General features: G+C 38.2%; 1 protein-coding gene and 1 long non-coding RNA gene across 3 annotated transcripts; both read left to right on the forward strand.

Moving 5' to 3' along the window:
* Positions 1-4,621: 4,621 nt before the first annotated feature.
* On the forward strand, positions 4,622-8,354 carry LOC136713443 (transcription factor SOX-4-like). The gene has a single exon (XM_066690523.1). It carries the CDS (start codon positions 5,223-5,225, stop codon positions 6,360-6,362), a length of 1,140 nt encoding a protein of 379 aa, XP_066546620.1. The 5' UTR covers positions 4,622-5,222; the 3' UTR covers positions 6,363-8,354.
* Positions 8,355-16,687: 8,333 nt separating this feature from the next.
* LOC136713843 (uncharacterized) lies at positions 16,688-142,757 on the forward strand. 2 transcript variants are annotated; one of them, XR_010804982.1, is made up of 7 exons: positions 16,688-17,178; positions 18,847-19,157; positions 52,049-52,090; positions 73,934-74,007; positions 106,500-106,559; positions 136,387-136,481; positions 141,616-142,756. It is a non-coding gene; the product is annotated as an uncharacterized LOC136713843 (long non-coding RNA). The 2 variants fall into 2 exon arrangements; XR_010804983.1 differs by lacking the exon at positions 52,049-52,090 and having other exon boundaries at positions 141,616-142,757.
* The last annotated feature ends 114,021 nt before the right edge of the window (positions 142,758-256,778 follow it).

Below are 256,778 nucleotides of genomic sequence, written 5' to 3' on the forward strand. Positions count from 1 at the left end.
GATAGAGACAGACAGACAGACACACAGGCAGTGACAGAGATAGAGACAGAGAGACAGGCACACAGGCAGTGACAGAGATAGAGACAGACAGACAGACACACAGGCAGTGACAGAGATAGAGACGGAGAGACAGACACACAGGCAGTGACAGAGAGACAGACAGACACACAGACACACAGGCAGTGACAGAGAGACAGACAGACACACAGACACACAGGCAGTGACAGAGAGACAAACAGACACACAGACACACAGGCAGTGACAGAGATAGAGACAGAGAGACAGACACACAGGCACACAGGCAGTGACAGAGATAGAGACAGACAGACAGACACACAGGCAGTGACAGACAGACACACAGACACACAGGCAGTGACAGAGATAGAGACAGAGAGACAGACACACAGGCACACAGGCAGTGACAGAGATAGAGACAGACAGACAGACACACAGGCAGTGACAGAGATAGAGACGGAGAGACAGACACACAGGCAGTGACAGAGAGACAGACAGACACACAGGCAGTGACAGAGAGACACACAGGCACACAGGCAGTGACAGAGATAGAGACAGACAGACAGACACACAGGCAGTGACAGAGATAGAGACAGACAGACAGACACACAGGCAGTGACAGAGATAGAGACAGAGAGACAGACACACAGGCAGTGACAGAGATAGAGACGGAGAGACAGACACACAGACACACAGGCAGTGACAGAGATAGAGACAGACAGACAGACAGACACACAGACACACAGGCAGTGACAGAGATAGAGACAGACAGACAGACACACAGGCAGTGACAGAGATAGAGACGGAGAGACAGACACACAGGCAGTGACAGAGAGACAGACAGACACACAGGCAGTGACAGAGAGACACACAGGCACACAGGCAGTGACAGAGATAGAGACAGACAGACAGACACACAGGCAGTGACAGAGATAGAGACAGAGAGACAGGCACACAGGCAGTGACAGAGATAGAGACAGACAGACAGACACACAGGCAGTGACAGAGATAGAGACGGAGAGACAGACACACAGGCAGTGACAGAGAGACAGACAGACACACAGACACACAGGCAGTGACAGAGAGACAGACAGACACACAGACACACAGGCAGTGACAGAGATAGAGACAGAGAGACAGACACACAGGCACACAGGCAGTGACAGAGATAGAGACAGACAGACAGACACACAGGCAGTGACAGACAGACACACAGACACACAGGCAGTGACAGAGATAGAGACAGAGAGACAGACACACAGGCACACAGGCAGTGACAGAGATAGAGACAGACAGACAGACACACAGGCAGTGACAGAGATAGAGACGGAGAGACAGACACACAGGCAGTGACAGAGAGACAGACAGACACACAGGCAGTGACAGAGAGACACACAGGCACACAGGCAGTGACAGAGATAGAGACAGACAGACAGACACACAGGCAGTGACAGAGATAGAGACAGACAGACAGACACACAGGCAGTGACAGAGATAGAGACAGAGAGACAGACACACAGGCAGTGACAGAGATAGAGACGGAGAGACAGACACACAGACACACAGGCAGTGACAGAGATAGAGACAGACAGACAGACAGACACACAGACACACAGGCAGTGACAGAGATAGAGACAGACAGACAGACACACAGGCAGTGACAGAGATAGAGACGGAGAGACAGACACACAGGCAGTGACAGAGAGACAGACAGACACACAGGCAGTGACAGAGAGACACACAGGCACACAGGCAGTGACAGAGATAGAGACAGACAGACAGACACACAGGCAGTGACAGAGATAGAGACAGAGAGACAGGCACACAGGCAGTGACAGAGATAGAGACAGACAGACAGACACACAGGCAGTGACAGAGATAGAGACGGAGAGACAGACACACAGGCAGTGACAGAGAGACAGACAGACACACAGACACACAGGCAGTGACAGAGAGACAGACAGACACACAGACACACAGGCAGTGACAGAGAGACAGACAGACACACAGACACACAGGCAGTGACAGAGATAGAGACAGAGAGACAGACACACAGGCAGTGACAGAGAGACAGACAGACACACAGGCAGTGACAGAGAGACACACAGGCACACAGGCAGTGACAGAGATAGAGACAGACAGACAGACACACAGGCAGTGACAGAGATAGAGACAGAGAGACAGGCACACAGGCAGTGACAGAGATAGAGACAGACAGACAGACACACAGGCAGTGACAGAGATAGAGACGGAGAGACAGACACACAGGCAGTGACAGAGAGACAGACAGACACACAGACACACAGGCAGTGACAGAGAGACAGACAGACACACAGACACACAGAGGCGGCTCCTCTGCAGCGGCCTGCGCGCGGTACCTGCCTGCGCCGAGGCTGCGCGCGCAATCCGAGGCCGCGTGCAGCGCACCTGCGCGCCCGGGCCGCCACGCGCCACCCTGGTGCCGCAGCCAGCACGCGCGTGGCAGCTGCTCCGCGCGCCAACACAAACCAGAGACGCCCCCGCGCCCGCCCAGCGCACTTGTCATCTTTATTCACTGAGGCAAAGGCTTTGGAACAAACATGAACAAGTCTTTGCCCCCCCTTTAAGTGTTTTTCTAATCTACACACTGGCTTGTATATTAACGATGCGCATTATACATCAGGACCAACGTTAGCATACACACGCATGCATTTCACATATCACACAGCCTAGCAACCGATCAATTGCCGACTTCCATATGATCACATAGCGCCATTGCGGACCTGAGCATTCATGTATGTGTTCAAGAGGGTCCACAGCGGGTCCTCGCTGCAGAGAGGACAAGACAGCACTTCGGCTGAACACCTGCCATCTGCCAGAGGTGTAACTGGTACAACCTGAACCCACAGGTGCTTCAGCTGCATTCATCTGCGCTTTCTGTGCGTGCACTGATCTGTATTTTAGACAGTACGAGTAGGGCTAGTATATTTCGTGTAGCTTTATCAACCCGCACACCAGTTTATTACCATTGTTTCGTTTTGACCATTTCCTTAGCTTATATTTACGTTTATGTGTGTGTTGAATGAGTATTCTCTGTCTTTTGTAAATAACTTAAAACTTATTTTATTTAAGCACGTACACACACAATACTAGTTTGAACCCTTACTTTCAGTAATATGCTTACACAGGGAAACTGATCTCAGTTTCTTTCTTACAGCGCTATTTGAATGTTGTAATACCACTCGTTTAGGGCCAACATATAAAGCAGCCAGCTGTGCTGTTGGTGTGTAGAAGTAGAACAATGTGAACATTTGCATACTTTTCCAACCTCTATGCTACATTATGTAACTCCAGAAGAAGCCGGGCCTGAACGCGCCGAATCGCAGCCCAGGAAACCTCGCCGGTCCCTTGGCGCCACTCCGCCATCTAGCGTTAAGCACAGACACTGCACTGTCCCGCAGTTGTTTCCACCAGCTGCTGTCACTCCTGCCCTGAGCGACACGTTTTCGTATCACTCCATGTGATTCGGCTTGTTTTCCTTTTTCAGTATTATTACAGTAAATTGCATGCATGCATACTAGTTGCCTTCGTCTAGGGGAAGATGCGCTTAACACCCCCCCCCCCCCCCACACACACACCTAAGATCAGTGCACACGATTAGTGGCGCAAACGCTTTATTTCATTCCCAACACCTCGGTCGGTTGCGTCTCTCATGCATCGGCGGCAGCGGCAGCGCCCGGGCGAGCGGCGCACCGTCGCTTTGCATGTCAATGCTTTCACTGTTTCTGTGCAGAAGCGCCGAGCGCAAGGCAGGGCGTGCGCGCTGTGACAAAGGACCGCCTGCCTTCCCAGCGGCTCCGCCCTCCCGAGCCAGCCCGGCGAGAGTCTGCACACTGTGGGGAGAAACTTTCGAGTTGCACGCCAGCGACTGGCTGCTTTCCCCCAGCCTAGCTTCTGCGAGCAGCTCCCACTGCAAGGAGCCGTAGCCCTCCACGCGTGTGGGAGCACGATGCAAACGACAGTGCCATCCAAGCACGAGTAGTAGTCCCGATGGCAGTACCCGGGCAGACAGTTAGGATCAGTATACCTGGATAAAGGATATATACCATAATAGCCGATGCATGTACAATGAGCAGTATCAGTAATGGCGATCGCAGTGGAACTGGTGTGTTGTAGTAGTGCAATGACAGATTGAACACAAGCAGCATTAATCACAGAGGAGCTGGGGCGTCACTTGTGTAACAGGCAGGATCTGTCTTAAACAAAACACGCGTGGTGCGCAGTGCATTACAAACCAGAAAAAAGACTCGCCTCGATTTATTTCATATGCCGCACGGGTTTCAATTCCAGAGTGCTTAAACCTAGTGTCATTTATTTCCATGCATGGGTTGTAAAGAAAAAAAAAAGTGCCTAAGCATGTCCCTTTAAAAAGTAAGTTTTCGTGCGCGCTGGAATGAGGTCAGACAGAACGCCGCTCATTGCACGCGCTGATTATTATTAGATTCCGCGGCAGCCAATGGGCGCGCGGGGGGCGTGGCGCTGGCGCGGGGCAGGCCGGAGACAGCCGCCGATTGGCCCGCTCGCGTCGCCAGTACCGCTGTGGAAAAGGATAAAGCGGCCGAGGCGGAATTGGAGGCTGCTTTAAGTTGCAGACTGCAGATGCGAGGCGGACTATCGCTGAGTGCAACACGCTCGGTCTTCCCGCATGGTGTTTAAAGGGGAAGGCTATGCAAAAAAAAGTGATCTACAGCCTGAGCAACTCGGAGAGAGCGCGGTGTAGTAGCAGCAGAGCGTCCACAGTAGCACAGAACTCCTACTCAGCGCTGCGATCAGAGGTGAAAACTGCTGCGCGACAGAGTTGGGTTTGAACCCGTTGCATCAAGCACTCTGGGGGGGGAAAGGCGCTTTGGAAACTGGAAATCGGTTGTGCAGGCAGAGCTGAACTGCACAGCACCGCAGAGACACTTGAGAAAGAAACCTACCAGCCACCAAACCCGAAAAGGCGATCCACTGACTCCTGTTCCGCAAATCTCAGGACTATTACTGCCGTCACAACATACAAATAAAGTGGGGACTAAAAACTGTTGAGAGTTTGAGTCCGGGCAGCCCAGCTCGCCAAACTCAGGACTGAAAATCTGCAGAGAGAGAGAGAGAGAGAGAAAGCAGGCAGACGCGCGTAGTTTGCTGAACAAGTACTTTGTTTTTATATATATATATAATCCTGAACTATGGTACAACAAACGAGCAACACCGAGAACACGGAAGCGGTGCTGGCGGGGGAGTCCACCGACTCTGGGGCTATGGACCTGGGCATGGCGTCTTCCCCGACACCCGGGTCCACAGCGTCCACGGGGGATAAAATGGACCCAGCCTGGTGCAAGACCCCCAGCGGCCACATCAAGAGACCCATGAACGCGTTCATGGTGTGGTCGCAGATCGAGAGGCGAAAGATCATGGAGCAGTCGCCCGACATGCACAACGCCGAGATCTCCAAGAGGCTGGGCAAGCGCTGGAAGCTGCTGAAGGACAGCGACAAGATCCCCTTCATCCGAGAGGCGGAGCGGCTGCGGCTGAAGCACATGGCCGACTACCCAGACTACAAGTACCGGCCGAGAAAGAAGGTGAAGTCCAGCAGCTCCAAGCCGGGCGACAAGGGAGACAAGATCGGCAGCAGCACCTGCAGCAGCAGCGCCAGCACCAAGCCCTCCTTGAAAAAGAGCAGCGGCAGTAAAGCCTCCAGCAAGCCGCACAAGATAGTGCTGGGCAGCGCCAAGACTGTCTTCCCGGACCCGGTCTCCCCCGCCGGCACTACGGATCACCATTCCCTCTACAAATCCAGGTCCGTCTCCGCGGCCAAGCAGATCCCGGACAAGAAAGGCAAGAGGGTGTACATTTTCGGGGGCAGCAATCATGGCATCAGCCCCTCCTCCGTGGCAGTGCCGGCCAGCCCGACCCTGAGCAGCTCTGCGGAGTCCAGCGACCCGCTGAGCCTGTACGAGGACGGGGCGGCGAGCAGTAAGGAGGGCGCCCAGTCCCCGAGCGAGTCCTCGGACCCGCACCGGTACAGCACCATGCGGGCATCTTCGCCCACCCCTTCAGCCTCGCACTCCTCCTCTTCCTCCCAGTCTTCGTCCTCGGACGAGGAGTTTGAAGACGACCTGCTGGACCTGAACCCCAGTCCCGGGTTTGACAGCATGTCGCTGGGGAGTTTCAGCTCCTCGGTCCTGGACAGAGACTTGGATTTCAATTTCGAGTCGGGCTCGGGGTCCCACTTCGAGTTCCCCGATTACTGCACCCCCGAGGTCAGCGAGATGATTTCGGGGGACTGGCTGGAGTCGACCATCTCCAATCTGGTTTTTACATACTGAGCGTCCTAAACGAGGTGTTGGGGGATGATTTTATTTGCTCTGAAGAATAAAATAACAAGGGATGCCGAAGAAAAAAAGGTTAGTTTGAAACCTTTTGCGAGAAGAGGGGTCCCGACGGAGGAGGAAGGGGAGCCAGAAAGCGCTGAGAAACTTGCGTTTTATTTCCAGGATCAAGGCATTGGACTGAGGGCGCCTCGGCTGAGAAAAAGGCTGCCTGCAGAAATTTGGGCGAGAGAAAATGGGGAGCTGTTAGTGCACCCCGGGTAGGAGCGACTGAGATCCTATTGAAATAAAAACTCGGTCTGAACTGGAAAACTGTCATTGATTTGCACGGACATGAAGGCGGCGACTTTCATCCAAGTTACTTAAAGGGACATTGGAGAGGGAGGGAGAGAGAACTTTTACAACGTGAACTGCATTGCTTCAGAGGTACAGAAATAGGCGGTGTCCACCTTTTTCTTCTCGAAATGAACTTATTGAACAGGTGGGTTGACTTTTGAAAACCTAAAAAAAATTACCAATTTAAAAAAAAAAAAGAAAAGAAAAAAGAAACGCATGTGACCGTGTCTTCTCTTTTTCTGAGATGTCTGTAAGACTGTTGAACAGTTGCAACTAGTGTTAGGGTTATTTAAATGGATAGGATGTTTGATTCCTACGAGAAACAGGAAAAACCAATCACCAGCTTTTTTTCATTCTTGACTTCTTCAGGACTCAAACGCAACTCAAATCTGTGCTGGACTTTATACACTTACAATTCAGGACCAAAATCCTTTAGCATTTGTTTCTCACATGTTTTAAGTGAAGAGAAACCTTTCTTTCTCACCGATTTCTCATCCTCGTGTTTTTTTTCCCTTGTATACATGTAATAATCAGATACCATTTTATATATATGGATGTATTTATACTGGCCAAACCTTTTTGACTTTATTATTTTGTATTTGTTTTCCTAGGTCTTGTTGTGCATTACCTGCACCCGTCTGTCTCCTTCGCTGAAGGGCTAGAGTTTTAACTTTTAATTTTTTATATTTAAATGTAGACTTTTGACACTTTTAAAAAAAAAAAAAAACACAAAAAAAAGAGAGGAAAACGTTTGATTATTTTCTCAGTGTATTTTTGTACAAAATATATAAAGGGGGTGTCAATCGGTGTAAATCGCTGTTTGGATTTCCTAATTTTAAAGAACTGGGGGGTTGGTTATCTCCAAATCGACCCCCTTACCCATGTTTACAGTTTCAATCTGCAGGCTTCTTAAAGACACAGTATCTCACTTTTCAGTATCCTTGTAAACATTTCTGCTTTTTAGTATCTGACGTTATGAAAAGAGATACTGTAGCTTTAAATTAACCATTTCTTGGCGCTTTTATAATAAGCAAAAAGTTCGGTTTTAACCACTGGATGGAAATATAGACTCAAAATGCCGATTTGAGTTCGCGACTATGTACTGCGTTTCTCATTTATTGTATTTGAATATTTAATCTTTTCTACTTGTCGGCTAAATATAATTGTTTTAGTATCTTATGGCATGGTGAATAGCATTTGTATTTCCGATTCAGGTTTATAGCTGTTGTGTTTTAAAAGGAAAAAAAAAAAAAGGAAAAAAGTGAAAACATCTTTGTACATTTTAAGTCTGTATTATAAGCAAAAGAAGATTGTGTGTTGATGTATGTTGTTGAGATATAACATGACAGGCACTAGGACAGCTATCTCTACATCCTTACTTACGTTTAAGGTGGTTGTTCGTATGATTTTTTTTTTTTACGTATATATATATAAATATATTAACTTTATTTTCATTCATGCTGTGCAATATGCTGTGTAGAATATTGTTTTGTCTAATGATCATGCCATAACAAAGTTTCAAGACAAAAAAAAAAAATCATGCCAGCTAATCGTGTCAAGTCACTGCCTGTCAGATTGTCGATCTACTTCTGTAAATATTTTTTTTTTTTTCTTTTTCAAGAAGGAAATAAAATCAGCTGGAACTGAACCCTAGATTTTGACTCGCTGTCTTGTTTTGCGACGTGTGTGTGTGTGTGTGTGTGGGAGCCTGTCGCTGTCATGTGCATCACAGTCTGTCTCGGTGCTATTTTTAGGCCCGGAATAGATGACGTGCCTTTGTTTACTTATGTGCTACACTGTGTGATAGCGTCGCTGCGGCGCAGATCCCCGCAGATCTGCACAGATCTGCACGATGACGCCGATCCCATTGGTGGAGCCGCGCAGAACGGCGGCCATGTGCGCTGCAGCGACGCGACCTGTGCTCTATTGACAGGGGGCTGCACACCTGTATACGAGCGACTTTAGGATTGCAGTCAGCAGGTAATGGTGCAAACGCCAGACCCCGCTCTCAGGATTAATTCCGTGTGTGTGTGTGTGTGTGTGTGTGTGTGTGTGTGTGTGTGTGTGTGTGTTGGGAGGGTTGAAAAAAAAAACTAATGCAATCTACCTTATCTTATCACTGGAGTATAATGCGTTAATTGCAATTAGAACTGGGGGGGGGGGGGGGGATGTGTGTACTAGCCTTGTGTGAGAAAGTGATCCATTAATTCAGCGGGATTCATCTCCCATCCCCCTACTCCAGACAGTCGCACTGCTACGGCATGGGGGGAAGGGCAATTAAGGCCAGCCAGCACATTGCAGGGAAGTCTACACAGAGAGGTTTCATGCAGGGATGGAGCATTTCGGTTGTGCACAGCCAGTTTATTATTACTGTTGTTAACAACGAGCAACATGCTCATGCAGCAATAGGTGTAACCCGATTTTGGCCTAACCGATCCAGAAAAATGAGTCGGAATTAACTTTGTTCCCATTCGCCTTTCCCTCCTTCCCAGCTGATGTGATTGTAGCAAATGCAATACCCCAGCCAGAACAGAAAGCAGCAGGAGTCCTCCAGACAGTGCGCTTCCATGGGGGAGGGGTGTGAGACGGCTCTGAGCTCTGAGAAGGCTGACTGCTGGTCCCAGAGGATGCTTGCAGTGATGGCCGTTGAAATGAATTACTTATTTTTGAATGCATGCATGTATTAGAAGTATAAAATCCTTCCCCCCTATGCCATGGTTGGAATGAAAACATCTCCTGTTGTCTAAATGGCTTTCCTTTCGAAGGGTCAGTGTTTTCAAAACCTGTTTAACTTGCTCTTGATGACTTGAGCAGAGACGTATACATGATTTAAAAATGTTTGGGGACTGTAGAAACGATATACAATGCAGTTTTACAGGATTGTGTCAATAAATCCTTATGACTAATTGTTCAATACCAATGAAGGACAATGTGTACTTGTAGATAATGCAGACACCTCACACAAGTTCACAGAGCTTATCGCCATAATGTTTATTAGCCTCCACAGCTTCCATTCACAACCTAAATGGGAGATTCACATACAAAATTGCCCAGCAGCACAGGTGTAATTGTGCTGCTGTCAAATATTTAAGGTGGGTTTAAAATATACTGGTAATCGGCTATGTTCCCTTAAAGAAAAGGTTAAAATCTGAGACCTTTTAAAGAAATCTGTCACATCTTATGTTGATATTTCAGTTGAATATGCAATAAAATACAAATGCAAAATGAAAATGGTGGATGAGAACATTCACTGTTATCTTGGAAAGGTAAGTTTACCTTCTCTCTCTTCATTTGACAGACATTTTTCTGCAAGCTCTTTGAGATATTTACAAAGTAGTAGTAGCCGTAGGAGTAGACGTCGATGTAAAATGAAGCCACCAACAGAGGCACTGTTTATCCTCTTATCTGTTCCGGTGGCAATAATGGGTTGCAGCTCCAATGAGATGGAAAGATAAATATTTCACCGCTTCTCCTGTGACGTGGAGAATTCAATCCTCACATCCACATCCACACACTTCCAAAAAAATCCAAATGGGGCTAAGCTGTCAAGCCCAATCTCATAGAAGAGTTTATCAAATGGAGATGAATGCCCAAAGGTTTGTTTACAGCATAGAGGAATCTGTTTGTTTGTTTGTTTGTTTGTTTGTTTTTGCAACAATCTTGCATGGAAGAAAGCTGCAACATGCAATTATGTTTGCAGCCAGTTAATTTATAGTATGACATTATAGCTGAACTACATTGGAGTTTTTGAACACTAGTCTTCATTTACATTACTAGAATTGAAATGCACAACTCACTCAGAATTGGCTTTTGGAACAAAGGTGACACGTTTTTCTAAAATATACAAAACAAATATCTCCAAAGGCCAAATCTTTTGTTTAGATTAATCTTGAAATGCTAATTTATTTTTAATTAAAATAGTATTAGTATTTTACAGGAGTAATTGGTCATTTCAAGTCATTCAAATAATTAAATATATTATATTGCTATTACACTGGCTTATAGTCTTAATATTATCCTTTTCAGATGTTCTTCTTTGTTCCCTTTCTTTTTATTATATACCTTTACAATCTATTTTACAGTCAGTAAACACATACATATTGCAAACCAGGAAAACAAGATTCAATGCAGAATTTAATCAGAATTATGTCCATTACTGGTTTAATTTCATGCTGCAGTATGTACACCTCACTGGTATTCCAAGCAGCTATCCTGGAAGCTAGTGGTAGCCACAATATATCATAATTAGTTTGTTATACACCAGTAAGTCAGAGCTGTGCCATTCAAAAACAAATTCTACACCAGCCATTAATATTGTGCACACTTACAGGATGTCTCCCAATCAACAAGGGATAAACAATTATATAGCACTGAAACATATCAATAGATACGTAAAGGAAAGTCAAGTGATGTTTTCATCTACTTGTGAAGAAAAAAAAATGTTTGGTTAATGAGCTTAGTAGCCTTTTTTGTAAAAAAGCTGAATTGGCCATACCTAGCTCAGTGTCATTAATTTCCTATTTCACCATTAGTAATTTCTAACCAAATTAGCCACTTTGGAAGATGTCACTTGCTTGGTGTGGCAATAATTAGAAACCCTTCACTTTAGTTTCCTTTAGCTTTCATCTCAACTGCATTGGGAGGCCTCTTGTTATCTGGTATCGGGCATTTCAGATGTGTTTATTTACAGTGCTTTGGATTACATTCCTAAAAGAACCTCTAAGCTTTATCAACACTAGCTAAACCTACCATGCATATGCCCTGCATGGTGCTGATAGCTGGCTACTGGGAACCAAATTCTGGATTAAGTAGAGCAAGGCATTAATTCACTGTTCATTGAAGACGTCCTTGTGTCTGGGATTTTCACAAACTAAATGAGTTTTGGTTCTCTCAATTTAGCCTTTCTGGGGTATTTGCCCACACCTAAAATAAACATTTAAGGAGTCCGCAAATCAAAAGCAACGTATTAGGTGAGATACTCATTTTCATATCCATAATCATGATTGCACCGCTATCAATATTTTTACATATATAATGTGTGGAATGCTAATCTTGAGACATGTTTATGCATTTCTTGCACTGGGATATTTTGCCACTTTGTCCTGCACCTTGATATTTTACGAATGAAATTGCTATCATTTTTAATTAATTAGTATTGTGTTTCCATAGCTTGATTGTAGACTTACAGACTTTCTGAACCTTGAAGTTGGAAAATCTTGTTTAATTCAGAAATGGAAGTATGCTTTTGTAAACATTAATATTTTGTAGTGTACAGTGTACCAACTTGGACAATAGGTAACTTTATTTACATTTACAAAACATGTTACATTTGTTTACAAAAATGTAAGATAGAAGTTTTGATTAAGCAGTGTTATTTTGCACAATTCACATGTGACTGTGATCAAACGTTGTGCAAGCAGTTGCTGTTTCTGCTTGAGTTAAGAGTTTTAACAGGGCCATAACTAAGACTTGATTATAGCCTGTGCATCATTGAACAGGCTTCCCCAAAGCTAAACAGATTGAAAATGGAAAACGGGAGTGTCTCAAACATAAACATGTCCTCACAATAGATTTTTCCTTCATACTAATATATTAAAATATATATATAGACATCATACATTCTCTGTTGTACTTCATGTAACACATTGATTTAATTTCCTCAGTTTCACGTTGTTTTATAACTTTATCAATAGACTGACTTTACATTTAAAGAGATTTGACTATTCTCCAAAAACAGTTCTTCCAAATGCAATGGATTATGACTCTGATTGCACTATAAAAAACATATATTTCAAACTATACACCTACTTTTAATGCCATGACATATATCATATCCTATTACTTCCAGAAATCATAAGAAAAAAAAAAAAATCTAATGATACGATTTATGATTTGTAAACCTTGGAAATGACTTTATACAGCGATTTTCACAGCATTGCATGGTGTTCAGAATTATCTGAACTGTTTGTTGAGCTGTCTCTTTTCAGTGTGTGACAAAGGTCAAAATCATATTTGCATATTTGGTTTAATTAGCTTACATGGCAAAAAAAATGGATAAACTGTATCAAGTGTGGTCAAGATTGCACAATTACATGCTGTACAGCTACAAACAAATGTTTGGGACAGATCACTAATGAGTGACAGACACAGCACTGTGAGAAATGGTATGAAGTTGAGCTGGGGCAGCAGGAAAATAATAGATCAGTTGTTGTGCCACAGCTATTATTAAGATTGTTATCTCCTGGTGAGATGTGGAAAGCATTCAGGGAGGGATACATATAAATATGGTTTATATTGCATGAGCCATATTGTATCTGTTAAAAATATTGTGTTTAATCATAAAATAATGTGATTGATGATGATGATAATTGTTGTATTAAAATGCTCTTCTGCATCCCATTATTTGAGATTACTATATTTGTATACTGCTTCTTTGACTTGATGCTGATATTGTCAGTAGACAGTGATATAGCCAATATGTTTTTCAGGAAGCTTGTAGTGGGGGAGGGAGATTAGTCACAACCATTATGTGAGCACAGAAGTGGGGGTAAGTACAAAGCAAGTGGATGCAGCACAATATCTTTCATCTCTTCCTGGTACTCTAATACTCATCCCCATCTTACCTCAAGATCTGCCACCGTGCACCGTGGTGAACTATATGAAGAAGAAATTATTTTCTGAGTACATATCAACATCTGAAATGCATGTCTCCAATTTACAGTTTAGGGTTAATTGAACCTGAGATCAACTACAGAAACAGGCTATAATTCAAACCAAAGCAGCCATTATTGAAAGCAAACTGTTTGGACGTCTGAAGGTGTCTTCTGTTCTTTTAACAGTTGAACACAACACTGATATGGAAGTTTGCAACTGACTGAGATTTACAAATATAACCAACCCCCCCCCCCCCCCACACAGACACACACACACACACACCATTTCTCTGACTCACACAAACAAACCAATATCATGAAACAACAATCTGCGTTTCACAACTGTCAGCCACTGTTCAGTCCCATCAGAGTCACACTGTCCCTCTCTGTGGGAGATTGTCAGGTAGATCGGGGTCAGCACTATGTCGGGCAATACTGTCTGTTCACTAGGCACAAGTCCCAGGCTCCCCTTTCTCATTAGTATGCCCTCCTCACCTTGTCTGGCACTATGAACAGCTTGGTACTGACCAGTTCCCCAGTTTTGTCTCTCATATCTCTTCTGTCATCTTGGCACAAGTTGGTCTGGAAAGCACCTGCAGAACGGAGGTGTCTTGGACTCGGCATGTTCACCCCTCCAGAAGGTTGATGGGAGTCCAAGATCCTCATTGAAATCCAGGCTTAAGATTCAGTCTTTGTGCAACATGGATGTAGCCCTTTCCCTCCATCTGAGACTGGCATGGCCTGTTTGCACAGTTTGCTGGTCTAGTCTAACTCTTCTTGTGCATCCCTGCCCGTTGAAGAACCACGTTTAACATTTTGACTTGCAGTTCCACCCGCCACAGAACTGCGCATGAATCAGTAGCAGCATTTGTCTCCTATGGACTTCCTTTCATTCCCAGGGTTGCAGATTTGCAGTGCCTTCTGCTACTTTCCCACTCCTAGCTTTTTCAATCAAGTGAGCTGAGCAGGAGAATCACATAGAGCTTACGGGCCACCCACACACACTGCGCTGCTAGGCTAGCTGGACTTTCACCTTTCATTTGTGCTGTACACCTCAGACAAAGCTAATTCAGCTAATCTGAATAATCCAGAGACCCGTGTAAAGAAGGCAGCTGCTGGGGCCTTGGTGCTTCATGCATTGCACTCTTATTGATGGTCAGCAACTTGTGCGTGAGATGGAGGATAGTATTATCACACCAGATATAGTGTTCTACACCTGTGATTTTCAGTCATGTATTTTGACCCAGACAAGTCTGTTCTATTGGCAAATTTGTAATTTTAAGTATAACTGCAAATGGAAGCAGTATTTTCCCATACATATGTGTTAAATTAAATGTATACATAGCAAAGGCTGCATGAAAGTTTTCTGAATCCTAGGAGGCTTCCAGGCCGACCAGAACATGAAAAACAGTGTTCTGGTTCAGAGATACAGTGATTCCTGCATAACTTACTATATGCCTAATTAGAGTTAATACATGTTAAAAAATATATTGAAAAGCAATTGTCAAAAGCGTAGATCAAGGAGCAGTTATTGTCTGCTCCTCAAGCAGAGGTGGCTTGTAGAATGCTCAGATTTACAGCTAAAGAAGCCCCTGAATTGTTAAATTCAAGCAAAATAAGCACTGAAATAGGTTAACAACAGTTATTAATCTTCTCTTTCAATCCAATCGATGTTGAAAAGTCTCCCTTGATCATCATAATTGAAGAACTGTAGTTTGAAAGTTGAAGGATAGTTTTTTTCGGGAGCTATTCTTCTGAAACATTAGACCACACCTCTACATTCTGGTCCAGATCCAACCCCTGTACTGGACACCCATAGATATTTTACTCTAAAAGATTGCCGGGATCTACAATTATATTTAAATCACTCAAACTGCTGTGGCAACTCACCAGAATGGCTAGCTCTGTATTGTTTGTATTTACAGTTTTTTGTTGGTTTATGGAAAATAACTGCCACATGTATTTAAAAAGTGAATGATTAGGTCTATTTATGTTTGCTGTAATGCATGGATGAGAAAACTCATGCTGAATTGAAAATTGTAAGTCACAAATATGAAAAAGCAAGTTTATGGGTTTGGATCGGAATGGGATGAAAGCTAAATAATAAATAAATAAATAAATAAATAAATAAATAAATAAATACAACACGAGAAATTGCAGTTAGTTTTCACAATATTGTACAACTTTAAAAGACTTTGTGAGTAATATGTCTTCTGAAAGTTGCAGGGACGTTCCGTTCATGGGGTGCCTAAAGACTAATCATCACCATTAAACGACATCATTGAAGCCATGGTGAAAGTTTTTTTATTATTATTTAATGTTTAGTAATCTACTGTTTTTGTTTGTTTTTGAATGGGGAAGAAATGGTCATGGCGATCTGCGGGTACTTCTGAGCATTTGAAAGAGTCGCGCTGAAAGAGGACCAGGCAGTGTGCAGAAGAGAGCTGCCACTCGTACATGTGATCACAGGGGAGATCCAGCAATGAACTATAGGCTACAAATTACGTCAGTATACATGTTTCCTCTTGCCAAAACATTTTAAAATGATTATTTAGGGAAGAAAATAAGTAATAAGGCGCGATTTCAAAGTCAGTTGGAACACGTGTGGGATGTGCTCAACGTATCTTTGCGACAACGTCCCGGTCGAGACGAGACCTGCACTGCTCTGATCTGGCTGGTGCTTATAACTCAGATCCTCCTTGCTGAATTGCATAAAACAAAGGACAGAAACTTGGATGCATGCTTATGCGGAATGAATGAGTAACAGTAAGCAATAACTCAGATGATGTCAGCTTCGTGTATGCGAACAATTGGTCATTCTCAGTGCAGACTGCTTTACTCGTGTTTAATAGGCAATCTGTAGCCATCTACCTAACAGTCAAGTCTAACCAAAATACACCGAGCACAGTGTAACAGTTGCATCTGTCTGGATATCCACCAAAAGTAACAGTAATGGTAATAACTGGTAAGTAGCTACACCTTTCTCCGTAAGAGTACCTGGAAGTTAGAAAACGACATGAGGGAAACGTTTTCAGGTTGCTTGTGTGAACCCCCCCCCCCCCCAAAACTTAAACTGCATCCATGCACTTCTTCCTCTCCGTGCCATATCGTATTCAAGCCGTTGTTGGGACGTAACTAAGTTGAGGAAGTGGTTATGTGCCTCTTAGTAATGCATTCTACAAAACCCCCCTTTTAAACGCCCAAAAAGTATATTTTACATTGATGTGGCCTGTGCAAAGAGATGCAAGGAAGAAAGGCAGCCAGTCTCTCACACACACTGCTCTGGATGTCCTTTATCTGGGCTTGGGGGGGTGAAGCAAGACAAAGTAACGGTTTAACTCAGGGGCACTAACCTGCAAACGCTGCGAGTGGACGGCTGTGTGTGCGGCGCCGGGGCTTTGTTGTTGTTTAGTTGCGTGAGGGCGGGACTGCGCCGAAACCAGCAAGGCGCGGCCAGATCCCCTTCACACGTGCAGACAAAGAGACCTGACAACATACCCCAAATACTCCACTAGAAACTTTTTCAGGGACGTTGACGGCTTGCCAGTGTACTTGTGTTTTCCCGATTTAAGCCGCACTTTGTTGATACTGTGGTGAGTTGGGATTTAATTCAAGTTTGTAGACTTTTTTTGGAAGGAAAAGTTGCTTGGAGTTGGTGCGTCAGGCTGCAAAGTTACGCACAAAGCGCAGAGGAGCGTTCCTTTGTTCTGCGCAGGGCTTTGAAGGGAGATCATGGCAGGATCACCGCAGTTATCCTTTCCTCAAACTGCTTTTTAAATTCCCTAGAAGCCGCAGAAAAGCGATGGAAAGCGTGCATTTGCATGGTATGTACATTTTGTGTCACTTCGGTCTTTACTGTAAACAGACAAAGCTGTCCAAAGTTGATGGGTTTGGGAAGTTTGCACAACGTTACGCACCGCGACGACTTGGCTAATTAGCGCTAGGGCGAAAGATGCCCACTTTATAAAATAATGCTGTTTTATATCGGACGATTACCGTGCAAAGTACAACTTTTGAATCATTGAATTACCCTCTGATATCAGAGAAACGCGAGGAGACGAAATGAGGTTTAGGTGCATGTTTTAATATTTTCACTTTTATTTCTCTAAACGAATTCCGCCAAAACAGTAACATTAACCAAGTATCTAACTTGTTTAAGTCTTAACTTGCTCTGCAATCCGCTCTGGGCAGCAATAAATGGGTAGTTAACTATATAGTTAAGTATATATGCAACAGGTAGACTGAACAGCCGGTGCAGTTCCTTTGTTATTGAACTTTTAAAAAAATGAAATAAAACACCAAACACTTGAGTCTTTGTTAGGACTCTCAAAATCAGTATAAAATAAATGATAAAACCACTATTGTCTAGGCTAAAATAAATTAAGAAATCATTAAGAAATCAGCAGCTGCTACTGCTTTATTGGGGAAGTTGTTTTAGACAAAGAGATTGCTCCTGGGCGAAAGATACAAAAAAAAAAAAAAGTTCTTTTGATTTAGCTATTATAAACACTTTGTAATTACTTGGGAAGCATCAGTCCGTTCAATAAACAACATGTTTTAGGTTTAATGTGTTGATTTATTTTAATTTAGAATTGGATCTTCAAACACTTATCAGACAATAAAGCGCATTCTTGGGACTGGCTTTGTCTAGGGAGACTGATGCTTCCTCTGAATATTTATTTTAACTGCTTTTGCAGTTTGCTTTAAGAAGTTGTGACTGTTATATTTAGAAACATATACACAAACAATCATTTTAAAAGTGAAAGCAACTCATTAAAAATAATAATTATACGAATAATCCAGCTGTTCAAGTTTAAGTGTTTCTAAAAGTAGTTAAATTTAAAAACATTCACAAGTTATTGATTTAGGACTAAGTTACTCGTTGTTTTATCAATTATATAACTTTCGAGCTATACTTCGATGTCTGTAATGACCCCTAACACGACTATAACTTCGACATAGTAATTTACCAGTGGTTGAAGGGTTAACACAATACAATAATGCTTTCATATATTCTGGCATTTAATATCCATCCATCTGTAAATATTCGATTGAACCATGATTGCTTTTTACAGTGTCAGTTTTTGCACTTTTGTATTAATTAAAATAGGACAGTTTGTATGTAAATAGCCATTATAACGTGTTACAGTAACCATTTTAAAATAAAATAAAAAAACTTAGAAGCTTCAGTTAGAAACTAAAATGGTGTATTATTACCTGATTAAAAAAATGACAAACCTCATAACTGAATAATCACAAAAATTACAATAACCTATACAAACCCACCAAATAGACATTCTTGATGCTACACTGAATTTTAGTAATTGTAAAATGTACTTTTAATTTCCATATCCACAGATTTAACATTATTGATGCATGTTGTCAAGTGCACTTTTCCTTTTGGACAGTTTAAAATATAATGCACTGTATTTTATTCCATTATATGAAACGGAACATTGCTTTGTTTCAAATATTAAACTTTCTTTTTCTAGGCTTTTTGCAAACTGCTGCAGAAGACACTCCAAAAAGGACACTTTTTTGATGAGGATTAATTTGGTGGATTTACAGAAAGCTCCACTACGCAGTCTACTGGGACAACTACTATATGGAATTGTGGAGAAGGCTTTTCCCGGATTTCTTTTGTATATATTTTTTCAAAACCATGGGAATTATGACCATTGGAATTACCAATAAAAGGAAAAAAAAGAAAAAAAAAACTGGATTACAATATTCTTCACGCCCTGGAGTGGATTAAAATCTTTGAATATTTAACTTTTTTTTGTCCTCCAAAACACATCCCAAGGTATGTGCCAATTAATCTAAAATTAATACACGACGCACTGAATTTACACTTGAGCATACTTTCAAAGACACCCTAGGCATAGATATACAACCGAGATAGCTATGACATAATTTTTTATTTATTTATAGTTTCTTCTCTTGTATTTTCAGAATTAGAGGAAAATCTGGATACATTTGGTTAAGCCCCGTTTTTAGCCTCAAATAAATATATAGTTACCCCAAAATCTTAGTCTAATACTTATAGTTTGCGTGTTTTCTTTATAAACTGCGACGATGGGTATGTAATCCAGTAAAAGCAGTAGCAGTGCAACTCTTGAGTCGCAGTGTTTTGGCGCACAGGGATCATTTAAAAAGCGATCTTGCCATAAATATGAAGTCGCTCCATGCGCACATTTTGTCTGGTATCTCAATCTATAGGGATGGGACATGTGTTGTGTGTTTGTGGAGTTTGAAGTGCAACCATGTTCTTCAGCAAGGTTGGAGCTGGACAGCGTCCCTGCTTTGGACTGGAGAAAAGGGAGATGCCTGTGTCAGGATGGGGCAGGTGCTTACTCTGTCTCTGGGTCTTACGTCCTTTTTCATGTCTCCAGCTGGGCGGCTTAGATAATGTATATGCTTTATACTGTACACTGTCAGTTGTAGTATTGCAAACATCCAGGCGCAGAAATTGGTCATGGCTAGAAGTGTTTTACGCTAACGGCGCTCAGAACAAATAGGGCTTGATAGCCGCTCGCATTACAGGTCGATGCGCGATGATGTCATTGAGGGCCAATCACAACGCGAGATGATCAGCGCCCCCCCTTCACACCAGCAGGATCAGGGTCGGCCCATCTGATGCATTTAAAATAAGTATTGTAGTCGGTCTTTCTCTCTATACATGTAATTTTGATGCTGATCAAATTGAACTTACTTTTTATCTGTATATTTGATTTATGAATACGTGACTGGGCTTTTGTATAGGTCATCGGCAAATAATGCAGGAATTGAGGATTCATGCTTCAAGTATAGGCTATATTTTAAAGATATGTAATTAAATGCATTTAGTGTTAAGAATTGTATGAAGGTTATCAATATTGCATAAATATTCCTTTTTCAACCTTACGTTTCCGTTCAAGATGTGAGGCTTACAACGCTGTTCTCCATGTGGACAAATAGTCTTATTTTTTTTTTAATAAATAGTCTATAGTTTTGGGTTTTAGCTGTCTGGATTGTATGAAACAAACAAATAACCACAACCTAACGGTATCGCTGTTTACAGCAAGAGCTCAGTTGGATGTGTTAAATTAATTAAGTTTGATCCCCCAGTGGACACTGTGAACATAACAAACCTGCCATGCAAGGATATGGCGCAAATGCAGGCTATTGCAGTCGAAATCACTTTGCAATGCACCTGTCCGATTAATGCTACATTTCCACCACATTTCATCTGTCCCAGGTCTCTACGACCAAATCGGTTTTATAGATCATACTAATATTCACAAGGCGGTTGTGCTGTAAATGTCTGAAGTGCTATTACACCTGCTTGTTTGTTAGACGTGCATTATTTCTTAACACTCGCATTTATTTAAAACTATACACTCACCTAAAGGATTATTAGGAACACCATACTAATACTGTGTTTGACCCCCTTTCGCCTTCAGAACTGCCTTAATTCTACGTGGCATTGATTCAACAAGGTGCTGAAAGCATTCTTTAGAAATGTTGGCCCATATTGATAGGATAGCATCTTGCAGTTGATGGAGATTTGTGGGATGCACATCCAGGGCACGAAGCTCCCGTTCCACCACATCCCAAAGATGCCCTATTGGGTTGAGATCTGGTGACTGTGGGGGCCAGTTTAGTACAGTGAACTCATTGTCATGTTCAAGAAACCAATTTGAAATGATTCGACCTTTGTGACATGGTGCATTATCCTGCTGGAAGTAGCCATCAGAGGATGGGTACATGGTGGTCATAAAGGGATGGACATGGTCAGAAACAATGCTCAAGTAGGCCGTGGCATTTAAACGATGCCCAATTGGCACTAAGGGGCCTAAAGTGTGCCAAGAAAACATCCCCCACACCATTACACCACCACCACCAGCCTGCACAGTGGTAACAAGGCATGATCGATCCATGTCCTCTTTCTGTTTACGCCAAATTCTGACTCTACCATCTGAATGTCTCAACAGAAATCGAGACTCATCAGACCAGGCAACATTTTTCCAGTCTTCAACTGTCCAATTTTGGTGAGCTTGTGCAAATTGTAGCCTCTTTTTCCTATTTGTAGTGGAGATGAGTGGTACCCGGTGGGGTCTTCTGCTGTTGTAGCCCAGCCGCCTCAAGGTTGTACGTGTTGTGGCTTCACAAATGCTTTGCTGCATACCTCGGTTGTAACGAGTGGTTATTTCAGTCAAAGTTGCTCTTCTATCAGCTTGAATCAGTCGGCCCATTCTCCTCTGACCTCTAGCATCAACAAGGCATTTTCGCCCACAGGACTGCCGCATACTGGATGTTTTTCCCTTTTCACACCATTCTTTGTAAACCCTAGAAATGGTTGTGCGTGAAAATCCCAGTAACTGAGCAGATTGTGAAATACTCAGACCGGCCCGTCTGGCACCAACAACCATGCCACGTACAAAATTGCTTAAATCACCTTTCTTTCCCATTCAGACATTCAGTTTGGAGTTCAGGAGATTGTCTTGACCAGGACCACACCCCTAAATGCATTGAAGCAACTGCCATGTGATTGGTTGGTTAGATAATTGCATTAATGAGAAATTGAACAGGTGTTCCTAATAATCCTTTAGGTGAGTGTATATATTAGCTTATTTTTGGGGGGGTGGAATTGGTGTTAGGCATGCTGTGCAAGCAGCCACAACATTTCAGTGATAGATCTAAAGGGAGGAGTGAAAGAAAGTTATCACTCAAAAGCTGCTCAATATTTAAGTAAAAAGCTTTGATATTCCAGAGCATATTTGATATATTTGTGTGTGAGTGTCTGTATCATTCCCAACATTCATTGATCTCTGTGAAAAGAGGTATTCCCAAAATCTAAATTTGTCTGGGTGTGTGTTTCATCTTGCTGGAAACACTGCATTTTTGTACTATTCAAGAACAAAATGTGGATAACGATTTTCCTAATCTATTTGCCAAGACATAGTTGTGGTCGAGCTACACAAAGCGGTCTTGTTGCGGAATCGTTTTTCCTTGAGAGCTTCTTTTGGGGAAAATGGGGGGGCCCCTCAGTTGGTATACCCTTAAACCCAGCATGATGTGCTTCTGGGAAAGGCGATTTCCCCGGTTTAAAATGGGATCATGATAAACTTGGGATCATGATAAACTTGTGATCAGACATCCGGCCGAGAGTGGTGCAGTGAAGACTAAATGTAGTCTGATTGCATCCCAACCCAATGTTTTTTACATGATCCAGTGGGAAAGGGTTCAACCCCAGCTTTTCTATTAATGCAGCAGGGGAGGGAAGGGCACAATGCAGCCTTTAATGGCATGCATATTTATCTATCCCTTTTAAGAAGGCTTCTTTGAAATCCATTGGTGATCGTAGTAGCCTTTTTTTTATGCGTACTGTGTGTATATATATCTCCTACCATTTGTGTATTTTTAAGCAGCTTTTTTGTCCTGGCATCACCAACGTTTTGTTGTTGTTTTCCCTGCCTTCTTTTACTGCAAATGAAATTGCGGTGATGATACATTACAAATTAGGCCAGCATTACCAATTGTTATGACAACCTACCTTCCAGATTGCGGCTGCCCGTGGACAGACTAAAATATCAGGCATAGTTGGACTTGCTGGTGCCTGTAGTGCCGAGATAAGTGAACTGTTCAGTCTATGGGCTGAGACTGATCCACATGATCCAACAGGAATAAATTATTTCTTTATGGCGTCTCACCAGGAGTGTATTTAAAAAGCCCTTATTTTGAGCTTTCTTTTTAGTTCATAATTATTTCAACTATCTCATGCAGAAATCCCTTTTTTATTTCCAATTGAATGGTGCCCGGCAGATATGTTAATACGATGAGCTGTTCATCATTTTTTCCTCCTTTCTTTAAAAATTTAATTTGTCCTTATGTCCTCATGGGAATCTATCTCTATTTAAATAGGTTTAGTGGCCTGTTTGTCTAGGCATTTATCGTGATCGTAAATATGCATTACTTCAGCTCTGAAACACTAGTAATCCTCGCAAAGGCTGGGGTTTATCAAGTTAAATCTGTTATTGTCTGGCTGTTTGGAGATTATGTCCTGACTGACTGGCACGTTTATCTGGCTTTACTGTCATCTCAACAATGCTTTGCTTTCCCAGCCATTTTTACTGTGCCAGAACTGTCGGTCTGAAAGTTTGGCGGTGAGGAAACGTTTAGGGTTTAAGCTTTCTGAATGAAGTAAATTAGGTAGTATTATACTTGGAGCTTTGAAATGTATTAAATTTGCATATGGCATTAAACACACACAGGCAAGATAAACACTGAAAACTGAAATCCTATTTTGCCTGTTTGTAAGTCTTGCTTTTATTGGTGAACCTGTGGGTATTGCATCCCAAGCAAGTCTATAAAATATGTGCACCCTTGCAATCGCACAAATGAGATCAAGCAGCAGAAGTCAGGATACCTCGGCTTCGACTGAAACCCATTTCTTCCAGTATTGCTCGCTGTTGCAATGTCACTCCAATTTGCTGCATTGTTGTAAAAGTTTTGTCTAAAAATAAAATGGCACAGCCAGAAAACATATATATGTATATATTTTTTTTTTCTGTATTATGGTGCATGTTTTGTGCTGCAAAAATCCAAACTGGTAAATAATGCAAGCTGAAAACTATTTTGAGTATTCCCCATCACTTTAACATGTATATCACTAGTTCTAGTTTAGGAAAGTGGTATTAGTATGCTTAATTTAAAATTGATGGTGAATGATGATGAGATTTACTGAAACATTCAGTGTGGCTTACTAGGCGTGAAAACAACTCAAATGGACAGATCGTGTATTCAGTATTTGGGGCTTTGGAGGTGTGCTTTAGTTTATTCTAAGCAATGGTTTAATGAGGACCAGGTGTTTAGCCTTACACTTGTGATCTGTTAAGAAATACATTTGCCCCATTTATTCAGTAATGTATTGCGTTTCTGCAGAATTTAAACATGACTCCGTTCATCTGAAGCATGCTTCTCTTCTCCATGGGTGGAAAATGATAAATTATTCAAGATGTAGTCAATATTCTACCTTACCACATTTAGCCCATAGCATATAGTTTTCTTTATATTAATAATATGCAGTGTATTGTCTACAAATTAAAACTCGACTATTAGCGATGCTTTTGAAGGTGGAGCAAGAGGATCTGGGTGACTAATTTGAGAAATTGGTGGCTCTAATAAATTAACCCCTATTATAGTGATGCCAAAATATCAGATTTAATTACCTGTGTTTGAGAAGTATATCCTTAAGTTTGCCTTTTATCTCTGCTGCGTCACAAGTGGTTTGGATAGTGGTGTGTTGGCAGCAATGCGTAATTAAAGCACAAAAAAAGTGCATGTGAAACGAGGGGGAAAAAAGTGAATTAAAAAAACAACTTGGAGTTCCTTGGTGCATTGAATCCTCCCCCTTCTTTGCCCTTCCCTGATGTTCGCTGCACAGCCGTGACAACATGTTTCTGCTTACATATTGAATATGCACGGTTTCCAAGTTACTGTACAGTGTAATACAGAAGCAAACAACCCAGGGGATGCCCTTAAATGCCCTCATTTTCTGTTAGACTGTGCCCTCATTAGAGCAGTTCATGATGTCATTGCATGAGTGCATGGAGACGGTGATACTGTCATCCAGCAATGTCTACATAACTGCTTAGCAGCGTTTTCTTGCCTGTAGTGAACAGATACTGGTGCTTTCTACAGTGGGGGGAAGGGGAGTGGTCTTAACCCCCTCCCCCGTTTAGTGGTTTTACTTGCATATCTGATTTGGAGTTTTACATAACCATTAAGCTTCTAATCTAGTAAACGCCAAGTAACTAAGTCACCATTTCTTAGGTGTGTGGTGTCTTTTAGGCATTAGCTGTCAATAATGTTTTCACCTAGGATGGCAAGAGGTTTGACGGTATAACAATATGCATGTGCCTTTCACATTCAGCGTGCATCTTGCTGTGCGTCTACGTAATCGAACTTCTTTGAATCATGTGTTGAGGAGCTGGCATGGGGCGGTAGTGTGGGTGCACCTGTAATTGCAGAATGACTTATGTTTGCAAGATGCAAACAATTCATGGTCATGTAGACTACTTTGACCTTTAAACTGTAAATGACACATCAAGCTACAGGGACATTTAATATCACCTGTTAGTATCGGGACTAATACTTCCTACACAACTGTTGATGTTAATTCATATTTCTAGCCATGTATATGTTTAGGAGTGCATTTCTGCTTTAGTGAGCTTTTTCAGGTTTTGATTTTCAAAAGTTTCAAACGTGAAAGTGAGCACAGGATGTTGGTTGACTTAACTGTGGTTAATAACGTAAAGTTCAAGCTGGGGTTTAATTGTGCTGTTGCAAATATAGCCTAATGGTGTCATTTAAAACCTCAGAGTATTTGTTTCACATGGCCAGCTTAATCTAGCTGCTTAATGCTCTCTCTTATTTAAACTGTCTAGTTTTTCTGAATCCTCTTTACAAAATTAGTTCAGGTATTTTATTTTTGCAATTCTATAAAATGACTATAGCTAGAGGAAGCTAATTATTTCATCCCACATCGAAGTGTATGGCACAGTAGTGAAAAGTTTCTCGCTTCCATTGTAATTATATGGAGAGATGCAGCTGTTTATAGTCCCTGGGTAATCAAAACCCGTGATACTCAGCCTCTGACAGGTTCTGGTTTTTGTTTATTTTTGTGTGATTCCCACGTGGTGTGCTTTTCGCAAAGACCCATAAAACGCCAAAACAGCTGTTGCTATAGACGTGCCCCTTCGTTACAGAATGCAAAACCATGAAGGCTATCCTCCCCAGTGAAATGTAGGCTAAGTTTGCTTATGTTACAGTTACCAATATTTTTCATTGATAACAGTAACTTATCTTAAAGATGTAATTGTAGTGATTCCACTTCCAGAACACATGGATATAAATTATAAAATAAGTTCTGTGGCTTATGTAAACTTTTTACATGTATCCCTTTTAAAGCTATTGAAGAAAATAATGGGACAGTACTATATATTTGTTTTAAATTATCATAGAATAATTTGCATTCCAATCAAAGGTTAAAAGATTAAAATGCATTCAATCAAGATCGCTGTGCTTTCACATGAGTTTATTTATTGCTGCAAAATGTCAACGCTTTTTTGTATTAATAAAGGTTATCTCTTAGTGGGAAATCACAACTTTTTATTCCTTCTCTCCCCAGACATTTAAATGGTACTGGAATGCGGTTATAAATCATTGTCCTTGTTTAATGTGGATATTCATGTTTCAACCATAAATACATACTTTAGATCCTCTCTGTGTGGTGGGGAATAGTTGAAATTCATGAGGTGTTTATTTGAAGACATTGATAGTTTGACCTTCACATTTTAAAGTGGTTTATATTGTGTTTAATTATTAAAAAATAATATTTTGAGATTCGTTTTTCTGTTGTCTTCAGGTTTAGTTAGAAACTGATAGTCTGCAGAGATTTTTCTTTTTTGGAAATAAGTTTAAAAACTCTACAGGAATATATTTCCCCAGTCTTGTGTACTTGGGTAAGGGTCTTTGCAAAAGTACTGTATGTGATTATAATTGAAGCTTGACCAAACTTTTCACTTCTGTGCAGTAGACTCAGTGGATTGAATGAAACGATTAACTACCTCTTGCTACAGCCATTTAGTCCGATTTACAAAAACAAGAACATCAAATACGCTAATGGCAAAAATGCGAAGGTACAAGACCTACAGCTGAATGCAAGGACTATCTAACATTTCAGCTGCATGGAAATTGTATTCCTTTATCAATCATCAAAGCAGTTCAGTATTGTTAAACCGGTATAGGTTTTTATGGTAATAGCAGGTCAGTTATTTCAAGAGGGTTGTGATATAACTTTTGCTCATTTTAGAGCATGAGAAAAAACCGTTTCAGTAGTGCCTTTACAATGGCTTTTTTATGTGTGGGTGACACATATTTGCACACTTGCTCTGAGGTAGCATATTCTTCCCAGAATCCTGAATGTCTCTTCCTTATAATACACTCAATATTTCATGTTGTTATTCATGTATCAATAAGTTAATGAGGTAACACTACATGGCAGATATTTATTTTAGATGTCAGTGTTAGAAATGGACATCCGTACTCGAGGTGAAGGCAGTTGACTGGAAATCCTTAGATGTGCGTCATATTGGTCTACTTGAGTGGGGTCTAAACATCCTGCTTACAAAGAAACCAGTTTTGAGCATTGTGAATATCAATGAAAGTCAAATGAGATGGGGTGGGGGATGTTAATAAACTGCAAACTATGCAAGTGTTATCGTAAACCACACTCTAGTTTGTTTGGATCAGTGGGGGGTAGATGGCTGGTAATGATTTTTTCGGGGCATATAGATCTGTAAGGCCTTCACTATAACCACATTTTACCTCCATAGACCATAGGAGGATGCTTTTTATACATTTATACACAAGGGTGTATTACTGGTAATCTCTTTCAAGGTGTAAAAGGCAAACGTGATGACATTTCCAAACTGATTTCCTTGAAATAAATATAGCCTAAATCCACTAAAAGATGGGCTAAGTAGATGGCACATGTGAAACGGGGAGGTGGGCTTGTGGTGAGAAGCCCCACTGTAGGGAAGTTGTTATTTTGCAAGAAACCAGGGGTATACGCACAATAAAAACCAACTGCCCACAGAGGTTGCTTTGATGTCAGAATTTGCCCATCACATGCTTAATTAACCAAGAGCTGCTTTAAAGATGTGAGGTCCAACTTCCTCCATCCACCAGTGTATTTCTCTGAGATACTAACACTGGAGCAAAGGTTTCTGGGAATGCTGAATACCATTATCCTGCTGGAATCAGTGGGGGTGCAGACAGGATTGTTATTGCATCACTCTTCCCTGTGGAATAGAAAAAAAAAGAACCCCATTACCAACATTTCACAGAGCAATCTCTAATGTAGCCTTTGAAAACACATCCTCTCTTCTATGTCGTTCACATCACCCAAAGAAGGAAGGATTCAATTAGGTTTCACATAGTTTGGAGATTTATACCAGTTTGAATTGGAAATAGTGAAGACAAATAGTTTTGTTCATTTCATTGTCCCACCCCATCTTGCAAACACACACACACACACCCACCCACCCAGTCTGCTTCCTTTATGTAGCACACTTACCTCATATCCTATACAGTTGGGATCCACAATCATACTTGTAAACGTAATCTGCTGCAGAGACGGTATATCGAGAGTTAATGCATTATTGCAATGCCCCAAGGGCTAATCCGTGTCTTGTCTACTGCACCGTAAAAATAGGCAATGATGCATTAGACAATAAAGTCAATGAGATGTTTTTTGAGGCTCCAAAGGCACAGTTCTGAAGCCGTGCAACAAAATAGCTGTCACCAGCAGTGGAGTAATTAAAGCAAATAAATTATACATCACGAAAGAATACGTCTGACTGACAGGTGTACAGTACGGCATCACCGCAAATTCTTCAATTATTTTAAGGGATGAATGGGAGGCAAATTAGCCTCCAGCCTCTACAATAGCTACTCCTTGTGTGTGTGTGTGTGTGTGTGTGTGTGTGTGTGTTTGTACATTTTTAATGATGAAAAAATACTAATTTTGGTGTGGCCTTATTTCAAAATATGACCCAAACAACATTTTTCTCCTAGTCTTCTCTCCTGCTTTGTATGGAAAGGTAAACTGCTGTGGCCCTGGGTTACTTTGCATTTCACTTCATCATTTGATAAAACATGTTCGTTCTGCTGCCAGTGGAGGGAAGAAAAGCAGAGCAGTCCAATTGTCCATGGTGGCCAGGCTGTTCCTTTCGCACTTTTCGTAATGAAGCCTAAGCGAATTCAATTATTTTCAGTCGGGAAGAATGCAAATGGGCACTGCTCCTTTTCAATAAGGTGCCCGGCACAGTGGTGAGTATGCCTGAACGCACAACTAATTTAAGCTACATTACCAAGCATATAGTGTACATTCGACAAAAAAGTTTACCAAAATAAACAGGCTCTCCAAGACTTCATTATCCCGAGATAATTTTTTAACATGTTCCCCTCATCATTGTACAGTATTTGCCTTGTTTTATTAGTTCCAAATAATAATGGAAATAATCCCTTTTACAGTTTTTTGATCACACCCTTCATTTGAAACTGGTATTCATTTACTCTTATAAATAGTGTTCAATGATGCATCTTCAGAGTGTTTAAAGATCCCAGCGGACTGAACTGCGTTAAGACTGTGGCTGTATTAACTTGGACTGCCGTGCCATTGATTTGTATTGAGTAGAACTCCAAAATGTACTCCCCCCTGTCTTAATACTATTTAAGCAACAGGAATCTTAGTTTTTTCCTAGGCTGAATTGGTGTAAAACAAACTGAAAATATATAATAAAGAATAATGCATGCTATGTCCTTGTTTTATCTGCACTTGTTCATAGAATAAACCTGAAATATACCTGAGGTATATAGGAGTAAATAATGCTGCAAATGTTCAGTATTCTCAAATATTTCTGTCTATGCCAAATCAATATGAATTATCTATATTTGATATTATGTTGTAATACCACATAAAAAAGGGGATAAAACAATATATATTGAATTGTTACTGAAGGATGACTGGGTCAGATCTTTTTTGTACTTGATGTTTAAATTCTGAAGTCAAGCTAATGTACTTTAGCAGAAAGGATTTTAAAGCCAATGTAAAAGCTTATTATTTCCACTAAATTATGAACTAATGGCAGTGTTTTTCATATTCATTCATTCATTCATTTATTCATATTTCCCCCTCATAAAGATTGCTTCTTGCCATGCAGTTAAACAGCCCGTAGATTTATTTTGGAAGAATTATGACAGTATAGCTTTTTTTTATTTTTCCTTTTTCAGTCTCTCATTAATGTAAGTCAGATGTAAAGTCTGTGTTTATTCATTTACATCTGATTGACTCTGTACTTGGCAGCTTAAGCTACTGTGCTCTTATAAGCTTTTATAAGATTTATCTTCTGTGTGATCTGTTTTTTAGCAGAGGAGGGGAAAAATCTATGAATGGAGATAAACCAGTAACATTTCCTCCACTTTTTAGGTAACTCAGATGTTAAGATAAATGTTAATCCACAGTGTGTCTACACAGTCTTGAGTTTTACATTTGCCCTTTTATTGTGTGCTTGTGATTTCTGCCAGTGCCACCCCTCTGAAAAAGAGCATGCATAGGAAACGTTGCTATTTTATTTATTTTAAATGTATTTGAAATATTCATTATGTAGGATATAATGGTCTCAAAGAGAGATTTAAGGAGTTATTATAGAAAATAATTGAAAAATGTATAGTGGAGGAGAACTGATTTCATGATCTGTTTCATGGCATTTTCTGACAACTATACTGTTTACACTTGAATGTTTCCAAAATTAACAACTATAAAAGTTACTGTAACATTGTCCGCAACCACATGCTATCTTACAATTAGTTTTAATTACTGTAAAATGTGCAGTGTTCATATAGCACTCGGTCTTTTTTTTTTTTTTTTTTTGCCAGCTGGAATTGACCAAAAAAAAAAAAAGCTTGTGTTTACCTGGACTAATGCAACTTATTTTGAGCCCTCCTAGCCTTTACTGAGGGTTTGTTGTTTTGCTTTATGTGCCAATTTATTTTTGGAGTTTGTGTTCCAGCTGCAATATTGTTTTTAAATATTTTTGTTTAAGGCCTGTCAGCAGTTACACATAAGGGCCACGTTGTACAGCTCATTTGTAACCTGCAAAATAGATTTAGCTTGTGAAGTTATTTAAAATGGAATTGTGCCAACAATAAAATCTGTTGAGAGGGTAAAGACACAATTTAGTTTACATTTCTGTTGTCTACTTGTCCATATTCTAATGTGTTAGTTGATCTAAAAGTTAGCTATTTGAACTTTGTTGGTTTGATTGAACAAACAAAAATATATTGTTCTTCGATCTTGTTCAAATACATTTATATTCAAATACCTACCTGAAATTACAGTTGTAGTCAATCAAGTCCAGGTGGTCAGAATTGAATCCCTAAAGCCAGTTCTCTTTTTGATTTCTTTGTTTTTCTTTATTTTTTTTCTTTGTAATCATAGAAATGTCACTGAATGATTAAAGCTCCCACAGTGCCTCAGAAATACTTTCAGGCTGCCTCAATGGCACACATTTTTCATTGGCATTTTAAGTGGCACAATATTGTGATCGTCACATAAAAGCCTCCATTTTCAAAAGACGTTTTGGTTGTTTACAATGTGCAAGTGACATTGCTGGTAGCAAAGCAGCTGAAAATAAGATGCACATGTCTGGACTCTGAAATGCAAAAGCAGTTCTAAATTCTAATGAATGAATATTTTCTTATCCATTTTTCCTTCTGAAATAAATCATGAAAGAGTTTCTGTCTGAAACACAAGCATGTTTGTATGTGGTGACTAAGGCTTTGAAAACAAACAAAACACTAAATTCCATCAGTACGGCTTTCAGAGAAATTCAAGATTTCAATCAAGCCGTGATTAATAGAAGTAACCATTTGTGATTTGGGCTGAATGCAAAATAATTGTAATGTTGGATAAAAACAATACTAGAATCCATTGTACTGTCTGCACAGTGTGTGAATGGTCAGGGAGTTCTTTTCTCCAAACGAATTATGCAGTCTTTGGTTCGAATAGGCAGTGTATTCCAATGCTATGGTAAAGTATGTGCATCGCTTGTTCTGAGCATTTCTAGTGGTTATACTCTACATTAGCTCTGGAGTATGCATTGAACTTGTTACATTTTTTTTTTTACATAAAAACATTGAATCCGTTTCCAGTAAGAGCTTTTCATAAACCCTATTGTTCCGAATGTATGTGTAGTTCCCCCTTTTCTACCCCATTCAAGGTCGTTTGTCATCGATTAGCATAATTTTCCAGATACCTGTTCTTTACTGTCCATGTGCAGAACTTATTTGGATGAAACATAAGATTGGCTGCAAATTGATATATTTCCTAAAAAGGCATACAGGTAATGTAATCTACCTAGATTGTATTTGTTTTTGTTTTTTCTCCAGCTATGGAGTGTTAGGAGTTATATTTGGAATAGAGATTAACTACTATCCTTTAGTTACTTAAATGTAAAACAAGTAAAGGTTTTGCAAAGCATCAAGACTGAATAAATCTTTATATTCAAGCTCTCTGGCGAGTTTTAGTTAACACCTAAAATGTTTAATTGCGCAGGTGGAACATCAGTGTGCGGCACAAATAAAATTTTATTCAATTTTAAATGTGTGTTTTCATCCAGTTTTGTAGTATAAACGTATCTGATGTCTTTTTCTTGTTTTGTCATGGTAGGTGAGATGGGGATACTACTGCTAGTACACAACTTGACAAATACAAATTGTTGTGTAGATACATAATTCACTAATGAAGTGTGACTGAATAAAGGGAAGGTAGCCTGCTTTAATTGTTTACAGCCCTTAATGTTCACTCTGCTTTTCCAGTTTCCACAAAGAAGCTGCTCCAGAGCGTGGTAGTTTATTCTTGGCAATTGTCAGAAGAGCGTTTTGGCTTTCAAAGGGGAGCTGTGCCCTACACCATTTGTAGCTTACTCTCCACTGCACACTTACAATGTTCCCCTGGATTGGCACTCACAACGCTGCAACCAGACCCACCAGCGGACCTACAGCAATCTCAAGGATGGCATTTAGGAAGCATGGAATGGCCACAATAGAGAGAGAAACCAAAAACATAAGAAACCATCTATATATGCTTACTTTGTGGGGCCAAATGATTGCATCACCCTCATTTATTACATGTCGGGTAACCCGAGGATGTGTCTGTAGCTGAAGATTGCTCTGGCCTGCACATCGAGAACATAAATGATCTTAATGAGAATGGTAAAGCCTCCCCAAGATGAGTCCGTGCCCGAGAAGGCAGCCCCAAGAAGGTACCTGACCAATCGATCTTGAAATCGCATAGAAAAGCTCAAGTCTTCTAAATTGAATATAACATCAATCTGGGGCACATATTCTTAGTCCTGTGATGTTTGGCGCGGTTGTCTTGAAGGTGTACCTGCTCTTCAGATTGGGCTTTGCTGCAGCCGGCCTTCAATCTTCAATTGTAGATGCTTTCCTTACACTATGATGTAAAATGAGGGTGATGGCATTCCTGGAAATTTGCAGTAAGGTCCCACACATCTCTCAACACAATGCCACTGGCCACAAAGTCTGCAGTGTTACGCCAAAGGTCAAAAAGGAAAGCACTTTCAAATGCATTGTAAATGGAGATCTTATTTTGGCTGTTGTCCTAATATTTATGGTGTATTTATATGAATGTGTATATGTATAAATCCCTTCCAATTTATTTTCAACAGGGATTTTAACTATTTATATCGATAATATTTGCATATTTAGTCTACCCATTTCCATTGATCCAGTGGATAATCCACACATAGCTCTGACTCGTATAAATCATTGGGAAGGTAAAGCCCTAATATTTTGGGCTTTTAAATTACATCTGGATTGTGTTATTAGTTTGATGCTCAGCGTTATCGGTTACTGGCTTTTGCTGTTCTTGGCATTTCCCCCACTCCCCTTTCTGGTCATAAAAACTGTCGTTTATTGCATTTACAATAGAAATGATTGATGTTATCAGCAGATCAGACACGTGCACACAGAAAAGATTAGCATTCAGGTTGCATGTCATGTTTTGCAAGCTGTTCAGAGGCAAATAAATAAATGAACTTTAATGCAGAAGAATTTTTGAACAAAAAGTGCAAAAAAGGCAATCTCCTTTTTTTATATATATATATGAATGGCATCAGAAAGTAAAGTTTCTCCTTCTGTGGCTTGGTATCGGGGTCTTATCAACAAAGGCCAGTGCAGCTGGATAGGCTAGAGTTGAAAGTAGCACAGGAGCCTCTGATGTTTATCTTACCAATGTTCTTTATAACAAGGCTGAGCGATAACCGGGCTACAAGACGGTACGTAACTTTATTGCACATTGCCGGAGCTGGTTCTATCAAGGTTGCTCCCCATCAAGAGAGGGAGAGAGACGGGGGACGGGGGCAAAACTAAATCTCCTGGCAAAGAACTGAAATTGAAGTAGCTCCAATCTAAATGCACCCGCTGTCGAAGAACGCCGCTGCTGTGGCCGAGAGTGTTGCGCTGACCTTTGAAGATTTGGAAGGTTTCAATGACACCGAAGTGGAGCATTCTTTCCAGTCCAGTGGAAATGAAATGCAGATGTTGCTTTGCATGTTGGAATGCTCCAGTCGAAGTGACCTAATTCCCTGCGCTAATCCCTCTGTGATTCAATGTCTGTGCAAGCCGTTTCAGGTCATTCATGACTTCACAATTTCTCACTGTGTTTTGTTTTATTTTCTGTTTTTAACGGCTTTTTTTTTCACACATGACGTGCCGCAGCTTCATAAAGTATGGAAAAGAAAACCGATTTCAGTTACACACATTTTTATTTGATCTTTTTTCCCCAGACACTATTTTCGTTACTAGTGTTTCAATGCTTAGTCAAAACAGGTTAGGTAAGTGCAAGAGTGGTTTGATTAATATTTTAAGGTTTTTGTATGTAGCTTAGAAAAAATCCTCAGATTTTCATTGCTTTCAATGTAAAAATAAATCTTTGTTAATTGCTTGGTAAATCTGATGCCAGATCTCTTGGCATTAGTTTTTTTGTTTTGTTTTTGTTTTTACATCATTTTGGAACTGTATCGATTTTATTGCTTTCATTCTTTTGATCACTTTCCTTCTTGATTCATACTGTTGCAATGTATTATGTTTCACAATACTTTATTCAAAGAACATTTCAGTAAATTCTAAATGTACATGAATCTGTGTGTCTACTTTAATTTCAAATAGTTTTTACTTAATATTTTTATATAGGTGCACAATCATGGCTGTGATTTAATAAAATAATACAACAGTACCTGGGTGAATTTTTATAATTTTTGTTTTGCATTTTGATATCTGATTTGTATAATCTATAATTATATACAGTGATTCACTGTAATATTTTACATTGGCATATCTCAAATCTAAGACCCTGCAAAATTCAAGGTCAACTAAACTTGAATCTGAACAACTAAACTTGATGTTCAGTCTGAAATCTCCAGAAGTAGATCAAACTACTCCAGTTAAACTTACCTAAAGCATAATTGATCGCCATTGACTAAGGGGAAAACTATTGCCATTCAAATATTTAAGAAAATCTTGCCTACAGTAGACCAAAATATAATTTTAGTGATAAAAGGAAAACTGAAGCAGTGTAGTCTCAAAAATAATACTTATAGCATTTTAATACCGATCTGAAAAATAAATGAACAAATGAGAAAATACTGAAAAATCAAATTTCAAATCTGTGCTGTGTCGCTCTTGCATTCGCCTGATCTATAAACAACTTGAGAGATGATCTTGAATGTGTATGTCCTTCATTAAATGTTTGTTAAAAAATTTAAACAAATGGAATCTGACAACAATCCTCTAAGAATTTAAGCTTTAACCATGTAATGTATGTTGTCAGACAGAAATTAGTCATATTATTTAGTCATACACGCACTGGGATGCTCATGTAGTTTTCTCCTTATTTATGATGTTTTATTTCTGGAATTTGCATAGCTTTGGGTTACACAAAAATAGGTATGCCGGGGTAATTAGATATTGCTTTATTACATGCATCTTTCAGCCCCTTTCGTTTTTTTTTTTTTTTTTTGAGAATCACAATTTTCAGTTTAGATGTGCTTTCCTTTTAACATCTCAATGTAATCTTCTATCATTGAGTGGCTTTCATTATTTTCAGTATGCTTATAATTAGTCAAAGCATTTTTGGCATTATTCTTGTCCTGTAGATGCCTTTCCTTGGAGAACATTTTGATTTTGCAGTCAGTTCAATTCCTGTGTAAATTTTGCAAGGCCTGTCTCATAACTATATTCTAGAGAATGTAGAAAGTTTTTCTTTTTGAGTGTTGACTTTTTAAAATATTGGATAATAACAATGACCTATTGCTTCAGTTGCCTCTCTGTTTTGCATTAATAATATCGCCGCACTGTAGTAAAATGTAGTACTACAGCGGTTCATATTCACTGCATTAAACTGCAAGGTCAGCTTTTCCATCAGCCGTTTCATGCATCCTCAAGTTATAAAGTCATGCTTATGGCTTTCTGTGTAGCTACTTGTCAGTTTTCAATCATATGAAAGACCCATTAATTCCCTGTACTTAACAGTAGATTTCTAGTTTGTATTTTCTTTGGAGTAGAATTCAGTCTGACCCTTTCATAATTTCCCCCCCATGTTTAATATTCCGCTACAAATGTAAGCTGAATCCAACATGCTATATGGTCTCTATAAGATTTGAGGTTCTGCCTATAGTAAAAGTATTTTAGCTGTACACCCTGTCTGTAATACCGAGTCCTTAACCTAACTTCTCTTGTGCTCTTGTCAGAATCATGTTAGACATTATTTTAATATTTTCTAGATATAATAGATCTACAGTGCTTAGCCTCTGTTAATGAGTCTCCTCGTTAAAAGTTGCTTCTTCGGTAATCGTCCTTCTGCAGATAATTAGAATTTACTTTCTTGAGGAAAATCATAGGCTTTAGTTCACAAAACATTTTTTTCTTTAATTTGTAATTGCCAGACTTTTTTTTTCTATCTGCATTTTGGTGTGAATTGTTTCCTTTAACAACACTCTCTACAATAACCAGTTTATAGGGCTGAATCTAATTTTGTTTTGAGAAAATTAAGGGAAACCTTTACAGAATGAGTGTATTGAGACTGAAGACTTTTAAAAGAATGTTTGCTTTTCAGGGTTTTGTAGACCTACCTACCCGATATGCATAGAATACAAAAATAATTGAGTACGACGATTTGTCAATTCAAAATGGCGACTGTACTAAAACCAGGAAATAACCTCTGTGAAGCTGCACTTTATTTCCTGGAAGATGGCTATAAAGACAAATGAAATCCCAGTACCCTTACAATAAAACGTGAGACCGGTGCTATCAAGTAGAGCTGTTACTTCTAAGATGGAGGTAACTCTCTCCCATGGCCACAAACCCGTCCACCCTACAAAGCAAGGCCTGGTACACTTTCTCCCGTTATCCTTCACTGCGGCACATGAAACGATGACACTCATTAAACACCAAATGTGTTTAGTCAGGCACCCTTGTCAGAGTAAAAGTCAAACTTGGTAGTCTTTCAGGATCATGTAGAGATCGGTGGGAACCCATTCTGAAGTTGCAATTTTCCTATAGCCCATCCGAGCCTTATTAAAATTAAGATAAAGAATGACTTGCCAAAACTTTGCTGTTTTCAAACTTTTTGCTTTTTAATACATTTTTATTATTAAATCTGTTCCTACCAAGAGGGGCAATAGCCAAGGGTGTCAATTAAATGAAATGCTTAGTGAAGTTTAGCTTGAAGGTTGTTCTCCACATTCATCTTTTTTTTTTTTTTTTTTATACGCTCTCCAGAAATTGCTGGTGCATGTTGTTCCCTATGGTGTGTAATCCTTCCTCCATCAACATCCTTCTCTCTGGAGGTAAGCCCAGGTGCGACGCAGGATAAAAGACCCAGTCTGTCTGGGCCCAACGTGAATGTCTAGCTTTCTTGAGCAGAAATCATAGTTATTGAAAGAGGCAGCTGTGCCAGTCTCTTGTCAGCACCTCCCCTCGTTCTCGTCTCTGTGTCACTGGCAGCACATACGCTGCGGCTCCTAGCCTCACAGGACAGCCTCTAATTTACATGTCTCTCAGACGCATTTATAGCCCATTTCCATCAGTGTCACTTCTGTGTGTGCGTATCATGTCCGTATCTTAAAAGGGCTCTGCAATGGAACGTTAAATTGAGCAAGAGTTAAACAACCTACAGTGCTGAAATCAGGTGACAGAAACGTGAAGGACAAGAGAGACTAAATTGATATCGGAATACACCGGCTTGTGCACGTACAAGAGCCAAAACTTCAAGGGTATAACCAAGAACTTTATTTTAAAAACAGCGGAGCTCAAGTCTTTAAACTTTCCCTCTTTTTATGTAATCTGTAAAGTTCATATGCAATTGAATTATAATTACCGAGATGGCTTAACCATGGAAACGTGTGTGAATGTCTGGCTAATATTCTTTTTTTTTGGTTCATGGATTTATTCTGCTGCTGACAGACATGGGGCCAAATGCATTGAAATACAAAAGCAAGTGACTTAATGAAATTGTGAATTAGCAAATATCAATGTGGTGCCTCCCAAATATAAAAGCAAATTATCAGTTAGACCAAATAAGGTGCATTTCAAAACCAGTACAGATGAATTAGGCCCCACAAACACTTAATACAATGTATCATTAATTTCATAGCGGCCTTAATTCAAGGTGATATGCTAGGAGTGCAGTTTAGACAATGGCAGCATAAACACACTGATGGTATATTTAAAATATTCATACTTGAAATGCTTAGAAGATCATTTAACAGGTGAGTTTGACTGCGTAAAATGCTTGGCGCGTCACGACACAAGCAAACTAGAACTCTAGTACTCTAAATTCTAGAACACTATTTACCATTCATCTTGAATGTTTTTGTGCTTTGCAATGATTTTAGATTCAATTACTTGTAGTTCAGCTATTTGCAAATTCATAGTGAAATCCAAATAGTTTGAAGTTGAGCATTTTCTCAATGCTTGAATTATTAAAATGTGGCTCCTGACAGTGTATAATATTTTGGTTGGTAAAGATGCACTGTGTAATGTGTTAATTAATTAGATTTTTTTTAATACAATTCTGTTACATAAATAAGCATATTGCACTAGTTAAGTATAAAACTTCCACTTTCCACTGTGCACACTAAGGCAGGCACACACACATACACTTAATCATATGACTTCCATTTCTATAACATTAAGATTGTATTTCTTCAGCCAGCATTCTTGACCAAATCATATGACCATTTCAATAAACCAGATTTAAATACTTTCAAGTCAACTGCTTTGAAGATTGTTCAAGTTTATTCATGCATATTGTATTGAGCATTAGAAATTACTTCTTACCTTCGATATATTCAGTATGGTCTTTCCACAAGTCCCAATGTTTTTCTCTGTCTACTATCAAAAGGCATTGAATTGCCACGTGCTAACCTGTATTTCATGTAGTTTTCAATTTTGACATGTATACATTTTGTTGATCGTTTTTGCTCTGCATTAATTGAAATTCAACTGTACAATATACTTTGAGGAAAGCTTTGTTGCTTAAAAGGAAAAAAAAAAAAATCTAATTTGTTAGAATCTTCCCTATCTTTAACCTAGGGTATATTAATCATACTGTCTTTATCTGTCACCTACAGTCAATTTTAAGAACTATTTTTATTAATAATTTTCAACTGTCAATTTCAAGCATATTAAAATGCATATTGGGCATATTTCTTTGCTCAATAAAAAGCATTGAAACAACTGGCTTCCGGACTGTTTGAGGATTTTAATGACGGGCACTTGGCAGTTTCATTAGTACTGCATGTATATTGTCTTGTCAGTAAAAATACGATTCTCTGGAAATAATGATCTGAACTACTGTCTGATTCATTAAAACTGCCCCCCTTTTCACTTTTCTTTGGGGGGTTAATTCAGATGTTACACTTCATTCGAGCTTAGACGCAGTCCGGGCAGAAATTGAAGTGTTACTTTAATGTTGAGGCCCATGTACAAAGTGTACATGATCTAAATTGTATTTAAACTGAGGGCTATTTGTTCTGAAACTTAAACGACAAATATGGTTCTGCACCGTAGTTGGAAAAAAAATTTACCAAAGAGAAAAACAAAACTACAACAATGATAGTTAAGTAACTGACATGGTTTTTAATTCAGATTTTTTTTTTTTTTTTTATTGACATTCAAAGCCCCTGGTCTCTGGCTGTGGTGCCAATGAATAGAAAATGAATAATTACTAAACATTTGGTTACGGAGGCATATTTGAGAGTATATTTTAATAGTGGAAACATTAAAATAGTGGAAACACTGTCAAGCTCATTCTTAAATCAAAGCAATATATTTTTTTATTTTATTATTTTTTTTAAGTTGTCTTTGCACAGAACAAATTAGCTCCCAAGACTTTTCTGTAGTGGAATATGATCTGGTATGATTGCTACGTAATGTTGTATTTGTTCGGTGATTTCATTCTCTCATATAAAACTTTTAAATTACCCTCTTTGTTTGCTGTGATAAATGTTTGACAATCCAGAAGTGACACTTGATATGGTGATTTGTCAAGTTGCATCAATGAAGACTGATGGCACACTTTCACAAAAAGCACCCTGGGAAAGTGTGGGTGTTTTGAAAGTGTTCTTTAGTGAAACGTAAGCTTGTTGATAGTTCTCCAAAATAGGTTTATTTCCTGTTATTGCCTCACCTTGTGCATGCTTTCTTAGCAACTTCGTGTTTATAATAGATGCCGGGACAGATGATTCATTTACTCAATTAAAGATGATTTTTGTGAGTCATGGGTTTTTAAATAGGGAGTTGCATATCTTTCTAACATTAATGATTTTCTGTTTCTCACCTTTACTAATTAAAAAAAAAAAACCTCACTATCTGCTGATGTCTTGTGCCTGAGAACATGAGTTCATGAGAACAGTCATGTTTGCCACACAGACAAAAACTGCAAGCTTGCCTGTACTGTAGGTGTTTCCTGTAAAGAGAAACCACAGGTTATTAAACAAGCTGATGTTTTGCAGGAAGAACCACTTGCATGAATGAAACTGAGCTTAAGCACAGCGTGTAAAGCTGTATATTGTACATTTGCAGTTCTGTATCTACTCCTTTTTAATTTAGTTTTTTTTATATTTTTTTTTTTTCAAATCTCTAATAACTTTATACAGCTATAGAAAAGTGGTGAAACATGTCATTATTCACAGTATTTTAGAATCTGACACCCCATCCTTAGAAATGCAAGTGAATTAACATAATGACTCTTATTGACTTTGTATTGTTAGGAATACCAGTGGAGGAAAACCGCATTCCTACAAGTATGCACAAGCAGTAGTGATAAGAAACTTGCCTGAGGTTCAGCTAAGACTGTTTTTAACTTTTTGTAAATTGGTTAGAAAAAGGATTTTTTGCAAGTAACACCTTTGTAAAGTTTCTGTATTGTAATTTGACTGACGTAATACAAACATAGATTTGTCGTTATTTTGTGTGTGTGTGTGTGTGTGTGTTTATGTATACTAATCCTTTCATCCTTAGGCCTTCCTGGTAATTATCAAGTGATTGTTGAGCTCATCGGAAGTGCTGCTCACCGGCACTGGTTCATCACCCGGTCAAAGAAATGGCAGACACCGTCTCCGCAGACAGCACTTTACTTGACCTCGTGAGCAACCTCGTACTTGATGAGCCCTGCCACTGTTCTGCTCTGCTCTGCATTGCGCCAGAGCGTGTCTAGGAAGCCCCTGTGTAAATCGGCAGCGGATTCATTTGATTACCTGTGATACAAATTGGTTAAAAATGTCACATGCTGACATCTCGTTTCCCAGCGTCGCTTGCTCCATTTGTGTTCTCGCCTCCACCTCCTACCCCCTGATCCCGGAGATAATCGGACCGTAGCACAAAGCTAGCAGCTCAACGGAGAAGATGGAAACATTACTAGATGTATAAACCACTGGCAGCCCTCAAGTTTTTGCGTTTAATGTGTACACAGATTTTGAAATTGTGTTCATGTACCTTTGTTATATGTATCCTGTAACTTACAAGGACGGAGTTTTATATATTTTGGAATACATTCAGGAATCTGGCGGATACTTTCTAGACTGGTTTTATACAATGGTGAAATGACATAGTTCCTTAGTGTAAGCAGCAACTGCCAGGACCTGGATCGAGAGTATCTGTGCAATTCTGCAAAAGGAGCGGTAAATTAACGCTCTATTTTTAATTCTATTTAGTTGTGTGTAACTTCGACACAATGCTGTATTCAAGTCTAACACTCCTGTCCATCGGAGAGGCTGAGATGTGGGTGTGCTCTTGATTGATTCATCCCGAGTAAGGATTTGTTTCAAAGGAGAGAAAATGGTTTGAAAGGAATGCCATAAAATAGCGTTGTTACATGTAATGTCTGCTCCAGTCCCATTTCTATATGACATTGTATTTTTTCGAGACGTGATCTTATTTAAAGGTGATGACTGAATGCCTTTTCTTTCATGCTTTGGGGGGGGTTAAAGAAAAAAGCGAGAATGCAGTATGCCTTCGTGTTCGGCAACAAACCAGTCCCTGCCTATTTGTCTTTTCTGCAAAGTAATTGGAGATCCAGTAGCTGAAACACTAAGAGTGACCTGCTGCTGAACCTTGAGGGATGACAGATTTGTGTAACAGAAGCTTTCATTTAAAGCTTTTTATGTATTTAATCTTTCGCCACAAGAGGACTGTACTCAAAGATCGAGTTCTGCCTGTGATATTTAGCTGCTTCATGTGAAAAGAATATAAGGGGGCTGAACAAAATAAAGTAAGGGATGCAAAGGTAGTGGACTTGATATAGCAATGTCCTTTTTTTTTTTTTTGCATAACATGATCATGCTAAAATAGAAGTGGTGAGTTGGGTACAGGGGGTTTGATGGGGAGGGCGTTAACTTGGCTAAGACACCCACTTGTTCATCTACATAAATCTTGCCTGGCAAGCTGAAAAGTGCTTTGGAAGGTCATTATCTTAACTTTGCCAGATTTCACTCTCGGTTGCCAAGCTCTCAAGATGCAGCTTGTAAAAAAACATTTCCCCTTTAGCCACATCTAGGTCTGCATGCTTTTGTAAATACCCAGACTGAAAGGATACAAAACCGTTTTTGTTTCTAGAGGAGAAAAAAAAACCTATATGGTGAGAGGAATAAAAAAAATAAAAATAAAATAAAAATCACTGTGGGAGGACAATTCAGTGACTATGGGTTCACCGAGAGGTTAACCTTTTACCTCTGGGCTCATATCCTGCTCAGTGTGCATGTGAAATTAACACTGAGTTTGGAGTCAACCCCCTGGTGCACAGTTTGGCACAAGACAACAGCTGTCGTTGGCAGAAGCTCAGGTTAAAACAGCAGGGGCTGCTCTGCGGTGTGTGCCGGACCTTGTGTCCAACCGTAGTGTGTGCCATCACGTACAGCACTTTCCTTTGGCGCTCAATCCAGGAACTTCATTTTAAAAGCACACCAAGTTGACCTTGTGTTTAGCGATGCTGTTCATTTCCTAGTGTGTTCTGAAAATCCAAGGATTGTGTTTTATGATTATTTTAACCTGGATCTGGTGATAAAAAAAAAATCATATGAAGCTCGCAGTATAAAGTCCAGTAGTGGTCACAGACTGTAACTGACTGGACGCAGTGTTACTTACTATGTAGACCACTAACTTGATTTGCTCTTGAATTTTGTATTTATTTCACCATTTCATTATTGGGGTGGGGGGGAGCTGATAACCATATCAGATTTGGAACAAAACGTATAACCCATTAATAATGGTTTGTTTTCATTAAAAGGACACTCTCTAAAATGTACTTGGGTGAGAAGGAGCAATGCAGCTGTTAAAGCAATTAAAGCAGGATGCTCTCCTATAATTCAAGTGAAATGAAAGGCTCATTAAGTGTAAATGATTACTGTTTGTTGCCAGTGTATAAACTGGACTCCTTTTACTTCACCTTGGATACAGGCCTATAATGTATGTGTGTACTAATCACTCAATTAATGCCAGTTGTATGGAAGAGTATTTGTATTTCGTTGTGGAAGTGGGAAATTTGCATACATATTTTTTTATCTAGTGTCCAGTAGCTTTTAAATAATGACACTATAACATACTTGTCCTTACTTAATTATTTATGTGTGTGTGGGGGTTGGGGGGGAGATATCTTTGTGTGTTTAGATGTTCAAAAGCAACCCCTGCATAAATCTGTTTCATGCATTTTCTTCAGTGATGTAAATCTCTTGTTTCTACAGCTCCACTAACACCTTCAATTCACAAGCTATATGCAGCTACAATATAAACTTGTTCCATGGCTGGTATGTCAAGGACGTATTTTTAATGTTTCCACTTTCCCCCCAAAACGACTGACTCATCACAGAATCTGTAAAAATAAACGAAGATTTAACTTTGGAAACACATCTGGATACTGTTGTTAAAACACACCCCAATCCCAGTATTCTGAATATACCTCTGTGATTTACCTTTTTTATTGTACTTTTTTTTCCCCCTTCAAGTCTCAAATAAAAGTATTCTTTAAACCATTTATATATTTGTATAATTATTGTACATTTTAGTTCCTGAATCAGACCTGTCCGAGTCGTGATCTTGCACTAGCGAACAACACAATTAATTGGAGCTACTGAGCACCATTAGATTACAAACTATACTGAATTTATTTGCTGAATATATTCTATTAAAAATGAAGTGGAAGTGCTTGATTTCCAGTTTGAGTTCTGATTGTAGCTTTTCCTGTTCAACATGACCTTAATACTTGTGGTTTTGATATTCTGTGCTTTCATATTGGACACTGAAGCTTCACACGACAATATTTCATGAAAATATTTAAAATGATCACTTATTGGACATCTTTTGGGTTTAAACCCTATCCCAGGTGAAAGTCCCAATGTAAACTGCACTTTAATACTATCGTCTGCTCAACCTGTAAGCACTATCTGAAAGACTCCAGTAAGGATAGAAATGATCTTGCCCTTGTGCCCAGTCACCTGCTTTTTTCTTAATGCCAAAATGTTACCCCCTGTGGACTGACTTGGCAGAATACCCCCCCTCCCCTATTGTTTGATTAAGTGTATTTCACTTCAACAATAAGGATTAGTATGCAAAGTAAAATGATCACTCAGGATGTTTAAAATGACTTGTATTCTAAAACGTGATCCCTTCAGGAGTATCGCCAGATCCTCAAGTACATGTAATGTCAGTTGCATCCTGTGAGTGTATTTTTTTTTTTGAGGGAAGGGGGGGATAGTTAGACTGAATTGAATGTCGTCACACAGTGCTGAGACTCCATTTCAGATTCCTGCCGGCCTGCATGAAATTGACAACCAATAACCAGGGTCTGTAGTCAAACGGGGTTATGAGACACTATGATTGCATTAGAAAAAAAATATTTTAATTAGTCACAGCTGGACAACCTCCCCTCCCACACACACACAATCCCAGCCTTTTCCATCCTCAACTATAATCCACCAGTTGGTTATAAACATGGAGTTTCCAGCGCTTCTTCCTGGGTGGCCAGTCAGTCAGCTAGCAGTCTTAAGAGTAATGGCGCGCTCTTGTTTTTGTTGGGCACACACTTCAAACATACACAGCTTTTTACCCTGAATAAAAGATTTGGTCAAGCAGTTTTAGGGTGAAAAAAATGGCACTTTATAAAACTGAGCATTCGAGGAATGTTTATATTGTATTTAATGGGGGACTTTTAATCAAATCGCTAAGCGTTTTTGATGCCGCAAGCCAAAGGGGCGCAATGTTATCCCTTTGGCAAGCAGATGCATTTTGATGTTAGTTTAACTCAATAAAAGCTTTGGGGTTCTCTTCCTTTAAAAAAAATTGGTAATGTAAAATAAGAGTGGCATTCAGACAGTACCTCAAAAGAGTGCTGGACCTAAAGGGCTGAGTGTGTATATTTTCAAGTGCCAGGCACTGGGATGAAATCCAGGCCATGTGTTATGCATCTTTAGACTTTACAGCTTGCCGGTTCTGCCTTGAGTAATGAAGGGGAAAAAAAATCACTGCCCCTAAAGTTTGCGTGTGTTAAACAGTTGCTTTTGCTATGCCAGGTGGGTGGGCTAAAGAGATTTTCGTTTTATTTCATTATTTTTTTTCTCCATGGAGTGACCCTTATTGAATTTACTCAACAGCAAAACATATGAGAAACAAGACAGACTTTTCTGCAAATGTTCCAGATTTTTTTCTACACTATTTTGAAACTATTTGGAATCCATTGATCGGAAACTATTGCTAAATTTCAATGGCAAACGATCTTGATGGTTCCCTGGGTTTGAACAGTTATTTGAAATGTTTGCAAGAGAAAAGTAAACCGAGTACAGGTGAGAAAAGGACAACTAATATGGATTCCCTCCAAATTGAATGAATGAGTAACCATTGTTAGATTTCAGTAACTTCTATAAGACTATGAAATAGTTGATCAAATTAAAGGTCTGATGCAACCTGTATTTAAAAAAAAAAAAAAAAAAAAAAAAAAAAAGCCATCTGGTGTAGTCAAGTGTTAAACATGACAAAGAAAATTCTTGTATGTAATATATAATCTCAGGTCTAGAAATGATGAATGCAACAATATTGTACTGGAAATATTTTCAGTATCTTAAGGAAACATGTTGATTGTCTTTGTGAGTCAGTTTACACTCTTTGACCACAAAGGGAAGGTAGCTTCTTTTTTCCTTGTTTCCATTTGCCATCTTACTCTTACTAGAGTCATCAGTCTGACACAGACTTGCTCTCACTCTTGATTTTGCAGTGAATCATATGCTGACTAGCTCAGTGTCTACTCGTGGCAAGGTTTACATTATAAGCCAGTCCTTAGCAGTCACTGAATGAATTTGCTGTTCAGCTTGTGTAACCCGTATTTTATTTTTTCTATCACAATTTCAGGCTATTAACCATTGCATGTAGAGGTTGTTTCCTAATTGTGGTTCTCCCAGTGTCTTACGGTTTTCATTCTATCCAAGCTTTTGGTAATTTGGGCTGATTAGTCCTATTTGCTTGATTTAAACATAAATAAATGCCGACACTTATTCAGATCATGTGACCTAAGATAAAAGCATTAACCCTGGACTCTCACTGTGATGAAAAGTACAGAACTTCAACCCTCTCCTCGCAGCAAAAGCACTGACTCCTTTATAACTGTGGACAACCCTAACTCAACCCCAGCTAAACCACCAGCAGAAATTACCAGGATGAATAAGGTTTCTCCATAATGCATACCAAAACTGTGTACAATTAATATTCCTTAATTTGTCTATGAACACATTGAAACCATATAATCATATTCATATCACACCCAAATGGAGCACGTATAAAAACACAAACATGGTAATAATGCCTCCAACCAGCAGAATGCGCTCTTCTTAACTTATAAACTAAGCTGCCCCTTTCCCCCCACCAGAATGGAGGTGCATAAGAAACTGTCCGTAACCTGTATGCACCAGGCTGTGTCCTGTAGAAGTAAGTTAAGTTGTTTGTTATTTATCAGACATGCTTCGTAGCATGGAAGGCGTACACACCTTTCATACTAGAGATGCATTCGTGTAAAATAACCAAACAATGGTTCCAAGTGTAAAACAATACCACATTCTTCCGTGCTACACTTCCATTAACATGCAACTACTTAAAAGCAGTATCTATATAAAGATACACATACTACAGGTAAATACAAGTGTGTGTGTGTGTATACATATTTTATATAAGAAATGTTATATGCAATTATTAACATTGTTTCCATTCATGTTTACATGTGCTAATGGTCTGTTTATATACAAACAGTGGGGCTGCAGTGAGGGAGCGCAGATATTTAGCATTTGTAATTGGTAAACTGGTAAGAGTTGAGCATTTTATTAAGCTGAGGACTGAACATTATTCTGTTGAAGGCCTTTGCAATAAACAAAACCAAAAAAAAACAACCCCAAAACAATACAAAAAACCGAATGAAGGTTCGCAACAATTATAAGCCTGAAGATTGAAGACACTCGTGTTTGTTAAATATGGAAACCGACCAAGTTGGCCAACCAATTTACTGGTTACATTTTTTGGTCCTAAGGTATCTTCATTCTGTTCACACATGATGTTCTTATCTTCAGAGTGGATAAATCCCTTTGGGGATGTTAGTGTAGCCTGCATCGTTCTATGCTTTTCTGTTCAAAGTTTTAAATGGTGTACAGCTTTGCACATCTTCTCATGTGTGGTGCTTTACAGTTTTTGTGACTGTGTGGGTAGCTCTGCTGGACAGCTTTCTACTTTAATTTCTACTTTAACAGGGTGGTTCAGCTCATAGTCTGAGAAGTAGGAATGATAAGATGACCACTTGTGCTTATGTTAAATTGAAGGCATCTGTGAAGGTTGGCCCATTTCAACTGCAGTGTCTTCAAGTGTGGATCTTGAAGCTGAGAGCATTAACTAGGGCTCCCACCAAGATCCATTGCAACTGTTACAATTACAATTCTGAATAAAATGTAGAAAGATGAAAGTATCACAAGTCCAAAGATCTCTTCAAAGTTTCTTTTGGGTAGTTTGACTCAACGGGAGTATAAAGCACAATATTTGAATGGAGAAGAAGGTATTGTAACTATAGTTATTTTTCAGTTTGAGAATAACAGCCCAAGGGGAATATGGGAAGTACGTCAGCATGTCAGATTTATGAATATATTATACCAATGCTGCCGATAGGCTTCAGCTTTGCTACTAGGCTAGGTTACATTAGCTTTAATTAAATTATTATTTAATTACACAACAATTACCTTAATGGGAAAAACAAGTGTAGCATTCCATGATGTAATTGACTTTTTGTATTTGATTTTTTGCAAATATATTGAGGAATATGAGGATAAGCATAAGATTCAGGGGTTTTATCAAGCCATCCTAAAATTTCTTGCAGTTTTTTTAAACAAATTAGCAGCCTGTTTTTGCTTTGATACAGAAATTATTGCAGAGTCATTTTGTATAAAATCTTAAGTCTTGGCGTGTATGTTTTGTATATATTCCCATGCATGAAAAGACGGCCGTGATTAAAGTTAAGGTTTTGTTGCTGTTCGTTTATTTCTAGCTGTTCAGCTGGTATTTATGCTATACACAAAAAGATCAAGTTTATAAACATCGCCGTATCTGCTTGCATTTATATGTTAAGAATAAACCCACTAACTGAAAACTTGCCAGTTCATTCAAATGCCAATCTAAGTATAAATCTGGTCAATCCTTGTTTATTTGTGATTTTACAAAAAGAGCAGTTTTTTTTTTTTTTCCCTTTTTTATGTGAGCTGCATCTTTGTGGACACCAGTGACTGCAAAATAAGACTTCAGATTGCTCGTATGCAGAAGAGGGTCTTCTGTTGGTTTTCACACAGGAAGCAAGAACATTGTGTTCAGGATTTGCCGAGTGTGGATTTGCTGTGTGATTTTTTTGGGTGATGGCAGAATACAGTTTTTGTGCTGAGTATCAAGGCCTGAGAAAAACTTTGCCAATTGCCAGTTAAAAATGCTGTACTTGCTAGTGGGTTTGAATTAGGAAGCAGGAATAATTCTGTGAATTACTAAAGAAAAGAAAGCATGGGAAAAAAAGGCACCATCAAGCATTGTTAATGTAAATTGTGATTGTCAGTTGGGAGAAATGTGAGATTAGGCCTGCAATATTGAAAAGCACACAACCTAGCACCTGTTTTTGGGGTACTTTTGTCTCTCTGAATGTAACACGCTTGGAAGGTTAGGGACAAAGATAATGGCAGTGGCGAAGCAAGCGGTCAGCAGGTGCTCGGAGATGTTGCTCCCCTAGCTCTAAAACGAGCTCCAGAAACCCTGACGGAGCCCCCTTTTGGCAAGTTAAACAGCACGATTCTATCAATGCTGTCAACGGCTGACACAAGCATGCCGTGCTAATTCCACTCCATACCGAGCCCAACTGGGACCCAGACTGCAGAAAATGAAAAATGTTAAGGCCTGGAACGCTTATTTGTATTTTTTGTAAAGCAATTTTTTAAGGGTCCATCACACAACGCTTTTGGAGATGGATGTGGGTCTGCAACATGTTTACAAGGATGGAGAGCATGAGGTGACTCCAGGTTTGCCTCATGGCAAGAAAATAAGTAGCTTGAAACCTTTCCACTGCCAGCTCAGCTCACTAGCCTATGCAAACAGGCTGGTTGTGAATTTGCAGTGTCAGTAGATGTGATACATGAACCATATCTTAGCTCTGAGGAAATACATTAATAATAGATTGCATTACTTCACCCACCCCCTTCTCCCCGTCCCCCCCATTCATATGAGACGCTCCGAATGCGCTCGTCTGACCGCAGTCACTTCTGATCAAAATGGTAATCCGGTTTGCGCATTTCACTTTCAAAGAAGACTACCGTCAGAGGTAATTTAGTATAATACCAAGAAAACCAATTTAGCCTCTTGAAGGTGTTAAGAGTTGTACAGGCTTCAAAGCGTTAATTACAGGCAATCTGAACCCGAGCCAATTCCCTTTCCATTCAAATCTTGTCAATAGCATCTCATAAACGAGTTTATACCATCGGAAAGGAAACCCTCCGCCATCATTGTTTCTGGTTTAATTCAATGAGTTTCCAGTTAAAAAGAGTCTAATGTTGTTAGCCCTAACTGGATTTGCACAATTTGAATTAATTTGGCCTCCCTGTGGCAGCAGAGATTATGGATTCTCTCACTACCTATTTTTATAAACTGATGTATACAGGTCTAATGAAGGCATTGTATTTTATTTGCTGTAACCTTTTTTTTTTTTTCCAATGTGGTAATCTTGTTTCCCTATATATTATATATTTAAATAGATTCCATATATATATATATATATATATATATATATATATATAATAATATAATATAAAAAAAGGAGACTGAGGACAAGGAGGTACAGTGTGTAATGTTTTGCCTTGGGGGGAGCCTCTATCTTTACATGTAAAGTTCAGTTTGTTTCTTTCTTTCCTTCAGTGAATTATCAGTTAACCAAAACTTCATTAAATATAACAGCAGGGATGCACTGAAGATTTAGTTTATGTTCCATGTAAGTAGACTTGTTGTGATTTTTAAAAGACTCCTGAGATTTTATGCAAAATCTTGATAAATTGATTTCATTACACCCCCCAAAAAAAAAATATATATATATATCTGTCGTATTATGACTGGTCTAACGGTGTCAGATAATTGATGGCGATATTGAAGGAGTGCTATACACCATCTGCATTTTCCTCATTTCATTTCCTTGTATTTTCCATATGTAGAGAGATTTGATATGAGTAATTGTCTGTAGTTAGTTCTGCTTAAATTTAATTTATCATGATAAGTGACTTGTACTGTACCGAGAGTAAATTCTGAGCAGGCTGCTCGAAACTCGGGGGCAGGACAAATTAAAAGGAAATTAATCTGTGTGAATGTAGTCTTCACATAAACCATGTTAACTAATGTCTTACTAGCAAGTAAATTAAGATCTAAGCAGCAACATCAATTGATATTGGTTGTTATTTGGTAATTGGGAAAGGTTACACCTCCTGTATTATGATTCCAGAACACAGTAGGAACAAATGCTTTTGGAATTCAAGCCACAGGTAGCAATTGAATTCTCTGCACCATGTGTGTACAATTTATGAAAGCATGCACTAATTAGACCTGTGGTCACTGCCTTATTTCATTCCTCTAATCCACCTTTTGTGTGAGTCTGCGAGACTCCTTCAGAATAGTTGTCTTACCTCTCCAGATGTCAGGTTGGAACAAAATTTCAGCCATCACCAAGATGTGTTCTTGAGAGCAGCGCTAATTAACATACTTTAAACCATAATAGTTACTTGCTGAGGATCAAGAGCATAATCACATGTTTTAAATCTTTCTATATATTGCATTTTGGATTTATATATATTAACAAGAACTTTCTTCACCCTTTTCCTGCTCTAAACTTTAGAATCCCATGTGTTATGGGAAATTAATGAGAGTTTAGAGGAAATATATATTTTTTTTCTCAGTGACATTGTAAACTAATCGGAACTGAGGATAATTCAGTACAGGGGGAAAGGCCTAATTGTGGGTGATCATGTGTTTCAGATCACTGAGGGACAGAGCAGAGAGACCTCCCAGGAGGAAACTGTAAGTGATCCCAGTATTTTCTTTTTTCCGAACAACTAGCCATTCTTTATTTAAACTCCAGATTAGCATCTGGACTTTTGGGGATGTTTAAAATGTAACAGTCCAGTTCTTACATTGCAGTGTGCAGCATGCTACATTTTCACCGATTCAGTAGGACCACGAAACATTGATCCTGAATTACTTTTCATGTTTATTTTATGATATTACTATTACTTATCAGTAGTATTCTCACAAACAACAAAACATGTATAGCAATACCTTTTCTGTAAAGCCAGCTGTTGAGGAACTATTAATGAGCTAATGTTTGGGGGCATTTTTTCCCTCTCTGATTAAACGTGTGTCACTGTAGTGCGTGAGCTGAGATCCTAAATGCATTTTAACACTCAAATGGTTAAGGCCTTTTAGTCGTTTTATATGTTTAAAGTTTAAACACACTTTTTAACAATTCTTTGATCAAATTGAATGCTGTTTATACCCAGTCAGTTCAGGATAAATCACAATTTTCAGTGTTTTCGATAGTGTTAAACAATACAAAGCCAAACAAGTATGAATGTACACTGCAGCAGTTATGAATGTTTCCTGACATTTTCTGGGATACAATCATAATTGAAAGACTGAATGCACTGGTTTTGCTTACCTTTTTCTACAAATTCTACAAATGTCCATTTTGAGCCCTGATTACAATGTTTTTCCTGCTGTAGGAAAAAAAAGCATTTTGCAATCTTTTAAAATGACAGAGAGATGTGCTCCTCACGTTGCTGTGTTGCCCTTGATGTTATGTTTTCCTATTTAAATATAATGTAGGATATTGCTTTTTGCTTTTTAAAATCTAAAGTGTCTTCAATTGGTCTGGGGCCAACGAGAACATTTTCTGCTCTGATGTTTGGGAGAAACACAAAATATGGTGTGTATCAAGGAGAAGATAAGAATAGTTTCCTCACAGGAATATCTGAAGCATCTACAGTGGGGGAAAAAAGTATTTGATCCCCTGCTGATTTTGTACGTTTGCCCACTGACAAAGAAATGATCAGTCTATAATTTTAATGGTAGGTGTATTTTAACAGTGAGAGACAGAATAACAGCAAAAAAATCCAGAAAAACGCATTTCAAAAAAGTTATAAATTGATTTGCATGTTAATGAGGGAAATAAGTATTTGACCCCTTCGACTTAGTGCTTGGTGGCAAAACCCTTGTTGGCAATCACAGAGGTCAGACGTTTCTTGTAGTTGGCCACCAGGTTTGCACACATCTCAGGAGGGATTTAGTCCCACTCCTCTTTGCAGATCCTCTCCAAGTCATTAAGGTTTCAAGGCTGACATTTGGCAACTCGAACCTTCAGCTCCCTCCACAGATTTTCTATGGGATTAAGGTCTGGAGACTGGCTAGGCCACTCCAGGACCATAATGTGCTTCTTCTTGAGCCACTCCTTTGTTGCCTTGGCTGTGTGTTTTGGGTCATTGTCATGCTGGAATACCCATCCACAACCCATTTTCAATGCCCTGGCTGAGGGAAGGAGGTTCTCACCCAAGATTTGACGGTACATGGCCCCGTCCATCGTCCCTTTGATGCGGTGCAGTTGTCCTGTCCCCTTAGCAGAAAAACACCCCCAAAGCATCATGTTTCCACCTCCATGTTTGACGGTGGGGATGGTGTTCTTGGGGTCATTCCTCCTCCTCCAAACACGGCGATTTGAGTTGTTGCCAAAGAGCTCGATTTTGGTCTCATCTGACCACAACACTTTCACCCAGTTCTCCTGTGAATCATTCAGATGTTCATTGGTAAACTTCAGACGGGCCTGTACTTGTGCTTTCTTGAGCAGGGGGACCTTGCAGGATTTCAGTCCTTCACGGCGTAGTGTGTTACCAATTGTTTTCTTGGTGACAATGGTCCCAGCTGCCTTGAGATCATTAACAAGATCCTCCCGTGTAGTTCTGGGCTGATTCCTCACCGTTCTCATGATCATTGAAACTCCACGAGGTGAGATCTTGCATGAGCCCCAGACCGAGGGAGACTGACAGTTATTTTGTGTTTCTTCCATTTGCGAATAATCGCACCAACTGTTGTCACCTTCTCACCAAGCTGCTTGGCGATGGTCTTGTAACCCATTCCAGCCTTGTGTAGGTCTACAATCTTGTCCCTGACATCCTTGGACAGCTCTTTGGTCTTGGCCATGGTGGAGAGTTTGGAATCTGATTGATTGATTGCTTCTGTGGACAGGTGTCTTTTATACAGGTAACGAGCTGAGATTAGGAGCAGTCCCTTTAAGAGAGTGCTCCTAATCTCAGCTCGTTACCTGTATAAAAGACACCTGGGAGCCAGAAATCTTGCTGATTGATAGGGGATCAAATACTTATTTCCCTCATTAACATGCAAATCAATGTATAACTTTTTTGAAATGTGTTTTTCTGGATTTGTTTGTTGTTATTCTGTCTCTCACTGTTAAAATACACCTACCATTAAAATTATAGACTGATCATTTCTTTGTCAGTGGGCAAACGTACAAAATCAGCAGGGGATCAAATACTTTTTTCCCCTCACTGTAACAGGTAATGTAAAGTGGCCTGTACCTTAAGAATCATTGTTCTCAGTGTCTTCTTATAAAGACTTATGAGAAGCTCTCTAGGAAAGTTTAACATTTTGGAAAGGACAATGGGATTTGATATGCAATTTCAAGTCAATTCAATTTTTCAATTTTTAATTTGACCACTGAAACAATAAGTAATGATATCAACATTAGTTAAATTTGTAAAGTTTACAAAGACTGATTGCTTGAATTGTGCACTGCAGTTTGTGGTGGGTTCCATAAAGAGGCATAAATAAACTCAGGCTGAAAATGTCATGATCATACAATCATTTTCACAATTAACCTTAAAAGAAAAACAAAAATCTGTAATTGGGAGAAAACTGCTTTCTGTGAATCCCAAGTAATATTTGCTTTGAGCACGATTTTTCACAAGGTATGCATGAGTATTGTTATAGCTTGGGAATGGACCAAATCATGACTGACTGAGCTGCCGATCATGAACTGGAAGTCCAGTATTTGATGGTTTGCACTGGATAGCTGGTATCAACTATTGTAATTTGTAATTCCAATTACTGTGGGCCAAATCCTTCTTTTATTTCAAGTATAAAATGGCACAGATGTGTGCTTGAAGGCTTGAATACAGAGTCTGGATTTGTATAGATTTCTATTAAAGGAATCCTGAGAAAATATGTGGACACTGAATTCTCAAAAGTATCTAGGTAGTAGAAGCGGTTGTCTTAATTCTGCAACAGTACATTTGTTTTAGTAAAGACTATTATAGTTGAGATTGAGTGTTTTCTGGCTTTCCAAGAAATGCAGTAGGCCATACCGAAACCTGCTAAGGAAATGTTTATTTTTTATTAATACTGGGAAGAGAGAATATAAAAAGACAAAGTGAAACAGTAAGGCTATGGAAAGACTGGGTAATATTTGTTTTCTTCTGTGGTCCTTTGTGTAAATGCTGCTGAAAAGTAACACAAAGTAAATTCATTCAGGCCAAAATGGCAGGATAAATCCTCAAATAATGTGGGCTCATCATTTTTAAAACAAACACTTCAAATCCTCTGACCATTTTACCTCGAGTGACTTCAGTGTTTGCTTGATTTTTCTCTTCAAGGAATTTTCCATTTGTGATTACCGGCAGCTGGGACACAGTTTCTCCGCTTCTGCAGTAAAACGCTGACTGCAGCTGACCTCCAGACCCAATACACTGCAAAGTCTACAAAACACAGTCACAGACTTACTAACAGCCCTAACCCTTATGGTAAAGCAGTTTTAGGGATAATTGATAATTTTCTTTTGAAGCACTTGAGGTCAAACATAGGGTTTAAAGAAATGATAAGCAAATGGATTTATAAAGCAGGCATATAATAAAATGAGTTTGGAGACAGGGATGTTTTAGCAATATTGGGGGCACGGTACAACAAGTATTGTATGAAGATCAATAAACACAGATGAGAATCAGATAGGCCATTCTTAAACGTGTGGTAAGTGTTCATTCAGGCAAAAACACTGGTACACTCAATGCTATAACTACTGTGCTGCTTCCAATAGCCCGGCTGTCACAAGCCATCCACTATTTCTCGCACTGCAAACCCAAAGTGCCTGCAGCCCATTTTTGTACCAGTCAGAGGATTTGATGTGGACAACCAAACACCTTGCATTTGCACACACCTGAGGAGCCACAGGGGTCAGTCATAGGCGTTTAATTCACCCCAACTGGCTGCCATCAGCCCCACTGTATGATAGAAAAAAATGCTGACCATTATCTTTAGCTGTGCCTTAACAAATTCTGACTTGAGCCAGAAAATAGAATATGATGCACATTAGCAAATTAAAAAGGGGAGGAAAATGTATTTTTTCACACATGTCTTAGGGCAAATAGGAGGTGATCTGGCTCAGATTTATATAGTTCCTGGATTTCTCACAGAAATCATAGTTAGCAGTTCTTAGCATTTTTGTATGTTTACTAGTCTGGGCTTATCCTAAAACAGATAAGCAGGGTGAGGCTTGCAATGAGATCACTACGTGTGATACATGCATGTGTGATTTGAAGTGTGACATATGTGTGCTGCATTCATGTGGTGAAAGTGGTCAGCAAGGACAATTGTCATGGCAATTTCACCTAAAGTTGACCTCCTCTCCGGGTGGGGAATGCTAAGATGATGTAATCACAAAGGCAAGATGATTAGTGTTTTTGGATTCATCTGTTAATTGTTAATTTCCTCTCAATTTTGTTAAAACTGCTTTGAAGACAGGGTTATTGTTTTTTTTTTCTCAACCACAATGGATGGTAAAAATATACTGCTTGAGAAATCTGAGCACATTGTTTACCCCCCAGAGAAGTAGTGTTCCTCCAAGGATTTAGTCCATTTCTGAAACCTGTGGAGATTTATTTTTGACTCAATCATAATGGTAATGCTGCAGTCTCCACCAAAAATGCCCCCTTGCTGTTTGAAAAGAGAGATTTTTAAATCTGATTCCACAAGACATAAATGTCTCAGGGGTTGGCTTCTCCAAATGCTTTAAAGTACCACTCGCTCCATCCTCCTGACAGGAATCACACTTACCATTCAAGAGTGGTGCGAACACATTATTTTCATCTTGTGCTAGAAATGTATTGAATTCAAACGAGATTCTGTGACGTTTTTAATTGTCCTCCTTGATGCTCTCTCTCTGCTGAGGTGAATTTAAATGTCTTAATAAATGTTCCGATTATGAATTGCAGAGCCCAACCATATTAAACCTGAGGACTGCCAGACAGGCCTAAACCGCATCAAAACTTTGATTTACTCGCAAACATAAAGCTACCCCCATTGTGTTTTGATGTATAAGTAGTAAAAAGTGGCTTCTGGTAATACATTTTACAGTTTTGTGTAGCCTATAGTGGAATAGTCTTGTTTCCCCACAAGCTACTAATCTTTCTTTTAAGAATTACGTTTCCAAATAGCTTTAGAAAAAGTCAAACATCAACACCAACAATTACATAATTATACTATGATTCCTATACAAAGGCAGTATCGAAGCTGCTGTATGTCCCTCTAAGATGCTAACAGTGGATAAATATCCGCTGGAGGAGGATCAATACTCTATAGAGTTAGTGTGACTCTTTATCTAATACAAATCAGAAACACATGCATTGTGTGGCTTAGATCAGGATCAGTGGGGTTGAAAGCCACTATTGGCACGAGTTAGGAAATCTAGAATTCCAGGAATTGTGTTACTGGGAGTTGTCAAAGATCAGACACAGTGTCTAGTCATTGGATAGACCAGAAGTCCCTTGGACATATCGGATAGATATTGACATTTGGTGGACCAACTTGTATCATTCAGTGGGCAGGCGTTCGTGTTTGGCCAAGGCCTCCAGAGGTTTCAACAAAGGTTTGTGTATTGGATTTTGCCATTGCTCATACATTGTTCTAAAGTGCAAGAGACTAGTTTCAAAACTTTTCCTTGCTGAATGAGGGACGCTGTAACTATGGCTACTGACACATTCAAGAATCAAGTAACTACAGTGTGAGGGTAGTTGTGAAGCTGGCATCTCCATAGCTTCTCAGCTGGGTTTGTGTACATGGTCCTCTGAGAATGGTGTAAACGATGTGTGACTGTAAACAAACACAAAGTCTGCAAAGGAGGCAATAAGTAATTCTCTCAACACCAGTGGGAGAAAAATGGACAGTAATTCTTCATCTTTGATTTCAATGTGCATCTCCCATCACAGAACATTGTCCAGGCAGAGGTACTGTCAACATGTGATGCCACCCCGACACAGCGAGAGGTCTGGTATCTGCGTTCTGTGAATTTCAAGCAGCAGGAAAAGCTGTGTATGGCCTTTCAGGACTATTTGTCTTTGTCAGGATTATTGATATCAAGTCATTTTAGACAGAAAATCACAAAGTAGCTGCCAGCAAAGACATAGATCAAGATACCATGTGCACTGTGTGTGTGTGTGTGTGTGTGTGTGTGTGTGTGTGTGTGTGTATGTATGTATATGTGTATATATATATATATATATATATATATATATATAATGTATGTGTGTGTATATATATATATATGTATGTGTGTATGTATATATATATATATATATATATATATATATATATATATATATATATATGTGTGTGTGTGTGTGTGTATATATATACACTCACCTAAAGGATTATTAGGAACACCTGTTCAATTTCTCATTAATGCAATTATCTAACCAACCAATCACATGGCAGTTGCTTCAATGCATTTAGGGGTGTGGTCCTGGTCAAGACAATCTCCTGAACTCCAAACTGAATGTCTGAATGGGAAAGAAAGGTGATTTAAGCAATTTTGAGCGTGGCATGGTTGTTGGTGGCAGACGGGCCGGTCTGAGTATTTCACAATCTGCTCAGTTACTGGGATTTTCACGCACAACCATTTCTAGGGTTTACAAAGAATGGTGTGAAAAGGGAAAAACATCCAGTATGCGGCAGTCCTGTGGGCGAAAATGCCTTGTTGATGCTAGAGGTCAGAGGAGAATGGGCCGACTGATTCAAGCTGATAGAAGAGCAACTTTGACTGAAATAACCACTCGTTACAACCGAGGTATGCAGCAAAGCATTTGTGAAGCCACAACACGTACAACCTTGAGGCGGATGGGCAGGAGACCCCACCGGGTACCACTCATCTCCACCACAAATAGGAAAAAGAGTGTAATGGTGTGGGGGATGTTTTCTTGGCACACTTTAGGCCCCTTAGTGCCAATTGGGCATCGTTTAAATGCCACGGCCTACCTGAGCATTGTTTCTGACCATGTCCATCCCTTTATGACCACCATGTACCCATCCTCTGATGGCTACTTCCAGCAGGATAATGCACCATGTCACAAAGGTCGAATCATTTCAAACTGGTTTCTTGAACATGACAATGAGTTCACTGTACTAAACTGGCCCCCACAGTCACCAGATCTCAACCCAATAGAGCATCTTTGGGATGTGGTGGAACGGGAGCTTCGTGCCCTGGATGTGCATCCCACAAATCTCCATCAACTGCAAGATGCTATCCTATCAATATGGGCCAACATTTCTAAAGAATGCTTTCAGCACCTTGTTGAATCAATGCCACGTAGAATTAAGGCAGTTCTGAAGGCGAAAGGGGGTCAAACACAGTATTAGTATGGTGTTCCTAATAATCCTTTAGGTGAGTGTGTATATATAATATATATATATATATATATATATATATATATATATATATATACACTCACCTAAAGGATTATTAGGAACACCATACTAATACTGTGTTTGACCCCCTTTCGCCTTCAGAACTGCCTTAATTCTACGTGGCACTGATTCAACAAGGTGCTGAAAGCATTCTTTAGAAATGTTGGCCCATATTGATAGGATAGCATCTTGCAGTTGATGGAGATTTGTGGGATGCACATCCAGGGCACGAAGCTCCCGTTCCACCACATCCCAAAGATGCTCTATTGGGTTGAGATCTGGTGACTGTGGGGGCCAGTTTAGTACAGTGAACTCATTGTCATGTTCAAGAAACCAATTTGAAATGATTGGACCTTTGTGACATGGTGCATTATCCTGCTGGAAGTAGCCATCAGAGGATGGGTACATGGTGGTCATAAAGGGATGGACATGGTCAGAAACAATGTTCAGGTAGGCCGTGGCATTTAAACGATGCCCAATTGGCACTAAGGGGCCTAAAGTGTGCCAAGAAAACATCCCCCACACCATTACACCACCACCACCAGCCTGCACAGTGGTAACAAGGCATGATGGATCCATGTTCTCATTCTGTTTACGCCAAATTCTGACTCTACCATCTGAATGTCTCAACACAAATCGAGACTCATCAGACCAGGCAACATTTTTCCAGTCTTCAACTGTCCAATTTTGGTGAGCTTGTGCAAATTGTAGCCTCTTTTTCATATTTGTAGTGGAGATGAGTGGTACCCGGTGGGGTCTTCTGCTGTTGTAGCCCATCCGCCTCAAGGTTGTACGTGTTGTGGCTTCACAAATGCTTTGCTGCATACCTCGGTTGTAACGAGTGGTTATTTCAGTCAAAGTTGCTCTTCTATCAGCTTGAATCAGTCGACCCATTCTCCTCTGACCTCTAGCATCAACAAGGCATTTTCGCCCACATGACTGCCGCATACTGGATGTTTTTCCCTTTTCACACCATTCTTTGTAAACCCTAGAAATGGTTGTGCGTGAAAATCCCAGTAACTGAGCAGATTGTGAAATACTCAGACCGGTCCGTCTGGCACCAACAACCATGCCATGCTCAAAATTGCTTAAATCACCTTTCTTTCCCATTCAGACATTCAGTTTGGAGTTCAGGAGATTGTCTTGACCAGGACCACACCCCTAAATGCATTGAAGCTACTGCCATGTGATTGGTTGATTAGAAAATTGCATTAATGAGAAATTGAACAGGTGTTCCTAATAATCCTTTAGGTGAGTGTATATATATATATATATGTATATGTATGTATATACACACATACATTTTTAATTATTTTTAAATCGGACTGCTGACATATTATTTGACAAAGACTACTCATTTCTTCATAGCGAAGGTTGTTGCAATGTTGTCGTGCATTGATGAATTAGGTTTCAAAACTAATGTCTGCAACTCAACTGGTGTTTCAAAGCTAGCCTTTTGGCCAAACAGGTTTGATGCTTGTTTTGGCTGGATGGAGTCTTAAAAAGCAAGAGCTGCAGGCCTTGTGTGAGTGTCAGTCTATGACATGTCCTGTTTTTTTGTTGTATGTGAGAGTCAGACTTTTTTTTCTCATGAGTCTAGCAGACCCGTATGTAGCTTGTTACTGTATCTGCAGCGGAAAAGTGAATGAGTCATCTGTTTTGCTGTAATTATGTGTTTCCTGATTTATCCGTAGACTGCTGTAGTTACTTCATTATGTCATTAAATATGCGTCGGCTTTGCGTATGGGCAGATGTGGTTATATATGGGTTTTCCAAATGCTGGAAAGGCAAATTGTATTTGTCCTTAAAAGTTCTGTGATTCATTCATTTCATTAAGGTTTCCAACACACTAGTAAATCTTGTCAATGTTTAATGCATGAACTCATGTTACTTGACCATATAACTCATTTAGCAGGACAAGATAGGCACATAGTAATGAGACACAATTATAAAGTGAATTAGGGCTGGGATCGAGGACCAAATAACTGATATAGTCTTCAAGTTATAAATGCTCCTCAAATTAAGTTAGGATGTTTGAAGTTACAGTACAGTGAATCTGTAGATAAAATAATCTTGTTGATGAATGTCAAATGCATCCTTTTTCTTTTAATTCCATAAGCAAAACTACTGACATCACTACAAAATACATAGTTTATAAATGTTAATATAACAAGATAAAAGGGTAGCTAGAAAGTAGATACAATCTAACTGTAGCATTAAAAATTAAAACCTGCAGAATAATACATTCCCTCGACTCTAAAAGGCCCAGGTTCACTACAGAAATTATTCAACTGGTCTTTTCATAGATTTCTGTTCAGGTTCTCAAATAAAATAATGTATCACTAGGTCACAAGTGTGCCATTATCAAATCCTGTTTGTTGACATCTGTCCAATATACGATGTCTATAATCACGTCTCACTGTGAACAAATGTGGGCATTTTCAAACGAATTGGAACAAACACGTATGTAATTTTCTCATCATACCTTTATTAAAATCTTTACCACTTTTTATTGACATAAAGCTCACAAGGTAAATTAATAATTTGCATAATGTATATGTTTGTCAATGTAATAATGGTTACTATGATAATATCAACCAGTACTGAACAATTTAGGGTTTCTGCTGAATGGTGACTTTGGCACATGGCAGAAGAGTAGATGGAAAAGCTCAATAATAATACATTGAAATTTGGAAAGTAGTGTTTTTTAAATGAAGCCTTAAGAATAGTGCACTAAATGGCAGTTAAATGTCCCTCTTTAACTCTTTGCTGTCTGATAAGATTCTCATGAAGTAATTACAGAACAAGAACATAGTAACCCAAAGTAAAGTAATATATATATATAGATGTATATATATATGTATGTGTATATATATATGTATATATATACACTCACCTAAAGGATTATTAGGAACACCATACTAATACTGTGTTTGACCCCCTTTCACCTTCAGAACTGCCTTAATTCTACGTGGCATTGATTCAACAAGGTGCTGAAAGCATTCTTTAGAAATGTTGGCCCATATTGATAGGATAGCATCTTGCAGTTGATGGAGATTCGTGGGATGCACATCCAGGGCACGAAGCTCCCGTTCCACCACATCCCAAAGATGCTCTGTTGGGTTGAGATCTGGTGACTGTGGGGGCCAGTTTAGTACAGTGAACTCATTGTCATGTTCAAGAAACCAGTTTGAAATGATTCGACCTTTGTGACATGGTGCATTATCCTACTGGAAGTAGCCATCAGAGGATGGGTACATGGTGGTCATAAAGGGATGGACATGGTCAGAAACAATGCTCAGGCAGGCCGTGGCATTTAAACGATGCCCAATTGGCACTAAGGGGCCTAAAGTGTGCCAAGAAAACATCCCCCACACCATTACACTCTTTTTCCTATTTGTAGTTGAGATGAGTGGTACCCGGTGGGGTCTTCTGCTGTTGTAGCCCATCCGCCTCAAGGTTGTACGTGTTGTGGCTTCACAAATGCTTTGCTGCATACCTCGGTTGTAACGAGTGGTTATTTCAGTCAAAGTTGCTCTTCTATCAGCTTGAATCAGTCGGCCCATTCTCCTCTGACCTCTAGCATCAACAAGGCATTTTCGCCCACAGGACTGCCGCATACTGGATGTTTTTCCCTTTTCACACCATTTTTTGTAAACCCTAGAAATGGTTGTGCGTGAAAATCCCAGTAACTGAGCAGATTGTGAAATACTCAGACCGGCCCGTCTGGCACCAACAACCATGCCACGCTCAAAATTGCTTAAATCACCTTTCTTTCCCATTCAGACATTCAGTTTGGAGTTCAGGAGATTGTCTTGACCAGGACCACACCCCTAAATGCATTGAAGCAACTGCCATGTGATTGGTTGGTTAGATAATTGCATTAATGAGAAATTGAACAGGTGTTCCTAATAATCCTTTAGGTGAGTGTATGTATATGTATATGTATATGTATATATATATGTATATGTATATATATATGTATATGTATATGTATATGTATATATATATATTTATATATGTATATGTATATATATATATATATATGTATATATATATGTATTTTTTAAAAACATTTTTGTGTATATGTACATACATACATATATAACATAGTTTAAGTAATGAAATTGTATAAATTAAATGGTCTTGTTCTATACTTTTACAATGAGAGTGTGGTTACAGATACCCTTTTTCATTAGATTTTCACACAAGGCAATATTCCATATTTATAAAGTTTTAAATACCCTATATTGAGTTCACCAATACAAAGGATTTATTCTAATTAAGTTACAGAATTCCTGTTGGACTGATTTTGAAGATCATTAAGTGACTTTTTCAGTCAGCACCATCAAATCCCATCATATCAAGGTCTTTTGAGATGACCCCATTTCTTTTACAAATCTTAATTAAAATTCGACAGGAGAGAGGCGTGAAATGGAAAACGCAAAATAAAAATGAAGGCCACCGTGACATGAAGTCAAATTGTTATCTCTGGACATAGGTGACAGGATATTAGTGTTTATATATATATATATATATATATATATATATATATATATATATATATATATATATATATATATACACTCACCTAAAGGATTATTAGGAACACATGTTCAATTTCTCATTAATGCAATTTTCTAATCAACCAATCACATGGCAGTTGCTTCAATGCATTTAGGGGTGTGGTCCTGGTCAAGACAATCTCCTGAACTCCAAACTGAATGTCTGAATGGGAAAGAAAGGTGATTTAAGCAATTTTGAGCGTGGCATGGTTGTTGGTGCCACACGGGCCGGTCTGAGTATTTCACAATCTGCTCAGTTACTGGGATTTTCACGCACAACCATTTCTAGGGTTTACAAAGAATGGTGTGAAAAGGGAAAAACATCCAGTATGCGGCAGTCCTGTGGGCGAAAATGCCTTGTTGATGCTAGAGGTCAGAGGAGAATGGGCCGACTGATTCAAGCTGATAGAAGAGCAACTTTGACTGAAATAACCACTCGTTACAACCGAGGTATGCAGCAAAGCATTTGTGAAGCCACAACACGTACAACCTTGAGGCGGATGGGCTACAACAGCAGAAGACCCCACTGGGTACCACTCATCTCCACTACAAATAGGAAAAAGAGGCTACAATTTGCACAAGCTCACCAAAATTGGACAGTTGAAGACTGGAAAAATGTTGCCTGGTCTGATGAGTCTCGATTTCTGTTGAGACATTCAGATGGTAGAGTCAGAATTTGGCGTAAACAGAATGAGAACATGGATCCATCATGCCTTGTTACCACTGTGCAGGCTGGTGGTGGTGGTGTAATGGTGTGGGGGATGTTTTCTTGGCACACTTTAGGCCCCTTAGTGCCAATTGGGCATCGTTTAAATGCCACGGCCTACCTGAGCATTGTTTCTGACCATGTCCATCCCTTTATGACCGCCATGTACCCATCCTCTGATGGCTACTTCCAGCAGGATAATGCACCATGTCACAAAGGTCGAATCATTTCAAATTGGTTTCTTGAACATGACAATGAGTTCACTGTACTAAACTGGCCCCCACAGTCACCAGATCTCAACCCAATAGAGCATCTTTGGGATGTGGTGGAACGGGAGCTTCGTGCCCTGGATGTGCATCCCACAAATCTCCATCAACTGCAAGATGCTATCCTATCAATATGGGCCAACATTTCTAAAGAATGCTTTCAGCACCTTGTTGAATCAATGCCACGTAGAATTAAGGCAGTTCTGAAGGCGAAAGGGGGTCAAACACAGTATTAGTATGGTGTTCCTAATAATCCTTTAGGTGAGTGTATAATAAGGTTTGTGGGTGGCGGCCCAAGCTGTGTAAAAAATATAACAGAACCTGGACTGCTATGAATACATAGTACATTGATAGTGGATTATCTCCTCTAGAGTTAGTGAAGTGCAACTGGTTTGGATCCACGCTCTGACAAACATTCTCCAGCAGTCTGGGGTTAGGTATCCAATTTAATCCAAAGGTTCAGACCACCCTCGGGCAAACCAGAGGCAGGAAAATGGGTACTTGTTTGAGGGTAAAGAGTCTTTTCTTTGTAAGACTCTTGGCTAAGATGTGATGCAAGGTGTGCATTTCACAGTCCCTGCCGTTACAAAAGGCAATCATTAAGTTATTGAGTTTCTGGAGTGATCAGCAGATGCTAAGCACCAGGCCTGCACACACTACTTAGTCACTCCTACAGTAGGAGTTCTCTGAATTAATCTTTTGACATTCCTTAGTAACAACCCATGCAGGATGTGTATAATATTGCGGGGTGAAGCGTTTTTGCTTTAAAAGGGCCGAAAAATGGCAGCACTTAAAAAAAAATAAAAAAAATAAAAAAAAATGCAAACAATGGGGCTGGGAAATAATAACCGTGCTCCTGTCTGTGGGTTTTCACTATGAAATAAAATTCACAAAAGGAAATTGGATATAATAAAAGCAATCAAAACGAACCGATTATGAGGAATTGGTCGCCAGCTCTGAATGTGCATCCGATGGGGACCCCTCCCTTGTTTCCTGTATGAGATCTCGCAAGGGTGAGCTCCTCTTTATTTTTTTCTTCACGTTCTGAGGAAGCAAGACCTCTAATTGCTGTTGCTTTGTGTCAGACGTGGAATGGGTACCAGACCGTGTGGCTTACAAAACGTTTCTATGACCATCTCCCTCGATTGGTGACCTTTAAGGGGTCAGGGTGTCAGACTGCAGACTGGGGGGGGGGGGGGGCACAGTATCATCTGGTTTCTGTTCCAACAGGAGCTCTCAATTATTCAATTCATGTAATTATAATCTGTTTTTCTAAGACTTTCTAATTATAGCTTTATAGCTGATATCTTAAAATAATGTTGATTACTCAAAATATAGTACCCTCTGAACTTTTGTCTGGAGAGAAGTCTAGAGAGAAATTCACCTAGTTCATAGTTTAATTAGACCAATTAAGCAGCCAAGAGCTGGGCTGGAACAAAAATCAGACCCCTTTTCCCTCTTACACACCCCTGGGTTAGACCATTGTGTTTCTGTCCTATCTGAGTTTTGGTTATTTAATATTTACTTTTTTAGAAAATAAGCAAATGATATTCTTCTGTTGTATAGATTACAGAGATTGATGTAAAAGTTTACAAGTGCAACTGTGTCCTGTATGTATCAAATGAATACTCCTTTATTTTACATTCAGAAATAGGCTAGTGTTTAGATTTAAAGTCTACTTTTTTGATGTATGAGCATTTACCATGTTTCTAATATTCCATGTATATAGATAGCACTTCATATCAGGAATATTTAAAGTAATCTTCCTATATGTTCTGAAATGGCATTGTTTATGTTAATCAATTGTATTTAAAATTCACTGAAAATAACCCAGGTGTATTAGTTTTCTTTTTCATCACATCATTCAAATACATTTGTGATCTTCTGTATACTTGAATATTGAAAGCTCATCCATATCCAGAAAAATACTTGTATAATTTGAATAAAACTTCTGAAATTTTATAACCTTCCTAAATATTTTAGGTCTTTATCAAGTGTGTTGTTCACAGATTACTTGAAACAGCAACTACATTTGAAACCTCTTTGCAGTTTGCCTCTCTCTAGCTATTCTCATGAGGAATAACACATGGGGCAGAAATCTAGGGTTTCTTTCATTAGTACTATTAATGTTTATGTATGTATGCATTTAAAAAGCTCCGTCCTTGCAAATGCAAAACGGATGGCAAGGTAGAAGGGTGTATCTTCCCTCTGCATCTCTCTCTCTCACCCCTGGCCTAGTTCATTATCCAGCTCTGAGGCCCTCTGACTGGGTCGCACGGCTCCACGGCACATCTTGACAAGAGTCCGTCCCAAAGGAGCTCCGCTCATAAGTTGCTTTAAAGAACCTCCTGGCGGTGGATGCTTGGGGATCGTAATTAAGAACAAGGCCAGCACTTCTGCCTGGTGCTTTGTGCCATGAGATGATTAGTCTCCCCAACCCACCCCACACACACACACACACACACACACACACACTTTCTCTCTCTCTCTCTCAGACTGGCTGATCTATTTTTCATAACCTTTTGAGAGCCAATGCATATTAAAAAGCAAAAGGCTGCACAATATCAGGTCCTCAGGTCACGGCTAGTAGTCACATATGAAAGCCCCAACTTGTAAGGTTTGGCACTCTCCATCTTAATAGGCCCAATTATAGACTTTTTTTTATAACTCTTGGATTTCATTATAGTTCTCATTTCAACCCCCCCTCTTTTTTATAAATGTGTATTTTTCAACTTGTTGATTTTGGAGCTGTTTTTTCCTCTGCACATCCTCTCGGCGGGCAGTTTCCTCTTTCACTCGTGTGTTTGAGCAGAAAGCATCCAGGGGACAGGTCAGTGTTATATACCACATTAGCTAACATCCTCCTGTTGCAGCTGGTGAACCCCTTGGACACGACAGCCGCATAGTTTTGAGATTCGGAAATATGTGGATGCTATTGTTTTCATGCAACATTGCAACTTATGAACAGAATCTCTATTTCCTTTGTGATTTATTCCTCATAACTACTGTAATATAATTGCAACGACAGAACTGAGAACATAGGAAAATATTAAAAGTTCATGGGGAAATATTATTCATATTCCTGCTTAGTTGTCTGAGGATTTCAGGCACACCTTTGAACTAGCATTATTTTTAATGATGGGAGATTAGCATAGCATGGTACTTTTGTTGTACTAGGCCAGTGTTTTATGGTATGGTAGGTTCTGCACATGAAAACAAACCCATCAAAATCGAACTAGTCTACACATAGTTATTTAAAATATGAATGCACCGCTCTTTGAATACGCAGATGAAATGTTTGGACAGTTAAGTGTAAGCAGTGCATTTGCAAGGCCTAACTACTATATTTGATGCGGTTAGAAGGGAGGATGGATTCACTGCTTGTGGAAAGATGTCATTACAGTTGAATGATGAATGGAAATCAAGTGATAAATGCAGGTCTTTAAGTTGGCAGCACTGAAAACCCAATTTAAATTTCTGTTTTGGGATTCGCTAACACAAACAAACAAACGTTTTTTGTATTTCATAGTTTCGTCATAAAACAACTACAGTCTTTTTCATGTTTACAAAAGTCAGTACGTTTTATCGGTGGTATTGTACATTTACAGTGATTTAAAAATAAATAAATAAGTAACATTCCACTCTTTCCTACCCAGTATTTTGACCTTTTAGTTTTCAGTTTATACTCGGATCTTGTTTGACCTGACTGCTGAGAGAATTTTTTGATTATGCATTTACATTGTGGTGAAGGTCACTTGCATGGGAAAAAAAATCATCACTACACGACAAGTGAATTCTCCAACCAACAGAGCTACAACGGTGCCAATCAGTCAACAGATATTTCTCCTGCTAATATCACTTAGTCCTGCAGCCACTGAAGCCTAGATTAACTCAACGTTTTTACCCAACTGCTTATAAAAAAAATCCAGTACTTGATGGCTTCTTCCCATAAGGTGATAGTAGAAAACGGTACTGGATTCATGAGTCAATATCCAGATTTTAGTCCCAGCCCAATTCAGTCAAAGGACTTACAATTGCATGGAAAGCACAATATTCACCAGTTCTACGTGTCTTGGCAGAAGTCATGGGTTTCTGAGTCTGGGGTTCAGCCTGAACTCGTATTTTAATTTGGCTAACCATTTAACAGCTCAGGGGTCTGTTGCTTTATCATTTAATGTTCGTTTTGATTCAGATTGAGATTTGAAAAAACAAAATTTAATAACACGCATCTCCCAGTTGTCCAGTTATGAACCCTAATAAATGACAGATGTTCTATGTCTGCATTGGTGAATAATGTTTGAATAGTCAAACTGTATTTTCATCCCGAGAGAGTGTTTTACTGTTAGCCTTGTTTGTTGGGCTATATCTAAAACAATTTGCTTTGTCTGTGGGAGCTTCCTCTTGTACATTATATTATGCAAAATCTCTTTATATATTATGTTTTTCATATAATAATATTAATAAATACTCTGACAAAGCTTGAAGACTGAAATTAGTTTACATAATACAGTGTGCAGATTTGTTTTTCTTCTGTTTTTGATTGATGCAGATTGTCTCAAACACACCTGGGATAAGACTTGTCAGCTGTGCAGATGTTTAGATTGAATTTTGAAATGTAATTTGAAATTAGCGATTCATCTTTTTTTCAAGCAGAATATGCTTCATCTTATTTCAATGAGCCCTTCTGTTCCACTAAAGATATAGATTACAACTGTAGCTTTTTAAAATATTGTTCTGTAGAAATACTGTTCCTTTAATTTTCTTTTGACCATGCAAGGTAAATCACGTACATGTTCCAAGTATGAAGAGAGACTGGAACTCTTTTATCTGTGTAAACACCCTGCATGCCTAATTACTTAGACGAGTCCAAATTACATCTCGCCTAATTCAGACCAAAGGGGCGCAGGATGTTGCCTTCCCATAGTTGGCTGTTTGGCTTGATCCAGTGACTGAAACTTCCTCTGAGAAGTAATAATACACTATGATTGTATAATTTGCAATTTCCTTTTTATGTCTCAATTTAGCGGTGCTCAGTTAGCATGCAATTTCAAATTAAACGTTTCAGATGAGCATCTACTGACGGATCTATATAAAGTAAAGACATACGACTGAGAACGGGACAACTGCATTTCAAAACTTCTCTGTGCTGTTTGTTGCCCGTGACATTATAATAATTATTATTACCATTACTGTTTTTACCCTGTACACAGTACCCTGATAGGAAACGAAAAGCAAAACCACCCTCTTAGGTCTGCTGCTTATTAATGCAGATTGGGAGCCTGGAGTTCCTGCTTTCAAAATCTCAACTCAGTGAGTGACTTAATACACCACCCTGGGGCAAGAAGTGTTACCTTCTTATACATCAGGTTGTCCAAGTGTGAAATTGTTGGCAAGGATCCTGCTGTTAATATGGGCCACAGTGCTATTGCCTGAAAAAAAAAAAAAGCAAAATGTGGAGTTCTTTCCACCTACCTGCCTGCTTTTTTACAGATATTTTCCTCTGGTCAGCATTTTACATATTCCTATTGTTTTTGCCACTTAAAATTAGAAGTAGTGATCCCAAATGGATTAAATTAGTCAATACTTTCTAAGAAGTCTTTCTAAACCGTCCAAGCACCGTTATGGTATTCCATCTCCCGTGAGTTTCAGCTGTGCAGAAACACGGTCTCCATCGGCAATGCGAGAGACTTGGACTGAGGAGGGAGGTCTGCTAGTCCAATTTGAGGTTAATTATCCCAAGAACGAACTGAAGTGTGTTTGTGTTTTATGAGGGGAGCCAAGTCAACTCCTATAGTCTATAAAGGCTTTTAATCCTTTGTTTGCCACAGAACCGTGGTTAGACAGGCTTGTTTAAGGGCAGAAAACCACTGGTGACATTTTAGAGAGAGAATTTAGTGCACTTATTCTGTAGGCGGACCTGTTTGGCCACAAAGAGTTAGTTAAAGGGAAACAATGCGATAAAAAGCAGTGGATTTGTAGTTTGTGTGCTATAAAATCCGAGTTAAGTACAATTTTAGGCTCATTTGTAGTCATTTGCATTTTATATACCCTTATTTGTTTTTTTGTTGCTGTTATGTCTACTGCAACTTGTGTGATTGTATTAATGACCTATTAAATAGAACAGCATCTTTAACACAGACTCTGCTAAAGACTATTGCAGAGTACCTGATGCAATAGATATTGTCCGTGTACTGCAGCCACTGCTGGTTTAATTTATATTTATTTTAGGAAAATAAAATACATTGGAAAAGAAATACAGGAAGTCAATTTACCTTCATTATTATGTTAAAAATATGCATGTGCAAGGCCGTTTGAATAGTGACAGCATTGTTGGATATTCTGGAGACTGGTAGTCAGATATTTGGCTTTAGATACTGAACCCTGCATAGAAAAGACATTAGCAGGCTTTCTGGCTGACATGAGCAATTTAAAATACATCCATTTAGTTGATTATAATGACAGATTAACATTTTCATGTTAGCCTATCTGCAGTAGCTAAGGCTATTTTTTATGTTTAAAAGTTCTATGGTAAAAACAGATTGTATTTTACAGGGCACTTTCAAAGAAAAAAATGAATGCTTCAACCTAATTAAGGCATTCATATTGAAGCCAAACATAACAATTCAAACCCAGGGATCAACAGGGGGCTGAGTTTTATGAAAAAATTACGATTATTGGTTTTCACCGTTAGCCTACCATGGAAAAGCTCATCGTTCACTCGTCATGTGTTTGGGAACCGGTCCGTGATCCACAGCGGTTAAGAAGTTTGCTTCCCAGCCTACACCACTGCATATGTTAACAGCTGGATCCTCCCCATTGGTATTTGAAAAATATAGCATCGTTGCAAGATCAGCAAGTATGATATGGAAATCCACTTTCTCCTTAGGGAAACATAAATCAAAAAGTGGATTTAATGGAAAGCACACCAGCCCTGGTTCCTAGTTTTCCATGTGTTACTTGGCTGCTGAGATTTATCCCGCACTGTAGGCACTGCCTGAGTTTATCATCAACAACAGTCCTTTTTATTTAATTCAATCTTAATGTCCCCTGTTCAACTCTCTTTAACCATCAAAACAAACAAACCAAACACAAGGCTTGTTTAAAAGGCTGAGCATACTGAAATTCTGCCTAATATGTGAAATCTGCAGTCCAGAATAGATGATATTGCACGTAATGTCTTCAGCGTCAGACCGTATTATCCCTCCATCGTTGATTATTAATGTAAGATTTTCCAATTGTGGGAGCTGACACTGATAAAATTGCAGAAAGCTGGGTAAATACAATGGCAAGGCTACCATATGGTTTTGGTGAATTATTGGCTGCTGTTTGCTGCAAGTTAGTCTCAAAGAATATTAAGCTTTAAGTACCAACATTATTGCTGTGGACATAAAGTATTGTGAAAGTAAGATGGTTAAAATCACTGTTTTATAGGGCTGTTACACTGGTCTGGATGTCAGAGCTGTTAACTTCTGAATAATGTATAATAAGAGTCAAACTAGAGAGAGAGATATAAAAAAAGAAGTGCATTGGAAGGTTAACTTATTATTAGCACAGAATGTCTTTTTAAAGACTTGTTCATCCCCAACTTCTAACTTGCAGCTAAAAATAAAATGCCAAAATGCCCGGTTTGGAAAGGGCTGTGCTTGCAACACGAGGCGCTGGTTTCTGTGGCTTCCCGAAAGCCCAACCAAAAGCCACACTGTCCATGCTTCGGTTTAATATGCTGCCGAAACCAGTGGCCGGATCCAGGAAACCCTCCTGCACTGTTCCCCTCTCGCAGGAAGAGACGTTCTGCTGTCAATATAGAAAACTTAAAGCCAACCTGTCTTTATTCGAACTCCGCTGTAATGCACAGGATGTTTTCTCCTTAAGATGGGCATACAGTTCACATTTTCCATATCACATTATTCCAGAATTTGTGAGTTGAAGTATTTTTGTAGGCCCACACTCATAGTGTTGACAGTATATATGCCCATATATGTCATATTCTCATTTAAATGGTCTTGTCTTAAACCCCAAGCTCTGAAACCTCCTGCTGTATCTGTAACTTTGCCTGTTAAAATTTGTGGGCAAGCTGTAGATAATAGTGCAACCCAAACCAGGAAACAAAAAAACAGTATATAAACTTAATATATGAATTTAAAATAAGTGCTTTAGAAAGAGTCTTTGTCAAACTGTGACAGTTGTCGAATAGTAAGCTAAATAATTAAATCATATATCATACTAGCATTAGCACATGCTATTGGTAGACATTGGTAGTGAGATTATATCAAACATAATGGTTTATTAAAAATTGAAAATGATTTCACACCATTTAATAAGAATTCAAACATCTTCTAAAGGAGCTCTTTCGTAACATAATTTACTCTGTGTGGACATTTTTAGATTCTTCTGCAGTGTTCATTAAATCTACTCATCTCTATTATTCCCTCTCCATCAGATACAATACTTTGCAATGTGTCTGTTAAAAAATACAACATTTTTTTTTCCTAAAGCCATTAAGACAAACTGTTCAATGTCTTCTGTACACAATACTCTGAAGCACAATTCTCTGAAATTACTTAGCTGAATTATTTTATTTTTTCAGGTGAAATGGAAGAAATGACCAGTAAGAAGGGAACTCTTGCTGAGGGAAATATTTATGCTAAATGTGTAACTGAGGTGAGTGTGTTTTTTTGTCAGAGAAGCTGTTTATGTGATATCTGTGTGAGAAACCCATGTACAATCTTTATTTTATAGCAAATTGGGTCTGTTCTTTAAAGGAAATGCTGAATTATTGAGAAGACTTGAGACCTTTTTTTTTCATTTTTCTTTACCAAGAACAATAATTATTCATTCCTGCTAATGACTTGTCTTTTGATATTTCAGCAGGTTTAGACAGTTAAATTTGTTATACTTATAAATGTACCTTTCCAACTAGAGTACATTGAAAATAGAATTCTATTCAAAATAGAAATTCTGTGGGGTTAGCAGAGTTGGATTTAGGATGTGTGGAAAAGGTTGTGCCTTTCTTACAGTAGTTACAATAGACAGTGAATGTACTTTCACAATGGCAGAAATATGTCCTTAAAAAATCTCACCATAAAAGGCTTGGATAATTTTTGAAATACTAAATAAGTCTGGTCTTCAAAGAATACTGTTATATATTTATACAAGTAGGGTGAAACAGTTTTTTTATGATTTTTGGAAAGTTTACTTCCTCCCCTAAACATTTAGGGTTTCTGACTCCTGTGTCCTGTAAAATCTCCTCTTGTCACCATGATGATATGTTATTTAAGATCTCTCTTTAAATCTGAACTGCCCGGTTCCTTGGTCTCTGCCCATGGCTTCTAGTCTGCCTGTTTGGACGTGACCTTGTGACTGTAAAAGCAAATCAAACAACACTTTGTCTGCTCAGCATATCCTGCCAGTGAGTGATGGTTGTTCGTGAGGTCTGGTATATCGCAAATCCAAAGTATGTGTGTTTGAGGGGACGGGGGGGGTTAGCGGGGGGTGGTATCCAGACTACTTAAAATAACAACCTGAGGGCTGGTGGTGGGTCTGTTAATTGTTTCACAGCTCAGACACTAACCTTTTCTCATGATCTTTCATTCTTAAGCCGAGCTTTTGTTTGTTTGATCGAGAACTCAGGCCGTACTTGTGAGTCACTTAGAACGGCTGGCCTCTGTGTACAGGAAGGTAGTCTCTACAAAAGGCTCTTACAGAACTCATTGATTGTATTGCCCGTCCCTTTATTGTTCTGGTCTTTTAAGAGGGTAGGCTGTTGAAAGCAAAGTTAACATGCTTATGGGGCAGTTTTTAACAGGCAGTGAAGATGTGCTAAAAATAGTCTCAACTGTTTTCCAGTTCCTCAACGAAAACGGCAGCATTACTGAAAACAAAACAAACCAAAAAGAAAATCCAGCACTTTCATATTCAGGAGGCTGATCAATTTCAATAGCTGTTATTCAGAATCTCCTATTCCCTTAGGAATCTTTGTGATGACACTAGAGGCAGTGGTTTTATACATTTGTTTTAGTCCACCTCCTTTCCCCCATATCTCCTGAACTGACAAGATTTATGAAGCTACGCATTGAAATGGCTTCATAAATAAACTCTGTAAAACTAGCCCTTCAGGTTTACATAAACACCCAAACTTCCCATATACTGCTGCCAACCAAACTGCCCAACACTCGCCTGCTAAAACAGCTGTTCTCTCGCTGTAGGGTTATGAATGCCGAGGCCTGTTACTTGCAGAGTTCTGCGGCGTACGGTATGCGTAACTGTTACACTTTTTTCAATTTATTTTTTTTACATGTTCTACTCCTGAGCATTAAAAAGTGTGACTTAAAATAAGCACTGTATTTTTAAAAGTTAGGATTGGCAGTGCTAGTGGAATTTAGTCGGTTCTCCTCGTTTGGTACCAAAGATTGCTGGGTGTTGCCTTCCAGCAGAATGTGCAGACAGAGGTGTGGAGAGGTTAGGCTGTGAACCCACAACTGGCTGCCTGCATTGGGAGTGACAGCTGGGTTGGAAAACAGACTGCGAGAGCCAAAGGGAAGATGGGCACACGCTTCCGGTGGTTTGTGTTTGTCTCCTGCATAATTCCACACATTCGTGACTAGAAGGAAAATGGGTATTCTCCAGTGTGGCTTGTATTTGTGCACTGGTAAATAAAAACTACCCGTGACTGGTCAAAAATCACTCTCAGGAAAAAATAGGAACATCAAACAATCACAATGTATTCAACCGTTTATAAGGACTACCTAGGATTTAACTGTATTATGTCTGCACTTATTAGCTCATTGTACTATGACGTATGCCTATTGTGTTTTGTACTGATTGTATACCTGCACTTTTGCAATGCTTTAAAAGGTTTCATGTGTAAACCAGTGAAGGTACTCGGCCATTTTAGTCTTTCACTTTTCTAGTTAATCTTGGACGTGTTCTATGGGTTTGAGTACAGGACTCGAAGCAGGTCATGAAATATTTTAGTGCCGCTCTCCTTCAACCACTTTATTACTCCCCCAGCCATGTGAGGTGATTATCGATCTTGTTGGTAGATGTACGGACCCTCACATTAAAATTCAACTGATGCTGTACACGGCCATTCAGACTATCACAATACGTACTGATGGAAAATGGTTTCCTTCACAGAAGCCACAAAAGTGGAGCTGGGTCGAAAAGGACGGTTCCCTCATTAATTTAGTGTAGAACCCACATGGATAATATTCACGCCATCCGTTTGGTTTGTTTGCTTTAAGCTTACAACTTAGCATTTTTATTGCAGAGGATGGTGCCCACGTTGTCACGTTCTTGGCAATAGTGTTTGTGTGCTCTAATGTCTGCAATTTCCCTTGAAATGCAACTTAATTGATGTTAAAACCTGTTACTTGTTTACTATGTAATTATACAATTTGTTACAGTAAAGAAGGACAGTAAACACCAGGACAATTATCACTTTATTCCTCTTTATTACTAGTTATAATTCAGTGTTCCTTTCATTACTTGTTTTAAGTGAGTAGTGTTTTATATTCTCAAATATCTATTCTCCCATTTTAAACTGTTAAGGCCAAGGGTTTCCAGAGCTCCGTGGAGTGGATAATGATTCTGTGGTGTCAGAATAGTCTGTTTATGAGAGCTAAATACATGAAATTTGCTCTATGGAATTACTGACTTTATAAACAAGTACAGGTAGCTAATATTCATGATGGCTCTGGTATTTGCAAGTGCTTGAATTGAGCTCTGGATGTAGAAAGCAGCCACAAGTTAACTCTGTAATGTGTTTCACACCTACTGTGATCTGTGTAAGTCACCTTCTTTCCCCCAGTTGCTGTTTGACTGCACATGCCACTCCACGGAGCGGGTGAGAGCAGCGAGAGATTCACAGGCACACAAAATTGCTCTCAGGAGCCACTTAATCTGTCTGAAATGAGCCGCAATAAAGAGCGAAAATGCTAGGAAGATTTGGGAACATTTGAGCTCGTTTATTTCAGCATGGAAGAAAGTGTTTTTTTTTTTGTTTTTGTTTTTACCCGGCACTTTGTGCGTGTGTATTATAATCTTTTTAAGAAATCTTTCTTTGCCATGAATCATACAGAAGGTTAGGGCAAAGCAGTGGTAGCTGATAACAAAGCAAGCCTAATTCTATCCGAAACATATGTAAACTGAATAAAATTAAAAACACTGCTTGGCTTGGCTTACGGGTAATAGAACCAAACAGTGTTTGCAAAGACATGAAAGTATTTGACACGACGCTTTTAACTTATGTTCAGTGTCCATTACTTTTTAACAGATGTAGCTGGATAGTTTGAATGAGATTAGGCCTAAATAAGACTGGATTGAAATACTTCAGAAAATACTCACCTGCCTTTTCATCGTGATATCGTATAAGTTGCCTATGTGAGCTTCATGCTTAGATATAACTAGGTTTGCTTTATGTGATGCAGTATGTGAAGTATTGTAAGAATTGGAGGCGGGAATCCTATATTGCTTTGTTCTAGTTGTGTGCAGTGCGATTCTTTATTGTTGCCAGTTTGTTTCGTTATTGAAAATATACATTTGCCTTCAGGGCTTTTTCTGGAGATCTAAGTCCATGCCATCCGCAGATCAGTGTCATGGTACTATTATAGCATTTCTTTGCATATTTATAACACGTTCACAATTGCTCTCCTGCAACCCAATGGGGAATATTGAAACACACAGAAGCCCGATGTATATGCGTTGTTAGGTGACTACAAAGCCTTTGGTTATAAGTGCGCCCACTTAAATAATATTACCTAGCGGATTAAACCAAATTAGAATGATGGAAGTAACCTTTGCGTTCATATAGGTATAAATTCAAACAATCCTTAATTTTAAACGCTTGAGCTTTGCATTAAGTAATTAATGTGAAGTGCTTTAATAATGAAAAGATCATGGCATTTTAGTGCATTGGAAATCACACAGCATCTTATTAGGGGTTTCAACATGCTTGATGAATGAGGAGACGAGCGAGAATTATCTTAATAAATCATGCCGTTTCTTTATTTCTTTACAAATTACTCTTGCATGTTTACCATGGGATGCATGTTTTGATTTGTCTCATGCAGTCCTACGTGCATATACTAAGCATAACTAATCTTAGCCCTCTGCAGGCTTCGTGGATCCCGGTTCCTCACAGAGAAACACAAATCATCTGGAATTGAAGGCTAAATTAACAGAGCTCAGCAGTAAAAGGGTAGTTTGGTGACATGACTGCCATATTTTACACCCCCACCCCTTCCCCCAGTATGATATCTTGAGTCAAGGAAAGAGGGCTAGTTAATATCTGATGGGAACATAAACTATACTACAGCAGGCGTTCTTGCTATGCACACTACCTTGGTGTGGTGAAACTGGATGGATGTGCAAGCTGAAATACAACTGTATTGAAGAGTAAAACACCTGATTAACAAATCAATCTGAAGAGGTACTCACCAACCCGTCTGGCCAACGTGGAGAGTTATGGCTAACCAACCCCCATGATGTTGAAACAAAATAAACGGCCCTCAGTCCCTGGCAGCTGCAATTCCACTGACCACAACAGCAGTCAGGAGAGCATGAAAACAGACCCTGGCTACGTACAACTGCAGATCTCTCTCTCTAGTGAAGCAAAACTTAAAGAATTTCAAGAACTCCTCAGTAAAATTAAATAGGATTGAAGTCAGGAATTTGACTTATGACTGAAGGACATTCACTTACTTGAATTTACCATTGTCCTGCTGAAAGGTGAATTTTCACCCCAGTTGTTAGTCTTTAGCAGACTGAAACGGGTTTTCCAATAGTGTTTGCCTGTACTTTGCTCCATACATTTTTACTTCAATCGTAACCTGCTTTTCAGTGCCTGCTGATGAGAAGCATCTCCATAACATGATGCTGCCCCCACCAGGATTAATTGTAGGGATGGTGTTGACTGGGAGATGTGTTTAGTCTGTACCAAATGTAACCCTTGGCATTTATACCAAAAAGTTCCAGTTTGGTCTCATGTGCCACAATACCTTTTGCCACCTTTTTTGCAGGATCGTTAAGGTGCTTTGAGATGGTGTATTGTTATTAATGGCTTCCGTCTTGCCACCCTACCATATAGGTGTGTTTTGTGAAGTGTTTTGGATATTGTTAACTGACTGATTGATAACATTTTCTCCCACCTCAGTCATTGAACTCCGCAGCTCTTTCAAAGTTGTCGTTGGCCTCACAGTGGCATCCCTCACCAGCTTCCTCCTTGCCCAGCTACTCAGTGTGTAGTGAATGCCTGATCTACACAGTGTCTGGGTGATATAAGGCACCATCCATGTCTTGATCATTGAGTAGACTGTGCTCACAGAGATATTCAGAGTATTTTCAAAGATTTTATCCCTGGCTTGCTTTGAAAGCTCCTTGGTCTCTGTGGTTGTCTTTGCTTGAAACTCAGGAACCTCACAGAGACGGGTGTTATTTTCTGAAATCATGAAAACCACTATTATTATATATAATATATATATAAGATCCATAATGTCATAATGTAGGAAAAATCACCAAATACATGTCAGAAGGCAAGGCTCATTTTCCAAGACTTGTACCAAAGAAAATTGAAATAAGTTGAAATCTAACTCAGCATCTAGCATCACCATGTTGATTTTTCTTTATTTTTGAATACTTTATTCACTGATTTTAATATTTGCCAAGTGATCAGGTTATACAGACACAGACATCTAATCCTTTATTTTATATATTTAGTGTTTTTGTTTTGTTTTGTTTACATATGGATTAAATTACCATTAGAGTCATAGTACCTAAAAATGTATATTTAAAAAGGCCTATAATTCGTGTTTAATGTAATAGTTATTTTAATTCCTTAGCTTTTTTTTTTTTTTTTTTTTTTTTTTTACTGTTAGTGTCCTCTCTTTCAGAACGCATTCTTGGTCATACATAAACAACACTTCAGCTATTCTAAATCACGTTGAACTAATAAAATAACCTTTTATTCAAGTACTTGCAACATTCAAATACAAACAAATGACTTTCAAGAATGAATGACAGAAAATACATTGTTATTTCAAATATCTTTTCATTTCTTCCGAATGTGAGTTCCTTCTGTGTTTACCACTCTGACCTACTGGGTAGTTGACCCTATGTAGTGTCCTATGTAAAAAGAGTGAATTATATTTTGATTGTATATGCATGTTAAAGGTTTAGTGTGTAGATGTACTGTGTAGAATTCCCAACATGTGTTGTTTTGGTGTAATTGTTCAGGGATTCAAAAGAGGGTTAACCAATGCAACTTATACATGCAGCTCAGTTTCCAATGTATGACATTACCCACACTGTCATTAATTTAAGGGCCATCAGGGAACTAACTGGCAATCAGCCCAACCAAAAGGGTTAAATGATCAGCAAAATTCAATATTGTGCAAAGTAGCACTGGTACACGCGGTCTTTCTGCTTTCTGCAGGGAGAAGGGGCTCTAGACATGCAGGTCAGGGTTGCTGCAAGTCATTACTTCTGGAAGCTTGGAAGCACGTAGGTTAAATGAGTTATTCTGGTATCACAGTTCACTTCCTTTGGGTACCTCCATCTTGGATTTAATTCCACCTCTTGATTCAGTTACCAGGGTTTGTTTTGCATTCAAGGCAAAGAGTTGGCAGTGTAATGCAACACCTCTACAGCGATCGTTGAAGCCAAGAGCTACTGAACAATGAAACTTAACAAATCTATCCACCATTCATCTGTAAGCAAAACCATGTGAATTATTATATTTGTGTATACCACATGTATCTGCAATTTTTACCATACAGCATGCATATTTGGAGAGTTGTATTTTTAAATCGGCTTAACTGGAAGGTTTGAATTTCTGGTTTTCAAAATAATACAAACCACTTAGGCCACTCCTTTAGGATGGATTTATATAGGACCTTAATGACATGACAATGAACCATTCAGCTGATACGATTGTCTGTTGACTCCTCACCTGGATGCTGTATATCCACTGTCGGTCTGTGTGGATAAAGAGTAATGGGAAGGAGACACTCATTTCATAATGTTAGACCTACTAAAGGCCTGTTCAAAACCAGGATGCCAACACCAGCTGCTGTGAGAACGACACGGCAAAAAACGAAATATCCATAATCATCATTATTACTTGCCCTGGGTACAACCCAACTTAATATGCATTTCTACATGATATACGAGTGTGTTGAAATAATATATAAAGGTCTTGGTAATTATACATTTATACTATATATAAGATGTTTTGTCCTTCTGACGGAATTAGAAAAAAACTCTCTCCATCCCCTTCCCCCACAAGCACTGACTCAGTCACCGACTACTTGTTTCCAAACGGGTTTTATATACACAACACATGGTACCACCGATATCAGTTTATAGGGCATTTCCCTGTATTCTGTAATATTAATATTCCTGTTTTGCTGAGGAGTTGTAATCAAATGTAAGCGTAAAATGGACGCATATGTTTGAACGTAATGGTAATGAAAAGCGTGAGAAAATAGACCTTAAAAGCTTTTTACGTAAAACAAAATACCATTTATAAAGCTGCTACACACTGCTTAGGGGATCAGTGCTTAAAACCATGATGTCGTAAGATAAAACCACCTTGACCAATCCCGTTGGATCTGCGACCCTGAATGCAGGCCTCTGGCTTCTTAAATTCACCTGAAAACTACTGAAAAAGAAAGGACACTAAGATTCCCTCAAAGAAGAGAGAAATGAAAGCGAACACCACCACATAAAAAACTGTCTTTTTGAAAGCGAAGGTTTCTTCTCTAGCTTGACAGACACTTATAATATTAAAAAATGTAAAGTCTGTACTATGCATCACATTTGTGTGTTTGGATGTTTACAGGACAGTTAAGTCCAGAGACCACAAACTGCAGTTCGAAAATGCAGGCGTTCTTCTGGGATGTAAAGTCTTCAAGAAGAAATTTCAAGATTCCTTTTAATTTATCTTTCAGGCCACAAATTAACCACCACAGGGAGTTATATAAGGTAATGTATCCCACTGTGAATAAGAACAGACATGCTTGAGGATTTGAGACATGTTCCCAAGGACTTGTTTCCCAGGCTTGAGGACTAAATAGCCAAATCCCTCCAAGTTCCTGTGCTCTTCTTTTAAGCTTCCATACCCATCGGAAAAGAGCTCATAGCTCTCCTGAAATATTTCCCTGCTGGTCCAATAAAGATGTTTCCTGCTGAGAGAGACTGAGAAACTCATAGACACCTCAGAGTTTCGGTTGACCGTAAATTAGCTTGTCACTCACTGCCAATGAAGCAGTCCCTATCTGTGTTACAACAGAGAGGGCAAATTTGATTTTAATTTTTGTGAAGATTTGTGCATTCTATTCCTTTTGCATGTCTCGAAGATATAGTCTTCCCTCACTAAACTAATTCAGATATTGTGCAGCTTTGTCCTGTGCACCCTCCAGGAAAACATACAATGAAAAATGCATCTAAATTGTTAGTATATTATGAACTCCAGAGGACACAGTCGTAGAAAATTCATACACAGTGTCGGTCACTAAGGTCTACTGAATAGCAGATTCAGTTGTCTTTGGGTACATTATGACTGTTTAAATAAAAAAGAAAAGGGCTTTCCATTTTGTCAGGCAGTGATTAAACCCATAGGGCCACGTGCCCTGAGTCTCAACTTTTCTTGTTGGAGAAATCGACACCTGTGGCAATTACAGCAATCGGCTGAGGTTTAGTACAAGGTAGCATTTATAATGTGCTTTGACAAGCCACTAGGACAGAGTAAAACTCGAGGGGTTTCAATTATAATTATCTGACCTCAGACCAAATACTATATATATATATATATATATATATATATAAAAAAAAAAGGTAGCTCAATATTAAACCTGCTTCTTATTAATCTAAGTGTACACAGAGAAAGAAGGTCAGGTTAAATTCAGTGGACTGGATGGGCTAAAGTTTAAATCACTCTTCATGGTCATATTACATACCACTCAAAGCAGGGTTCCCTAGAGGGAGATGGAGTGTTTTTTCAATTTTTTATATGAAATATTAAACAAACTCGGTAAACTATGAAGTCATTCACATGGTCAGCCCCCCCTCCCATATTGCGAGAAGCAGAAGCGTCTTTGTTTTATCCATGTATAATTTCCCTGATGGGATAGGGATTTTATTTCCCGTGTCTCTATCCACTTCGATCACTGTCCTTGCTCCTGCTATCTAATCTGAATTAGAAAATAAAGAAAAAAAATCACAGTGTAAACATGTTTGACCATGTTCATGTCAAGGAACAGACTATGATGACATGTACTGAAAATGAAAATAGAAATGGATGAATATTAATATATAAAAACATAAATATTTGCCAAAGAGCAATGCAGGACGAGGGAAACAATGTTTGAGATGTTTAGCTCCTAGAGTAAACCATATGTGAGAAGAATACAGAAGTTGTATCAGTGTCCCTTAAAATAGGGAGGTGGGAACGTGAAAGTCTTTGTTTTACTACACACTTGTACAGGAGCCACTTCCTGCTATTCTTCAGCTTCACACGAGAACCTCAGGAAGGGTTGTTAGGAACAAAAGTTTTGTTTTTCGACACAATAATGACCACAAACATACAGCCCAACTAACCCTAAATTACAGCTATCACATCCTTGTCCCCACTTATAATAGTGTTGGATGAGCTTTACCAAAGATAAAAAATAGGAATTAAATGGTCATACACTTCTTAAGTTGATATTCATTTCTAGGCAAATGTGTTCTTTAACTGTCTGCATGGTTCACAAGGCAAAGCTCCCCAGAGAATCTCTATTTTTGGTCCGTAATATTTTTGGTCTGCTGTATTTTTGGTTTGTGAAGGTCGCTAATGTTAATGTAGCAGGGGTAGATATATGCATGTTTTTTGTGCAGTATACACAAAGGAGGACAACACATTCCAAATCTTTATGTTGAACCTCATATTCAAAACCACGATGGTTCACAACAGGTCTTTTGTACATTGGCAATGCAGGGAAAGAAGTATTGGTGTTGATTTTAACGTGAAATATGCTCAGCTCCAAAAGATCTTTCACCTACAGCGAAGTCACCCAGTCTTCTGGCACAGGATACAGAGAACTAATCCTTTAAAACCCTGCAGGTTCAGGTTTCTGTCGTAGTACCAAATTCCAGATGGAACACCGCACACAACATTAACACCCTGTAACTGGTTCTCTAAAAGGTGCTACAAACTGTATGGGATATATTTTTCCATGTCAAGAAAGGAGGGAGAGGGGGAAAAAAATCACATTTGTTTTATAATTCATCACGTGAGATGTATCCAATGAATAATAAATGCTAGGTTGACTTGTGTCTGTGGACTAGACATAGAGTAATGAATTATGGATAGTTATTCCTGACTAGATGCAGAAACATGGTGACAGTGGTAGGTGGATGGTCCTTCAAGCGGATTTCTGTTTACAGTTTTTCAAACGTGTGATCTCACCACTGTTAACCCCTTCCTTGCTCACTGATCCGTTCTGAACAAAGAGTGTGTTAATTAGGAGGCATTGCTTAGAGTTATATAGCTCTGCCGACCAGGGGGTTTAACTGTAAATGCAGTTACAGTTAACAACCATACCGAAATAATGATTGTCATACTGATACTCAGATAATCATGTCAAACATTTAATTCCTTAAAACCGCACCTGAAGGCACTTCTGAGACATCTGACACCATCAGTAAACAGATTACTTCATCCAGTCCACAGTGAGGATTAATGGACACTGTAGGTCTCTGTTAGCAATCACATCTTGATCTTGGTTTCATCGGTAACACACACACAAACATATGAGGCATTTACATGTGTATACTTAATAATCCTGCTACTCTACTAAGAGAAGGCAGCAAAAATCCTCAGAGATCCTAGAAAACGAGGTCGCGATCATTCGAGTGCAAACGCTTTGAGACTTGTTCACATACGTTTAACTGAAGCAGTCACAAATGATACAAATATAAAAGTATCCTATGAGAGAAAGGAGGAGGGGGGAAGTTGCTAAATAGACCAATCTAGTTTCTGGTTGTAGCGAACATAATAAATGATGTGTTCCAGGATGAATACAGATTAGTTCAGGGAAAATCTAAACCTACCTAAATAATTCTGTTGATATGTTAAGCAACACTGTAATTACACATTGTAGAGTAAGTGGTTTCTTGAGCATTGACTTGCACTAAATCCAGAGAGCAGAAGACTGTGGTGCTCATACACGGCTGCAGCTGAGATCCCTGGAGGTAATCATGTTAAATTACAAACGACATAAATCTGAAATATCCAGGGAGGACTAGCGTCTACCTGCACTTTCAGACAGAAGGTGTTTGTCTCCTCGATACGCCCTCCAGGGTGAGTTTGAGTTTAGTTTCTCTGCCTGTGATCCGTCATCAATATGTTTGCAAAAAGTGGACAACTTTGTTTTTGCAAAGTGTCACAATTGGGGTGCCGTGTGTAATGGACTTGAGTAATTGCTAAGCAGACGTGCATTCCTTCAAATATGACCGTGTGCTCGCGCTAAGAACAATAATCAGTGGTCTTCGGGTTGTTAAGAGGAGAGTTTACCACTGAGGGTCCTGCAACAAAATCAGGGAGCAGACTTTCTGGAATAGCTTAAAAGGAAGGATCACTACTGTGGGCAAGTTATAATTCATGCTCAGCATATACTTGTATATTTTTTACTTATTAGGCAGTCTAAAATATACAATCAGTGAGTACATGGGGTGGGGGGGTGACGTTCACAGTCAATTCAAACCACCATGTACACAGTATCAGATAAACTGGCAGTCAGGCACCTCAGCCCAAACAGCCTGTCAATAATAGCGTCAAAATGATTCTTAATGGCATCTTTCACATTGTTGCTTAATTTCATGTACCACTACACAAAATAATTTACCTCCACTTCCCTCAGCGATGGCACATTTCACAATACATTCCTGCAACATATCTAGATCCACAAATGCCTGAATGGCTATCTCCAGTGAATTAAACAGTTGGCCAAGAGAAGTCGGGAATTGAATTCCTGCATTGTCTGTCAGGTGTCTGCCCAATTTACCTTTCCATGAGCGACGTTCAGCTGCTGGGTGACTTTTTCCTGAATGCCAGGCTCCGTAGCTGCCAGGCTACTTCCATCTGCAACTTGAACAGTGCTGCTTAACAGCTCAAAGCTGCGCTTCAACATCAACAACTTCTCCATCTCCAAGTGTGCCCAAGGCTTTTCTGTTTCTTCAAATTCAGTAGTGAAATCTGCTATTTGTATACAATTTGATTTAATGAAGCTATACTGTAACTTTACAATGGGATGGAAGTTTGTGTCTGTCAACATAGTTAGTGGGGCTTTCATGCTGGATGGTTTTTCATTTGATTGAAGCACCCTAATTACATTTTCAAGTAATCATGTAGGTTAAATAAGGCCCAAAGCCAGGAGGCCTAAACTCACTGGCAGGGGAGACAGCCCAGCGGGCATTTCTGGAAAATGTTATTTTAGGAAGTGCACAGATGAGCTTCACTTCATTTTTTTTGAACGATTTGTAACTTTTGCCAGTACTGTATCTACCTCATTTAAATGCTCAGCAAAACATTTCCAAGTAAGTGTAATTTGTGTGCAAATGGTGGTTTCCCATTAAATCCTCAAGAGTACTAAAACCACTTATCATGTAAGGTGCCAAGTCTGTGACCTGTGGACACGTCGTTTAATTGGCAGATTCAGGAAAGATGACTGCAGCCAGATGAGTCTCTTCTACCTCTGTAGCATCCGGTATCTGAAACAAAACTGCAGTAAGGTGTCTTCCAGCCCTGTCTGATGCCTCGTCACAAATCATAGCTAAGCACTTGCCTGTGATGGCAGACAACGCCTCATACTGTCCAACTCTGTCAGTCAGCAGATGGAATGTCACCAGCTCCTACAATGAGATTAAAGACCTATTTAAAAGCAATTTCCCTTATTTCACTCATTTATATTTAAATTTGGCAAATTGGCAAGGAAAAAACTAAAAACATTAACTCTGCCTGAATGTAACGATTCAAATACTCTTGGACTGAAGCATGGTCAAGCTTCTCCAATGGGATAATGGCGGCAGCACACATTTGGACTGTATCCTCGATTAATTTTTTTTTTTTTTCCTCATTGTCTTTTTTGGCTCTGCCTAGCATCACAAATTCTGCACATCTTTATTTTATTATATTTGGCTGCATATATCCCCTGGTTCTGATGTCTTTTGCAGCGATTTTGAATTGTGTTGCACAGTTTAGGCATTTTAAAAGCAGGCTTCGCTTCACCTCCAAAACAACTGTAATGACTCACTTCACTTCTATCTGTGTAAGTCCTGCTATAGCATCTTCCAGTAACCAGTATGCTAATGGCCAAGTCATGGCAACTATAACTTCAAGTGTTTATTTAAAGAATAATTTTGTCCTCGTGACAGTTTTTTTTGTTGTTCTTGTTGCATTTCATGGTATTTAGTCTTTGTGGAAAAAAACAGGGCTGTAGGTATAGTGTTACCAAAATCCATGTAGTAATCCTAACATTACTCAGTGCTTCTGTAGTTTTTCCGCTGTATTTCCACTATACAGGAAGTTATGACACAGCACTTCCTGAAATGCTGAAATGGTGCATTGATATTTGCCATTATCTGGTGAGTTTTAATTTTTAAAGTGTAAAATCTTGCTTATATGAGAGCATCTAACAGAAAATAAAACATACTTCACTTGTACACTATAGCAACACGTAAAGACGCATGAAACCGTAATTTTAGGAAGTGCACTAGTCCCTCTTTCGGTTGCAATGCATGATCAACTAGCTGATCGGATGCTTCCGGTGAACTCATTTGACAGGAGGGAGAGAGGAGTGAATGTGCTAATTCTTCCTTGATGGCACCCCTGCGCTCTAATTTAACTTCAGAAAGATGTATGGAACTGGCAACCTCATATATAACGCATCAAAATTTAATGCGCAATACTTTTATATAGATACTTTATGTATTCACATATGTTCTTTCATTCATTAAATATGATTTCAGTCTGCTGATATATTGAACCAGACAGGATGGGAAGAATTCCTATGAATTATACAGCGGCTTCAATATGTATCTGTACACCAGGTATATAAATACTTTTTAAGCCATCGTAAAGAATACCTTGAGAATTAGAATGAAAAGAAAAAAAAAATCATTTCACTCTTAAATGGTGTAATTCCTAAAATGAAATGAGCAAATGGAAACAATTTACAGACTGCTAAGCAAGTTCAATAAGTTCACTGATACAGGCACCAATACATACTTGGTCACCTGTTGTCATGCTTTTAGATTAACTTGAGCTTGAGCAGGTTATGCTATACATTACCCTTTTGTTTGCATTTCTGTTTTCTGCTCCATTAAGTGACTGTTCCAGCAAAAGTTGTCCTGAGAGGTCTTTTCTACGTGTGTTGCTGGAAGCTGTCCACCTAATTAAGAACATATGGATGTTAACAAATGAGAGGAGGTCATTTGACCCATCGTGCTCGTTTGGTGTCCATTAATAAATTGACCCAAGGATCCTATCCAGTCTATTTTTGAATGTTCTCAAATTTGCAGCTTCAACCACATCGCTGGGGAGTTTGTTCCAGATTGTGATGCCTCTCTGTGTGAAGAAGTATCTCCTGTTTTCTGCCTTGAAGCCCAATTTCCATTTGTGTCCCCGGGTCCGTGTGTCCCTGCAGATCTGGAAAAGTTCCTCTGGTTTGATGTGGTCGATGTCCTTCGTGATTTTGATTAATCAAATCCCCACATAGTCTTCTCTGTTCCAGGGTGAAAATGAGTTAAACTAATTAGTATATACACTCACCTAAAGGATTATTAGGAACACCTGTTCAATTTCTCATTAATGCAATTATCTAACCAACCAATCACATGGCAGTTGCTTCAATGCATTTAGGGGTGTGGTCCTGGTCAAGACAATCTCCTGAACTCCAAACTGAATGTCTGAATGGGAAAGAAAGGTGATTTAAGCAATTTTGAGCGTGGCATGGTTGTTGGTGCCAGACGGGCCAGTCTGAGTATTTCACAATCTGCTCAGTTACTGGGATTTTCACGCACAACCATTTCTAGGGTTTACAAAGAATGGTGTGAAAAGGGAAAAACATCCAGTATGCGGCAGTCCTGTGGGCGAAAATGCCTTGTTGATGCTAGAGGTCAGAGGAGAATGGGCCGACTGATTCAAGCTGATAGAAGAGCAACTTTGACTGAAATAACCACTCGTTACAACCGAGGTATGCAGCAAAGCATTTGTGAAGCCACAACACGTACAACCTTGAGGCGGATGGGCTACAACAGCAGAAGACCCCACCGGGTACTACTCATCTCCACTACAAATAGGAAAAAGAGGCTACAATTTGCACAAGCTCACCAAAATTGGACAGTTGAAGACTGGAAAAATGTTGCCTGGTCTGATGAGTCTCGATTTCTGTTGAGACATTCAGATGGTAGAGTCAGAATTTGGCGTAAACAGAATGAGATCATGGATCCATCATGCCTTGTTACCACTGTGCAGGCTGGTAGTGGTGGTGTAATGGTGTGGGGGATGTTTTCTTGGCACACTTTAGGCCCCTTAGTGCCAATTGGGCATCGTTTAAATGCCACGGCCTACCTGAGCATTGTTTCTGACCATGTCCATCCCTTTATGACCACCATGTACCCATCCTCTGATGGCTACTTCCAGCAGGATAATGCACCATGTCACAAAGGTCGAATCATTTCAAACTGGTTTCTTGAACATGACAATGAGTTCACTGTACTAAACTGGCCCCCACAGTCACCAGATCTCAACCCAATAGAGCATCTTTGGGATGTGGTGGAATGGGAGCTTCGTGCCCTGGATGTGCATCCCACAAATCTCCATCAACTGCAAGATGCTATCCTATCAATATGGGCCAACATTTCTAAAGAATGCTTTCAGCACCTTGTTGAATCAATGCCACATAGAATTAAGGCAGTTCTGAAGGCGAAAGGGGGTCAAACACAGTATTAGTATGGTGTTCCTAATAATCCTTTAGGTGAGTGTATTTTAAATGAAAGTCCTCTCTCATGCAACTGATTCAATTACTCTTACTTACCTTTGAATTAACTAATTTTAGAAACTGGTAACCATGGCAAACAAAACTGGGAGGACACAATGGCAGAGAATGCATGTTACAGGATAAGGTGCAAACTGCATATAAAGTGAAATAAAAACAAAACAGTTTGCTATACCTATATTTTATACCTATATTTCTAAGTTCTTTCCCCCAAGTTATCATATTTGAATAGAGTACCAGCAGTTTACATATTCTAGTGGATTAATATTGAATGTTAAAGAATTAATTTACATCCCTATTACCATTATATTAATGTGGCATGTTATCACTTCTCAACATGAAGGAATTTGGCAATGATTTATGGTTGCAGTACATAATAAAGCAATGTTTCCAGCAGGCATATGGTAGGTACTCCAGCATGAAAAAATGACAAACACTGTAGACACCGTGACTATGAAGTATGGTCAACTATGTCCTGCCTGCTGAAGTTTTATATTTTTCAGTGGCCAACAAACTAACCAGGAAACAAAAATAAAAATAAATCTCTGCTATAAATCAAAAGAAATAAAAGCGCAAAGAAATACTAAATTTCTTATCATTTTTGTTGAACAGACAAACCATATAAACAAAAGAGTAAACAAAATACACGCACATAGAGAGTAAATTAATATATTAAAATTAAGTAAAGCAATGTTTCAGGTACGGAAGTCACTTTTTCCCTGTTTAAAAAATACTAATATACACAGAGCTGACTAGAAACAGCACTAAACCAATGAGCTGCTTGCACTGCCTAGAGCTTTATCTCAATCTATATCCATTGAATGAATTTTTTAACTTAACCTGAACAATGACATCTTGTTGTGTGTGAGTTCACTCCTCCTCCCCCTCCCCAGCCTCCCCCTGTTTATCTGGCTTCATCAGGAAATAGGTGGACCTACCCAGTCAAGCATGTCAAACCATTTGTTAAGTTAATTGTGGGCAGGGGTACCTCAAGGGGTGACGCCAACAGTAAAAAATATTGCAACAGTTAATATAACGTGACATGTTGGTACTAATCTATATCTAAGAAAATGGTGAGCTCTTCTGACTGAACTAAGAAAGGTTAATAAATTTTACATGTATTTATATGTATAACCACTAAGACACCAGAGATTAATATCCCCACTTTTAGTTTTTCAAATAAACAAAATATACGTTTTGTTCCGCAACTGACAGTTTTTTGTCTGTATATTATGTACATTTCTATTCCTGTTATATATTTGCTTGTATTCATTTTTAATTATCCATTAATGTTATATGGTGCAATGTAAGTATTAATAATAATAATAATAATAATAATAATAATAATAATAATATTAATATTATATAAAGTCTTACCACCTTCCACTCCCTTATACACACAACCACGCACATATTTTAATGAGGTATTGTTTACGTATACATAATCAAGGAGTCTCATACGGTATGCAGCTATCATTTAGCTTTCTATAATAGTGACCTTGGAAAGCAAGAGATGGTTTCATTCGAAGGACTTATGCAAAGAGATTTTAAATAAATAAACAGCATCCTGCCCTCTGTACCCATTCAGTACAGTAACTACCTTGCTCAGTGACAGAAAAGTGACAGGGACAGAGAGACTCTGTAAATACCGTTAGCTCTTGTGCAGAGAAACAAAGAACACCTTGATTGCTATGGGTACATATTCAGGAAGAAACCGGGAATGAATTCTCAAAAAGCATGAGTCTGCTTTCACCTGCTGTCACCAAGAAGCTTGCACAAAAAACGAGGCGCACAATTAGACTTGAACAGAAGACATCCCAATTTGTCATTGGAGTCTGTCATGTTTTTTTTTTTTCTTTTTTCTTTCCCTGCCAAAGAATGATTAAAGGGTACTGCTTTGGCTTTTTCAGCAACTTGGTTTTGAATCGAACCCTGTGTTTTTTGTTGTTGTTTGTTTCTTTAAGAAATACAGCCACCTTTTGGATTGAATGATGTATGTTTTCTCATTCTGTGTGTGTGTGCATATATATGATGGCTTGATACAAAAATGATTTGAATATTGGTATACTAATATACATAATAAGAATAGGTGATATGAGGCAAATTCTTATGAAACCTCAATGTTCTCTGTCAGTCTCTCAGAAATTAACAAACATGTCATGTTTATCTGCAATTTTTTTTTTACTAATTTACTTATTGAATTTTTCTTATTATTTGTAAAGAGCCTTTGGTAGTATTTTGTCTTTTCCAAGTGCGTTTGTTGGAATCATAGGTAGTGAAGCATGTGATGTAGTAAATTAGAGCATGTAAAAACAAAATGGAAGACTCCATATTCCTCACAGATTAGTAATAAAGGGGCCGCTCAGGGTTCTAGATAGACATTTGAACCCCTGTCCTCACAGCCACCACATTATGTCAAGGGCCAACATTGTAGCACTGCCAGTGTGTGCTTCCTTACATTGGCACCCTGTTAAGACCCTAAAAGAAGAGGGGGTAGGCCACCAGTTCCAGTGGCTCTGCTGAGTCCCACCACTGCGATCTCAAATGCATTAAGGCCAGCATAGTAATTACAATGAGTGTCATCTCATTTCAATTGTTTGTTTGTTCATTCATGTATTTAGTGAATGAGAACATAATAAAACCATGGAGTGATTTAACTCTCAAAGTGAATTATTATCCATAAGATATGTTTTAGGTTAGACCTATGGACGGAGGATTTATGGGAAAGCAATGATCTTGTGTATGCATGTGTATTAATTTCCTGTTTAATGCAGTATTCCAGTTTGTCTTCATATGTGGACATGTATATCAAAGAGATAATTGGGGCTGCCATAGTGTCTCTATCCTCCGTCCTCCTGCAGTAATAGGGTGTGCTATTTCATTGTGTGTAGGATTTTTTATTTTTCCCACATTCATCAAATACAGATTGAAGAGCTGAATATCTCCAGAAATCTTTATTTTTAAACAAAACATCATAAGCACTTCAATTTTTATAGTGAATCAAAGGAAACATGCATAAGTACTACATTCACACTTGAGACTTTCACAAACTTCTGTGATTATATAAATCATTCTAACTACATTCACATGTGATTCACATCACTGTTTTCCTTTTCCTGTCTTCATTGTTTTTCTTTTTACCACGAGTACCAATGCTGTGTCCTAATTTATGCAGATTGCTTTTGTTGTGACTTTATTATCCAAGCACTAGCGAATCTATATTTATTCATAACGTTTTTTCTCTTGCCAAAATTTTAAACCTCTTGTGCGAAGAGCTGTAGTTAATGGGCTAATGAATGTATTAGTCTTTTGATTAATTTTATTCGACCACATACCCGCTCCAATTTATTCTAATCATTAGCGTCATTCATATGTGTAATCTAGGGGACTGAAGCTCGAGTGAGAGCGTTCACATTCTTATTTTGTCTGGTTTTAAAGTATTTTATGAAAGTCCTCCTATTGGTCAGTCTTTTTCCTACCCTCATTATTCATATTTCTACAGAAACGTGTTCAATACACATTTAGCAACAGAAATTGTTTGCAGTGTTTTGTTACAGTATTTTCCCTATATTTAAAGGAAAGAGGATTTTAGAGTGATCCTGAGTGGCTCAATTGATAAAGGCATATCCAAAAGTGGGGTGGGGTTTTATAGTCCAAAGATCATTGGTTCAAATCATGGCAATGTAATTTGCTGACGGTGACTGGGATCCCCCACGCAGCGAGGCATCAGATTTGGATGAACTTGGCTAGCTGCTCACCAGTGACCACTGAGGCCTGCATTGAAATTGAAAGCCTGCAGTTGGAGCTCCATGAAACCTCTGTCCAATGTTTCACTTCAGCTGTTTGTGTTATGGGTTTTGCATTGTGGGGTGAGGTGATCGTCTTAACAGTATACATTTCATAGGATGCGTGTGTTGTCATCTTCTCTGTCGTACTGATACGCGAGTGGTCGGGCCCCGCTGAGTTGATAAACAGTTGCTGATAAAATAGCCAAATCTCACTTTTCTCACAGTGAAGAAAAAAAAAAGATAACCCAATTTCAACTGCTTTTTATTCATGCTGGGCGCAATATATCAGAGCCGACATGATGGCGCACAAATGCTGTAATTTTCATCACGACTACCCCGGTTGAGATTGATACATTCTGGTTTTTTTTTTTTTTTTATCTGTTGTCACCTTCTGGCCTTCCTAAAACTCTACCCCCAGGCCTCAGGCCTCCTCACACTGGGCCCTCTGTGTGAGCTCCTGTATCAGAACGCCTGCACTCCGAAACCTGATTTCACCTCTGCTGAGATACTCGAGCGCTGAACAATATAGTGTTACTACCACAGTGATGCTGTCATATTGGCTGAATCAAAGGCCTCACACAGGGGCCGTAATAAAGGAATGGGAGTCAGACACCAGAGCCCACCGTCGCCGGGCCCAGGAAGGTGAACACAAAAAGGATTATATTAAATTGTAGTCCCCGCTTTTTTAAATTGTTGTGAAATGAGCACAGTGAAGGGTCAAGATCATACCAGCAGGATCTCTCTTACAGACCGCTGCGCGCAGAGATGGGGCCTGGAAAACAAGATGCGATAGAAGTGGGGCTTCTGTCACAGTGAGGAATTCTCAAGGCACTGCCGGTGGCCACCTTGATTGGCAAACTGGTTAAAGATAATACTCCCAGTTTATGGAAAAACCCAACTCATTTAGCATTTTTGTACTTTTTAAAACATTTAAAAATGAATACCGGTATGTTTATACTATTGTAACCGTACAAGATATCTTAAGATTTCATTGTGTACAGAAGCGTATTAACGTCAAAAAATAAATATTGTATTTGATACAAGATAACATTAAATATTTTGCAATATGTGTTACGTTATTACGTTATTTCACAATAATTGTGTTAATACAAGATAACATTGTGTTATTTCGCATTTATAATTATGTTACGAGATAACTTTGCTCCAACGTCAACACCATTGCTTCAGAAATCAAAACGGCCGTAAATTCTTTCCAACGTGGACTAGTATCATATAATTTATTATTCAGAACCATTACACCTGATCTTGAAAACACCTGCTATTTGTCTTGCTCAGAGATTACCGTGTAGGCTTTTCGATAGACAAATATCGAGGGCTTGCAAGCTTGCATACAGTAGTTATGAAAATACCTAAGCTCTTTTCTATAGACACTTTAGATATGGAGAGTTTGTAATATGAGTATTTGCAAGATAATGCACCTGAAATCTCTTCTTGTTCTTTCCAGACTGAATGGGTGTTCAAAAATATTATTAGAGTTTATTAAATTGAAACAATGCTCTCTGCCATTTAACAAAAGATAGACAATGATCTGGAACCGTAAGGCAGTAATTATTGTGAAATAACGCAATGTTATTTTGCAGCATTTTTTTTTTCTGTGACGCTAATACTCATTTATATATTTATTTTTAATTCTCTTCCGTTGTTCATTTTTTGCTCTGCCCCCACCTTCCTCTCCTTAGAAAAATAGTTTGCATAAAGCCCAAGCGTGAATACGGTGCCTATATCCATCTATCTCTCATCTATATATCGAGCCAAATAAAAAACAACTCATTAATCTTGGATGACTTGTTTACAGAATATGAAAGGCACTTTTTTACTTAGCTTAATTGATGCAACTGTGACCCTACATGCCATGGACAGCTTGGGATTCTGGATACAACATGCACCTGTTCACCCCCTTAATTTATTTATCTCCCCCCACACCCAGCTTATGTTTTTATGTTTTTCCATCAACATCTCCCTTGAACACGTTCGGTTAGATTTAAAGCTGTGCCGTGGGTAACCCTTACCAGCTGCTGGATAAAGCCTGGCTTATGTGGCTTCAGTGTGTAAACTACGCAGTGTACCAAAAGGGAAGCTGGCATATCACCATGTTTAATCACTCATAGTCCACTGAACAGTTGATGTATTATCATGTGCACATCCAATATTGGGTTTAGTAAATCATGAAGAAAGGTAAACAGGTCCACAACAGAAATATAAACCTCTCTTCACCCGACTCTCAGTTATGGCTCAGTTTACTCCGGCACAAAAAAAGGTGCACCCTGGGACAGGACGGCAGTCTGCCAGTGCTGGGCAGCACACACACGCCACAATCACATGACTACAGGGCCATTTAGAACAGCCTATAAACCTAAGCAGCCTGTCTCTGGGATGTGGGAGGAAAACCAAGTGGCCACAGGGAGAACAGGCAGACACCCAACACTGGAATCGAACCCGGGCCCAGGAGCTGTGAGGCCGCAGTGCCAACCATTGCACCACCATGCTGCCGAAATGTGTAATATATGACTTTTTAAAACAATTTGCTGCATTTTGAATGGATAGCCTTGATACCTTAAACTGTAGCAAACGAGATAAGAACTAATTATCTCACACTGTCAGAGGTGTCGATGCAACTTTATTATTGAAATGCATGTATTTTTTATTTTCAGAGAGAGCTTAGCCTGCTGTTGAGAATTCAAAAGCAACAGCTAAATATAGATTGGCTACATTTTGTAATACATTACACCCCTTCATTATCAACAGTAACCAACGTATTTTTAAATTTAATTTCTCCTGTGATTATACCACATTACTGAGCCCCCCAGAAGCTGCTCCCTAATACAAATCTAATTCGATGGCAGGTAACACTTAAGCCTCACAGCGATCAGTGGCAATGCATACACAGTGAGCGCTGTGTGTTTGATGCATCTCATAAGCGGCGATGGAACACCGTTTAATTTTGCTAATGACATTCGTTCTTCAGTTGTGAAGAGTCAGCAAAGAATCGGAAACCCGCAAGAAGGCTGGGCTTTCTTGAGATACAGCTCAACCCTACCAATGGGGTTGGGGGGGGGGTAACTTTAATATCGCTGATGGTATGATTATACATGAGGTGAAATGGGATTTGAATGTACTTCAAATCAAAATGCTCACTGTTTTGCTCCTTATTTATGCATGTTGCATTGGTAGCAAATCTTTGATCAATAGGCGTCTGAAACAGCTGGGAAATAAGATCTTTGCTTGAAAACAAACCTTTTGTTGCTTGTGTTCTTTTGGGACCCTGTCTTCTGCAAAGCAACTATCTAAACCTCATGGGACGATGACATGTTCTCCAGGGAGATCACAGACGCTTACTGCGTTAAGATTTAGTTTATGAATGTATTATGTTGTTAATTAAACCACATGTACACAGTCATGGATGAATATTGAAACTGGCATGATTAATGGCATTGTGTGGCCTTCTGAATTAGATGCAATGGTTCTTAGAATCTGTCCGGTCCTTTCCTTACAGAAGCACTGACTTTTATTGTTATTTCTCAGACTTTGTCAGCAAGGCATTACTGAAGAGAGAAACCCTTGTCTGACTGGAAAGTGTTCTGATTACAGACGACACAAATGCATACTTCTGAAATGTATCCCATTTCACCAGTTTCGAGTGTTGGATGTATCAACGTCCTGGATGGAAGTGCTTCATATAGTCATTATCTAATGACGACCGGTCTGAAATGTCATCCTTATTTGTTGATAAAAAAATAAATAAAATGTAAACGACACCATACGATTGAAATCTTTTGTGGTTTTATAATCAAGTCAAATGATAGACCCACCAGCATGTGGATGTCCATGGTAGAAGTAGATGACACAAAAATAAGATGACAGGGAACAAATGTCTGTTATAAGCGTGCCAATGCTTTTTTTTTTTTGGTTTCATCCCCTGCTTTTCTCCCAGAAAAGGCCTCAGCGCACAGTTTTCTGGCCTCAATCCAGCAACCAAGGGCATTCTGGCTTTGCTTTCACTTCTGTTTTTATTTTGGGTATTTTTATTATTATTTTCTTTTTTTAAAAGTTCTTTGTGACAGAACGGTAGCAGCAGGACACCCATGCACTGCCATCCATCTTGTCGCAGAGCCAGTGTCTTTCATGTCAGGGATGTGTAAACAGGAACCCCCGGGCCTGTCTGTGTGCAGGGGTAGCCGGTCCCCAGCTCCCAATGACCCGCAGCACAGACGCACGGTTAAATGAGTGAGGAAATGCGGAGAGAGGAGCTCTGGGGCTTTATTTTAGCCATCAAGAGCTTTTCTGCAACATCTAGAGCTGCTGCCGTCACCAGATGAATAAGCTATGTTGTTTTAAATTACAGCCCTGAATAATCATAATAAAATAATAAAAGAATGAGGACTAGGAACAGAGCGCAGCAGTCATGGCGGTGCACTATGGCAGTCCCCACCACAAGGCAAGATAAATGCACTAATTAACTTAGCTGGAGAGAGAAACCAAAACCCCAGTCTTATGTTCTGCAGACTAACAGTTACCATTGTAATTATTCTGGTGCCTTGTGTGTGCATGCAAGCATGAAAGCATCCCTTAATATGCTAAATCTGCTGTCAGCTACACAAGTCCTTTTTGCCTGTGGTTATCTTTGCAGGATTAGTCTTAAACGGGGAGAGTCCTAACGCACTCTTCTGTTTTCGTGCTCTGCCAGTTGTCTCCTCGTTGGTGTTTAGCTCCGTGTTTACAGTTCTAGAGTCTCCAGATGATGTTCGCTCTGGTGGTGGACGAGCTCTCATGCATACACAATGTTCTGGATAAATCAGATACATGCAGTTAGCACTTAAATTTAGGGAAGAGAGAATGGAATATTTGATAGCAATGGTATTTTCACATTTACTCCACATGGTTCTGTTTAACTTGCACCGCATGGCACAACATTAAAGTGGGCCTACATATATTGGGATTTATGCTATCAGAATTCACCATGTGTTGCTGTTTAATCTCGACATTACTTTGCTTGCATTTCAATAGCTCTTGATCCCTCAGGTACAATACAGCAGCTACTTCTTGGAAGGGCTGGAGTAGGAGACCAAATTCCAACAGATAAGACATCAAAATTATTCTCCAACAATCTTTTATTGTATTTGTTTAATTTTTAATGTTACACAGAAAAGTATTTTAAAGATTACATTTTTAATGTAACTGGAGAGGGTGTTGGTAGAGTGATATACTGAAGAGATGTAGGAAACCATGTTTGGCAGATTTAATGTATTTTAAAAGTTAATTGAAACATTTGAACTGTTTATTTGTTTTTCATTCCATGACACTTGTCTCAGGACTATATCTGCGAGCTGTGATTCAAGTAAAAGCGAAAGACACTCTTTCTAGCCCCACTCATGCCTGTGAAAATTCCCTCTGGCTGTTGATACTTTTCTTACTTTTCAGTTTCTCAGTTTTCATTTATTCATATTTCATACGAGAAGTGGTGTTCTCCACATCTGAAAGCGAACAGCGCACTGCACAAATGAGAGATGTGACATTCAGCCGCAAAATGTATTTTAAATCTTGGGTGCAGGAGAAATTGTCCATTTTAAGCAACATTCGCAAACAATTAGAACACGTCAAAGCCAAAGATACCATGGGGCATTTTAAGTGCTTTTGAAAGCAATTTAAATAACTGTCAGCTGCATTAGGAGAATAAAAATCAGGTACAGGACAAGCAGTAAATCTCAATTGTCAAGTGATGTCTTGTTTGTATACAAAGCAGGCATCTTGAAATAAGACTTAAACTTCAGTTACAAAGGAAATAATTTTTTGAGAAATGGAATAAGAAAAGGAAACAAGAAAGGCCTTGTAGCTACCCAACTGCCCAAAACACAATCCTTACATACATCTGTTTCCTCCTTTGCTTTCATATCCATTTGGCATTGTCTGCATTCAGTCCACTCATGAAAATGACACTTAGGAGCCATACTGGGACTCTTAATGTTAGACTACTTCAGACAGTACTTCATTGGTGGGTGAAGTGAGTCCCTCCTTCATCGCGGAGATCTTTAGTGATCCCTAAGGATAAACAAGGGGCATTGGTTGTTATTAGATAAGTTACACTGAGTGAAAGATTGTCTCTTACTGTTTAAGGGATACAGATTGGGCGAAGTCTCTTCAAGCAACATATTAGCTTATTTTATATCACGCGCAACATGTTTTGTTTTCGTTTTTCCCAGCGAGAATACTCTTTGTAACGTTTTGAATTGTGTTTTTGTTTTGTTTTGTTTTTAATATAGTGCAAACTGCAGGTTATTGTAAGCATGAAGTGTCTCCACAGATTGTAAATTGTATCAAATGAATCTGCATTGAAATCTGTCCTTTCCCTTTCATGGAAAAAATGTATTTAATGGATTAAATTTAGTGTATAGTAATCGGTTGTTACAGATTCTTAACTTGTTGCCTTTCTTAGTACTTAAGTGTATATCTTTCCCTCTTATACAGTATGTGTTTGCATTCATCACAGTAAATCTTGTGTGCATCTCTATCAATTATGTATGCAGTATACACACACATTCACACAGGTGTGTCTATATGCATCTTTGCCACAACACAGCACTGCACATCAAATCTGATCTGTAATGGTATTCTTTCAAATCGGGGCAAAACCCTGGTGAGTCGATTCAGTTTTAGTCCATCAGGACAAGCCTCTGTGTCTGCAGAAACCCTTCATGTAGGGTAGAGCAGCATTTTTTTAGCAGTAGAAATATGTCATACTTAACACCCTAAATGCTTGTGTCAGGGAGCTCTGAGTAGCCATCCCTGGAAGAATACAATTTTACATTCCTGGTTTCTTACAGAGTGTCTTAGAATCAGTGTTTCGAGCGCATTACAGAAATGCTGTTGGCGGAGGGGGGGTGTTTGCATGCATGTATCTGGTCTCTTGACTCTGGAGTTTGTAGATGCAACCTATAAGATGTACAGTATAGGGGTAATTCAAATTGTTACTTGTGGGAAATAAGTCAAATATCCATTTTGGTTTTTGGCTGCAATGTATCTGCCAACTTGGAGAGAGAGGGCACAATTGTTAGCAGTGTCTTAAACAATAAATCAAGCCACAGAAATATACTTTTCATGCAATACATTGACTTGCTGGATTGTGTAATTCAAGCATGCCGAGTATGATTTCCATTTAGGACTGGGGATAGACGAGGACTAGTTGACACTTTAGAATATGTACAAAATTATTATTATGATGAAATAAAATAAACAGTGGGCCAAAGCCAGATATTGAATTGTGGTTGAGCCGAGATAATTATTTCAGCACATGAGTTAATTGACATTATCTTTGTTTGCTTTTTTGGTGGTTTATCGCCAGGCGCTGAAACCTATCTGCCACCTGGATACGCCTGTAAAATGAAGGAACTGAAAGAATGTGTTGCAATTGAAGGTGCCATACGTTATTTTTATTACTATTGTGTTGTTCATACAGTTAGAAAAAGCAGAAGTAATAATGTTATTCTTTGTGAATTTAGTTTGATATAAAGAACCAGCTATGAAGTGTCAGTTTATTCAGGGGGAATGGTGGGTCAGTTTGTCAAATAAGCGGGAGAGCAATCTAACACGTGGTTTCTGTCGAAGATTTAGAAGCATTGAATACTAACACTTTGTCAAACAGATGGCAGCGTTTTGAGGGCCGTTTGTCACTATTGAGCTGTTTGTTTTACCCTTGACATCTGACCAATAAAGAAACAGAATTTTTTATGTTGGTTTGTTTTTATTCTTCACATGCAGAAAGACTTTGAATGACAGCACACCTCCACAGAGCTGACTACTACATAACTAACTGTACAATTCAATATCTGTTGCACTAATGCAACATAATGTTACAAAATGCTGAAGATGCAACTGCTATATTTTATTTTAAAGCTTAAATCTGTGTGAGTGAGGCTGTAATTTGTAATGTGAAGGATGAAGTACTTATTTCAATTGGGAATGACAATGGCTGGGGCAGGAAATGAATTTGCAATATATCATGTTATACCATTATTTGTAGGCGTTTCAAACTAAACTGACCCCTGATGAAGCATTACATCATGACACTAAAGAAAGCACTCCTCTTGAAGGTGGTGTTGTGCTGCTATTTTAAGATGGCATCAGGTTGTTAATGTTTATAAGTGGGAGGGCTAATGTGCTTCTAAGCATTAAAAGACATCACAGGCTTAATTTATGGTACCCATTCCATCACTGAACAGTCGAACATTTGGTCTCTTTTTTCATCGCCAGTACATTTCTCTTTCCTGTCAAATCAACTTGTCACCAAACAGATGGTTGCTCTTTATTAATCTTGTTTGCTTTGAAAAAAGTTTTTAAACCTCTTTCAGAAAGATAATTATTTGCTTTTTTTTTTTTTTTTTTTTTCAATTCAATAAGCATCACTTATTCCAACTGAATTTAGTTAAATGTATTTTTTTTAAACTCCCTCACAGTAAATGTTGGAGCCTATTGTTGAACCAGCCAACTGTGGCCGGGAATCCCCAAAGGAGGCACACGATTGGCTGAGCATGATGACCCGTAGTCTCCTCACCTTTCTGTATAATAGCAACCCCTGTGATTTAACAGGCGTCTGTGAGCCTGCAGTGCTATCAGCAAGAGCTGCATCAGTCCTCTCTGCAGTGCCAGTGCTACAGGCTATGCTGTGCATCCGCACTTTGAAATGAAGCAGTTGTCCTGACAGTGCACGTCTCGAGGATGCCTGCATGTGTCTTTATCTGAGGCGTCGAGCCGGGTTTTTCACCAATCATTCGCCTCCTATATTCTCAGGAAGGGACTGATCGATTTCAACAAAAACAAAACAAAACACACACTGATTCACACTGGAAATATTTGCAAACGACGTGATGAAAATGCAACTAAGGGGACTGTGACATATGAAATCCAGCATGTTCGATGAATATCCGACTGTTAAACCCCTGAAAGAACTGCTGCAGATTGTGTTTCGCTTTTACTCACAGGGAATGCACCAATTCAAAAGCCAGACACAAAGATAAGGATCACCTACAAAGCATGCTTGGCAACCTGTTATATTCTGTTATAAAATGTGCCACCCATTCATGTAATACAAAATTAAAGTATATTAGTATGGAATGTTCTTTCAAGAGCTGAGGCTGCTGTATACAACATGCAAGACCAACATATTAGATTCATGTCTAATTTGACGAGGCATTAATACGTTTCTCGTGACTGTAATTATTTAAGGGCAATACTGAAATAACATTAAATAACGGGAGGATCTGACATGGAGCAAAATGCTTATATTCTTAAAATAGTATGTTGATCAGATCACAGAAATTAGGCTTTATAATGTCACAGATGATGTAAAATGTCATAGCCATTTCAAAGTTCTCAAACGGTTTTCTTGACAATGACTGACTTCATTTTCGTTATAAATTACATTTCCACATTCTCTGTTAACCAGTCTTCCTCAGATTAATGAATTCCTTGAAATGCAATTTTGAGGAGTGTTCTGTTTCAGAGCATTCACTTCAGTCATGGTGTTGAATTCCAAACCCCCCCCACATTATTTTTTATTCAATTAACCTTTTATTCAATAACCTATTCTGTTTAGCCACAACTTTTTGTATTGTAATTTATATCTTGTACAACTAACATACTTTCACTGTAGTTGAGGGATAAAAAGTCCATAAGTCACAACCTAGAAATATACCAGGAAGCTTCATGTTGTGTCTTATCTTTCATACTTTTATTTAAATCTGTTTTATTCATTACTATATATGCTTTGAGGTATATAAAGCTACTTGATCAGTGTAGTGCACTTTGGGAAATAATTTACCAGCCTTGCACGTTCAATATGTCTCCATGTACCTGGTGATATATTCTGACATTAGGCTACAGATTTTCTGCTTAATCTGACTTTAATAACACCTTAAAGTGCAAGGTAACGTATGTAGTCACGTATTTCATTTTTCAATCACTGCTTATGGTGACAATGTTTCAAAACCTTCCACACTGTCCCCAAATATACTGTTCATGTTTAAAGACAATATTTCCCTGTTTTGTAAGTGCAGTCTTAAACAAATATGTTAAGTGGTGTTAACAGGACGTTAGTAGTGTTGTGGTGGTGGTAGTATTATTTTCGGACTTATAAAAAAAAAAAAAAAAAAAATACAAACCTGTTAAGGACATTGGTATTTTTTTTAAATTATATATTATATATATACTGTTACTGTTTTGATTTTTTTTTTTTTACTTAATATATACTGCCATAGGTCCTATATTATACAATATATACTAGCATATACTATAATCTGTGTAGAATCAATTTATTATAAAATATTCCAAAATTGGCTGTACAAAAGTGTTTTGTGAATCAAAGTATATTCATTTTACATTAATACAATATATTTAAATATATATATATTTTTTCCTCCCTGGGTGTTAAAAGACTGTAAAGAACGCAAGCGGTTCACTGACCCATTAAATAGTTTTTTGCAATGGGCTGTTATCGTCCTGTATGCGTGACACTAAGAGGCTGGTGTGGGGGTCAGAGTAAGTCTTGCCTCCATACTCTGGCTTTCTCTGGGTAGCTTGTATATACAAAATCATTGCATTTGAAAACTGCACACTAAGCAAACTGACAAAGACACATGAAATGTTACAAATGTCATTATTTTTTTTTTATGAACTTAGATATTCTTTTTGTGTTGTCTTTCTTAAATATTCCTGAAACATTTCCTGTCCAGTCCATGTTAGTTTCAGATCTTAACACTGATGAGTATTTTGTTCAGTCCAAAGTGCACACTGTCTTTGTGAGCTTTTTCAGACAGCCCAGTATTCATTTTGCGCTTCTGAAATACAACTTGAAAACAACATAATAAAACTCAAGGGAAGGAATGTGTTCCAGCCACAATAGTTATGTATTTTCAATTAGATTATGGCTTACACCACCAGTTTTAAACTGGCTCCTCTGCAGTTGAGGAGAAACGCACCCACAAATTTAAGTAATTTAAAAACAGGATTCATGTGAATTAACAATGATGCTTCAGCCAGACAGAGAAACCAAATGGAGGAGTTAAAAGTATAGCCTATTTTTTTTTTAGCCCACAATAAGACCTGGTTTGAACTTCTAAGTAAATGAATAGATATATTTTTCATTACTCTAGATTCCATTTTAATTCCCAGTGTTTTAGGGGTGTACTTACTTGTACTTATTTCTAATTGAATATTGTGTTTGTGGTGTTCTTCGTCAAAAGTTAGGACTACTGCTAGAAACCCATAGAAATATATATATATATATATATATATATATTATCACACTTTAGTCATTCATTTTCAATTTGAATGAAGGTGTTTTACATTTAAAAATGTTAAATGTAACTACAGACATCTGTCACTTAAAATGGTACACCTGCAAGAGTTTGTATTCCCAGCATTATGAGAAGAGCTGAGGGAAGCCGATTCACCTGGGTATCAGAGAGGAGAGGAATTCTCTCATGACTGTTTTCAGGGCTTATCTGGCTCTCTCACCAGGTGAATCAGATTTCCTTATTTCTCTCCCTCCAGAGCTGATGAATCAATACGTACGCACAGCAGTTCAATGTCAATCACCATTGTGCTCCCCTCTGAGAGAAAGGGATAGTTGAGTAACTATTTTGTGCAACACTAGTGCATGGTTTCAGAGTAGTTGTTTTTAAAAATAAGATTTGTTTTTTAAATGGAAGAGACTTTCATCGATTTGAAAGTGTTGTGAAGTTAGTGATCAAATTCGCTTGGATTGGTTTTGGCTTCTTACTGAGCAACGGTTCCTGGGTAATCTTCTGCAATGTCACGTTACAAATGCTGACATTCACACAACAAGAAAATGATTTTGTTTATTTAACAGCCTGATTAAATGATGATAAAGAATTAAATACATAGGAACGATATTTAAACCTCATACATTTAAATGTCTTTTGTTCAAATTCTCAGCTTTTTAAATGGAGAATGGAAAAAATGTGATGTACTGTTTAATGCTTTGGGCTGGAAAAAGTTAGCCCAATGCGAGAACATACATGCATACATATTCACTGTCAGCATTTGCATTGCTTGTAGGCAGTCGTCTTTATTTCTGTCATGTCATATGTTCAGCTGTATATACTTTTCCTTCATCCCTTCCATTTCCTCATATAGGAGTGTTGCCTTTGGACTTGAACTACAAGCAGAGCAAAATGTCTTTCTCGACAGGCCAATACTCAATACCTTTTCAGGTTCACTGTGTATGTCGGTCTTTTACTGTGATGCCAAAACACTGAATATGTTAAGATGTCTAAATAGTCACAATCTTTTGTTTCAGGTGGAGACGGGCTGGAAAGAAAAAAGGAACCAGCAGACCTGAATGGATCATATTCATGGCGTAAGTGTCCCTTGTCCTTTCTCTTCTTTCACTACAGATGTCATGACTGAGTGCTTTGATGCCAATTAAGCAACTATAGGAACTCCTTTGTTTTTCCATGGGGATGGTTTACAGTCAAAACAGGAAGGCCGGGGAACAGCTGACTACGCTGAGCCTTTTAATTACAAGCCCCCACTTTCAAATTGGTTGTTTCCTGTTTAGCTGTGTTACATCATGCCACAAATCGGCGACAACTGCAGAAGCCTTACTCCCTGTCCCTTTGTGGTGCAGTCTGAGATCTGTTGCTTCCTTCTAAATGCTGCCCTGAGCCGCCTGTTGTGGGTTATGGGTGGATTGTACAATTTAAGCCGTTGTCACAGCTTTCAGGTTTTAAAAGTACATGAGATGAGAAGGAAGAATTTATTTTTTGAATCCAGTAACCTCCTGGTCCCTAAGATGTATTTGGAACCATTTCAAAAGATACATGAATGATCTTTATGTGATTCCAATAAAAAAACAGCAAAACAACAAACATTAAAAACATTGTATACATTAATTTATTCGCATTATGCACTCTACAGCAGCATATGGAGTTATATTCATTCCACCAGATGTTAGCCACGGTGCCTGGCGGAGGCATCTTGAGGTTTTTCAACCAGTCGTTTCTTTAATGTTATTTTTTTCTCTGTGATGTTCTTAAAACCCTTGATCTCCAGTTTGGAAACTCTCTAAGAGCCAGTCGGTGAAAGAGTGAGCATTCCTTTATGTTACATGTGGGTATGGCTTTGTGCACAATACTGTCCATTCACTGGCCTCGGCACACATCGTATTTTGAGGTTAGTCCACCATGTCTCAGGGTTCAACTGCATTTAACTGACCAAGGTAAAAAAAAAAAAAAGTGATGACATAACACTGTATAAAAGCTTTCCAGTACATGCTAGAGAACTCCCTTTCCTGATCGCTATGAATTACAGAACTTTTATTCACCCTAAAGCAAACTGAAGAATCAAGCACTTGCAGTTATTCTCAGTTTTATGGCTCTGATCAGAGGTTGGTGAAAAAATCCATATTCTTTAGGAAGAGATCTTTTTCTGGAACCATTTTTTTGTGTGTGTTAAAAGCTATCAGGATTTGTGCAATGCAAAGAAGAGTTACACAGTGATAGCAATACAAGGGTATGGAAATCTACTGCCCCCCCCTGCCTGCACACGCTACACCAGATAACACATCATCCTTCTCATCTCTCCTATTAGCAAATTGTCACATGGGCCATGTCTGCCGCACTAGCTAGCAGCTACAGCACCAGCTAGGCAGAACTGGGAATGACATCATCATATTGAGTCTTAAAGGTATAATGACCTCATAAAAGATGGTTACAAACTGGATTAAATTGGGAAGGAATACAGATTTAATGTATCACTTTAACAGAAGGTGTATTAGTACCGGACGCACTGTACCGGAAGTAAATGCAGGGGCAGTTTTGAACTTGCATAATGGCCTTTGTGTAGGAGACAGGATCTCTTGTCGCTCCGTGCCTCCCATAACCCTGAGGTCACCGTCACTTCATGCTCTTCCTCCCTCTATCTTAAACAAGCACTTGCACATAAAGATGTGCTCTCCACGCCTCAAATGAAGCACCACACTCTTCCTGAACAGCCTTTTCCTCCACTTTCACCTTTGAAGTGCTACTTCAAGTTGTTCTTCATCGTGGGCTGAAGAATGCCTCTCTCCTCGATACAGTGTGCAAAAAACCCTCGTTCTCTGCCATCATTAGTCTTTCTCATGCTAATTGATGCCGTGCAGCTCCGCACATTTGTATAACAAACCGCACAACGCATAAATTAACAGGATAATAGACTTGAATAGGATACTTGGGTTAGTTAATGACAGGATAACTCCACTGAAGGGATTATCATTTCCACGCAGTTGCTGATTGGGTTATTAATTGACAAGCACAACCTTGCAGATTGCCTGGTCCTCTTTATGTGCTGTGGGAGAAGTTTTTTAACAAAGTGTTTGTCTAATTCTTTGAATACGGTGTTCATTCACTGGTACACACTACCGGGGACACAAAAGTGGTTCCTATCTGTTTTATAGGAACAGGACAGTGCGTAAAGAAATCCAACAAGGGTGAATTCTGAATACTTTTATTGTTGCGTTGTATATTACATAAATCACTCTGACTCACAGAGTATTTCCAGTCTTACATAGATGGGTTGTTTTTTCTTCTCAAGTATGGATGGCTTTTATCTTGATCAGCATAACATTGTGTCACATCACTGTACCTTGAATAACCGAAAGCAGTGTCTTCTTCACATAGTCTGGTGTTGTTTGACATTGTGTACTTCCACAGTGTGGTACTGCTGGCTGCTTCTGCGGCCTTGATGACACACCGAGCAGCTGCACAAAGCGTGTCCACTTCCAGGATTCAAGACTCAAATAGAACAACTTTGCTTTAACCTCTGCTTTTAAAAATAAATACCCACAATGCAGAAGATAAAGGTGATGATAATAGAGGCAGTTAAAGAATGTTAACTATACAAAAAAGAACAGGCGTTAAACCATGTGCCTGATCTCAGAGAACCACACCGTCTTCTCACAGAGCAGCTTTTACAAAAAATCCCATACCTCTGTGTATCAATGTCATCCCGATCATAGAATTATAAGCATTTAACAATTCTTCAGTTATCAATGACGTTTCAGGACATGTAATGCTAGTGGTGCAAGTTTCACAAAATGTACATTTGTTTTGAATAGTTTCATTACGTTTAACAAGCATGCATAAAATTAAACATCACAGATGGGCTACTGTATGTCAGTTACAGTGGATCCTGCTACACTCTTTAATTCTTGAATACACATTATTAAAAACAAGCATATCATCATGTATAATAAACAGTCCTTTGTTAAGGCCATAATTGTGTCAAGAGGCCTTACCCTTTTCAGGAAAAACATGGAAGGTTCCATCATCCAGATAAGGAACAAATTCTGCATTAGTATGGAGTCAATGTTTCTGTATCAGACTTTCACATTTGTCTTTTTTTTTTTTATTATAATAATAACCTGTAATTAAGATGATTTGCAAGTGCCGACTTGAAAAAGGAAGACATTTAGAAAGTGTTAAAGTTTAAGACTGTGAAACGTAACAGATGTGTTCAAGTGCTAGAAATAGCTCCACCTTTTCGTATTTTGGCGTTCTGCCTTTTTCCTGAAAGAAGGAACACAGGAAAATATTAATCATAAAATCGCCCCCCACAAACTGGACAGCTTGATGATTTAGTTAACTTCAACTTGAAACATGCAGTATTGACATTTTCTAAAAAGGTGAACAGCAGCTGAAATGGCTAGCACAGCACATATAGAGCTAAACAGGATCAGTCTTCAGTCTCTGTCATGCTGTAGAAATGGATTTCTTTTCAGAAATTTGGAGAGGAACCAGGAATCTACTGGATCTGCAACATTCTTTACAAAGAGCTCCTCGTGATGCACCTTTTTAACATGATTTGAGGTGTTGGATGTAGATTGAGAGGTTTTTTCAGGGACTTCAAAGCTGACCATTGCACTACAATGTTTTTTGCATGTCGATGGTATGAATATTAAAATTGGGCAGACAAATGTGAAGTATCTGATGTGAAATGTTACAATACCTAAAATGCTCTTTAGTAGCTCTGTGTAGGTAGATCCTATGGAAATTAAGAAGTGTACATTTGATTCAGATGCTATCCATATTTGGACTAGAATAAGGAAAACAATTATCTGACAGGAAGCACATTAAAAGCTGTCATTGATTTGTTTTTGGCAGATTTAAGTGTGAAAGGACACACCCAAGCATCATCGCATTTTGATACGAGCTTAACTGTAATGCCGTTTCCTATTCTGCATTGCAGTAGTGTTTTGTTTTTGTTTTTAGTTTTCATTAACAAGCTGCAAAGAAGTAATGACTGCATCTAAATGTATCCACTTATCCCATCACCTAATTATATACACTCACCTAAAGGATTATTAGGAACACCATACTAATACTGTGTTTGACCCCCTTTCGCCTTCAGAACTGCCTTAATTCTACGTGGCATTGATTCAACAAGGTGCTGAAAGCATTCTTTAGAAATGTTGGCCCATATTGATAGGATAGCATCTTGCAGTTGATGGAGATTTGTGGGATGCACATCCAGGGCACGAAGCTCCCGTTCCACCACATCCCAAAGATGCTCTATTGGGTTGAGATCTGGTGACTGTGGGGGCCAGTTTAGTACAGTGAACTCATTGTCATGTTCAAGAAACCAATTTGAAATGATTCGACCTTTGTGACATGGTGCATTATCCTGCTGGAAGTAGCCATCAGAGGATGGGTACATGGTGGTCATAAAGGGATGGACATGGTCAGAAACAATGCTCAGGTAGGCCGTGGCATTTAAACGATGCCCAATTGGCACTAAGGGGCCTAAAGTGTGCCAAGAAAACATCCCCCACAACATTACACCACCACCACCAGCCTGCACAGTGGTAACAAGGCATGATGGATCCATGTTCTCATTCTGTTTACGCCAAATTCTGACTCTACCATCTGAATGTCTCAACAGAAAGCGAGACTCATCAGACCAGGCAATCTTTTTCCAGTCTTCAGCTGTCCAATTTTGGTGAGCTTGTGCAAATTGTAGCCTCTTTTTCGTATTTGTAGTGGAGATGAGTGGTACCCAGTGGGGTCTTCTGCTGTTGTAGCCCATCCGCCTCAAGGTTGTACGTGTTGTGGCTTCACAAATGCTTTGCTGCATACCTTGGTTGTAACGAGTGGTTATTTCAGTCAAAGTTGCTCTTCTATCAGCTTGAATCAGTCGGCCCATTCTCCTCTGACCTCTAGCATCAACAAGGCATTTTCGCCCACAGGACTGCCGCATACTGGATGTTTTTCCCTTTTCACACCATTCTTTGTAAACCCTAGAAATGGTTGTGCGTGAAAATCCCAGTAACTGAGCAGATTGTGAAATACTCAGAGCGGCCCGTCTGGCATCGACAACCATGCCACGCTCAAAATTGCTTAAATCACCTTTCTTTCCCATTCAGACATTCAGTTTGGAGTTCAGGAGATTGTCTTGACCAGGACCACACCCCTAAATGCATTGAAGCAACTGCCATGTGATTGGTTGGTTAGATAATTGCATTAATGAGAAATTGAACAGGTGTTCCTAATAATCCTTTAGGTGAGTGTAGGTACATATTGCAGTTATGTGGGGAGAACAAATATACATACAAACAAAGAGTATAATCAAAATCTGTAAAACAAACATGCTCATATTGCAGGTCTGTGGAATTTGGGTGGATACACGTTTGTGTATATATAGCCGTATATCTATTGGTATATGTATATCTAACCTATTTCACAACGGAAAGGGATTGCGAAATGGGAGTTCCCTTTAATTAGGCTCACAAGCAAAAGGGCAGGTTTACCGTGTGTTGTGTGCGGAGGTTTTGACTATGGCTAGGCTGTGGTATGCCCTGAATGTATGTCTGTCTGGACGCATTAGTTTTGAGGCAGCTCATTATCCCCGTGTTTACCTCAGTCAAAGGAAGTGCTTGTCAGTGCTGTGTGAGAGCCAGCCTGCCCCGCAAGAGAACAACAGTCAGGGACGCCCGGAGGCGAAGCCTGACAGGTCACTGGGTTCCTTCTTGAGTCATGCAGAGACGGTTTCAGTGTTGACAAGGATTTATGAGAAGATAGTGTCAGACCTCACACAGACCAAGGGCTGTTTGTGCTAAGGCAGGAAGGGACAAAAGTTAACCGTTTGTGAACCTGTTATGTGGTGTTGGTGTTGTAGTTGCCAAGAAAGACTCACTAGGTAATGTTGATTGCTTCCTTTATTTTTATGAAGTGCAATTAGAGCACATACCTTTTCCCGGGCATTAATATAGTATGTCCTTATGATACTGACACAAATGGAAGTAGGCTCACTTTATTTCCATTTATACATTCATGTTTTGTGACCTTTATGGCCAATGAGAGATTAAGGTTAGGAGAAACGGTGCTGCCAGGGTCTGAAAGCTCAAAAATACCACCGTAAACTTTACGTTCAACATCCTTCAGCATCATATTGCAACAGTGTACCTCAGTATACAACAGTTTATTGCAAAGGTATCCAAACTGTCAGTCCATGTGACCCATTTAGGGAACAAGGGTGAGAAACATACACAGGATTAGTAAAATCACTGTTAATGCCAATTACTTCTCTAGCTACTTGATGTACATAGGCAAGTCAAAAGAAAAACACACACAACGTAAAGCTGCTTTTGACATATCGATTTGTCTGTGATGTCCGGTGTGTGTGTGTGTGTGTGTTGTGTGTAAACTTTACTCTGATTTTCTGCATGAGTCATACATGGTGCTTACATATTGATCTTCAGAGTTCATATGCAGTTCTGCTATAAATTATGTATGAATCATGCATCTTATTGGAAAGCAATAAGGACTTTTTTCCCCTCCTGTCTGTCACTAGACATGGATTGAATGGCGATATCTTAGTGTCCTTTTTAATTGTAAAATGTATGATTGCATTACGATGCATTTGGGCATGTTTAGCAATATACTTAACCCTGAATGATTCTGATTAAATTGTATGAATGCATCCTTGTAGGCATATAATCTGTTTAACCACTTAAGTTTTTTTTTTTAAACAGAACATAACCATAAATATTTTTTATGCAATTTAAAAAAGAAATAGTTTGAGAGATGAGAGACCCAAATGATGCTGTATCTTGGTGTATTGTTCCTTGTCTGTGATCATATCTGCATTCTGTTCCTTTGCAAGTTAATCAAAGTCCCTCTTTAGCAATTAGTAGGAGAATAGACTTCACAAAAATAAATAAATAAATGTATGTACATATTTAAAACATGTATTAATGTATAAACTGCCAGTGGAGAAATATTAGACTTCTTACATGAATTGGTTTGCATTGATTCAGATGCAGAAATCTAAGGTCAATTCAAGTATCTCACATTTATTCTGTAATTGTTGGTACTTTCCTGACAGACCAATCAAACAAACAAACAGACCAAAAAAAATAACAATATACAAATCCTTTTTGTAGAGTCCACATGAGAAAAAACTAAAAAGATAATTGTTTGTCTCTTCAATTCAAACAAGGATAGTTTACCAATAAGATTTGTATTGCGCATAAGTGAAAAGAGAAGAGAGAGGGGAAAAAAAAACATGCCGTAAATAGCGACTTCCTGTAGGGCTTATGTGCTTTTGAGGCCAGTTATGTGCTAATGCTAGTGAGTTAACAGTAGTCAGTGGCATGTTTTTTTTTTTTTTTTCTCAAAAGCCCAGCAACGGCAAGCAGTGGCTGATATGTCATTAGATTAAGTACTGAATTGCGGTGATAACCCTATCTGTTGTTGCCAGCGACATCCTTGTTAATACAGCCAGCGCGGACTTGCACATGCTTGGGGCCCTAATGAAGTTCTGTTCCTGTTAACCTGAAGGATCTCTGGGACCCTCCCATGTGTTTCATGCTGGAAATCTGCTTAAGGAAATCGATGCCGCAGCAGACATGTCTGCCTGGCAGAGAATTAGTCTACAGGCAGTTCTCTCGCGTTGGGGCGAAAAAGGAAGGGGGGGGGGGGAATAAATAAATAAACCCTAATGAGCTCGATTCTGACAAGATGAGTTAATCTGCATTTTTCATTGTATTAATAGCTGACTAATCCAGACCTAATATCTCTTAGCAAAGCCTGTAATTGATTTGGTGTTTTTCCTTTTTTTCTTTTTCTTTGCGGTGTGTGAAAAACTGACTTTTAGATTCCAGTGCCCGAGGGCAGGTGTTAGAATAATGACACAGAGAAGGTAAACAGAATGGAGGTCAGCACTCAAAGGGATAAGGAATTATTCAAATATGTCTGTCTCTCTGTCTGTATATATCAATATGGGTGAAGTTGGTGATGAAATAGAACTATTAAAGCGATGAAATGGTTCTCGGTTACCTCTCTATAAACGACCATTTAATCTTGAGAGCTTATTCCGTGCTCTTATTGTTGAGCAAGTTAAACAAGAGGATAAGGCAAGTTTCATTAGTTGGCCATTTATTTTTCCCCTCTGTTAAATATGAAATTCATCCTAAGTATAGTGTGAATGAAATATTCAGTTAACTGAGGCTAGTTCCTAACGTTTTTGTTTGTTTTGTTTTATACAGCTCCAATGACCAGAATTGCATATTCAATTCTCATTACTGCCATAAAATGCCAAGATCAATCCGAAGTACAGCACGGCGTGGGGCATTGTTGCTTAATTACATGCTTTTCTCTGCTAACTGTGGTTGAATTATGCCTTTTCTTACTCTCTCTGCTTAAAACAAATTACAAAGCCTTTTGCATAGCATCAAAGACTTCATCAAAACAACGGTAAAGAGCGCATAAATCGGTTTATCGACAGGTGGCATCTTTAGTGACATTGTCAAGGAGCGCTTGTGCAACGTCCTGGCATACAGTCTCTTCCAAATACCCTCCAGCACAGCAATGGAGCTTTCCTACCCTGGCTACTCAATTAGTCGGGCTAGTTACACTTTAATGAGTAAATGGCATTCCACATGTGCTAATTTCGCAACTAATTAGCTAATTGTTCTAATCAATCCAAGAGCATTTCACAGGGGATTTGTGTTTCCCCTCCTGTGTTTGGATTCAAGTACAGACACATTTGTCTAACTGTGCCCCGATCAAAGACAAAGTTGACAGAAAACATGAAATGGGATTCTCTGTGAGGGGATATACAGCATATAGGGATTAGTTAGCGGTTACCTAGTTATATCACCCGATATGCTTTTAGTCTACTAATGTCACTAATGTCTCTTTTGACATTGTTTAATTGTATTTTACTGTTACTGTTATGCAGCAAAACCTGTGTTGTTTTTTTGAGTTCTCTTCCTAATTTCTAAAAACACAGTTCATTGCAAACAGATCCAAGACTGTGGAACCAAGAGTGGTCCACAATAAACTAAATGCGATAGTCTTATTTCATTCCCAGCCGTGGAAATGTGAATGCAAAATAAACTATACATTTCAAAATCACCTTTCAGGGCGTATATAATCTTATCTTGTTTGTGCAATTTTTTTTCTTGTTTAAAAAGTCTGGTTACTTAGTTGGCCATAAATCATCACTATGTGTTTGTTTAAAATAACCTCTGGTTGGTCTTTCTCAGACGAGGAGGGAGAGAGAGAGAAAAAAAATCAAACACATCAGTATGAGAGCACACAGACATCCATTACTTATTTATATCATGGTACACAATAACCCGTCAAAAATGCTATCTTTTAAAAGAGAAAAAGCATGCAGACACAAATACAGACATGCACATACAAAATAGCCAAATGTTTACCAAGAAAAACTAAAACACAATACAGAAGCAATGATGCAATGTGCAAAAGAAAACAGTAATGTGCATGGAGAATGGGAAACTAAAACAAACTGATATGGAGTATTCACAGGAGATCAATAAGACCATGGGTCTAAGATCTGAATTTATTCTCCCACCCACAGCTAATTCATAACCAAAGCACGCCGTCTGAGTTCCCAGTGTTCATACGAGCTGAAGGATGTGGAATGTATGAGGGTATAATATAAACATTACATAATTCACTGGCAAAGAGAGGCTGAGAAACTGAGACTACTCCTCGCATGCCCATAGAGAATATGTTTAATCATATTCAGCTCTCTCTTGCATGTCTGTGTTTAATATAGCCTGCATCTAGGCTGTAATACAGCACTCAAGGCTTTCTTATTCGCTTGGAGTCCACTGCTGTTATTTTGAAAGGTGGCAGGGTGGGGGGGTGGGATGTATAGCCTTGTGATAAAGTAAATTCCAGTGATCATTCCTCTTATGAATTTGTTGAGTCTGTTCTTGAGTTTTTTTGTGGAGATGCAATGAGTACCTTGATTCTGTTGTTCAGCCCATTGTGGGATTCATTTTCTTAGCTGATTATGAACCTTCTTCAGTCTCCAGGGACTCTGGGTTTTTGAGCATTGCGCTGGCTCTGCTTGGAAGAAGAAAGGGGGCGCTGAAGCCTTGAGTCCATGTATAAATATATGTATGTATCTATTTATGTATGGATTTTGGTCACCTGGAACCTATTTATCGAGTTCTATATACTGATTGAGAACTACCGAATTTGAAATTAACTTTACATTTGACAGGTTACCTTTGAATGTGTAGTTTATAATTATTAAGTCATCTGAGAAATGTAGAGCTCGTATATAAATGTTACTTCTTCCCCATATCCATAACACCCATCTCTAGTTGATGATAATGATGATTATTATATATGTATATCATTCCCCTCTGAATGTTCTCCCATAACATTAATCTGGAGATTTCCATGTAACCCAAGCTGGTATTTCAGATTCCACAGCTGTGAGAGCAAGGCTTTCTAAGGAGTGTCACTCACTTCAGGGAGGCGTTTGAGTGTTTACAGCTGTTTTACCGTGGTTGCCGTGACACATCACTGTGAAGTTAATAAGTGAACTATACAGTAATCCTAGCTAAACACGAATCTAAGACTTATTCTGCTGAAATTAGTCAAGAGCGGAGAAAAAAAATCGCAATAAGTTGCTGTAGGTTTAGTTAGAACACCTCTCTTTTGAACCTCGGTTATAAATTAACCCCCCTTTCAATAGACCTCAATATCTTGCATCAGTGAGCCCAGAGAAGTGTACAGGATGGGAGACTGTGATTCACTTCAGACCCCATTTCCCAGATGAAGTTAGGTGGTCAACGGAAGTTTAATGCAACACGAGCGCATTTACAAGGGTTTTGAAAAGCTCTCCCCTTCCTGTTGCACCGTGATCACAGTTGAAGATGGTCTGATGTCGACCCATGGCGGCAATCTGCTCACAGCCATAAATCACAATGTAATGAATAATCTATGGTGCAGTGAACCTAGGGGTCATGTATAACATAAGTACAGATGAACACCAGACTTCTCATAAAGATAACACCCTCCCACCCCTAATACAATACCTATCTGTTTACTACACTTGTCTGCGGTTTCCCTGTCTGCATTCGGTTTCTGGAGTAAAACAATCGGCAAGCCCTCCGACCCGGCTGGCATGTCTCATAGTCATTGTCTGTAATGGAGAGTCATTATCCGTATTTGGGGGTGTTATCCAGTCCAATCATCCCCCCTAAGGTGTTTCACTTGATGGAAAATGGTGGGCAATTGGACTTTTGTTTAGGGTCATGGCTTTTGGAACTGTGATTTAGTTTGTTGGCCATGAGTGTTGTACGTCATTGGTATTTGTGTTTACAGAGGCACCCATTACAAGTATAGGCAGGTTTGAGAGGAGTTTTTAGTTTAGTTTTTCTGTTTTTGTGGTAACAAAGCACTGCATATAAGAAATGCATCCATCACCCCATCCTTGCCTGCGTTCAAAAGCCCATGACTGTGGTCATCCCCCCATACTGTTAGTTAATACGTGCTATATAATAAAAATGTAAAATGTATAGCACTCAACTTCATATATATAACTGTCTCCTATTGCAGACATGGCTCATAAGCTCCTGAGGTTATTTTTCTGTATTTTCTTCACTTTATATTGATGATAACCCAGACTTCAAAACCACAGAAGGTTTGTAGTCACAGATTCTAAAAGGATAGTCTACACCAGAAACAATTAATTTAGCAGTTTCTTTAAGGGTCAAATATCAGCTAGCAAACTACGTCTCAGGCTGCTGGGTTTGACAGGCAAAGAAAGTGTGGGATAGATATTAGACTAAGGAGATTGCATCTACAGGTGTTGTAGATAATCAAAGACAATATGCTGCGTCTAAATTATCTGCTGTCACACAGTAGCAACTAATGGAGACTTAAAGGGGGAGGGAAGCTATTTGAAATTTGACACATAATATGATTTAGGAATCTGCCATTGAGAAATCTGTGGAAATCTTTAATTAATTCAAAAGATCCTAGCTATTAAAAGGACAATGCGTGTTATAGAAAACCCTGAGGCTCAGAAATATCACGATGATCTGTAAAGTTTGACCTCTATTATCTTTACAATTATTTAGAATTGAGCACTTAATATACATAATGTTTATATGTAACACTACCTAATTACGCACAGAACTTAGTTGAATTATGAGATGGAGTGATTGCTTTTCTAGTCTTGTGCGGTGTGCAGTTGTCAAAACCATTAATAACCATGTGTCTATACAGTATACACTTTGGGGGAATGTTTGGAAAGTGCGTGATTATGACATTATAGGGGAAAGAGAACTGCTGAGGAATTGAAAGTGATGATCTGATTTGACGTGATCAGTTAAGTCTTTCAGGTACCTCACACGTGTACATACGTGCACACACACACATATGCACACACAGTGATGCAAAGCAAAATTCTTGCAGCATCGGTATCTTTGCAAGTTTTTGAGCAGGCTGTTTTGTCAATGATCAATTCTGTGCATGAATTACTGCCTTCAAGGTTTGTATTGTGCTGGAGAATTGTGACACCTACAGCATCAACCACACGATTGACAATGAAAAGGTGAAACTGTCTGCATCAGGAAAGACACCAACAGCGATAGTATGTTTGTAGTGCACCATTAAAAAGGAGGTAGTGTAAAACATGCTAGAACAAACAAACATGTTCTTAGTCATGTATTTTGTCCATGTTGGTGCTGCCTTTAATCAGTTTTCGTTTATTCAATGTACGTCCAAGTAAAGATTTTTTACATATAAAAAAATAATAATAATGATAGGCTATATAGTTAGTACATTAAACCCAACAATGAGATTAATGTATTTAAATTTAATTAATGCACGGCAGAAACCTAAATTCGAAACACAATTATATGTATCGCTTAGCATCCCCTTCAACATAAATATACAATATACAGTATTGATTCATTGCTGATGGAAAAAATATTTCCAGGACATCAGATTGCATAAGATAACACTAAGCCTTTGTTCTTCTACAATGGCAAAGCATACCTCCATCGAACCAGCCGTGCATGTACTCACACACGCAAGCACAGGAGAAACATGCAACACTGATGAATAAATACATTTCTTTGTACTTTTGTGTACATGCAAGCAATACAAATACATAAATGGTGAAATGACAGACAAAAGAACATGAACAAAAATGTCATTGCAGTATTCCAAATGGATGTACATAGCATTGCCGTGATCTGAATTCAAGTCTGTTTCGTACCCATCGAATGGTATTTGACAGAATCCCTCCATGGCAGCTCCAACATATTTTCCTTTCCCAGTGTTTCTTTATTCTCTCCTTCTTTCTCTCATTCTCTCTCTCCCTCTCTCCATCTCACACAGTCAGACAGCCAGGCAAGCAGACACTTGCAGCTCGTCTGCAGTACAGTTCCCACAGCCTCAGAGAGACTGGTACTTCCAGACGCTCGAGCTCCAGTCATTGGCTGGCTCTCTTCCACAGCCGTGCTGACCCAGTAAACTTTCCAGTGAACCTGGATTCCTGCAGTCTGATTTGCTTCCTCCTCCTCATGTGACCAACCCCCCCCACCCAGCCTCCTCTGTGGAAGATGCAGTTATCCAAAAACTCATTGCGTCGGATGGATCTTTGTGTGTTCTCTCATTTCCTGCGTTCTCCGTCTTATCTCGGAGGGGGATTTCTGCAATGTGGGGCGGGCTGGAACTCGTACGCTTTCGAGATGCGCGATGCGAATGCAAGAAAGTTTGGTTAAAGATATTAATTTGCAAGCAGCCTCGGCATAAACGGCCGTGAGTTGAAGAGGTGGAATTCTCTTGGGACTTCATTGTCGGCTTTTAACCCCTGTGGCAGAAATGGGCTACGAAGTCAAAGGGGGTTTTTATCATTTGATCGGCATCACTGTGTAATGCTGCGACAAGGGAGACAATTGCCTGTTGCTGACATTCTTTGGATTGGCTGATGCCTTGATAGATAGCAACCATTTTTGGTCATGGGAAATTTGCTTTTTATTTACAGCCTGCATTGCACCCTGTAGGAAGCATTGAAATTTGTGCCACACAGCTTGTTTTTTCCCCCCTCGTCTTTATATTTTCCCATGGCCTAATCTGGGAGCTCAAAACCTTGGAGATTGGATAGTTCTCACCACATTTTTCGCTGAACAGCTCTGTGATGTTGGTGATTTGGGAGTTTAGGTCGGGGAGTTCTGCCTATTGCAGATAACCTCTCCGATCCGACACTGCAATTTCAGCCCCTATCCTCTAATGCGTTGCGTCTCATGACTTTCCTTTCCTCAACACACAATCCAGGAAGAACAAGTCTGTAATTTTAGCATTAAATGATCCACCGTGTATTATCGTTGAACCCATTATGTGTAACAAATGGCCTGATTTTAAAACTTCAAAGGTGTAATCTGTACACCTAGGACACCTCAAATAAATGGGTATATCCCCGTTTCAAAATGCACCAATGTTTTTACTGTAAAAATCGAATAAAAAAAAAACAACAAACATGCTTTATTTATTTATTTATTTATTTATTTACAGCTGCAGATGTGCTGGAAAAAAGTTACTATTCTGAAGATTGCGAGGGGGTGGGAATAATTTCTAATTGATTTGCCATAACTGGTTTCATTCGTTTGTGATTATAATTTTTTTACCTCTTCCCATTTAAGTAATGTGATTGTTCGAACCATTTTGCAAGTCTACTATTTATATACTTCAGCTATGATACTACATTCATAAAATATTTAATTCTCCATTAAAAAACAGCTGCTTGAATAGATCTTAAAGTGTAAGAGAAATAAGGAGCCGCTTCAAGAAATGAAAGGAGGTATGTTCCCATTTTCTACGCTGTGCTGAAATAATATATGTGTTGGCTTAGTTTGGAAGGTGGCGTTATATAAATTAACCCCCACAGATTTCTCCCATACAGGCTGAGCCCATTTTTCTTCCTGTCTTCAAAAATAGAAAAGGAAAAGCATTCTGGCAACAGCTTGTAATAACACTGGGAGATGTAGTACAAGTGCAGCATTATTTAATTTTATGCAGCGCCAAGGTGCAAGATAGACCTGACTTGTTATGTACTTAGAATATATACTTTAAAAAAGTGAGCAGCAATTATAACCTAATTGAAATAATGTATTAACAGGGGTTCAGTACCACAACTTAGCCAGAGCTCTGCAGATGTTTAGCAAGATGCAGGGTTAGTATCACGGTTAGACTTTTGCTTAACAATTTTTATATATTTTTTTAAATTAAATCCCAATGTCTCTTCAGAATTTCGATGTTCTTATGAGAGGTCACTGAAGACCGAGTCTTGTTAATATAATAGAATTGCCCACAGCGAATGGCACACGTTTGAGCACAGAAAGGCTATTAAAAATCTGTCAGAACCACATATTTATTTTCTCCCTTCGTCGTTGTTTCTTTTACACCACCATCATGCTTGCTGTGTTGTGGAGTTGACTGCGGCAGGTCGCTGGGGTGTGTGATACTGATGCTGGCAGGATCACTTGCTTTATTTGCTTTAAGAGCTGTCTAGCATAGTCGCCTTCACCCTTCAGTCAGTTTTGGAGTTCCCCATTGATTCCTCTCTTCCAGCCAATTATATGCTCTGTTTCTGTGTTCCACCTCTCTGATTTTAATCTTATGCTTCTCTGCTACTTCTAATTAAACCTGTCTTAACAGAAGTACAAATGCTTTTCTGCTTCACAGTCAGATCTAATATTCCTCAACTCTCTTTTCTCCATGTTAGATTATAAACTACCCAAAGGTTCCTTTGGAGAGAACCACTCCTTGGCTGGCACTACACGGTGGTCATATAGTGTGCCAGTGGACAGTGGACAAAATAGTATAATTACTGCCATTGTGGCTTAGATTTTTTTTCTCCCTCACAGTTTATTTTGACCTACCTCTCCGATTTAATGTAATTAAACCATCTGTTTAGAAATTGAAATATAGCTACTTTGGAATAAAATGTACATGTTTTCATCTAGTAGCCTAACATTAATGTTGCAGAACTTGGTGGAATGATTGTGGCCTAGTGAAACTACAGTGAAACAAATGAGTAGGTTCCTGATTTTGGTGTTTATATAGTTGTTTGGCAGAAACCTGTACTGATTGCAATTCATTGTAAAGTCACTCTTATTGTTGGGGAGTGATTTATGATTATATTTCAATACAGATGACCACAGTCTCTGCAGTTAAGTTCATAACTAAAAGATTAAATTGGTGGGTTAAAAAAAGCACAGGCACAATAAGAAAATGAAAAATGATTGATCTCTCTTTCTGTCTCTCTCGCTAGACTTAAATTGACTGAAACCCTGTGCTACCTTTAGAAAAGTGTCATTAAAAATATATTTTTGATTATGTTGTTTACACTAGCTCTACCTTCCCCCAACCTGCCAATTAAATATTTGCAAAATAGCAAAACAAATTGGAAACTTACCACATAATTCATGCTTTTAGCTTCTGTATAATATACACCATATGTTTTTCTAGGAAAAATATGCTAATTTGCAGGTATCTAAGTTCCTCACATTGCATTCTGAAATGCTTTATATTTTCCTTCTTTCTTCTTCTCAGAAATTAATATATATTTTGATTATAATGCCATTAAAAGTAATTTTATACACATTCATGTTTGATGTATGATCAAAAACAAATGCATTTGTACATTATATGTTATTTTGGTGGGCACAAAAATATGAATTTTCCAGCTTGATTCAGTTCTACAGACTAAACTTTCCACGGAGATATTTATCAAAATAATTTACCAGTTGACTTCAATTATATATATATATATATATATATATATATATATATAATATTCCTGTGTGTGTGTATGCATGTACACACACACATACACACACAATATAGGCTATAATTAACAATATGTTAGAGCTCTAACAGTGGGGATTAAGGAAACTCTACAGCATGTTATCAGGGTGGGATGATGTGGACAAATCCCAGGATTCACTAGTGTATTATGTTATATAAGAGATCAGAAGAATCTCAAATGATAGCACAGCTGCTAAAGTTGCCTATTCCAAATAAGCTAGGAAAAAAAACAAACTTTGCAGTGATTCCTTAATTAATAATGATGGAATAAAGACAGGAAATGTATATTTAAGTCTTCTGTGAGTATGTGTGGCAGAGTTTAGTAGTGTGACACAATAGAGCCTGGTGAGTAGAAGATCAAAGTTGACTGTCATCGGCCTAAGCTGGAAAAATGTCTGGTTTCCCACAGTCAACATCCTGCCCTTTTACATGAAAGCCAAGCACATGGCTGGAACCTCCGTTAGTGGGTGCTTGAGTGGGTTTCTCTGGGAACATGTTTAAACCGAGCCTGTGGGCTCAGGATGCATTATCTGAACGACTGGAGTCTGGGAACATTGAGCTGCTTCTTTAAAGAGAAACTTCGCAGTGCGAGGTCAGTACCTGTCTCATTCTTTTAAAACTCAACAGGAAAGAGATCTAAATGCTGCCCTTTCATTTCTACAATGTACCATTGTGTTGAGCTTAGTGACCCAGCATTCTCACTGCCCCCTCCACCCAAGTGGACAGTAATTACCCTGGTTTTAATATGGTGCACTAATGTAATTATTGTAGGACAGACTTCTATTTTACAGCACATTTTTAGCTTGGATTTACTTGGACCTTAATTGACACTGACCTTTATATGGTTTGTATTGTTCTAGTCTTTACCACACAAGTTTTAATCCCAAGCTTATGAAGGTTTAACAACCCTTCATTCCTATCCAGAGACTTTTAAATAAAACTGTATTTAATATGCACTCTTATATATTTATATCTGGCACCAGAATGGTTTCTTATATTATGGCCGCGTGCCTCTGTTTTAGTGTTATGGTAAATGAGTGGCCAACAGCTATTTTAAACAATGCTAAAGCTCCTCATTTATAAAGACTGTTTCCCACGGCACAGTTTCTCACTGGAATTTAATTCTTTCTTGGCTCTAAACCTCTGGTTCAAACAATATGAGATGAGCAGTTTGAAAATCCGCTAAAGAGTAATTTCTGGAGTATCCTTCAAAACAAAAAAGGCAATCCTGCCCACCTTCCTGAATTGGCTTGCAGCTGTGGGAAATTTCATTTTCACTCCCACGTAGTGACATAAACACCCAGGTGTGATAGGAGACCATACTTATTTCAGGGGCAGAATGGCCTGCGTTCTGCTTGACAGATTTCTTTCTTCAATTTCCTAACTGGTATTTGTTGTTTTTTAACTTCCAATTAATTGCTTTCAGCATTAAAAATTCTCTGAAGTGTGTTTATACTGTTGTAAAAAACAGTGACAGTTGTACCATTGTGTTTACTTGTCCTTACTCTTTTCAATATTATCCATACAGTTTTAACTAATGATATTGGTTTACTTTCCCTCATTTTTCAGTTTTTATTTGAACTTACAATGGACAATCATATGGTAATACAATGCAGGGAAGAAAGTAACCGTATAAGTTATTGATCCCCTGGCATCCTTATTAAATGTATGAAAGGACCATATAAGATCTTTTCCTTTAAGCTCTTGCCCCTTGCCCCCGAACAAGACCTTTCTTTGTAATTATGGTATTTCCTGCTAAACCTTCATTTAAAGTCCATTGTGGTGGTATCAACAACAATGTATTCATTTACAACTTTAAATCTCCCCATCTTTGGCCTCTTTTGGAAAAGAAAACAACTAAAATGTCAACATAAAAAACATGAAAATGGCACATATTGTTTTAACTGTGTTTATATAATATTGAGGACTTGTGAAGTAAACCAGTTTTTTAGAATTATTTCGGAACGTGCCCTGAAGTATTTCCATCTTGCAGCCAGTATTTCCTGCTTGTCCTTAAAAAAAACATGCATACCATTATGAAACTGTTGACATTTAGTCAGCAAGTATACTTTCGTTGGGTGAGTTTCTGTTAACGGCCAGAAATACATTCTTCTTATGAACCTGATATTTACACTGCAGCTAAGTACTGAGAGAAAATATGTTATTTAAGCTCTAGGGGCCCCTGATGTTTTCTGTTGCTGAGCCGCCAGTGATGTCATTGAATACATATTGTTTCAACTCTCGATCTTTGGAAGTTCAGCCTAGCAAGGGGAGTTCCCTCAGTGTTTGAACTTTAATTACTGTGATGTTTTTAGCAGACATTTAAATGTTCATCAATTGTTCTCAAATGTTACCTTTGGTGGAAGAAAAGTATGAAGCTTCTTAAATTTAAAGCCCACAGGTGTGTAACTAGTTTGCATAATTAGCGCACTTATTATTTTATTTGTTTTAAGAAAATATGTATATTGCTCTCAGTTGGACCATGAACTTTCTTGGTACAATGAAATAATTCAATGAGAAATGTCACATCTTTTAGGTGTGAAAGCTGTTCAGCTGGAATCTAGTGTTTATATTAACATGTTTTAACTGAGAATACTGTCTGAGGCAGGTTTAGAGCAAATGTTTAGACCAAAATACAATAAAAATGTTTTGGCCAGGAAGTTAGACAGGAGTCCCTAAAGGAGTTAAGACAGTTTATTTTATTTTTATTTGAGAGAAAATGAAAAATAAAAACAATTACTCACCATCTTCCCCCAGGAGGTACTACTAGCGATTACTTTATCTCGGTAGGAGACTTAAATTTGTCTGAGGAGAAATTCCAGAGACATCCTCACAGTGCCTGTTGTGTTCATTTTTGACATCCCGACTCTTGGTTTCTGCTGCTTCAAGTGCTAAAACTGGGACAGCGGATGTAATGTTTCAGACACGACTAGAAAAAAATACAGCTACATAAATTGTTGGTTGAATCAGTAGGAAGTGAAGGCCCGGTTTCCTTCTAGGGTTGAGATAAGTAGAGTTACAGCTTGGAGCTTTCAGTCTGAATCCTTTTTATCGAATCTGAACGTAAATGAAAGCTTGCGCTTCTGTGAATTAATGCAATGTCATGTTTTCCTATGTCATGAAGGTACGTTTGGAAGGCTGTTATGTTTTATTAATTAACTTGGTATTACTGTCTTGGGACATTCAGCAAATTAATAAGGGTGAAGAGCTGATTTTAATGCCATTTTTAAATCCCAGGGTTGAAGTCTGGTTAGGTAACTCTGCGGCTACACTCGTTTCAGCCCAATGTATAATGGAAAGGCTGGTCAGGAAATGGGTAATATAAGGGTGCCTTCTTTTTGATTTGTAACCCCTTACCTTCTGTTAAACCTAATAGGTTTATTTACCACTGAAATAATTTCTAATGATATTTTTATAAAATACTAAATTGTTGGATTTATCCCTCTTAGGTAACCATAGTTTTTTAGGATGGTATTTTAAGCTTTAAATTAACATCTGGCAGGAAAAAAGAGAAGCATCTTAAATGCTGATATTTAAAGGGGTTTATATAGCTGGAGGTATACCTCAAACCAAAGGGATGGAGCGGCATATCTGGTCTCCATGGCGATCTTTCTTCCTCTGCCAGCAGAAATCTCGACTCTCTTCGTATAGGCTGCCTCAAGATCTTCACGAGAGTCTAGACAGTGGCTGTCTGGAGACAGTGGCAGAAACCAAACCCTCCCACATTTAACAAACTTCTACCTTTCTTTCTTCAAAAGAACTGTCTTCCATTTAAAAAAACATATAGATCTAAATGTTATGATTGTCTGTTGCTTGTTTTTGCCATGCTATCCATCCAGTTTCTCATTCACAGACACCAAATGTGTAGTTAATATGATTAGTTATGTACTGTATATGTTTTTAGTTTTTCTGAGCATAATGAACTTCATTGGAAAGCCAATGGAAAGATTGGGTGTTTGGCAGGTATGTGGTAAATGTTCTGAGGACTTTGAAAATAATGTTCAAGGACTCAGATTATTATTATGTTTCTAATCTCCTAACCCACATGTTATTATAAAGCAATGAGTATGTTGGCCTATAATTATGGATTCTGGGTATTGCTATGTTCATTTTACTTTATAACGACCTTACCTTGGCCTTTTCTTATCCAATGTTTTTAAGTCAGTCTTTATACTAATACACAGAGTCCTTACTAACACAACAGATGATTGTGCACCCTTTACAGTTTGTTGTTCATTAACGATAAACAGTGATCCTTTCCATAATATTGAAATTTGAATTCCAGTGTATGTGCCAGGTGGATGGTGAAGACATGGTGATAGCCTATCAGTCGTGATGTAACAAAGGTCTGGATATTCATAAACAGTTCACGGCCATTGTCTGCAAGTAGTTTCACTTTCCCTGGTGCTTTTTAAGGGTGTATTTGAACTACATTTATACTGCCGATTTTGTATGTGCCGGCTACCATGGCATATTTTCCGGTTGTCAATTTGCATGCTGCAGCTACTTTTCAACTTTGGTAGGACGTACATAATTTAGGAGAAGCTTTTATCTAAAGTGACTTGCGTAGTATTTCAAACGCTAGACGACAATGTATTGTGTGTACACAACATTACAGGGGTCACTCTTACATGACTTCCCGTACTGTGTTGCATTGGCTTAAAAGCATGTTGCTCTCAAGACCACCCTATCACTTTAAGTGTTGTTACCTACCGGTGTGTCATCCGAAACCTGGCATGACTTGCAGTGCCTGGATCTTGCATGAGACAACCACCTGTGGCAATGTGGTCTGACATATGAAAAGGAAGTACAGTAACCGAACTGCCCAAGATCACATTAACCGTGAGTGACATCATTATTTATAATTGACACTGTTGCCTGGGGCTTGGCTGAGAGACAGCAGCCTGTTGTTGTTTCCAGTCTCTCTTTTATGAGTATTTTTTCTCCTTTACCTTCACCGATCTCAGCAATGACATCATCCTTTTCAACTGTTCACCTCTAGGTAAACTTTCAGCCAGACAGCAGATCCTGCAAGCTTCAGCATTTATTTTCCCTTCAGTGTCGTCCGCTGTTAATTAATTTAAAGAGGGGTTTTTGCGTTTATGAAAACCAATTTCTGAGCCCCCCTGTCAAAGCCTCTGCTTGAGGATGAGCTCATAATGAGACAATAAAAGGATGATGTAATAGACTTCAATTGGATCTGTTTGGAAAGTCAGACGTTTTCAGTATGCTGGAGTTGTAATCAATTCTACTTGGCTGTCCTTTCACGTACACTGTGGATGTATGTGCATATAGCAAATCTGTCAACTCTACCTCTTTTCTAGTTTGTATACAGCATTATGAACCTCTAAGGATCTACCTGTTTGTATGCGTTTTGATAAATATGACATTCACTTAGATTTATAATGAAAACCCATCAACCATCCCTTTTTTCTTTCTATCACGACTCCTGAAATACATCTCATTGATTGATTCACTTATGGATAAATCTAATGTGCCCTTTAAGTTATTCACAGTAGTCCCTTCTTTAATATCAGTTTAGCTTAAGACTTGTGAGGTTTGCTATTATGATATAAATGTACCTTATGATCTTATTGGGGTTTGGTGGTTGAGTTTTTTTTTTTTTTTTCTTCATTGCTCTAAAAATGTATTAACAATCTAACTCTATCCTCTACAGCCTCTATCCTCTACGGCCTACATTTAATTACATTGGGAGAGGAATGTGATCAAGAGAAATTTGGCTTGAATGACTGATTAAGGGGTTTTGATTAAAGTTGCAAAATACATTTCCTGTTTTGAATTACATCTTGTATTTATGCCTAATTTTGCAGTTAGTTTTTAATGCAGTGTTCAACAGTTCTTCAGTTTTCCACCTCTAATGCCTCATTCTGTGTGCAATTTCACAATTTCATTATTCACTGTGATATCACCTGCCAGTTTCATTTTTAACCACAAATCACTCAATGTGAAAAGCTGAAAAACTATATATGCTGTGGAGGTCGTTTGAGTTTTAAGGCAATGTTTTGTATCCAGTGTGAGAAGCTAAATTTAAGGATTGGTAAATCGGACCATTTACAGTAGCGAACCAACACTGGCGCTTCAGCTATTTTGACAGTTTGCCAACAACAGCACAACTGTAATGGAAAGGAAAAGCCCCTGAAATATCTAATGTACAAAAGTATGACTAGTATGCCTTTTTGGACTTCGTTACTTCATGTTTGAAGCCTGAATATTTTTGACATTACATTTTAGTTTATTCAGTATAAATTGTTAACTATTTCTTCATTTAAGACTTTCATATTGAGAAGTACTGGGGAAAGTATGCTATTTGTCCTAGAATCACTGCTGGCATTTGGCTGCTGGATCCCCACTGAAAGGTAATGCTGTTATCATTAGCAAAATGTACCATTGGTGGAAAATAGAGGCATTACATTGTGTGGGGAAATAACTGAATTTGTTTAATTTTCGCTTTTGTATTCACACAGGTACCACGATTAATGCACAAACAATATTTTAGATTAGCACAATCTCAAAACAGATGAACAATATCGAGGCCAGTACATTTTAAATTACTCATTTTATATGCCCATTAAGATGTGTTTACTGAGCCGTTATCATATATACATATTACTACATTGCTGCTAACATGTCTTCTGTGCTACCCCAGAGTTGGAATCTGCGCTGTATTCTGTACTGTGTTAGGACTACTTTATTTAGGAAAATACTAGATGTACTCTTATATAAAACGCTTAAAATAATAAAAGGATACTTTCATGTAAATATATTTTTGACAACTGATAGGGTCAGCTGAGAAATAAACAGTATCGTTCCCACACTGATCCACAGACTACAGGACCCTGGCTTGTGTGCTGAGTGGTGGCCTTTACTGGTCAGACCATTTGGGAAGCTCGGTTGAACCATTTGTTGTTGTCGGTTTGCCTAGTGCAGAATACATTTGTAATTTACTCTTCTGAACAGAAACATGACGGTGCCTCAGCTCCTAAATACCGTTTCACATAGCTAGTACACACTGACTTGTACTGATAGTTTATTGTATTTGTTTGTGTTCTCAGGCGTTTAATATAAGTGACTGGTACAGTCAGGTGGAATGGTTCTCTTGCAGACCAGGGTTAGACACATTAAGGCAGTGAATGAGTTTGGCGGTCTGAGATGAGCTCCCAGTGGAAATTGTTTGATGTCCCAAAACCGCCACACAATGTGTCTGGAACGAAGAGGATATTTCAATTTGGTTGCTGTCGCACTCAAAGAAGGAGCGCATGATGCAAGTATTTCATGGTCTGTTCTGGCCCAATATGCATCCATATATACTCCCACACACGACGTGGTACACATATACATGTGAAATGCAGTTATAAAAAAAATTGACTTCACCCCTTTTAAACATTGTCCTCCGTAATTATCCTCAAGAACTGCATGGTGGGCTATAGAAGTGTTTGTATATTATCCTTTGTACTGCATACCACAGATGACTTTAATAGACATCAGACACTATTATATTAGGCAGGTGGCAATAAAAACAAAATGATGCAATGTACCGCAATTAAGCTGTACCTGTCCTGTTAGATGTCACTGCATTACCAGATGAGTGTTTGTCAGTAATACGCTTCACATAAAGCTGAGAGCTTGTTACCAACAAAGTAGCATTAATCCTTTAACACTTTATGTGGCAGTGGTGCAGTAACAGATTGTCCGTAAATAGCATAACTATTTAATTTGGTTCTGATGGATTGGGGTTTGTGTTACACACATACATCTTTTATGGTTGAAACAATTTATACATTAAATATGTAGTTGTGAGAGAACCATCCTGATTACATAAACGATATATGCAAAGTAGATTCTGGATAAAAACAAGAAAATTAGTTGAGACCAGGACTGACCTAAAGCTAATGGTCGCTTTTGGGATTTCTGAAGAGGCCTATGGAGCGTGAGATTATTATTATTATTATTTTTATTTCTTGGCAGACGCCCTTATCCAGGGCGACTTACAACATAAGTGCATGATGATAAGAGATGATTGGATGAACTTTATTGTGTTTGTCAAGCACAAGGAGGAGGGTTGTTAGCCTGCAGACTGGACTCACAGAGAAGCAGTGGGCAGCTAAGACCCTCTAAGTGAAAGCCATTGTGTTCCTTCAGCAAAGCTTAGCATGGGAAAAACAAAGAAAAACAAACCTGGGATATTGTGACCCCTGCCTTGCATCCCCAGAGGCCATCGTCCAGTTAAAACCAAGAAGCAAGCTGAGTCTGACTTTTAGGAGCTCAATTAACATTTTAGTAGCCACAGGCTGTGAAGCTGATGAGAACTTTGACCCCCCCCATCCGCCTGGTTTTAAATGTTGACCTCTTGCGCGCAATGGTAGGTTTCATCTGCTGTGTGCTAACAGGCATGGAAGGCTGGTAGATGAATGTATCTCCATTATCATTCTGTTTCATATGGCACTGCTCCTGTGAGTCATATCTCAAGGGGGTGTATTGAGAGCAAGCGTGTGAATGGCTCGCTTGAAAGGTACAAAATGCCAAAAACACAGATTAGGTCAAGAGGTGGAAAAGGCCCAGAGAGAGAGGGAGAGGAAATGGGTTTAAATCTCTTCTCAAACATAGATATCTTAATGACTCTAAGTGTATATCCATCTGTGTTTAACAGGGGAAAGGTCAGCTACCACGGGTCTACAGAATGGACAGTAAGATAATTTAATTTGAATGGCCAAAGCCACTTAGGAAATGATCATTTGAGGAGTTATGATTGGAAGAAGCAGTCCCTAGATATTTGAATCGATACACAACACGGCAACTCAATCTGCCTTTCAAAAGGTTACAACAATGATCAAATACATGGTTCTGTGAAAGTTGAGTGTCATGGCTCTACTAGACCACGGTTAACACGGATCTAGTATGTGAACTACTAGGGTTACCAACCCTCCAGGAATATATATATTGTATGTTAATCTGTACAGCATGCCTCAGTTTTTGGTTTTATATTTGGATTTGACTGCAGCATGTACTCTGGTTATGATCAGGTTGAATAATTAAATAGCTTAAGGTAGAAATGGTCTTTAATTAACTTTTGGGATCAAAAACAGGGTTCCGTTTTGGCTCGGGCTAGGGTTCCGAAGATAGAATAATTACTTAGTTGATTACTTAGCTAATTAATTATATCTTGATTATAATGTAACGTGTATTCTGTGGAGATCTGCCCCAAGATTCAGGTAGTTCATGCAGCATTGCAGGATGTCTTGTGATTTACATTTGAAACCTTACAGGAGCAAAGATGAGATCACATGACATGGCACATACTCATGAATCTGTTTAAATAATGGATCTAAATATGAATATGACCACTTACTATAAGTTTTGTAGGGAAGATGTACCCACCCACCTTGCCTTCATATAACCAGCTCTAAATCAACATCTCTGGGTCACCTTGGGGCTTTAAATGACAAGCCAGAGAGTTTAAAATACATTGAAAACCTATTATGGGAGTGGTTTCAAGGTCAAGACTACCTTGGAGGCAGATCTGTCTTAGTCAGATTTGTCTCGGAGATAACTGTTTTATACAAATATATATTTAAAAGCATTAGCCTATGTGATGTTTTTCTCAAACTATATTAAAAGATGCATAGAAATGGCTAGAAAGGGCAAAAACATATGCATTCAGTTCCCTTAAAGATGTTGGCTAAACTTTTTTAGAGGACAAGTATGTACATGCGCAAATGGATATCATGAATGTGTGGTATTGATGCAAGGCAAGGAGACATGTCAGAATAATGAATGTGTCGTCTTGAGCACAAATGTGGAAAAATATGGAGTAAGGTGTTTTTGAAAAGATGCAAACGCGTCAGAACTGTACATCCACCTTGCGCACTCCATAGAAATCAATAAATCAGCGTTCAAGACCATCTGAAAATACATAACTGACAAATGAGCAGAATTGATTGAATGTTTGTGCTCGATTAAATCCCAGAATAACATTGCTTCAAAGAAAGGATGTGAATACTTTCAACTGCTGCTGTATGTCTACTTTAGTGCAAACATCATGTCTAATAGGATTGTTGTTTACATTAAATGTACATTTTTCTTGTCAGTCTTTGGTCAAAGTCCAGTAGCACATCATACCAGTCTTCTCAGTTAGCCTTAGAAGATGCACCATTTGAGGATGGACTATTTCTTGTCAATCTGTCACAGCTGGTACACAGGCTTTTCTCCACGCTCTGGCCCAAACATCTCTCAGTCTCTGAGGTGAGACGAAGATAATCCTCAAAGCTAGGCTTCTGTCTGTCTGTCTCACAGCGGGCAGAACTCGTGGCTGAGCCTCTTTCTCTCTCAGAGCTGTGACACAGACAATCTCCAGAGTCTGCCTCTATCTGAGCTGCTGCTTATATCCTCCTGATGGTTATGCAGATATGACCATCTGTCTCTCACTTAGCAGGTATACAGACCGTCCAGGAAGTCTGTCTGTCTGATCCAGATCACGCCAGGCTGTTTGTTGCCTGTCTCTGTCAGTTGGCAGAGGGGTGTGTAACAGCTTTCTACCGAAGCACATTTTCTCTGTCTCTTTCTTCCAGATTTCTGTCTTTGGAAAGCATTGACATCTACTTTGCACTTACTGTACTGTAATTCAGTGTTAGAGCTGTGCTGACTACATCTGCTGAAATAGCTCAGTTTCATAGTAACCCTGCATAGATTAGATTATTTACAAAGGCACTCCTGAGATCCTAAAATATATTATGTTGATTAAATGTATATTTTTCAACAGCATTATGTGTGTGAGCTTGTAATTTAAATTAGAAAGTGATTTTTTTTTTTTTAATCTACAGTAATGTTAAACCAACAATTTAAAATTAGTATTATAATTATCATTATTATATATGAAGAGCTGAAGTGTTTGTAGGGATACAGATGTATTCTTGCTACTTAACCATTTTCAAATATTTTTTCTGTACAAAAATACATTCTGGAAGTTTCGTGAAAAAAGAACTTTAAGAGGGGATATATGTGTGTATGGTGGTGGTGAGGGGGGGAATACTCATACTTAATCTCCTTTAATTAAAAATGTGTGCTCACCTTCTTAGAATATACATAGAAAAAAAGGATATGTGAAGTGTAAATAACATGATAGTGTAGCTGTCAAACCCAGGAAGTCAGATGTGGCATTTTCACAGTAATGCAAAGTACACTGAGAGAATGAACAGAGATTGTGATATTGATCCAAGAATATAAAACTCATATAGAGGATTAAGTTTTAATTATTCTCTATATATGAAAAATAAAATAAAAAAACATGCTGTAAATGGAACATAAGAAGTGATTTCCGTCTGCATAAGGGGGAAAACACGGTTTACAGTCAACACCGTCTGATGTCACGACAGCAACTTTGATTTTGACTGCTTCAATCCATCACTTTTTTTTTTTTTTTAATATCTACTCCTGGTGAGGACTCCAACCATTTTATATCCATAGCAGCATCAACATTTTTCTCTTAATTAGGATATGAAGCTCTGACAAATTATTATTAATGGATAAGAAGTATTAAAAAAGTATTCTCCAAATCACACATTATCAAAAAAGTGTCATTGTTTTGTGTGTCAATGAGTAATACCAGTATTGAATAACGTGTGTGTGGTTACACAGTGTTCAAGTTTCTCTTACGGATGTCTCAGATTTTCATATTTGACAGAAAATGTGAGCGATTTTGTATTTAGCCAGCTATTTCAAGTGTAGTGTTTAGCCTGCCTGCTGCTGGGAGTGACATTGAGGAATCCGTTGTTCTTTCTCCGCTTTTATTGTAGTCTGGGCAAAAAAGAACTGGGGTGAAATCAAGCGGGAGAGGAGTGGAGGAGATACAAATAGTATGGTATTGAAAATAAATTATGTACATTTCCATACGTTGATAGTGTGTGCATGTAGAGCACTTCCAAATCCACAGAGGGCATGGGCTGAGGATTTTGAAAGCTTATATCACAAGAAAAGATATTTCTGGAACATAGTGCTCATTTTTCCAGGATTGAAGACAATTGGAAGACTAACTCTACCTACTGACTCCTACTGTGGTTTGGGTTGTTGCCATGTGGGTTGCAATGGGTGGATCCCAGCTTTCCATATAATCAACAAAGGAGGTTCAGAATGGTTCCCCAAAATAAGAGCTTTTTATCTGTGTTTTCCAAATGTAATGGCTGAAGAATGTGTGGTGTGATGCAAGGCCGTGCTTACTGAGATATTCAATCTTCACAGCTGGGCAAATGATAGGGCTGTTATTTTGTAACATATCGCCCCATCTGGTGAAGCATCTTGATGTTTACAGAAAATACTGTCTTGCTTTTAACGGTTTCATTTTCTTCAGGAGCAGCATATTTGGGAAATCACACTCTTCTACTTTTTATTGTACAATATCTTCCCTCTTAAGAGAGAAATGGAGGGCTTTTAAAACAGAAAGATGATAAAAAAAGATGAAAAGACCAACTAGTACCTTCAGCGTAGACGGAAGTGGTTTCACATCAGTTATCCATGTGTGCCTTCAAAGGAAGACACTTATACTATTTTTAATACTTTTAGGAAGGATGTGTGTTTTTTTATGATCTCATTTGTAACAAAACCTGGATTTAAAAAAGTCCCCCACCCCCCGTCCATTTTATTCTATAAGCTGCAAGTTTTTGTTCATTCATTTTTGTCTCTTACTTTTCCAAATATGTCTTACTGACCTGAAACGAACAGTGTATGTCAGTAAGTGTTGCTTATGTACATAATCGTAGTCTATGCTTATCTACTTCTAGTTTTGGAAAGTTAATTCTTCCCAGTGAACGTTTTATTCCGTGCCACACCAAGCTGTGAAAATTATTCTTATTGTGATCTTACATGACTGAAGTTTAGATTTTGGAAATGGCCATTGAAATTCTTCTCACACAAAATTAACAACTTTTTTTTGTTTTGTCTTGAGACCCTAAACAACACTACTATCTTATCTGAAGTGCGTGAGTGTTGTTTTATTGCGAACGTGATTGGTAATTTCTCGTCTTCCTTTTTTTTTTCTCTTCTTCATCTCAGAACTCCCACGTGTGACTGACTCGGCTTACTAACCACATGCTAGTGCTGAACTCCCGGCAGCTGGACCTTAGTGAAACTTAGAAGGCTCTGATCAGGTGGGTGGCCGAGAGAGCTGCAAACCGAACAGCTGGTACCAACCCTCTGAACTTTGTCATTCATTAATAAATTATTTTTGGGCGCCATCTGGAGAAGGGGAGCTCTGCCACGGAGTGTGGAGCCGATATGGTGGGGTTAGTCTGAGACACGCCTCGTATTACAGCTTTGGCTCTTCATGTGCCAGACTGCTGCAAGACAAGGAGCAGGAATGAGGGGGAAAGAAAAGATGGAGACAAAGAGACTATTATCAGGCTGTTTGTAAGGGGATTGTGAATACAGCGTAGCCACTGCTGTCTCTATTCATGTTTTTTGTATTACCTTTTTTCTCTCAGTTTTGTGCTTATTAGTGCAAAGTACAAGTTTAAAACTTTGTTAACCTGCTTTGTGAAAACAATTCTTCATTGGTTTGGGATAATGAGGCATTACGATGACCACAGTCTGCAAACTAGATGTCTAAAGAAAGTTCTGCACCATTGTTTTTTTTTTTTTTTAATAGTTGCCTGTAGATGGAACTATGACACACCCCTAGCCACGTGTGTGAATACTAAGTAGTTTCCTATGATGTCATCGACTGGCCGCTGCTGTCCACCATGCCTGGTCGTTGATGTGGATTCTGCTCGTCTAAGGGTTAGGGTTGGGTTAGGGCATCACTCACGGGGCTGGGCTGTGTTGTTGCTGCCATGCCAATGTTGTGCAGAAATAATGGCCAGGGATATCAATGACCAGCTGATGCCAGCCAGTGCAGTGATGTCATCATCTGACTTTGGGCTTTGGCTGTAACATGTATAATTCAATCGAAGTATTTTAAGGGAGATTTGTATGTTAAATAAAACCAAGATAATATTTTATAGGAAATACAATATAATTACTGCTAGGAACTATTCAGAATTTACTGTCCACAAACTGCCTGGTGGTGCTTCTTTCAGGATCAGCAGCCTTTGGTTTTCATTTGAACGTCCCCATTAATGTTCACTTGAGATGATAGGACTGGGGAGGCAAGTTCTAGCTTGAAGGAGTTCTATCTTGGTTTAGAGTTATGAAACAATGTATCAGTGAAGGGCCTCCAAACAGATTTCAAAAATACATTGATCAGGGACCACCAATTGATTTTTTTTTTTTTTTTTTTAAGTATATTAAATGTTCAGTAGGTGGTCTATATAGGGACACTCATAACACCATTGTATTCTCATGTTTTCAATCATATTGGCCTGTGATGAGTATTAGGCTACAGTTAAGAATCAAGCTAGGATTAACATTCTGTATTAAGGGTTAAGGTTTAAGATTTAGGTTAGGGACAATATTTAGGATTAAGGCTATGGTTAGACTTAGGCTAAAGTGTGTGGTTATGGTTAGGTTTAGAATTAGCATTAAGGTTTAAAATGAGTGATTATTAACGCTGAATGATTAGGGTTTGGGGAGGGGTTCAGGATAGGGTTAAATTTAGGGTAACCACGTCTACTTTTTTTGTTTTACTCTTTGTTACCATGACGAGAACCAACTGCCCAGACGGAGTACTTACTAATCATAGTTTTAACTACTTTGTTCAGTTGTTTACTAAGTAATAAGGTAACTTTTGGTCAGGTGACTGTTAACTAGGACAGATTTATTTTTTAAAGTAAATATACATATGTGGTTTAGGCTTGGATATTTGATCAGCTTTCCTCCAAGTATTTCTATAAGGTGGCAGACTTGGCTGAGACAGGCAAGGCTACAAATGTTGCCAAAGACTGAGAAATAGATGTGAAATGGAATTGCCTTTTATGCTCTCAAATGAGAAGCTGTGAAGGCATTAGGTGCCAGTTTCCTATGCTGTACCAGGTGTGCTTTAAACCCATGGTAATCTTGCTACTCAGACTTACGTCATTACTGTATACCTAGAAATTAATTCTAGGAATAGAAAATAAAGCATAATGTGGATCGGGATACATATTTATTAACTCTTTATGTTAATATATAATAAAAACATTTCATATTCTTCATTAATTGTTTTCTGTGGTATACATCATTAACAGAGGCAGGGGTCACATGTTTATCTGAAATGCTATGCCTCCTAGAGGTTCAAATTCATACTGTATTTTTATGGGCAACACTTTTTTTTCTGATAACTATTCTGACATTGAACCAGAATCTGTTAATGTGTTGCTCCATATTACACAGGTCACTCAATATAGTATAATTGTGCTAAAAACAGAGAGAACTTTCCCTTTGAAATGTGAGTTTCCTTACTGTTTAAATACCAAAAACAAAGCTGCATTCAAGTTGAGCGTTCAAGCCTCTTTTAGCAAGATAACTTTGGATTAACTAGTGAATCCTGATTTTCTTAATGACCATAACTGTGTAAAGGTATTAATGAGGCTAATTAACATAAAGGCATTCAATAAAACCTTTGTTACTCCAGAAATGCCAGTAATTATAACTGACTTGGAAAATTGATTCAGTATGGTTGCCTGGCAAGGAAAAAAGTAATCTAATTCCTTAGAAGATATCAATAATTAATATGATCTTTTTAGAGTCCAGATTATTAGACCTGTATCTCCTAGTATAAATGCATTATCATGTTAACTTACTTTGTTCAGTTTTACTCGGGTGTCATCATATTTATCAATCATACTCAAAGATTAAAAAAATAATACAATACTGTGCAAAAGTTTTAGGCGGGTGTGAAAAAAGCTGTAAAGTAAGAATGCTTTCAAAAATAGACATGTTAATATATTATATTTATCAATTAACTAAATGCAAAGTGAGTGAACAGAAGAAAAATTTAAATCAAATCCATATTTGGTGTGACCACCCTTTGCCTTCAAAACAGCATCAATTCTTCTAGGTACACTTGCACAAAGTCAGGGATTTTGTAGGCATATAATCAGGTGTATGATTAAACAATTATACCACACAGGTGCTAATGATCATCAATTCAATATGTAGCTTGAAACACTATCATTAACTGAAACAGAAACAGCTGTGTAGGAGGAATAAAACTGGGTGAGGAACAGCCAAACTCAGCTAACAAGGTGAGGTTGCTGAAGACAGTTTACTGTCAAAAGTCATACACCATGGCAAGACTGAGCACAGCAACAAGTCAGTTATACTGCATCAGCAAGGTCTCTCCCAGGCAGACATTTCAAGGCAGACAGGGGTTTCCAGATGTGCCGTCCAAGCTATTTTGAAAAAGCACAAAGAAACGGGCAACCGTAGACACAGTGGTCGGCCAAGGAAACTTACTGCAGCAGATGAAAGACACATCATGCTTAATTCCCTTCACAATTGGAAGATGTCCAGCAGTGACATCAGCTCAGAATTGGCAGAAAACAGTGGGACCCTGGTATACCCACCTACTGTCCGGAGAAGTCTGGTCAGAAGTGGCCTTCATGGAAGACTTGCGGCCAAAAAGCCATACCTCCAACATGGCAACAAGGCCAAGTGACCCAACTATTCACACAAACACAGGAACTGGGGTGCAGAAAAATGGCAGCAGGTGCTCTGGACTGATGAGTCAGAATGTGAAATATCTGGCTGTAGCAGAAGGCAGTTTGTTCGCTGAAGGGCTGGAAAGCGGTACACGAATGAGTGTCTGCAGGCAACAGTGAAGCATGGTGGAGGTTCCTTGCAAGTCTGGGGCTGCATTTCTGCAAATGGAGTTGGGGAATTTGTCAGAATGAATGGTCTCCTCAATGCTGAGAAGTACAGGCAGATACTTATCCATCATGCAATACCATCAGGGAAGCATCTGATTGGCCCCAAATTTATTCTGCAGCATGACAACGACCCCAATCACACAGCGAAAGTCATTAAGAACTATCTTCAGTGTAAAGAAAACAAGGAGTCCTGGATGTGATGGTATGGGCCCCACAGAGCCCTGATCTCAACATCATCGAGTCTGTCTGGGATTACATGAAGAGAGAGAAGCAACTGAGGCTGCCTAAATCCACAGAAGAACTGTGGTTAGTTCTCCAAGATGTTTGGGCCGACCTACCTGCCGAGTTCCTTCAAAAACTGTGTGCAAGTGTACCTAGAAGAATTGATGCTGTTTTGAAGTCAAAGGGTGGTCACACCAAATATGGATTTGATGTAGATTTTTCTTCTGTTCACTCACTTTGCATTTAGTTAATTGATAAATATAATCTATTAACATGTCTATTTTTGAAAGCATTCTGACTTTAGAGCATTTTTTCACACCTGCCTAAAACTTTTACACAGTACTGTATATCAACAAGCAAAGCATACTTTTCAATCTCTTATGATTTGAAGAATGGTATCATATCACACCCATTTCAGAATGTTAAATATACCATTCAGACAGCAAACAAATCCGTGATTACTATTCAGGAAGTTTAGTTTTAATATTAAGTTTCTGTGATCAGAAATAATTGTGCAATTTAAATGTAATGAATGTGCAGAATGTATTCACATAGAGGCATTAATCATTTGTAGAAATTATACCTACAATCCACTTCACGTTTTAACAGCAGCAAGCTTTTGCATTGAATGTCAAAACCTCTTTTTCAGGATGATGAAATTAGGAAACTGTCTGTTTCTTAAATATATCATGTTTTACATCAATATTTCAGATCTTGAAAGGGGCGAAATCACTTTTGTTGCAGTATTTCTAGCTGGTTGGATCATCCATTTTATTATGTAGTCTGAGGACAGGAGGATGGAGCCTAGACTAAGTCAAAACTTTAACCCACCTCACAATTGCAAATTAATAAATTGGTACTTGGTGTAAGGTTTCTATTGGGTAGAAGGATGAGCCCTCTGTTGAGTAGAATGGTGCCATTGCATATTGGAATCATAACATGCAAGTCGCATTTTGATTGGGTCAGGACTTTCGATTTGACCCAGAGTTTAATCATCATTTTTCCTAGCCAGAGGTTTTTATTTATTTATTTATTTGTGGGTGTGGTGATCAATTTTTGTATTTAACTTTATTTGGAAACAGCAACAAAAAGTGACAACATCGGCCAACATTGTTTTCCACTGCACCTGATTTCCTTGTGACTCTTCTTATTCCTGTATTATTCAGACAAAGCCTTTCTTGGTTCTGAGAGTTAATAACATTGAATGCCTGTGATGGGCTTATGAAACTGAGAAGGAAAAAAATAATAATCACCTCACATTTGTTCTTGTTTGCAGTACGGGAAGAGGCTGGATTGGCTTCTTCTGAGACATGGAGAAAGCAGAGTAGAGAACGAAAGACCTTCAGCGAAACAATCGGGGAATTGTGAGTATGTGTTATGCTAATGAACTAAGGAAATGGCTTTTCAAGTTGATGTTATTACCCTTTCAGATTACTTTTAATCAGGTTCTAACAAAAGACTCAAGCGTACTATGTGTAAGGGATTGGTAGCTCATTGGATTTCCATCCAGTTTTGAGCCTTTTATCTCTCTTGCAGTAGCAGCCCAGCTTAATGGTTTCTGAAAGTCACTGTGGGCTGGATGGGTTGGGGAAGTGTAGCTCTATGTGAGGTAGTCTGTAGGCCCCAGTTTGCTCTTTTTCAATATCTAGCCAATTGCTGTTCAGAAACAGTGCCACAATGGCTGAGATTTTCATCCATCCACAGTACTCTTATCTGGTGTTATTTTAATAAATCACCATGGTTCGGTGGCCACTGTAGCCATTTTGTTGTTTCGTTGTTCCTGAACCAAGAATCTTGCGTTGGAGTTCTCTTTATTCCATCTTTCTTCTTAAATATGATCTTTTTATGATTTATTTCACATGGAGACGTTTGATTCAGAATTGAAATCAGTGACAGGGTAGGGTTTATTAGGAAAAGATTAGCTTTGGACTTTTGAACACTTAATCTGTCTTTGTTTTCCTGCCTTTGCCACATTTTCTCACAGGTACTTTTTTTTTTTTTTTTTTTTTTAATAGTCTATCATCATATATATTTCCATGGTCTATAAGCGTATTTTATATTTTTTTAGAGAATTCTATCATGGGCAAACATTGCAGCTGAAAAACATATCCTGGAATGGAAACGATATTAAAAGAAAAGCCTTGAGTGGGCACTAAGCCATATTCATTATAATACAATATTAAAAGTGGTTTATATGAAAGCATTATGTCCACATGAAACAATGTTGGAATATTCCAAGTCCCAGAGGAAAGCGAGTAGGAGAAAAATACCAAATAAAATAATGCAAGATAGGCAGAATGTTGTCTACAGTGAAACGTGCAGGTGGCAAAAATGTGACACTTTGGGATTGTTTTACAGAAACAGGAGATTTAGTAAAGGTACAAAATTATTCTATTCTTCGGCATATGCCTGTACCCTGAGGAAGGTGATGTGTGGGTGAATGACTTGGCTTTCAACAAGACAATGAGCCTAAACACCCTCAAAGGAAAGGGAGAAACCGAGAAAAAATAATAGGTGTTGATACTGATATGCTGGTCTCACCAGCTGCCTAACCTTAACCCCTTTGAAATGAGGCGCTTTTTTACTTAAAAACATTTTCATACCCATTCTTATCCTTCCTTTCTTTGTTGGGTTTCTAAAAGATTTCCTGGTGACCCCATACTTATGACTGCCTGTGTGTTTGCATGTGTCCGTCTATATATATATATATATATATATATATATATATATATATATATATATATATATATATATATATATATGTGTGTGTGTGTGTGTGTGTGTGTAAATATATATAAAAATTGGCTTAAAACTCTGCTGTGGAGAGATTCTAAATATATATACAGGCCTATTTCTTTTCTATGTCTTTTCTAATGCAAAATGAAAGGGAATACCCTGTTTTTAACCTTAATACGCATTTGAAATTCAAATGAACAATTTTGAATTCATCTGTCTAGACTACTATCCATACGTGATAGCGTTCAGTCACTTTTATTAACCATTCACTTTGAAGTCAGGAGACCCAGGCTTGGTTTTCACAGCTCTCAGACATCAGTGCGGCAGCGGCGCGGCCCCCCCTTCGTTACGAGCGCTGACTGGGCTGACGGCCTGCTCTCAATTTAAGGTGGACAATTAAATGGCAGGTGTGCAAACGCGGCAGTGTTAAACAGGAGGGCAGGGGAAACGGGTGACTCCTGTTAGTGGTCAAGAGTTCAAGCCTCTCTGTTGGACTTCTTGTTTTGAACTTAAACTAGTGCTGTGTTTTTATTCTGATTTAGGTTTTTTTTTTCATTTAGATTTGCTCCATCCAATGAACTGTAGGTGACCACTCGCTGTGCTTCAGAAATCTATAATACCGCTGATTGTTTTCATTTTGTTTAGTGTTTTATATTCAGCCAAATTAATCAGAGGAGAAAATGGTGTGCAAATTCAAGATATGATAATCCTGTTATGTAAAAGAATCACTGATGTATTTATTTATATAGAGAGGTTCATTCATGGCATATGGGCAAATTAAAAAAATATATATATGTATATTTAATCTTGTTAATTGGTTTCCTCCTTCATCATCTTCTCATCACCTTTCTTTTACCCTTCGCCTTCCCCACGAACCTGAAAGTTTATTTCAGGAAACTGGATTCCTAAAATTGCTTTAAATGCATCGTCTTCCAGGCATAAAATTTGTAATACTAGATTGTCACCTGGGATAAAAAATAAATCAGTACAATATATGAATATGAAATTGAATATACTATTTACTTTATCAATATGCGGAGGAGTCCCATAGAAATAAAACTGTTAGTTATTCCAAATAAAATCATATGCGCAATATTCCAGAACTGTAAAATGCATTATTCTATATATAAATGTTTGTCCATCTGTCTATTTAAATATGTATCTGTACGGAAACGCACACACTCAGATGTTGTGAACAGAAGGAAGATAGTAACCTGAATGCTCAATGAAAAGCAGTTTAGGACTATAGTAATCATTCATGGAAGAAAAACCGTGAAAGCTGTCTCTATGGAAACAGGGCTAAATTTATCAATGACTGTTTATTTTGCACTGTTTGATTTAAGAAATAAAATTGTAACACTCTGAGCACTAACCATGCAAGTGCCTGTTTCTTGTTTTTTTCAGTAACTGTTACAATTATTTTCCATCACATTACTGTTCATACTATAGGGCATTGAACTTAATTGAAGTTGAAGAGCTTAATTGTATACACTTCTGTTCATTCTCAGCATTCACTGTATCCTACTAAATATTTGTGTTTAAAAAAAACAAAAGAGCAAAACTTACAGAAAAAATAGGAAATATCTATAATGCTCTCTGAGAGTATTGAGTATGACACAACTGCAGGTGTGGTAAAATCATTACACAATCACAATTTTAGCACTATATGGCATTTCCCAAGACTGGAGTAAAACTGTTATTGTGACAGTGCTCAGATATGCTGCTTTCTGGGGAATCAATATGTCTTTTCTTTCCAGACATTCAGCAATATATAAGCTTTCCTGACACTTCCTTCCTTGCTGTTCCTTAGCAAATCAAATATAAAATATAAAGAGTTAGGAAATGGTTACAACTAAGCAGTTTGCTCTTTATGTGCTCAAAAAGGAACGTGTCATTCTATGCTAGTTTGTTACAAACAACCTGGAAAAAATTACATAATTTTTCACTTGATCTACATGATACTGAATTGAACATCAATCCCAGAGCTGTCATGTACCTGCTGAATTCTGTACCAGCAGATCATTGCAAACAGAGGACCTATAACCAATACATTCAGTGCATTACATACTTTTGGTCGATTAACATTACTTACTAAAATTGAAGTCCTAGATTTAATGCACAGATTTTATGAATGAGTTTAACAAATTACTTTTAATTCCATTCTAATGAAAATTGACTTTCCTTGTGGATTAAGGTCTTGTGTTTTCGGTGATGTTGTATTGTTTTCTGTGGTGCAAATGAATATCATAGACTTCTTAAAAGTCCTTGATTGTAAGTGTGTCTGTAATGCAAATGTTGATCAAAGAACATATGACAGAATATTACACCAAGGGACCTAAAATATCTAACTTAATGATCTTATATTTCAATGAAAAGTCTGAGTATGTATAGAACTGTAAATAGTCATTAATGTTGCATTAATTTGAGTGTCATTTCTTGTGACAGTAGAACATTGCAAACAACTCACATCGTTACAGGAAATTAAGTGTGTCTGTACAGGTCACAGAAAAGAAAATCATATTTTTAGTTTAAAAAAATAAAAAATAAAATAACAGTAATGAGGCATGCTGTTATTTTTCTTTTTCTTTTTTTATTTGTTCAACATTGCAACAACAATCCTAGTGGCATTAAGCAGCATAGGAACAGATTTGCTCCACAAACCCAGATTGTGAAGGGTAAGTATGCATTGAATGTTTTTCTGAACATTAAGTTGATAGGTGAAGCCTGCTAATAAGAAATAACCTCGTGACTTATCGCAAAGTTTTATGGATGGGAAATCTGCTTAGTTCCAGGCATCAAATGCTGCCTACATTTCTATCTATAAATGATTTTTAATTGAGAAAGTATATACCCTAGGCTGTACATGTGGGAGTCTTCATCCAATTAATTTTTTTCCAGCTTAGTGAGAACTAAAATCTGAGCGCTTTTGAATTGTCCCTATCTATTGCACCATACTGCCTCTAATGGTGTAATATTGTTGTAACAACACTTTTTTTTTTTTCCTCCCTGCCTTAACACATCTGCTGTCACCATGGGTTACTTTCTAGGCTGTCAAAACCAATTTAAACATAGAGCCCAGAAGTAGTGGAATGACCCTGAAATGACTAATTACATCTCTATTTTGTGCTTTATTGCTGATAGAAAACTACAGAACCCTGGCTGAAGACCGGGGTAAATGTTTTCATTCCCTTACCCCAAGCTGTGTGTGTGTGTGTGTGTGTGTGTGTGTGTGTGTGTGTCTTGTTTTAGTGCACAACAGCCTAAATGCTTAACTTGCAAGAGCGGCACTCTCAGAATATGGGATTTTAGTGTTTCAAGCTCCTCCTTGTGCAGCATTAGAATGGGAAGTGGTTGTCAAGTGAAACGCAGGCTGTGTTTACAGGGAAGAATGAACTGTCTTCCTGTCTGTTGCAGGTGGTCAGAGTGTGTGGTTATACTGTATATGCTGCACAAATGACTGCTCACCTCCTGCATCTCATTCCTGCATGTCCTGGAGACAGTCATGCTAGCCAGACCACACAAAGTCTCGACTGCTGGAGATGAATCTCACTTGAGTTTTGAACTAAAAAAATAATAATTCAAAATAGAAAACGTTTGATTGCCAGTGACACACAGGGTATGGTGTCATACTGGCCTTTTCCCATCTTTCCACTTCAGAAATCTGCTAATAATTTCAGCAGATGTTAATAGAGTGTAATGGTCAATGTTTAGATCTGCACATTCATTTCACAAGAAAAGCAAAGGATTTGATCTAGGTAGGTTCATTGCTGGCAACAGCAACCCCACCAAAAGTAATCCTATTCATTATTTTAATTAAATAACTAGAAACCTGCAAAATACAACAACAAAATCATGAGAAATACAAATGTATAGTCAGGAAGTGAACTTAAAGCTATGAGGACTTGAGAATAAAATGTGTTCTGATGTATTTTTTGGAAAGACACTATCAGTACTGGCATAATAGTGAAATGTAACCACAATACAAGGGTGATGAAAAACAATACGCCACTTGCTGATCAACTTCTTGGTAAAAGTAAGTTGCAGTGCACAATTCAGGAGAAACCTATCAGAAATCACTCAGTTTTGTTCTCATTAAAGTGATTATTGTATTATAATGCAATATTGAAACTTGTCTGATACAATCTCTCCAAAAAAGGAATGTGTTTCATGCACAGGATTTGATCAAATACAATGTATCATATATCACACTGTGTAGAACTCATTCATTAGAAATGATACATGCAGTCTGGTTGAGCCAAATACATGAAAAGCCCTGAATGTATAATCAGGTATTATTATTTTTTTCTTCAATAAAATAGCATTTTAAAAATGTAACAGCCCTAGAGATACAAAATCATAGCTTTGAATTCCCATTGTTTTGAGAGAGAGAGAGAGAGAGCAAGTGTTTGTGTGTATATTATTGTTTTAACAACTTATTAGGTTCAATTATTGGGCTTAAATAGCCAAAATTACCTAGAATTTAATCTGTCTCTATAGGAACAGGGTTGGCCACTTTTGGCTCAGTGCCTTCTGCCACTAATGCTTTTAAGAAGCAGTGTACAAGGAGTATAAAAATAAAAATAAAAAACTGCACCAGCAAATAAACTAAAAATAGAAGAAATGGAAAACAATGGGAATAAGGAGATGCACAACCTGGGTGAAAGGCCAAAAACAGGAAAAGTTATTGTGTGTGTCATGGTTCGGATGTTGCCACTGCTGGTGGTCTCTCTGGAGAAACACTCCATTAGGTTATAAGATGTGGATTTTGTTCTTTCTTACACAAATTCCTATGAGAATTGCAGTGTACGTTCACACTTTAATTACTGAACGGGAATGCGGTGCCTTTTTCAGTAAAGTGTGCTGTCTTTCTTACTTCCCTGAGTTATAAGCAAGTAATTAGATCTGTGTTTTCTTTAGTCTGACCTCAGTATTAAAACTGGATGTTTAGTAATCCAGTACATACGGTATATAGTAAGCAAATTTTGTTAAGTTTTATAGCCGGGGGGAAATGTTTTTTCACTTCATTAACAGCGAAAAAGTGCAGTAATAGTTTTATAGATCTGGAATAATTCATCAGAAAACTGCTCCTACTGAGGGAATATTTATGTGACCAGCATCAGCTCACAGGAGCCCGAGGCAGTTATTGTGCTGGCCAGATGTAATCATTGAATGTTTTAACTGGTTTTATTTTATTTAATTCTATTCAATTTAAGTTCAGAAAACAGGCAGGATGAATTATTTCGTACTGCAGCATTTTAAAACGGTTTGAATAATCTCTTGATCTTTCTGCCCATTTGAAACTAATGAAAGAAACAAAACATAACATCATTGTCTCCAAACAGCAATGCTAATGACTGCCTTTTGACAGTCCTATTCACACACACACACACACACACACACACAGTGCCTATAGAAATTCTACACCCCCTTTAAAAATGTCCACCTTTTGTTGCCTCAAACCTGAAATTTTAATGCTTTGTTCCATGTATCTACACATCCTCCCCCACAACTTCCAAGTGAAATAATATTCTACAAATTTGTAGAAAAGTAATTCAAATTAAAAACTGAAATATTTGGTTTGATAAGTGTCCACCCCCCTTGTAATAGCAATCCTAAATTAACTCAGGTGTGAGCAATCAACTTCAAAATCACACACAGAGTTAAGTGGCCGCCACCTGTGTTCAGTTGTAGTGATTCACATGATTTCAGGATGAATTCAGCAGTTCCTGTAGGTTCCCTCTGCTGGATAGTGCGTTTCAAAGCAAGGATTCAGCCATGAGCACCAAGGAGCTTTCAAAAGATCTCCGGGACAAAGTTATTGAAAGGCACAGATCAGGGGATGGGTAAGAAAATATGAAAGGCCTTGAATGAGCACAGTCAAGATGATTATTAAGAAGTGGGTGGTGTATGGCACCACCAAGACCCTGCCTAGATCAGACCCTCCATCCAAACTGGAAGGAGACTGATCAGAGCAGCTACCAAGAGACCAATGACAGCTGTAACTGCTGCCAAAGGTGCTTCCGCCAAGTATTAACTCATGGAGGTGGAGACTTATCCAAATATGATATTTCAGTTTCGTATTTGTTTTCACAATAAAAACATTTCCCCCATAACAGTGTGGAGGACCATGTGTAGATAAGTGGACACAAATCCTCATTTAAATGCATGAAACTGCATTTGCATTTGCATGCATGAGGCACTGACACAACAAAATGTGAAAATGGCATGAAGACTTTCAGTTCAGGCACTGTATGTGAGATCGGAGATAGTTATTCAGCCATTCATTACATCTAATACATATCGATCCATTATACTATACTTATCAATTATATCTTTTCTGGCTTTGATGAACTTTGATTCAGCCTAGAGGAAACTATTTCTAATCCATATCACTGAATTGAGTTAAGAGGCTGTACGCAAATGTCTGTCAGTTTCTGTCAATGACTTCTGTTGATTCTTGCCAAGTGGCAGTCAAAGGTTTCCATACCCCTTATCTTTAGATTGCTTTTACAATTGAATACATTGTGTCAAGAGTGTCTCTTATGATGTGAGAAATGTTGTTATATTTGGGCTGCACCAGTTGTATCAAATGACATTTCTTATACAATAAGATCATCTCTTACACAATAACACCAAATCTTTGTTATATATCGCACACAAGGATAGAACACATAGCTGTTTTTACAGTGGACAATACACTTTTTTACAATATAATATTCAACCCCCTTTTCCATGTCTTAAAATGATGTGGTCCAAGATCTGACATAACTATATATGCAGACTATAAGAGCTACAGCAAGATGTGCAAATTCTGTCCTTTGATTGACTGGTCTCATGTGTGAGTTATCTCTCTCTATATAGATATATATCTGACTATATTAGTATTATATAATACAAGTGACAGCCAGGCATTTGATTTTCTTTTCCCTTTGCACTATGTAATGCAGTGTAAATATGCAACTTCTGAATTCCAGGGAATAGACATGGGGGGGGGGGGGAAAGTGGAGCAGTTTTGCTTGGCAAGATTTCTAGTGAGAATTTGAATCAATGTTTTTTTCTGTTTAAAATGGTGACTGGATTTTCTGAGTGGAACATTATGCCACTCTAGCTGTTAAATATGTGTTCGACATAAGATGGTTTCATTACCATGGAGTTAATAGTTCTCTGATACATAATGCGCTTGCTTATTTCTGTTTAACAGCATTTAAAGTGTATAGCCTATTACGTTTGTTTGATTATTTATTTATTTATTATTAATTGTTTGTGGTAGTATTTCCTCAGAATGGGATATTTAGTATGTCTGTGGAATTGAGTGTCTCTTTATGTATGCCTGTATCTTTCTATAAATGTATACCTTATGCCTGTGGGCAAATATATGCAGAAACACTGAATAAAACATATATAATGAAAGACCTCTGGCTATCTTTAACCAACCTTTTTTTATTATTCGAACACTGATCTAATTTGCATATGCATGTGGATTTCAAATCCCATTACGTTTTTTTCTTTTACCCTAATTTGTGCTCTAATAAGTAACAAAAGCCTGAAGCCTTAACATAATATGTCCAGCCTTTAAATTTTTTTAATGGATTCCACATGGAACATGCAGCCAAAATGTGTACAATATTCATTTACATACAAATTCAATTAACCTAGATTTCAAATAAAGTATAAATTAAAATAAATAAATAACAACTCTAGAGGTTTATTCAAATAATGAAATGAAGCGAGCGGGATGCAGAGGTCATTCATCAAGGTTAGGTGAATACAATGACATCTAACTTCTTAGATGTTTGTTGTGATTTGTGATTGTGTAGTGAAATGTTACTGTGAATTTGTTTTGATTGTACTGCTATTACCTACTTTGTATAATAGTCATTACCAAAACCATTTGTTTTGTTTCTGATGCCTAAATGGGACATCGCAATAGTTATGATTTAATCACAGAAGAAATCAAAGACTGCGAGTAAGTCTCCACCAAATTGAGCATCTTTGGTACTCCATTTAAAAATTATTGAGGAATCCTATATATGCTAATTTTCCATAATTGAAAAAGGTGTGCAGTGCTTTTATCATGAGACTCCTGGGTTCTTGTTAATACCATTGCACATGTAGAACAGTGCATATTGCATCTAGTAAAAACGTCCTTGCAGTGTAATACAGGCTAGAAATCACAGCTAAGACTACAGTGCAGTGTAACTGGCTGTGGGGTATAAAGACTAGACACATCAACATGCATGTCCAACTGCAACTTGTGCCTGATGCATCTAGATTTTCCAAAAGGAACACCTGCTCTTTCTATGCCAGTAACCTGTCTAAAGGTGGCATTTTATTTAGAAGATAGAGTCCCCAGTTCACATTTGACCATGCACTGCTGAAATGGAAAATCCTCCAATGGGCATTGAACACCACTGGATGTATGTAGACTGCCTGCTGTAAAAAAGGCTTCATTAAAAATCTTGGAGTCTTCCTTGGACTTGTGTAAAGACATGTTTGTGTTACAGAAAGCAGGGAGCCGAACCACAGAGTATATTCACGCTTTCACATTTTCCCGGCTTTCAAAACGAAGGTGACATTCTGCGTTCATCTGCAGTAGTCTGTATATCATGCCCATATTGGCGTTTTACCACCATCATAAAGGGATGTTCAAAGCTGTTGCGAGAGTAGTAGTGCTTTAGCATTTGCCTTAATATGGGCTATGACCTTTACTAACATTTACATATTAGTTGATTAACCTAATTGACTGTCATTGCAATTGATCTGAGTGGATATAAGTGTAAGGTTTATTTTCATCTTGCTCTGGGATTTGAGTAATCTTGCTTCCATTTCAGATGCACTAGGGCTAAATTGAGTCTTATAAAGCATAATTTGCATGTTCCTAATTAGCCTGCCGTGTTCAACTGCTAATTAACAGATATGATGTTAAGTGTGTTTCAACAGAAAGATCTACAGCGTATTTGAAATATTGACTTTTTCTTTATATTCCCTGATTTGCATACACTAATGAATATAATAGTAATTAACTTCCGTATTGTCTGGAGATGGGGCATTCTTCTCTATCTGTGCAGAATGTGTCGGCACTGAGACCTGACAGACCTGGTTGATGTAGCTTTTTGAGATGGGGCTTCACACATCTTCGAAGGAGGATTGTATGGAGTGCAGGGAGTCGTTAAAACTCCACGTTGGAAAACATTTTCTCTATGGACTGAATGCCATTTCCTAACAACCTTCCTACTACATAACTGGATATTAATCACATGCACTGTCTTAAAAATTACTTGAGAATGGTTGACTAATCTATTATTCAAGGCTACTGTACTCCACAATTGTTAAGAATTGCCTTGAGAAAATTATCACTTTAGTAATTATGTACTTATAAATGTCTCTGTTAATTTTCATTTCCTTGGAATTTTAACTTGAGTACACATCTGTAAAAACTTACGTCGCCTACGTGTTTTATTTTGATATGTCATTTTCGGAACAGCTCTTTCCACACATGGCAACCTTCATTTACTTCACCGATTTGTGTTTGTTTTATTAGAAAAACATACGTCTTTCCTTTGTGTGTCTTTGTTCCAGAAGTCAGAACCATCTCCTGCAGCTATATTGAACTTTTGGGGATTATATACGCACTGAAGTAGTGGGTCTGGGTTTGATGAGGCTGACTACAAACAGTATTTTTGTAGTATAACACCAAAGCTCATTTTAGATCTATGTGGAATGTCCTACATTTGAAATGGCTTATCTTTCTTCTCTTACATTATTCTAGTTTCAGCCTTAAGCTTGCTTCCCTAGCAGAGGCAGCCAGGGAACTCTAAAATAATTAGGCCATAGTAGCCCCCACATATTTACCTAAGTACCGTATATAAGAATTGTGCTGATTGCCCCATGTGCAATACAATTACAAACTACAAATCGGTGGCATCCCAACACCCTCCACATTCAGAAGCTAGTACTGGTATATATTAGAATAACTGCAACTGAGCAACATAAATGTAGCTCAAATAGAAAAACTGTTATTTCATCTGTAACTACTGTCTTTCCAAGAAAACAGACCATGAGGTTACATATATGTTTGGCTTTGGGATAGGAAAGAAATGTAGTCACGGATTGATTTGGCCTCCGTGTGATTGGTGCCTCTTGAGCAAAATAAACAAAAGACCAGCGAAGACCATTACAAAATATGAGGCATAAATTCCAGACAGTTAGTCAGATAGCAGACAAAAACAAACCCATTCTGTCTACATTAATTTACATTGTCCATATACAGTAACTGCTGACTGGCAATTTTGAGCTGCTCTCAAAAGCTTAACTAGTGAATCAAACCTTGAGAAAAAAAAAAGGGAATTCATTGATCATTCTTTTATTTTTTTGATCCTGATAAATGAATACAAATAGTTAATTTAAATCACCAGACAGTAAGTATGGCAGCCAACCTGAACAATACAATTTTATACACAACATAAACAATTACTTAGACCCCATTTGTCTTTTCAGGTCCCAACATGCATTTATGTTTGCCCCGGTACTGTTCTGTTTTAATTGTTACTACTGCCTTTGCACTATTAGTAAATTGAAAGGGTGGATTGTGAGTGGTATAGATGCCTAAAAAATTAATCATTTGGATTACATGCCGAGAAACATAAGTTAGCATATTTGAAGAACATTTGAAATTGAACCACAGACCCTGCAAGAGTAAATAAACTACAGAATATGAAAATAATAAATTAAACTGATAATTCAGTGTATGTATTATACATAAGATCTTCAGTATAATAATGATTGTGTACCTACCCAAATTTATGAAACATGGTGATGCAGGAAATACATTACATACATTAAAAACAATAAAAGCAAAAAACAAGGAATGATAAATTATATAATTTAATTTCAGTCCTACTGTTCCATTTCATACAGATGCTTCAGCTCATGAGCAGAAAGGTAATATTGAATTGTTTACTTCCCTTGACAACCATAAAATCTCTTAACTGAGTAAGTAAATAAATTCAGCATGCTCTTTAAATCATGCATGCATCCCCAGGTAAGTTAAAGCAGGAAAAAATATCATCTTTATGTCCACATTATAAAAGACTAGCTCCAAAGGCATTCCCTTTGTGTTTGGCGCTGTAAAGAACAATGTATGGTGATTACATTTTCCATTTCTCAAACAGTCATGGTGAAATGGTTGAATACATGTCTACAAGTGTTTTAAAATACAGTACTAAGAATAATAAAAGTTGCCTCAGATTGAATACTTGAAAAGTGATGTAAACTATACCCTCTCTGTCTACTTCACCTGTATTTTAGCAGTCTTGGCTTTAGTCTTCAATGTAGGCCTTGCATCATTTTAATTATTTAGCTAGTTAGATTTCACACTCAACCAGCAATGTTTGTGTTTTATTTCATATGGGATTCTGCATTGTGGATATTTTCTGCAGATATACATTCTCTTCACAAGAATCTCTTCATGTTAGTTCTTTGACCTGATGTCCATGCCATTTTTATCATTTCTCATTTCAAGAATACTACCCTAGGAGCCGTTGCTTGTCATTTTAGTATGTGGTCTTCAAACTGTTAATGGTGTAATTCAAACTATTTCTAAAACAGGAAAAATGTAGACAGGAACATGTGCCCCTGAAACACACATTGGCCAGTCATTTGCTTCCTTGCACTAAGAGGCCAGAGAAAGAACAACAGAGATAAAGCATTGTAGGGTGAGTTTGGTGTGCTGGGAGGCTGTGCACCCGATCTTTGACATTTGTAGAAGGCCGTAGAAGGGGAATCTAGTGAAATAAAGCTATTGTATCTCAAAGAAAGTCTTACACTGAATTGTCTGAGACCTGCAGACCTTCCTCTGATGAATCACTGCCAGTGATTCTTCACAGCTTGCATTCAAAACATGTAGATGTCTCCTCGGCTGGGATAGAGCACCTCATGACAGTAGCCGAAGCTATTCATTATTCTTAACGAGGCTTACTTTTTCGGGTTTAGACACCCAGATGGAGCTTGCTTTGACCAGGGCATGCAACTCAGTCTACAAGGACCAACGCTGAGCACTGAGCCATTCACTTGGACTTATGTACACTAGGCGGGCACAAAAGCACAGTTTTGCATTACAAAAAAGCTGTTTGTAGTGCTTTCTGCAACAGTGGTCACCTAACTATGGTGATTTGGGGGTGGTGATACCTAAAGTAATTATGCTGTGCCAAGAGGCTATGCAGTTTTGTTGTTGCTGTGCATTATTCTCTGGTTAATAACATGCAGCTGGTTGGCTGAGTAGTCTCAAATAAAATAAATGTTTTTGTTTTTTTTCCAAATCGGGACCGTGATCGCAATAGTAACGCACTCAAGACAATTTAAGTGAGCCAGCTTGCTTTATAAATTGTTCCAAAAGAGAAACTCAGTGTACCTTTGTTTTTACTCCCCAGTTCACATCACCAGAATGGATATTTGGAGATTGTTCCACTTTTGCAGAGGATAACACGCAGTCAGTTATGTCTATGTAATTAACTGTGCTTGAGAGGCCCGGACAGTGCAAAATGTCACACCTTGGAATACTAACAATTTAAAATAATGTGGGTTACCCAAAATGTTTTTAGGGGATACCTACGTCTATTGGCAAGCTGCAAAACAGATGATGGATACTTTGTGAAATCCCGAGAACATCATTTTGGATATTATTTGGATATATTCTGTTTCAAATAAAAACAACAACAATGCATGAACGGTGCAAACTGCTTTGCTGGAAACATGTTCTCATAAGTATACTTAAAACAGCAGGGTACTGTAAAAGGTGCATGTTATCTCAAGTTACTCGGCTGTCTCAAGTATCCCCAGTCTATTAGGAACCTAAGTTATACTGTACAATTATTTTGAGTGTATATGTAGCCAGAGTCCCCAGCTTTAGATTTTAGATTTGTTCTTGCACGTGTGTGCGAGTCTGTCCTCAGAGCTGTGTTCACCAGCTGCTCGGTGTACGAAGAACAAAAAGAATTTGTTCCAAGACAAAGAACAGGGAAATAAAGCTCCTCTTTCCTTGCAGCTAAGTATTTTGTGTGTGTGTGTTTTTTTTTTTTTTTTTTTAAGAAATTAGTTTAAAATGTTTTGAAGTGTCAAAAGTATGGAATGGGGGAGGTGTGAGAAATCCACACCAAGGGAGCCTTTCTTCTTCTCGGGAACAGTCTGAAAATGTGTGTTATTGTTGGCCATTCTTCCACATGGGTGGCCTGGCTGAGTGGAAGCCTCACAGTCTGAATATCACTGGCTTTGGAAGAAGAGAGGGTTCCAGTTTTGCCTCACATCTGCAATTACCTGAGATTATGGAATATTTTTTCACCAATATGGGGTTTGCTTTTCTTAATATGACTATATATATATAGTTGACCAATCTGGGCATTTGGTCTGAACTGATACTGCAGTTTGCCAGGAAAATGACTAGGAAAATGGGTCCTAGACTTGTATATTTTTGTTAGTGTCCAGGTTGTGCCTTTTTTCACATTTGTGTGCATATTTGTCCACCCCCTAACACACACACTTTCTTATCAGACATCAGCAATTATTATATAAGTTTGTTCTTATTCATTTATGCCACAAATGTTCTTGTGAATGAAATCCACTTGAGAAGCAGTATTTTGAGGCTCTCAGACCTCCTTCAAACTTTTAAAACTACTTTCTATCACATATTTAACTAAACAAAAATGTAATAAGTTTAAGGAAAAGGTGTTTTGAAATGCCTTTTTTCCATGATGGATTTTTTGCTTGGGCGTGGTGAGGTATCCGTTTTATGCACTTTTATAAAGATTAACGTCGTCTAAGAAAATAGACATCTGGTTAATTCGATGTTTTAATCAATGATAATTCAATGATCTGCCGAGTTTCATAAAAGCAAGTCACTGACATTCGCGTGACCTTTACAACTTTCACTTTATCATTATTATCAGACCATATGTCTTATTGTATTCCAGGACCTTTGTTCAGGGAATATTTCTTGTCATGTAGTTTTTCATGTTATTTTATATTAACTATACTGTTGTGTTCCATGTCCCTGTAGATTCCCCTGCTTACATTTACTGCAATGTTAAAAACATGAACAAAACAGCCAACCAAATACACAAGCAACAATCTTTAAAACTAAACAGAAATCAGTGGAAGTCTATAATGGTTCAGCTTTGTTCAGAGTAGCAGGCAGGACTTTTCTCATTTGCACACTTTTGATTGACCAGCATTCTGTGTTTGTCAGTGTTTTATCTCACTTGTCACAGTCTTGACATCTATAGAACAGATGACGAGTCTATAAATAAGGCAGGGAAAATATTTGCCATTTAGAATGTTGTGATTTCAGTTTTTACTTTCAATTAATAGTTTGCCTGCAAATCTATCTGTAATAACAACCAAACAAACCTATTCCTGCAGAGTGAAGTCGATCAGTTACTACAACACATAGTAGAAGGAGGTATTGCCAAACACTCCTTATCAGTTTTACAAAGTAACAATATGTTTGGACACAACCGTGTTGTGTTATCGTGTATTTGCATTATGGGGGTGCATTGTTAAAACTCTACGTATTCTGGGGGGACGTGACTAGTAGCACCAAAATCCTGTGCAAGAAATAGCATGTATATAACACATTTTTAGACTTTGGTGCTTTTTGACCTGAATCTTCCATAGTACTCCACATTGAGTAGGGATATGGTGGTAAAGCAGCAAGAGAAATGGTGGAAGGTGGTGGTGATTCAGTCCTGGTGTTTCTTTGGTAGCTGGTTCCAGCACTGTAGGGCAAGGGCAGAGGATGAGTGGGCACAGGAGGGAGGTGAAGGCACGGCTAAGAGGCCAGCTGAGGAAGAGTGAAGAGGACAAGAGAGGATATAGAGAGACAAGGGACTGAAGGTGGGAGAAGACAGAGTGATGGAGAGAGCAATAGGCACTGACAAGAGTTTTAAATTGGATGCACACAGCGTAGCCAGCAAAGAGATGTGAGGTAGAGAAAATACAAGGCAAGCAGCAGAGTTTTGGATGAGTTGAGAGGAGCAGGTTGCTGTAGCAGGGAGGCCAGCCAACAAAAGAGCTGCAATCTGGAAGGACTTGGGGACAGAGAGGGAGTAAAGTGTATTGTTTAGCAAGGGTGGAGATTGCATTCCAAGTGCCGTGAGCAGGATTTCTAGATCCCTGAAAGGTGCCTAGAAAATATGCAACTGTGACTAACATGCAAGAGCTTGTTGTTAGTGCAAATGTCCTTTCTTTCCCCTTAAAAATCAACAACTTCAATAGCCTCTGTTCCAAAGAATTGCCCAAAATTAGAAAATCAATTTCGATGACAGACTTGTGGACCTAACAACCGTTGTGATTGCACTCAAGACCTCAATTTCATTTTTATTGGGATAGGGATTTCTGTGGGTGGACCTTAAATGTAAGAGCTGAAGTAGTAAGACAACTCTTCATGTCACATAAATCCATGATTGTACAAAAGCAACTGTTATTGAGTTATTTATTTTTAGCTAGCAGAAAATGAGGGTTATTTAAAGTGAAATATTAGATTTACAGAAAGTCTAAACTAATACGTGTTGCTCTGTGTCAAGTTTAATAGTCTGATCAGCCAAAAAACACATTTACATATATATTGCAATTTCTATCTTTCTTTTTTAAATTATTTTTATTTTTCTTTCTTCTCTTTGCTTTCTCTCTGTCTATTTTCATAAATAAGGTATAATGTGTATGAGACAGAGACATTTGCAGTATTGCTTAAAAGAGAGAATTCCAGAACCTGACATATACTCATACTCATAGTTAGTTCTGAAATAGAAAAAAAACTATTTTCCATGGATGGTTTTGGAGATTCTACACATGCTTTGAAGGCCAGCCTCTGTTAAGGTAATAACAGCGCTTTGTTGGCGTTCTGAGGTGCTAAAAACATAAACCATTAAGCCGTTGATGCTGACAAACTTCCTAAATGTTAAGACACACAGCAGCCTTTACTGATGTTGGTTAGAGTCTAAGGACTTCAACTTGAATCTTACTTGAGCCTCTACATGAAGTGATTTGTGCATTTGATGCCCACAAGGCTCAGAGAGATTTTCATTATAAGAATTAACAATGCAAGTATGAAATTCTGCCAAGTCAATGTCCATGTCTGTGCAATCGCTCATGTCCAATTTGGAGCTGAAAATCAGTTTTTCTTGTGGCTAGTAAGTATGTTTTAATAAGTCCAGAGAGAAAATCCTTGGATGTTTTTTTTTTCTTTTTCCCTATGCAAATCAGTATACTTTTTTGTTTTTGTAAACCAGACACTGCATTTTCTCAAATGTTTATGAAAAGCTTTGGTCACAAATTTGAACCACATTTCACCCTTTTAAATGCATATCATTTCCAGTCAATCACTTATTGTGCTCCCACTGAAATGTAAGCATGCCAAGTGGAAATATAATCCATTTATCTACTTTTAAAAATACTAAAGAAATAATGCAGATAATCTCACCCCTGACTGAGTCAGTCCCTGCTTTTGGCTAACAGCAAACTCTGACATTAAATTGATAGAATGTGGTTGAACCAAGATGCCATACATTAGAATGATAAGACTTGGTCATATTGATCTTGCCATGTTAATAACCATCATATCTGACATATGGATTATCTTTGTAAGGAGGTTTTTGACCTTAAAGAGCTCATCCAGCCAAAAATGTATTAAACACAGTTAAAACCAGTTGGGCAATGACTGCATCTTCGGAAAACGATGAGATAATTGTGTTTGTAGACAGATGCGCATGGACTGGCAAGTAACATAATTTCAGTAGGTGTAGGATTGTGCAGATGGTGACATACACTACGTCGAGCAGGGAAAGACACTGAGTGAATTAATGACTGAGAAAGAGGTTTAATACTGTCATTTAAAAGTATATAATTTTAATTGGAAAATAAATTAATCAACACTACTTAGAATGCAGTAGCCTTTCAAGGCACATAACGGTTAAACATGTGCAAACTGATGGTTTTTAAGAACACATGTTGTCCCTTTTGTCACATACATGCAGTGTACCCGATATATTACTTATCAGATCCTCAGATCAGAGGATGTAAGTCTCCATTGTATTCCGACAATGAATATGAAATCTAATGCCAAGGGGAGAACTATTAAGTGTTTATATATTTTTTAATGTAAATGGTGAATTAATGGTTTAATGCTGTTTCAACAACCTTATTTCTATTTTTAATACAATTATGTTTTTAATATAGTTGTTGCCATTTTAGTGTTACTTGTTTGTTTTGTTTGTTTTTCAGCAAAAGCTTTCCTGTTGTAGATGGTCTGCTGATGTAAATAGTCTTACATTTGAAAGTTGCACCACTTTTTTGACCTTGCCAGTTTGCAATGACAACTTTAGCAGTTTTAATTTCAGAGATATCTTAAAAGGCCACCTGCCGAGATGTAGCCTGGCAGCTCACTGTCTATCGCTGGAATCTAACCTGTAGTCATTTTTTTTAATGCTCAGGAGCCACTTCCTCGACAGTTATGTCTCACAGGAAAAGAGTTAATCTAAATCTCCATTTTCCTGCATTTACAGAAACCTGCTCGTTAGGCCTGCAGTGTTAACAGAAAGAAAAACAGGACCACCACCGCAGTGGAGATGATACATAGAGTACTTTATTCATGTTACATATTAATCCTTGTCATTAAACTTCAAGGGACTTCCTTTGTTAATAATTACCTTGGTATTGTAAATTAAACCTGTGTTTTTCTACACTGCCTATATGGTGCATGACAGCGGTTTTGGATGATTATAGTGTCACCAGTGCTTTAATATGAGCATTAGTAATAATTATGTTGTTGTTACTTTGCTCTGACTAGAATGGGAAAAAATGCAGAATATATCTCTCTAGTGGTACTATAAATCATTGTATCATCATTATAAAGAATTGCCTTTAAACAAGGACAAAACTCGCCAAGGAAACCAAACAATTTTGGAAACTTCAGATATGAATGACTTATCAGCACAGATAAATATATGTAATGGGGTGTGTTCAAGCCCATACTGTGGTTTCTTTCAAGACCCGTTTGGCCCTAACAAGTCCATAGAGGAAGAACAATCTGACTAATAACCTATTGAATGGGAAACACCCAATTTTCCAAAAAGGATTATCATAATTTATAGTTATGTATATAAAAAAGTATGTTGTAAACCAGATTCCCCCTTGGCATCCATTGCATTAGAAAAATATTGTTCATGTTTAATATTTAAAATACATTTCCTTGTAAGTATGCATTGAAGCTTCCAATTCTCACTTAATGTATCAAAAAAATGACAATATCCACCCAAAAAAAAATATCTGCTCCTAAAATCATGATTAAAGAATGTATTTAAAACAATTATTGGAGAATGGAGACCCTGCAAAATAAACTAAAATACTTAAAATGTTCAAAGGATGATTGTGTATTTTTTAAAGGCTAGTCAGTCCATGATTGTCTTTGCCGACTGGTTAGATGGGGTCCTTTTGCTAAAAATAGTACCCAACCAAAAATAAACGCAAGAGTGGCTATCACTCAGAAAGACCTGCCTGTCCCACGAAGACTCGTGTAGCTGTCAGCAACCCACCCGTGGGACTGAGTGACAAAGAGATAAAGTGGTTTGACCCGAGGGCTACAAAATGGCTCTGAATATGAATATCGGTGCTCACTGTCGGTGCTTCCCAGTTTCCAGCTCACTCACCAGGGTCCCCGGGGTTACACAGCATCAATTTCAAGGTCAGCTTGGAACCTGAGTCTTCATTCCCTAATTTGACCTTTAACAAAAAGTAATCTTTTTAATAAACTAAGAGCTTATCATGTTCAAGAAAGTGCATAATAGATTAGCTTTTACCATTTTTTTGTTAAGAGTTATGTGGCTAAGTTTGACACTGGGGTATCTCCCATCCTCTCTTCCTGTCTCTCTGCCATCTCCTCCTGGTTACACACATCATCTCAAACTTAATCTGTCCAAATCTGATCTTCTCTTCTTCCCCTCCACCTCTTTGTTCTCTTCTGACCCCTCTATCTCAATTCCCCTGGAATTTATCGCACTCTGTTTTCTTCTGCTAGGAGTCATGGAGTCACCCTTGGCACCGCACCTTCCTACGCCCAGCACATTCCACGCTGATTCTTCCAAAATAACGTGGCGAATTGGACCCTTTCTCACCAACCACTCAACTCAGCTCCTCATCCAGACCCTGTTACTCTTTCGCCTGGATCACCACAGCTCCCTCCTGGCTGGCCTGCTTGTATCTGCCACCCATCTGTTCCAGCTGCCTCGAGACTCTCATCTCTTCTTACGCTCCCTCCAGACCACTCTGGTCTTCCTGCCGGCTCCTTCAACACCCCTGCCTCTAAGTGATTGAACAACCTACCCTCCGAGGTCAGGACTACAGTCTGCTCAAGACACGCCTGTTAAGACGACGTGTAATATGGCACCCAACATCTCCTGGACGTCTTGGCCCTTTCATACGCCATCTGATTGAACTGAAGTGCTCGTTTGTGATCTTGATTACTTATGTATTTAAGCATTTTTAATAATCTTACGGTAACTACTTCTGTATTTATGACTACCCTACCCCTCAATACACACCAGGGATGGAACCCTATTTTGTTCTAGACTTATTTTAGCTAATTTGCGCTAGGATATATGCTTATTGTACTTTGTAATGCTTTGAAAAATGTTTCTAATAAATAAATAGCAATTATTAATAATGATTATAAGCCACTTGCAACCTGCAGTCCTGGAAGACACATTTTCTACAACCTGTTGATAGATAGCTGGAGAAATACTCTGCCTTCCTCACTCGGCACAGTTTCCAATCCAGAGAAAGAGGCTGGTATTTGCGGTTGTGTTCTCGGTTTGCTGTTCCAGTTCACTGCAGCGGTGTTCTATAGGACTGAAGACAGAACTCTGTTGACACACTGTAATGTTTGTCATGCTGTTTTCCTAGACCTCTTGACAGCTTTGTGACATTGTGCATCATTGTGTTGGTAGATATGCAAGTCCTCACTATAGGATTCCATCAATGCTGACAGACCACAGTTGTCCAAAAGTCACCAACTCTAATATGACAAAAAAAAAAAAAAACAGCACCCCTAGTCTAAAGCAGAATTTGGGCTAAAAACAAACACATTGGTTTCTATGAGTAGAGAATGATTTTGTGGAAGTGAACTGCAGCTTTAAGTTACATGAAGTGAGTTGAGGATCGCATGGGTGAAATTTTAAGCATCGCTCTGTGCGTTTGAAGTGAAAAAGCTGTAGAATATATGGAGGTAGCAATCATTAAGAGAAAATGGAAAATGAATGGTCTGTCAAGAGATTGTGTGGTAGTGTTTAAACACCATCACTTAGAAAGGACGATGTATCAGATTTAAAGGAATGTACCTGAAGCACTGTCTGTGGATAAGAATCACAGATAGTCTTCTGCACAAGGAAGCAAACCATTACATGCAGGGGTTTAGTTTTTATCACAAAATTAAATGCATACCTAAAATAGAATTTTCTAATACATCAGATTTTTTTTTTCTAAAGTAAGAATTTCTGCTTCGAATGTGGAGATAAAAAAAATAAAAATAAAAAAAGAAGTAGTTTAGATTATGATCTTGGCATTAGCCGTCAAGGATAGCTATATCCAGGACTGATTAGAATAAGCATGTCTCTCTCTTAGGGAAAAAAGACAGAAAAATCCTAGCCTTGCTCCGGGTTTATTTTGAATAACTAATCCCTAATTGTATACGTGCCTTGCATACTCCTGCCATTGCAGAATGGGCTCTGGCCTGGCCAAGCATGGAGAAATTGTAACAAGCACAATCATTTCACTCTTCTTCTCTCACTGCCTTTGTTAAACGCAATTGTGATCAAAGAGTCGGACCATCACAGTTTGTGTCCCGACATTAGTCATGGCTTGGTTGCTTGCATTTCCTTCTCCCCCCAGCTTAAGATGACAAAACTGGGGAGTTGGAGACTAGGGGGAGACAAGAGGAAAGAGAAAGTAGAAGAGAGCGAGAGAGAGAGGTTTTTTTTGTTTTTTTTGAGCTCATCTTCATTTAGATTTCATTCACAGGCTCTCCTATGGAGCGTGTCACATTGAGCCTTTGCCACCAGGGGAGTCGCAGCTGAAAGGAAGAATGGGGAAAAAGGCACTGCGGACGAGTCTTAATGAGTCTGAGAAGCTCGGTGGAACTTATACTTCACTGGGCCCCTTCAACGAGGCCTGCCATAGGTTCCCCTTTTGTTTGGGAGCGCCTGCACAGAAAGTGTACAACTGCTATGGAAACTGCAAGGCATGCCTAATTCCGCGTATGCCTGGGTAGGTAGGGACAGAGGTCACATGCTGGCCTTTGTCCTGTTTTACCTTTTTTATCTCCAGAGGGAGCCCTATTCTTCGGCCACTGGCTGGAGAGGTGGCTGGGTTGGGGCCCTGGGGTTGTGGCTCGCTGTAAACCGGTAAGACTTGGGATAAAACATTTAAAATAATAAGTGCCCCCGTTCCTACCCAGCCGCCACCTTCTCTTTTCTTTTTAGTACTTCAAACAGATGCTAGAAGGTATCTTTGTAATCTTAATGCTGAGGGGCCAGTGTAAGGATGGGAAATGTGGCATTGATTAAAAGTGTTTTAATAACGATAGTGCGTTGAATGGGGTATATAAACATTCAACTTGGATTTCTCTCCCATTCTGTTTCTTGTAATGTGAGTCTAGTAATCTTTTATATGTATAAGCTTTATTTGCAGCTGTGTTTTAACAATGGCTTTATAAAAGATAAATAAGTGTCCTGTAAAAAAAAGAAAGAAAAAGAAACAAAAGCGTATGATATAAATTCACTCTTTTGAAGAATATACTTTCAAAATAGTTATATATGTAAAAATGTATTTGGAATACTTACAAATTATAATAAACTTACTTATTTTAACAAGGTATTTACTTCTGTTATTAGACAGTTTCATTGTAGAACAGTGTCAAACAATTGAATTAACTGGGATCCTGCAGATTTGTGGGAATAGACTTGCTCACCCAGGAAACTGCCATTCAGGACTGGGGTGAGTAAATTATTTAAAAAATAGGACACCATCTCACCTGTTTTATTTGTTCCAGTGTTTTCAATTAAGTCTATTCTTGTAATACTTGTAAGACTATTGCAGTACTGGCTGACTTGTTTTCAAATAAAAAGAAATGCCATGGATTCATTAATTAGAACCCTATACATATATAAGCAAGTATGAAGGGAAGGTAAAACCAGTAACAGGAAATTTCAAACTGAAAAATAACACTTAACACATGTAACTTATGAATGGGGTGAGTGTGTGTATGTGTGTGTGTGTATATATATGTGTATATATATATATATATATATATAAATAATAAGTGCACCTGGTTCATTCTGTACATGTTACAGTATTGCAATTAATAAATGGTTCCAATTTAAAGAAAATGACAAAAAATAGATTATTTATATTATAACTTCAAAGAAATGTGGAGAACTATGGAATTTCCTAATTAATAACATAGCTGCCATGGTAAGCTAATGTAATTGTGGGCAGTTTAATGTTAAACTAAATCCCTGGCTTTGATTGTGTGTACGGTTGCTTTAATAATATTATGAATGGAGAAGCTTAGCCTGTCAGAGCAGTACAGTGCCAGTGCGGTAATGGACCATATAAATGCCCAGTCACTTTATACAGCAGCCACTGACTCCTAAATTATCATGCAAAATCAATAATGAACAAACCTTAGCATGTAAGAAATGGCTGGTGTGGCTTAGGGTGTGTGCATGATTAGTGACCCGATGTTTGTTTTAATATCTGCAAACTAGGGGTGAATTAGTTGAAGAAGAAATGGGGGGGGGGGAATAAAATGGGAGAAGTGAGTCTCTGGAGAAGGAAGACCAAACCCTTGCAGTCCCAAAACTCCCACCTTGCACCCTTCAAGTCAGGAAGCGCAGTTTTTTGAGCTGCAGTCCTGGCACTGGAAAATGTGGGTTGGCAGGTCAGGCTAAATCAGTCCCAGGTGTGTGGCAGGGAGTGGATAAACCACTTCACATCTGCTCTCGGAAACGCCACAACCCGAAGCAAGTGGGATACTTTCAAGCGCAGAGAAGTGCTTCCTGTAGCTCTCGTTAATCAAAAACACGGAGTAATGAAACCTCTGTAACGTTTCAAATTAAAGGTCAAATTCAGTAAGGTTTTATGTATTTATCTGAAGTTGCTTATGGCAAATAGTTCTCAGTTTTCAACATATATTTATAAAATTTAAGACCTTGGCAATATTTGTTTTCAAAATCCAGTTCTATAGCTAGGCCGATATTTCCTCACTTTCTATAACGTTTCATTTTTAACTCTGCCGGCTTTATATTTTTTTAGGCATACATGTGTCTACCAAAAGATTGCATTCTGTGGATCTGGTATATAGATACGGGACTAATTAATTGTTAAAAGAGGGGTGTGTTAAGAAAAAATGTGGTAATAAATGGAGTGGTATTGGAGTGAAGTTGTACAGAGTATGCACATGTAAATTGCTACATTTGTGAAGCTTGTGATTACATGAATAATTAACTATTACTCCTGGTCCATTAATCTAATAATATATGCTTCCAATTATTACTTGAGGTACCACTTAGCTGTATTAAGGTCACAGGATACATTTTAAACACTCAGACAACCACATAGATATCAATAGATTAAATAGAAAATGTTTATACTTTGAATGAAACTAAAGTATGCAAACATACACACTTCACACATGAACATTGTGTCACCTCTAGTGGTAATCTAAATAAAACACTTTTTTTTCCTACATTAACATAAAAAAACACTAATTATAAGCATTGACTGGAAATGAAGCTTAATTTAGGAAAGACCTACTTAGACTTACTTTAAGAGGTTAAGAAAGAGTTGTATCATGTATTTGGAAGTGTAATGTATATGCTTGTTTGTTTTTCTCTCTCCCCATAACTTTTAGCAGTTGTGATTTGTTACTTTATGCTTTTATTATCTGGCATACTACCAAGCAATTTCTACATAAATTGCTGCTGAAAAGACACATGAAATATGAATGGGAGAAAACCTAGGTAAATAGTCTTAATCATTGGTATTTAGAGATTTATTTTATTTTATTTTTATTTTTTACCTATATATTACCTTCCAGCAATAGGGGGAGAATCAATAAAACATTAATTTAAACTCAATTTAAAGAACCATTTGAAGGTGAGAATCATTTCAGTGTCAATAAATATAAACTCAATTAAAAGAACAGTGGAAGAATGGCAAGTTATACAGAAAGCACAATGTCAAAAGCATTTCCATTAAGTAATTGAAGAGAACTATAATAATATATAGGAAGTTCCAAAATTTACAAAAATAGTTTCTAATGTGGGTTTTAATAAAATAAATTAATAAAAAATACACAGGATGGCTCACATGAAATGCCTTGACAAATTGACCATACAATGGGGAAGACCAGGTATAAAATAGGAATGACAGTGTATCATTCTGCTAGAAGGCACTTCAATATTAGCTTGATCGGTAAAAGCTTCCAGATGGAGCACAGGCTAGGCACTATAGTCCAGACTTTGTTGACTGTTACTAGAATTCCCCAAGGGGCAATGCACAAGTGTCTGAGTGCTGCTGGGGATGTTCAGGGTCAAAGTTGGCCGTGCTTTCCTCGGCACACTGCCCAGCAAATGCTAACTAAAAACCAACAAAACTGAGGAATTGACAGAGGCACGCCACATACCATTCCGTGTGTGTATTGAACATAAATGCCCATAATGTAGATTCAGGAGTTCAGACAACCCCAATAGACGTATGCAGGAGGTGGTAAATAGGTAAATGTTAAAACACACACACACACACTTGGTGGAATGAGCCAAGGCGCTGCTCCAAGGACAGTGCTTGGAGTGGAGTAGGGATGCAAAGGAACAAATGTTAGGGAAATGGGAGAGACTTACGCTTGGGAATGTGGAATTCAGGATGTGAGATTGGGGTTCTCCTCCTTCCAAACTTCAGTTTAAAACTCCATTGAGAGAGAGCTGTCGCAGCGTTCTCAAGATCTTCATGCTGAAAGGAAAGTTGTTCTTTTTCACATCTTCACAACCAAAGCTACTGGTTTCAGATGGCTGTTTTCAGTTGAAACAAAGAAAAAGTTGATTTGTTTTTTCATTCTAATGTGGTTTTTGGGACATGCCATTTTCATCAGGGTGCACAGGTACAGTGAGGGAAAAAAGTATTTGATCCCCTGCTGATTTTGTACGTTTGCCCACTGACAAAGAAATGATCAGTCTATAATTTTAATGGTAGGTGTATTTTAACAGTAAGAGACAGAATAACAACAAAAAAATCCAGAAAAACACATTTCAAAAAAGTTATAAATTGATTTGCATGTTAATGAGGGAAATAAGTATTTGATCTCCTATCAATCAGCAAGATTTCTGGCTCCCAGGTGTCTTTTATACAGGTAACGAGCTGAGATTAGGAGCACTCTCTTAAAGGGACTACTCCTAATCTCAGCTCGTTACCTGTATAAAAGACACCTGTCCACAGAAGCAATCAATCAATCAGATTCCAAACTCTCCACCATGGCCGAGACCAAAGAGCTGTCCAAGGATGTCAGGGACAAGATTGCATACCTACACAAGGCTGGAATGGGCTACAAGACCATCGCCAAGCAGCTTGGTGAGAAGGTGACAACAGTTGATGCAATTATTCGCAAATGGAAGAAACACAAAATAACTGTCAGTCTCCCTCGGTCTGGGGCTCCATGCAAGATCTCACCTCGTGGAGTTTCAATGATCATGAGAACGGTGAGGAATCAGCCCAGAACTACACGGGAGGATCTTGTTAATGATCTCAAGGCAGCTGGGACCATAGTCACCAAGAAAACAATTGGTAACACACTACGCCGTGAAGGACTGAAATCCTGCAGCGCCCGCAAGGTTCCCCTGCTCAAGAAAGCACATGTACAGGCCCGTCTGAAGTTTACCAATGAACATCTGAATGATTCAGAGGAGAACTGGGTGAAAGTGTTGTGGTCAGATGAGACCAAAATCAAGCTCTTTGGCATCAACTCAACTCACCGTGTTTGGAGGAGGAGGAATGACCCCAAGAACACCATCCCCACCGTCAAACATGGAGGTGGAAACATTATGCTTTGGGGGTGTTTTTCTGCTAAGGGGACAGGACAGCTGCACCGCATCAAAGGGACGATGGACGGGGCCATGTACCGTCAAATCTTGGGTGAGAACCTCCTTCCCTCAGCCAGGGCATTGAAAATGTGTCGTGGATGGGTATTCCAGCATGACAATGACCCAAAACACACAGCCAAGGCAATAAAGGAGTGTCTCAAGAAGAAGCACATTAAGGTCCTGGAGTGGCCTAGCCAGTCTCCAGACCTTAATCCCATAGAAAATCTGTGGAGGGAGCTGAAGGTTCGAGTTGCCAAACGTCAGCCTCGAAACCTTAATGACTTGGAGAGGATCTGCAAAGAGGAGTGGGACTAAATCCCTCCTGAGATGTGTGCAAACCTGGTGGCCAACTACAAGAAACGTCTGACCTCTGTGATTGCCAACAAGGGTTTTGCCACCAAGTACTAAGTCGAAGGGGTCAAATACTTATTTCCCTCATTAACATGCAAATCAATTTATAACTTTTTTGAAATGCGTTTTTCTGGATTTTTTTGTTGTTATTCTGTCTCTCACTGTTAAAATACACCTACCATTAAAATTATAGACTGATCATTTCTTTGTCAGTGGGCAAACGTACAAAATCAGCAGGGGATCAAATACTTTTTTCCCCCATTGTAGATGTTTGTGTTTCAGGCTACAAAGTCCATTGAACTCATCACGAAGAGGAAACTGTATAATTACGTATTTATGCAAAGTTTATATTTCCAGACCCATCACAATAAAATGGACAGCTCTGGGCGATTTGAAAAGCATTGCTCCTCCAACAAGCGTCTATGAAAGCAACCAACAGACAAGCATATGTTTTTTGCATGTGAATAATTCACAGCATCTGCAAAAATGTGGTATTGTTTTTTGTTGATAATTTTTTTGCAATATGGAAATAATATACAAAGCCTACCCATATTAAAAAGAACAAGATTGAGATATTATAAAAAGTCAATATGGCAAAGGTCATGGGCTGAAAACAGAAGTATCTGGGTTATTGGCTTTGCATTATATTTGGAGTTACTTATGTTAATATGTTAGGCCCCTTTGTACATGCACTGAAGTATTCCCATCCATTGTGCGTACAATAAATCTGCTAGAATGGATTAGTGGATGGGACTGAGACCAAAAAACAAACCAACTTTTCATGAAACAGTAGGATTTAGAAACAAACATTTGTTTCTACAGTGTCCTCAAAGCCAGTAATGAGTTTTTAATCAGAATAACATTGTTTCCTTTTGAACTTGCCACTGTTTTTTTTTTTTTTTTTTTTTTCACAATAATTTGGAACAGTTGTGGCATTTGCTACTTTTTCCATTAACTATGTGGTTCTTTTCCAACTTGGTTTGTTGTGATTTATTGTGTTTTTTTTGTTGTTGTTTTTACTTTGTAGACCATCTATACATTGAGACTTTAATCAAAGCAGATGCCAGGAAATATGCTCATTCGTCTGAGTTTGTGTCTGACTTGTGAGAGTGAGGAAACAATACTGATCCAATCACAGCATTTGTTATTGTCCTGTTACCTAGATGAGAACCTTCTTGTTTAAAATGAACCAATCAATCATAGAACAAGACTATTTCCTTTGCATCAGAATACACCCCCCTGTGCAGTCAGAGGAATTCACCTGAGGGTCTCTGCTACACAAGAAAGGCCCACAACACATATAGTTTGACACTACTGGTATTTGGGGCCACACCGCAAAGCCAAAGTGAACAGAGGTCACATTTCCTCTTTCAAAGGCATTTTGTCTTAGGCAGCTCTGTTCCTACAACGTCTGACATCTGCATATATCTCAGCATTAGAAGCAATACCATTGTATGCCATTGGGGTGTCATGTGGTGGCTTATTAAAAAAAAATATATATATATATACTTTCAAAAGCAGCATATAGTCCTTGACTCCTTGTTGAATCAAATATTTGTAATATATTTTTATATTTAACATATTTAATGGCACTCATGTCACATTTTACGGGGCACATTTTGTATAGAGAATGTATGGCATTTTTGTACATACTGCGCAACTGATAATGCATAACCTAAACCTTTAACAAAATAAAGTCAACAAAGACCAACCATTTATCTATAACATGATTCTTTATCCAACTTGCCATTGTTTATTTATTTATTTATTTACCATTGAGAAAGCTAAACACATTCTATATCAAACAGTAGCTCACATTTCTAAGCACAAAAAAATATATTTCTCATCAAAAACTACACTAAGGGAAATAAAGTCCAGTCTGTTTATTTTCCAGTATGTGCCCTTTCTGTTTGGTCTGGGCTGCCAGTAACCAAAGGGTTTAAATTATTGTAACCAAAGCAAAGAGCCAGCGTTTATGCACGGGTACAGAGTTTAAATCTCTGCAGTGACAGGATAGGCCTGAGTTATATATATATATATATATATAAACATAAATGTCTTCATTGTAGAAATGAAACACTTTTTGTGTTTGCCTGGTTAGTGTCCAAACCTCTCACACAGTATGTGCCTTCTGTAGATTGTAATAATTCTTAAAACCACAGTGTACAATGTTTCGAGAGGAAAATAATCCTCCGTAACTTGTTGTTTTGGCTTTTTAGGAACAGAAAGAGTACATTATATTTTTTGAAGCAACAGTTAGCTGTAGTGTAAGTCATATAAAAAATATTACCAACCCAGACTTTTAGTAGGTTATATTTTGTGGTAATAGGCTTTACTGCATGATTTAACTGTTTAAACCAATATATGCAAGGTTCAACATTAACGCTGGCCCAGGGGCCAGTAAGACCTAACGTCGGGCAAGTACACAAAGATAGTCACTGGCCCGTATTGCTCAATTGCCCCATTTAAATTCATAGTATCCTATTAAAATGTTTGCTTGTCATCTTTGTCACTCTTCCCGCTTCAATTTTCACTTGTTCTCGCATTAAAATGTGTCTGTACCCCTCCTTCTCCCCCCTTCATGTGTGAAAATACCGGTGTTGTATTTTTGACCAATAATATTCAATGGCTCGTCTGTTTTGACCAATCATAGTTCATAGTTAATTCTAGAGCGGGACCCAAACATGACATCGTATGAGGCTGTGCCTGAAGGCTATCCAAGATGCCAGTTGCATCAGCATCCTTGCTGACACATCAACTGATGTCAGTGTTCAGGACCTAGAGGGGGTGTACGTCAGGCACCTGCAGGACGGTGAGCCAGTATACACCTTTGTGGCAGTGAAGGAGCTACAACACTACACAGCAGTTGGTCACCTTCAGGCCATCAATGATGGATGCCATGAATGACCATGAAAGCATGAAAAAGGTAGGCTATATCCAATCTCCTTTCTGGCTAGACTAAATACTGATTTAAAAAACAGAAATAGTAAGCAGGTTAAGTAAATATGAGAGGGGAAACATTATAACTTGTTCTTACCCTATCTTACTCAGGTGACCGACCTATTGAAAGGGTTGTACAAACAGTATCACAAATCCCCCAAGGCCTTGAGGGAACTGAAAGCTCTGTCAGAGATACTGGAAGTGAAGGTGTGGAAGCCTACTAACCTGGGAGGAACCAGATGGCTCCCTCACATGGAGAGAGCCCTGTCCATCTTGATGAAGGACTACCCAGTGATAGTGTCTCAGATGGAGAACACCACTGAATCAAGGCAAGCTATTTGTCTTGGTCCCATTGATTATGCTACTTATATATAGGTGACTCACTCAAGATAATAATACTATGAAAATGGACCCGTTTTCCTCCCAGATCTGCCAGTGATGACATGATTGGGAGGGCGAAGCTCATCCTTAAGCAGCTCACTCACTACAGGCAGCTGATGTTTGTAGTACTTGTTCGGGACATCCTGAAGGTTTTGAGTTGGTAAGTGTTGGTTTACTGATTAGTATAAAAGGCCTACAATTTAAGTAGTGGCAGAAGAAATCAGTTCAGTAATATCTTCTATCTACAGTGTAAGCTTGAAGTTGCAGGAAGAGGGCGTCACTTTGCCCAAAGACTTGCAGGCTTTCGAGACGGCCCTCCTCATACTCACCAGCATGCTCACCGCCCCTGGAGAATGTTTAGAGCAGTTCAAAGAAGAGACTGATGTTGAGGTAAGGTTCAGTTCAGTGGTCCTAAACCATAGCAGAGAGAGGGATCAGTTTGACAGGTAGTTTTTTCTAATCAACAGAAAATGTATAGTGGTAGTTTAGGTAACACAACGTAAATATGATTTGTCAGGTCTGAGTTAGTACATTTAAATTTAAACACCTTAAACACTTAAGCTTATTCAATTCTAATGTTACAGAGTGAAGTCCCAGCTGCTGGGGGGAGTGATGTGGAGGCCTTGAGGACCCGGTTCAGGACTGTGGATACAGACAGTTTTGCAGGCTGGTGCGAAGCTGGTGAACCCCTGGGAGTGGCCCACAGAAGGAGATCTTGCAGCCTATGGAATGGACCACCTCAGAGCAGTTTAAGGAGGTCCTGGGCCACATGGGCTGTGACATCAATGCAGCCTGGTACCAAGAATGCCTAATGCTAAGGTCCTGATTAAGGTGCTGTCCCAGTCCCAGCAGTCCAGGTCGTGGGGGGACGTATTCAAAGATGAAGAGAGGAAGACAAGAAACTCTTGATGGTCATTGAGGTCATCCTGATTCTGCAAAGGCCAACTGCTACCGTGGAGAGAGGCTTCAGTGTAATGAAGTGCATTAAAACAGATTGGAGGAGTAACCTCACAGTAGACATGCTCAAAAAATGCTGTTGGTGAGCATACAGGGGCCTCCAGTCAAAGAGTTTAATGCACAGAGGGTTGAGGAACGTTGGCACAATGCAGGATAGAGGTCCCGGTGACTTTGAGCAAGAAAGAAGGGCAGATATTGCCATGTTCAATGTGTTCTATTTGTTTATATGTGTTTTCTGTTCCATTATAGTAGTTTGTTGTTGGTTCCAGACAAACACACACACACAATAAACCATGCTTTTATGTAAAGAAACACACAATTGTATTGTTTTTTTTGTTTTTTTCATTCAGTCTGGGCCAGTAGATTTCAGACCAACTTGCCCAACAGGGCCAGTGAGAAAAAAAGTTAACGTTGGACCCTGACATGCATCAATTTCTTGATTCTTTCCTTTAGTTCTTGTCTTAGTCTCCAAGTGCTTTTCACGTCCATGGCAGGAGAAGCGTTGTATGAAAAGAGAACTGAGGCAGCTAGGTGGAAAAACTTCACGGACCTCTTCTAAGCCTCGTGGCGTCTCTGACATTTGCCAAGTCGATGGGGACCTCACTCTGAGCCTGCGTCTGACGGATACGTTGTGAGAAGCCTCGCCGCTTCGACCCGCGCTTGCAAAAGACTCCCCAGGTGGGACAAGAACCTTTGAATCTCTGACCCTGAGGTGTTTACACTGCCTTCTCGGAGACTTGTAAGCTCACACATCTACCACTGTAATTGGCAGCTAACTAGACAGCTGCAGCTGAGAGAGGCCAAAGCGCCATGGACTGAGAAAATTGAAGATGTGTCGTAAGGCAGACACCCCGGAGAGTGCCTCAGGATCTTGCGTTTCCATGGAACACTCCGAAATCCAGACCCCTTTGTGTTTCCTGAACACGGGTTTGTATTTTCCAGAGGGGGAAATATTAGATTAGATTTCCTTCAACTTTTGATTTTGAAATGTGGAAAATTACTCTGATAACTTTCTTACTTAACACACTAACAAGGGCTGTTATCTGAAGTACTGACAGAATCCAGACCTTTGCAAATGAAGGAAATCTTTAGTTTAGTTATGGTAGCTGTTTTTGGATGTAGCCTGATACAATGGTGCAATGCTTACATCATTCTGAATATAATATTATTTTAAAAAGATACATATATATTCAAATTATGGAAGTGCTATAACATGCCAAGACTTCACTGGATTTCAAAATGGGAGGTGTCTCTTTAACAGTTTTATGTAAAATACATATGTATTTAAAAAAGGCATGTATAGATTTAATTTTCATTTCAATTAATATCGTGAATTTGGCATGAACTGTCTGAAAAATACTTTACCCCGTGATCAGGTGCAAATCAGCCACAATAGTTAAAATAGCTTTAAAATGGTTGAAATCTTGTTGTGGGTGTGTGAATGTCTCATTTCTCCCCGTTTAACTTGCATATTCGTGCTGCGTCGCTAGTGCTCTGTTCTGCATGTTGAGTTTAATTGCTCCTACTTTGTTTTGTTCTGACACACCCACTCATGTATCCTCACAGATTATGTAAGTGCTGTTTAGTGTGGGTGTTAATTATATACAAATTAAATGGGAGTTTGATATAGGAGGTGATTTGTACTGATTTTGAGAGCAGTCTGGACAAGTGATGAAGCCATTGCAAGGTGGAGCAAAGAAACTCTTGCTCTTTTGTTGTTCAGGTTAAGACTTGATGGGGTCTGTAGACGATCCTTAAATTAAAGCTGCAAAGACCATTGGTGAAGTAAACTTTAATTATTGGATAATACTGGGAAGTTTCAGAAGGAATTTGTTTTGTTTTTGTGCTTTTGTTAAGATTTTTTTTTTATTTTTTATCTTGACTGTGAACAATAGAAGGCATTTTAATTGCATTTTCAGACCTGTGTTCATTAAATAATTTACAGTTTATGGTAAAACACGAGACAGAGTTATAGAAAAGGAGTGCATTATGGGCCTAAGGTGTAGAGGAATTCTACCCACTGTAAACTTGCGGGCTGTTATAGACTACATGTCCCAGAAAGCAATGGAATTTTACTTTGAGAACTGGTCAACTGAGCATTCCCCCCCCCCCCCCCCCCCGAGTTAACAAGGTTCACCTGTTTGCCATTAAGGGCATGCCTAGTCTATAAAGAGTGTGTGTCAGAGGCTGGCCGATCTCCCTGGAGGACCAAGTGAGAGAGAGAGACCAGGTTTGTTTGATTTGATGTGATCCGATTTTTTTTTTTAATTCGCTTGGTATGTGATCTACCCACCCAACACAGAGCACACAAAAATGATCCTAAATGGGATATAGAGGTTTGTTTTATTTTCATCACAGATTCGGTTTCTCCCTCAGCGACTGCAATATGGTCGTACAAGGAATTTCAGCAGTGATTTGTTGGGTCTTGTGAAGCACTTATTTTGATGCCGCCTGAGAATTACAACCAGCATGTCAGGAAATCGATGAAACACAATTTTCACAGCTAAAACGAATGCAATCTAAAACACAACCCCACTGTTAATTTTAATTGATTCATGGCTATTCTAGCCCTTGATAATTAAGACCCCTTACTCCAATTAAGTCAGTTAAGTTTTGTCATAGATATATTTACACATACTTTGGTTCAAAATCTGTCTATTGAAGGAGTTTGTGCTGCCCATGGGAAGAAGAGAAAACCAAGGGTCACTTGGGGGAAGAAATATCTCAAACACAAATGCAGAGGAAGCAAGGAATATCTGTACTCTCATATCTGGAGGGCGGATTAGGTAAGTAATGTGTGCCTGGGGCTATTTGTCCAAGCAAAGTTTTTGGTTTCTCATGGCTGTTTTCATTAAGTTTTACTAGTGCGGTATCGGGAAATTGTGATTCTTTTGTATCCACACACACACCTCCCCCAGTGGAAATCAAAAGGTGGATTTCTGAAATATTTATGGTTTACCAAAATCTGAGAGGCTCTTACTGATTTTGTTCTTCAGCACATCTGGCACATACCAAGTTTATAAATGATAAATGTGCAGTTTGTTTACTATGTTTGATTTGTTAAGATCATTGATGCAGTTCTTGCTTAAGATAAATTGATAATTTGTTTTAATTTAGTCACATACTGTATTTAGACTTGGGACAATGTATTGTCAACCTAAAGTACCAATATTTTTATTTGCACCTGAGATTTTAAATGAAAAATACTGCTGAGAATAGATTCTGAAAACATTAATTTGAAAATGTATTTAATGTACCCCGTATCTGAGGGAGACATATCGATAGATAGATAGATATAGATATTGATGGTATTCCATGTCTGTTTGTGATTTAAAATCTTATTGCTTTCATGTAACATAGAAAATCTACAGGTTCATCAAACCAAGCATAGGACATTCAAAGAAAAGAAGAAAGGGAGAACATTACAGCTTCTTGTGCAACTACGAAGAAATATTACAACATCTTCCTTTATATTTTTTTTAAACACTCAATCACAAATGTATTTTTCATCAATGATTTGTGGAGACTGACATAATGTATTTAGGTTTGCTTTTTTTAATTTTGGTTCTTTCTGATTTCTTGAGTTAATGGTGAGGGGGAAATTACAGCAGCTTTCATCACTCCAAGTGCCGTCAACAAAGACTGTCTTTCATTGTTCTTCAGCTACACTTTAGCTCATTCCTGACTGAAGCAATCCTTCAGCATTCATTTACAGACATCTAGAATCACTGATGACATATGAAACATGTTGTGATTTTCAATTATGCTGAAAAACACCATTAAGGATTATTAGGCATTAAAGCTAAATATATTTGCTGATAAGCTCACAATGTATTGTTTAGGTAAAACATCTTCATAATAATAGCATCTACCCATAGCATAAATCTCTGGGGTTAATTATATATATATATATATATTTTTTTTTTTTTTTTCTATGTTAAGGAAAGTGACAAGTATTGAAATGGTTGCTGTAGGGATGAGGGCAAACTCAGGGAGAAAATAATTTACGAGGAGAAACTTTCCCCTAGGGACACTTGCTCAGATGAAATTACCTGCCAGTCGTTGACATCACCTACCCCCCAGCCAACAATTGTGAAAAGGACAACTGCCCCCTGCTTTAAGGTTCTTGTGATCTGTCAAAGGAGCGCTTAATATTTCTATATTTTTTATAAAGACAGTTGGCATCACGGAGCAGGCTCAGACGGTGGCAAGGGTTCATGTTCCCTTGGGCACTTGTTATGTTTGCAGTGCTCTACCACACTTCTCGGGGATGCAGACAACCAAAAGTATCTGTCAGGGTCATCGTTTGCAAGGGCTTGGTCTGTCCACTCAATAGCCTCGTTTGCAGTGTGACTTTTAACAAAAGATTTTTTTTCCTTTGGCAATTAGAAAGTTTATGATTCATATACCACAAGTGTGAGAAACAGACTTCTTTAAACCTATGCTGATGGTTTAGATGTCTTCAATGAAAGTTTGATTAAACAAAACTCTGTTTAAGTGCAGTTTGACAAGAAGCAGACTGACGTGTTGTAAGGATCTCTGTGTGCTGCAAATGTAATATGTCCCATATTGCAACTCCCACGTATCCAAACTGATCACAGTTGGAGAGAAGGGGTGGACATGGGTGGTAGATTATGGTCTTACACATTTACACAGGAAGTTCAAACAATCTGGCAGTCGCATTCAGAACAATTTCTGAGCACTGAGCACTTCAGGAATTCCTGCATCATCTTTGTTGTGGATTAAGTTATGTTTTTTGTTTCTGGTTTATGTTATGAAATGTGTTTGCATGTTGTTGTCTTTTGATGTTTCAGAATGGCATTTATTTTAAGCGTGTCTATGTGGTGGGTCCATATTTCCCATAATGACAAAACCACGGTTCCGTCAGACTGCAGTGCACAGTGGGAGGGCTAGGAAGATGGTGTTTGATAGGAATTAGTTATAACATGCCTACATCCTGACTGAATAGCCTGCATGAGCATTTAAAGCTGGTTCCCTTTTCTCCCCTCTTCTTCGATGACACTGGGAAACATTTATCATATGTATATATATTTTTTTTACTCTTTCACCTACATTATCATCTTGGGTGATTTGTGCAGTCACATTCCCAGTTAGGTGGCAGAAGATTAATGCATTGGAGTAGTCAACACAGAGCCACTCTCCAACTAGAAGTCATGACTGTTTAAACTCAAGTTTACACCTTAATGCCAACAGTTCCACACACATCTAGATTAATGTTTAATTATTTGTCATGCATGTCAGTCTGTTTTTGATCAAGGAGATGTAGTCCAGGTCCACTTCACCTTCAAGTTTTATTTCACTCAGGCTGTCTGGTATACATTTATGAATACAAATATCTCTTCTTATTGATTATATAGGATTTTCTGAATTAAACCAAAAAAAGAGCAAATGCATTGTTGCAATCTTGTGCTGGTGAAAGTAGTCAAATTGGTACTTATTTGATACAGAAGTTTCAAAGTTGAGTATTTAGATTTAAATATGTAAATTGATGATCATTTGGCTGTTTCAACTTCTTAGAACTGAATACAAGTCTTTTGGTATATTTGAAGTTAAACTAGAAACAGTGGTAAGGTAAATTTGATCAGTTACATAAATTCTATGAAGTTTTTGTTTGAATGTGAGATTTTCTTCTAATTTTAAATGTAAGCATATAATCTGCATAATTCTTATGACTACTCCAAAAGTATTATTTTAATAGTTCTAGGAAGCTCACTCCCTGAGTCAGGCATTCCCTGCTTTTGACAAAAGGCAAACGTGGTTGACTTGTTTGGATCATTATACGATTTAGCAGAATATTAGGACTGGATAGAAAGCTGTAGAAATAGATTTACTGATAAACTGGTGTAACAGAATGTTGAGAGCAGAGCAGTAAAATACCAGGAAAACATTTGCTCTGTTACAATTTCTATTGAGATGCTTAGTCCATTTGGTTCAAAATCAATATTTTTTGCTGATTCTTCCTTCCTTAATTGAATTCCCAGATGTTCCCATAATTGTGACTACTATTGTGTATATATCATAATTTCAAAATATTGGCAATCCACTGCTGCTTCAAGGTCTCCTGATAATTTGGAGTTCTGACTCAGCATGCTGGCTTGATGAAATGTTGGGTAAAATAAAATACAAAAACTGTGCATATATATACGTGTGTGTGTGTATATATATATATAATGTATACATTGCCTATAAATTGTCTACACCCCCTTAAACTTTTTTCATATTTTGCTCAGTCTCATGCATTTGAATTAGGATTTTATACCTCATCTACGCCCCCGAGTTAATACTTGGAGGAAGCAACCTCTGGCAGCAATTACAGCCGTGAGTCTGTTGGGATCGGTCTCTAGCAACTTTGCACACCTAGATTTGGCAATATTTGATCATTCTTCTTTACGAAACTGTTCAGGCTCTGTCAAGTTCCTTGGGGAGCGTTGATGGACAGCAATCTTTTAGTCATGCCACACATTTTCGATTGGATTTAGGTTGGTGCTCTGACTGGGCAACTCAAGGACATTTACCTTTTTGTTTCTTAGTCACCATATAAAATATAGGTAATGTATGTGCGTGTTTCACGCAAACAGTGCAGTAAGAGCAAGAATTGACACTATACAACAGCCCTAATTAAAGCATGATAAATGAAGAGCCAGTAGACAATAAAATGCATAATTCTATTTAGGGGCAGTCTGAAGTAGTAAGAGCAGAAGATATGGTAACAGTCACATCAGAGCTTTGTGTAGTGCAGTTCGTGCAATTGTATTATTTTGTAACTGTGGTATGATACTGCAATCAAAGAAGTGTATCTTTAAAACACTGTATACCTGTTGACAGACTGGTACTAATACATTAGCTTAAGGCTACATTGTGATTTGAAAACACTGTATAAGGTTACTGTACCACTGTTCAGTATTCTATGAACACATTGTAAAAATCAATAGACTCATCCCCTGTAAGTTTCTGAAAGGTATTATCTGAGAAGTAATATCATTAAATTAAATAACTAACACTTTTAAATTGTGGTTAACTCAATTCAAAAATATTTTCAAGGCGTTTGGATATGGTAGGTAGATATGGCAATAATGTCATGGAAAATGGCTGAAATGTCCTGGAAAGTTCCTGATAAGATTTGTTTTTTAAAGGGCTGGAACCCTGGAAAGAGGAGAATTAAGATTACAGGTGCTGTCAATGAATGACTTGAAAAGAAAACTCAAGGAAAGTTGATTATTGATATTGTGACAGTGTTGGGGGTAGGTAGGTCCAGTGCATAATTCGAATTCCCCCCCCTATTAACCATAACAATGATCTCAGATTGTTCTATTAATCTACCACCCATCCTCAGCTATAACACTTAATTCTCTTTAGATCTTACCTATAAGCACGGCCAGAGACTTGCTCTTGTCACAGTTGTCTCAGTTGATTTGTCTGTTGTCTCCAAATCCTGTGAACGTGAGGTAAGAACACTGCACTACAAACGACGGACAACTTCTCATAACGCAAAAGAACACAAGATCTCTGTTTGGGCCAGTATCAACTTTGCATAGATCATTTTGAAATTAAATTCTTTACTTGGATAAGGGTATCCGCCAAGAAATAAATGTCTATACCTCACTGGCAGATGGTCTGAAGCTCTCAAAGCCACACATTTTGAGGACTTCCCTCACCACCACCTTGGTGATCTCACGGATGTGGCTGTCAGTCCATCACCAACATCTCCATAACGCTGATGTAGACACGGCTGGCTGCTCTCTTCACCTTGACAGCAAGAGAATCCTATGTCTTCCTATGAAACGTGAATTGGAACTATCATGGACAGCAATTTTAGAGTTAGAGAAACCAAACGTCATGCAGGGATTCTACCGCATACCTATAGGATGGTATGAACTTGATGCAAAGTAGCGAATGATTGTAAATTGCTGTATTTTCAGATATGGTCATATATAGCACCACTGTCCATTCCCAATCAACCTGCATCCATGCCATATTCGTTTATTGTATTATTATTATGCCTAATATCATATTGAATGGACAAGATCCCCAATGTCATTATCCTAATTACCTAACCTCAGCCGTATAGTGGAAATAGCACCCAAGATGATATCACCCATAACCTGCTTCATATGCAAATACAAGCCCAATAAGTACAAGATGCAAAATGAGGTGCAGACATCTAAAAGTGTCATTCGTGAGCTCAAAATACCATAAACGTTCAATTAGCATCAATTAGCCCTTCCCCCATAGGAAACGTAAAAATTTGGACCGCCACAGTTGTATGCACACATTTCACAGACAAGAGACAACAGGAGGAGGGTCAATAATATCTACAAACCCAACACCAATGCCTCCTTTTTCGTGTGTCCCTGCAACACTAAAACAAAGCAGTAATAGACAATACTCTGTTCAGTGACTTGTCTCATTGCACTCATGCCGCACCGCAGCACCAGGCCCTTCTCTCCTCGGACTCTCCTAGTCCGGCGCTCCCGGGAGAGAATAAATAACATCACTTATAAAATAATACACGATCTTCATCATGAAATTAATAGAAATAATTCTACCAATGGCTACGTGATTCAAATTACACTGAATGTATTGTTCATTGTTATTATCATATACGTAACCCCCCCATGTATTGAATGGTTTAGTCCACCATCAGCCGTATTGCACTGTTAAAGTGAATGACACTAGAAACACGCTGTGTATGCGGTTTATATTTTATTAATTATTCTCTCAAGGGATCTCACGTTGTTGTTTTCTTATTCATAAACATATAGGCTTCTATCGATGACCATTGCATGAGCAAAATCATCAGCGCTGCAGCACTGGGTGGATAGTGAGGCCGCGGACTGGACGAGAAAGCGGACCCTGTGAAGCAGATCGCGATGGCGGGATGTGGCTGCCGGGCCTACACTGAGGTAAGATAGGTACATTTTGATTATTTAATTGAATTCAGTAGTAGATGGAGGAAATGCACGAATGTTAAGCGTATTCGTACGGTGAACTGTGATATATATATATTTTTATTTTTAGCACCGTATTTGTAACCTTTTACACAAACCTGCAGTTCACCTGAGGTATTGTGATTGTAGTGATTTTCTGCAGGAAAACTGGCGCCTGTACTTTTGTCGTAATGTTTAGGGATTGTGCTACAATTGCTTTGTATTATGTAAATCTTAATTTGTATTTAAATCTCCTCATTTTAATTAAGGCATTTGAATGGAGTGCCGTTTGTGTAAAGTACTTTCATGCTTTCTGTAGATAATGTTCAGCTCAGTCACCAGGACAAGGATAGGTGACGGGGAGTTCAATGGTACGATGTATGTATATATTTATTTATTAATGTTATGTATAGTATTTTTTTCTGTTATAGTGGATACTGCTATAGTGATCTCATTAATTTATGTTTTTATTGTTTTAATTACCGGATGATTACCGAATGTTGGACCGGAGACCGGATCCAAGATGGCGGCCGGGAAGACGTTTTTAGACGAAAGGAGCAAACGCAATTTTGGAAAGAATGTGTAGCCTATAAAATTAAGTTAGGTAGACATTAGTTCAATTAAATAAATTAAAACTTTAAGCAAAATTCCCACAAAGTTACAATTCCCACACGCTTTTAAACAGTACTCGACGATTACTGAACTCGCCTCCAGAGAGCGGCCATGACACCAGTTCTCAGCAACTACTCGACTTGTAGTTTGATCTGCAGAATCCCACCGACCCCATTGGTGGAGCAGCGCAGAACTGCGCACATCTGCGCCACACGAACGGGACCAACAGAGCGATTCACTGCGCAAGCGTGACGTACAGAGACGTCACCTCGGTCCCGCCCCTTCACCCATGACCTCCAATATCACATGTTGCGTTTAAACGATCAAACATAAGAATCGCATGATTATAGTTATCGAATCAATCACAAATCACATTTGTTTTCTGCTATAGTGTGATCTCATTAATTTGTTTTTATTTTCTTAATAATTAATTAAGAATTACCATTACCGTCATTAGCGGATATTGGACGTAGCGGAGACCGGATCCAAGATGGCGGCCGGGAAGAGCGCGTTTTTAGACGGAAAAAGCATCTTTGTAAGGAGCAAACGCAATTAAAAGTTTAAGCAAAAACGACGATGCACCAGGCGAGTGTGGGTTTCGAACCCACATGTGTTTGACACAGTGGACTTGCAGGTCCATTACCGTAACGGCTCGGCAATCAGATCTGATGATTTGTTCAATTTAACTCCAAATGTCTGTATTCAGTTACAATTCCCACAGCGTTAAACGCACAGATCCTATCGGTCAGTGCTGACTCGCCTCCAGACAGCGGCTGCAGTGGGTCGGTGCGATTCTGCGGTTCTCAGCAACTCGCGTCCTTCCGACTCGTCTTACAAAGTAGAGCCGGTCTTCACACACAGCTCACAGGACGGGTCCAGGCTTTTCCCGTTAGCAAGCACTACATGGAAATACACTTTGCTTTCGCCGTGAATGCAGGTGAAAACAGCAGTACTAAACAGAGTAATACAGCAGGGCCTGTGCAGAATCCTTGGTGTACTTTCTACTCGTGAACTCTCTCCCTAGTTGTTACTCTCGACCTTCTCCAGACTCGCTCCAAGTGTGCACAGCGGCAGACGGGAACATCGTTTGCCCCTCTCTAATCCCCCACGTTTTTCCATCTACAAGGTGCTCAATATAAAAATCAATAATATAACATTTAAACTGAGCTTTGATCTTGTGTTCCATCAGCAGCCAGTAAGAATACTCTATTCTAATTTTGATTGACACGTTCTCCTACATGACCCCTTTGATAAAACAGGCAAAACAGTCTCTAAAAACATTATTAGACCTGAAAGAAAAAATAAGCAGGAAGGGGAAATAAACTATTTAACCACTGGGTGTAACTGCATGGGTGTTACATGTTTAAGCGTACCATAAATTAATGGGGGGGGGACACAATTTCTCAACATTGGGATATGCTTGAATTACTTTAATTTCTATGAAAATGTATCGCAGTTCTAATTACGATGTCAAGTTTGTTCTCGGCCAGTTTCTCTCCAGACCGTTTTTGATTGCAGAGTAGTAGGACAACATTTCAAAGTGGTTCTGACGACCAGCTGTATCACATAATGCATTACAAGGCAAACGCATGAGGGAGCTTAAAGCCAGAAGCCTGAACATGCTGAGATAGACTCGTACACAGCTGTCTAAGAAACAATTCCAGCAGAAAAATTGGCATTACACAGGAGGGTAGGTAGGCTCTGATCTCACTAGATCAGAAAGGTAATGCTTTTATTTATTTTCTTATTTCTCTCTCTCTTTCTGGTTGATGGACTGAGTCACATGTTTGTACACACAGACATGCAGACATGGATACTGGCTCCTGTCTAGTCATGCCTACATTTCTGGCCAGAGGAGCAGTTTGCAGGGAGCCAAGACATGAAAGTAGGTCAGCTGCGTCTCATACATGTAAGAACAGTAGGTATAGACTGACTAAGGGACTTGGGTAAATAACCTGAAACTAACTCCTTTAATTACCTTTACCTAAGGAAAACCTGTCTGTTCCCCATGGCATTGGTTGTTAGTTTTTACTGGGAAATTCAATACGATTTTGTCTTTCAAATGTCCACAGGATAGCTAATTAAATTGTGTAAATTTCAAATTGCGCCTGTGTACACCGCAAATTAGTTTTAGACTGAACGGGAGGCTTGTCATTTGGTCCCTGCTATCTGTGCCAAGCATACACTATCAAAAAGCATGTCAGCCCTGGCTAAATTAATTAGCCAATTTAAAATGTGTTTAGGAGATTTTAGTTTATCTTTTGGTGTTCATTCTAGAATAAAAATGCCTGTCCCCTATAATTTCTAGATACAAAAATGAAGACTCAATATGTATTTTTATAATTAATGAAGTCAATCTTTCTATTTTGGAGTTTGTGGATTTGTGGTGAAATGCATAGTAATTGCAACTGAAAATCTGCAATTTCAGCATATAGACTGTGCAGTTCAGAACTTGTAGTGTATGTGTAATATATATGTGAATGTGTATGTGTGTGTGTGTGTGTGTGTGTGTATATATGTATATATATATTTTGCTTACAGTAAGTGGGTAGTGAATCTCTTGCTGTCACTCGGTACAAACTGCAGCTGGAGGCAAACAGGCAAAACACCCGTTTCCATACGCAATAAAACATTCAGTTTATCACCATTTAAAAATAATAAAAATGTCATCTCAAGTTAAGCTATATGCAAACTTTCCATTCGATCATTATGGTTTACAATGAAGAGCCTTGTGTCCATCCGTAGTCCATTTCATGCAATACCTCCATATATAGAAGCTGCATTTCCTGCAGACTTAGAATTTGACATGTAGACTGATTACTTTATTTGTATTATTTATTTGTATTTTCTTCTATTAAGTGCTGACACCCTTTTTGTGTTTCCAATGGTAGATATTTAAACAATTTTATTCACGTTCCCTAGGAATACATAAAAATAATTAAATGCAATAAAAATAGTTTTCCTTGAGATACAAATGTTGCCTTGGGCTAAGATAACCAAAGCTATATTTTCATATATTTGATTTACTGGTCCTTCCTTTCCAGAGCACAGACTTCAGCAGATTTTTCCATGATCATTAGGGAAATCAATGCTGTTCTTGCAGTTAATCACACATGCATATACACCCCGTATAATCAAGAAGCCTTTAATTGACAGCCCCTTCCTGATAAATAGATTTGTTGTTTTACTTCTAACCAATAGTAAATTGAATGCACAAGCTTTATACCTCTTATTAAAAAAATAATAATAATCTGTCGAAAGTATGCAAATGCCATTTAAATCATATTCAGTAATGCAAACTTTATACATTTTTTTTCCTCTACCCCTTATTAGATGGTTCACACACTACCACCCCAGGCTAAGCATTCCAGTTGTGTAATGCTTGTTTCAAATTAATGTTATTTGCCAAAATACTGTGAAGTAATTCCACAGCTCATCCATTTTAATTGTGGGAATGGCTCTAAAGTAAACATTTTAAATAAACCTGTAAAATCAGAAATGTTTCATAACAGATGAGAGATGTACAATCAATTACTGAGTTTTTGATATGCACTCAAAAAAGCGTAATGGTTAGTTTGAGAAAAATACAAAATATAAAGGCTTACAGTGATAATCACTGTACAAGACCAAATTCACATACGCAGACTGCATTTATATGTTTTCTCTGTTACATTTTGTATATATTAAGACAACCTGTGGCCACACTTTTTAAGATGGAAAATTACTTTATATAAGCATCACAAACTACTTATGAACAAAGGGCAGGTGTATATGTTTCTGTCTGCCTATACATTTTCTCTTCTTTTTCCATCCACACATGAATCTCAATCCAGTCCATTTTACTCATCTGTCAATCTCTATCTGCCTGATCTGTTTTTATCTACTCATCCATCTATCTGTGTCTAATCAATTATTTCCCTTTAATCACTCTCACTCTACCATGAAAACAAATTAGCAAATGTGGGAATTAAGTAACTGATTTTTGTATTTTAAACCTACAGTTAAACAGGCACAGTGGCACGGTGGTATGAATATCAAAGACTTGCTCTTGTCCAGTGACATTAAAAAGACATTTGTTTGACTGATAACTGTGTGGTGCTGTTATTCAGACTCAAAGGATTTGTCATTTTTATCTGGAATATTTTTCAATCTGAAAGTGATTAAATTGGTGAATTACATTTTACATCTAAGATCGTAAAGGTTAAAGACCAGAGGAGGCCCTGTGTCTAGTCGTCTTTGCTTGATTGCTTGTTGCTAATTGATCTCCGAATTACATCCAGCTGTTTCTTGAATAAACCCAGAGAGATGTCAACAACAGTTTGTCCCAGGCCCCCATGACTCTGTAGATAAAGAAGTGCCTTCTGTTTTCAGTCCTAACTCAGACCTCCTCTTCATTTCCTCTTGTGACCTCCGGTCCCTTTTTCATTTCTGAGCTTCAAGAAGGCCTTTTGCGTTGACTTCATCCAACCACTTGATGTTTTCGAATACTTGAGTCACATCCCCCTGCAATTCCCAGCCTTCAGTAGGAAAGAGATTAATAACTTCTGTATTCATCAAGACTAATAAAAGTGATTTTGTATTTATTTTGCTACTGTTAATAGTATTTACAATAGTATTTGTTTAATCAACAAGTGTACTTATCATACTAGATTGAAGATTTTAATGAATGCCATTGATTGATTAATTTAATTCCCTCAGCTCACCTACTTTTGGTAGAATGTGTGATGCACTAGAGATACTTCCCATAGTGGTAACATGAACCTTAGCTTGTAAACAGTTTCCAAATAATGACATCTTCACACATTTTGAACTGTAAAATTGTAATCAAACTAAGCTAACAATACACTTTCAGAATGTAGGACTTAAGGACAAACTTCTGAATACTCTTTTAATTTGCTGTTCTCGTTTCATTACCTTTTGTGCTTTTATTTTGCCTTCTCCCCTCAGTACCATTCTGACATTTGCAGCTATATATGGTGACCTCTCATTAGCCAGAGGGCTGTTATTTCCTTTTAAGTGGCATTCTGTGTGCTAGAGCAATTAATGTGGCACATTCACATTATGTGGGCAGCATCTACCCATCTCCAGTCATCTTTTTAATTTGCTCTTAAATGCTGCACTGTAAACTGAAGATTATGAACAGTGAAATGTTTCTTTCAAGACTAAGTTTACTTCAGTGTTTTGCACAGTCAACTGCGGTGTGTTTTCTCTTTTACCTGAGTCAGCATTGTTCTCTTCATAACCTTTCCAAGGGATTTAAGCTGCAGTTGTTTTATTATATATATATATATATAGTATAGAGAGAGTACCTGTTGAAACCAATAAGAAACCTTTCCTTTATATTCAGTGGTACTGCTGCATATTATTGTATATTGTTTGTGATGAAAGGTATTGTCTTTTTAATGTAGTGAAGGATGGTGCAAATCACGGACACGGTACATTACAAATACCGCCTCACAGCAAGAGTGGGGTTTTATTAAGGAGGAGGTTGGAAGGAAATCATGTTGTCGCTTTCACAGCAAGAACTAACCTTGTTTTGTAAACGGCATTTGAAAAGCTGTTCTAAGAGCAAGTCAAAGTTAAAGAAGGTCTCAGTGCTACTAACTGTGTTTAGAGCACGGAGATATTTCAAAGCCTTGTCATTAAAAAATGAACAGTGCCCATTGTTTAAATGTTAGTGTTTTCTGGTGCACCAGTTTAAATTCCAAGATGTGTCTATTTGCTCTGTTTTGTGCTTGGTGTTTTGTTCAGTTATTTTTGCTTCTGAATGCCTTTCTTATGTTGCAGATACAATGTTAAAGGGAAAACGGCACACAAACAAACAAAGAAAGCTCACCAAATTACAGGGTAATGTGTCTTCCACAAAATCAAATCACACACGGCTTACACACTGAGTGTTATTTGTAAGCTGATGATCGAGTAATGAGCTTTACTTCATATACAGTGAGGGAAAAAAGTATTTGATCCCCTGCTGATTTTGTACGTTTGCTCACTGACAAAGAAATGATCAGTCTATAATTTTATTGGTAGGTGTATTTTAACAGTGAGACACAGAATAACAACAAAAAATCCAGAAAAACTCATTTCAAAAAAGTTATAAATTGATTTGCATGTTAATAAGAGAAATAAATATTTGATCCCCTATCAATCAGCAAGATTTCTGGCTCCCAGGTATCTTTTATACAGGTAACGAGCTGAGATTAGGAGCACTTTCTTAAAGGGAGTGCTCCTAATCTCAGCTCGTTACCTGTATAAAAGACACCTGTCCACAGAAGCAATCAATCAATCAGATTCCAAACTCTCCACCATGGCCAAGACCAAAGAGCTGTCCAAGGATGTCAGGGACAGGACTGAAATCCTGTAGCACCCGCAAGGTCCCCCTGCTCAAGAAAGCACATGTACAGGCCCGTCTGAAGTTTGCCATCATCTGAATGATTCAGAGGAGAACTGGGTGAGATGAGACCAAAATCAAGCTCTTTGACATCAACTCAACTCGCCGTGTTTGGAGGAGGAGGAATGACCCCAAGAACACCATCCCCACCGTCAAACATGGAGGTGGAAACATTATGCTTTGGGGGTGTTTTTCTGCTAAGGGGACAGGACAACTGCACCGCATCAAAAGGACGATGGACGGGGCCATGTACCGTCAAATCTTGGGTGAGAACCTCCTTCCCTCAGCCAGGGCATTGAAAATGGGTCGTGGATGGGTATTCCAGCATGACAATGACCCAAAACACACAGCCAAGGCAACAAAGGAGTGGCTCAAGAAGAAGCACATGAAGGTCCTGGAGTGGCCTAGCCAGTCTGCAGACCTTAATCCCATAGAAAATCTGTGGAGGGAGCTGAAGGTTCGAGTTGCCAAACGTCAGCCTCGAAACCTTAATGACTTGGAGAGGATCTGCTAAGAGGAGTGGGACAAAATCCCTCCTGAGATGTGTGCAAACCTGGTGGCCAACTACAAGAAACGTCTGACCTCTGTGATTTGCCAACAAGGGTTTTGCCACCAAGTACTAAGTCGAAGGGGTCAAATACTTATTTCCCTCATTAACATGCAAATCAATTTATAACTTTTTTGAAATGCGTTTTTCAGGATTTTTGTTGTTGTTATTCTGTCTCTCACTGTTAAAATACACCTACCATTAAAATTATAGACTGATCATTTCTTTGTCAGTGGGCAAACGTACAAAATCAGCAGGGGATCAAATACTTTTTTCCCTCACTGTATCTAGAAGGGTTATAAAACAAAACAAAAAAACTACAATACATTTCCTCTCCTCACTGCTACAGTTCTTTGTGGTATGTCATCAGTATTTTTCCAGAAATGGACACAGTGGACAAGCAGTGGGTTGTTCCGTTACCTTCGATGCGGCATTAAAGTTTAAATATTTCCTTTTTCCTTTTTTGAATTTGACAGATGTAGAACTTAAACTGTTCTTGTATGTTCTCTTGAAAGTTGAATAGTTTGTAACAATTTCCCAAAAGCTAAAGCATAGGGTGCATAATTTACACACACCGAGGAATATGAGTTTTATGATTTGTATTTTTTATTCAAAGTGTGATTTTGCATTCCAGCCAATAGCAGTATATCAACATGACCCATCACATCGTATAAGACCCTCGTACCAAACACCATCTGATATACAGACTTCATATTTACTGAACTATAAACCCATAGGCATTTGTGTATAAGCTACCCAACATAAAACACGTTTTCTGTTTTTGCACTATTTGACATGTTGCTATGAAATTCGGCATGCCAGTATATTTCATTAATAACAATTGGCTATATTACATTTTCACAGCCTCATATCTCAAACATTCCAAGAAATATTCTAAAGGCAAACTATTCTATCAAAACACCACATGTCAATGTGACCCAACGTCTGCAAATAGAAGTAGAAAGACAGTTAAAAAGTAAGCCTTGTTTTTGTGGACTACTTTCTCTTTTTTTTTTTAAATAAGAACTATAGAAAAGGAGTTGACTTCCACTCAACCAGTTTAACATCATAAACACAAGCCCAGTAACCTTTAAATAAGACGTAACTTTTCTGATAGTGATCATTTGTGTTTAAATGAGATCTGCTTTATCTTTAATGTCAAGATTGATTTGCATTTTGGCAGGGACAGATCTGACTGTGACAAGGATTCGCCATGAAGTATTGCACAGTTGCTTTAGCACTGCTGGGTTTGGGTGAGATTGAAAAGCAAGCCACTTATCTTCCCTGTTCCTTGAAAGTCTATTTTCTTAATTGAGAGATTAATTCATCCTTTCTTTTATACTGTAGTCCTGGTGTTTATTAAAGAAAAAGCCAGCTGGACTGCAGTCAATCTGGATTGTGAAGCTTTGACCAATGTGCCAAAGACCACTAGATATTTCAGTCAAAGTCGCATTACTTTGTTCTATTTAATGGTCTCCCAATAAAAAAAATTAATAAAAATAGTTTTGTCCCTTTTGCTTTCATGATCGTTTTTTAATATTGTATTCTGGAGTGCAGTTTAAAATGATGCATGAATATGAAAGATAAATATTTTCATTTTGGGCAGCATCACTATTAGAAACATCTGTTTATAAATGTCTTTCAAAGTAATTATTTAATTTTAAACCAAAAAGTGCACAAACACAAATGTGTAAATAGATTTACTGGGGGAAATCAACATTTTTATTTGTATTCAGCCTTGGGTTACTTTACACCAAAAATGTCCTCACCGACATGTGTCCATTGCTCTTGGGAACAGATCAATAGTGGAGGGGTAACTTCCGCATCCTTGCCTGCTACAAGCGTTCCAGCTGGTGACACTGAAAAGAAAATATTTAGTACACATACAAACCACTGGGGAAGAATTCACCTGGCAGTTTTATGGCTACCTTGAGCAAAAGAGACACCAACCACTGTATAAGCACAACAACTGTTCACCTACTTTCTGACGCTGGTCTGCAATGAATACTCATTTTACAGCTACTGGACAGCAAATCCACAGGACAGATTCTATTAGTCCACAGTTTTATGACTTCAGCAGGATTCAGAAGTCACAAATCTTCAGCTTGGGACACTCCAGTCATGGTCATTTATCAAAAGATAGAGCCGGCATTGACGAGCTCTATTGCTTAACTATAGCACTCGCAAACAGAAAATGTTAACTAGGCCAGACCAGAAGCCTATTCTAGTTCTGCATCTACCTGATAAACACAGGTGTAATCCTTAAGCTTCTATAATGACAATGCCTTTGCTCCTGTAGCTCAAGCAATGTATTTTCATGAACAAGATAAAACATTGGTCTAAGTATAGTCTATCCTATTGTTAATGTTGCTTTAATTAATTGTAGATCGATTGTTTTTACTTATGTTTTGCTAATTAACTAATACATTGTGTTGTCAACAACATCCATACTGACTAAAACAATCTGTGAACCTAGTCTGATACCTCTAATTGCTTTAATGATACAACAGTAAATGTTATATTATCTGCTGGATCAGGTGTGACTGGGGTTTGAAAGAGATCACGCTCATTCATTATTACAAGAGGTATCTACCAAACTCCAGCAGTTTGTGTGTTGGGAGGTAACCCAGGTGCTCTTGGCAACCACATTGTCGCTGCCCCTTTATTGCTGGGGCTACAATTTCATCTTAGGGTTCAAATGACTGATGAACCCCTCAGCTTTGCCTATTGTGTCGGCCTGTGTGAAGTCAGTCTGATGTATAGTGGAGTGGATCATAGTTTACCTTTTATTTTGTATTAAAAAAAAAAGAGAACAAATACTAACTGCAGAGTGAATTCAAAGAGGCACTAGAGGAACTTACTGACAATATCAGCTGTGGGTGTCAAGTCTCTTCAATATCTATAAAATAGACTTGATCTCCATCCTTTACCCTGTCCAGGTTCTTATCTGAAAAGCACTTAAAACCTATGACCTTTCAGGTAGGTAGCAAATACAGTGAGGTGATGTTTTAGAAGCTCCCAGAACCAATTCCAATATGACTTGTTTTAGAAATCTGCCCTCAATAAGACCTTTTATATTTTTTATTTTTTGTATTATTTCTATTGTAGCAGGGAGGGAAACAACGGTGTTCAGATGTCTCCCGTATCATGTTTTTCTTTTGTTTGTGATTTAATGGGTGTACATGAGGTCTTCCTTGTTGTTTTTTTGATGTTGAGGATGTCAGGTTGTCAAAACCTTGCTGAACCGTGAGAATCCATTGACCTTTTGCGGGTGCTGGGTCAAAGCCTTCTACACTCATCTCCTGTTTTTTTTAATTATTATTATTTTTTTCTTGAACGTGGTGGAAAGACCTGTGACAGCAAAGGGAGTTTCTGAGACTCTACCCACATCCTCTGCCCACAGAGCACATCAAGTGTTCGAACCAGGAACACCCAGCAGGAAGTGGCTTCCACCGAAACAGGTGCGCAGTGGTCACGTGGATGACTGTACAGGTGAACCAGCAGACACATCGCAACGATCAGGCTGCTGTTTCTGGTGGAACTTTTATTGTAGCCCGAGTCTGCGTAGGTGTTTTCATAAGTGTGTGTCTGGGTTTGTTAGAAGGTGGGTGTGTGTGTGTTAGCTTTCCATGACATGAAGAAGCAAAACCAAGAAAGAAAGCTTTGATGTGCTTTAAAAGCTGAATCTGTATAGGTAATAGCCACAGGGAACACACAAAAATTAGCCTGCAGCGATCCTGCTCTGGATTCTGGTCAGATACTTGGAGGTAAACAGAATTGGTCTTGATCTGTACTTAGAAGGTTGACCTCCAAGGAAAACCAGCAACTGGAAAAAGTGGAATTGGTGACTCTGAAAGGAGTTGGGGGGGGGGCTTATTCATTTGAGGGGCTATAGGGATTTATTCTCTTCCTTTTAGCCGCATTCAGTCACATCTCTTCTGAAACGGACTTTTGAACACCTAGATTGAATTCCCAATCTTTCCTTTCATTGAACTGTTGTTAGAAATCAATAGAACGCCAGTCGAAAGTTTGCACACCCTGAACTCTGTCTTCACTGTTTTCATTCAACTGGAATTATTAGTTTTCTCATTATTTCTTTGCAGGCATCCTTACCCAGTGTGTGTCACAGGAGAATTAAGGTACAAACTGTTAAACTATATAATCGAGAAATATTGTAATTACCAATTAACAAATATTTGAATAAATGAACTATTGAATGCATCTCTGAAATGAGGGCTGCACCTATTTTGACTACAACTGTATACGACATTTGAATTTTTACATATTAATATAGGGTCCTGTCATTGCAGAAAGTGTTTGCTGTGTGTCAGAATCGGTAACATTTCAGCTACATTTTAACTTATGGTCGATGCTGTTAAGGTCATATCTTTTCATCTATATTTACATGATCAGATCATCCCCTCCTTCTGAAAAAGTAATTTAGATATTCTAACTTGTAACCACAGTTTCCACAAAACATACTGGAAAATTCCTGCAGTGACTTTTTGGAAAAGGCCACCTAGATATTTCTGATACTATTCCAAATGCTGACATTTAGTCGGGTAAACAGACTCTTGAGAAATGTACTTCAATAGCGTAGTGAATGTGCAAACTCTGTAGATGCTGTTGCACAGTGTGGAGAATCAAAAGCAGAAAAATGCATAGCTGTATAAATATCTAAAGCTTTGTAAAGTGCAAAATGCCTCATGATTTAGATATGCAGGTTTTAATAAAGACCACACAGAGATCTATCTTTACTACATAAAGCCTGCTTACTACAGCATATTTGCAAATGACCTACATTTCTTTAAAGATTTTAAATCCATATTTGAAGTTGAGTTGAGCTCTGAATACATAGTTATGGAAAAACAGCATGCATTTGAGTATTGTTTTAATATATCATGCACAGAAATAAAAAGTATTTCAGGGGTACTCTGCATAGTTTCTCATGGTATAAGTCTATCAATGTGCTTTTATAGCTTATTTTCAATTAGTTAGCATCTTTTACTTGATGTGTTATTTAAGGGTTGGTTACAAAATTGTTAATTGTCAGTGACATGCATTTAGTTATTTTTGATGTCAGAAATTCCAATACAATGTGTAGTTCATGTCAGTGCAACACAAAGATTTATCCACTGTCAGAGTATTTTAAGCTTTAATGAACATAATTCAACAAACAAATTCAACGGTTTAGTTTCAGACTATATAGACTTGTATAGACGAATTTCACTTGAATAAAAGGATCTTTAACTTAAACGTATAAGACCTGCTAAGATATTGTAAACGAGAGACTTACATTTAACATGCAGCTTTAAATAAAGTAAGTATAAACACTGTTTTTCCTCTGCAAGGTAGATTTCAGTTTCCTGAACAAAGGAAGCTATTATCGAAGTTCTATCAGCATAACTTTTTGCCTGGTGTAGTTTCACCTCGCTTAGCCTTTTGCTCCTGGCATGCCGGACAAACATGAATTACCACTAAACGCCTGGTTTTAATTTCTCTTCAAACTATACAGCTGACTCATCCAAACAAATTATAACGGCAACAGCTGCCTGCATTATATACAGTTTATAATCACAATTTGGAAAGGGGGTTTTGTGATAATACTGGGGCTAAACACAGAGTTGTGGACTGAAGTGTAGTCACGTCCAGAGTGAATACACAGTTTGTTCTAGCAGATCACAGAATCGCTGCTCAGACCATGGGGGAAAAAGGTTAAAAAAGGAACAGCGCAGGAAGTGGCCCTGAGCCTAGTCAAATTGTTTCCAAATAGAGAAAAACACAAAAATACTTGGAGCCTATACTCATTTTCCAGAACTGATGCTAAATCTATGCAAATTATTTATGTATTGTGTTGAGATGCAAAACTATAGTAAAGTGTTTTTTTTTTTTTAAAGTAACTGCTGCTGATGATTCAGTTTTCATTACGAACTCTGTCTCTCAGATTGTAATAGTAGCGCTAAAGGACTGCAGCTGTGCTCTAAGGCAATACACATGGACTTCTGTTGTCCTGTCTTCCGGTGTTAAGACTTTATACAACATTGTGTTACAATGAATATGTCCTGTCATGACAATTCGTTATCTACTTTTGAGAAGATAATCAATAGAAGGTAGTAGAAACCAAAGATTGCTGCATCCAAATCACTTATTTCCGAGAGCCAGTTCTGTAACTGTGCTTTGTGTCAAATGTGTTTATGAAGCAGATGATTACTTTAATAGAACAGTTACAAAAATGTATACGACTCCAAATAATATTATTTATCTGACCCCAGGATGTAATTTATTTTGATGTATGGAATTTGTCCCCCTGACATTGCACTTTATTCAGAAGATGATGTTTTAATACTGTCTGTTTAAATTACTGACACAATTACGTTGGATTACCAAATTATACAGGCGATGTAGTACTGGTGCATAAGACTTGCCTTTCTCAAACACAATGAAACATGAGTGGCCAGTCTTTCATCAGATCGGAGGTGTGTGAACCCAATATTTCAGGAGGCAGATGGACTGAGGGCCAAATGAACTCGTTTTTATGAAGTCCCTTTAAATGACCTCACTGAAGAATTTGGTATAGTTGCTGGATGCTAAAATTAGTTACAGCTATTTAAAACTTGGAGACCTTCTGTGTGAAGCTGGCAGATGAAAGAGGAAAGATGTCAATAAAAATGGAGCCCTGTAAATAACATGTGGGATACTTCAATAAGAAAAGTATCCCAGAGGAAGATATCAACCAGCCAGCTTGTTCAGCCAAGCAAGACAGAAAAATAGACATGTTTGTTAATGTTATTAATATTTTATATACGTCTTTAAGACACAGCGACACCATCATTCCAAACTATGGGAATACTGAAGTACGGTTTGATTTCCCTACAAACACAGTAGCCTGGAAAATCTTGACTTTTGACATGTTGGCTAGAAATATTGGAGCTACTAAAGATAGTCTTGATGTCTTTAGACTGGCTTTTATGGGGATTTTCATAAATGCAGCTGTGCTGACTTTTTTAAGTCACTGGTTAGCCTCATTGTTTGTATTTCATTCAACCCGTATTTCCAGACACAAATTATTTATAGCAACGAAGCTCAGGGCGTGCTAATTATAAAAATACAGGAGCTCTATAAATAAGGAGGCCCTTTTCCCCTCCCTTCTCCCTGTAAACTGCTGGTCAGCAAAGGAGTCATTAACTGTGACATAACAAACAAGTATAAACAATCCTGTCTGCTCTAAAGAAGGGGGAAAAAAACTGCTGCTGTTTGGTGTAGAGTGCAGGGTATTATTTGTAAGTGGGATTTATGCTGGTGGATTGCTATGAACTAAGAGGGAAGAAAAATCAATAGGATCTGGCAGGTAGTCAATCTCAAATTGAATGTGGAACTCACTCTGCTTAAGAGACAGATATTCCTGACACATTCAATCTTTGCCAAAAGTCATGTTGCTTGCAACTGAAGCCCAATCTAAATTAGATGAAGGCAAAGTAAATCGGCTGACGTACCATTAAATAACCTTCAGTCCATCCATCCTTGGTGAAGAGAGCTTAAGTGAACTGTGGATAAACGTCGGTGGGATAACTCTGAAGTGTGAGTGTCTGTGTGCACTTGATTGTTTTATGGAGGAAGGACACCTTGCATTTGTTTAAAAAAATAAAATAAAATAAATAACACCAAAAAAACTGAAACTCTACATGCTTTTTGGAAACTGCTATGTATGGAGGTTTTCCAGTTAACTGAGTTTCTCATGAAGATTCTGAAGTAAGCACTGTAGAGGATGTAGGCAACATTTTGTTTTTCTTTTTTCTTTGGTAATGAGAGTGAGATCTTCGCTTAAGCTCTCTTCAGATCTAAAGTTGAGGGCTTTGCAGGAGTAAAATGCTCTGTAATCTATAGTAGTTACCAACTAAATGAATCCAGTGGATGGAGGATAGGGAGCATTTTGTTCTAGATGTATGTATTGATTATGTTTTTGTTTTCTTCAGACAGTGAGAGATTGTTTCACGAAAAGGATGCAGATTGTTTTTCTCTCTGGGTGTCAAGCTGTTATTTTGAGATGGTAGACAATTGAACATTTACTTATTTGCATTTATTGGACAATTTTTTAATTTCTAGTTGGGTAACTTTTGCATACATCATTACAGATTATGGTCTTTTGTAAAGTGATTTGCTTTTACTGTTTTGGTATGATTTATTTTACCTTGCTATAAAATATAGCTGATGAACAATTTAATTTGCTTCCTATAATTTGATAGTTTCATCTTGTAAGACTTGCAATGGTGATGATATTGAAATGGCAATACTTTTAGGCTCAGTGAAGTCACAACACCTCGTGTGTGTGCAGGCAGGTCTTATCCATAAATCTGTGCAGACATTTTACAATTGAAGTTAATACAAATCTTTAATTTTACAATTAATATATCTATGAAACTGGTGGATTTTCAAGACCTCAAGTCTTCTGGTTCTAGCATACACAACATCATCAATCTCCTCACCTTTTTCTGACACGGTCATGTAATTATACCCTTCCACTGGTCAGGTCTCGTGTTTTGTGATTCCCGATGTCCTGACTAGGCCGAGACCTTGTCAATTCAACATCAGGGCTCTCATCAGTCCTCATAGAGACTTGGAAATAATAAATTGTATCCGTTTTTAACTGTGTTATGAGCTGTATGAACTAATATACTGCCTTCTAACTGTGTCCTTTCACCTTTGGGAGTTTTATGTAAAAACTAGGCTGTCAGAAAGTGACTGCAATTCAATTTTTGAAATAATGTCTCTACCAGGTCATTGCATCTCTCTATCTAAGAAACACATAAAATAAAATTATTGACTGTCTGGATGGAAACGGAAATCATTACAATTATTTGACTAGAGAAAAGAGCTTATCTTTTCTTTTAAATTGTAGAAAAGCAGTCAGGTTTACATAATGAATAATACTCCTATGAAAAACTAATGTGTAGTATTATTTTGAAGACGGCTATATATTTTTACAGTTCATATATATAGTTTGTGTGTATATACATAATTTATATATGAGTGCATATGCTGTCTACATTTCTATAGTTTTTTTTTTTTTTTTTCTGAAACCAATAACACAGTCCCCACTCTTTAAATTGCAACACAAGAAATGTTTGCTAAAACCATATTTTTACTAAACCAAATTATCAGAAACTAGTCATCCCTATTACAAAATCTGCTTTGTGAATCATGCTGTATTTGAAACTAGGGATGGAAATTGAGTTTTTACAGTATTTCTTCTCAATTTTTCATCCCAAGCTGGATTTGCCAAGAGTCTCCTCAAAACTCGGTCAGATCCAAGAATCTAAAATATAACATCCTCAGTGATTCATTTTAAGAGGGGTTATTAATTAAGCTCAGTGTGTTGTTGTGTGATGAAACCATCCACGTGCTAACACTGAAATGTTGAATCTATGCTAAAATAATGAAGGAATGTTTTTGAATGTGCTGAACACCTCCGAGGGCTGGTGCTTACTCCGGGATGTGTACACTGGACTGAATCCAGGGGCTCGCACACTCTCGCACACCTAATGTTTTAAACTGGCATAAACGCTAACCAGTTCAGTTGCTGAAGGCGTCAATGGAATTTTGATTCAATGGGTACTGGCTTGAGAGGCACTAATCCTAGAAAAACTAGAGCATGCATTTTTTTTTTTTTTTTTTTTCCTTTTTCATTTTGCCTCTCAAAAAATGTCTCGAGGCAAGGTGCTAAAACATAGAACTTCTCCAATCCAGCTGTGATTCTTGGCCAGGGAAAGGCTGTGAGACACACTTGTCCTTCAGGCCAGCTGTAATTGTGAAGACCAAAGCTGTCTGCAGGCTTAGTGAGGCCTTGCACAAACAACGGCTTTTGTAGTGTTTAGGGTTTTTGTTTGTTAGTTTGTTTTTGTATGTATTTAGTTTTTTTTTTCTGTATTTCTTCATTGTGGAGCTCCTAGGGAAACTTGGAGCTTACTTTTTGGAGCAATTCCTTCATGCTGCTATTCCCATCTGTGTTTCTGTGATGGCTTCTGTTTGATGTCCACTGATTGACTTTTTGTTTCTTTAAGTGCTGGACGCCTGTTGGCAGCTTTGTGGATGTGTTTGCTTTGTTCCTCTTGTGTTTACTCTGATATTGCTCGTTACTCTTTGGTGTTCCCTCCGTGTAGCCCTTCAGATTTTTTTTGTTTTGCTGAGTTGAAACTGGTCGCCATGACTTAAAAAAGAAACTTGCATTACGTGCAGCTGCCAAAGTATATAAAAGACACCCAAGGAAGCAGCTACATTTACTTTTCTTTGGCCGTTCATCTATTCTGCTGGAAGATGTCACATTTTTCAGTTTACACAGGTACTGCCCAAACACTGATTGGTAAATTTGTTTTTGAATTGCATATCCCTGATGGATTAGAACATGGGGGGAAGATAATAAACTATGCTCTACAGCTGTTGAGGAAATAAGGTTGTTGTACTTATAAAAATGTTATTACAGTTAAGATTGAGAAGACTGTCATTTGGTCATTGAACTTCTATGTTGGATGTGATTCCAGCAGGTTTGATGCCAAAGAAATTCTAAGTCTTGATACCAGAGTGCTTAAAATCTACAGAACCACCAGACGTTTTATTTTATTATTTTAATTTCAGATGGCCATATCTAGAAGTGACCTATGTAGATGGCCCAAGGATGCAACCTACTAAAATGATGTTAGATCTTGTGAAGGGGCATTAGTAGATTTTGTGCTACACAAGTCTTTCAAGGTTAGTGTTTTCCCCTGTCCCAAGCATGCCACAAATTACTGGACTATAATAGTGTTGGCATATGTTTCCTAAGGAAAGGCCCAGCTAGTCCTGCTCTGAATGCATGTCAGGCCGTATTAATGCAAGCGGACGGCAGTGAGGAAACCCCCTGCTGTGCGGCTCTCCTGTCATAACCTTTAATTACATAAGGCCTGACAGGCTTGCACATGATCTTAGAAGTGGGGTTAAAATATTAGTCGTTTATACATAAAAATGTTAAAAAAAGCCCTTGTATGGAACTCAGGAACTGAAGGAAATGAACTGCATTTTGGCTAAATATGTAGAGATAGTGATTTGAAAGCAAGGGAACTGTTGCCCTGTCTGGTTCAGTGATCTATAATGGTATTGTTTGGGCTATTCTGAACCAGCCTAAAACCCTTCCTCATTTCTATGTAATATAAATCCAGAAAGTTACACCAGTGTAATCAAAAACAATACATTATGCTTAATTATGTTGTGACAAATTGGTGGAAGACAGCTTTAGAAATTTTGCACATCTGTGTCTTTGTGTCCTTCAGTGTACTAGGAATCAAGATTTCTTGAAAAAGATTGGAGATTAAAAAGTTGTACTGAAGGAACAGTGTTTCTTTTGAATTTTCTTTCAGCCCTTGGGTTACTCTTAACTCATTTATTTGTCTGAATAAAACCTTTTCATTTAATTTTTGTATCCTAGACTTTCACAGCACATTGAGCTGTGTAGCCCTGTTAGGTTTTGACAATTGCTTACACATGATTTCTGAAACTATGGCTCCTTTTCTCTAAACTGTACACACAAAACCCCAAAACACACACACAACATGCAAAATGTCACACATCTATTGCAAAAGCAAACAAAACAATTTTAACTCTTCTCAAAATTGAGTTTTTGCATCAAAACTCTACACACAAACCATCAATTATTAGCTTCTATGCACACCAACTACACAGAGATGTGACAAATGTAAAACACTACTATCTTGTGTCTTTTGTGTACAGTATGTATGCATATTCAGTATATATTTACACTATAAACAGAAATGCAAGGAGGAAAAATAAAATGTATTTATTTCTAAAAACATTGTATTTTCATCCAGACTTTGGGATGAACAGTAACAGCCAAAACAAATACACTAGAAGATAAACAAATAGGCCTGTTACTATTAAGAAAAAACAAATTAGGTGTCTGGCCACAGCACCTCATCAACATCACAAGCGATGTTCTCTCTGGCTAAACAGCGGGGGAAGTAGCGTCTGGAGTGGCGTATCCAGCTCTAGCATACCCCCTCGTCTGTCACCACAGGCCTCCTCCATCGCCTGGAGAAGGGGTATGCGTTGGTTGGGTTGGCGATCCTATACCTTCCAACACCACGCCGAAAAGATCTCTTCTGTTAGGTTTAGAAATGCAGAATATGGTGGCTGGTCGAGTATCAAAACTTGCGGATGGTCAGTGAACCAACTGCGGACCAGAGCAGCCTGGTGGAAACTTACGTTGTCCCAGATGACGGCAAACCTGGACTGCTCTGGCCCATTCCTCTGGTCATTGGGAATGAGGATATTATGCAGGGTGTCAAGGAAGGTGATAATGTGGGAAGTATTGTAAGGACCAAGAGTGGCATGATGATGAAGGACACCGTTCTGAGTAATGGCTGCAGACATTGTGATGTTGCCACCACTCTGTCCAGGGACAATGACGATGGTGCCGTGTTCTATGAGGTTTCTTCCCCTGCGTCTTGTTTTTTAAAGCTGACCTCATCAACGTAGACAAAATCATGATGCTCTGCAGCAGCATCTAGTTCCATAACTCTCAAAACAAGACAAAACATTATTGTATGACAGTATGAATAGACATAGAGCAGTCAAATGTAGCACAATAGACTGGAATACAGTACCAATGACAGGATAGTATAACTTACTTGTATTTAAGTTGTTTCACTGTCAGAATTTTGCTCAAATGGTACTCTGTAGAGCTGCTTTATACGAATCTGATGGCGTTTCAGGAGACGGCCAAGTGCAGATAAACTCACCCAATTTATGTTCCTGAACGTTGTGTTGTCAGTGATTTGATGTGGTGTTGCAGCTGTCGTAAATGTATGCTGTTGTTTGCTATGACCATATTCACTGTGTGTTGTTCCTGCTCTGCTGTGAACAGCCGGTTTCTTCCTCCATTGAAGGGTTGTCTAGCAATTCTGCAAAAACATGATGTGAATGGTTAGGGCCCAAGATTTCCTTCAGTATGAGATGAAATGTTACTGTAGTGCTGTAAGTGCTGCAGTGCTGTAAGTACAGTAACATGGTGTAGAGGGTAGCTTTACTTACCTGTTCTCATTTTGAAATGTCTGGATGACAATTGCTGCAGTGCAACGGCCAGTTTTTCCAAATGAAACACAACTGTTTAGTGTTTTGCAAAAAGTTTTCTTCAATTGCAAACTGAGTGTAAAAGCATACTTGGTCTGAAGATTAGGTACATGACTTAATGGTTGCAATAAAAGTGGTACTTGAGGCACATTCAGTGTGTAAGCGATTGTTAAAAAAAATAAAAAAGAAAAAAGAAAGAATGTAATAATTGACATCGGGTTATTGCCTTATTTCTGTAATTCCAGCTCAGGCAACAACACTCAAGAAAACTATTAGAGTAGGTAACATTTTAAATGACTATTCATAACATTGAGGATTTAGTAACAGGGATTTTAGTGTGCTGGTGTATATCTGGACTTTTGTAGATTTCAATATTAGAAAGTTTTTAAATTGTAGTATTTTGGTGAATCACATTCTAGTGTGGCAATAAAATGCTCTACATTTGTCCTTAAGTTCTTTTCTCTATGGCTGTTTATTATATTATATTGTTTTGATCATTTAAGCTTCCATAGGCTATTCATAAGAGGCAAGTGGGTGGTGTGATGCGGGAGGTGCGGTCGGAACCAATAAGGCACTTTGGCAAAAAAAAAAAAAAGGCAGTGTCCCTGTATAGATACAGTACTGTGCAAAAGTTTTAGGCAGGTGTGAAAAAATGCTGTAAACTAAGAATGCTTTCAAAAATAGACATGTTAATAGATTATATTTATCAATTAACTAAATGCAAAGTGAGTGAACAGAAGAAAAATCTCAATCAAATCCATATTTGGTGTGACCACCCTTTGCCTTCAAAACAGCATCAATTCTTCTAGGTACACTTGCACGCAGTTTTTGAAGGAACTCGGCAGGTAGGTCGGCCCAAACATCTTGGAGAACTAACCACAGTTCTTCTGTGGATTTAGGCAGCCTCAGTTGCTTCTCTCGCTTCATGTAATCCCAGACACACTCGATGTTGAGATCAGGGCTCTGTGGGGCCCATACCATCACTTCCAGGACTCCTTGTTCTTCTTTACACTGAAGATGGTTCTTAATGACTTTCGCTGTGTGATTGGGGTCGTTGTCATGCTGCAGAATAAATTTGGGGCCAATCAGATGCTTCCCTGATGGTATTGCATGATGGATAAGTATCTGCCTGTACTTCTCAGCATTGAGGAGACCATTCATTCTGACCAAATCCCCAACTCCATTTGCAGAAATGCAGCCCCAAACGTGCAAGGAACCTCCACCATGCTTCACTGTTGCCTGCAGACACTCATTCGTGTACCGCTTTCCAGCCCTTCAGCGAACAAACTGCCTTCTGCTACAGCCAAATATTTCACATTCTGACTCATCAGTCCAGAGCACCATGTCTGAGGTATGGCTTTTTGGCCACAAGTCTTTCACCAGGGTCCCACTGTTTTTTGCCAATTCTGAGCTGATGGCACAATAGTTTAATCATACACCTGACTATATGCCTACAAAATCCCTGACTTTGTGCAAGTGTACCTAGAAGAACTGATGCTGTTTTGAAGGCAAAGGGTGGTCACACCAAATATGGATTTGATTTAGATTTTTCTTCTGTTCACTCACTTTGCATTTAGTTAATTGATAAATATAATCTATTAACTTCTATTTTTGAATGCATTCTTACTTTACAGCATTTTTTCACACCTGCCTAAAACTTTTGCACAGTACTGTATGTGCTTGCGGACACCAACAGCTGTATTTTTATTTTGGTAATTGCAACCAAAAGTCTGTTATTTTGCTGGATGTGAGCGCCTGTTGCACAGACACGTCATTTTGAAACTCTGTCTGCTTCGATCTCTGACTACACTGCACGTTTGTGCGTGAGAGTGCCTGACAATTATTTTTTGTTTATTGGAATTTTGTTATTGGAATTATTTTTATTTTTTGAGAATTAAAATCTTTTGGTGCTTTTCCCCCACAAGAAACTTACTTTATTTAAAATTAAGAATAAGCATCACAGGCAGAGCAGATATCTCTCGCAGGCACGAAAATAGCAACAGTATTGTTATAGCGTGTTTTGTGAGTGGTCTCCAAACAGTCTGGCAAAACTATATATGTGAAATGTATATAAGAAATCTTCTTGCAGTTAAACTTTAAGGCCAATTAAGGATTCATGTTTCTGAATTATGTGGATAATGCTTTTCTTTGTTTGATTTATATTTATTGCTTCCATTTTTTTTTTTTTGCAGTGTGATTCTTAATCTTGGTAAAATCCTGGTGAAGGGGGCTGGGGTGAGGCGGGTTTTTCTCATTAGTATTTTTTTGGATGTTAAATCATTTGTCACAAATAAAGGTTTCAAAGTCATCAGCAGAAACGCAGACAGGCATAGCAGTCTAAGCATTTCATAACCTGATTTTGCTGGGAAGAGCTAAGATCCCTGAGTGTGAAATTAAATAATTCAGTAAACAAAATTGAGCAAGCCATTACAATTTATACATCCGGAGACCCTGCATTTTCATAGGTGAAATACCAGTGAAATAGCAGTGGTTATTTTAGAAGCTGTCAGAGGCAGTGCCCTGCAACTTCTTGACTAAAGGATCTAAGCATCTTTCTTAATGGTGAACGTTAGTCTCTACTTTTGTCATATGTTATGTGCTTAAGTAAGGGTTTGTTTCAACCACTTTGGTTAAAAAAAAAAAATGTGCAAAACTAAAAGGTAGGCTAAATGTAAGAAAGATAGTGTCACTTAAATCTGAAACACAGTTTTAACAGACCGTATATTTGAAAGGAAATAGCTTGTCTAACGCAAACTGCCGTAATTAGATATGAAATGTTTGTACTTTAAATGTATTGCTTAATTAAATTAAGTACACCTGAATGGCCTTGAGGTTCAAACATGTCATGTTAAAATATATGAGGCACTCAGTAACCTCATTTAACAGTGCCGATGTCTTCCACATTGTCGGACATGGAAACTTAATTGCTTTGAAAGAGCTGTTAATTTAAACAGCTATAGAACAGCCACAATTATACTATTATGCTTGCTGTTTTTGTAAGGCTGATGACCTCCAGAATTTCAGAGATTACAATATTCCATCTGGAATTCCTTAAAAGTCACAAGAAATGCCAGAGCAACAGAGCACCTCTGTGTGCAAAAGAAGCATGAAAATACTCTAAACAGTAACACAAATGTACCCTAGTTTTTGTGTAGACTAATATTCACAGCTGAAATGCTTGGTAATTGTAATATAATAAATTGTCTGTCTTGTGTGGGGAAAAAAATACAGAACTAAAAACTAGAAATAACTATGTAAATGGAAAGAATTTGCTTGAAAGTTCTATTGAAGATAAGCCCAGTCTGGGATTTATCAGAAAACAATGACCTTTACCCAGTGTCTAGGGGGTTGGTGTCCTTATTGATTCACACGTTGACAGCCCAGTGACGTTGAGTTATGACGTTACCCGTTTATCACTCCGAGTCATTTTATGACTGTAATTGGGTTTGTGGATCTTTCATTATGCCCAAAGGTGGTGGCAGCTGTACTTGTTACCGCGTATGGACTCAGTTGGTAAACTCGGATATGGTTGTCCTGTTGTTGGGGTGGTTGTCCGGCTTGGAGCTGTTCATGGAAACTGCAATTGCCATAGCCATAGTATTTTCACATTACAGCATTCCTGACAGAAGTTCGCAAAGTTCATTCCTTCTCTTTTTCATTGAACCCTGGCCTCACTGTATTACGATTTTTTTTTTTAAACAGGCCAACTTGTCTTGTAGATGCGTGTAACCCTTCCTTTCTGTACAGATGTATTTATTCTCTGCTTGTGTAAAGTTTAAGGATGATCTTAACAGTTTTTGTTGCTGAGTTTGCTTTTCTTTTTTCTACCTGTACATGAGTATACCTCAGTAAAAGTCTCTGACACAAGTAAGCTCCAGACTTTATTCTGAAAGATCATAGCATGGGAGAAAAGGGATTTAAATGACATCTCTCATTATAGTTACAAAGCCTGTCCTGGTCTAGTGCGCTCACTCGCATCTCTTTCTATCCCTCTACATCTCTCTACCGCTCCTCCCACCTCTCAGCATCACCAGAGCATTCGTCTCCCGGTGTAAAATACCGAAACTAAATCACATATATTCAGTCTCCACAAGGAACGGTGACAATCTAACAATATATAATGCAACACATCTCTATTAACTTTTCTGCCAGCTGCAGACAGCGATTACCTTAATTCACTTCAGCTGTGCTCATCTCCTTAATATTAGACGCTTAACTTCCTTTTGATTCTAAGAAACATAGAAAAGGCTGAAAACTATAAACACTTTTTTTTTTTTGTATCTTCCTTCTATATGAACAATGCATTCTTATGAATGATCTCATGCATTTTTAAAATTCAAATTTGTTCGTTACATTTGGCGTACCAGTTATATTTTCGGGGATGAAATGAAGATTTCAAAATCCTCCCACTGACATTCCAGCTGAACAGAAGTCTGTAATGCATCTGCCAGCCTCCTACTGGGAAAATGCATATATTCAAAACACCATGCTGTACCACGGGTGACCTTATCCGTGCTAATTTATTTCATCATATTTGCTGCCTAGTTTAGGTTTATGGATGAGTAGGGACACATTTACATATCTTTCTATCCTTTTTTTCCCCCCACTCTCTTGCTAATTTTATCACCTTCAATAGAAAATATCGCTGAAAGTAACTCATCCCTATTTCCATATGTAACTCGACTCTAAGTAGAAGTTTTACTCGGTAATTACAAATTTTGCCAAGCAAACAAATTGATGCAAACATAGAACTTTACAAATAACAGCTTTGCTACTGATCATTCCAAGCTAGCTTTATTGCTGAAAGTCACAAGAATATACAACCCCCAAGTAGGTAGCACATTAAAGTTGACTAGTATAAGGAAAGAAAATGATATACATTGTTTAAAGTGCAACAGTTAGGGGCTGTGTAAGTGGCTCCCCTAGTAAAAGCCTCTAACAGAATACAGCTTAATGATCAATGGTTTGAAGCCAGAGGAAGCTTTGTGCTGAGAGTCCCTATTGGGATTGATGACTTTATTTGTGCTCCACTGAGATTGGGTTAATAAAAGTAAGGGTGATCCTTGTCTCACTGCTCAGTGTGGTGCTGTGGTGAAATGTACACTGACTGGCCAGAGGAAATGAGATCCCCGTCTGTCCCCCAATTGATATTTAAAGATAGTGTAGTTATAGAGTGTGTTGCAAATAGCCTGTCTGGTCTTCATTTTTCACAGGTCACTGCAGGGATGCCATTACAACATGGACTGAACCAAATTGACAGATAAATGGTGCAAATTGAAGAAGTGCAGAATGGTTAGTGTGTTTATAACGAATGCATTCCTGTCTGCAGCGGTCATTGAGTCATGGCATTTGCTACTTATAGAAAAATAAAAAAGGAAAAAAACAACTTTTCATTTTGCCAAATACATTTACGGTCATTTGAAGAAAAAAATGTCAGCATATTTAATATTGCAAAAAAAAAAGAAGAAGAAAAAACAAAACATAAGTGAAACCTCCAAACGTCTGAAATATGTGCCGGAGTATCCTGGAAACACTGTTTGGTTATGTGGTCTGTTTGTAGATTTTCCAGCAATTCATCTTTTTACTCCGTCAGCAAGTTGAACTGAGTTTTCTAGGTTTGAACGTTGCATTGCATTTTAAGAAAACATATTCTGATTTTATGTTGTTGTACTAATAATATATACTGAGGCATGAACATGAGACAGGATTGGGGGTTGGGAATTAGTATTATCCCAAACAAAACCTCACTTTTATAGAAACGGCCCCATTATGTAACACCAGAGAAAGCACAGAGAGAGAGAGTTGTCGCAGAGAAAGATGAACCAGTGGAGTCAAGAAGTTTCTATCTACTTTAGAACAGATTCCTAAAATGTTTTACTGAGCTGCAAAGTGCTGTATCAATGCTGGTAATTATTTTTTCATTAGCATGTTAAAGAAAAGCTTGCCAAGCAGCTGGCTCAATTTCCATCTGATAAAAAGTACCATTCTATTGAACTCAACAGAATTCAGGAAAGAGATTGACTCTTGCCTTCATTCAGTTCTTAGTCACTGAGCTGATTATGTTTCCTGGCAGTTTTTTCCCCCAGATAATCTCAGATAAGTGTCAAATACGCTAAAGCACCGAAGATTGTGGACATTTGTCTCACAGCTTCTGCTGGCACAGGACGTTTCAGTGTACTTAATGTAGAAATAAATGTTTGACTGCATGCAAAAGAATGCACAATGTGAGCCATTTAGTCATCTCTGCACAGGATCTTAAACTGTAGTCTGCCAGCCGCCTTCAGGTGGTCCAAAGAAAGGTGATCTGATTGCATGAACATCCCGTTGTCAAGCCAGGATTGAAGACCTTTGAAGATTCAATGTAGAGTAGCATGAAGGATATTGTTTAATTTAAGACATTTTTAAACATCTTGGAAGAAGCCAGAGTCCATGTCCTGTGATTTGCACTTCTTGACTACAGAAGTTCAGTATCTTTCATCATGGTGAATGTGAGGGTTCTCGTGTGATATGTTGCATGCTTAGGTAAAATGAAAAATAAAAATGTGTAAATCGCTTTATTTCTATTAACAAATGTGTTTTTGAAAGGAAAGGACGACATTTAACTCTGCAGTGACGTGTTTCTGTAGATCATTTCCTGTCATTTCAGCTCTGGATGTTCTTTTTAGAAGCTATTTTTGTTTCTGGAATAGTTGGATAGTATGAACAAATCAAAATCTAAGCAGATGAAACAACACCGTCTTGTAGATTTTACAGAAAAGAGCAAATAAGCATTCAGCTAGCACATAAATATATGTAAAAAGCAATATTCCAGTTCAACTTTAATATAGTTGGCTGCAAATACAGTCTAGTCTCTCGGGCATGATTCCAGGGAGCACATATATAGATATTTCTAATCAGATTGATAGGTCGTAGAAATGCAACATTTCAAAATAAACAAATGTGCCTTTTTTTTTTCTCCTCCTGTGCTGGGACATCATGTTTACACGTGTGCTTCATGGCAGTCTTGTATTTTAAAATAAATGTTTCCATCTTGGATTCATAAGGGACTGCTCATATTTGTATACATTAGAGGTTAAGGATAAACAGGATAAAGTACTGTTCACATTTGCTTCATCGAACTCCCCTTGTCTCTCTCCAAACTTGTCCTAACTCCACCGCACGTCCAAAAGATTTGTCTTTTTTATTAATGGTAGGACAGAGTTATGCCACGCAGAAGCAGACATGCTTTAGAATTGCCTGTATGTCTTAGAAAGATGACTTTGAAATCCTTTAATATTGTACAACACATCTGCTCATTTAACTAGCCATGACACAACTCCTGACAAGTGGGCAACCTTACCCACAAGGAATCCGATCTTATTTTCTAAGCATGACTAAAAGCCTTCAAGTTCGATGTGCATTAAACTCTTAGTGGAACCAGTGGAAAATCAGGCAGACCTTTCTTAATTAATACTTATGTCACGAAGAGGGGTGGCATTTCCCTACAGCGACTCTTCTCTTCTATATAGTTTACTACCCGTAGCTCGGAAAAGGCCTGTTCGCTGTAGCTGCCTCTGATGGTTAAGCGGGTTATAAAGGTTCATAGCCAGGCATGAGAAATGTCACTCATCTGGTCTGAATCAGTTACATTTCCTTTCAGAAACCAGACAGGAAGTGTTACAAAGAACAGGCAGCCGCCAGATCTAAATGTAGAATGCTCTTCGCTGCACTCGTTACATAAAATAACAAAAAAGAAACCATATGCAGCTCTGTGTTAAGATACATGGGCCCTACAGGTGGCTGGGAATAACACACTGTAGGATAAATGAGGCAGCAGCTATTGGGAATGATGTGGCTCTGATAAGCATAGCAGTAGCTGCGTCCCCTTGGCCTGGCATTTCTGTGGAGGAAGCTGATATTGTTTGCTTTTACCAAGGGTTTTCTTTTCTGTTTCCATTAAACAAGTGTCTTGCCCAGTCAGAGGACTTCAGGGACAATCTTGGTTACTCTTTAACTTGTTTACTATCCGCCTTTCCAACAAGAACAGCTTAGCAAAACTTTTTCAAACCAGCCTTGTTTTTGCTTTGATGTCTTTTGAAGTTCTCTGTGTTTGAAAGTAGTCTGTGCTGCTTTTGAGCGGCAGTTTACATAAAAGGAACTGGAATACAATCTTTTTCCAGCTTGTTGGAACATGTCTTGCCTGAATTAAACTAGCTAGCAAGCTCTCTTTATAGATTCAAATATACTTTGAGATTGGCATCTCCTCGATGGGTGAGAGTGATGTCTTGAGGTGTGAGATTCGACTTGGAAGTGTCAGGGCACCGAAGGGTACACCTTGCAGGTGTTGTCCACTGTGTTTTTCAATATTTCTCCTCGCACACACAACTTTCAACACAGTTGGTGTCAAGAAAGCTACAGCTGTGATGGAATCAACCCAGCGGCTTCTTGATCAGCATGAGACACGTCTGTAACCACTCACTTACAGGGCTTATTCAGGCTGTTATTCTTGACACATTAGGATTAGAGTTCTCTTTCATCTTTTTTTCTTTTTGGACATGTCTGCTCAGCCGCCACATTGTGCCCTAGCTGTGTTGGAATAGCAGTTTGTCAGTGGTTTTCCCATTAGGAGATATGTGTCCTCTACCAATAAAAAGTGGCAAATATTTATCCAGTAAATTGTGTTTTCATTTCCACAGGTGTTTCTGGATGGTCTCCTCGTCACATTAGGTCACTGAAATGTGGGAAAGCCAGGATGTTTTCTGTTAAATATGTGGCATAATACGTTTGTGCTAGATACAAGTTGGTGCTTTTTTTATTTTATTTTATAATTCATAATGATTTAATTGTTCTTCAGTTATGGTTTATTAGGCAAATCTTGCTTGTAGATAAAATCACAAGGATAGCATTCACCATATGCATGTTCTTCTGAACAAGAATATTACATAATAGTAATGTATATGTATGGCAATGGGAATGGCAAGATTACTTACTTTCACAAAACAACACTTGTTTTTATCCTGCTCTTTCAAGTTGTATTGTGACAAATGTCAATGAAATCAACAATACATATTACTTATCAGGGATTTTATTTAAATTAAGGTTTGTACAGAAACATAAAGCTTTGGAAAAAGCAATCGCTTACTTGCTTGCTTATTTTTTCATTTATTTTCACACACAGTTTTTTTAAGGGAGCTCAAATGTGCTGCAATGCTGGGTTCTGACCTCCTTTGCTATTGCAATGTCTAACATTAGAGACCTGAGGTGACCCAATATTTATTAACATAACATTGCGTGTAGCTAAAATGGTAAGTGGAGTTATTTCAAGTTATCTGTTTTCTTGGCGCCAGGAAACAAGCTAAAAACAACAGTGTGCGTAGTACCCTTACCAGGCATGGAATATCAATGACAAAATACACTCATGACCTCAGCAAAAGATAACCCAGCCACATGAACCCATCAAGGCAGGCAAAATACTAAGAGTAAGATATGGTGTAATTCTAGATTTTCTTCTTCCAGAATGAACTCGTTAAGTAATTGATTTTGCCATTTTGTTTTTATTTTTTTTAGCCCGCACATTTAATCCTGAAGATAGCGGCTCAGAATGTAATTATATTTTGTAATTTCGTTTTTGTTGTTGTCCTCTGAAGCAACGGCCAATAGAATGTGATGCTCCCCATTTAGCCAATTTAAAACGCTAAGGCAGTGTCTCATTGTCAGGGATTCACTTAAATGAGTCTCTTGCATTTAGTTGTTAATGTAGCCCGTGCTCAGATTCAGCCCCGTTAAATTAAGCCATTTAAAACCCTGAAAAGCATTGTAAAGGGTAGTGCTCGCTCGGCACAACTTTTCAGGTTTATACAGTTTGACAGTTGTTATAGTTTTGATTGCATATTAAATTAAATTTCTGTGGTTTTGGCATGCATAGAAATGTTTTTTTTTCTCTCATTAATTTATTTCAGCCAACCACAAAGCTACAGTGTTGTACACTTGCATTGTCCTGTAAGTGACATTAGCTTATAATTACACACACACATGTACAACATTGTGAGAACTGAGTATGACTAATAGAGCAGTAAACTGGACCTTGCCTTGTGATTGTCCAAATAATTCTGTATTTATAGAAAACCACATAAAACAAGTTACAAGAAAAGTTGCAGATGCGATCCAGCTTTGGAAACCACGTTTTGATAAGACAGACAGGATCTATGAGGACCTAAATGGCAGAAAATGTCAACAATGTGAAAAAACAGTCCAGTTGCCATGCCACGTTGTTGTATTTTTTACACTACAATTGAAACAAAATGTAATCTGGTTTCTCTTTGCATGATCAGCTTTGTCAAATCCATATAGGAAGCTAACTATATCAAACTAACTAGGCTATATAACTATAACACATGAATACATCTAAATATTTCACAGTGATATTGAAGAACAAAAAATATGTCCCAAGTTTGAAGCTTGAAGAAAGATCTTTAGGAATGTCACATTTAAAGGATTATGGTATTTTCTCCTTCCATGAGTCAATTTATCTCTCTTTATATGGCCTTGCATCATAAGCAATCCAAGCATTGTAGTCCTTTTGTTTTTGCTTAAATTCTTCATCTTGGATTTTAATTTCTCTCCATACTATTCATAGAACAGAATGCACAGTTTAATTTTCTGCTTCATCAGTTTTTTTTTTTTTTTTTTTTTTAAATTGAAAAGGGTCTTAATCTTTTTTTTGGAAACTGATCTTGTTAAACCTGCTACTCTTGCAATAAAAGTGAAGTTCAGCATCTTAGAAGCTGAGGACTTTGGCAGGTGGTTTTGTCTTAACTGAAAAACAGTTATAATACAGCTATGTGGTTACATTTTGATGCATAAAAGCTTTTTTCAAATGAATTGTGAACATGACTTGAGGCCTTTGTAAGACTACAGCTTTGGAAAGATGTTCATGCCTGCGAGAATCAGAGACAGTTTTGTGCTGTAATAGAGACATTTGGACTATGAATGCTTATAATATATTAATATTATAATAAATGCCTGAATTTTAATAACCTCACTTATGGTTCAAAACACATCCTGCCATACAGTGTTTTCCTTTAAAAAAAACACCATAATTTTCCACTAACTCTTTAATCTTCTTTTCATCCCCCACAGTAGCAGCGTTTTAACATTTTAATCTGTTTAGAAGATGTATTCATTCCAATCCAGAGACTGGTCACAGTAACCTAGAATAATAAAAGCACATAAGGAGTGACTTCACAAGTCCTCTTTGCCCTAATGAGCTCCAGGGTTTGAGCTCTGCAAGACCCCGGCCCTCCAGTGCTGAAGATGAGCAAGTGTTTGAACCCTCACTACCCGTGTTATTTATTTGCCCTCATTAGGACCAGATACACAAGTAACCTCTGAATCTGCATTTATTAACGGTCTAGTAATACAGCAGACCTGAACGTTGAACCCTTTTAAGCAGAAATCAACTGCCTAGTGCATGTTATCACATGCATCCACTCTTTTTTGTACTTTTTCTTGCTAATGAATGTACAGCGACTAATGAATATGGTTGCGTTTTGTTGCTAGCCTTCCTCTCAACAAACTCGATCATTACCAGTGAATCTTGAGTTTAAAAAAAGTTCAAATTCCTATTAAACGGGAATATATGGAATTAATCTAATTCTGTTATAGTGGAGTTACGTTTTGTTTTTGCTGGAAATGTCAGCTTCTTGCTCCCAAGTCTCGAAGAAACGGACTATTTGGTCAGCGTAGTCTGAAACAGTGTGTACCAAACAGTTTTCCACCAAAGAATGCAATATGTTTGTAATTTCCTTTCCCCCTCTTCTCCCATCGCACCCCGTTGACTTTCACTTCCTCTGCTCCGTCCTCGTTTCTCATTTTCACAGATCTCATCCGGTTCTCAAACTCTCCCACTCTCTTTTCCTCTTATTCAGCCATTGACTCATAGTGTATGTTCTAATCCATCCACAGGGAGTGTCCATATTGCCTTCTGTTCTGCCACCTGCAGTTCTTCTCTCACGTCCTTCTCATGGGCCAGGCGACTGCTCCTACTCATAGTAATACACTCCAAGGAGCTTTGAAATTAGACACCTGCTTCATCCATACTCCTGTATAGAAATTACAGGAGAATTCGGTGATTGGCATGGCAACCCTTCTCGTCTTTGTTAGTATATTACATACACGTGGGAAGGAAATATTAGGCAGAGGTCAGGTTAAATGTAGGGACAGTGGGAAACAGTAAGCAGACCACACTTTGGAAATTGTAGGCGCCGGTCGGGAACATTTGCACTGACATAATAATTAAAAGGGGCTGAATGAATGGTTCCTTCCCTCTAGTTTGTTGGACAACCCCAAACAGATAACAGATAAAGTTGAATAGCTTTCCGATTTATTACCATATAAAGATTTGAGGAATGGGTACAGGACTTTTCCCAACTAGGGAAGAATTATCAGTAATCTTGGCACTTTTCCAGTTAATACATTTTAACATGAGCAGTTTTTATTAACACCCCCCCCAAAAAAGTTAGTTTCTAACTTTTTGGCGCCTGGTTTAGATTAAGTATAGACATTGGCTGGATTAATTTCTATGTTCTTTATCTGTTTCAGGTTATTGTACATGTAATTCCTTAGGTTAAAGAGTGCTTTATTTTTTAACCCTGTTTTACATGTTGGATGGCGGTGCACTGAAGGAGTCTCAGTGTAAATGTACTTTGCCAGATTTCAAGCTCTCTGTTCTGATATGATTGTGTGTGCATCCCAGAGCAGGAAGTCCTGTACGAGTCGTTAAAATTATATAGTCCTGCTTACATTTCCACCCAGGCACTTCTGACTTGACTTTTTACTTTAAATATTGTTTCCAAAGATACAATAAAGACTATTTCAGACCCGTTTAAACCATTTCTTGTTCTGTTGCAATGTACTAATATTCACAATTGCTAATGTTACCTTAATACTCATTTGGGGCCTCCAGCTCCTTTCACTCTGCCAGTCAGTGTTGTTTCTGAAATCTAGGAGGGGTGGTGGAGGAATGCAACAAAGCAAAATAAACATCTATTAAGTACTGTAAAATATTAGCTGATTTATGCGTTTTAACTAGGGAACGACATATATCGGAGCACCAATATTATCGGCTGATATTGGCCTTTTATAGAAATATCTGTATAGGCACATATTCCACCGATAATGCACCGATACATTTTCTCAAACTATTGGCTAAATATTTATTTTCAAATTGCCATAAAATCCTTCGTCAGACCTCAGACAATAAATAAATGCATATTTATTTGGTTCAACAGTCGTTAGTATAATTATTTACCATAATTTTTTAACGGTTATGGTGCTTTAGTTTTCGCTGTAAGCTTCCGACTCCACAACGATTCTCATGCACAGCGGAAGCCACAGTGAAACAAACGCACCCACTGAGAAACACAGGGCTTATAAACCAATAAACGTGTTTTACTGAAACCCTCATAACCAATAGGGTTTTGAAAGGTGTGCTGCGTTTGAGTATTCATGGTTTTGGTTAGTGTGTGTTCTCGTCATGACAGATTACCATATACTAATGGTATTGAAGCGCATTTTTACTGAAAAGTTAATTAAATCGCTTTTCAAGATTCACAATAGCAATTAAAATATAGAAAAACAGTAAATGTTTGCTGAAGATGTTGACTGGATATCAGCAAACAAAAACTCCAAATGACAGACGAGCTCAGATAACAAAGAACAATCTAAAGAAAATGAGTGAAAAAACACATCTCTCAGACAAGTTGGATAAAACTGAAACTATACATGATATTTATTAAACTGTTTCAAATCGTACATCGTGTTTTGGCTATGATTCATATTGCAATACGTTTAACATACGTATGAAATAAGTTACTTTCTCTGGCATTTTTAAATACATTTTGTTTTTTAAATGCAGCTGTGCTGTGCTGCCTGTGTTATAAACTGCCCCTGTTGGATCGGCAGTATTGAGCACTGAGGAGGACTTTTGAACCTGATGTGTGTAAAATGCTAATATAAGCTAGACCAGCACTTAACACTATCTTATTCTTTGTTTTAATTTAATTTTTCTCTGTGTGTGTGAGAAATTCTTAATCTACCTTGTGCTTTGTTCTAATGCATAGAACATGCATATTTGTATATTTATCCTTTATTCTCCCTTATTCTAATTCATTCTTACAATGTTGGATTTGTGATTGTTATTTATGATGAAAATGTATATTAAATGTATTATGTAAAATGTAATAATATATAAATCCTGCTTTCAGTGCATATTTGACACAATTTCTCTGACAGGGAGAGATTTGAGGGATCCATGCTAGTAAATGTATGTTTTGCATGCTTAGGAAAAAAGTAAATGTCAGCAGATATATCGGTAATCAGGACATTTTGATTCCCAGTTATCAGTATTGGACCCAAAAAACCTGTATCGGTTGGCCTCTAATTATAGCCTCTAGTAGAGGAGTGTAAGGTTTTAAATGCTGAAGAAGCAGGTTGATGACATCTGAGATTTTATGAGGGTTCTGAAAGAATGTGGCTTAGGAAAATAAGATCAATTTTAAAGTGGTTTTCAGTATGATTGGCTTTGTTTTCCTTTTCCTTTTTAGGTTAAATTGTCACACCACTTCATATGGAGTCATCTTTGAAGACTCCCCTAAATAAATCTTCTATATTATTATCGATATAGGCTGGAGGTGATAATGATATAATCGAAAAGAAGAGAAATGTTTTCTTTACAGTATATTTCAGCTTGTCCTTCTATTGTGGAAGATTTGTGTGTGTGGGAATCAGAGGCTGATTAAGGTCAGACAACATATAGCCAGAGACTGGATGATGCAAGCCGTGTGAAACAATGCTGTACAACTCGCTGAACTTAGCAACAGAAGAGCAGATTTTCCTATTTAAGAAATAAGATTGACTCGTGTTTTGTTGTGTCTACAAGGTAATGATGTACTCTACAACATGAATGAATTTGATAATATCTGCAAAAAACCTTTTAAAAACGGTGCATCAATCAAAACAACTTCCATTCAAATTAAATTTATTTTACACCCAAGGATCTAATGATGCTTTCCAATAAAGCTGAACTGACAACCGTGTATTCTAGTGCAGCTCCCTTCAGGGTAGACATTGGCAGCTGTTTAGTACCATCTACTGTAAACATACTCTCGCTACATCATCATGGCCTTTATTGTGTTGAATGTTGGAAAAATGCCTAAAAAGTCTTCATCAGAACAGGAATGAGTGTCATTTCTACGAACACATACGCCAAAGAAGAGTTGACCACTAATGGATTGTGTATTATATCACCCCACACAACACGATTGCTCCACACCGTCTACATTGGTCCAGTGCACAGTCCTGCAGTAACAATCCTCACTGTGTTCATACCAGCATATGTAAACCTCCATCCCTCAAGTGAAGATAGGACTCGCCAGTGAATTAATCTCCACCCAAGGCTGCAGAATTATCTCCAGATATTCTGTGCCGATAGTCCACAACTCAGCATTCGTAGTGTTTTTCATTTTTCTTATGTTATATTTTTTTACTGGCTAAAATTCTAATATGACACACAAACTTATAATTTTTTCTCACTTGGTGAACTTTAAACCCTCATATGCTTGCAAAAAGAAGCTTAATGATGGGTTATTTTCCACTGTTGATAACACTGTTGTGTATCAAGGCAAGACAAGTAATTTGAGAAGAAGTTTTATCTCGGTATTACATGTTTGTAATTGGAAAACACACACATACACACACACAAACGCCACCCCCTTGTTATATTGCCCCTGGCAATTGATTCAAATATATATCGCGGTTTGCTCCCTTTTTTATAGTTAGGATGCGCATGTCTCTGAATATAGTTAACCTCATTATTTTTTAAACTCATTATTGTTGTAATATACAGTACATAGGCGACTGTAGTGTAGGAGGCCTGTGCAATTTGTTACTTTTGCCTTTCTGTACTGTATATACTGATTACATGTTCTTGTCTGTAAAGAAATAGTGCATAATTTAAAAATGCACAGTGCAGTATTACAGTTACACCATTAACTTTATTAGCCTCCTATTTCTTTTATTTTTCTAGATGTATTTCTGCCTCTTTATAATTTCTGAGGCCTGAAATAAAAATAAAGTTGGTTTTACAGTTTTTGTGCCGTGTGTGTTTCACTATATATGACATTTATTTTAATTGGACCCCAACACCAGCGATATAAGAATGGGGTGGTGAGTGTGTGTGTATGTGTGTGTGTGTGTATATATGTGTATGTATATATATATAATATACACTCACCTAAAGGATTATTAGGAACACCTGTTCAATTTCTCATTAATGCAATTATCTAACCAACCAATCACATGGCAGTTGCTTCAATGCATTTAGGGGTGTGGTCCTGGTCAAGACAATCTCCTGAACTCCAAACTGAATGTCTGAATGGGAAAGAAAGGTGATTTAAGCAATTTTGAGCGTGGCATGGTTGTTGGTGCCAGACGGGCCGGTCTGAGTATTTCACAATCTGCTCAGTTACTGGGATTTTCACGCACAACCATTTCTAGGGTTTACAAAGAATGGTGTGAAAAGGGAAAAACATCCAGTATGCGGCAGTCCTGTGGGCGAAAATGCCTTGTTGATGCTAGAGGTCAGAGGAGAATGGGCCGACTGATTCAAGCTGATAGAAGAGCAACTTTGACTGAAATAACCACTCGTTACAACCGAGGTATGCAGCAAAGCATTTGTGAAGCCACAACACGTACAACCTTGAGGCGGATGGGCTACAACAGCAGAAGACCCCACCGGGTACCACTCATCTCCACTACAAATAGGAAAAAGAGGCTACAATTTGCACAAGCTCACCAAAATTGGACAGTTGAAGACTGGAAAAATGTAGCCTGGTCTGATGAGTCTCGATTTCTGTTGAGACATTCAGATGGTAGAGTCAGAATTTGGCGTAAACAGAATGAGAACATGGATCCATCATGCCTTGTTACCACTGTGCAGGCTGGTAGTGGTGATGTAATGGTGTGGGGGATGTTTTCTTGGCACACTTTAGGCCCCTTAGTGCCAATTGGGCATCGTTTAAATGCCACGGCCTACCTGAGCATTGTTTCTGACCATGTCCATCCCTTTATGACCACCATGTACCCATCCTCTGATGGCTATTTCCAGCAGGATAATGCACCATGTCACAAAGGTTGAATCATTTCAAATTGGTTTCTTGAACATGACAATGAGTTCACTGTACTAAACTGGCCCCCACAGTCACCAGATCTCAACCCAATAGAGCATCTTTGGGATGTGGTGGAACGGGAGCTTCGTGCCCTGGATGTGCATCCCACAAATCTCCATCAACTGCAAGATGCTATCCTATCAATATGGGCCAAGATTGTAGACCTACACAAGGCTGGAATGGGCTACAAGACCATCGCCAAGCAGCTTGGTGAGAAGGTGACAACAGTTGGTGCGATTATTCGCAAATGGAAGAAACACAAAATAACTGTCAGTCTCCCTCGGTCTGGGGCTCCATGCAAGATCTCACCTCATGGAGTTTCAATGATCATGAGAACGGTGAGGAATCAGCCCAGAACTACACGGGAGGATCTTGTTAATGATCTCAAGGCAGTTGGGACCATAGTCACCAAGAAAACAATTGGTAACACACTACGCCATGAAGGACTGAAATCCTGCAAGGTCCCCCTGCTCAAGAAAGCACAAGTACAGGCCCGTCTGAAGTTTGCCAATGAACATCTGAATGATTCAGAGGAGAACTGGGTGAAAGTGTTGTGGTCAGATGAGACCAAAATCGAGCTCTTTGGCATCAACTCAACTCGCCGTGTTTGGAGGAGGAGGAATGACCCCAAGAACACCATCCCCACCGTCAAACATGGAGGTGGAAACATTATGCTTTGGGGGTGTTTTTCTGCTAAGGGGACAGGACAACTGCACCGCATCAAAGGGATGATGGACGGGGCCATGTACCGTCAAATCTTGGGTGTGAACCTCCTTCCCTCAGCCAGGGCATTGAAAATGGGTCGTGGATGGGTATTCCAGCATGACAATGACCCAAAACACACAGCCAAGGCAACAAAGGAGTGGCTCAAGAAGAAGCACATTATGGTCCTGGAGTGGCCTAGCCAGTCTCCAGACCTTAATCCCATAGAAAATCTGTGTAGGGAGCTAAAGGTTCGAGTTGCCAAACGTCAGCCTCGAAACCTTAATGACTTGGAGAGGATCTGCAAAGAGGAGTGGGACAAAATCCCTCCTGAGATGTGTGCAAACCTGGTGGCCAACTACAAGAAACATCTGACCTCTGTGATTGCCAACAAGGGTTTTGCCACCAAGTACTAAGTCGAAGGGGTCAAATACTTAATTCCCTCATTAACATGCAAATCAATTCATAACTTTTTTGAAATGCGTTTTTCTGGATTTTTTTTGTTATTCTGTCTCTCACTGTTAAAATACACCTACCATTAAAATTATAGACTGATCATTTCTTTGTCAGTGGGCAAACGTACAAAATCAGCAGGGCATCAAATACTTTTTTCCCTCACTGTACATACATATATTATGTGTGTGTGTATGTGTGTGTATATCTATGTATATACACACACAATGCAATAGTGTTCATCCCCTATGAATATAATTACAATATTGATGCATTGGTTTACATTTGTTTTTTTCAGAACCTTAATGATCAAACTTATCACTGTTATATGTTAAGGAGGTTGACTGTCATCAAAACCTGCAATAAAATTTATAAATTGAAATGTACGGATTGCATATGTTTCAGACCTCTAATTCAGGACTTAGTGGAATTATCTTTGGCAGCAATTACTGCTGTGAGTCTTTTTAGATATGTTTCTCCAAGCTTTGCACAGTGGGATGGTGTCATTTTTGCCCATTCTTCCTTGTCAGATAGCTGCATTCCTGACAACGTTTTGGGGATCGTTAATGAACTGCAGTATACACCATACATTTTCTATTGGATTCAAGTCTGGACTTTGACTGGGCCACTCAAGGACGTTCACTTTTTTCATTTTAAACCATTCCAGTGTGACTTCTGATTATTGTCCTGCTGAAATTGGATTTTTTTGACCCAGTATTGATTCCTGGCTGACTCGAGCAGGTTTGTTCTCTAGGATTGGCCTCTGCTTCAGATCCTGCTGATGAGACGCATCCCCATATCATGGTGCTGACAGTTGGGATGACGTTGACTGGATGATGTGCTTTGTTGGGCCTGTGCCAGATGTAATGTTTGAATTTAGACCAGAAGGTTCAATTTGTGGCTTGTCTGACCACAAAACCTTCTGCCACATGTCTGCAGTATCATTTACATGCTTTGTCGCCAACCCCGTATGAGACTTGAGATGGGTCTTTTTCAGTAATGGCTGCTTTCTTCCTCTCACTCCCACAGGCCAGCTTTGAGAAACTTGATGGACACTGACTCCCATTTTAGACATCATGATGGTTTTCACCATATTCAGTGACTTTGAACATGTTTTATAACCTGCTCCATATCTGTGCTTCTCTACCACTTTTTCCATTACTTATTTAGAAAACTACCAAATATATAGCACATTCTGGACACATAACATTGAACATTTTTTTAAGTTAGCTGAATGTTGAAAGAGAAAAAGCTAGATTTGTGCTTGGAATCTTATTACATTTTATTGCTGTTGGGTTCCTAACAAAACTCCATCTTAAAAAATAAATAAATACACAATTTGCCTATTTTATTTCATAGAACCGTGTTTTTTTTACTCCACTCTCATCCCTGATTTATTTTTGTTCTGCTCACCCTATAAAGGGAAAAATGTAATAACCGTAGGCTTACGAGTGCTTTGAAAAAATGATCCTGAAATTTGTTTGCAAGACAAATGCCTGGAAAGTAATTGAGAAAGAAAGTGTCAAGTGTGACTTTGAGTGCTTTATCATTTTTATTTATCAAGGTCTGCTGAAAAAGCAAATGTGAAATCAGAGGTCAGAGAAAAGGTCCAAGATACCACTTGTGCTTGGCAGACTAGAAAATGTAGGCCTTAACTGTGAGGGTAAACTATACATCTTACTTAAGCTGGGCCTAGAATGGGTTTATGCACTTATTGTGCTTTTAAGAAATTATGTTTTCAGACATAATAACCGCTTCAGAGTACATACAACAACACTTTTATGGGTAGGGTTACATTCTGAAAAGGCTTCAAGCCAACTCACTATGAAAAAGTAATTATTACACAATTTCGGAAGAGAAGTAGGCTGCAGCTTGCGTGCACAGTTTATGCATATTTAGTCTGCTTCCAATTTTAAGTTAATATAGGGAGATCTAAATCGCGAAGACATGGGCTATTTGTAATGGTAGTAGATGGTTTCTATCGCAAGGAATGGGACCTTGTGAAAACTGATTTGTATACAGTTTTCAGCAGCTGGATCAGGCGTCCAAGGTTGTATTTAGTGCTTGTCAGAGACTGCCCACATAAAATGCATCCAGCGTTTGGCAGTGTTGTAAATCAGTTTTTCCTGAGGAATGCCAAAAAAAAGTAAAAAAAAAAAAAAAAAAATTCCATATGGAACTTGGGTAAGAAAATGTAAACATTACTCCACTTTCCTACTTAATGTATGTATTTTCTTTTTTCCTTCCATTGAAGTGATGTCTTCCTACATTTCTAATTGTAGCAAAGCAAGCTAGATACATCTGTGAAACAAAATCCTTTGAATTTCAGTTTTTCTCAGTTTTTGTATTCTTATTTTTAACTCTGAGACTGATAGGACAATCACTTTCAAAATGAAATCTCTCCCCGATGTGCGCGACTACCATTCCAATAAGGAAGTTCAATCTTCATTCACGGCAGTGTTTGAAATCTTAACTCGAGTATTTTTCCAAAGGTGAACACTGTATGAATTGCTTTTCTTGTTCAGTGAGAAAAATAATGAATTGGAAACGAGAGAGGCATCCCTTTCAACTAACTATGTGGAGACAGGATGTCTGACCAAAACATTTGTAGTGGAAATCAAAGATACTGGTGGCACTCCTGTTAATTCAGGTTCAAATCAACATTATATGTTTTTTTTTACAATTATGAAAATATATATATATATATCTCTCATTCATGCCCATAACAAAGACTTTTTCCTGTAGAGACAATTCATAATTCTTTCCTTTGTCTCTAAAGAAGGTCTTGCAGTAGCCTGAAACGGATGCATACTCAAAATGTAAAATGTAACGGTAAATAAACATTTTAACCTGAATTAAACAGTGGTGCCTGTTTTTTTTTTATTTATAGTGATCATGTATTTTTTCCCTTATTACCTGAGCTGCTTAGGAACTCTTGAATCCAAAGAAAAAGGACTTGAAACCGATAAAAAAGACATTAGAAATTGATCTATCCCTGTAGAGAAGATACTCTCTAAGTGTGGCTAGAGTTGTGTAAAGTGGTTAGTCGCTACAACTGCCTAATTGGAGTGCTACGCTGGTGGGCCAAGGTTTTTTAAATATGCAGAGAAACGTCATGTCAAGCTCTAGCTTTCCTTAAGCGGCACATCTTTGAATTGACTGTGATCTGGAGTCGAGGCGGGCATTTTAATATATAGATTATGGCGTAATACAGTATTTTCATGTCATATCATTCCAAAGGGTAGACACGGTCACTGCTAGGGCAGTGTTCACTGCTCTAAGGAGTGCTGCCTTGAATGAACGTTCAAAATTAGTGTATGCAGGGCATGTCTGTAAAGAAGCTTCAAAGTTATATGGTGTTTTAACCCTCATTCGCAAATGCCACATCCATCTCTGCCAGTGATCGCATTCATTTCAATAATCTCCCCTCCAAAAAACGTATGTAAAGCATTCTTCTCATTTCTCAAGTTCCCTCCACCCTAATGTCGAATAGTCTCACAAGCCAGCACCGAAGAAGAGGTGAGGGAGGTCAATCCTGAAATTTCTGAGGCTTGTGCAAAAGCATATTGACTGTCCTTTATTATATAAGTCTCCGTAAAAAAGATAGATCCCTGCTCTTGCTGGGATGTAAATGTCAAAGACTCATGATTGAATCTCCACCGCGCCACCCTAGAAGACCACGGAGCCTGTCGCTTGATGTTTTAAAGGTCATTTGGTTATTTAACAGATTTTATCTCGCTGAGGTCTGAAAATAAAGTGTGAAGATTTAAATAACAGGGTGATGAAATCATTTATCTGATAAACGGAAAGTCAAGGTGGTTGTATGTGTCCCTGAAATGTGAATATTGTCCTGGATCAATTTAATATATATACAGATGGAACTCTGATGCCTGAAACCTAATTAATTGTACATTCATAAAGGGTTGTTTACTTGCATATTGCCAGATACAAGCTACATTTTATTTGGGGATTTATGTTTGAAAATGTTAACCGCTCCAAATGTTAGACTGGAAAGATGATGTTATTATGCAGTGAAAGATGACTTTTGGACTGAGGAGTGACTATTCTGAAATTTTCTGCTTTTTATTTGCAGAACAATTATAGTACAGACCTTTAACACAGTTCTTGGGCGACAAATATAAACAGTAATGTAATGCATTATTTCTACAATATGAAGACACTGCATTTGTTTGATAAAAATATTTCAGTAGAAGGCTTCATATTATATGTATTTTACAAACCATGAAAACCTAAAAGAAAAGTAAAGAAAAAGCTGGCAACAAAAACTCCCAATTGTGTTGCTGTATTGGAGAGAGCATATACATTAGAGAGCAGCACATTTTAATTTGCTTATCCATTTTTGATGGCCACTTACACTGATCAGCCATAACATTATGACCCCTGACAGTGAATAACACTGATAATCTCGTTATCATGGCACCTGTCAGTGGGTGGGATATATTAGGCAGCAATTGAACATTTTGTCCTCAAAGTTGATGTGTTAGAAGCAGGAAAAATGGGCAAGCATAAGGATCTGAGCAACTTTGACACGGGCCAAATTGTGATGGCTAGACGACTGGGTCATAGCATCTCCAAAACTGCAGCTCTTGTGGGTGTTCCCGGTCTGCAGTGGTCAGTACCTATCAAAAGTGGTCCAAGGAAGGAAAAGCGGTGAACTGGCGACAGGGTCATGGGTGGCCAAGGCTCATTGATGCACGTAGGGAGCGAAGGCTGGCCCGTGTGGTCCGATCCAACAGACGAGCTACTGTAGCTCAAATTGCTGAAAAAGTGAATGCTGGTTCTGATAGAAAGGTGTCGGAACACACAGTGCATCGCAGTTTGTTGCGTATGGGGCTGCGTAGCCGCAGACCAGTCAGGGTGCCCATGCTCACCCATGTCCACTGCCGAAAGCGCCTACAATGGGGACGTGAGCATCAGAACTGGACCATGGAGCAATGGAAGAAGGGGGCCTGGTCTGATGAATCACGAGTTCAAGGTGTTGACTTGGCCTCTATATTCCCCAGATCTCAATCCAATCGAGCATCTGTGGGATGTGCTGGACAAACAGGTCCAATCCATGGAGGCCCCACCTCGCAACTTACAGGACTTAAAGGATCTACTGCTAACGTCTTGGTGCCAGATACCACAGCACACCTTCAGAGGTCTAGTGGAGTCCATGCCTCGACGGGTCAGGGCAAATGTGGCACCTACACAATATTAGGCAGGTGGTCATAATGTTATGGCTGATTGGTGTATATTGTTTCAATTCTATATTCATATGTATATGATCACACTTTAAATGTGGTTGGATTTGCATTTCTGTGACTGTTGTAATCTCCCAGAGAATGAATGTGCGTCTGTATATATAAAAATATATATAAGCACAATAACTAATGGTTCAACTGTATTTGAAATGCTACAGCAGTACATACTCATTAGGTGCTATACTTGCATTTCATTACAGTTAAAGGCAGATAATATTTTGTATTAATAATTACTCCATTTTATATTAGGAACATTCTAGGTATTGCAAAATAGCACAAATGCTTTTGTTACTGCTTTGCATACATTAGCTTAGGGATACCCAGTGATGCATTTTTTGCGTGCCTTAATTGAATTTGCTTACATGCTCTTTATGCAAATATTTGTACATTACACATTGAAACATGTTAGGATTTAGTCAAGAATGACAATTGGAGATTTTGCTATTGGGAGCATGCAGCGTTGGGTTTGTTATTAAGACCATCAGCATATCTTATGAGCATGCTAAATTACATTTCAGTAAAGCATAGATAAATTCACAGCTGTCGCCTAATAAATGAAGCCACTGAACGCGATACATATGAACATTTGTAATTCTATTTATAAACTATGTAATCAATGCTTTATATAGACCTCAATTCCTTGTGGCTTGTTATTAATGCATCTGGTAAATGCAGTAGCTTATATAATGTAGTTATTTACAGGTTTAAACAGTCTTTATTGATATTGAAGATATTTTCTTAACAAATATGCTTCATAATAAAGAAAACTGACTTTACTTTTAGGGTAAAAAAAACTAACAACTATTTAATTATAGTATCAATTTATACAGCCCTGGAAAGAATTTAGAGAAATTAACATTTGTGTTTTATTCTATAAACTACTGACAACATTTGTCCCAAATTCCAAAAAAAAATATTGTCATTCAGAGCATTTATTTGCAGAAAATGACAGCTGGTCAAAATAACAAAAAAGATGCAGTGTTTGTCAGACATAATAATGCAAAGAACATAAGTTCATATTCATTTTTAAACAACACAATGCTAATGTTTTAACTTATGAAGAGTTCAGAAATCAATATTTGGTGGAATAACCCTGATTTTCAATCACAGATTTTATGTGTCTTGGCATGCTCTCCACCAGTCTTTCCCATTGATGTTGGGTGACTTTATGCCACTCCTGGTGCAAAAATTCAAGCAGCTTGGCTTTGTTTGATGGCTTGTGACCATCCATCTTCCTCTTGATCACATTCCAGAAGTTTTCAATGGGGTTCAGGTCTGGAGATTGGGCTGGCCATGACAGGGTCTTGATCTGGTGGTCCTCCATCCACACCTGGCAGTGTGGCATGGAGCATTGTCTTGCTGGAAAAAACAATCTTCAGAGTTGGGGAACATTGTCAGAGCAGAAGGAAGCAAGTTTTCTCCCAGGTCAACCTCGTACGTGGCTTGATTCATGCGTTCTTCACAAAGACAAATCTGCCCGATTCCAGCCTTGCTGAAGCACCCCCAGATCATCACCGGTCCTCCACAAATTTCACAGTGGGTGCGAGACACTGTGGCTTGTATGCCTCTCCAGGTCTCCGTCTAACCATTAGAAGACCAGGTGTTGGGCAAAGCTGAACTCATCAGAGAAGATGACCTTACTCCAGTCCTCTATGGTCCAATCCTTAGATTGATGTCTTTGCAAACCTCAGCCTGGCTCTTCTTTGCTTCTCGTTGATGAAGGGCTTTTTTCTAGCTTTGCACAACTTCAGCCCTGACCATAGGAGCCTGTTTCGAACCATCCTCACCATGCACTTCACCCCAGCTGCCATTTGCCATTCTTTTGGCATGGTCAATAGTTATTTTTTGATTCCAATTACTTTTGAGGTACTACTAGCACTGTTTTTGCCATCCAGCTGGTCCTATTGCAAGAGGTTAGTGATGACGGCAGTGTTTTTTAGACTTTTCCTTGTTAAATAAGATTTCGTTCAGGTGATCACCTAATTCAGTAGAAAGAGGTGTGCCTGTGTTGGAATTTAACAGACACTTAAATGGAATCGCTGCCATACATGTAGAGATGCTGATTTAAGAAAAAATTGCAGTGGTCTCTTAATTTATTTGCCTTCAATGTAATATTCTACTACTACCACCACTACAATTATTATTATTATTATTATTATTATTATTATTATTATTATTATTATTATTATTAATAATAATTATAATTATAATAATAAATGGCCTGTGAAGAAGCAACACCATTGAAAGGAAGCTCTGCGATGGGCAACTGAGTTACTCAACCCTTTGAAAGCCTCTGTCTAGAGAAGATGATAAAAAAATCAATTATTCATACAACCTGGTGGTTTCAGCCCAGTGTACACTTGCCAGCTTTTGCCAAGAATCTCAAGTGGTGACGCAAAGGTCCAGGTGCTGGTACAGCTTTTTAGTTGTGGCAACTGTCCATGACGCGTATCTCATGATTTGCTCCACATGAACGGCTAACTTGCAGTCACATGGGCAGCCATAGAGGTCACTCATGTGCGGTAAACTGAAGTTACCCTGCCCAGTCCCTGTCCACTATTCTCCCAGTGGGGCTCAGCCAATGGTACACTGCCACTGGAGAGCTCACAGCCAATGCCACCAGGTCGTCTAGTGAAAACGATTCACCCTACACACCAGCGGGGTGCCTTTACTGGATGCGCCACTCAGGGGCTCAGCAATTCATTCCTAAATGGCAGGAAATAATATAATGATACAGTAACAGAGCATCCACTTTGATTTATCTGATTTGAACATTATGCTTTATAACAAGTTTGATCCGTCTAGTCTGCTCTCCTACTGTTGTAATTATTGGTTTCAAAGTGGGTGTTGACAGCTGTTTCAGAACTTGGAACCAACAAAGTATCCTCAGGAAACCCTTCCGCACACCGTTTGTCTTCAGAAGCCCACATTTGCCTGTTCTGTTAATGCAAAACAAATAGGGGCAGGAAAGGTCCTTTAGATGATTTGCAATAAGTACCATATCACCCAAGCTGAAGAGAGTTAGGACTGATCATTGCTTCTCTGAAGGCTGAAAGTGCATTAAAAAGAAGCAAATTACCATGAGTGCATCCATCATTGTTTATTGTTTTGGAATTACTACTTCACGGGCTAATGACAGTGGGTTATGAGTTATCCGTCTGGTTTTGGACATGGCCTTCTATGAATCTTGTTGTAGATGGGAGATACGAAAGGAGGTGACTGTGGCTGGTTTGTGTCATTGTTTATTTATTTGCTGTTGAATGTATTTCTTGTGAAAGTGGCTGTGAATTGTACGCTCCTTCACACTTCATTATAGTATCATTCATGGTGTAAAAAATACTTTGTTTTCTAGCATTAAACCTAGTTACAGAGGAGTAATGCAGGTTTCATAATAAAACAATATCTTCTATGCAAGAGGTATTTATTGAGTTCTGTTCATGTGCATCTAAGAATGATTTAAGTATGATCATCTGTAGTATAAGATTGTAGGTCTGAACGTTTCTCTCATGCCTTGGTTTTAATGTGATGTTACAATTACAACCAAAGTTATTGCCCATGCAGGATGCAAAAAGATAATCCTATAAATATTGCATCATTATATTCATTCTCAGTTGCCCTATGCCAGTGTTGATCTTCTGCTCTTGACATCCCTTAATTAACATCAAAATATGTGGCTATGCTTCATGCTACATTATTATAGCCCTTTATTGTACATGCATAAAGAATTGAAGGCTTTGTAACAAAGATATAGATCGCTTCTGCTGACCGTATTTGTGCAATCATTGGGAAATGTATTCGTTTTGTCCGTTGTGGTCTCAGATTTTATAGAGCATGGAAGATTGCCAGATGAATGCACTATATAAGAAGCATGTTTGCATTAGAGTTGAAATCTCAGTGGTATATGTTTTGGTACATTTGCAATTGCTTACATTGTGTTTTCTATAGACGGATGCGTGGGTTCTGTCTGGATAAAGGAAACCATGTACCCAAAATGCTTAATTTCATCATTGTGTTTGTAGGAAAGAGAACATCTTCTGCCTTACAGGTCTGTAGAATATATAAATACATATTATACAAAACACAGAAACCACCAAAAAAAACGAAGAGGTCACTGGCTCTGTTTTTGATGGGCACATTGGAGGCTATGTTAGCTAGGGGTGATTTGCTTCATAATAACCTCTATAGTAACCCTTATTGGGCAAGCAATCAATAAGGCAAAAAAAGACACTTAGGAGACTCAACCTCGATTTAATGGGTTCACTTGATGTACAATATATGCTGATTAAATGTATCTGTGTGAAAAGATAAACTTGCTGCTGAAAGTATTGGAGCCCAGTCATTGATCATTAGTTTATCTTTTTAAATAGGGGATGTGTACACAGCCAAGGTTACTTTTAGGGTTTGACATGACAAATCCGAGGAGCAAATTATATTGTAAGTGTTACTATAAATGTTTATCTACGGGGGGAAAAAATGAGGATGCACTGAAAGATCACAGAAATGTACTGAATTATTCATAAATGCATCCGCAGTACTTCCTGAGAAAATATATTTTGTATGGTTTATATACAATCAAATTGTATTTTAACATTTCATAAATTGAGTGGAGCAGAAGGACATTGTTATCAGCACTCTGTTTTCGGAACTAAGAAGGAGACATTTAAAAATAAATGAAAACATGATCCTGGGTTGAAAGACGAAAATAAAGACAATCTGTGGATACAAGTGTTTCTTTATAAATGTCCTGCATATGGATGTAATACCCTTAACATAGTGATCGTTTTCGCAGTATGTTGTCCAAATAGATTCAAAGCACATAAAATAGGCCAGGACTGGAAAAACAACAGTTACTGTGATTACACTGCCTGGTGCCCAGAACCATTTTAGTAGTTTCTGACAATGAAAAAACACATTTGTAAATGTATTTATTATTATGTGATAGTGAAGGAAGTAGATTCACAAAAAAAAAAAAAAAAATGAATTACAGTATTCCAGGAATATGTGTATTGTGTTTTTTTGTGTGATTTCAACAGAAATGGATTACTGTAAAATATGCCTTAGGGGAATGTGGAATTTATTTTTAAAATGGTCATGTTTTTTTTATTTTTATTATTTATTATTATTATATAATAATAATAATAATAATATTTAAACAAATTGAAACAATTAACATTTTTGGATTAATGTTCATATATATATATATATATATATATTTTTTTTATTTTAAAAATAATTCAATTTCTATTTTCTCAATATTTTCACTTTGGCTGAATTGATAAATGGAATCGTGTTTTAAGTGAGAAAGTTATAAAAAAATAAAAGGCAATAACAGACTGTACCATACTGGTGGAGGAGGATGCTGCAGTTTTCACACTTCAGCCACTGTTTATATCAGTGAAAACATTGAGAACATAGAAATTGCATATCACATACTGGAATTTCTGTTTTGTACAGAAAAATGAAATATGAACGTTTAGCAATCGGAAAATTTAACTTATATATATATAATATTTGTAGTAGGAGGTTTTCCATTGAATTTCCAGACTTGGTGTATCTCTTTCATTGTAGAGAGAAGCTCTTTCGGGTCACAGAGGCCTTCTGTTAGTGCTGTTTGAAGCACGCTGTAAAACTACACTTGTGTAAAAACAAACCATCCAATTCCCGACCAATGCAAAACCTCAGGACCACCGAGCTATCATACTAATTCTTGAAAACGAGCCCCTAGGGTAGTGACCCCTAAAAAAAAAAAAAAAAAAAAAAACCTCATACCCTACTTCCACCCAGGGAAGAGTTTAACTTTCCCACCCACATTCAAGGTCAGGGTCCTTGTGGAAATGAGCATACTTGATCAAAGTACAAGCTGGTATGCAAATAAGTGACTCTCTATAAGGCAGAATACATGCATAATACATCAACACTACAGCTTCTTTGGTTCTGTGCACTTAAACTTGCATCGGTGGGTCAGACGAATACATCTATATACTAAAAAGACTTGCCATCCCAAGACTGAATGCATGCTAATGCCTGCTCTGCAAATCATTTTTTTTTCTAGTTTTGTGGCTCTCAGCCTCAGAATACATGCTACGACTCTGTCTTATTGTTTGCCCAGTCGCACTTGGCATTACGATGTTCAGTTGTCACTCATGTCTGTGAGTAATTGTCATGCCCCATAGCTCACTGTGTCCTCCATAATTTCAAAGGCTCATTTTTATTTCTGTATTTTATAAATCTGTTCAATTATTATTATGAGTTATGATGTGGTTTATTTTGTTTGTTACTGTTATTTCTACTAACTTAAAGCAATAATAATTATTATGATATAATATTGTGCTGACCCCAAGTTGCCAATGCTGTGATTCATGCTGGTATTCCTGCTAAACAGGAATATGATTCCTTCATCATATTATGAATGTAAAGAAACCTTCAAATCACCTGTTAGGTTAGATGAATTAAATAATTATTTAAATACATACATACTTAAATAATACTTTATTCCATGTGGTAGGATAGAAACCGAAAATGTTCTGGTTTGTTCAGTTCCGAATCACTGTTCTAGCACAGAAACATTCCTCTGGTTTTGATCCTTCATCATTTTGATCTGTAAATTAATTGCCTGAGTGTGTAAGAAATATAAATAATGTTCTAGTAGGCAATTAACCAATAATATATTTAAATAGAGATATGATTAATCAAACAAGAAAAAGAATGCCAGACAAGGTTTGATTCACATTTAAAATTACTTAACCCCCCCCACACTTCCCAAACTCGTACAAAGCTACTGCCGCTATCACCATTATAATTTTTAACAGACCATTCATGCAGCATTTATCACAAACTGGCATTTTTAAAAGTTGCTAATTTGCATCCTGTTGTGATGCAGGATAGGTTTAAATATGTAAAACACAGGAAATAATTTATCTGGAGCCAAGTCCCAAGTTAATGGTGCTTTGGCAACTGAGATTGTTCAAACGCATTGTTTATAAAAGCATTGTTGTAATATTTATTTTCGATATGAAGTGTTTATCACTGCTCTCCTCCACTGATTATGTGTCCATTTATGAGATGGAACAGAACAAGCTCCATTTGCTAAATCAGGTCTGTGTTTTTACTGTTGGTTAAAAAAAAGAAAAATGCTGGATGCTTAAATTGCATTTAGCAAATTATGGTGATTAAATTGCATAGCAATTGTAAATGTATTACATGCAGGTGAGTGACACAGTAAATGCAGTGTAAGCAGGAATGCAAACTGATTGTTTCCATAATGTATTTGTTTATTATCCCCATACACACAGTGTAATATAATTACACTGGTCCTCACCTTTGGTAGTCTTGACATTAACTGATATACCTGCTTTCTGGAAGTAATCAATTACTAGCAACAGCTTTATATTAGTAGGAGCCAGGCACTAGTAGTTGGTTAAATAATAAATATATCCTTATCATCTTCCGTGTAATAGAACATTTATTGTGTATGTATCTCACAATCATTATATTCTACAGCTTTTGATTAAGTGACCCTACAGTGGTACTTATGAGAAATACTGGGACACAATTCTTAGAAACTGGACAGTACCTATATCTCTGACATAATATATCTCCAAGAAGCACTGATGACCTTGCCTTTTCCAGTGTTCTGGATTTAATGAGCAGGTCTATAGCATATGCAGATACATACATACATACATACATACATACATACATAATAGGAAGTGCATTTCGTAACTTGTAAAATAAGATGATTCAAGCAGCTTAAATGTCTCCTTTCATATCGTTCAGGGCTGATCCCAGGTGTGTATGGTCCTCTCAGAGGACAGTCTCGGTTTCCTGAATGCATAGTAAGGCAACAAAGCTCAGGGATCTCTATATAGTTAGTAACCCCACAAATAGCTTGTATGTGAACCCAGACTGCTGCATATAATTGCCATTCTGAGAAGTCATGTGGAAATACAGTTTACCATCATTTCCCAACAATAATATGACATTGTGCATGTTGTGCGGTCCAGCCACCATTTCTGTTGCACAGAAGCTTTTTCTTTTCCCCACCTGAGCTGGTGCTATAAGAAATCATTTTAGCCCCAGTGTGGTCTTTGTGTTGTACTTATAGTTAACGATTGAATTACCTTAAGAATAAGTAGAAAAACTACATTTTTTTTCGTCTATCTGTAATTATTGTTAATGCAAATGAAACGACATTATGAAGTGAGATAAGACTTTCCATCTTTTTAATCGTTGTATGTATTAATTTGTCCCAAGATTATTAACTCTCTTTCGAGCCAAGCTTGTCAATATGTCTCAGTTCTGATAACTCCACACCAGGCGTCTTGCTTACTCTGGTGTTGTGCAGACTATTTTCTGTGTACTGCCAAGAACATGCAATGAATCTGTTTGGGATGTTTCCCCAAGGCATGGGTAATTTCAGTACAAAAATAAACATAAAATGAAGGTAGATGTATACGTTATGCCACATTGTGGGTATGGACCATATTTGTGTCTGTCTGTTTTTATTTATTTCACTCTGCACTGTCACTTCATTTTTAAGCAAGAGATTTCTTGCATTACATATTCTGGTAATTTGGCATTGTCAAAAGCTTTCCTTTGAAATCACCGTTGTTTACGTCCCCATTCCCTAGTATTTTATCTTTTGTCTTTCAAACACCAGCAACTGATGCTATAGGGAATAAGGGAGTATGAGTGACACCACAAAGAAAAAAGGTCACAACACACACGCACACGCACGCACACGCTCACACACACACACGAAAGGTAACGCTACAGTGTATCGGTATAGTAGGCCTACTCAGTATTCTTTTTTTTTTTTTTTTTTTTTTTAAAGACGAACATCATCTGAAACATGTGAAGTATATTTCCTATTTTGGTCCCTGCAAAAAATTGCTTTAACTGAAATAGCAGACATCTTTACAGGTTTCAACAATGATTCACGTGCTCAAGCATGTACATAACCAACACTTAACAGAGGCATTTCTGGACACCTTCTTTAAGTTAAATATATTAATCTGGAAAAGAAAAGAGAGAGAAGAAAGTGCCTATTATAGGAGCTTCTCTTGTTTTACTGCTTTCCTATTGAGTTCATGAAGATTACCCTTTTTGGGGACTGCGAGTTCTTATATAAATCTGTTTTCCATAGACTGAGCAATAGAAATAATACCTGTGTGGAAGTGTAAATTATAATATGTTACATGCCAATACCACTGAGCTTGAGTTATCATTTTATTTTATTTCTCCACGTCCTTCAGAAACAGGAAATGTTGACAGGATTATTGTTGGCATTGGCCTATTATTTCTTTCTTACCACATCTGGGAGATAAGCCCATGTCCTAACCAGTAAATGACAAAGACATTGTTCAAAATATAATTATATGGATTTTTATTTTTTCCTCAGTCAAAACAAAATGAAATTGTTGTTTTTTTTAAATAGGAAATGACTGCATTCACATTCTGTGTCATTTCCTTTGTCTGTCGGCCCTGTTTACTTCCAGAGCTTGTTTTGTTTGTGAGAATGTATCTTTCTGTGTTTGTGTGCGTGTTTCTCCACGTGTGAGAAATCTCAGATAGTGACGCACACGCTGGCAGGATTTTTATTGTTCATTTTTCTATGCTTCATCATATTCGTAAACTTGGGAGATGTGAATCAGTTTGACACATCCCCAATGGAACTCAGATCTTTATTATTATTATTATTATTATTAATAATAATAATAATAATAATAATAATAATATTATATTTTTACTAATTTGAGAATATCATGTCTGTTGTAGTTCTAGAATTGTATGTTCTTAAATACTGAACACATTTAACCTAATGATAATTAAAGAGAATTGTAATCTCTTGTGCAATGTTTTTCATGGATGTTCACAGAGAATCTATAAACAAAGATTGAGTCCTATTGGAACAATGTGCTTTCAGTATTGAGATTGGTTAATTGTATTAGATATTACTGCAAAAGTGACATCACAATGCTTTAGACACGACTTATTTCACCATGTTTTCAATGTAGATTTTTGCTCATAATATTAAGGTTAATCTATTTACAAATCCTATCACAAATAAGGAATGTAAGGAGTTGTTATAGATAATATAATAAGATTAGTATAGGACTTTTTTATAGCACCTGCAATGTAGTGCTATATGACATTATAGCACTTTTCCTTTAATATGAGAAGATTCCAGACTTTTATGTAACAGGTTTGTGTAAAAAAAAAAACTGTCTGCATCTGGAATTGTGGGTTATGTTATCAATTTCATAAGAGCATTATGTAATCTGTGGCATATTTCAGTACAAGAAACTTTTTCAAAAAATCCCCAGTAGATACTCCTGTCTGTGAAGCCTACTCGGATCAGTTGAGAGGACATATGCTGTGAAGTTCAGTGCCGACACAGAACAGGAGTGCAAGTGCATTGGGACTTCGGCAGGCGGGGGGGAGGGGGGATCTTTTAAAAATATGTACTGATATATTCAATTTATTAATGACTTATGATTTGGATTTTGCCAGTGGTCACATAGATTCGAAGGTGTAAAGATTTCATTATACATTCCTCAGCGATTTTTGAGGTTCAAAATGTGAAATTAAGCTTGGTGCTTATACTCTAGCTTAATGCATGGGCTTCAGTGGCTTTACAGCACAGTCTTTCTGTAGTGCCTAGATACTAATTACAGCACCACAAAAATAAGCTACCCTATATGCGTAGCTTTTGCCCAGCCTGGGGTACCTCACAACTCAAAAAGGATTAAGTGCCTGCTTGCAGGATTTCAGTTCCAACTGGGCAAAATAAAGAAGACCGTGCATTAAGACTTGGTCCCTAACAGCCTTCCGACATGTACGTGGATCAGACTTTCACATACAGTTTATTAATGCTGAAGTGGGGGCTCTTGACCTTTCTTGCATTCATCCACATCATGGCTTCAAAACCGACTGTCAAGAACACACAAAGCTTCCCGGTTATTACCAGAGACGGGGGTTTTCATCGGGGTCTTTGTTTCGCCCCAGAACGGATCTGTCGAAACGAAATTATTAATTAAATATAAATAAACACAAACGGGCGACATGTTTCTCTTCTGTCACCTGTGCTCTAATGTGTGTGTGTGTGTGTGTGTGTTCCTTTTAACTCTTTGCTCTTTCTCTAACATCAGGGCCTCCTGTACGTTTCCACTCTGGGTGCTTCAGCGACAGACTGACAGCAATTATACTTATCCTTTGGGGGTCTCGCCGCTTTTCCTTCATCTCTTGTTGAGTCTAGGCTCATTGCCATGGAAACGAGGCAAACAGGAATACTAAACCTCTATCCCTTCAAAAAGGATATTAAAATTCATCCTTGTTTTTGGTTGGGTTCGACTGCTTGGAATTATCATTTGGTGCTCTCCAAGATAATAAGGCGAAACGAAACAGAATATGCAATGTATATACAGCATATAAGGCAGGAATTGAATGCGTTATTGAGAGGGAAATTTGGATTGGAAAGAGCACTTAATATACAGTTGGCAGCCAGGCAGATTGACAGCTGGGCTCATGTGTATATTAAACAGCTACTAAAATGACAAAATAGAGTTCGGTCAGACATTGGAGTGTATTAGACTACCCCAATCATTATTTTATGCAGTACATTCAGTTTCTCATATCCACTAAGAAGGGAGTGGTAAAATTGACTACTAGCATTCTTATAGGACAAAAACTAAATTGTCAAGACACACACACAAACACCATACAATATGAATATGGGTTCATGTGGAATGCTATCTCTTAAGATATGCCTCTTAGATAACTGGAAAAAAGATTCTTTGCAGTCGTGTTTGACAGTTCTTCAGTAGTCTTTAAAGAAGAAATATATAAATTCAAATCACATTCTACTTTGTTTGACATTGTTTTGTTGTTGTTGTTTTTGTTGTTGCTGTGGCAGAGACCCCGCACAATAAACCGTTTATTGGGTAATTTACCTACTACAAGTTGATAGGCTCACTAAAAGCAGGAGAAGGCTGTTATTTTTAATAAGACCAAACTGGAGGGGATCAGCAAAGCAGGCTGTGAAAATCTGAATTTTAATTCCTAACCAATATCAAAATCTAAAGTGCTCTTAAACAACACCCATCCGTTTCCATTTCTTTAGGTCTGGAGACAACAAACGAATAACAAACACATCAGCCCGAATAAAGCCATCGTTAATGCCTTTCATGCTGTAGGCTTCTTTGAGACATCTGTATTGGCTCTATTCCACTGTTGTTGTTTTTAAATTCACATCAGCAAACCTGCAGCATGGCATTGAAGCAAAAGAGGTCTGCCTGGGATTTCTTCATTGAAGGAGCTGAAACGGCACTTTGCAAACTCTGCCAGATAAATGTTTAATCTGAAGAAGTTGTACCTGTTCCATTTCATCATTATTTTTTATTTGCAGCTGCCAGCCTAGATGATTATATATAAAGTGCATTGTTTGGAATTGGCAGTTCATTTTCATTTTCATTTGTCTATTTACTTTTTGGGGGCATGACAAGTTATCTGTGCAGAAAGGTCTATGTGGAAAATAAAGGTGACATATATTTAATAGATGTGGATTCCTTTTTAAGATGACAAGGATGTGTTGGACTGTCTACAGGTTTGTTCTCTCTAGGACACAGTTCTGCTCTAACTCGTTTTTCTCTTTTTGCTGTGGTGTGCTGTTGGACTTTCTCCTGGACCAAGTAGTTTTGTTTTTATGGCTTTCTTAGCCACTGGAACAGTGCACTAAAGATTCCTTCAGACAGTCCCGAAATGTATATTAAAACAGTGCATCTACATACGCAATCATAGCACCACATAGATCAAGTCCATTGGCATAATCAACTGTGCTGCAGTAGGAGTGGCTGTTTATCCCTCTAGCTCTGTACAGTATAAATGAAATAAAGTAGTCATAAAGTCTACCTGCATTGAATAAATTGTAAATCACTTTGTAGATCATTCCAATACTGTGGGTAATAGATGCTGTGTATTCATATTGCATCTGTATGTGTACTGGTTTTGTTACGGCTCCGTTCGCTCTCAGAGAACTTTGCCTTTTCTTTTCGCACCGAGCCTCATTTTTGGAAGGCAGTGGAGTGCAGTGCTTTTCGCTGAATTACATCTTGTAGTCTCCTGTTCAGCATGTAGGGTAGTTTTCAAGGTTGAGGTGAGATGTATTATGCGCTTCTTCCTTTTTCAGGCACACTGGCAATGTGCATTTTTATTTTTAATAGGGTGAAAACCTTCTACAAGCGAGTGTGCTGATTGATGCTCATTATCAGTCTGTGAATGCCTCCTCTGTATTAACTATCAGTTTCTGCACATAGTAATTTTATGGTTGAAATAATGCCTGTCTACCAGAATAGTTTGTTGTAAATGTGAAGACTGTCTTTGTTAAATGCACTTGCTTTTAGCTGTATAATCTGAGTTCTGTGCCGCCTGATTGGTGTATCTTGTAGCATTTTTAGGCAATACACTATAAATGGATTAAGTTGTCACAGAAATGATGATGATGCGAATTGAAGATAGCTCTCTTTTTTCGTATTGCTTTTAGTTTATTTCTGGTCAGTTCACGGAATAATATACACCATTGACATTCATGTAAATTGATCATGGAAGTCGGTATTCTGGTGAAATAGTTAAGCATTTGTAATTATATGTGGAGGCATGCAGACACAGACATAGACAGCTATGAAAGAAATCATGAATAAAAAATAAAATAAGGTGATATCCAGATTATACACAGTAGTCACCTAATCAATCTGTACATCCAAAAATATTTTAAATGTGACCCCCCTCCAGATGACCAAATACTAAGAGCGAACTTCACATTTGCAGTATTTGAGGATGGATTGATTTTTTGTTTTCTCATCACGTTAATCCTGTCTTGTTTACCCACAGAAAGATACAAGACTGGTGCTCAGAGTTCAGATGCAAGATGTTGCAACTAAGGAACCATTCCCTTCTGCTAGACATGAGTTCTTCAGTGACCTGTCCTGCCGGTACAACAAGGTAAGAGCTGAATGTGATGCAGTAAACACATACACCACCAACAAAATGGTTTAAATGTTTCATCCATAATAATGAAGGGATGCATCCTATGATTAATGTATCGTATGCATCCTAACCTCAGGAGTTGTAGTGTATTTGATAGAGACTTGGCCTGTTTTCTTGAAAAATGACCTACTACACATCTATTTCCACACACATCCAAGACTGTTCCAGCAGGCACCGCATTATTTAAAGGTTTATCTATCCTTCCCATATAATTTATTTTGTCAACATTTGTGCAGCAGTGTGGAGAAGTGGTTAGGGCTCTGCACTCCTGAGTGGAGGGTTTGTTTCAGCTTGTATTCAATATGTGTTTCAAACATTTAGACATCATCTAGGTCCCAATGTTATTTCAACATCTAAATCTGACATTTGTGGCTACAACCTTTATACCACATTTCCTACCTGGTACTCACTGTTATTTCAAGTGCGAATATAGGTTTGAATTATGTCATGATTGCGAACAACAAAGATACATCTATCCAACCTTGTTTAATCACATTGTATCAGTGTCATGAATCGATGTCGATACGATGTCATGTCGCACAAAGCAGTCCTGTGTTCCCATCATGCTTTGCGCAGTGGTGTCATAGTACAACTGAAGTTAAAGACTGGCTATTTTGATTACATTTCAAGAGTTATTAAATGCTTCTAAAAATCTACTGGTAAGAGAATAATCCACTCATTCTTCTGTGTTTTTTTTTTTTTTCTGAGTTTCACCGGATGACAATTTTTACTTTTTTCATGAATATTGTGTCAGGGCACAGTTCAGTTTCATCCATTGCTGTATAATTTGTACTGCTATTTCTAATTATTAATGTATTAGGGGATTCATTGTGTAATTTTCTATCAAACTAATGATCTTGAAATAAGAAGAATATACTATTCCTGTATTAAAATTCTTCCAACGTTAAGTCAGCATTATTTCCACGTTGAATCAGCATTGATAACAATTTACAAACTCAACGTCAAATCAATATAATTTAAAAGTCAGGTTTCTGCATTGATTCAGTGGACTGTTTGAAGGGTTAGGTCTCAATTTTACTTCAATATCTAAATCTGACATTAATGCCCTATGTGATTACAACCATGAGACAACACCTCTGTCCCAATGTAACATCATCTAAAGCTGGTTTTACGATTTTCATTTTAGACATTAATCTGACATCATTTAGATTATAAACGTCATTTCAGTGTTGAGGTTTTGCCTGCTGTGATTCTCCATACTATTTTCTGAATCCATCCTAAAATAACCTGTGAGGAAATTGAATACATGTACACTACCGGTCAAAAGTTTTAGAACACCCCGATTTTTCCAGTTTTTATTGAAATTTAAGCATTTGAATAACTTGAATTTAAGTCCAGCGACCTGAAATGGTACAAAGGTAAGCAGTAAACTGGCAGAGTTAAAAAAAAAAAAAAAAAAGGCCTCTCTGTGGGTTAACTTGTTCCGAATTGGATGACATATGTCCAAAGTAATATTTTGATTTGTTTGCCCGACACTCTATAAATGAAGCTCACCTTATGTGACTTGAAAGTCAAGATCTTGAACGTGCCGCACCTCAGTTTTAGCAGGCGATGCTGGATGTTTTGTTTGTTTGTTTTTAGCATTTTTAATAATTTCCTCCTCTAAACATCTTCAAGGGCAATGTTTTAACTTAAATATGTATTTTCTTTCTAATATGTGTACCAAGAATTAATTCATGCCCACTGGTTTATTATCTTTATGAGCCTGAGTATTAACTGCATCTATCTTTCATCAAAAACATCTGTACACCTCAGGTGGATCAGATAAAAACCGCAACAGTAATAGAAATCCTTTTTGAAAATGTCACCAGACCTGCTTCTGAAGATGAGACGTTCTATCAGTCCCTTTCATTTAGGTGTAGAGATAGAATAACTAACGATTAAGGTATAATGATGTGGTGACAATAATGCTAAAACAGTCTCTTATTTAAATAAGGAAAAAGAAAAACCCAGGAATGTTTTCGAGGAATGAGAAGTTTATATTTGTTATTATGTAATATTTATATATATTGTGAAGCCACCAAAATAGAACTGTTCTAAAGCAATAAAATAATCCATCCAATTTGTGTATAATTTTCCAAATACAGGTACATAAAATACAGACAAGGAAAGCTATTGTGCAAAACTCGTTCATTTGGAAATTACCATGAAAAAAAATATTTTCTAAAAACTGACGTCCTGAAATCTAAGAAGTCTGGGGGAAAAACTCTTACGGTAATCTCTTGGGATAACATTCAGGAAAAACAAAACCCACAAACTCTCCACAGGTTTCTTTCTGTCAAGAGCTCATAAAACAAACAAACAGTACATTCAATTACAAATTGCTATTGAAACAATTTGTCTTGGAGTTCTGTATCTGTGCTGACCTCTTTTGCCCTCATTATGTGCTACTACTGTACAGGTTGTGATTACTTTATAAAACCCTTTGCGGTTTCATTTGCAGCAATTTACATTTACATCAAATACCTGCCACTAGAACTCACACTGTGATGTTAAATTTAAATATTAAATATGTCTAGCTTTCACTCTATAATATCCAGTTATTTAAGTAATAATTGTAATATATGGTCTGTTATGAGAGAAGAATAAATAACTTTTAATAAGACGCCAGACTAATGGCCCAAAGTGGAGTTTTCCTTATCCAGAATCTTCTGGCAAGCAGCCGTCAATTCAGACTTGAACTGAGTTGCACTCCTACAATAAGACTGGAGTCTTAGCCATATTAAACCACTTTCTACAGACAATACGTCTAAAACACGGGAGAAAATGCCAGGCTAACAAAATCTGGCTAAAGAATGATAATAACTTCCCAAATAGGAAAGATTCCCATGCGGGGGGGTTAGGGTCGTCAGACAGAAATCTCACCGCCCTTTGCAACTCGGCATTATTGTAATATCAACTGGTGGCTTTGCAGCTTTTACTACATTGAGGATAAGCGACTGTGCTTTTTGATTTTAAGTATTCATATTGCAGTGTGGGAGGAGGTTGTATTCTAGAAGTGTCTCTGGAAATTGTTGTTAATGGAGTTGCAGAACCAGTGTGGTGTTTATGCCAGGCCTAGCAGTCTCCAAATCTTTCTTTTCTCGTTTTATAGAGTTCTACGCCTGTTCCTTTTCTCTATCTCAGACTGAGTAAACAGTTAACTTGACGTGCAGAAAAACGATATTTCTACATCAGTGTCAACCACTATATACTAACAACTGAATGTTATGTAAAGTCCTAAAGCATCAGTTTTTGAAAATGCATTTTTCTGATCTGCTTACTATTATTGTCAACATATAATTATATATATATTTATGTGAAACAGATGTTCTAATTGCATACACAAGCATTTACATTATTTTAATCATCCAAAACTGATAATCAAAATATTAAACTATACAAAACATTGAATCTTTTATATTTTATCTTACCGATATGATTGCAATTTTCATAATAAATACAGAAAAAACATTCTTATTATATCCCATAGATTCATAAAACAATGTACTGGTTTACTTCAATTACATTTTACCAAGTGTGCCACTAACTGCTACATACAAATATGAGGTTTCATGCACTTTAACCAAACTACATAAAATATAAACAGTTAAAGTTTTTATGAATCCTGATATTTTTTCATTTAATTGTATTTGTTATTTACTGCAGGAAAGCATCCAATGGTAAAGCACAGTATGAGTTAGTGAGTCTCTTCAGGGATATAAAAGAAGTGTAATTAATTTTGTGGGCCAACATGTTTACAGTTGGAATTGCATTAAACCGCAAAAACTGATCTTTAAAATCGGAATTGATTGCAGACCTTTTGATTCCCTTCAAAATTCGAGAAATTATGTGAGGAAACAAAAACTGGACAGAACATATAAATGAATAAGTACTGGTTTACATGCCTAACATGTATAACAGTTCAGTCTGCTGTTTAAGGTAAGGGGCAAGGAACGTTTCTCATTGCTGCATTAGTCTACTTGAGGTTCAGAGTTCAATATTATATTCCTATTCAAAGCTTCCATACACACTAATTAATTAATTTGTGTTTATAACAATGAAGAAGACGCATATCTACATGTTTTGATTCCAGATTAGTTTTCAAGAATATTATTAAATCACAGCCTTACAATTAACAAACAAAATGCTCTATGTAAACATTATTTTCGACAGACTACTTTTTCCCAGCTTGTTTATGTATCATTTTTGGATGATCAATGTAGGAATACATACAATTAAATGTTGAAGTAGCTAAGGTAGCCACTTTTCATTGTTTACCACATTTCAGTGAAGAAGTGTACAGTTTATGTTGATGATAATGAGCAATTTGGGCCAGATGGTCTTTGTTCAATTTAAAACCTTTCCTATGCTGTTGTCATCAATGTTTTGTAAAGACCAGTGTAGAGAACTTGTAGATGTATCTTCCAGAAGTGGAGGGGCAAACTTAAAATATAGTAAAGAACAGGAAGAGAGAGTATCAGATCATTTTTGGTTATGCCACTGTTCACACATTCATAATGGGATATAGAGACAAGTGCTTGTTCACAAGGTGCTTACTTTTGTATATTTTTATTTTTTATTTTTCTACATCTGTTGTAACTGCGGGCATCTGGATTCATGTATTATACATTGCATTTATAAAGGAAAAAAAATAATAATTAAAAAAAATATATATATATATATAAAAAAAAAAGACCTAGGGCTTCTGTTTAAATATGCAGGTTAATCCTTGGAGGCTTTTAACGGCATTTCTGCAGCTTACTACTAATTAAGATAAGGTTATCATTTTTAAAATTATACTGAGAATGCAATTAAAATAGCTTCGAAGAACTGGTGTAATCAATTTTCTATAAATTATGGTGACCACAAGAAGACAGATATGACCCTAAAAGGACAAGTGTATATACCAGAGTTTATTAAATATTGTACAAGACAAATTTACATAAAGAGTGCATATGCAGTATATTTCACTCTGTTAAAGGTAATGTGAAAGGAGTGTGTGTGTGTGTGTGTATGTATGTATGTATGTATGTATGTATGTATGTGTGTGTATATATATATATATATATATATATATATATATATATATACATACACACACACACACACATATTTGTGTATATCAGTTATCTTTATAATTTCCATGACAAGCCAAATCAATAGATATGTATATGGTAGCTATGCAGATAACCTAGTCCAAGGAGGATATAGAAACAAATCGCAATAAAAATACAAGTAAAACTGCTGAAAACTAGTTGTGTGACACAAGCCCAATGGCATGTGTACATTGCTCTTCACTTTTCAAAAGGCCTGTTCAGTGACAGCCAAAACAAATCTCTGTGGTATTGCGTATTGTAAAAATGTACAAATTGTTGTGTAAATTGTTAATGCATATTCTTTCTTTCTGAGGTTTGGTACAATGTCCTGTAATGTTTTCCTCCAATGCACATATGTTGTAGCGTACATATTACATAGCATTAACGATAGCTTATGAGCTGGTATTGGGGGCGGTGCACAGTGACGTCTACACCTAATGATTCTGGTTACTAGGAAATATTAAAATATTTTGGTGAATCGTGTTTATTTTTGCTGTTGTTTTTTTATTAAAAGAAATTAGCTGAACTAATGTTCCAAAGTGTACTTGCTTGCACAACATTCCTGGCTTTGTTTGTTTCTAGACATTTTGACAAAATGAAATTAGCTCTAGTAAACACTGTGCTGCACAGTGCACATTAGTAGCTTGCACAGATGTGGGACACCAATGGCTGAAATGAGTGCTTTGTAAGAACATCTTACCATTCGTCTTCTCTCTTTCCTGTACTTCATATTCTTAAAAGTTTGCCTATTACATTTTGCTCTAAAATGTTTTTAAAATGTAAGAGATGTTTAAGAATATGAGGTTGTAGAGGCTTCTGTGAAAACTGCACATTTTGCCTTCATTAATATTAAATACTATGCAGTGAATACAGTGAAATACCTTAATAACAATAATGTATTAATATCAATGAAAGGAGAAGGCCAAGTGTACAATAGACTATTTTCTGCTTATGCTGGAAAATAGCAGACTCTGCCTGGGTAGATAAATCTCTAAGGATCGGTTAAATATGTACTGTATAGCAGGATCGGAAAAAATCTAACTAAATGCGACAATATGAATTATTGAAGAAAATTACAGTGAGAACCGATAAACATTGATCTGAATTAAAACATACAATAGTTACCATGCTCTTAGCAAGGTTTAAATTTACTCTCGCAATATTTGGTTCCCAACTCACCCTCTGTGGAGAATAATTTAACGATTCTGCAGAATCTTTTTAATTCAATTTGGGCATGCTTGTGGATAGACGCTTATTGATAGTGTACCATGACTAAAGCATCAGTCTTTGGCTGTAAAGTATAATTGGAATGGTTTCTGTTTGCTGGAAATGCTAAATCCGCAGAAGTCTGAAAGAGCTATGAAGATAAAGAACTTGGTAATATTGTCTACGTGGGAGTGCATATTAAATGTGGCTTAAATAGTCAGTTGGTGAGGCCACTAAGTTCCAAACCAACATTGTTTACTTCAGGTTTATATAAGCATCTCCATTTGCTCTGAACCACTTCTTCTGATTCGTAGTGTGCATAATAAAATCAAAAGGGAGAATGAACAGAATGTACCTAATTTTATTTTGGTGCTCTCATTGTGCCATTGTAAATGTTTTTAGCGTGTATTTTTCTTTTGAAGATATTGACACGCTGGTTTAAGGCTGTGGTAAGATGGGTGGTGGTGACTCTAGTTTTTTTTCATCACTGCAGAGATAAATGCAATTAACTGACGTTGTTTGATATAGTAGCAGTACTGTGAGATCACAAGCTGGTGACTGATACTTTGTCACCATATACTGTACATTAAAAAAATCGGTACTGTGTGATAAAATGTAGTATTTAGGGTATTTAATTTCAAATGATTACAGTTGACTTTTTTTTTATCATAGATATGCATTTACTGTATATACAGTCACAGAATATGAATCTCATGAATTACCCATGTGTGATTGTCATGGTATTAAGCTTAAAGGTTTCTCCCTCAAATTGAACTGACAGGTTGGTGCAATACATTTTGCATTCTTACAGAAAAGGTATGAGCTCTTTTTTGGACACACGCAGGTTTGATTCATGTTGTGTGAGAGCTCAAATTGAAGTTATTCCTGTTTCTTGTTCATGTATTTTGTTTTTGCTGTTAAATCAGGAGTTGGGGGTGTCTCCTGCATCTTACTCATAATTGCTATTGCAAGTCATTTCACAAAATACATTTGTAAAGATTTTGTGTCAAGCTCACTTTGTAAATGTATAGCTGCAGTGGTGAGAAACCCTTAAGGAGCTTAACTAAGTAAGAGTCGCAGGAAGAACAGTGCACTGGAATGCTAAGTTCAAACACAAAGTTAGGAAGGATTATCTAGTTACCTTTTTTTTTTGTTTTCCATGCTTATTAATTTTGCAAAGTGGCTTGTTGTGGGGCCTGTCTCCTTTCCTTCCTTTTTTTTTTTTCAAAACTTATTAAAAATACGAACTTTACAATAAATGCAGTTAACCCAGGAGGGCTCCCGAAAAAAAAAATGCTACGGCCATTACAAAGTTACTTCTTGCCTTCTTGGAAAGGAATTGTAATCCCTGTCTTTAGCACACTCCCCAGCTGCGCTCAAACCTACTTCGCTGGTTTCGATCTGAGGGGAAGCAATCTGTGTAAATCCTGAAAAATAAATGTATGAAATATCAACCCCCTTAATAAATATTTATCAGTGGTATTTAAAAGATGCTACAAACGTGCCTTTAATTTAATCAGCCTTTACAGAAGGCAGTCTAAAGCTCTAACATGCAAAACCTTAATTGAATTGAGCCCCTGCTGTTTTATCCAGCTGTAGTATTGCCTTTTCACAGACATCGCAAAGACATCCTTGGCCCCTGGAGGTGAGCTTTGCAGCAGACAATAATGACATCATTTTACCTCTCAGCACTTTATTCAGCTTGAAGGAGATCTCTACTCCTACTTACTTGGACCTGTCATCCATCAGTATGCAGTCATTAGTAGATCATTTGCATTATGTATACAAGGTTAGATACTACGGGTAAACCACAGCAGATAAAATAAAGTGTGATGCATCTCTCCAGAGCCGCACAGATGTTGTCAAGTGTGGCTGTGTGCAATGTCATCCTTGAACTGTTAATCAGCCTGAGCCAGGCCCGGAGTACCTGGAGGTGGAAGAGTGGTCAGTTCAGCCTCAACTGTGACTCCTTCCCTCCGAACAACCATCAGTCTTTCACAGAACCTTGTCCCTGACTTTATTACGTCTGGATCCGTGCCAAAGCAGGGTGTTTGTTGACAGTGTCCGCTGTGGAAAACTTGACTTCCTGGCGGTGCTCGGCCAATCCAAGGTCAGTGGCACTCACAGGTGCACAAACATCTCTCCCCTTTCCACGTGGAAGCCATTTCAGGGGCTGAAGACTGTTGTTTCACCCCATTATTGACTCATAAAGTGGCATATACGACTTCAGGGAGCTGGCTAACGTTGTTGGACGCTTTGCTTGTTTTGTAAATGCATAGATATGTGGATGTCTGCATAGTAAACCAGCTCCTCTGCTGTGTGTGCTGCAAAAGTGCTCACAAGTTGTTAGAGAAGTGATACTCAGTCCTAGTCAAGGAGAGCTACAGTCATGTCCAGTTGGTGGGTAACTTGGAATACTGGCTAAATGATTTAAAACTCAGTGATTTTGATTTAATTTGCTTGGGGAAATTAACATTTTGGATTTGACATTGCCTCAGGCTGAAGCAGAATGATCTCAGCATTGTTTAGATGGTATTGTGAGGACTTTATTCACCTCACAACAGCAGGTTGCATGGGTGTTGGGTGGAACAAGCTTTATTATCCCTTATAGACGAAACATATTTTTTTCATGGAGTTTTAAACTAAAGTTCAGGAGGAGGACAAGCCCCAAGCTCTAGCTCCAGGCACAATCAATCAGATACACCCAGTATCATATAACAAGCTTCCTTTCCTCTGCATCAATAGCTCACTTCACATAGCGCTGCAAACACGCTCCTCTCGTTTAAAACCATAAGAAAAACATCCCTCCCCCTCCAGAGTCTCCGCCTTTTCAGCAGCTCCTTGGCTCCGCCCACCATATTAAATATCTAAGGATCATACATCTACCATATATTAAAGATATGTTTGTTCCCTAAGGGATGTGTGGCATGTATTTAATTACCTGTTGACACGGTTTTCCTAAAATGCTAAATTAAAATGCATCCTGGGCATGTAGTTTTTAATAAACAATATGATATAATGATTTAATAACAATATGGGAGTGCTGAATTTAGTCCTTTGTATAAGTTAGTGCACAGTGTGATTAACGCAAAGCTGGTTTTGAGTAGATATTTTTTGTTGTTGTTAAAGTGACTTTGGTTTTAAACTCATACAAAATTAAGGACATTAAATTTGAAACCTCAGTTAAAATCTTTATATTTATATAGAAACATGTATTTATAGAAACAATCTGTGTCAGTTCTTTTTATACATATTCATTACTTTAAAAGAGAAACAATTTTATACAAAGGTTAATTATAGCTTAAAACCGGTTCATATTTTTATGAGGTAGGAAATGGAATTAGACAATGAAAGTACTAAAGCAATTAGATGCAAGATAGATATAATGGCTGCTCGTTTGCTATATGTTTACTGTCTGGCCTTTAAAGCTGCTTTGACTGCAGCTACTCACATACACATACATGTATGAAAGCCCCTGAGCAGTCTTCTGAGGAAACACTACTCACTGACTCGAGCCTTGGCCTTAACTGACATACGCCTCCATCAAAGCAAAAAATGCAGACACAATAAACTGCGTGTCACGCTGCTCTGCTTTGTGGCGGTCTGTGCTTCTGGAAATGTGACAGCGATCTTCCACAGCATCGCTGAAAGGATGCCATTAGGCTATGGATTAAAAACGCCTTATACAGAGATATGTATTTGTGGTGTGTCACAATGTGCCAGCACAGCCTGTGAGGAAGAGAAAACGAACCATAAAACAAAATTAAATTGACGACTAAACACACTTTCACGTTGCCGTTGAAGAGGAATTTTCAGACGGGCTATAGTTAAAGTGAAGGTGGAAATGGTTGAATTTGAAGATTCGATATACCCAAATGTGGACTCTGTACTTTAAGTGTCAAAATGTAGGTAAAGTGAGCTCAATCTGTGTCCTTACATTTTTTATTTACAAAGCAAGACATGAGCTTTACACAGACAGGGATGTTGTGTATACTGCAAAAACAGAACAGTGTACTGGTTCTCTTGGCGCTGAGTCTCCCACACTGCCTCCGAAACTGACTTCAGTGGATGTGCTTCCACAGTAATATTGCTGCCATCAAGCTAATGTCTGTGGAACAGCATCCTCTACATATCTGTTTCCTTCAGAGGTTTCAATGCCAGGGAAGGGAAGAGAGGGGAGATTTTTTTTTCTCATCCACTAGAGAGAGAGCACGCATCGCATGAGTGTGTGTTTTTTTTTTTTTTTTTTTTTATTCCCACTAAACTAGTTGACCAATTCAGCCAAGCAGCCCTGTTCATCATGTGGTTTCTCATGTGATACGAGGGCTCCGCACCGCATCAGAAGAAAAAGCTTTGTGGCACCGCATCCTTATCCAGCAGCACACCGAGCTAAAATAAAAAGCCAAGCAAAAAAAAGACCAAAAAATGAAGATAGAGAGAAGGGGAATTGCAGATCTGGTGGTGTGTGTGCTTTAACCTTCTTTCGCTGGTGCTTATCCTCTGTTTTTATTGTTTGTTTACGTGCTTCCTCGCTGATGCTGGCAAAGGATCTGTCTGCCGGTGTATCTCCACTCTGAAACAATAGAGCTGTTTTATGCCAGCTTTGCTTTGCTTTACTTTTTTTTTCCCTTTTTTTTTTTTTTTGTACCTGTGCAGTTGCTGTTCTTTTCCTCCGAAGTCTTCGATGGCTATTGTTCCTGCGCACGGTGCCATTAAGCAGTGCTCCGGTCGTCCGTTGTCGTCTACGTCGAAGGTGGAAAGAGGACAATATTTGGAAAGGTTTTGGAGAGGCATGGTGGTGGTGTTGGTGGAGTGGGGTGTGGATGGGGGTGGGAGAGAACAGTTGGTTTCAGGAGAAGCAGATTTTGGAGCGAAATGAAGAAAAAGGAAACAAACTCGCCGCCTGTCATGTCTCTGGATTAATAATTTGGGGTTCGAATCGGAGAGAAAAAACAACGTCAACGACGACAGCCAAAAAGGTCCCTTCTATTGCACTGGTGCTGCACTGTTTGTTTAGCATTTGGTTGGAGATGGATAGATGAGAAGTCTTTTGATGTATCCCCCTTGTCAAAGCCAAGCCACGGAAAAAAGAAAGGGGAGAAAAAAACAAATTGCTCTGCTGCTTGATTGCTCCATCCACTATATCCTCCTGTTCTCCCTTCAGACGGAAACATAATTTACAAACAATTGTGAGGACAGCCTATAAATAGCCATTTTGTTTGCTGTGCAAGACCTGCCACTGGGAGGACCTATGAGGGCAGGTGATTGAGCAGGGGGGTATCCCTGGGGTGCAGCAGCACGTCTCGGAGCCCTTCTGTGTGTATTTACATGCCCACGCATATACATGCATCCTTTCAGGAGGAAAAAAATAAATAAGAAAACGATCCGTTGGCGTCCACAGGAAAGTGGTCACGTCACCAGGACCTCGCATCTGATTGCAGCTTTATGTTTCAGCAGCAACCCACTCTTTTCTCTCTCCACACCCATTTCCTGAGCAAGGAAAAGGCTTCAGGAACAGTAAAATGTGGGATTTTCTTTTTTCATGTGCGGCACAGACGGCTCGCTCCTTTTTTCTTTTTTTAACCCTTTGCCTAACTGCTGAGCCCTCTTCTGTGCACTGCTGCGGGGTGTGGCTTCTCTGGTTTTAGCAAAGCCCTAAATTAAGGGGTTTCACAGCACAATCAGGATTTCAAGGTATAAACAGGAACTGGCCCCGCGTTATCCCTGCCCGATCTGTGTCCCTGTGCTCGTTCCTTGTCTGCTCTGACTGGTGCTGCACGTCGGTTGCGGCTGCTGTTCCAGGCTGCTCACATTTTCAGATGCTACCGCAGTCCCTCAAGGGTTAATTTTTATTTTTTCTCAGCTGATTGCATCATCACAGAAGATGGGGGTCATTAACCCAGTGTGCTGCTACACAGCCTTGCATTGCCAAAGAGGCTGCATTTGGAAACCTTAATTTGCTCTATCCTGATGCTTTTTCTTACAGATTTATGATTCGGAAACCGGCTGCTGCTAGGGCGAGTGACCCCAGTTACTCCTGTTACTCGCTAAAGAAATATATTTATATTGTTAATTCATGCTGCCCTGCCTCTCTCCCTTGACTGCTCCAATATGTGTACCTCAGACATGCTGGGTGATGGCCAGGTGCCATTACACTAGAGCACTGGGAACTGTTTATATTCAGATATATAGTTGGTGTCACTGAGAAATGTATTCTGTTTCTGAGAGGCCACATAAATAGAAATGTAATTATAGTATATTTCCAAGCGCAATGTCCTGAATTAGTGAGCAGATCAGACTTCTGAATTGAGGTGTGTTCCCTGAAGGAATCACAGTAATCTGCTTCAGTGACACCATTTGGCTCCCAGATGAAGCATGATGCAATTCATCTATAAATTCCAAGTAGTCAATCATTGATTTGAGATCACACTGAAAATTGGATAGCAACAAACTTCCTTTCTCTCTCTCTCCCTCTCTCTCTCTCTCTCACCTACATAAATAGTACACTGGATAAAGGATCCCTTCACATTGGATGTCTGTATGCATGTTTGACAAGTTGCTCGTGTTGCTTGTAACATATTTATGAACCATACATTTGTCATATAAAAGATATATGTTCCTCTTAAACAGTTTCGGTGTTGAGTACATTCAGTAAGGCGACCTTTTTTGGTTTATGAGAGGATTCGGGATTCAGGACTGTGGTTGTGTGTGCTTTTAATGATTCAATTTTCAATATTGTTTTTTAAAATGCTGGATCAGTACTCTGTGGAGAATACTTAGATGGTGAATGGCTACATAACGAATCCACTTTTCCACAATAAATCATATTATACTTACTTTTATCCTTATTTCCTTTCTCCTTTGTAATTCAGTTGAATGTGTATGTTTTAACAACATTTACAATGCTCAGCAAATACCAAACTACAAAACATGTTACTAGAATCAGATTAGAAAACATGTTAGCCTAATCTTATTACATTCTGGGGAAAAAATAAGGACATAAACAGATGGCAAGCAGAACCGAGTCCGGCTGTGAAGTCAGAACTCAGACAAGATTCTTCTCTTGACTCGTTTAGATGCTTATCTGTGTACTACCCTCCCAAGATGAATATATTGACTATTTAATCTCCCTGGGGGATGTCAATTGTTCTAAGACCTTTCTATCTCAGCAAAACGAATTGTTAATTAAACTAATCCTTGGAGGCAGAGGACAATATGGTTGTAATATATAGGGTTGTAAATACATGTTTAGAACCAAACAAACAAACACAAGGAAGTGTGTATTACCCTTGCAAATTAAATGTAAAACTAATTTTTTAATACCAATAACAGATACAATGTAATTTAACTTATTTTCTCTTAATGAGTTTAGCCTTACTAGATATGATGATGATAATAATGAGTGACACTACCTTGTTAAAACATGCATGTTAAGTAGCCATTACATGTCTGTGCTTGTTACATCAGTTTGGCATATGGAATTTGTAAATCAATAACATAAATGTAGCTCCAAGGAGTCTGATCTCCTACGGCTAATGTATGCTGAGCTTCACTGCTAGGTTTCCCTTTGAAATATATGAAATTCAGTGATCTAAGGGTTCAACTTTGAATTTAGCCTTTGCAGGTATGAGATGATGTCAATATAAAATGTTGCTGTTTGCCTAACCTAAAAAAGGGATTGCTTGCATCAAAATGGTTAATAAAAAGCCCATTATTAAAGATAGCAGAATAATGTACTTAAATGATCATATTCTGCAACTAATTCCATGTTTCAAATAGTGCACTTATTAGTGCATTAATAAGAACTCACCGTATCTTTGAAGACAGACAGATGACAAAATGGTACAAAACAATAAACTTTCAGTTGATCACTTTTGGTAGGCAACTGTAAGACTTTATATCCAAACAGACTATGTGAATTATCTCTATGAAGTACAGATATATATATATTTTTTGTAACGATCCCCAAGGAAGTTTGTTGGTGGGTTGATGGGTTTGTGTTCTGAGCCCTGAATACCGCTACAGCTGTGAGACTAGAAGAGTCAAGTGTACATTGTCAACTGCAATTTTCTATTTGAATATCTCAGTCCCATCCATTTTTGTTTCTCCCTGTAAAGGAATGTTTACTGGAAAATATAGCTTATTATATTTCTGCCTTTGCAGGTGCCTGTTTGTTTTTCCAATTGTTATTTGCACATGCTCCCAGTGCTGCCACCTACTGCACGTCTCAGGAAAGGGCTGAGGCACTGCGGAAGGTAGATGGTGTCATACAAGATGTTTTTTCCGGTCTGTGACTTGAATTCATGCAAACAATAGATGATGTCATGCAATATTTTAGTGTTCAATGTCTCCAGAGCAGTAAGGTTGTTCTGTTTGTGAACTAGAATAATGTGTCCATCTAAATATGGACCAGTTGGTATGTCTTTAATTACATTCTAAATCTGTTGACTTGACATTTAACTTCAATATCACATTGTAGGTTGTCTGTTCTCAGATTTTTTTTCTGACACAAGCAGATAATAAATGCTTTTTTGTTTTGCTTTTAATTGTCGGTGTTCAGCACATTTATTGTGGTATGACAGGTGAATGAACCCAGTGCCTGTGTTGTGTTAAAGCTGGAATGACTCACCTCTGCAATTGTCAACTATATGTCTATTAAGTCAAATAGGAGAAACACTTTAATTTTCCAAATTGAAGTTGATTTGGAGTCCATAAGCAAGCAACATGCAGTTCAAGTATATATAATACTGGACATATTCTAAAATAGTTATTCACTAGAGCAGACTCATAGATTACATTACAAATCCCAATTAGCAATGTATTGTCAATATACAATAAAATAAAATAAACCTTTACAACAGTGTTCTTACACTTGGTCATTGTTTTAAATACTATATTAATAACACTCAAATGGAAGTTATACTATGATCATGGCTAAGGGAATAATATCTCTATCCTACAAAATCTGATGTAATTTGTAATGTAGCAAAGCACATTTTTAGTCTGCTTCCAGACCTTAGAAACACCTGTACCTTTGTTGAACTTGTACAAATGTAGCTCTTAAGTGACCAATCCCACAGATACATAAATGGGTTGATCTGGTCTTCTTTAACATTATGTCCATATATATATATATATATATATATATATATATATATATATATATATATATATATATATATATATATATTATTATTATTATTTTTTTATTAAGATCAATTTGCTTGATAGAAATGGTGTTTAGTAATCTCATTAGAAAACTTGGACAAGCTTAACTGTTTTTTTTTTTTTTTTTCTGCGACACTTTTAGGAGCT

Source organism: Amia ocellicauda, chromosome 18 (assembly GCF_036373705.1).
Source record: "Amia ocellicauda isolate fAmiCal2 chromosome 18, fAmiCal2.hap1, whole genome shotgun sequence".
NCBI lineage: Eukaryota > Metazoa > Chordata > Actinopteri > Amiiformes > Amiidae > Amia > Amia ocellicauda.

Excerpts from the sequence above, each read along its gene's own strand:
- LOC136713443 (XM_066690523.1), top strand. The coding sequence starts at position 5,223 with ATGGTACAACAAACGAGCAACACCGAGAACACGGAAGCGGTGCTGGCG.